Source organism: Cydia pomonella, chromosome 14 (assembly GCF_033807575.1).
Source record: "Cydia pomonella isolate Wapato2018A chromosome 14, ilCydPomo1, whole genome shotgun sequence".
Taxonomy (NCBI): Eukaryota; Metazoa; Arthropoda; class Insecta; order Lepidoptera; family Tortricidae; genus Cydia; species Cydia pomonella.
In genome coordinates, this window is record NC_084716.1 from 10984827 (window position 1) to 11244212 (window position 259386).

Consider the following 259386-nt stretch of genomic DNA (forward strand, 5'->3'; position numbering starts at 1 on the left):
ATTTTTTTATGACTTGTATTAGTTATATCCTTTGCAAATTTCTAAAAATGTAATTTGGGATTTTAAATTAACTTTTCACGAAATGCTTTTGAAGGTAATGCCAACACCACTGCTGTTCGCCGGCGGCGCGGCGCGGATTGTTTGCGTTGCCCTAGCAGCACCACATGGCTCAGTAAGTACAACTACACGCGCTACGCTACGTAATACGATTGTACAAACAAGGTCTCATTCGTCCCGCCACTCGAGCTGAGGACGGACGTACGCGACGCACGCGATTTGTATTTATGAACGGAGTCGTTCATCGGCACATTGCCCAGTGGTACTTATCATAATTGTGTAAACAAAAGTGTTCATCCGTTAAATACATGTGTATTTTCATTCACTAGTTGTGTGATGTGACAGTTATGACAAGTGTTTTGAAGAAATCTAGAGGTACAAAAGGAAAATCTGAATCAATGCAGGAGGATTTGCCTGCGAGATGGATCAGCTCCCAGCAGAAGACGGAGGATGCTGGGAAACTGATAAAATACATTAATGACAATATTATTGGAAATGGAAATCCGTTTTGCGGACCTTTTGGACGGAGAAAAGGTAATGGAACTTAACTATTTAGTACGCACAATCGTTTTTTAAATATTTGGTACAACAATTAATTAAAAAAAAAAAACTAGTGCAGTGTAACGTGTAACGTAAAATAGGACTAAGGTCAGCCGTGAATCATTGAACTTTATGCAGCTCTGTGTTTACCTTATTACCTAACCGGTTACGTTATTACCTGTTCTATGATTTATAATTTTGTGGTTTTATAACGAACCTTGGTTCGGCTTACATCCGACTAATTAATTGATTGTCAACGAATAATCTTATTTTCGCTGTTACAGCTAAATGTGTCGGACTGTTGGTAGATAATGAATAGGTACACAGGATCCAGATAACTGAGTCTGTTTTGTTTTAATTGGTTGATAATATGTAATTGACAATACTCGGGCTGTGTATTATGAAAAAATATTAATCCCGTTTTTGAGATTCATTTAAGCCAGATAATCTATAATAGGTACCTATTTTTCTTTTTGTTTTTGCAAATAATTTTTTACAATTCAATATGCTTGTGGGACGGCGGGGTTGATTTGTTTAACATTGATCCATAACATTTATATATTGTTAACTCATCAAATTATTATAGAAAACTGCACTGATAATATGGATATTCACAGCAGGGCGAAATCTAGACGTGCGTGATAAAGTAACAAAAGTATTTAAAACTGACCTTAAGATAATAATTTTAATTCACGCCTGGCCTGGCATCAGCTGAATAACAATTTGAATAGTCTTATTTTTTTTTCTTTGTATTTATTCTAGTTTATGATTGCTCAGTAGCCAATGAGCCCACATTGATTGTGTAACTTATTGTTCCCACAAATAATACAGATAACTGTCATATCACATTATTACCTAATTAACCAAACAATCTTTTCAATTGCAAATGTGGTCGAACTTTGGGATCAAATTGATAAAATATTGAAAAGTATTGTTTTTTATTTATTTATGTTTAATCGGAAGTTTTCATTTTTAATGTTTCTGAAGTATGGTCATAAACCTCGAGTTGACTTTGAGTTTCAATTTTAAGCAGGAGGCACGAGACGCTTGATTTATAATTTACAGTTTTATTATATTTATCTTATATTATCTACAATTCAGCACATTTTGTTCCAAGCGTCAAATCGGTTTAACATTACTACATTACGCTGTTAGTTTTAACGCCCGATAAAAAAGCATCAGCAAAGTAAATAATTATTCTCAATTAAACACACATGTCTGCGTTGTGTTGTGATATTTGTGTCACAGGAGCACTGGGTAAAAAATAATTCCACGCCGCGTCTGTGAACGACCTTCGATCATTGGGCGTAGCTAATAAAACGAATCAACGTTGCTCGAAATCGAAACAATCGGCGAAAGCGTGCGTTAATTTGCTTTTTATAGGCGTTTCTTGATAAACGAAGTTTTTTAGCCCGATTCGAAAAATGATTAAGACACATTTAAGATCTTGGAAAAATCTTCAAAAGATCGATATCTAAACGACATGTCAGAATTGAAGTTTATTTCGATTCCGCTGTGATCCCAATAAGATCTATCTACAATATTTCTAACGTCAAAGTGACATTGGTTGCCCGAATCGAGCTGCTTCTGTCAATTATACGACATACAAACGATATCTAAATGAGAACTTATCTAAACCAGAACTTATAGTTATCGTATCGCATTCTTCGAATCGGGCCGTTTGTTAGATTTCGTTTATGAGAAGGAATTAAGTTGAAAGGTATTTGCCGGCCCAAAACAGGTTTGGCTGGGAGAGACGGGAGCAAAAACCTTGCTTTTACTTTTTCCAGTACATATTTGAAATATTTTTTCCTTATTTCGTTGAAGGTTAGTTTATTACTGGGCGTTTTACGTGGATTGTCATATTACGTTACGTTATAATTGTTATAAAATAGGTATATGAATATCATTATATGTATATTACAACACGTAACCGAGGAAGTTGTAGATAAAAGTAGTGCTCACGTGGTCTTTCACGTGTCATTTGTTAGTCACGGCACTCACTGTGCACTATGTTATGCATTTGCGTAATTTGTTTATATTCAAATTACAATTGGCACAGTTTTATAATGCAAATTACAATATTTATTATTAATATAAATGAACTAACCGGTTCTATAATTTGAACAAAACTACAGGTATTATACATAATAAATACGCATATAAGCACTGTTAGGTAGATAGGAATACTCTTTATTGCACATACCAATTAAAAGTACACGAATACATAAAGAAACATTGATTAAAGATAGGCGTTAAGTTGGTAATAAAAAAAATTATGATTAAGTCCTAAACTAAACAAACTAGCACATTCATTATTTAAAAAAAAATGGGACATTATATTAACTATTCAATATTAAAGTAACACTGCATGCACTGTTAACTGTTAAGCGTTAAGGATTATTTTATCTTCTTCATGAATTTATCAATGTCAATGCCTCCCGGAGCCTAAAGCTCCAGTGTTGTAAAACTTGTAAAAAAAAAATCGCCGAATAATCTAACTAATTGTACCTAATTAATAAGTGGTGAACGGTGTTGGTCACACATACTGTAAACAGTGTTTAAAATACTTTATATTTAAGCCTTTCTTGTAGTGACTGTTTGTTTAACTAAATAAATAAAAATAAAAAAATTATTACACAAATTCCCGAAGTCCCACAGTAAGCTCAATAAGGCTTGTGTTGAGGGTACTTAGACAACGATATTATAATATATAAATACTTAAATACATAGATACATAGAAAACGCCCATGACTCAGGAACAAATATCCATGCTCATCACACGAATAAATGCCCTTACCAGGATTTGAACCCGGGACCATCGGCTTCAGAGGAACACACAGACTTATTTACAGAGGAATTTGTACCAAACACCTAATACCTAAAGCTAACCCTAAAATACCGAAATCTAAAAGTTGTATTGGCTGCATAAGAAGAAATAACTAAAGTTACTGTGTGTATAATATCACCAGTATCAATTAAAGGGAGGAACAAATTCATAAGTACATGCACTGTAATATTTCAGACACTTTTACCGTGTACAGTAAATATTCATATACCTACCTATTTAGACACGTGTACAAATACTCGTATTTAAACTAGATAACTAGACAACTATCATTTCACAGTTCAGAGACAGTTCTTCAAAATGGTAGTTTTAATCATACCTATTAATGTGTAAATGTTATTAACGGTTAAGGTGATCAAAATTTTAAGTCCGCAATTTTTTTTATAATACCTACAATATTAATTACTAAGTACAGATGATGATTGTATGAAAATATTTTGATAGTTAAACAAAAATAGTTATCTAATCAGCGCAACAAGCAACATATTACGCGAAACTAATAACTACAAGGTAATCTAAAATTTACGAAATTATTTGTTTAAGTTTTGCGTTAAAACCGAAGTACTTATCCTTAGCTATATAGGTGGAGTCCTTGAGGGCTCACAATCTGCATGATAAGTGCCCGTGACACGTGTCTCGGTGCATACTGGCCGGATTTGCATGGATATTAAGGACAGCTAATGCAATGTGCATGTCACTCAGGTTTGCCAATCGATTACTTAACGTAATCGACGTGTGAATTTAAAAACGTTTTAGGTACTGATACGTTATTCCACACTCATATAAGGTAAATCATATTAAACATTGTTTAACCGCCGGTCACGACAGAACGAAATGAAAGTCAAATACTAAACTAGGTAGTACTACGTACTAGGTAGTATTCTCAAATGCCAAGTACGACAACAATAGTGAAAAATTAAGCCGTAATAATATAACCGTGTATGTCTTTCATAATTAAAATTGTGGAGGAATCTATTCAACTATGAAAATACGATTGTACATGACCAGTGTTGTTGCAATTGACTGATTGATCTTAAAGAAGCAATGAATTGGCACGAACTCAACCGGGCCAGCTGCTTCAAACAATAAACAGCGAAGTAAATTAACCACAATAAACATAATGCGGTTGTGACTAGATTAATTGCCCAGTTGTATCGCAGTGCCCTGTTATGTCACAGTTAGCCACACTGCGGACTATTAATAAAGAATGAATTGGGTTAATTCTTGTAGATATGATTACTTAATAACGTTATGAAATGGTATATTTGGTAGTTGTCAAAATGATAAATGCTAACATTAAAGACTTGCTAGTTTGACGCACATCTAGTGCGTCACACGCATAATTTTGAAAATGTGGCGTTTTCCTAATGTTTTAAAAATAAAGCTAGTAGCACAGTTTAGATAAATGAAAGTATGGCATTTTACACTTGGACTGTGTTTTTAAATAAATTAAAAAGGAATAAGTAGAGTTACACCAAATTAAGATGGCAACGATTTAAGTAGCCCAGACTGTGCAAGGGTTAATTATTTAAAACGTCAGACTACTATCACATTGTGAATCAATAACACTTTCACAGTTTGGGGTATCAAAATCGCTGATAACTTAGCTTGGCCCAACTGACGTATTTTAACTAAAATTGAAGTAGGTATTACAGTTGGTATTTACACGAAGCTAGACACTAGAAGTACTACAGTAATGTAACCTACATATGACTTATTGGGGTAGGTACCAAATACAATGTTGCATTAAAATCATTAAATGTAAATATGGATTGTATGTGTTTATTTTATATCATATATCATCGTGAGTGGTTTGTTAAATAGTAATTGCCCTCCTACTGCTAGGCACAGACTCTACGGATGGATATCGAGTTATTTTGCATTAAATTTCAATAAAAACTTGGTTTTGGTGTTAATTTCATGAAATATAAGCGATATTATAATGAAAAAAGTCAAAAAGTTGATTCCCTTAAAGATATCGAGCTTAATTGTCGTCACAAAACTGGAAGCGATTAACTTTTTTTAATTAGTCACGCTAAATTGGGTATACTATTTTCTGAAAACTCCCACCTACAAGCTATCTTGATTTTATCTGATTTCCTTACATTGCATTTTGTTATCATTTGTTTCTTGTTTCATAGTGAAATGGAATCTTTATATGTGGCCAATTGGCGATTAATCTACTTATAATGTGCATTGGGTTAACTTTGAAAATAGAGTAATTAGAAAAATACATTACTAAACTATAAACACTTCCTGCTTCAGAGAGTACTACCTTTTTTTGACGCACGGGTATGCATTTACGCATCTCACCCCCGGGCTAGGGAAGCCCATTGGGGGGTATGTGGGTTTTCGAAGATAAATATCCCACGTACCTTAAGTATGTTACTTTGAGGAATGGCATAAGAAGTCATATATTCAAAGCTAGTAGCCGGTAGGTAATTAAGTATAGTGTCGATCGTAAAACGAAATCGAGTAACAGGGCCGGATATTTCGATCGCATATCGCCTGTAGGCGAGCAATCGCCTATACCATAACCGAGATCTCTGATTAAAATTAATAGGCCAATTCGAGTTTAAGTTATTCGACCTGTTTCCGATATGATACATCTGTCAGTGTCAAAATTGACGTTTTTGGTTGAAGAAATGAGCCTGTAAGATGGCCGGGCCAGAAAATTAGAAGGATACAAAATATATGGTGCCGCACGAAAGATGGTTTTCATCACACTTGCTCGAAAAAGATCTTATTTCAAGCAGGTGTACTAAAGGATAGAGGCCTATATTGTTCCTACGGGAGTTATGGATTCTGAAAAATAAGCTATAACTTCCGAAGGAGTTATAGGTATTTTTTTTATTCTGTTACTAATTCATACGAACCATGTAGGTTTTCTTTTAAAATACTGACGTGTCTAATTTAATATTTTTGTTTATGTTTAAAAAGATTTAATTTCCTTATTTAATAGCTGTTTTAAATATTCTTACACAATGTTCAATCGTGGCTGAATGCCAGATAGGTCTGCGCCTTCGATGCCTAACCTATCAAACAATAACAATATAATTTGAAATGTCAACGTATTTAAGAATAATTTCGCTTAAAATTTAGGTTTTTCTTCGCAAGTGTGATGAAAAACATTGTGTGTAACTCTGGGGGTAAGAATATTGTAAACTCGGGTCTTTTATTTCACTTCTCCCCCTCGTTGCACAATGTACTTACTATACCTTCACGGAGAAGCGATTGGCAATTATAAACGATATATCGTTACTATAACTCATTAGTAGGAGCCGGGTTTTGAACCTGTGACATACGGATTGAAAATCGCACGATCTTACCGCTAGGCTAGCTATGGTTTATAATGAGATGAGATTGATATCAATCTGTAAGTTCATTCGGCCGCCCGCGCGGTAAGCTATAGGAATGCCAGCCCTAGCAATACATACCTAGTTTGTTGCGTAAGCGGCCTTGAGACTGGTTCTACTCGTACTGCACTGCAATAGTAACTTGAAGATCTTGTAAGTTACGTTTGGTAACAAAATTAATTAGGTATTATTCATTGTTACAAGTTTTGACAGTGTAAGTACTGCTGGATAATAAATAGGTATATCATGTTGACGTATTTGCCAATTGAATTTAAACTTAGAGTTAGCAAGTGTATGTCAATGATATAGCCTTGACGCCTTCGTTAAGAGGTAACAGGAGTGGTCATTTCTCCTTACAAACTTACTTACTGTTTCCTCCGTGGGTTTTAAAGTTAGAGTAATGATTTTTTCAACACAGATTGTCATTATTTAATATCTGTGTCGGACTGTTTTGCTTTTTTTGATATTTTTGTTTCGTAAGGTGCTAGTGCACCTCAAATATTAGCAAAAACGGCCTAATTTTCTAGCCCGCAAAGAGAAGCATGGTATTCAAGACTGACATCAATTAGTCTAAAAAGCAAAACAGTCTGCCACAGATAATTTCATTACCATTTAGTTCTCAAAGTTTCGTTATATTTAGTTAAATTTCCGAGGAGGAAACAGTCGAGTACGAAACGTCGTTTTTTGAGATTTTTATAAACTCAGGATTTTTCGCCTAACGCCACTAGTTTTAGGAGCCACTTCCGTTAGCGAGAGGGATATATGCACCTAAAATATTTAAATCTCAGCTCCCGTATCCTCTTAAATCTTTCAGGACGACTCGGGTGTTTTTCTAAAGTAACAAGACGGAACAAGCACATAATTAAGTGGATTTATAAAAAATAAATTTACATACCTACAAATAGTTCCATGGAACAATTTTTTGTACTCAAATTGAAGAATAATAATTTAACTAAGTAGCCCTTAATTATTATGTTCGATACACATTCGCGAATAACTTCCGCAATTATATAGTGCGAAGTGCGAAGGCTCGTAACGAAACTGTTTTTGTGACCAATCAAATACATACCTATGACAAAAAGCGGCAAATGACAAAAACAGTTGAGACAATCTACTTGGCTTTTTATCTTAGATTAAAAATTTATGAAACTTAGGTCTTGAAGGAAAGTTACCAATTAGTAAATAATACATATGTATGTAGGAAGTTGAAAACCGAAGTTGGGAGTTTCAAACGACTTTAAACCGCGTAATATTTCCATTGTTTTCTTCGCAGAAACCTTGAAGTTGCGATTATAAATTATTTATCGCCTTGTTTACTTGCAGGTACGTACTGTTCAAACGTGAACGTTACTATTGGGTAAGAGTTTTCAAAATAAACAATATGATAATGAAGCACATCAGTATGCACAGTAGGTTTAAACAGTAATAAATATTAATTTGTCATACGAAGTTTCAATAACAACAAATATATCTGAATCACATTCATGAATGAACAGCGCAATTATTCCACTAGGAGTAATTAATGTAAACTTTTGATGCTTCTAATGACGTGTTCACTTGGCCTTGTCTTCTAAACATCGATCTGCAGCTATTTTTTAATCAGTTAGGTACTAAATAGATGCAACACTAAGATTTGAGCGTATACAGCGAAGTCTATTTATGAGGGTTAAAGCGTTTTCACATCACATTGTCTGATGATATCAGATGTAGGATCCTATCTTACATACACAATTTCGAGCCGCGGAGTGTACGGAAGCATCGTCCCTACACCGCGCCGTCCCCACAATCCCCACACTTACGCACACGATCAAAAATTATCGGTCTGTCAGCTGACCCGATCCGACATGGCTGAAATTATGCACCCCTATGGGAAAAACGGGAATGGGAAAAACAAATGTTAGAGAGGCCCTGTGGTTTGTGGTTTTAGGGAGTATTTAGGTTGACATATTTTTTTTGCCATGCAGATTTCTTAAATAAATAAATACAGAAAAAACATATACATTTTAATTCTATCCGATATCCGTCATCGGATCGGACAATGTAAAAACGCTCTTATTACTGTGGTTCTTTTAAATCGATATTAGTTGATAAAATTATAAGGTCGAATGTTGTTATTGAGTCACGAACGAAATATCCTTCTAGACAGGTTGTCGTCAAGTATGAAGTGATAAACACAATGACTGACTAAATGTTCATATCTAACATGAAGTGGGTATTAGGTAAATAATTTATTTTATTTATCAATTGTCTAGGTTTATCGAAGGCCTTTGTTTCTTTGACAGCCGGATTTATATATAGATATTATAGAAGTTTTACACATTTCTTTTTTATAACGATAGGCAAGCGTTTGACCACGATCTCACCTGATGGTGATGATGCGGTCTACGGTGGAGCACGCTTACCTATGAGATACCTATTTACCCTAGCCTTGAATGCTTTTTTTTTTTTTTTTTGAGCTTTTTGTGATTTCTTGAGACTTTGTCCTTTCTGATTACTATTCCATTCTTTACCATCAATGCCACTACATTGTCTGCGTCTCAGTCAGATCATCGCCATATCGTAATGTGTTTTTATCAGACATAGAAGTGATTGTGGCAAAATTAAGTGTTAGTCAAAATGAAATATCGCCATGTCTGTTATCGATGTTACCTTAACGTTACCTATATACATACCTATATTTTATAAACTGAAGATGGCTACCGCAAAATACACGTTCGATATCTTCTTTGATACATTGGTCGTTTTCTATTCTTTTAGTACAGTATACTACGGTTTATGTTTTTATTTTTAAGTACAAAATAAATGTAATAAAGAAATTATGTCAAAATTTGTAATTAACTTTCATTCTTGAAATTTCTCGGTAATTAACAGCAGGTAGAATTTACATCTCTTAATTATTAATCTATGACTGACTTATCGATAACAGATTTATCGATGTTTAAAGTTTTCAAACACTCGTTTTGCCACAATAACTTCTGTCTGGTTATTATCATATTCTGTCAACTGATGAAGATAGTCTCCCTAAACGCATCATAAGCGCATTGTAATATGCCTTTATCTTTAAACGTATCATGGATGACAAAGTTAACTAAACTTTACGGGCCTTGAGCCCAAAATACCCATAGAAATATGGCATAAAATGCCCATATGGTGGAAATATTTGCTGTCTTTGGGTGAGGTTGCGTGGGTCTCGATAGCTCCGATGGCACAGCAAGACAGTAAATTTTTCCACTTTCAAATTTATTCTAAGCTTAATAGCATTGTTCGCAGACGTTTGTATTTGATACAGAATTATTTAGCCTTGAGCGCGGTCATCGTTGCCCATGGAGCAATAGCAACAGAGTTGACCGAAGGACCTTTGAGAATCTTGAAGTCCCTGTATACTCAAATATTAGCGTTATCACGTATAAATCGTTACTCTCGCTCGACCATGGTTAGTAACAAACAGCACACAACCACCAGGAAAGGTTCGCGTTATTTCCGGTAAGCCGACGTGATTACGGTTGGTTATGCATCGTTCGACCCTCAGTGCGTCTTGTAATAACTGTACTTGTATATACATGATATTTACAACGATTACCACTTTGCCATAGACGGTCAAACCAGTTAAGCTTGAACTCTGATTACTCGTAACTGTTACTAATCTCACGGGCAATTCTTTTGGGCGAGTTATGCAGGCAGACTAAAAAATAATTTATGAATAAATAGACTGTAGGGACTGGGTGATGTAATGTGGGCGTAAAGGCCAACCGCCTTCTGAACTTGACATTTTAGCATGCTATTTAGTTATGTAATTGTTTCGGATAAGGACGATTAAGTTCCAAATGATAGGTTTGATCTCGATGAAGGTGGGCTGGCGGAGTATTAGGACGTATTAACAATTTTAACACGCGAAGAAAAAAAGCTAAAATAAAGATACATCAGCCATTCATGCTAACCTAACACTAGTATATATGTAGCTGTATTAGGGCTGAAAAAAGGAAATTCTATCTGATAAGGCAAGTTCCGAATTTAAAAAAGGCATATGATAGAAGGAATAGGTATCAATTGTCTTTAGACCGTGACCACGGAAGTATAAATTATGTATGGTAGTGCTAGAAGAGCTTCCTCTTAATTTAATAAATAAATACTTAGTACTTTTATTTACAGCAATAACAATATACATAATGGATACATACATAGGATTACTATAACTAGCTTAAATCTAAAATAAGCCCTTGAGGCATTGTACACAGGATGCTGGCGGAATTTCCTCGTTGTATCGCAATGCTGATACGTTGTGCGAGGAAGCCGCTAGCTCTTCGGTCACCAGTTACGTCAACCAGACGCTTCGCGATTTGATCGCTGCGAGGGTTTCAAGACACGAGATATAAACAAGCTTTGCTACCGCGTGAAACAACATTTTTCAAATACTATCTGTGAACATAAAAAAAAAAACAAATCCAATTGAACGTTATTAAGTATTTTCGATTTATGTGCAATTTGATATTATTAATTTGACGTGTTGAAGGCACCGACAATCGTAGGTATATTACGAGTACAACAACCTTATTCTATTTTAGTGCTGTTTCGCAGCAATTTAATGAGATATGAAACTTATATCAAATTCCCCAATTAACATATCCAAAGAACATACAAAAGAGTGCCATAACGCCATAAAAATAGTGAGCAGATGACGTTAAAAATATTTAAAAACGTCTATAAATAAACGTTAAATATGTAAAAACCACTAACAAATTTTGTTTAAAGTATTCATTTTCTACAACTAAATTAGTTGTATGACATCTCGAGATATTATCTTACATTGAGAACGCGTTGATTACCTGTTGACGTTCGAAACTGGGACAAAAGTTCAACGCACCCGCCCAGAGACAAGACGTGATTTTTTTTTTACTTGAAAAGAAGTTTGGACGTAAGAGCACATGACATACTGCCAACATTACCAACTTATATATGTCAGCGAAAAAAGTATTGGCAGGTACTAAACTTGTAATAGTTTTACTGACGTGCGAAAATTAGCCGCAAAAATAAATTTGCGAAATTTATGATGTGTTTGCTTCGCTAATGGTTTTTTGGCGTGGAAACTGTGAATGTTACAAATGAAGACAAGGGGGCGGACAACGCACATTGCAGTTTACCTATTTAGGTTTTTTTGACCTCAGAATTGAGTACATCGAACTTTTCTTTGACTCCTTAAGCTATTTAATTAGAACCCAGTTAACATCGATCGATGTGTTCAAATATATAATAATAGGCATAATTAACGTGTATTGTATTGGTTTATATGCCCTTAACTTGCTGCTGGAAGAGCGGGGTCTCCTGTCACAAGTATTGATATACTTACTAGGAGGTTCCAACCTTTTCTCAATTTGTAACACAATGATATAATAGTGAATTATTTAAACCCTGGCATCTAATTCTTAGTTATGGAACGTATAATTAGGGAACATGTGTAACTATTAAGAAAAAACATAGGCGGTCTGTTTAATCTTATCAAGCATGGGTAGGTACCATTTTGTAAGGTCGTTGCTCTTTAAATTCTCGTTAATTAACAAATGTTGCACTGTGTCATTATCAATCGTTATAATAATTAGGCTATTAGTCAAAGTGTGGTCGGTTTGTTATAAATTACAACTTAGTTATTATTTAAAAAACGGCCAAGAGACGGATGCACAATTATTTTCTTTCGGAGCGATTATTACCGAAAATATTCTCTTTATCAAAAAATGATTTTTAAAGACCCCTATTCATTTTGAAAGACCTATCCAACGACACCCCACGTAATAGGGTTAAAGCGAAAATAAAATATATTTTGTAGGGGAGGTAAAAAAATAATTGTGTTTTTTATTTATCCATGCCAAATTGCAGCTTTCTTGCACTAACGATCACGGAGCAAAGCCGCGGACGGACAGACAGACGGACATGGCGATATGACGAAACAACTATAGTTGACTACAGAACCCTAAAAATGGTTTCATTTGATAATATATACCTATGTAATACAAACAGTTAAATAATAATTGCACCAAGGGTTCCTTACGCTCATCAAATTTTACGGCTTACAATGTAAATTAGGTAAAAAAATTAAGGGGTTATAAAAATGTGTGACTTCCCTCTGTAAATCAACGGTTTATATTTTGTTAATAATGAATGTGTCCCATGGTATCGATCAATCTGTTCATAGCCTGTAGGTATTATATTATGTTTACGTATCTACCTAGAAAAATACTTAAACAAACATGTTTATCTTGTAAGCCTGATCGGGCATTGTCAAGAAAACGTAATATAATCTACGTGTATTGATCCACCTTTTAAGATAAAAGCCTTCTCGTATTTCTGTGCCATAGGTATTTAACTTGAAACACTGAAGATCACGTGAACAGTGGAAAGATTCTAATGGAATCTAAAGTAATATGACACATATATGTATAGTATATGTAGGTAATAATATCTTTGGTAATCTCAATTGAAATTATCTTGTAAAAAGTTACAAGCAGAGATGCCTTTAAAAAGGTAGTTCGCAATTTTCATCGCAGGTAGACTTCCCTTGTTGGTTTAATAGGGAAGATGCACATCGGTGGAAGTGCGTCCGCTCGTATGTTTACGTTTAGGCAAGGCGCATTTGGCCTATGGGCGCACTTACCTACCTGAGAGCGCTATTGGCCCACGGCTCCTCTTGACTTTACCTACCTGTAAAAGTGTAAAGAGTCAGACCAAGCTAACTCGGCTGCGATTTTGAGAGCACAGACTGTGAAATTGTTATTTTAAACGTCATAATTTCATAGAAGTTTGACGTGTAAAATAACACTTGCAAAGTCTTTGCTATCAAAATTGCTCGGTATGACTATTACATTTCGATATAATTTAATTTATAATAACGGCAAAGCCCGGTTATGTGTTGAGGTACCTACCTACTAAATTTAATTCCACATCTGTTTTCGATTTGTATCATTAATTCATTATCATATGATTATGATAGGAAAACGCCGTTGAAGATGTTCTAGATACAAAATAAAAAATCAAATATAATGAATAATGTAAATTCTGCTTTATAATATTTTAATCACAGTACGTTAGCTAATATAATATTGATATCAGCTAAGCTGCCCACATTCGACCATTATGTTATGGGCATTAACACCCACATGTCATATTAACCTATTTCTTTGAATATTATTTATGATAATTGATTGCATTATGCTTCTAGATTGTATTATAGTTTTTTTTTTTCTAGGATAGAGCGGGGCTGAAGTCCGTTTGCTTATTTTCCGGAAATTTTAGTCCGGAATTAAAAAACCGGTGTGAAGTTAGCGGCCAAAAGTTGGCGGCCAAATGTTGGCGCCAGTCGGCCGCCAACATTTAGCGGCCAAATGTTGACGCCAATCGGCCGCCAACATTTGGCCGCCAACTTCACACTAAAATTAACCTACCAAATTAAGAAGTCCGTATGAAATCTCACCATACATAACACAATTGGTGGAACGTTAGGGCAGTGTCTCGTTATATAAGGACATTTTGTCCAAACTGCCCTGCAGAATTGCAGCCGATTATTACAGATTTCATTTTTCTACAAAACGTAAAACCTTTTAGAAATATTTCGGTTAGTGCTATATAGTCCACACTAAAAGAGTACAACTCTACTAAAACCTGTTTTGGATAGTCTATTAGATGCTTAATGAAACGTATATAGTGCAACCCCAATCATCGATCCAGAAGTTAGGAGATAAAAAATAAAATATTTAATTATTCTCCACAAACCTTTTAGAAATAATTCGGCTGCTGCTATAACGTCCAAACTAACCGGGTACAGCTCTACTAAAAGCTGCTTTAAATACCCTATAAGATGCTCTATGACTCGTATATAGTATGACTCTACGGCATATGAATGATGCAAGGGCTATAAATTTGAAACTTAGGCTTTCTATGAACATTTGCATTCATTGAAGAATTTTTGCACCTTAGACGCCAGGCGAGTAAACCACACCCACTGTATCGTACAGAAGATAATACTATCTATTAAATAACACTATCTCTAGAGTGATACTCTCTAGAGTTGCTCTGTACGATGCAGTGGGTGTAGTTTACTCGCCTGCCGTCGAAGATGCCGAAAAACTTCAATAAATGCAAATGTTCATAGAAAGTATCAGATTCTTATTTGATGCCCGTGCACCATTATTATGTCGCCGAGTATCACTCTAGATATAGTGTTATTTGATACTAAGTATAATGTTCTGTACAAAAGAGTGGGTGTAGTTTACTCGCCTGCCGTCTAAGATGCAAAAATTCTTCAATGAATGCAAATGTTCATAGAAAGCCAAAGTCTCTTTGATGCCCGTGCATCATGAATATGCCGCCGAGTATCACTCTAGAAATAAAATTATTTGATCGATAATTTAATGCTCTGCACGACGCAGTGAGTGCGGTTTACTCGCCTGCCGTCTAAGATGCAAATATTCTTCAATGAATGCAAATGTTCATAGAAACCCAAAGTCTCTTTTGATGCCCGTGCACCATTAATATGCCGCAGAGTATCACTCTAGAAATATAGTTATTTGATAGAAAATATCATGCTCTGTATGATTCAGTGGGTGTAGTTTACTCGCCTGCCGTCTAAGATGCCGAAAAACTTCAATGAATGGAAAAGTTCATAGAAAGCCTAAGTTTCTTTTTTATGCCCGTGCACCATTAATATGCCGCCGAGTATCACTCTAGAGATAAAGTTATTTGATAGAAAATGTAATGCTCTGTACGATGCAGTAGGTGCGGTTTACTAGCCTGCCGTCTAAGATGCCGAATAACTTCAATGAATGCAAATGTTCATAGAAAGCCTAAGTTTCTTTTTTATGCCCGTGCACCATTAATATGCCGCCGAGTATCACTCTAGAGATACAGTTATTTGATAGAAGATATAATGTTCTGTACGATGCAGTGGGTGCGGTTTACTCGCCTGCCGTCTAAGATGCCGAAAAACTTCAATGAATGCAAATGTTCATAGAACGCCAAAGTCTCTTTTCATGCCCGTGCACCATTAATATGCCGCCGAGTATCACTCTAGAGGTACTGTTATTTGATTGATGATATAACGCTCTGTACGAGGCAGTGGGTGTAGTTTACTCGCCTGCCGTCTAAGATGCCGAAAAACTTCAATGAATGCAAATGTTCATAGAACGCCAAAGTCTTTTTTGATGCCCGTGCACCATTAATATGCCACCGAGTATCACTCTAGAGATAAAGTTATTTGATAGAAAATATAATGCTCTGTACGATGCAGTAGGTGCGGTTTACTCGCCTGCCGTCTAAGATGCCGAAAAACTTCAATGAATGCAAATGTTCATAGAAAGCCTAAGTTTCTTTTTTATGCCCGTGCACCATTAATATCCCGCCGAGTATCACTCTAGAAATACAGTAATTTGATAGAAAATATAATGTTCTGTACGATGCAGTGGGTGCGGTTTACTCGCCTGCCGTCTAAGATACCGAAAAACTTCAATGAATGCAAATATTCATAGAAAGCCAAAGTCTCTATTGATGCCCGTGCACCATTAATATGCCGCCGAGTATCACTCTATAGGTACTGTTATTTGATTGATGATATAACGCTCTGTACGATGCAGTGGGTGTAGTTTACTCGCCTGCCGTCTAAGATGCCGAAAAACTTCAATGAATGCAAATGTTCATAGAAAGCCTAAGTTTCTTATTTGTGCACTTGCACCATTAATATGCCGCCGAGTATCACTCTAGATATAGTGTTATTTGATACATAGTATAATGTTCTGTACGATAGAGTGGGTGTAGTTTACTCGCCTGCCGTCTAAGATGCAAAAATTCTTCAGTGAATGCAAATGTTCATAGAAAGCCAAAGTCTCTTTTGATGTCCATGCAGCATTAATATGCCGCCGAGTATCACTCTAGAAATATAGTTATTTGATAGAAAATATAATGCTCTGTAGGATTCAGTGGGTGTAGTTTACTCGCCTGCCGTCTAAGATGCAAAAATTCTTCAATGAATGCAAATGTTCATAGAAAGCCAAAGTCTCTTTTGATGCCCATGCAGCATTAATATGCCGCCGAGTATCACTCTAGAGATAAAGTTATTTGATAGAAAATATAATGCTCTGTACGATGCAGTAGGTGTGGTTTACTCGCCTGCCGTCTAAGATGCCGAAAAACTTCAATGAATGCAAATGTTCATAGAACGCCAAAGTCTTTTTTGATGCCCGTGCACCATTAATATGCCGCCGAGTATCACTCTAGAGATAAAGTTATTTGATAGAAAATATAATGCTCTGTACGATGCAGTAGGTGCGGTTTACTCGCCTGCCGTCTAAGATGCCGAAAAACTTCAATGAATGCAAATGTTCATAGAAAGCCTAAGTTTCTTTTTTATGCCCGTGCACCATTAATATGCCGCCGAGTATCACTCTAGAGATAAAGTTATTTGATAGAAAATATAATGCTCTGTACGATGCAGTAGGTGCGGTTTACTCGCCTGCCGTCTAAGATACAAAAATACTTCAATGAATGCAAATGTTCATAGAAAGCCAAAGTCTCTTTTGATGCCCATGCAGCATTAATATGCCGCCGAGTATCACTCTAGAGGTACTGTTATTTGATTGATGATATAACGCTCTGTACGATGCAGTGGGTGTAGTTTACTCGCCTGCCGTCTAAGATGCCGAAAAACTTCAATGAATGTAAATGTCCATAGAAAGCCTAAGTTTCTTATTTGTGCACTTGCACCATTAATATGCCGCCGAGTATCACTCTAGATATAGTGCTATTTGATACATAGTATAATGTTCTGTACGATAGAGTGGGTGTAGTTTACTCGCCTGCCGTCAAAGATACAAAAATTCTTCAATGAATGCAAATATTCATAGAAAGCCAAAGTCTCTTTTGATGCCCATGCAGCATTAATATGCCACCGAGTATCACTCTAGAAATATAGTTATTTGATAGAAAATATAATGCTCTGTAGGATTCAGTGGGTGTAGTTTACTCGCCTGCCGTCTAAGATGCAAAAATTCTTCAATGAATGCAAATGTTCATAGAAAGCCAAAGTCTCTTTTGATGCCCATGCAGCATTAATATGCCGCCGAGTATCACTCTAGATATAGTGCTATTTGATACATAGTATAATGTTCTGTACGATAGAGTGGGTGTAGTTTACTCGCCTGCCGTCAAAGATACAAAAATTCTTCAATGAATGCAAATATTCATAGAAAGCCAAAGTCTCTTTTGATGCCCATGCAGCATTAATATGCCGCCGAGTATCACTCTAGAAATATAGATATTTGATAGAAAATATAATGCTCTGTAGGATTCACTGGGTGTAGTTTACTCGCCTGCCGTCTAAGATGCAAAAATTCTTAAATGAATGCAAATGTTCATAGAAAGCCAAAGTCTCTTTTGATGCCCATGCAGCATTAATATGCCGCCGAGTATCACTCTAGAGATAAAGTTATTTGATAGAAAATATATTGCTCTGTACGATGCAGTAGGTGCGGTTTACTCGCCTGCCGTCTAAGATGCCGAAAAACTTCAATGACTGCAAATGTTCATAGAACGCCAAAGTCTTTTTTGATGCCCGTGCACCATTAATATGCCGCCGAGTATCACTCTAGAGATAAAGTTATTTGATAGAAAATATAATGCTCTGTACGATGCAGTAGGTGCGGTTTACTCGCCTGCCGTCTAAGATGCCGAAAAACTTCAATGAATGCAAATGTTCATAGAAAGCCTAAGTTTCTTTTTTATGCCCGTGCTCCATTAATATCCCGGCGAGTATCACTCTAGAAATACAGTAATTTGATAGAAAATATAATGTTCTGTACGATGCAGTGGGTGCGGTTTACTCGCCTGCCGTCTAAGATGCCGAAAAACTTCAATGAATGCAAATATTCATAGAAAGCCAAAGTCTCTATTGATGCCCGTGCACCATTAATATGCCGCCGAGTATCACTCTATAGGTACTGTTATTTGATTGATGATATAACGCTCTGTACGATGCAGTGGGTGTAGTTTACTCGCCTGCCGTCTAAGATGCCGAAAAACTTCAATGAATGCAAATGTTCATAGAAAGCCTAAGTTTCTTATTTGTGCACTTGCACCATTAATATGCCGCTGAGTATCACTCTAGATATAGTGCTATTTGATACATAGTATAATGCTCTGTACGATGCAGTAGGTGCGGTTTACTCGCCTGCCGTCTAAGATGCCGAAAAACTTCAATGAATGCAAATGTTCATAGAACGCCAAAGTCTCTTTTGATGCCCGTGCACCATTAATATGCCGCCGAGTATCACTCTAGAGGTACTGTTATTTGATTGATGATATAACCCTCTGTACGATGCAGTGGGTGTAGTTTACTCGCCTACCGTCTAAGATGCCGAAAAACTTCAATGAATGTAAATGTCCATAGAAAGCCTAAGTTTCTTATTTGTGCACTTGCACCATTAATATGCCGCCGAGTATCACTCTAGATATAGTGTTATTTGATACATAGTATAATGTTCTGTACGATAGAGTGGGTGTAGTTTACTCGCCTGCCGTCTAAGATGCAAAAATTCTTCAATGAATGCAAATGTTCATAGAAAGCCAAAGTCTCTCTGATGCCCGTGCATCATGAATATGCTGCCGAGTATCACTCTAGAAATAAAATTATTTGATCGATAATTTAATGCTCTGTACGACGCAGTGAGTGCGGTTTACTCGCCTGCCGTCTAAGATGCAAATTTTCTTCAATTAATGCAAATGTTCATAGAAACCCAAAGTCTCTTTTGATGCCCGTACACCATTAATATGCCGCCGAGTATCACTCTAGAAATATAGTTATTTGATAGAAAACATCATGCTCTGTATGATTCAGTGGGTGTAGTTTACTCGCCTGCCGTCTAAGATGCCGAAAAACTTCAATGAATGGAAAAGTTCTTAGAAAGCCTAAGTTTCCTTTTTATGCCCGTGCACCATTAATATGCCGCCGAGTATCACTCTAGAGATAAAGGTTTTTGATAGAAAATATAATGCTCTGTACGATGCAGTAGGTGCGGTTTACTCGCCTGCCGTCTAAGATGCCGAATATCTTCAATGAATGCAAATGTTCATAGAAAGCCTAAGTTTCTTTTTTATGCCCGTGCACCATTAATATGCCGCCGAATATCACTCTAGAGATACAGTTATTTGATAGAAAATATAATGTTCTGTACGATGCAGTGGGTGCGGTTTACTCGCCTGCCGTCTAAGATGCCGAAAAACTTCAATGAATGCAAATGTTCATAGAAAGCCTAAGTTTCTTATTTGTGCACTTGCACCATTAATATGCCGCCGAGTATCACTCTAGATATAGTGTTATTTGATACATAGTATAATGTTCTGTCCGATAGAGTGGGTGTAGTTTACTCGCCTGCCGTCTAAGATGCAAAAATTCTTCAATGAATGCAAATGTTCATAGAAAGCCAAAGTCTCTGTTGTATATGTTGGGTAACCTAATAATAACCCATAGGTGGGTAGCTAGGTATTCTTTGTCTCAGAATAAATGGTGCGCGTTCAATACGTCTTTTATTTATCAGTGGCGAACGAGGTAAAAATAATTAAAAAAAGACAGTGTCATAGTGAAACAGCAAGTTTAAAACAATGTCAGTGGGAAAGTTACGTGAATTTGATATGAAAAGTGGCAATTGGACTGCATATTGCGAGCGAGTGGAGATGTACTTCGTGGCGAACAAGGTGGACGATACCGTTAAGCTGGCCACGTTGATTGCGGGCATGGGAGATGAGGCCTACGAGTTATTATCAACCTTGGCGAGTCCGAAGAAGCCCTCAGAATTAACTTACGTGGACGCCGTCGACTTACTTAAAAAACATCTGCAACCTAAACCTTCTATTTTGGCCGAACGATATAAATTCCGGCAGCGACGGCAAATGGAGGGCGAACTAGTAGCGGATTACGTGGCAGAACTTAAAAAGTTATCTTTACATTGTGACTTTAAAACGACTTTAGAAGACAATTTACGTGACCAGCTAGTGTGCGGCATAAGAAGTGAAAATACGCGGCAACGACTTTTCGCGGAGGACGATAAAATAACCTACGGCAAGGCGGTGAAACTAGCGTGCACTTTGGAGGCGGCCGAACGGGATGCCAGCGCAGTAGACCAAAACCCGAGCACCCACATCGATGTGAACAAAATAAATATAATGTTTAAATGCATGGCTTGTGGTGATACTCAACATAAAACGGAAAACTGTAAGTTCCGAAATTATGATTGTAGTTTTTGTAAAAGGGTCGGTCACTTGCGGAGGATGTGTCCAGAAAATCATGTAACGGGTCAAGAGCCGAATCTGAGACGACGAAATGAAATGGGGGAGGATCCCATGCGCGCGTCACGCGGGGCGAGCGTGAGCGGCGACAGACGGCGCGGGCGCGGCGGCCGCGGACGAGGCGGCGCGCGCGGGCGCAGGGCTACTGGTGCCTACTGGATGCAGGAGCCAGTCGACGAGATGACCATTTCGGAGTAGTCGGGAGTGACTGTTGTTGATGGTGATGATGATGGCGGTTACGATGATGAAGAACCTATGTACCAGATGTCCTTGGCAAACTATAAACCGGTGTGTATGTCACTTTTAGTACAGAATAGGCCCTTTCAGATGGAGGTTGATACGGGATCAGCTCTGTCTTGTATTAATGGAGATACCTATAGGCGATGTTTTAATGATTTACCTATAAAACCTTGTCGCATAAACGTTAGGTTTTATGACAAGTCTGTAGTAATACTTCTGGGATATTTAGAGGTGAAAGTAAGTCACAATAATATTACAAAAGTATTTGATCTGTATGTTTTAAAAGGCGCGGATAACACTAATTTACTCGGTCGACAGTGGCTATTCGAGCTAGATATTACAATTCCCAAAGTAAATTCAACACCTGTATTACATAATAAAGAAACGGACAAAAGTGTAATGATAAACGACCTTATTTCCAGGCATGAATCACTGTTCGATGGCACGCTGGGCCGGTATAACGGCCCGCCGGTGCGGCTAAGCGTGCGCGAGGGCGCTGAGCCGATTTTCTGTCGCGCGCGACCTTTGCCCTATGCAATGCGAGCGCGCGTAGATGCTGAGCTGGATGCCATGCTGCGCGCCGGCGTTATCGAGCCCGTAGACCGCTCCGACTGGGCCACTCCTCTGGTAATAGCGAGCAAAGCGGATGGCGGTATACGTATATGTGCGGACTACAAGGTAACTCTTAACCGAGTTTTACAGGTCGACAGATATCCGGTTCCAAAATTAGATGATTTGTTTAGTGGGTTGAGTAATAATAAATATTTCACTAAACTAGATTTATCTCAGGCGTACAACCAATTGGTTTTAGATGAAGATTCCCGGGCTTACACGGTTATTAACACCCATCGCGGACTTTTCAAATATAATCGCTTAGTTTTTGGTTTAGCGTCAAGTCCGGGTATTTTCCAAAAGTTTATGGTTAATTTATTAAGGGACATTCCGGACGTAGTGGTATTTTTTGATGATATTTTGATAAAGAGTAGGGATTTGGATAGTCATGTCAAAGCTATTGAACAGGTTTTTACGGTATTACAAGCTAGTGGGTTAAAATTGAAAAAGAAAAAGTGTGATTTCTTATCAAGGCAGGTAGAATATTTAGGGTTCATTGTTGATGAAAACGGCGTGAGAGTTAACCCTGATAAAATTAAACCAATAGTAAATATGCCGCATCCGACGAATACCACAGAACTAAAATCATTTTTAGGAATGGTCAACTTTTATGGCAAATTCGTAAAGAATTTGTCAGGGTACCTTGGTCCTTTGTATGAGTTACTCAAAAAGGGTAGGCATTTTATATGGGGTAAAATACAGAACGATGCTTTCGAGTACGTCAAAAAGTTACTGTGTAGCACGGAAGTGCTAGCGCACTACGACATGACACGCACCACGGTGGTGACTTGTGACGCATCCGCGCGTGGCCTTGGGGCCATACTGGCTCAACGTTTGCCCGGTGGGGGGGAGCACGTCGTCGCGTACGCATCGCGCGCACTCACCGCGCATGAAAAACATTATAGCCAGATTCATAAAGAAGCACTTTCCATTATTTACGCAGTGGATAAATTTCATCAGTACTTATACGGAAGGAAATTTATTTTGCGTACTGACCACAAGCCTCTGGTGAGCATTTTCGGGCCTAACACCGGCGTACCCGTGACGGCAGCGAGTAGGTTACAAAGGTGGGCAATTAAATTATCAGCGTACGATTTTGTCATTGAGTATGTACGTACGGATAAAAATACGGCCGATGTTCTATCGCGATTAATTAAAACGCATAGGGAGGAAGCGGTTGCCGGGGAGGAGGAACTGCCCGAGCAGACTTATTTGCATTTTGCAACGGATTCGTTGCTTTTAGATTATAAGGTCTTAAAACGAGAAACTAGTAAAGATCCCATTTTAAGTCGTGTTTTGGCTTATTTGTCTGACGGCTGGCCGTCGGACATAGAAATTAATGAACTCAAACCGTATTTTAATAGGCGGGATGAATTATATTGCGAGCTTGGATGTATTCTATGGGGTCGTCGCGTCGTAATCCCATCGTCCTGCAGGGAACGGGTTATACGCGAATTGCACGAGGCGCACATGGGGATAGTAAAAACAAAGGCATTAGCTAGGAGTTATGTGTGGTGGCCGGGCGTAGACGAGGCTGTCGAAGCGCGGTGTCGTGCGTGCGCGGTGTGCGCCAGCGTAGCCGACGCACCGGCCGGACACGTGCCGTGCGCGTGGCCTTGGCCGGACCGTCCTTGGGCAAGACTTCATATCGACTTCATGTCGATTGCGGGTCTGACTTATATGATCACCGTAGACGCTTGCTCGAAATGGATAGAAGCCACAAAAATGAAAACCACCACCGCGCATTCGGTAGTGGCGGTATTACGTGATATGTGGGCACGATTTGGGCTTCCAAAGCAGTTAGTTAGTGATAACGGGCCGCCATATACTAGTTCTGAATTCGAAGCATTTCTGAAGCGAAATGGTATCGAGCACGTCTTTTCATCCCCATACCACCCAGCTTCCAACGGAGCCGCGGAGAATGCCGTAAAAATTTGTAAACGAGTCATTAAAAAGGCTCAAAAACAGAAAATTGACGTAGATGTAGCATTGAACAGGTTTTTGTTAACTTATAGGAATACGGAACATTACACGACAGGTGAGAGTCCAGCAAAAATTTTACAAGGACGTAATTTGCGTATGCGGCTCGATCAAATAAAACCGGAACGTGCCGCGCGCGTCGGTGAGCACCAGGCGCAGACGGAGTCGCGGGCGCGCGGCTCGCGGCGCCAGCTGAGCCCGGGAGACCCGGTGTGGTACCGCGACTACCGTTCTAACGATAAATGGCTCGCGGGACAAGTTTCTGAGAAATTAGGCAGTACAGACTATACAATTAAATCTAATGTTGGAACCGGAATACATAGGCACATAGACCAGTTAAGACGTAGGGTGTCCGAAGTGACTGCAAGTATACGTACACCGCCTGATCCCGCGACACGTCGTTCCAGTAGCTCGTTTGTGTTGCCTGGGGAGGGGCCCGAGCTAGAGGTAGATAGCAGCGAGGGCCCGATGACGCCGCGCCCGGGGCCGTCAACCAGCTCGGAGGCGCAAACGCCAGTAGCTCCAGGGCCGGTGGAGTCTACCCGGGCCGGGGTGCCAGAGAACAGTGTTCATGCTAAGGGTGCAGCAGGGAATGTAGGAATCACAGGAGCACCATTACCTAATGTACCAACCGTCGTGCAATCTAAAAGAGTTGTGAAACCTCCCGTTAGATTCGGTTTTGAAGAGTAGTTTTGACTTACCTATTTATATATTAATTGGGTACAGTCTACCCAAGTTAAATTAGCCTTGTATAACTTTTTCTTAAATTTGTCTTAAATTAAGTTTAAATTAAGAAAATAGTTGTCACTGTAACTTACCCATACTTACTACTTATATTGTTATAGACATAAACAATATGTTACCTAGTTGATAAGATGTTCAAATGTTCTCGTTGTAACCAGTATCAGATTAAGTGAACTAAGTTTCACATGATTGGGCCTTGTCTAGTTGAAACAAGGTTCCATTTTGTGTAACCGAAGTGAAAGTTAATTCACTATTCTCTTTATTCGTAATTATATTTAAGTAGTTAAATAATCTACCATATATTGTATGAGTGTATGGCTAGTAATAAAGGTGGAGGTGTTGTATATGTTGGGTAACCTAATAATAACCCATAGGTGGGTAGCTAGGTATTCTTTGTCTCAGAATAAATGGTGCGCGTTCAATACGTCTTTTATTTATCAGTCTCTTTGATGCCCGTGCATCATGAATATGCCGCCGAGTATCACTCTAGAAATAAAATTATTTGATCGATAATTTAATGCTCTGTACGATGCAGTGGGTGCGGTTTACTCGCCTGCCGTCTAAGATGCAAATTTTCTTCAATGAATGCAAATGTTCATAGAAACCCAAAGTCTCTTTTGATGCCCGTGCAAAATGAATATGCCGCCGAGTATCACTCTATAAATATAGTTATTTGATAGAAAATATAATGCTCTGTACGATACAGTGCGTGCGGTTTACTCGCCTGCCGTCTAAGATGCCGAAAAACTTCAATGAATGCAAATGTTCATAGAAATCCAAAGTCTCTTTTGATGCCCGTGCACCATTAATATGCCGCCGAGTATCACTCTAGAGGTACTGTTATTTGATTGATGATATAACGCTCTGTACGATGCAGTGGGTGTAGTTTACTCGCCTGCCGTCTAAGATGCCGAAAAACTTCAATGAATGCAAATGTTCATAGAAAGCCTAAGTTTCTTATTTGTGCACTTGCACCATTAATATGCCGCCGAGTATCACTCTAGATATAGTGTTATTTGATACATAGTATAATGTTCTGTACGATAGAGTGGGTGTAGTTTACTCGCCTGCCGTCTAAGATGCAAAAATTCTTCAGTGAATGCAAATGTTCATAGAAAGCCGAAGTCTCTTTTGATGTTCATGCAGCATTAATATGCCGCCGAGTATCACTCTAGAAATATAGTTATTTGATAGAAAATATAATGCTCTGTAGGATTCAGTGGGTGTAGTTTACTCGCCTGCCGTCTAAGATGCAAAAATTCTTCAATGAATGCAAATGTTCATAGAAAGCCAAAGTCTCTTTTGATGCACGTGCACCATTAATATGCCGCCGAGTATCACTCTAGAGATACTGTTATTTGATTGATGATATAACGCTCTGTACGATGCAGTGGGTGTAGTTTACTCACCTGCCGTCTAAGATGCAAATTTTCTTCAATGAATGCAAATGTTCATAGAAACCCAAAGTCTCTTTTGATGCCCGTACACCATTAATATGCCGCCGAGTATCACTCTAGAAATATAGTTATTTGATAGAAAATATCATGCTCTGTATGATTCAGTGGGTGTAGTTTACTCGCCTGCCGTCTAAGGTGCCGAAAAACTTCAATGAATGGAAAAGTTCTTAGAAAGCCTAAGTTTCTTTTTTATGCCCGTGCACCATTAATATGCCGCCGAGTATCACTCTAGAGATAAAGTTATTTGATAGAAAATATAATGCTCTGTACGATGCAGTAGGTGCGGTTTACTCGCCTGTCGTCTAAGATGCCGAATAACTTCAATGAATGCAAATGTTCATAGAAAGCCTAAGTTTCTTTTTTATGCCCGTGCACCATTAATATGCCGCCGAGTATCACTCTAGAGATACAGTTATTTGATAGAAAATATAATGTTCTGTACGATGCAGTGGGTGCGGTTTATTCGCCTGCCGTCTAAGATGCCGAAAAACTTCAATGAATGCAAATGTTCATAGAACGCCAAAGTCTCTTTTGATGCCCGTGCACCATTAATATGCCGCCGAGTATCACTCTAGAGGTACTGTTATTTGATTGATGATATAACGCTCTGTACGAGGCAGTGGGTGTAGTTTACTCGCCTGCCGTCTAAGATGCCGAAAAACTTCAATGAATGTAAATGTCCATAGAAAGCCTAAGTTTCTTATTTGTGCACTTGCACCATTAATATGCCGCCGAGTATCACTCTAGATATAGTCTTATTTGATACATAGTATAATGTTCTGTACGATGGAGTGGGTGTAGTTTACTCGCCTGCCGTCTAAGATGCAAAAATTCTTCAATGAATGCAAATGTTCATAGAAAGCCAAAGTCTCTTTGATGCCCGTGCATCATGAATATGCCGCCGAGTATCACTCTAGAAATAAAATTATTTGATCGATAATTTAATGCTCTGTACGATGCAGTGGGTGCGGTTTACTCGCCTGCCGTCTAAGATGCAAATTTTCTTCAATGAATGCAAATGTTCATAGAAACCCAAAGTCTCTTTTGATGCCCGTGCACCATGAATATGCCGCCGAGTATCACTCTATAAATATAGTTATTTGATAGAAAATATAATGCTCTGTACGATACAGTGCGTGCGGTTTACTCGCCTGCCGTCTAAGATGCCTAAAAACTTCAATAAATGCAAATGTTCATAGAAAGCCAAAGTCTCTTTTGATGCCCGTGCACCATTAATATGCCGCCGAGTATCACTCTAGAGGTACTGTTATTTGATTGATGATATAACGCTCTGTACGATGCAGTGGGTGTAGTTTACTCGCCTGCCGTCTAAGATGCCGAAAAACTTCAATGAATGCAAATGTTCATAGAAAGCCTAAGTTTCTTATTTGTGCACTTGCACCATTAATATGCCGCCGAGTATCACTCTAGATATAGTGTTATTTGATACATAGTATAATGTTCTGTACGATAGAGTGGGTGTAGTTTACTCGCCTGCCGTCTAAGATGCAAAAATTCTTCAGTGAATGCAAATGTTCATAGAAAGCCGAAGTCTCTTTTGATGTTCATGCAGCATTAATATGCCGCCGAGTATCACTCTAGAAATATAGTTATTTGATAGAAAATATAATGCTCTGTAGGATTCAGTGGGTGTAGTTTACTCGCCTGCCGTCTAAGATGCAAAAATTCTTCAATGAATGCAAATGTTCATAGAAAGCCAAAGTCTCTTTTGATGCACGTGCAACATTAATATGCCGCCGAGTATCACTCTAGAGATACTGTTATTTGATTGATGATATAACGCTCTGTACGATGCAGTGGGTGTAGTTTACTCGCCTGCCGTCTAAGATGCAAATTTTCTTCAATGAATGCAAATGTTCATAGAAACCCAAAGTCTCTTTTGATGCCCGTACACCATTAATATGCCGCCGAGTATCACTCTAGAAATATAGTTATTTGATAGAAAATATCATGCTCTGTATGATTCAGTGGGTGTAGTTTACTCGCCTGCCGTCTAAGATGCCGAAAAACTTCAATGAATGGAAAAGTTCTTAGAAAGCCTAAGTTTCTTTTTTATGCCCGTGCATCATTAATATGCCGCCGAGTATCACTCTAGAGATAAAGTTATTTGATAGAAAATATAATGCTCTGTACGATGCAGTAGGTGCGGTTTACTCGCCTGCCGTCTAAGATGCCGAATAACTTCAATAAATGCAAATGTTCATAGAAAGCCTAAGTTTATTTTTTATGCCCGTGCACCATTAATATGCCGCCGAGTATCACTCTAGAGGTACTGTTATTTGATAGAAAATATAATGTTCTGTACGATGCAGTGGGTGCGGTTTACTCGCCTGCCGTCTAAGATGCCGAAAAACTTCAATGAATGCAAATGTTCATAGAACGCCAAAGTCTCTTTTGATGCCCGTGCACCATTAATATGCCGCCGAGTATCACTCTAGAGGTACTGTTATTTGATTGATGATATAACGCTCTGTACGAGGCAGTGGGTGTAGTTTACTCGCCTGCCGTCTAAGATGCCGAAAAACTTCAATGAATGTAAATGTCCATAGAAAGCCTAAGTTTCTTATTTGTGCACTTGCACCATTAATATGCCGCCGAGTATCACTCTAGATATAGTCTTATTTGATACATAGTATAATGTTCTGTACGATAGAGTGGGTGTAGTTTACTCGCCTGCCGTCTAAGATGCAAAAATTCTTCAATGAATGCAAATGTTCATAGAAAGCCAAAGTCTCTTTGATGCCCGTGCATCATGAATATGCCGCCGAGTATCACTCTAGAGATAAAGTTATTTGATAGAAAATATAATGCTCTGTACGATGCAGTAGGTGCGGTTTACTCGCCTGCCGTCTAAGATGCCGAAAAACTTCAATGAATGCAAATGTTCATAGAACGCCAAAGTCTCTTTTGATGCCCGTGCACCATTAATATGCCGCCGAGTATCACTCTAGAGGTACTGTTATTTGATTGATGATATAACGCTCTGTACGATGCAGTGGGTGTAGTTTACTCGCCTGCCGTCTAAGATGCCGAAAAACTTCAATGAATGCAAATGTTCATAGAAAGCCTAAGTTTCTTATTTGTGCACTTGCACCATTAATATGCCGCCGAGTATCACTCTAGATATAGTGTTATTTATTACATAGTATAATGTTCTGTACGATAGAGTGGGTGTAGTTTACTCGCCTGCCGTCTAAGATGCAAAAATTCTTCAGTGAATGCAAATGTTCATAGAAAGCCAAAGTCTCTTTTGATGTTCATGCAGCATTAATATGCCGCCGAGTATCACTCTAGAAATATAGTTATTTGATAGAAAATATAATGCTCTGTAGGATTCAGTGGGTGTAGTTTACTCGCCTGCCGTCTAAGATGCAAAAATTCTTCAATTAATGCAAATGTTCATAGAAAGCCAAAGTCTCTTTTGATGCACGTGTACCATTAATATGCCGCCGAGTATCACTCTAGAGATACTGTTATTTGATTCATGATATAACGCTCTGTACGATGCAGTGGGTGTAGTTTACTCGCCTGCCGTCTAAGATGCCGAAAAACTTCAATGAATGCAAATGTTCATAGAAAGCCTAAGTTTCTTATTTGTGCACTTGCACCATTAATATGCCGCCGAGTATCACTCTAGATATAGTGCTATTTGATACATAGTATAATGTTTTGTACGATAGAGTGGGTGTAGTTTACTCGCCTGCCGTCTAAGATACACAAATTCTTCAATGAATGCAAATGTTCATAGAAAGCCAAAGTCTCTTTTGATGCCCATGCAGCATTAATATGCCGCCGAGTATCACTCTAGAGATAAAGTTATTTGATAGAAAATATAATGCTCTGTACGATGCAGTAGGTGCGGTTTACTCGCCTGCCGTCTAAGATGCCGAAAAACTTCAATGAATGCAAATGTTCATAGAACGCCAAAGTCTCTTTTGATGCCCGTGCACCATTAATATGCCGCCGAGTATCACTCTAGAGGTACTGTTATTTGATTGATGATATAACGCTCTGTACGATGCAGTGGGTGTAGTTTACTCGCCTGCCGTCTAAGATGCCGAAAAACTTCAATGAATGCAAATGTTCATAGAAAGCCTAAGTTTCTTATTTGTGCACTTGCACCATTAATATGCCGCCGAGTATCACTCTAGATTTATGCTATTTGATACATAGTATAATGTTCTGTACGATAGAGTGGGTGTAGTTTACTCGCCTGCCGTCTAAGATACAAAAATTCTTCAATGAATGCAAATGTTTATAGAAAGGCAAAGTCTCTTTTGATGCCCATGCAGCATTAATATGCCGCCGAGTATCACTCTAGAAATATATTTATTTGATAGAAAATTTAATGCTCTGTAGGATTCAGTGGGTGTAATGTACTCGCCTGCCGTCTAAGATGCAACAATTCTTCAATGAATGCAAATGTTCAAAGAAAGCCAAAGTCTCTTTTGATGCCCATGCAGCATTAATATGCCGCCGAGTATCACTCTAGAGATAAAGTTATTTGATAGAAAATATAATGCTCTGTACGATGCAGTTGGTGCGGTTTACTCGCCTGCCGTCTAAGATGCCGAAAAACTTCAATGAATGCAAATGTTCATAGAACGCCAAAGTCTCTTTTGATGCCCGTGCACCATTAATATGCCGCCGAGTATCACTCTAGAGGTACTGTTATTTGATTGATGATATAACGCTCTGTACGATGCAGTGGGTGTAGTTTACTCGCCTGCCGTCTAAGATGCCGAAAAACTTCAATGAATGCAAATGTTCATAGAAAGCCAAAGTCTCTCTGATGCCCGTGCATCATGAATATGCCGCCGAGTATCACTCTTGAGATAAAGTTATTTGATAGAAAATATAATGCTTTGTACGATACAGTGCGTGCGGTTTACTCGCCTCCCGTCTAAGATGCAAAAATTCTTCAATGAATGCAAATGTTCATAGAAAGCCAAAGTCTCTCTGATGCCCGTGCATCATGAATATGCCGCCGAGTATCACTCTAGAAATAAAATTATTTGATCGATAATTTAATGCTCTGTACGATGCAGTGGGTGCGGTTTACTCGCCTGCCGTCTAAGATGCAAATTTTCTTCAATGAATGCAAATGTTCATAGAAACCCAAAGTCTCTTTTGATGCCCGTGCACCATGAATATGCCGCCGAGTATCACTCTAGAAATATAGTTATTTGATAGAAAATATAATGCTCTGTAGGATTCAGTGGGTGTAGTTTACTCGCCTGCCGTCTAAGATGCAAAAATTCTTCAATGAATGCAAATGTTCATAGAAAGCCAAAGTCTCTTTTGATGTCCATGCAGCATTAATATGCCGCCGAGTATCACTCTTGAGATAAAGTTATTTGATAAAAAATATAATGCTCTGTACGATACAGTGCGTACGGTTTACTCGCCTGCCGTCTAAGATGCCGAAAAACTTCAATGAATGCAAATGTTCATAGAAAGCCAAAGTCTCTTTTGATGCCCGTGCACCATTAATATGCCGCCGAGTATCACTCTAGAGATACTGTTATTTGATTGATGATATAACGCTCTGTACGATGCAGTGGGTGTAGTTTACTCGCCTGCCGTCTAAGATGCCGAAAAACTTCAATGAATGCAAATGTTCATAGAAAGCCTAAGTTTCTTATTTGTGCACTTGCACCATTAATATGCCGCCGAGTATCACTCTAGATATAGTGTTATTTGATACATAGTATAATGGTCTGTACGATAGAGTGGGTGTAGTTTACTCGCCTGCCGTCTAAGATGCAAAAATTCTTCAGTGAATGCAAATGTTCATAGAAAGCCGAAGTCTCTTTTGATGTTCATGCAGCATTAATATGCCGCCGAGTATCACTCTAGAAATATAGTTATTTGATAGAAAATATAATGCTCTGTAGGATTCAGTGGGTGTAGTTTACTCGCCTGCCGTCTAAGATGCAAAAATTCTTCAATGAATGCAAATGTTCATAGAAAGTGTAGGGGCCGTTAGCCCTTACACTTGCTTGATGCGACTGGTAGCGCTGGTGGCTGAGGTAGAATAATACACTGAAGGTTGGATGGTTACTGAACGATTTATTGAGGAAAACCAGGGTTTATATAGTGGCTGTCTACGTGCATGGCATTTAGGTGACATTTAACAATATTAAATATAATTATAATTTCTTAGATGATTCATACCCTTGACATTTCTATTGTGCGTTAATTAATCTATTTTCTTAATGTCACATGACGTATGCATCACGTAGGGCTTACGCTATAGTTTATCGCAACGTAAGCATGTACAGTAATGAGACTGTACATACTGGCAACCCCAAAAGGAAGTTAAGGATACCCGAGATAGGATCTAAGTTACAATGGCTTAACCAATTAAAGGCTACATGGATAATATTACATTAAACAATCTGGATAGTGCTACATTAACCTAACCTAAAGGTCACATAGCTAAAGTTACAATAGTATTTATAATCTTAGATTTCCTACTTATAATTACAAAATGTTTTGTTAATATGTAATGTGCATTCGAGTTTTAATCTTATATTCTACAGGTAGGTGTGAGATTTGACAATGTTTCTCTTAGATAATAATGCTTGTCAGCTATTATATCACTATCACTTAGTAAGGATGATGGAGATCCCCCTTTTTTGGGATTCTGTTAGTTTGGTAGGTTATTGTTATTGGTTTCATATTGCATTCTGGGTGGTCTTTATATTTTCATTATTATTTTAATGGCAGATTAACCACAGTACGGTTTTTGGCATCATGGAGTCCGTGGCAACCCTTGTGCATGTTCGCTCGCGCAGTGTCGCGTTTGCCGAGCGCCACGGGTTGCAGTTCCTTTACTCGCGGGTGCGCTATGACCATCCTCGTTATGGGATGGTATATCAATCTTGTATGATAACTCCCGAGGGCCATCCCTTTATCACTCTCCAAACTCCTGCATTGGAGCTTGGGGAGAGATTTTTTGGAGAACTGTCCTTCACGGCCCCGGATGTCCTTTACGGTGCGGAGTTTGAATTGTCGCCCAGCCAGTTGTTCTGGTTCGTCATTTGGGCCCCGCTTGACCTTGACTGGTTGTGGGGCTTTTTGGACGTGCGTGAACTTGGGGGCGATTAATTCAAATTCTTGCCAATTCTAGTGTGTGTGTGTGTGTGTGTGTGTGCGTGCGCTACTGCTACGTTCTTTGGATAGGTAAGTTGTAATATTTAATAGTGTTGACCATTAAATCTAAATTAATCGAGGTTGAATCCCACATTGCCGCTGGTGGGGAGGTGTTCGCTGGGGCTGCTTGTCGATTCTGCTCTGACTTGTGGTTGGCGCCTCTCCCTTGGTGTCGGCCGAAGCTCGATATCCTCGTAGTGCGGTTCCACTGCTTGCCTTGAGCATTGCTTGCGCTTCCTTAGTGCGCACAAGTTGGGATAGCACCTTCCCACCCTCCAAAAAATGGCAGCGGAGACAGCTGCGGCCAGCAAAAGGTAGCATATGGTATATTGATGAATGTCGTGGGTAGTGAGAGCTGTAGGAAGGTTTTGTTCCTTATCCCTTGCGTAATTTAATTTTTTCTCGATTTCCTTGATGTCCGCGTCATTGTTTGCCGTATAGTATAGATGCGGTATGTTATGGTAGGTTAGATTTGCAATCTTATTAATTGATGACGTTACTGATGGCACGTTGATATAGTAGTCCATCTTCACTTTGCTGTTGTAGTGATTTAACGAGTGAATAGTTAAATATTTAGATTGTAGTACACAACCTTGTGTTAGAGTGACTATTCCGGATGACGTCATAGTGTGTGACGTCACGTCTTCGTCACAAATGGCTCGTAATGAGCAGGTCTTGCAACATATAGCAAGCCAAGTGTTCGGTGAGTGTAACTCGATCCAGGCGTCCTTGCATGACGTGTGCGTTATGTCACACGGTGTGCTCGTTCGATGACCTATTAGTTTTGCTTCGCATGGGATATTTTCATGGAGAAGGCTAAACACTGGTACGTTTTTGTTGCATATAAAGTTGTCGAGCTTTAGTTGGACGCATTGTTGAAGGTCCTCTTCCCTAAAGGATATGTAGAATAACTAAGAAATAAATAAGAAATAACTGTCCGTTACTCGAGCTTTAACATATAGTAGTTTATATAGGTCCTTGATGTCTTCTCGTATGTTGCTAACAGGTAACGATATAGTTCTGGGCAGTTTGCCCGCGATAATGTTCATTTGATCGATTAGGTTAACCGGCGTGACTAAGTGGACGTCGATATGGCCCTTATAGACGTCCGTCAATGTGTTGAAGAGCATTTCTTGCATGTTTTTCATATTGTTGATAAGTAAATATGCCGACAAAGCTGCGGAGTTAAAATAGCTGGTAGCCATGGCGATTTCTACTGCTGACTCAACCTTGGCTAGGTTTATATTCGTTTGGTTCATAAATGTTTCTATAACGTTAAACTGTTGTAGAATGTTGACTTCATTTTTCTTTAAAATCTTGTTTTCTAGCTCAACGATGGATGTTTGGTTTTTTATGAGTTGAAGTAAGTAGTTTTCATTGGTATGTATTGCTTCTATGTCGGTTTCGTATTTTTCAGCAAATCGTTGATCCAAGATTCCGAATAGACTGTTAGTTATGTATCCAACCCCATCGACAAGTCCTCTTTTCTTTCTGTCAGTTAGATGTTTGTGAGGGGTAAGCAATATAGCGTTGTAGTACTGGAGGAGGTCTATCTCGTGGTATAGTTGGTTGAGTGTAGTTTTGCAGTATCTGGGGTCTGTCTTCTGACACCAGTTTTCCACTCCGTGCAGGTAAATTTCAATGCGACGAACTCCTTCCCAGTAGTTAGTTAGGTTGTAATACATAAGTAGTGTCCATTCATCATGGATCACTTGTACCTTGCCGATTGTGTCGTAGTATATGGGCCGTTCGGGTTCAATGTTTATAATATGTGCTGAGCTCGGCATGCTGCCGGAGGCGTGTGACCCTGATATAAGTGTGCATATGCTTATGAGGGTTGTAAATAGTGTTAGAAAACACTGTCTGCTGCCTTTAATTTTTCTAAGGTGTCTTGTAGGTTTCTCCATATCATTTTCTTCAGGTTTATCTGGTTTTTGCGATGCCTTGTTATTGGGTTCATTGTTTGGTTCTATTGGTAGGAGCGAAAGCTTGACAATGGGACGCTTCAAAGTCCCATTTTTAGTTTTTATAGTTGTTACACGAGTTAGACCATCTGGGCCCGGGTGGACGTCTATGACGCGGCCAAGGGCCCATTTTGCAGGCGGTAAGTTGTCCTCCTTGACAAGGACTATGTCGCCCTTTTCAATGTTTTTGGTAGGGTTGTTCCATTTGCTTCGATGTTGGAGTTGAGTTAGGTAATCATAAGACCAAGCCTTCCAGAATCGCTGTGCCATATGTTCAATAAGTTGCCATCTTCGACGCAGATCGATGTTTTGGGTGAGATTGTGATCCGAGTGCGGCAGTGACAGGGTCGCGGATCCGGTTAAAAAATGACCCGGTGTTAGGCAGTTGTAATATTCGTCGGGGTCCTCCGTGAGGGGACAAAGCGGCCTTGAGTTTAAGCACGCTTCGATCTTCGTCAGTAACGTGATAAATTCTTCAAAAGTTAGTTTTTGTTCCCCGAGTACTCTTCTTAGGTGGTATTTTAGTGATTTCACCGCGGCTTCCCAAATTCCGCCTCCACTAGGCCATGCAGGAGCATTAAAGTGCCATTCCACTTCCAGTTTTCCAATTTCATTGAAAAAGTTTGAGTTGGTTAGCGTTTGCTTGAACTGGTCGAATTCTCGGCGCATAATCTTCGAGGAGCCAATAAAGTTTGTGCCGCAGTCAGAATAAACATGTTTAGGTGTGCCACGGCGTGCACATAATCGCTCAAAAGCGGCGAGAAATGTTTCGGCGCTCATGTCCGAAGTAAGTTCTATGTGTACAGCCTTTGTGGCCAAACACACGAAGATGACTATGTATCCCTTCGATGTCTTGACACCTCGTCCCTTATTAATTTTGACTTCTACGCTTCCCGTAAAATCTACGCCAGTATGCGTAAATGGCCTTGATGGGATAGTTCTCTGCGGGGGTAAATCTGCCATTAGTTGGTAGGTGCTTGACGGCTTGAATCGGTGGCAACGCACGCAGTGTTGCAATTGATGTTTTACCGCCCGGTTTCCACCGATGATCCAGTAACGCTGTCTTATGAAGTTAAGGGTTACGCGAGCTCCGCCGTGCAATGTTGCCATGTGCCCGTGGTGAATAACGAGATGAGTCATGCGGCCCTTTCTGGGTAAGATGACTGGGTTTTTCATTCCATAGGGCAAGTTGGAGTTGTTTAATCGTCCACCAACCCGAATCAACCCTTTTTCATCTAGGTAAGGCTTCAGTTTGTACATGCAGCTTTGTTTTACTATAGGCTTATTTTTGGCCAATAGTTTGTATTCGCTATCAAATGCGTCTCTTTGTGCGCATATGGTTAAATATTCATTTGCAGCGAGCAGTTCATTTGTAGTTATGTAGTTGGTTTCAGGTTTCTGTTTACGCCGCAAGGTTGTTGTGAATCGCATTATCCACGCGGTGATTCGTATGGCTCGTGATAAGGAACTGCATTTGTTAAGTAGGTCATACATGAAGTTATTGTTTTGATTTGTAGTTAGGGTTGTCTCTTCGTTTTCCGCTAGCCCGATGTTAGTAGTGAAATGGCAAGTTGAGGTTTGAAATTCGTTTTCCAGATTAGTTTCGGGAAGTGACGGACCGTGCCACCAGAGGGTGAGATTCACCAGTTTGCTTGGGTACACGCCTCGTGAAGCGCAGTCACTTGGATTATCCTCAGATTTGATGTAATTCCACTTGTCTGCTGGTATTATTTGTGTGACCTTTACTACTCGGTTGGCCACGTATTTTTCCCATCGTGACTCGTCCCCCTGTAGCCATGCGAGGGTTACTTGGGAGTCGCAAAATGCTCGTATAGTTACATCGTAGTCTTTGTAGGCTTCCAATACCTTCTTCATGAGTTGGGCTAGTAGTAGGGTTCCACATAATTCTAATTTTGGTAGAGTAGTTTTTTGCGATATGGGGGCAACCCTAGTTTTCGCTGCTAGTAGAGTTGTTCGCGGCTTCCCGTTGTCATCCTTAACGCGAGTGTAAATGACGCAGGCAAACGCTTTCTCACTTGCGTCAGAGAACCCTAAAAGTTCGATTTGCTTTGATGTTCCGCCGATCCATCTGTTTAGGTTAACCTTGTTTAGTAGTTGTAGTTCCGTTTTAAGTTTTATCCAATCTTCTTGGATTTGATGAGGCAGAATTTGATCCCATGAAATATTACTGGTCCAAACCCTTTGGAATATTAGTTTTGCCGTTACGGTGACAGGACTATACCAGCCTAATGGGTCATATAGGCGTGATATTTCAGACAGTAGAGTCCGTTTAGTTAAGTTTGACGCTGTGTCGTTTTGTAGTTCCCAGCTGAGTAGGAACGTGTCCGAGCTTGGGTTCCAGCCAAGTCCTAACGTTTTCATAGATTCTTCATGTTTGAAGTCGTATATTTGTGTTGAAATTTGATCTTTGGTTAGATCCTCCAGCAAAGTTGGGTCGTTAGCTGACCATTTTCGTAAGTTCATACCTCCACCTTTGAGTAGGCTTATTAGTGAGCTCTGTAGTTCTTTTGCTTCTTCGATTGAGTTGCGACCGCTGATGAGGTCGTCAACGTAGAATTCGTTCTTTAGTGTTTCGGCAGCTTCGGGATGTTTGTGACCATCGTCAATGGCCAACTGCTTGAGTGTTCTTGTTGCTAACCAACCTGCACATTTTTGGCCGTAGGTTACTGTACAGAGTTGGTATTCCTGAAGTTTTTCAGAAGGCGAGTTTCGCCATATTATCTTCTGAAGATGTTGTTGGTCCTCAGAGATCCATATGCATCTGTACATCATTTGGACATCAGCGCAAAAGGCGTATTTGTAGGACCTCCATTTTAGTATCAGGGCTTGAATGTCCCTTTGTAGGTTAGGACCCTTTTCTTGGAGGCTATTTAAGCTATAGCCGCTGCTGGTTTTTTGTGATGCATTATAAACAACCCTTAACTTTGTGGTGGATGCTTTTGCCCTCAACACCCCATGATGCGGAAGGTAACAGTCTTGTGCTGAGGATGAATTTGAAGGCTTCATGTGCTGCAGATCGGAATATTCTTTCATAAATTCCCGATACATTTGGGCTAGTTTTGGTTGCCTTTGCAGTTTGCGTTCTAGTTGTAGAAACTGAGAGATCGCTATTTGTTTTGAATTTCCCAGCTTTTTTTCGTATTTTGCGCTTAGTGGCATTTTCACAATGTATTTTCCATCGGGGCCCCGCTTAACAGTTTGCTGGTAGTAATCTTCACATTTATCGTCCGTAGACCTATCCGCGTCGTTTTGCGAGATGTCTTCATTTTCCCAAAATTTGGTAAGTTCATCCATGTTAGTTAAGGCTGCGTGGCAGCTGGGTGAGGTGGGAGTTGTCAGGCTTCCACTGATAATCCAACCTAGCTGGGTTTGTTGGGCAATTGGAGCCCTTTTACCAGCTTTTATTAGCCCGGTCATGAGGGCGTCAGCGTAAACGTGGGCCCCGAGTAGCAGGTCTATGGGGCGCGACACGTCGAAGTCAGGGTCCGCTAGTTTTAAGTTTTGTATGTGCGGCCAGTCTGCTTTCTTGAATGTGGAGTTAGGTAAGTTCCTAGTTATTTTGCGGACGATAAATGCTTTTGTTTGAAATGTATAATCGGAATGCAAGGACTTGCCCTTAAGCTCTGCTTTTCCTTTGCAGGTTAAGGTCCCGATTCCAGTTATAGTCCCATTTAGCTTCTTCCTGGGTAGGTTTAGTAATTGTGCGGCATTTTCAGTTATGAGATTTAGCTGAGAGCCTTGATCTAGTAATGCGCGTAGTGTTGTAAATGTCCCGTTGCTTGCTTGAAGTTGAAGCTGAACCGTAGTTAGCAGGACTTCTACCTCATTTGTTGCTATATGATGGCTCGTTGGTTGTTGAGTGGAAGTTGATGGCTTTGGCCCGAATTGAAATTTTGTATATTTAGAAGTTATTTGTTTCTTCATGTTATTATTGTGCAATAATGAATGATGTTTCATGTTACATTCTTTGCACGTATTTTGAGATCTGCATTCCCTGTCCCCGTGATCGGACAAACAGTTTTTGCAGACCTTTAGTTTCGCAACCATGTTGTTGCGTTGCGGTATATCCAGGTCAACAAACTTCTGACATTGTCTCAGCGAGTGCCCCCCTTCGCAAAGTGGACATTGACCGTGTGTTGCATGGTATGTTTTGAAGTTATTCTTGAAATAGTTAAAGTTATTGTAGTTAGGCTTCTTGGTTTGATATTCCTTACTAAAGGGTTTCACGGATGCTTGCTTCTGTTGGGTGATGACATCCTTTTTAGCGCGTTTCATGGTTTCATAAGCCATGAATTTGCTCTCTAGAAAGTAGAGAAAGTCATGTAACACCGGAACTTCCCTGTGGTCTTGGAGGTCCCGTACGTAGTCGCTGTGTGTGGATGCGTCCAATTTCAAAGTCATCAAATGAACGATAATAGGATCCCACGTTGTGGTATCTAAGCCGATATTTGTTAGTCCACTTAAGCATTCGGTTTCGGTTTGGTAGTGTTCGGTGGGTATAAAGCTCTATCCGGCTATATCCGCTATATCCGGTTCGAAGGACCATAAAATGTAGGGGCCGTTAGCCCTTACACTTGCTTGATGCGACTGGTAGCGCTGGTGGCTGAGGTAGAATAATACACTGAAGGTTGGATGGTTACTGAACGATTTATTGAGGAAAACCAGGGTTTATATAGTGGCTGTCTACGTGCATGGCATTTAGGTGACATTTAACAATATTAAATATAATTATAATTTCTTAGATGATTCATACCCTTGACATTTCTATTGTGCGTTAATTAATCTATTTTCTTAATGTCACATGACGTATGCATCACGTAGGGCTTACGCTATAGTTTATCGCAACGTAAGCATGTACAGTAATGAGACTGTACAGAAAGCCAAAGTCTCTTTTGATGCCCGTGCACCATTAATATGCCGCCGAGTATCACTCTAGAGATACTGTTATTTGATTGATGATATAACGCTCTGTACGATGCAGTGGGTGTAGTTTACTCGCCTGCCGTCTAAGATGCAAATTTTCTTCAATGAATGCAAATGTTCATAGAAACCCAAAGTCTCTTTTGATGCCCGTACACCATTAATATGCCGCCGAGTATCACTCTAGAAATATAGTTATTTGATAGAAAATATCATGCTCTGTATGATTCAGTGGGTGTAGTTTACTCGCCTGCCGTCTAAGATGCCGAAAAACTTCAATGAATGGAAAAGTTCTTAGAAAGCCTAAGTTTCTTTTTTATGCCCGTGCACCATTAATATGCCGCCGAGTATCACTCTAGAGATAAAGTTATTTGATAGAAAATATAATGCTCTGTACGATGCAGTAGGTGCGGTTTACTCGCCTGCCGTCTAAGATGCCGAATAACTTCAATGAATGCAAATGTTCATAGAAAGCCTAAGTTTCTTTTTTATGCCCGTGCACCATTAATATGCCGCCGAGTATCACTCTAGAGATAAAGTTATTTGATAGAAAATATAATGCTCTGTACGATGCAGTAGGTGCGGTTTACTCGCCTGCCGTCTAAGATGCCGAATAACTTCAATGAATGCAAATGTTCATAGAAAGCCTAAGTTTCTTTTTTATGCCCGTGCACCATTAATATGCCGCCGAGTATCACTCTAGAGGTACTGGTATTTGATAGAAAATATAATGTTCTGTACGATGCAGTGGGTGCGGTTTACTCGCCTGCCGTCTAAGATGCCGAAAAACTTCAATGAATGCAAATGTTCATAGAACGCCAAAGTCTCTTTTGATGCCCGTGCACCATTAATATGCCGCCGAGTATCACTCTAGAGGTACTGTTATTTGATTGATGATATAACGCTCTGTACGAGGCAGTGGGTGTAGTTTACTCGCCTGCCGTCTAAGATGCCGAAAAACTTTAATGAATGCAAATGTTCATAGAAAGCCTAAGTTTCTTATTTGTGCACTTGCACCATTAATATGCCGCCGAGTATCACTCTAGATATAGTCTTATTTGATACATAGTATAATGTTCTGTACGATAGAGTGGGTGTAGTTTACTCGCCTGCCGTCTAAGATGCAAAAATTCTTCAATGAATGCAAATTAGTGTTGAGTTGCTCACTCGTGAGGCACCTCATTAGTACCACTCATTTAGTTAAATTGTCGCAGAACTTCACACCGCATAAATGTCATACATCACTCCTCAATTAATTTTACTCATTTACTCGCGCGCATCCCACACAGCTCTTACCACTCAAACCATTCAAACACTTCAAATTTCAAAAAAAACTCTCAGCCTTTCAAACTCACTCGCGTTCCTCACAACTCGCAAGAGAGTCGCGAGGCGCTCGGTGCTCGCCGACATTCAAATGAAGAATTGAGTCATTGACGTCATCGCATTCATCGCTCACACTATCAACTGCCCAACTACAAACCTTATTGCAAGGACAAAAGGTCCACCGAGAAATGCGTTGTGTTTGTACCATTCACTCGCCTCACTGTGACATCCCCTCAAAAATCCTTTCAAAATGAAACAATGAATTAGATTTACCGAAAGAGGGAGTGAGACAGACACGCGCCGTGCTTCAATAACACTTCATCGAAAATACGTTAAAAATGAAACACGAAAGAAAACAAGCGTAAGCGTCCGCAAGCTTACATACATATTACGCCATTTTGATCCTAGCATTGCTAAGTTACTTGTCAAAAGCGAAAAATATAAGTCATCAAAGAACCTACCGAAGAAAGTTTTTTCTCTCTGTCGCACTTGTAATTACATACGTAAGTGCGACAGCAAGGCAAAACTTCGTGGTTCACGGTAGGCCTCCATATTTGTTAGCTATTATTGTACTAACGCGCATACCAGTATAACCTGACCTCAAGACTCATATTGCTGGTGTCATGTATAATCTGAATCAATTAGACTGGACGGGAAATGGTTACTTGATAAGCGATTGAAATGCCAACCAAGTCTCACTGGGCATTTACGAAGCTAGCTTAGAAACAGTTATCGTTTAAGAGACCAAAATATTATTTAAATTATTGAAATATAATATAGTGGCGTACACAAAATATGATATTTTACATTAGTTTATTAATAAAAAAGTAAATATAATTTGTATAGGTGAAATAAACATGTACATTTTAACGATTTGAATTTGTAATACTTTTTGTTAACGTGCTTCGTATAGTTTTTCGATCATTTATGATTTTGACATATTTATAGTACGAGAAACTCGAAAAAGTTGTTCGTAATCTTTAGTTGTGTTTTATAAATAGTGATCAGTGACCATTCTTACAATTATACCAAAATAACAATATATTAACATTGTTTTCGCGATAAAATATACCTGTGGGTCTTTCTCTGTGTCTTTTGCATACAAAAATCAAGTGTATATTACACGCCGGTGGCATTACCGCGCGAACGTTATTGAGGCTTTCGTTTGTTATCATATTACAATGCTATTATTACTGATAAATTTTGAGGTGGTAAGTTAGTAATTTCTATATAATAATGGTACAAAAAATATTGGATTTGTTCTCCTTAGTTTGTTAATTGTTTGTTTGGTAGTTTATGGTTAGTATTTATTTCAATATATGAATGTTAAACTTAAAATGATATCAAGTACCAAGGATTGATACTGAACAATCTAACAATAAAAATAATAAACTGCTAAATTAGAACAAGTTTCATAAAAGCATCAAATTAAGTTGCAATAGGATGTATGTACTTTAACTCCTTAGTTTGATTCTTAAATGTATGTCTTCTGTTGTTAAAGTTCTGTTTTAAACCTCCAGAATTGCACTCCAAGTAAATATTTAAAAGGAAGTTTAGCAATGCCTAAATATGTATTTACATTAAATATGGTTTGCTGCCGTTGGAGTTGATGGAATAGTCGATGCTGCAAAAGTGCTAGTACCTCTCCTCATTTGAAGTAAGACATTGTAACACCTCATTTTAGAGAATGAGGTACTCATACAAACTCATTTCAAATTGATGTCCTACCCATCACTAATGCAAATGTTCATAGAAAGCCAAAGTCTCTTTGATGCCCGTGCATCATGAATATGCCGCCGAGTATCACTCTAGAGATAAAGTTATTTGATAGAAAATATAATGCTCTGTACGATGCAGTAGGTGCGGTTTACTCGCCTGCCGTCTAAGATGCCGAAAAACTTCAATGAATGCAAATGTTCATAGAACGCCAAAGTCTCTTTTGATGCCCGTGCACCATTAATATGCCGCCGAGTATCACTCTAGATATAGTGTTATTTGATACATAGTATAATGTTCTGTACGATAGAGTGGGTGTAGTTTACTCGCCTGCCGTCTAAGATGCAAAAATTCTTCAGTGAATGCAAATGTTCATAGAAAGCCGAAGTCTCTTTTGATGTTCATGCAGCATTAATATGCCGCCGAGTATCACTCTAGAAATATAGTTATTTGATAGAAAATATAATGCTCTGTAGGATTCAGTGGGTGTAGTTTACTCGCCTGCCGTCTAAGATGCAAAAATTCTTCAATGAATGCAAATGTTCATAGAAAGCCAAAGTCTCTTTTGATGCACGTGCACCATTAATATGCCGCCGAGTATCACTCTAGAGATACTGTTATTTGATTGATGATATAACGCTCTGTACGATGCAGTGGGTGTAGTTTACTCGCCTGCCGTCTAAGATGCAAAAATTCTTCAATGAATGCAAATGTTCATAGAAAGCCAAAGTCTCTTTTGATGCCCATGCAGCATTAATATGCCGCCGAGTATCACTCTAGAGATAAAGTTATTTGATAGAAAATATAATGCTCTGTACGATGCAGTAGGTGCGGTTTACTCGCCTGCCGTCTAAGATGCCGAAATACTTCAATGAATACAAATGTTCATAGAACGCCAAAGTCTTTTTTGATGCCCGTGCACCATTAATATGCCGCCGAGTATCACTCTAGAGGTACTGTTATTTGATTGATGATATAACGCTCTGTACGATGCAGTGGGTGTAGTTTACTCGCCTGCCGTCTAAGATGCCGAAAAACTTCAATGAATGTAAATGTTCATAGAAAGCCTAAGTTTCTTATTTCTGCAATTGCACCATTAATATGCCGCCGAGTATCACTCTAGATATAGTGCTATTTGATACATAGTATAATGTTCTGTACGATAGAGTGGGTGTAGTTTACTCGCCTGCCGTCTAAGATGCAAAAATTCTTCAATGAATGCAAATGTTCATAGAAAGCCAAAGTCTCTTTGATGCCCGTGCATCATGAATATGCCGCCGAGTATCACTCTAGAAATAAAATTATTTGATCGATAATTTAATGCTCTGTACGATGCAGTGGGTGCGGTTTACTCGCCTGCCGTCTAAGTTGCAAATTTTCTTCAATGAATGCAAATGTTCATAGAAAGCCAAAGTCTCTTTTGATGCCCGTGCACCATTAATATGCCGCCGAGTATCACTCTAGAGATAAAGTTATTTGATAGAAAATATAATGCTCTGTACGACGCAGTAGGTGCGGTTTTCTCGCCTGCCATCTCAGATGCCGAAAAACTTCAATGAATGCAAATGTTCATAGAAAGCCTAAGTTTCTTTTTGATGCCCGTGCACCATTAATATGCCGCCGAGTATCACTCTAGAGTAACTGTTATTTGATTGATGATATAACGCTCTGTACGATGCAGTGGGTGTAGTTTACTCGCCTGCCGTCTAAGATGCCGAAAAACTTCAATGAATGTAAATGTTCATAGAAAGCCTAAGTTTCTTATTTGTGCACTTGCACCATTAATATGCCGCCGAGTATCACTCTAGATATAGTGTTATTTGATACATAGTATAATGTTCTGTACGATAGAGTGGGTGCAGTTTACTCGCCTGCCGTCTAAATGCAAAAATTCTTCAATGAATGCAAATGTTCATAGAAAGCCAAAGTCTCTTTGATGCCCGTGCATCATGAATATGCCGCCGAGTATCACTCTAGAAATAAAATTATTTGATCGATAATTTAATGCTCTGTACGATGCAGTGGGTGCGGTTGACTCGCCTGCCGTCTAAGATGCAAATTTTCTTCAATGAATGCAAATGTTCATACAAAGCCAAAGTCTCTTTTGATGCCCGTGCACCATTAATATGCCGCCGAGTATCACTCTAGAGGTACTGTTATTTGATTGATGATATATTGCTCTGTACGATGCAGTCGGTGTAGTTTACTCGCCTGCCGTCTAAGATGCCGAAAAACTTCAATGAATGCAAAAAATCATAGAAAGCCTAAGTTTCTTATTTGTGCACTTGCACCATTAATATGTCACCGAGTATCACTCTAGATATAGTGTTACTTGATAGGTAGTTTAATGTTCTGTACGATACAGTGGGTGTGGTTTACTCGCCTGCCGTCTAAGATGCAAAAATTCTTCAATGAATGCAAATGTTCATAGAAAGCCAAAGTCTTACCAATAATTTTTTTTACCAATAACGGCGATATGATCCCGAAACCTCATATCAGATTTGAATTTTACTTAATCTTTAACTTCTGTCACTCTTTTTAATTTTTGTGTCGTTGATTACGTAGTCATAGAGGATGGGGGAGTGACTTCTGGGGGAGTGAGATAATGTTATTTGATAGATAATATAATGCTCTGTACGATTCAGTGAGCGTAGTTTACTCGCCTGCCGTCTAAGATGCCGAAAAACTTCAATGAATGCAGAAGTTCATAGAAAGCATAAGTTTCTTTTTTATGCCCGTGCACCATTAATATGCCGCCGAGTACCTATCACACTAGATATAAAGTTATTTGATAGAAAATATAATGCTCTGTACGATGCAGTGGGTGTAGTTTACTCGCCTGCCGTCGAAGATGCCGAAAAACTTCAACAAATGCTAATGTTCATAGAAAGTATTAGATTCTTATTTGATGCCCGTGCACCATTATTATGTCGCCCAGTATCACTCTAGAGATAGTGTTATTTAATAGATAGTATTATGTTCTGTACGATACAGTGGGTGTGGTTTACTCGCCTGCCGTCTAAGGTGCAAAAATACTTCAATGAATGCAAATGTTCATAGAAAGCCTAAGTTTCAAATTTATTGCCCTTGCATCATTCATATGCCGTAGAGTCATACTATATACGAGTCATAGAGCATCTTATAGGGTATTTAAAGCAGCTTTTAGTAGAGCTGTACCCCGTTTAGTTTGGACGTTATAGCAGCAGCCGAATTATTTCTAAAAGGTTTGTGGAGAATAATTAAATATTTTATTTTTTATCACCTAACTTCTGGATCGATGATTGGGGTTGCACTATATACGTTTCATTAAGCATCTAATAGACTATCCAAAACAAGTTTTAGTACATAGAGTTGTATCTCTTTTATTGTGGACTATATAGCACTAACCGAAATATTTCTAAAAGGTTTTACGTTTTGTAGAAAAAATGAAATCTGTAATAAATAAAATAAAAATAGCCTTTATTATTGAAGTTTTTTTTACATTTGTAAGTATATTTATTTATCATTTCCATCGGCAACTCCAACTCGTCCCTTGACGAAGGCCTCTTCCAAAGTCTTCCATTCTGGTCTATTTCTTGCAACACTCATCCAAGCTTTTCCTCCAGTCTTTCTTAGGTCGTTGGACCATCTGTACTGTTGTGGCCCGCTTTTTCTGGTGTTATATATTGGGCACCACTCCACAAGTTCTCTAGTCCATTTATCTTTGTTTTCCCTCATTATATGGCCAGCCCATCTCCACTTTTGTTGCTTGATCACTGATGATAGGGTTTTGGTCTTGGATTTTGCTTTTATGGTAGTTATTTTCACCCTATCTCTTAGCTTTATATTTAAAATGGTTCTTTCCATGTTGTTCTGGCAAACATTTAATTTTTGTTCCTGTTTTTTATTAAGTCCCCATGTTTGACAACCATATGATAAGACTGGTATGATACAACTTTTGAAAATTTTAAATTTCTGTCCTGTAGGTATTTCTTTGGCTTTTAGGACATCTTTCAATCTGTAATAATCGGCTGCAATTCCGCAGGGCAGTTTGGACAAAATGCCCTTATATAACGAGACACTGCCCTAACGTTCCACCAATATGGTTGTTTCCAATTTTTTGAAACGCTTGTATTACGTTCTATATTAACTAAAAGTTGCCCTAAAATTCAACTTTTATACTAAAAACGGCTTTAAATATGTTAAATTAACAAAATATATTTTGACAGATGCTTTCGCGCCCAAAACGCTCTTTGTAAATTGTGTGACGTCACAGTTTACGGTTTGACACATAACTTCATACACACGTAGAAGATACAAACTGTCAACTGACATTTGTCATTTGTTGTTTATCACCTAACTGTCAACAGAGTCAATCCGAGAGTTGTGACGTCATCAGAATCTTCAAAGACGTTTCGAGTTTGGTCACGTGACGTGTGCCAAAAGATATTTTAAATTCAATATTTACAAAAATATGGTCATTACAGGTCCCCTAAAAGTAGTTTAACATGTTCTTATAATCCAAAAGAATTTATTGGGATACAATTCTGCCCTAAGATTTGTAGATGGAAACAACCCTATTGTGTTATGTATGGTGAGATTTCATACGGACTTCTTAATTTGGTAGGTTAATTTTAGTGTGAAGTTGGCGGCCAAATGTTGGCGGCCGATTGGCGCCAACATTTGGCCGCTAAACGTTGGCGGCCGACTGGCGCCAACATTTGGCCGCCAACTTTTGGCCGCTAAATGTTAGAGGCCGACTGTGACGCCAATATTTGGCCGCCAACTTTTGGCCGCTAACTTCACACCGGTAATTAAAAATCTGTTTGTGTTTAAAACTAGTCAAACTAGTGTAAAAAAGTGGTTCTATTTATAAATTCAATAACTTATACATAGTTTTTACTGTCTACACCAAATTGATGTTATAAATCTACTCAATACTGTAATAATTCTACTCATTTTTTGGCAATTTGTCGTATAGTTGGTGTTTCTGGGTTCGATATGGTTGATTTCACCGTGGCCTCACGGTCAAAGGACGAAGGGACGAAGCTCGGTACAACCCAAAGGACAATTTAGGACAGGATACGATTTAAGGCCATCGAACTTACAATTGGTTTGAATTAATAGTACTAGATACTTTAACTAGGCGGTTCGTCAACCTTTGATCACCGACGGCGAAACCGAACACCCGTCACTTTTAATTATTCGGCTTAGTTTTCGAGTTGGCAAAAAATACTGTGTGGTACAGACAGCTTGACGCGCGGAGGTTGTTGAACCCGGTGTATAATTAATGGTTGGCTTTTTTTGCGTGGCCAAATGTGTAGATGACATCAGCGTAATGACATGCACTTATTTAAACTGTCGGTCAATTCTTTTAGTACCTACCTAATGCAGTCGTCGTGACTCGTAGTATTGAAGTTAGAAGAGTTATTATGAGTTGATTGTGTGATCTGTACCCCTAGTGTAAATTTGATCGACATCATAACGTGACGAACGCGTTTGCATTAAGTCTCATTTTGTATAGGATTTTGAGTTTCCAAAACGTCCCGCTTGGCGCGCTCTTTCTAAATCCAATACAAAATAAGACTAAACGCAAACGCGTACGTCACGTATCGAAATCGAATTTATTTACACTAGGGGTACTGTACAGTTTTTCAAGTTACAATATCATCGCTGTTGTTGTAAGTATCTTCAGGTTTAGGACTTAGAGAGGTCGCTCACGGCGACTTTTTGCAGCGATTCAATCGCGCAACTGAATCGCGGCATGTGGGCCCTTATTGCATTTGCAACACGCGACGGAAGCGAATATTTTCCGATTTTTTTAAATAAAATATTGTATCCGGGTGAGATTGGCTGGATTGAAAATTAGTAGCCATATTTTTAGCGTTCCGCACAAACATTTTAAGACCTTAACTTTTATACCTCATTTACAACAGATAATTTGTCCTGAACATGTGTGTTGCTCTGTGGAAAAACCCGGCTAATAATTTTAAATACACTGGCTTTATGGGTGACAGAAAGAATGCTTTAGTCTCTTGGTTTTTTGCCAATGGGTACGAGAGTTGGCCCTGTTCGCACGTGTTTCTGCAACTGGCATGCAAGTGGGGCACATGTTGAATTTATTAAAACTCATAAGCCTTCTCTTGAGTCATAGGTATTTAAATTTAATTCTATTTTGGAAGTCGTCTGATTGTTGAATCGTTTCACGATAGCGTTGACTTGGACCCAAAAATCATGGGTTACTTTTTTCTTGATAAAATGAGACGTTTGCCGCATCGACCTATAACGTTCAATCTGTCATTCAATTTATCACAGAAATAGACAGATACAGCGGTGACGGTCAACGTAATGTCGCAACAGTAATGCAGCTGCAGTTGCCATCTGAACGTCACCTGTAGTCTGATTCTGAGATTATTCATAAAACAAAATAATCGTTATCTCCTAACTACAAAATTTTATAATAGATGGTTAAATTTTCGTGAAAAGCTTTTTATTTAATATTCCATGTACCTCAAACAATCAAATTTCTTTTGCAAATAGGCCACAGTTAAATGAAACATCATAAAGTAAAGAACCATAATAAAAACCTAAATTCTTCTAATATTACATTAAAAGTATCATAACGTCTTGACAAAGGTGACATTTGCAACACGATAGGAAATTGAAACGTCTATTTGATGATTAAAGTCTGCCATTTGTTCTGCATTCCAGGAGTGCCTCCGTCAGCAAATACTATGCTTTAGTAATGGAATACACTTCAATCCACTTTATTGCATTTTATACTATGTATTTATATGTGTTTGAATTGTGTCTGGGTAGGGCTTGATGTTTTGCATGATATTATCTATAGTTCATTCGCGTCAAGGATGCAGTAAAATCATTAATGTCCGCCGGACTATAGCCATGCCCCTAACCAATCATATCATTTCTAATTAAAAAGTCAAGTTCACAGTGGCTAGTTGAAGGCATGCTTTCTAATTAGGAACAATTTGATTGATTACGAGCATCGCCAGGCCGGCTAACAATAATGATATTACTGCATTCTTAACGCCAACGAACTATAGGTAGGTAGACACTTCTAATTTGTAAGTGGAATATTAAAAGAAAAACAAAAAAGTAATGTTCTGTTTAGCTAACGACCGCTGGAAGTACAGATCACTATTAATTATTAACTAGACACGAATTTGTGTATTTTATGTATCAAGTGTTACATTTAACAAGTTTTAAACAATATTTAACCTTACTTCAGAAGTTTTCATTTAAAATTTTGTAAGCTACCATTTAGGCCACCTTTACACTGAGGCGATCTCCGAGAGGACATGAGATTAGAAGTGCGGGAACTAATCAATAGCATTAGTTGCAATCCAGAGGAGCGGGGAAGAGATGTGGTTTACTAAAAATGCTGGTTGATTCATGCACGTTCTCATCTTCGCCTCAGTGAAAAGTCTGCCATCTCATCCACACCATGCTGGTATAGTCGCGGACATTAATTGTAGGGTTTACTTTAAGGTACATTGGTACTGACAACCAAATTAGCTTGAACACTAAATTGATGAACAATTAAAGTTTGTGACCCCCATTTAGATTTTGTTGCGGACCAAGTTTGTCCGATAAACATTTTTCCCGGAAATACCTACTGCTTCCTTACCACTATACTGCTTCCTAATTTCAAGCCTTGACGTGACTGTTCTCAGTTTCCTAAAAATTGTTCCGTAATTCTGCTTAGTGTTTCCAATGTTAGTAACACGGCCTTAAATGCTATCATAATCTTAACTGTGTATCACGATTGGTGCAGTAGCCGGATAAGGCGCAAGGCTGATGCAAGGTTTACCTCACTGCTGATAAAAACATATATGGTTCAAACCACAACATTTAGTATTACTTTATGGAGGGCCGTAGCTTGTCTTTTTTGCGCTGAGTATTTTATTTAGTTGTTTATTCCGAACAATTCGTCTCTCTAGCGATACGTACTTTTCTTACCACGGGCAACTATTTAATACTCATCAAGACAAGTCTAAAAACTCCAAACACAATTACGTTGCGTTGTTTCATCACAGTTTTTGGCCACCTCCTGTCTCCATCATGAGATCAGCTGGATGGTACCATAAAATTGCATTGTTATCCGACTTACATATGTAAGCAAATTTTCAGCTCAATCGGAACTCGGGAAGTGGGTCAAAAGCTTCAAAGATTTCACACTAACATACCACGTGACGTGATCGTTCATACAAAAAGAGAAAACGTTTTTCCACTTTTAAACATTTTCCAATTTTTTTAAAGCGAAACCTATAGACCTAGAATCTCTGCTGTAGCGATCGACATCAAAATCAAAGTGATTTGTTAAGATTTAGTTCGTTTGAAAACGTTTTCTCCCGAAATGGAATTTCATAGAAAAAATACCGTTTTTCGCTAGGATTGCAAAACTATTCTTCTCTTTTAAAAAACCTCGTAAAAACCCACAGCAAAATTAAGATAGTGTCTACTCTAGTTTAGTTGAAACCTATCTAGAAGAACCATCTCGGGATTTCTGTTGAACTTTAAAATGGCGAAGTTTACTCGACAATTTTTTTTTGCTTATTAATGATGTTTAAAGTGACAGCTTATTATGCAGTGAACTAACGAGTGTGCGGCTAATGAGGAATTAATCTTGAAACGCGTTTCACCATTCTTTAGTCAACACTCTGCAATCCATCTTGGCTATTTGTGAAGTTCAGCGATCACTTTACTTAAAGTAACTACTGAACAACGTCATGTTCTACGAGCACATTTTTGATATTGGCGAAATCAACATAAATTCGATGAAAGCTATTTTTTTTAAAGAAGTAGAAGAACACAATCAAGCAGTTACGATACTACAGACACAGATACTTACGAACAACTTATAACGCCCCTTTGTTCAAACAAAACAGAAGTATTATCCATATTTATAAAAAAATATAGGTACATTTTTTAGGGATCCAATATATCACAATAATTACTATTTCCACAATGTGAGAGACGTTTTAAAACAAACGAAGCGATAAAATATCTCATAAATTATATAACTTCTTTATTTTAACGACTTTCTTTAGCGAGTAGCCTCATTAGCTCGTACATAAACAATAGTGACCTAAAGGCCTATATGCAGTTCTCCGAAGCTGTGCTGAATTTCCAAATGTGCCATTGTGTCATATTTGTGACATTTTCCTGCCTCGTCGCGGGATATCTTTGTTCTTGTATCTAAAGTGTTATGATTATTCTTGTGATTCTGACTAATACTGAAGTTGTTACTTTGAAAATTGCCTATATTATAAATTCCGCTAAACTTGACCTCAATAATTTCGGGGAATGAATCCTTGGATCATTTTTAAATTTTAGTTCCTTTTTAAATTTACTTTCGCAAGAATTTCTTTCTTTATAAACGGGAATGTCGGGAATGATAATTGGTAATCGTCTAATGATTAAGCTATTTATTCAAAAATCTATGAACCAATTTTATTTCAAACATCAACGAAGGAAATGTAAGACATGTAAGAAATCTCCCGTAAAATGGGTGTAACGATGAGACAAAGAACTAAGAATGAAACGAATGAATTCTAAACTAAAACAATTTATAATCTACTGGCCGCCCCGTTTGTTCCTGCTATAGGTAATAATTTCAAGGCTAAGACTTAGCCGCTACTTTGTAGCAGGTGCTTGTCGCTTATAGGAAACCGGCAAAACCTAAAGCAAATAAATCTTTAGCTATTGACGTGCAATCGTTTAGATGCCTTTGAAAAACCACTAGGTAAATGACCGTTAAGTATATGGTTCCTTCAACTTTATGTTATGTTATTGTAAGCAATGATAAATTTGTCGTTTATCTATCTATTTTTAGATAAGTCTTGGTAAGATAAGATTGGTAATTTTTGAAGAATAGATTTCGAATCCATTCAAAAAGCGATTTACCTGTTTTAATGAAGTTGCGTTTGTATTCTTTTTGTTTACAAAAAGTGAGTGTATTTTAAATAGGTTTTTTTTTATAAATTATGGACATAAGGTAGTTTAATAATGGTTACATTAAGGTTTTGTGGACTTCGTTTTAGCAATTTAAATATTAAGAGGACAGGAGGATAGGTATGACATCATGAAAACTTATGTAGGTACATAAACTTTACAGGCCAGTTTTATAACCTAAAGTCACTGATAATTAATAGTGTTCAAGTTTGTCCATATTTTTTTCTAAAATACAGTTTTCTGCGGAACCTAAAGCCCTTATTTTAATATAAATGTACGAAGGCCTGCTCGGAAATCATTGAAGTAGAAGCGACCGCCTCGCGAGCGGAATCTTAATTCGATGTAGCAACTCAGATCAATGGGCAAGAATGCTTTGTTATTCTCTAATGGGCAATACGTATCGTGTATCATTGCTATTGGTTTTTATGTAGAGGAATATCATGTCATAATGAAATTACAGAGAGACATGAAAAAGACGGGTTTGTGTGTTACAAAATCATGGTTTTTACTATTTTTTAAAAACTAATTTCGAATATTGCATAATGCATATTCTTGTTTTAACTTGACCGAAACAATTTTTTTACTCCTACGTCGGTGGCAAACAAGCATACGGCCCGCCTGATGGTAAGCAATCTCCGTAGCCTATGTACGCCTGCAACTCCAGAGGTGTCACATGCGCGTTGCCGACCCTAGCATCCCCCCCCCCCCTAGTTGAGCTCTGGCAACCTTACTCACCGGCAGGAACACAACACTATGAGTAGGGTCTAGTGTTATTTGGCTGCGGTTTTCTGTAAGGTGGAGGTACTTCCCCAGTTGGACTCCGCTCTAGATCTGGAATGATATCCGCTGTGTTGTGCCCTACCACACAAAGCGAGATGACATTCACAATGCCCATACCTCTCTTTTGGACGTAGAAAAGGTTGTTTGGAAGGTTTCAAAGAATAACCAAAAATCATGACTTACAAATGTAAGAATAAAATGCACATCCATAATTAAATCATAACATCGCAAAAGACGCAGTTCACCCCAAAACATTCACTTTCCGAGTGAAAATTCTAAAAAAATTACGAGGCTTGGAGATCCGTTTCCATTTGTCTCCAATGCTGTCACCAAATGACAGATAGGTATATGAAAAATTGCAACGGCCGTGACATTTTAAAGCAAAAAGTAATTAAAATTCATTTGTTACAAAAGAAACATTTGAAAGGAAATACTTATGTGAACAAAATTTAATAAAAGGTACTAAAGAAATTACCTATTTGTCATTTATATTAGCTTTGACTTAGTAATACATAACAGTATAGTCTTTGTATTTTTTCCTCTATTGTAAAAACTCAAATAGATCCGATGGCAGTGGCATTAGTACCAATGAAAGCAACAACATACCTTCCTATTCACCTTATTCCTTAAAATGCTGTAAGACTATAGGTAGCGTAAATAACAGAAAAAAAATACAAATGAGATCCAAATATATCTTACTTACTTCGCCTTAATAAATACAACACGTATTTTATCCATACTTCACTTTAGATTTCCCGAGAATAAATAAATTATGTATGAAGCAGCCGTTGTTTCTACATGTTTTTGTTATAAAACCTTGTTATGAAAATAATGGTCGTGTGCTTATTTCCCCTAAACGTTTTATAATGATTAAAGCGGTTAGTAATCTACACCGAGAATTTTGCCACGCTTAATTGAACTCAGGTAGGAATAAATCTTTATATATTGTTCTCGTGTTGTATTTTATTTACGTTTCTGTCTATAATTCTGCTTGTCAAACAAATATTTTAGGCAAGAGATGCGTAGACCTTGGAGTGCCAGTTAGGTTAGGATTCAAGTGTTCAAGAAAGCAGCTTTCTTCCTTTTTACAAGTTTTTATTCAACTTGCCATGTTAGTATGTACGTTTGTTAGTTAGCGTGGGTCAAATCTTGGAAGCTAAATTTGACCCATTTCCGATTGCGCTAAAAAATTCCATACATATTGTAAGTCGGGTGACAATGCAATATTATGATGACATGGAGCTGATCTGATGCTGGAGACAGGAGGTGGCCATAGGACTCTGTAATGAAACAACGCAACCTAAATGTGTTTGAGGTTTTTAGAACTGTCTCAATGAGTAATGAGTATTGTTTGCTTATGGTAAGAAAAGCACGAGTACAGTCAGGTCAGCGCGGTATATGCGCGTAAAAATACGCTAGTCTGAAACCGCCTTAAAAGTGGGTAAGTGTCAGTAAGTAAACTTGATGTCGTCGTAGCGCTACGAACGTAGACGTAGCCTATAACATGGGTTTTCCGGTACGTAGCGAAAATGCTTCGTAGAGGCAAAATGACAACGTATCATTAGAACAAAAGGCTTTCGCAGAGAGCTTTTTTATTTTCAATAACAAGATGATTGACATTTATGGAAAGTCAAAGATGAGTTAGTTTTGTTTAAGACTTGCTTGTGTGCGCAGATATTAGCCCTAGCAGCCCTATCTTAAATAAGTGCAGAAAATTATATGGTTATGTGCAATATCTAGAGAAAACTTATCTGAAAGTCATTGATAGCTTATCTTCTGTATCACACGTCATCTTATCGCCCGATAAAATATTTGCATTGACACTGACGCCAAGCCAGATGTCAGGGTGTTAATTTTGGACTTGTTCATAATTTACGACTAAATTTGCGTCATGAAGATTATCGTATCGTATTAAATTTGCATTAATATGAGTTCTTATTATCTGTATTAATGATCTGTTGTGGTAGCGAATGACGAAAGCATAATGAAGATTAATTATTTTGAATAACAATGATGTCATAATAATACACCAAAAAACATTTTCTCAAAATAAGGTACTTTATAAAAAAAATTACCCGTTTTCATGCCTATGGATAAATGTTATTGCACCCGTATAATAGTTTTTCTACGGGTTAATCAAAACAATAAAACAAACTAGGTATTGAGAATCTAAGCTTGTCGTTGATGTATTTTGTTTTATATATACAGTGAGCACTGTGAGCATGTGTTGCATAATGATTTTTTCAGTTTCCGTAAAAGTGTCCTAAAGTATTCAACTTAAAAAATTGCTATCATGGTTTGATGTATGAATCCCAAATTAAAATATTAAAAGGACCAACAGGAAAACATATTGGATGGTAATATATATAGGCAAGGGATATTAAAAGGTAAGCTTTTTAATCTTTACCTCATATAGTATTCCTTCTTTTACGTGTCCGTTGGGATCCACCGTTCTGTTTTGATATGTGGATGTGTTGCTTCTTCTCAGATTAAATTATGATTAATTTTGAAAAGAACCCTTAAAGGGTCCAATAACTTTCATAAATCAAATTTCATTTTATTTTGTTTATAGAAAGTAATCTATCTGCATCTATATAGATGTTTAATTGTGTCTATTACTTTTACCTCTACAAGTTTATACACGATGGCATTAACTCTGAAACTGGGCGAATTCCAGAAAAGTATAGGTATTGGATATTTTAGCCTGGCTAGGTTCATACGGCGTGAATTTGTATATACGGTATAGAGAAAAATATAACTTTTAAAATCTTCGGGTTCCTCGTGATATACCGTGTATTTGTAACATTGCGACATGAAACAAAAACTTATCATGTGTAAGTTATGCTACTCACGTGTGCCCACTGATTTATTATTCTGTTTACCCGCACCAGACAACAGTTCATCACATTCGTGCTCTATATGTGTTCAGTTCGGACGCTAAAGAGGACATACAGTTTATATGTTACTTATAAAAAATGTAAGCCAAGTTAATAAAAATGTCACTTACCGATACCAAAACGTTACCTACGGACTGGACCCTGGAGGCCAATTCGAGCTTATATTTTGACATCAAAATGACATGTAAATGTTGTCAATTCGTTTTCACATGCGTTTCGCTCGCACGAAATACATGTACTGACAAGTACGAGTGAAATGCATGTGCGAATGATAACTTAATCACATCATTTACACATTATTTTGATGCCTAAATGTACATTCGAATTTGCCTTCTGAGGGCCTACTCCGAACCACGTTCGACGTGTTGCCTCTCTGTCGCGCTTGTAAATTGGTACGTAGGTGAGACAGGGAGGCAACACGTCGAACTTGGTTCGCGGTAGGCCCTCTGTTCTCTGTTACGATCGTATGCAAAAAATTTCGCTAATGGTTCCTAAAGTAAAGGATGTCTATTCTTGTATTACTAATTGACAAGCATAAAAAACTGAATTGTTGTCAATATTACCTAATAATTGTTGTTAATATACATATAATGTTACATGAAATAACCGGCCAAGAGCATGTCGGGCCACGCTCAGTGTAGGGTTCCGTAGTTACTCTTCCGTCACAAATATAAGCTAAACTGGAGCTTAAAGTATAGTAAATTGTTAACCAAGGGATGAAACGGTACCTTTCACCCGAGTTAAACAAATAGGCAAATGTGCATAATCAGTACCTAATTAAAGTAAGTCTTTTTACTATGAAGGGAAAACTTTTTGCGATAACTCAAAAACAGCTAAACTGATCATGTCCGCTATAGTTTTCATTTAATGTCTTTCTTAAGCTCTACTTCCACGATTTTTTTCATATTTTTTGCACCTATGGTTCAAAAGTTAGAGGGGGGGGGACACATTTTTTTTCTTTCGGAGCGATTATCTCCGAATATATTCACTTTATCAAAAAATGTTTCTTGAAAACCCCTATTAGTTTTGAAAGACCTTTCCAACGATACCACACACTCTAGGGTTGAAGCGAATAAAAAATTTCACCCCCAATTTACGTGTAGGGGAGGTACCCTAAAAAAAATTTTTTTAGATTTTATTGTACGACTTTGTCGGCTTTATTTATTTATATATCCATGCCAAATTTCAGCTTTCTAGCAGTAACGACCACGGAGCAAAGCCTCGGACAGACAGACAGACAGACAGACAGACGGACATGGCGAAACTATAAGGGTTCCTAGTTGACTACGGAACCCTAAAAAGCACGATGAGCATGTAAAATGAGCCAAAAGGTCACGCATTCCTTTCGACTTACCCGACGTACCAAACACTATTTGACTGTATCTTAGTATGTTTCTATTCTTCGCAAGTGACGTTGCTGCTTAGGCCCATCGCCGGTTTGAGCGGGTGCACACTCGCGGGTACCATTGTGGGTAAAATCCATCGCACGCGTCCGCGCCTGTTATTGCATATTCTATTTTTCGTTCATCCTGAACATCTTTTTCGAAAGAAGTCCAGTAATTTTAAGTTATCAAGTAATCTTACAGCCAGTTCCGTTCCCACGCGTTCCCGAAACTGCTCTTATAAAATTTGCATTAATAACGACTGTCCGCTGAAACTCGGCGCTTCTCTACCCAGCAATAATATTACTGTCAGTATTGGCACGTGGCGATAACACGGAACTGACGGAAATCCTTAACTACTATTCAGTATTCATTCGGTCCTGGAATTCCTTGATAACTTCATCAGTCATCATTGTCAATGAGTTTTTGTTGACAGATAATCTTGATCTTTGACTGCAAGAGTTCCAGTAATGTTGAGTGCTTGTTTGTATTGATGTTACTGACGTATAGGTGTTTACTTTACCCGACTACCGGAAGGGTTTATGATTTACTTTACAGTCGCAAGAACATAGCAGTTGCCACCTTACGCTCTGATTTTAAAACGACATGACTCGGAGACTGCTTACCATCAGGCGGGCCGTATGCTTGTTTGCCACCGACGTAGTATAAAAAAATAACATGAAACTTTGCATGGACATAAAAATAACTTATAACTATGTCTGGTGTTAATTACGTAGATGTCGTAGATTATGTTACTAGAAAATTGTAATACAAGGAAAATGAAGCGAGTAGGTAGAAGTTTTGAATTATGTCGATTTAAACTTTTGCAATTTTACCTATAAAAGTGTTACCAACTATTGATACAATATTTTTTAATGGATCATAAAATAAAGAACGTGAAAACATGGCTAAAATTAGATGTATTGGTATGATATTGTCGACGTTTACGTTTAAACAGGATAAGGACGATAATGATAATAAGGTTACCGCAATTAAAATGAGTTTAAAGGGTAATAAACTTTGCGTCCTTATTTAGCATTTATTTGTGTTTATTTTCCGCTTGTTCAACACATCTCCTATAGTCAATCGACCCAGCAAATAATCCACTAAAGATGTAACAAAATCCTTCCTTCCGTTTCGCAAACAAAACAATGGTTAGCACGTTGAATCGTCACGTGCTAAACATTTAGCTACCTAAATACTCCTTGTACTGTTGAGTATCCTCTGTAAACAGGGCATCATGTTACTCCTACATCGGGCGGTATGTTACATTCTTGAACTTACTACGCCTCATATCCGATGTCATGAAGTGGGAACAAAAAGGGTCCCAAGCGTGCCTTGCGGTACACCTAGGATCCCGTTACTTTATGATTTGCTATCAATACGTGCATTCTGAGAATCATGATATAATAACTGGTGATGATTACACATTATGACGGTTTTGCTACTTGATGGAGCTATGTATCCACGAAGTATCAACTATATAACTCAAGTCATCGAAAGATCGTCAATTCCATTGACGCACGTAATCACACGTGGGTAAGAGTGTCAAACTACATAACAAAACAAGTGACATCGAATCAAAGTTTGCAATATCGATTATCGCATTAAAAATTTTACTTGTACCAATATAGCCATTGTAAAAAGTGGGTTTGAGTCCACAAATATAATATGGTTCATGCGACAATTATAAATCAAACGACGGTAACCATAAAGGACGGTATTTTGCTTTGTCGGAAAGATTAAATATCATATTTCACTAATAACAGGGAGTGAGCGATATTTAAATATTTACCTACTTCATATTTTGCTGACTTTACTTACATCGCTTTGGCACCGATCATGACTTTGTCATATGAAAATCATAAAACGCGACCTGCCTCAAACCTCTTCATAAAAGCAATTAAATGCTCATTTTATGGCATGCGACTAAAACTATTTTGGGCATATAATATAACCTACTAGCCAGACGCGGTAGCCAGAAGTTCAATCAATAAGTTGTATAGGAATAGTTGAAATATCTTTGAGTAGCATCCAATAATGTACAGTCAGCGTCAAATACTCTGTAGCAGTCAAAGTGGCCAAATAGTTCGGTACACCATACTAAATATATGGTGTACCGAACTATTTGACTACTTTGGTTGCTACAAAGTATTTGACGCTGACTGTACCACATGTGTGGGCCGTGTGAGCTGATTGTTGACATTAATGCTTGAGATGTTTTCTAATCCTAGCTATTTGCTTGAGTCTTTTTGTACTTACGTTTTACAGGTACCTACAAGCTGCTGCTGTTATAGCTAAATCAGGTCGCGATCCCACAACTGGACGGGTTTTGGACTTTGGACAGTCATTTTGGGGATGGCTATGAGACTAATGTAATGAGAGACCTTCAAGTGTGCAACTTGAGCACCAGAGAGTCACCAGACTTATGGACGGGGACCGTCATGGCGAGAGTGTCGCATTATGTTTTATTGATCTCGAGGTTATGTCACATGAAGTCGCCAAAAACTAGTACGCTTGCACAAATACATAATAAGAATAGGTACACCGGGTACCCGGTATGTTATGTGTGTCATAACATACCTTAGTATGGAGGGCGGTTATTTCCGTTACATATTGCGGGAAAGCATGTGCCTCAAGCCGTCTAGCATTACTATGATCCCCGATTTCTTATAAACGTTCGAATATCGAGTTCTTACTCACACTGGTCTTTCTGTAGAATGCTCTAGCTTGCAATTGGAGCACATGCCAGTTGTTGTTTTCCATCTCAACTCAGGAATAGGCTATTCGCGCTAGATGGGTTCGGTTACAGCAAGCCATTGAATCTATTTTTGTAGCAATTCTTTTAAACATTCTAGAGTAAACTATAAAACACGTGTTTTAGTAGCGACAACAAGTTGAAACTTCGCGCTCTGAGATATGCAAACATTTTAAATGGGGTGGCGTTTGAGTCACTCTGAAAAGGTTGGAGATATACTTTTATGTTATTTTCTAAGAGCCATTAAGAGAAATAAAAATTGACCAAAGATGTTTTCTATACAATTGGTCGGACTAGCCAGTCGGACCTTGCGACCTAAGGGTTGTATCCCTTGACGGAAATTTAAGTTACTTAATGGACGGTTTCTGCGAGAAAGTATGTAAATCGAGGCACATTTTGTCGTTTGATTTCTAAATCCATTTGTGAAGCTGTGATATGAAAAGGTCAAAGGGGAAGCGGAAAATCACAGCGGAGCTGAACGTAGGCGAATAATCCCTTGAATGAAAGTCCTATGTGTCTTCTGTATCAATAGACACCTGATGTTTTTCTACTAAGAGATTGAGCAAAAGCCAACGCTTGGTACTAACAGCAACACTTTTCACTGACCATTGGTGGTTCTTATGTGTTTGTAATAAGGTTCACGTATTGCCAGTTAAGTGCGGATGGTACAACAGTGTCTGATGCGTTCAGGAATGTTTTGTATTAAAGTGATATGGAAGGTTGCCAGGCTGCTGCGACAGTCGCAATAATCGGGGTAAGAGGTTGCTATTGTTTACTCGCAGTAATGGCCAGGAAAAACACGTATTTTAAGAGAGCCCAGTGTAAGAATGCCAAACTGGCTACCCTTTAGTATAAGATTACACATCCTCTCACCAGTAATATTTCCATGTCCTTAAAATAGGAAAAATCGTCGTCGGGCGAAGTTCAACACGAGTTGCGCAAATGCGCAGTTTTACATTTGCGGCATCCTTTTGACTTTATGATATTAAATAATTATTATATCAAGGAATTAGATTTGTGTACAAAATCGTACCTTTTCATACTGACATTCGATGTCAATGCCAATACCGCTGAGGATCTCATAATTTTATTATTGTCACTGTGACATGTTACGAAATGGAATAGAAATCAAATTCCTTGACCGTAAGAACCAGTCTGTTGTTTCCGCACGAATACCTAGAACTCAATTTAAATGAAAATTGTTCGCACTTAACCGAGAAACTTTAATTTCCTTTGCATGTTTAAGGAATTGAGAGTTAGTTTCGTAACTTACTGAATAAATAAGTCTTGAAGATTCAGTCTCGTAGTTCCCTTTAGTTTATTCTTTCAAAATTACTAGTGGCTCTGTGAACTGTAGATCTCATGAGCATAACTTAAAAGAGAATTAATGTGTGGTTCCGCCATTTAAAGAAAAAAACAAAATACTGAATCGACAAATCAATCCCACTTAAGCATCGAACCTGCTCACAAAAATTCACGAGAATCGGTTGAGAATTGCGATCTGTATAGGAGAACATACGAAAGCTGAAACCGAGAGCGCTTGGTTAACAATTAAAATACAGCACATATAAAATGAAATATTATAATGACATTTGTATTTTATTGTTTCAGGTAAACATTATGTCACATTTATATAAGTAGGTAAAGGTAAATAATATTTTAGAGTTTGTTTGCGGATGCACAAACGGACAGCTTTATTTATTTATTTATTTATTTTATTGGTATTCAGGATAACAACAGCCGTAAATATAACTAAACATATAAATGCTTACATAAAAGAAGGCCAATGACAGTCATCCATTAAATTGCAATACATAACAAAGTAAAATAACAAAAAAAATAAAAACGACGAAAATGTACAATATACATACAAATGCTCGAAACCTTAAAAATACGTACCGGTCTTAAAATATGTACTTAATGAATAATCGAGTTTAATTTACTTTTGGCAAAAGACCATAAAATTTGCATTAGTAACATATCCAAATAAATACCTGAACATAGTATTTGAACTGAATTTTGTATAATGGTAGAATTAGGTAGTAAGAAATAAAAATTTCAACATTTAGAAAGAAACTCCTTTAAAAAAAAAAAAAAAAACCTCTAACAAATTGCATTGCATTTCCCTAGTACCCATCAACACATAGCTTGAAGAAGTTATGATATGCCTTCTTAGATATATTGCCGCTATTTTGCGCAAAAGAGTACATCTATAGGCTTGGGGGCAGCCCAAACAGCATACTAAACACCACTGCCAGATAAATGTCAGGGTCGCTTCCGAACCGTACGAGCACTGGAACCGTTTACATTGCTACCAAGGACTTTTCTAAGGATTGTTAACTATGATACTCGTATTTGTATTTGTTCTAACATTAGCTAAGTAAATTTTGTTATTAAAAACTCTGGACATGCATCTGCAATAAATTATTTAATTTGATTTAAAGTTAGATAGATACTAGTTAGTTAGTTTAATATTGATATAAACTCTCTTTTACTCCAATTAAGGCGTAATTAGAGTGACAGAGACAGTTGGTCTAAATTTACGAACTTCGATTTTCGCGGTTACAGCCCTGAATCCAACAGAATTGAAGATTTTGAATTCCGAAGTTAAAAATATCCCCACGCGACGGTATATTAGTATCATATTTTACGTTTCGGCACTTTCGGCAGGGAGCGAAACTTATCCTTTCGAGCATTCTCAGCTCCGTTCGGCTCACCATTGCTGTGAGCAATTATTAGGGTTGGCAAAACTTGACGTCCCTTTGCGTGTACGATACACAGAGATAAGATAACGACTTGAATTTTGACAACCCTAAATAGCCGAAAGGGGTAGTGCCATATATTAGAAAGAGACAGCATGATTCCTCCCTGAATCGCTCTCAAACTGCGGTTTCGTAATACATCCCCTTGTCAATTTATTGTTCGTTAATGCGTTTTATTGTATCTTCATCCTAGGTCGTTAAATAAAGCAAGTCGGTCGGCATGGATGTCGTCTGGCCACTGGCCAAGTGGCCAATGACATAGAACATTATGGCTTTATGGCTGTTAGTACTGGTTTAAACAATGTGGCTGACACTGGGGTGTGACTGCTGTTTGATTCGTCGGAGATATTTACCTTTCCCGGCCAATAGGCTAGACGCGTCAGATTATACTACCATACCGTTGTGTTATTATTAATGTTACAAATATAATTACTACAATGGGGTATTCCAGAAAAGTGTCGGGGAGAGGACAGAAAGAAAATACATTTATTCAACGCAATTGTACTGTATTGTAATCCGGGCGATTTTCCGTATTTTAACGCCATGATTTATACATAAAGTTACTTATTCTGGTTTTTTTTTGTTTAATGCCTGCACCTACTACTGTTTCTGTTTAGCCTGATGGTTGACTGGTAGAGAATGCCTTTAGGCGTTAAGTCCGCCATTTGTACTTTATTTGTTATGTTGTGCAATAAAGTTTAAATAAATAAAGAAAAGAAGAAATGTATACATTAAAAAAAACGCATCGGGCGCTAAAGTAGGACCCCACTCAGCATAATGTCGCGGCAATTTGTAGCGCTGGCGTTAGCGCTTATAACTTACTTTGAAATTCAACGGTATAGGTATAAGGGCTGATTTAGATGGTGCGAGAACTCGCATGCGAGTTTCATTACATTGCGGTATTTGATCGGTCGCCGAATTGGCTGTAACCTCAATAGTCCGCAATGTAACTAAAATCGCATGCGAGTTCGGATGCAGTCTAAATCAGCCCTAGTACAGACTTCTGCACGTTATAAGGACATATGCATCACGCCCCCGACAAAGTAGACCTTTTTTTGGAATGCCCCCAATAATAGTTCAATGTACAATACCTACTTTTATAGAGTATTCCTTTCCTTGGATTAGGGCGTTGTAATATGGTTGTAATAGAAATTTGCAATCATGGACTGAATTGTAAACTGTAAAGGATGACTCAAATTAGACTGGCCCGGGACTGGGCCGGTCTAACGAGAGTCATCCTTAAGATGAAAAAAACCGAATACAAAAAATATGCAAGAAGTAAACTTATTCTTCATTCATAACAACACACAGAAGGTTATTTCAGGTTACACACCCTTCAATAACAGTTTGAAACAAAACAACTGAAAAAATAATTCATGCAAAACGAAGGACTTTTGAACTACGCGTAGTATAAGGCTGTGTCTAGACCATGTAACTCACAAAGCTTTCAGATGTGCCGGTATAAATCTAACCTCACTGACTTTTGGTCATTACAAGCCTAGGTGTCTGATTATACTAGGCACAAGTCAAATAGTAATTGTGAAAAGGCATTCCCTGCCAAAAATAACTGCGTAGTAAGCTCACGGGAACCCATAAAGGAAGAGGAGTAGACAAGGACGGGGTAGCGTGTGCGAGGGAGAACGGTAGAAAACAATGGTGACCCTGAACGTGGAGATCAATACTGGACCGGGAAGCGTATCCTCACGCTTGGGCGTATTTTTACGTAACTACGCAAATACGCCTTGATGCCTTTAACCTTGAGTAGCTTGGGGTTACTGTCCTGCTTTTGCAAACGGTTTAGTTAATGTGTAAGACTGAGACGGGGTGTTAGCGTATCCTAAGGGGGTTAGGGAACTGTAATTTTACTGAAAGGGATTTGTATGAATAAAAGTAGTCTGATGTACCATCGTACACAGAATAAACTGAACATTCGTAAACTTTTTTGCTGTAGATAATAGAATAGTTGATGTAACTATACTACGAGTTTTAGCTTTCATAATCTTAGTAGAGGATCATACGTGTTTTTGAATGTCACAATGCATAGGTAAGATATGTACACTACACAATATGATGTGAATATAATAGTACATTACGATACAAATGCGACAAGTAGGAAATTCGAAACGAGTGGCGATAAAATGTACTGTAAAATATATGTATGAATAGGTATTACACAGACTGAATGACTATTTTTGGAATACGTGCGGTTAGTAAATTTTAAATTCATCCTTAAAGTAGATGTACTTAAATGGACTTGCAATTTGTATTGGACGTAACTAATACAATACTTTTAAGGCTAAGAATAACCAGTAAATTTATGCGATCAGATAAACTTAGCATGCCAAATTCAAAACCAAAAAACTTGTCTGATGATGTCATCCTCTGGCTGGAGCGTGGATTGTGATCGACGAACGGCAACACTCTAAATAATTTAGAGTCAATTATTGATCGTCGGAGAACCTTATGTACCGGCACTAAGGTTTAGACATGTGAGTTAACAGTGTGTACGAATGGTACGATTTAGTGTCCGACCGAAATTTAGGTTTCGGCATAAAAATCATGGTTCGGCCTTAGGTTCGGTTTCGGACAAAAAACTGCCGAACCTTTTGGCTGCGCCGAAACATACAACATTGTACTTTCGGATCGCGTTTCGCTAGTTTTGACCCGACTGCGTCAGAGGGAGGGCAATGTTTTTTGAGCGTATGTATGAATGTCCATTTCTTTGGCACGCCCTATACAGCCCAAATGGCTGGACGGCTTTAGACATATGACGTGTCGTTGAATTTGTCAGAATCAGAATTTTGAAACCCGTAAATGAAAAATAAAAGAACGAGGGCTTAGCTAGTGAAAAGACAATTTCAAAAATATATGTAAGCAGTCGGGTTTTCGGTATTTCATTGTTCATACCTCTACATATGCCTAAAAAGATAGGTCACCGACATTTTTTTCAACGATTTTAACACGTCTATAAAAGTTTCGGTTTCGGCAAAAAAATCCGGCTTTGGTCGGACACTAGTACGAATATATTTAGAAGTTTTTTGCAAATGTACCGCTAAAGCTGAGCGGATAGCAACGCCTACACTACACAGTGATAAATTATTCATGTATGAAGAGCTTAACATAATGCGAATTTCGAATGTAATAGATGGTGGGTGTAAGATAAATCAAAAACGGTACTCTTGATTTTTGTCAGTAAATTGTATCTACTCGCTGTGATTTGAATGGTCTTAACGAACCAACCTGTTGTCACTTGTGATATTTATTTACGACATAAGAATCGCCCTGTTGTGTATCTTGATTTTTTTCGTTAGTAAATACAAGTGTTCTGGTTTAAAATATTTTTTATATCATCGAGTTCATAAAGATGTATAAAATTGTTCACCTTACTGCATTTGATTATAGTTATTTACGATACAAGTGCGAAAAATAGGAAATTCGTAATGAGTGGCGATAAATTAAATACGATCAAAGGGAGTGTTTTAAATCGACACGAGTTGCTAATTACCTATTCGCACATGTATCGTACAACATTTTACAGTACATAATATGACCCTTTAATTTTCGACATAGTTACATAATGTGCGAATTTACGCACTTGTAAGGAAAAGTAGCACCATATGTACTGTAAAGTATACATGTATTGTAAGTGTTGTACGTAAAAAGGCAAGGTATGATCAAGCTAGTTGATGTCATTTACTCGTAAAGGAAAAACCTAGGCTACTGTTAACAGGAGACAGGGACAGAACGAGGTGGAAGAATCTGGAGGAGGCCTATACCCTACAAAAAGGGGTCCCTATAAATTAAGTTAAAATTAGATTTAACCCTTTACCAGGCCAAGGGATATATTTCACCCACATCTTATATCGGTTACCGTAGTCAGGTTTTAACTCCAAACCACCTACAAAATATTTTGTCAATCCCTGAAAATATTATTTTATGATCTTCATTCACAACACGCTTCTAAATTGCGTAATATATCTTTGGCAGCCGTTTAAATTCACTTGAACGCTAATTTCAGTAAACTACGGAGAAATTCGAACACTTTTCATAATTTCTATGAAACAGAAGTACATAGGTCGAACAATTTTTTGATATTTTGTAGATTTTGAGTGTTGAAAGCTAATGTAATCGGAAACATTGCTAAATATTCATGCATTATTGTGTATGACCAGAATTAGGATGTGGGTGGACATTATCCCATGGCCTTATTAGAGTTTAACTGTGTGGGAGCTATATTTCCCATGGCCCGGTAAATTGTCTTGTCATGTCATAAAAACTCACGTAAGTAAGTGATTTTTTTTCAGTGATTGATATTAATGTTTCGTAGGAGATTTGGAGTTAAACCTTGACTATTATAACCGATATAAGATGTGGGTGGAATATATCCCTTGGCCTGATCAAGAATATAATAAGACAAAATCTAGTATGACAGTTCATTACTTAGACAGGCGATGGGATAACCTTAACCCACATTTTTATTTCTGGTTTAAAGGAAGATCTCCGACGTTCATAAATACATTTTTTACAAGGCGTTCAATACGGTTGCAACAGCATATAAAGTACGTATTAAGACACGCTGGTTCTTCGGGGCCTGGTAAAGGGTTAAATTTAAATTATGTTTATGTACTATGTAGCTAAGTTATATGGGAAATAAAAAGGCTTTATTATTAATATTATAAAATGTATAAAGGCAAAACCTATACAATTCCCTTCACAATCGTAACGAATATGTTATGTTTGCCTATTTATAGCATAATATCTTTTTATCTTTGTATCAAAATATCGATTATCATTTTACGAACAATTATCTAAATGATGTGATAAAACTCATTCACAACATGGCGATGACGGTTCAAGCGAACTTGTTTGTAGGTCTAGGACGATTCCATTACATCACACAAGTTTTTAGATAACATGCTGTGACAGGTGATAATTACTTATGCGAACAGATGTGATATGTGTTCGACAGTAGTTTAAAATTGTTCAATGTTCATGTAACATAAGAATTAACTAGTCATTCCGAAACTCAATGATTTTCTAAAATCATGCAATAGTTAAACGTAGCGTTATAATCAAAAGTATTCAGAGTTGAGAAAAAAAATCAAATAGTTAGAGGTCCTAGGACATAAATAAGTACTAATTCCATATTAACTTCATTATTGGGGGTTTCGGGCCTTTGAGTGCCACGTCGACCAGGTAGTGATCTATTGTGACAGCCCTTTAAAGTTCATTACTGATGCCCGTTGAATCCAGGAAATTCCAGATTCTTTGGGCCGTAATGTTCTGTACCTCATAGGGTTGCAATACGTGCCGCCCTAAGTGGGTACTTCTTTTTGACATTAGTGGTCCACAGGAGCAGAGAATGTGCATTGCAGTCTCCTCTGACTCCTTGCAGAACCTGCATGTCGCGTCTTGTTTCTTCCCAATTTGAAACATGTGTTTGTTCAACTTACAGTGTCCAGTCAATATTCTGGTCACCGCGCAGGTTTTATGTCTTTTGAGCTCTAAGAGCTCCTTAGCAAATTTGTTGTTGAACCCTTTGATTAGAGCTTTCGAGTGTTCTTGTCCTTTGACGAATTTCCACCAATCGATTGCTCTTGTTTTTTCTAAACTCCATATTAACTTATGCAAAATGTGTAATTCCCCGTAACACTGCGAAAAAATTGCTGTATTTATTTTTCCATTCAATTCAATAATTTGTTTCAGAAAATAATTCCAGATAAAATTACATTCAAAATAAAATAATAAGTAAAATAAAAATATAAATTAAATATGTTAGTAACAATGGGTAATTCTTAAGAAACTATGTTATATTTATAAACTATATATTTTATCATTCGGTGCTTCGAATTGAAAACCTTGCCACTGAACCTGTACACGCGCAAGCGCAGCCTTCAGTTACGATAAAAGAAAGTGAAGAAAATACACAGATGGTTTATTTTATCTCTGGTTTTCTAGTCTGCGCTGTTTGTATTTCACACACAACATATTCAAAGTGAATTTTCAACATATGTTTACAGTGCGAAACATATAATATATTTTGCTGATATTTTAGGTAAGTAATCAAGTTTTATTTAAATTAAAACGATGAAATTATTTTTTATTTCTAAATACCTACTATATATTTATAACTCATATTTGATGTTCCTCGCAGTACCTACGCATACGCACGTCGTTATTCTTCATATCCGTCGGTATACAAATATATATAGATGTAGATAAAGTTACAGATCTTATTTCTCCAAATTCTGTTTTACTTCATTTTCTTCGTTTAAATTAAAGCACCGCATTTCATAAATTTCATTAAAATCTTACCTGTGAACCTCTCGCAAAATAGCAACAATCAAAGTTGCTTTTAAAAATGTTTTGATCTTCACGAAGCTCATGATTCACTCAAGGTTACAATTACATACAAAACAATTATTGATACAATTGTTTATTGATTGAACATGTTGTTCGTTGGCAGTAATCCGCGACGAAGTTGTAAAAAGAATTTTATACTATTTTTATAGACTTGCTTTATATTGTAGAAATTTATAAAAGTAATGCTTGTATAATATTTTGATTTACCGTTACAAGATTTTTTTTCGCGTTTATGTATGTGAAACAAATTCTTTAAACATACAAATAAATGTATTCAAAGTCAAAAGTCAAAGTCAAAATATTCTTTATTCAAATAGGCCTAGCAACAAGCACTTTTAAATCGTCAAATTTTACAATAGATATGGTAAACTTAATAATAAGAATTTCACAAAAGGATCGTCAAACATCAAAATTGTATAAAAATACTAGTCTAGAACCTTTCTAGAATAAAATCTAAATGTCAAAAAATACGGTATATATATACATTGAATTATCAATTTCATCATTAATAACATAACAATAAATAATTCATTCTTTACAATCACACTTAATCCCACGGTGTTTCATCATTCATGTAGTCTTGTGTGCTATAATAGGCTTTAGAGATAAGCTTACGTTTTACATAATTTTTAGGGTTCCGTAGCCAAATGGCATAAAACGGAACCCTTATAGTTTCGCCATGTCCGTCTGTCTGTCTGTCTGTCTGTCTGTCTGTCTGTCTGTCTGTCTGTCTGTCTGTCTGTCTGTCCGAGGCTTTGCTCCGTGGTCGTTAGTGCTAGAAAGCTGAAATTTGGCATGGATATATAAATCAATAAAGCCGACAAAGTCGTACAATAAAATCTAAAAATTTAATTTTTTTTAGGGTACCTCCCCTACACGTAAAGTGGGGGTGAATTTTTTTTTTCGCTTCAACCCTAGAGTGTGGGGTATCGTTGGAAAGGTCTTTTAAAAGTAATAGGGGTTTTCAAGAAACATTTTTTGATAAAGTGAATATATTCAAAGATAATCGCTCCGAAAGAAAAAAAAATTGTGTCCCCCCCCCCTCTAACTTTTGAACCATAGGTCCAAAAAATATGAAAAAAATCGTGGAAGTAGAGCTTAAGAAAGACATTAAATGAAAACTATAGCGGACATGATCAGTTTAGCTGTTTTTGAGTTATCGCAAAAAGTTTTCCCTTCATAGTAAAAAGACTTACTTTAATTAGGTACTGATTATGCAAATTTGCCTATTTGTTTAACTCGGGTGAAAGGTACCGTTTCATCCCTTGGTTAACAATTTACTATACTTTAAGCTCCAGTTTAGCTTATTGTGACGGAAGAGTAACTACGGAACCCTACACTGAGCGTGGCCCGACATGCTCTTGGCCGGTTATTAAATTTACTAACAGACAATTCAGTTATAATATTAGGAAGTTTATTGTAAAATCTTACACAATTACCCATGAATGATTTCTTAATTTTATGGAGCCTAGTGAAGGGCACTGCGAGCTTATGCTTATTTCTAGTATTAATATTATGTATTTCACAGTTTTTCTTAAAACTGGCAATGTTTTTATGTACATACAGAATATTCTCGTAAATATATTGACAGTGCACTGTCATTATGTTAATGTCCTTAAACTTATCTCTAAGTGTGTCTCTATGGTACATTTTATATATTGCACGAATAGCCCTCTTCTGCAGAACAAAAATGGTATTTATCTCTGAAGCACTGCCCCATAGTAAAATACCATATGACATAATGCTATGAAAGTAACTAAAGTAAACTAATCGAGCTGTTTTCACGTCTGTTAACTGACGGATCTTGCTCACTGCAAAAGCTGCAGAACTCAGTCTATTCGAGAGATTAGCAATATGGGGACCCCATTGTAGTTTAGAATCTAAAGTAATACCAAGAAAAACTGTGCTATCTACTAGTTCCAATTCCTCATCCTTGACAATGACACTTGTTTGCTCATTCCTTATGTGACTTGTAACAAACTTAATGCACTTAGTCTTTTTCTCATTTAACAATAAATTATTAACATTAAACCAATTTACTACTTTAGAAATAGCATTGTTTACATCACTGCAAGCTTGTTGCTGTCGTTTGACTTTGAAAATAAGTGAGGTATCGTCTGCAAACAATACTATGTCATGGTGGGTCTTTACAAGGTAAGGCAGGTCATTAATGTAGATAAGGAACAGGAACGGCCCCAATATTGATCCCTGCGGTACACCCATAGAGACCAATGACCCCGGTGATCGCTGTCCACTCACATTAACCCGTTGTATTCTACCGTGTAAGTAAGACTTTATTAAATTCAGTGCCGAGCCTCTTACTCCATAATAGTGCAGTTTCCTGATCAATGTTTCATGACAGACGCAATCGAAGGCCTTAGATAAGTCACAGAAGATACCTAAAGCATCCTGTGACTCCTCCCAGGCATCGAAGATCTGTTTAATTAACTCAACACTAGCGTCGGTTGTTGAGCGACCCCGTGTAAAACCAAATTGTTTGTTGTGCATTAGATTATTAATGTTAAAATGTTTCAATAACTGACTCAAAACTATTTTTTCAAAAATTTTGCTGAATGTTGGTAACACTGATATTGGTCTAAAGTTAGTGGGGTCGGATGTGCTACCTGATTTAAATAAAGGAGTGACTTTACTATGTTTCATTAGATCAGGAAACTCACCGCAGTCAACACTGTTATTAAATATAACTACCAGGTCAGGCGCTACAACTTCTATTAAGGATTTGACAGTATGAACGGAGACTCCCCAAAGGTCACTAGTTTTTTTTACATTAATTGATTTAAACGCCTTTAATATATCTGAGGCACTCACATGTTCAAAATTAAGGTTTCTATTACATTCTGGGACATTCTCTTCTAACAGTGTAACGGCAGACGAAGGTGATGAATTTAAGTTCTTAGTTGTGGAAGCTGGTACCTCGGTGAAGAATTTTTCAAATTCTGTTGCTACATCTAAACTGGAATCTACGATTTTGTCATCAATTTTTAGTTTAAGATCTTTCATCCTTTGCTTTGATCTACCAGTCTCCACATTAATTACTTTCCACGTTGTTTTAATTATATCAGAGCTAGTTTTTATTGTTTGACTTAAATAATTACGCTTAGCGATATGGCAATCTATTTTAAACTTCTTCGAATATTGTTTAACATATTCCTTAAATTCATCACTCGTATTGAACCGCCGTTCCTCATACAAGGCATACAATGCACGTCTTCGTTGATGTAACTCTGCAGTAGCCCACTCACTAAAAACTGATGCATCACTAACCATGACCGATTTTGTAGTAAATATCGCATTATAATTTTCCATAAAAGTGTGAAAGAATGAATTATACATATCATTAGGACTCATGTTGGAAGACAGAAAGGGTAGCGCCTGAATTAAACTTTGTTTCATTCGTTCCACGCGGTCAGAGGTTACTGGTACAAAAGTTATTTGTTTTCGCAAGGTATTTTTCCTTACAGCCTCAAACACCATTAATTGGCCTAAGTGGTCTGATTCTAACTTGCTGATTACATTTTTAGCGGTAGGAAAAATATCAGTGAAAATATTATCTATACAGGTGGCACTAGTGGCAGTCACTCTAGTAGGCTCCATAAACATGTGGTTGAGATTACATGATTTGAAAAGATTCAACAATCTACAACTTACTGTTGAATTTTCCAAAATATTTACATTATAGTCGCCGCATATAAGTAATTTCTTACTAGAAGGTGATATTTTAAGTAGGACGGATTCCATTATGCTTTCAAATATTTCAAAATTACTTAAAGGCGGCCTATACACACAGACAACAATAAATTGCTCCAATTCTACTGCACTTAGTTCTATAGTCCGCTCAACAGACATGGATACAATGTCCTTACGTTCCTTAAATTTTAACTGACTATTTAATATAATTAATGACCCACCATGTATGGAACTAAGTCTGGTGAACGAACTGCCCACCTGGTGATTATTAAATTGAGGCATTAATTCATTATTATTCAACCAATGTTCAGTAATACATAAAATATCAATATTATAATCATTCAAAAAAAGTTCAATCTGTAAATCTTTTCCTCTAATACATTGAATGTTTTGATGCACCAGGTGGATGTACATTCCATGTTTGCAGTATTTTTCATCAGATTTACTAAAAGCTAAATTGCCAGAGACAGATTCTTTTGTCTTAAGAGCTAATTTAAATTATTGGTTATGACTGGAACCAAAACCAAGTTCATACCGGTCTGCTCAATAGAAGCAGGATAAACTGCCAAATTTTTGGCAGAAATGTCAAACAAATATGATAGCGACAAAGCTATTTGTCTTTTATAATAATTTGAAAGGTATAACTTACCTTTAGTCCAAAAAACCATAGGCATATGGTATTTGCTAACAAATTTGTTAGTGTCAATTATACTAAACTTATCACTATATGTACAAAGATTATATAAAAATATATTTAACTTACACCTAGTGTTATTTTCTGCCTCTGACATTTGATCACAATAGGGGAATGTGAAAATAATAATTTCATTCACTATAAGTGTCTTTAATTGTTCAAATAATTTTATTAAATTATTTTTATTCACATTACCCCTATTCCCCATAAGAATAAGCAGTGTTGTCTTTGAAGTCAACTTTGTTGTCTGTCTTATTCAATACCGATAAACAGCATTTGCAGTTATTGTGATGAGATCAAAGTTTAAGAATTTTAAAATCCTATAAATAATCTTACATCCTACAAGAGGTATCTCTTTTTTGAAGCAATAGGCAGTGTTAGCGACTAACTTCAAAAGACTGTCAGAAATGTTTGGCTGGTTTTGAGTAAGTAACATTTAAAGTAGGCAGAGTCAGACCAAGATAAGTTGGCTGCGATTTTGATAACCCAGACGATGCAAGTGTCAAGTAAACGTCATAATTTCATAGAAGTTTGATGTTTAAAATAACCCGTGCACCGTCTGGCCTATCAAAATCGCTGCTAACTTATCTTGGTTGGACTCTAGGTGTATGTAAAAAACTTAAACGCAATTGTTACATACAGAGGTATATAACAATTGCGTTTAAGTTTTTCGCGTTAAAGATCCGAAAAACAGAGTTAAACGCGACCCACATAACCAATTCAAACAAGTGGTTTGTTTACATTTAAACATTCCACTATTGATGTTAGCGCACTTCCTCCATTCCTGGCAATTTGGTAGTTTCAGTTCTCGCAAAACATGGCAACATTGGTGTTTTCTAAACACCAAGCAAGCCACTTAACAAAACAGAATATTGTGTTACCACAAATATCCTTCGGTATAGGCACCATGAATAGAAAACAAAATTTTCCTCTTGGCAATATTGTTATTTCGCTAATATATAAATATGTATATTGATATGAATTGTAAATAAATAAACACACGTGCGTAACTTTAACGATAAACATACCTATTATATTGTCATCCTTTCCATCGTCAGTTTCTAAGCCACGTGGCAGTTCGCGATGCCAAGGTCTTAAAACATTTTTAAATTTTATTTTTAAACGTTCAATGAAACCTCTGTAGTGGGTGGATCGATAACACGATGATGTCATATATTTTTGTGAGCAAACGCGAGGCGCCGACATGCCGATTGCTGTTTTCGGGATTATTATTACTTCCCTCTCTTTCGAACTGGGGGTGAACGAAAGAGATAAAATTTGTTATGAATGTTGAGTGTGACATGCTGAAACCTATATCGTGAACGTAAATAATATAAAATAAGACGACACATATGCCTTGCAAATGGCGGGCGACGGCCACCCAACTTTAACATAAAAATAAAACTTAAATTTTTAAGTCACAGTCTAAGAAAACCTACACGAATACGTAATAAATAGATTTATAGTTTGGTGTCTTTAGATTAAATTCGTTGGAATAATAGGTATATTGGTTAATAAGTAAGCGTTAATCGATCAATAAGATAAAAATAAATATAACTTAAGATTAGATTTCACTAATACAATTGTATTTCATGTTCAATGATTATGATAATTCGGCACACCTTTGGGTACTTGCTTAATTTGAGATAACATTGAGCCCAAATTATCAGTTTTAAATATTGCACTAGATAAAAACATTGCATAATAAGCCCTAAATAAATATTTGCCTGAAGATCACTCTGACAGTTATCACAATATTCACAATGGAGTCATTAAAAACACCACTAAACTGCTAAACATCGACTGGCTCGATCAAGGCCATGGCTATTCCGAGCGATAGAAACGTGCCGCTTACGTAACACACGTGAAATTAAAATTAGTCCTCTTTTGTATCTTTACCACTTGTTTTATTCAATGTTTGCACAGGGGTTATGGTGAGGACAGTTTTTACTTACAAGGTTTTATTTAACTTGCTAGTTAAATTGCTACATTCAAAATTCAAAAATTTATTCTGCAAGTAGGCCTCAAGGGCTCTTTTACAAGTCAATACAACATTTATAGTAACATCATATAGTGACATGAAAAATACATAACAACATTTTATAAATACAACAGCCAATACCTGGGTAAACATTACATTATAATAATCTTAAAATAAATAATTACTACAATACAATAGAGATGTATAGTCTCTATGGTTAAAAACACATTAAATCTGGAGATGTAGTCTCTCCAAGTGTCAAAATAAAATTTATACTAAATAAATAAACCGCGTCTGGACTGTTAAACTAGCAGTCTCATAAACTAATGCTACATTCTGTACATAACTAGTATGTACAGAATGTAGCATTAGTTTATGAGACTACATACATTGCTAGTTAAATTTGACCCACTTCCCGGTTGCCGATGAAGCTAAAAAATTTGCATATATGTATATATGTAAATTGGATGAAAATGCAACATTACGTTACCATCGAGCTGATCTGATGATGGAGACAGAAGGTGGCTAATTGGCCTTAGGAGCTCAGTGATAAAACAACGCTATCTAAGGTTGGGTTTGTAGAATTTTTTTTTAGAGATGACCGGTCTGGCCTAGTGGGTAGGGTAGTGATCCAGCCAGCTTATGAAGCCGATGGTCCCTGGTTCGAATAATATGATCGTATTATGACGATTTAACTTGAATGAAAAAAAAATGCTTTACTAGTATTATTCGAAGACGGTATTGAAAAAAAAATTGCATCAGGTAAGCGGCAAGGGTCTCTAAACTTTTTGACTCGAGGGCCACAGCTGTTTTTGTGGGCCGTATGCATTAAATTTGGCTTTTTTCGCGGGTCCGGTCCGCGGTTTATATTACCGGTTATCACACGATTTCGCTCGTCGCTCCGGTATATAAGCGTGACAGCGGTATGAGCGTATGTAGGGTGTCCCGCTTGCACACGAGTGGCTTGCGAATTCGCATCCAAAGTGTAGACCGCCTTAGAGGTTCCTAAATAATGGTTGGTCTTTCAATATTCGAGGCACGTGCGCTAATACTTCTCGGTTACGCATTTTAACATACTTGCATGTAAAGAAAATATTTTACACAAATTGTATTCAACTAAATTGTTTTGCCCAATGTCAAATGAGAAAGCATTACAACTTCCTAGTATTCCTAGTCTAGTTGTAGTAGATAAGCGGGGGAGGTAGTAAAAATTAATAATAACATACACTTTTAGGGAACATATTCATACTATGTGACCCATGTTTTGTATTTTTCCCCTGCCACCCCTCGGTGACCACCCGTTGTATATGTCAAGATTCTCCCCTTCTAATTTTCACGTAGAAATTCTTATGGTTTTAAATAATGAGTCTGACCAAAATAAGTTCGCAGCGATTTTGACAGCCTAGACAGTAGACAGTGCAAGTGTTATTTTAAACGTCAAACTTCTATTAAATATGATGTTTACTTAACACTTGCACAGGCTGGGCTATCAAAATCGCTGCCAACTTAGCTTGGTCGGACTTAATTTGCCAAAATATGTATAGCTCGAAAAAGCGCGAGATTTCTCTAAAGCAACACATGACAAATATGACAAAGCCCCTCTTTATTTATTTCTGTAATCTTCTTCCTTCCTGGCGTTGATTGTCCCGCCTTTTTGCCACGGCTCTTGTAGCTTGAAATCTACTTGGCAACTAATACCAAAAATTAGGCATAGTGCCTTCCTCGTCCACATAGATATTAACTAAACTTAGTAATTTTTAATCCATCGCAATTACGTAATAAATAACATTAAAGTACGTTAATTCAACGTCCAATATTGACAGAGCACACAGTACACGGCCTTGGACCTGTGATTCCCGCCACCACGAAACTGCATCGCCTCAGTCGATACTGACTGCGAGCCACTTCGTTTGTCTCTCTTTCGCTTGAATTTGTAAGTGATAGAGAGGCATATAATGAATGTTAGATCTTCGATGTTCAAGGTAGCCCTGTTTACATAGTGATTTAAACGGGTCTAACGCAATATGATTTCTTAATTTTTACCTTATCGGACATTTCAGCTGAGTTGCACCAGCTGTGATCATGGATAACTGACGTCCCAGCAAAGTTTCAGAAGAGATATGGGCAAAACATCTATTTGTACCAAAAATATTTTATACAAATGTTCGTGGTAGAAAAAGTATGGATAAAGTGGAGAGAATTTACAGGCACATTATGCGACCCCAAGATGCCTATTCCGGTAAAGGGAAAAGTTTACAAGTCTGCGGTTAGACCAGACCAGACGTGCTATATGGTGCGGAATGTTGGCCCCTTGAAAAGAAGCAGGAAGATCAACTGCACGTAGCAGAAATGAAAATGCTGCAACGGCCAGGAGGTTACAGGTCGAGTACATACGCGGTACCTTTCGAGTAAGACCAATTCCGGAGAAAATATGTGAGTCTAGATTGAGGTGGTATGGTCATGTAATGAGACGCCCAAAAGAGCACATGACATCACGAGCATCATGAGCGTCATGAGCAAGACGAGAACAGTGCTTGACATTGAAAGCGGACCGAGAGGACGAGGCAGGCCCCGAGACACGTGGGCATGTAAAATAAACCAAGATCAGCCCAATTAGATCCAGAGACGACCCAGGATAGAATGGCCTGGCGAAGATTGATCTGAGCCGACCCCATCTGAAACGGGACAAGGCGAGGACAAAGAAGAAGAAGTTCGTGGTAGAAAAAGAAAGTGAAACTATTTAATATTGGGTACGTTGTGGCAGTAACGTTGCATCGGCAATGTTGCTGTAGTAGAAACAATCAGCATGTAACCTTCACTCATAGAACGTGATCATACTGATGTATAGAGCTTGCTATTTCAAAGAGAGACGAATGCAACAGATCCGAATTACGCACACAGGAAAAAATGACGATAAGCACTCTAAATTGGAAATGGCGCTGAAAGTTTAATTTACACGACCTACATGTGCCTGGCCACTTCCTACTATGCAAATAGCTATAAATGAACTTTTAAAACTTTAAGAAAAAAGCGTACTCCCTTCTTAAGTGCCGACAACGCATTTGCAACCCCTCTGGTATTACAGGTGTTCATGGGCGACGGTAATTCCTTAACATCAGGCGATTTGTCTGCTCTTTTGTCTCCTATATCATAAAAATAAATTTAAAAAAGTTCGCGAGGCGAATGCTGGCGAAGCGGTCAGAATATCAGCTATTGACAACGTGCGGCGTTACTAATGATTTCGTCAATATTAGCGCTGCGATTGTGGCTTAGGCGCGTCGCCGTTGCACGGGCGTGTACTTTCAGACACACAACGACAAAAAAAGAACTGCTATTTTTAAACAGAAAAATTACTACAATGTGTGTTGAAATATTTAATCATATGCCACCTGACATTAAAGGCTTGACATTTAATAAATTTAAGAAAGCTGTTATATAAAATTTATTATCTACACACATATCATAAACCCTCTATGATGCCTTCAAAATCTGTAAATAATGGCCAACATTACGATAAACTGTTTTGTTACAACAAATTTCTTATCTGTGATAATGTTGTAATTGCTTCATAACTATGTCAAAATCGATTTGGTATACATTCAAATTTGGAACATCTCTGAAAAAAAGCAATTCGATTTGACCTCTATTCTAATATCATTCGAGATACCGTTTTGTTCGAAATGAAATGTCAATTGCATACAATTTTGACATATTTCGCATGTTAGTTTGTATCGAATGATACGGAAATATGCCCCCGACTTTTCTTTGTCTCTGAATTTAAAAAAAAACTACGAATGCGTGATATGCGTAAAAAAAGTTTTCATTTACCGCCGTTTGACGTACAGTTTATCTTTGAATTAGTTTTAAGTATAAAATGAATATGTTATGTTGTTTTTAAAGTAACTATAGCAAGAGTTTCGTGTAAAATGACCGATAAAAATATTGACGCCACCACATATCCGCGAGTTCCGCCAAGATGCCCCAACGTTGGCTGTAATTTGGGTTAGTGAATATATCATAGAAAGTTTATAATATGTGAGTAGATAAAATACTCGTGTATTTTAATGCCTTTTATAATGTAGCAGTCACATAAACTACTTTTATTCACTTCACGATTATTTTCAATAACTCGTTAATATAATGTCGTATATAATGTATATATTGTAATAAATACTTGTTTGTGAACGGTTGAATAAGAAAAACATAGGTATATGTAACTGTAATCTGACCCAATGCACGCAAATAAATAATTTAGATTTTACTTTTTGATTACTATAGGTTGGAATTTCAGTAGCAGATTTTGCAGTTGTCATTTGTATGGCTAGGTCTTAGAAAGTTGGAAGGTAGGTAATAGTTTGGCAAACCAATTTGTTAGTAGAAAAAGGCGGCGAATTAAAAAAACCGGTCAATTGCGAGTCGGACTCGCACAGGAAGGGTTCCGTACTATTATCTATAAAAACGGTCACCTATCCAAGTACTGACCCCGCCCGACGTTGCTTAACTTTGGTGATTGGATGAGAACCTTGAGATTGGAAAGAAATATTTTTTTTTATTCTGTTTTTAGTATTTGTTGTTATAGTCTATCTGTACAAATTTCAACTGGCTAACTATTACGGTTCAAGAGATAGCCTGGTGCCAGACGGACGGACGGACGGATGGACGGACGGACGGACAGTGGAGACTCAGTAATCGGGTTCCGTTTGACCCGATGGGTACGGAACCCTAAAAGTGAAGGCAAGGAAATGCGAACTTCCATATTATCGAACCATGCGACTTTTTTTATTGACAAATTGGTTTGCCAAACTAAATATAAAACTTGCTCAATACAGTCATTACTCATTACTGGCGGGACATAATTAACGCTTTTTATTAGTCCAATAAATTGGCTATTATATTGGGTACTGACTCAGGTTGGCAATTGATTTGTTGTTGGGTTTGTGAGCCAAACATTCTCAGCACGGCTTTTGTTGTAATAAAATAAATCATTTATTTTAAAAACTACACTTTAAAAAAATGCAAAAGTTCAGGAGTCCGCCATAATGAATTTGGATGCAAATGTAACAAAAACTAAACGCGCTGTAACATTTGAGATGTAATTCCATATATTACATTCGCGTGTTGTAATACTTGTTATGTAACATTGCATAGTACAGCCACCGCGCGCGCATGCCATGCCAGTGATAAAAAAACATGCTTTTCCGCTTTTGTTTTTTTCTGGCAATTTAAAAGCGAATTGTATACAATAGATTGTCATTCATGTTTATGGTTTATATAAATATTACTAAATATATGGGCTGTCTCTAATGCAGCCCCTCTTCTTGTTATCACAAGGCGCATGACTGCCGCTGATTGTTTTACTGATTTTGGCTACTGATGAAGTGTTTCTCTGCGTGGACCATGGTGAGCCTGCGACATCGGACACGCAGTAGCACCCGTGGCCGGTATTCATCGTTCGGTTCCGTTTACGAAGATCGGGATTCATGGACGTTAAGGCCAGTGACGATTTCTTTTTTGTTGTCAGGTACTGATGATTATTAGTTCTATTAATGGTATATGTTGTACATTTTTATATTATTGTTTTATTCTATAAAAACCAAGTTTTCTTTACTGCTGGTTTATCGGCAACAATGTCTGCGTAGGAGCTTGGCTGCATTCCCTAACCGGTGTATTTCGACTTTCGACACATAAAAAGTGTGTTGGTGGGCCCAAGTCTCTAAACTACGAGTATTTAACGCTAAAATACTTGTTCCTGAGTTATGGATGTTTTCAATGTATATAAGTATTTATATGAAAGTATATATTAGGTATACATAATTTTATTATTTATTATTTATACTCGTATCGTCGCCTAGCACCTACAAGAGTAAGCACACCTACCCAATGGGCACCTACCCAATACGATGCGTTAAGTTCCGAGAGAAGTATTTCGCTTTAACGACAGGTACCTAACTTTAATCGGTTAGGTATTTACTGAAAAAACTCTTCTACTAATAAGTGCTTACAAGCATTAAACATCCAAGGATTCCAAGGTCAAGTAAACTCCAAACCCACATGTAAAGTTATTGCTTTGCTAATCTAATCACCACACAGATTATTTGCTCGTGTTATGTTTACATTGCAAATCTCCACCCAGGGTGAGGCAACGTTGTTTCAATGTTTGTTTACGTGTTTTCGTTTATTTTTTACGGCCGAGTTGAAACGTAAAATGTTTATTGTTGTGACGGAAAAATTTGGACTTATATATCCATTATTCAGCACAAAGACTTCATAATCTGTTGATAGCGAGGAGTTGATATGAATATTAATTTTCGTCCCCAAAGTTTCTTCTAGATACTACTTACCTTTGTCACTTACACCGACCAAAACCAACTATCGTCAAAATTCATACTTTGTCCGAGCTTCGAGGTCAATGAATGAACTGTGTCATAACAACGATCAACTGGATTTACATCTAATGAAACCCGCAATAATTAAAAACCTCATGGCATTTAGTTTCTTCGCTTCCTTGCCTGCAAAAGATTCGCATAGGTTTAATTTAATTTTTAATTTAAATAAGAAACAAATTACCGTTTTCTTTTCTCGTAGCATGTTTTGGCGCTTGTCTGTCTTTAATTTTGTGCTAGCCTGTAATATGCCTACCTTTGTATCCTGTTCGTTGAAACCTGTAATTAGCTTCTCTAATACATATTTATGTTAACCAGTTTTAGTTTACTTAAGCTGTTGGTTTTCCGAAAAAAAAGTATGGAATCTAAATTTAGACAGAGTGCATACGTTTTGGGTATTTTTTTCTACAGCCGACTGTTTAACTGAAGATGCAGTATTTAGTAGCTTCATAGTCAACTAGCAACATGTCTCACTAGATCCATTTTGGATCTATAGACTGGATCTATAGAGAATGAAGGCCATGAAGTTCCGCTATGTATGTCCGCCTGTCTTTTGATTGTTTTTTTTTTGCGCGGCATAGCTCAGTGGTTAGTACTAGAGATCTGCATTTTTGCAATGGTATAATTTTATATTCCGTGTACTGTAAGTATTTCGTGGTACACCTACATATTTTATTTTCAAATTACCTACGATGACGACTAATTTGATGATGATTTATGTGCAGCTTCTAATAGAACGCACAGGGCTCATGCATAATTTGCAGCTACGTAATTCTGGCACCCTCAACACCATAAATAATTCTATAAAACATCGGAAATGTACTTGCATCGTGTTTGCTTCCTGGTAATAACTGTCAAGGTCATATGGAAATGACGTAAAATCGTTTGTAAAGTATTAAATGCGTGTAACATAAGGCATTTTATACCACGGTTAGTTAACGCGTCTAGTTAGGTCGTAAAATAGCAGTAACGTGGCTGTTTGTTTCCATTGTGTTCGTCACGTGGAAATACATCTGACACTGTCTACTAAGTATTGCATGTTAAGTCTGGACACTTTGTATACCGCGTGTAGCCTGTCACGGGAGCTATAAATTAAAATGTAGGCTGTTCTCTTCGAACTGACCAACATTTGTTCAGCGACTTCTAAAAATAACATTTTATTTTTATTACACTTTAAGTTGATTATAAGACGTATTGTGTCAGATACTTTTGCGAAATATAAACATTAGCTGTCGAAGCTACTCGTAAATACTCAATGGTAATTATATATTATATTGCTCCAGGATATAATCACTTGGAATGTAATTTGACATGCTTACCTAGATTTTTTTTACGAGTGCTTTCAGGGTGCAGCCAATTAATCATTGCCAAGTATAATACATTTGTCGTTCTCCCACTTACATACTTACGTCGGTAAATGTGACGCAGCTTCAATCGACGGCGGTAAGCGACATAAACGAGACCATCGCATCATCTATGTAATACCTTTTGGTGAAACCGCGAGAAAATCTAGTTGTAGGTACCTTTTTAAAACATGATTAAACCACTTCATACTGGATGGTATCAATTTCAAGGCTTAAGGCTTCTATCTAATCTCTGAGTGAAATAATCAACACCATTCACAAAAGATAACCGATTGTTATTCAACTTTTACGAAGACGTGGTTTTACAAGTGGCACTTATCTACAATTCTGCAATAAATAGGTAACTTGTTCCATAATTATACGTCCAGTATGTCTAGACTTCACGCAAGCGGCGAGATGTTTTAGACACGCAGAACTGTAATCATTGACATATATATCTAAGGACGGGCCCTACGGGCACTAAGAATGGTGCTAGTTCAGTGGTGTCACTCACGAATTCGAGCCAATCGTACAGACTAACGGAACTTGTTGCGACCAATCGCGCGCGTGATGCAAACTCATCTACCAATCGCGTTGCGGCGTTAGACTGCACGATTGGCTCGAATTCGTGTGCGTAACACCGCTGTATTGGCCCCATTCTTATTGTCCGTAAGGCCCGTCCTTAGATATACATAATATGTGAACGACTATAATAGTTATTATCTAACAAAGCTTCAAGACAAGAGGGCAAGGGTTTTAATATGTTCATTGGGCGTTTTTAGGTTATTAATTATATGGAGATGACACCCTGTCACTCTACCCATTGTTGAGTTTGAGAAATGTTACGCAAAGTAAAACAAAATGTTTATACGAGTATATATTATATTTTTATGTTAAATAGATAAATATTATTTTTGTTCTTTTATCATACAATATCGTTAACTAATATAATATTTCAGGAAAAAACAACACTGTCAATTGAAAAAATAATTTGGTATGAAAAACATACAAAACTAAAAACACACATGTTTTTAACACGCGCGGATCAAAATAAACACAATTTTAATTAAAAATTGCGGTTATGATTAAACTAGTGTTTACATCGTCCTCGTGTTCTATTAGCGTTATTGAATTTTATGTTTTTAACCACGTGACTAGCATAACAACATACAATAATTATCGTAGTAGTTTTCCTTAATAAACTTCATGATAAACTTTGCATTGTAATTGAAATATGGTGGATATGGGTCATGTAGTCCTAGTCATTCACGAAGAAATATTCTCCTCATGAACAGTGATGACTATTTGTAAATGGCACTCACATTTATGCTGGTTCTCTTCTGGCTGGTGGTGTTATAACTTGTGAATATCCCTTATCTTACTACGGAAGACGGATGTACAATGACGAAACTGCCTGCGATACTTTTTACGTATAAGACGTTCAGTTTCCAAGTAGAGAATAGTCTGGAATTGAAAACGTCGTTAGTGCTATGAATTCGTTTGCAATTGCGACTTTATTATTTTCAGGTTATTTGTAGTATTATTTAATTAATGGTGATAACATGTGGTAAACGGATGTTATCGAAATCGCGTTGTTTTGATTATTGCGCTCTTGAGAAATGTATTGCTTGTTCGACCTTCGTGAAACGACCTCGCCCGTTAACTTAGGATACCCAGTTAACGTTGACATTAACAGTAATGACCAAGTAGATAAGCATAATGTGTCAGCGGACAGGTCTTCGGCAGACATAAGGGCAGACACATCATACATTCACAGATTTGTTTTGAGAGACATTCTGACGGACAAATTTGTTGGACACTTGTTTAGCTTTGACGTTCATAAGCGCATTGTAATATTACTAATACTTATTCCTATTTAAAATAAACTTTATTTATCTTATCCTATCCTAAAATAAATATATATTGTGTTCAATGAAGAGTATTGTATTGTATATTACAATCCTTGAAACTACATAGTTCGAATTAGCAGTAAACTTTATACGACATTCGTATCTTTAAATCTTATACTCATACCTTTAAACGAGCAATTTTTGTATATATATTTATACAAGAATTGCTCGTTTTTAGGGTTCCGTAGCCAAATGGCAAAAAACGGAACCCTTATAGATTCGTCATGTCCGTCTGTCTGTCCGATTCTGTCACAGCCACTTTTTTCCGAAACTATAAAAGCTATACTGTTCAAACTTGGTATGTAGATGTATTCTATGAACCGCATTATGATGTTTACACAAAAATAGAAAAAAAAACAATAAATTTTGGGGGTTCCCCATACATAGAACTGAAACTCAAAAAATCTTTTTTCATCAAACCCATACGTGTGGGGTATTTATGGATAGGTCTTTAAAAATGATATTGAGGTTTCTAATATCATTTTTTTCTAAACTGAATAGTTTGCGCGAGATACACTTCCAAAGTGGTAAAAAGTGTGTCCCCCCCCCCCCCGTAACTTCTAAAATAACAGAATGAAAAATCTAAAAAAAATATATGATATACATTGCCATGCAAACTTCCACCGAAAATTGGTTCGAACGAGATCTAGTAAGTAGTTTTTTTTAATACGTCATAAAAATTAAAATATATTTTTTTTTCATCAAACCCATACGTGTGGGGTATCTAGGGATAGGTCTTCAAAAATGATATTTAGGTTTCTAATATCATTTTTTTCTAAACTGAATAGTTTGCGCGAGAGACACTTCCAAAGTGAAAAAATGTGTGTCCCCCCCCCCCCTGTAACTTCTAAAATAACAGAATGAAAAATCTAAAAAAAAATTATGATATACATTACCATGCAAACTTCCAACGAAAATTGGTTTAAACCAGATCTAGTAAGTAGTTTTTTTTAATACGTCAATACGTAATATTATACGTAATATTTATATATTTTGGGGATCTCGGAATGGGCTCTAACGATTTCGATGAAATTTGCAGTATAGGGGGTTTCGGGGACGAAAAGTCGATCTAGCTAAGCCTTATCTCAGGGAAAAAGAGCATTTTTGAGTTTTTATATGTTCCCAGTGTGTCTCCCAGTATGATCAGTGGGCATCATATAGTAATATCATATAGCATAATATGATCAGGGGCTTAGACAAGATAGCAATCGTTGATAGTCTGACTCGTTGAACGCCAACCTAAACTTAACCTCATAAGTCCCAATGTGCATTATAATGTACAAATGTACACCCTGTTGCAGTCTAATTAGACCCTTTCATAAACCAAATAAAGTAGCATATCTTTTTATTCGTTGCTTTCTCAAATAAAATAAATTCATCTCAATTTACTATAGTACAACAAGGTCCAAATAAAAATAAACATATTAGTTTTTTGTACAACAATAGAGGAAAGTTGGTTTTTCTTACGAGTCTTGATTTTGAGTCCCGAGTAAGCGAATGATTCTAAGTTAGAATCTTGAGCGTAGCGAGGAACTCAAAAACACGAGATGTAAAATAACTTTGCTCTCGTGTGACACATACAACTTTTTACCTCAGCAGTGAGAACATATTAAAGGTTAAAAAAATTCAACATCAAGTAAAGTTAACCACATTTATTACATTCATGAATGAAAGGCATCATCATTATGACGAAAGCTTCTAGACATATTCCTGTATTCATGGCCTTCACTAAATTAAAAAACTATTTTGTCTCACTCCCTGGAGTGACGAAAGTAGGCTTGTTCGAGCTGCGGTGAAAACATAATTTATTTAAAATCACGTATTGCATAGTTACATTCATATCAAACAAAGCCTTCAACATTAGTGATGGTTTACATGTAACTATCCGAAAGTATTCCTTGTATTTCAGGCGAGAAATATGGCAAACATCGTTTATTCAATTTTGACTTATAAAATACACAATATAATTTAGCAACAATAATACTATAATACATTTATAATCATTTTACAACTATTGGTAGATTCTCTCTGGAATTAGAAATAATAAATAGAAGAAATAAAAATAAGATAACTTTGTACAGTGGGTCGTTCTATAATTTATGGAAAAACATATAATAGGTGACATTTCGTAGCGTTAAATTCCGATGCAAGTCCAAAAACAAACGTCTTGATTTTAAAATCTAATATATCGTAAAAAATATCTTAGTCCATTCGGCCTAGCACAAAAGGGACGCGACAGTCAATCTCCGCGCGACTATCCGTCTTTTTCTAACTGAATTAATTAAAGAGGGACGGGTAGTCTATCTCACCGGCGAGATACTGTCACACCACTCCTGTCTCCTGTAGATGAAACTTAAATATATTACGTAGACTTTTACAGTACAGACTTGAACATTCTACTCATAAGTGTATTATTTTTATGTCTATGTCTATGTCTTATTCAAAATCTACCACCACCGCTTTGGCAATTGTCATGTCATGTCGGCATAACTCGAAATAAACGGGTTCTAATCATGTCATGATTTTGCATTACACATATTGACCAGTCTGGCAGACTTATCATTATCTCTTACAATTGTAATTGTATGTATACTATTATCACTTTTATTGCAATGGCATAAACAGCAGAATGGTATACGTACAGTCTGTCAACGTCTGAAAATATCGATACAATAAATGTGCCAAAAATATGTATACACTACCTTGATATATGGGCAATAAAGTCGTGTATACATATTTTTGGCATTTTTTTCGTATCAATATTTTCAGACGTGACCGTATATAGTTACATATATTAACTTCCAACTAACACGTTATAATAATACAGATTACGCAGCGCCGAATGTCATTGTTTATGTTATCGGCAGCATCTGTATTAGATTCATTGCCAACCTGTCTGACATTGGACCCAAGGTTCGACGAACTTCGAGTTTGTTATACGTTTCGTACGATATTAATATGGCAGGTCGAAATTACGTCATATACTTTTGTTTTATTTATAATAAAAGAAAATTATATTTTCATCACACTCGCTTGTAAAGACTCTTTATTCTTCAAAAGAGAGAAAGTTGCATTTTGTCCACAACAGTAGCAAAGTAATTTGATGCCAATTTTGAGCTGTTTCTTCATGTTAGATGGTGGAATTTACTTGAAACTTGGTGATTTTGACTGATAAATATTAAATAACGTTCATTTGGATTTGATTTGTAATAATCACACTATCAGTATTTTCCTCGCGTTGGTGTAAAATTTTGTGTTTCACTAATTAGTAAAGTTTACATTAAGCTCGTGCCTTGCAACCCTCGCAACGCTGAAGATTCCAGTTTTCAAACCATTTGCTATTTTGGTTGTTCAATTTTTGAATCTTTCGCTTGCTCGAGTATCAATACTAGCACGAGGGATTAAACAACAACGTTGCTCTCTAACAAATAATTATTTTATTGTAAGTTCCATTGGAATGGTACACTTATTTTTAAATAGATTGTGTTAGCGGAAAGTGTTTCCCAAACTTTTATCGATCAGGGTTTTATCATTTCAAAATTAAACATAAATGGTAGTCATAGTAAATCGTATACTTTCGGATGGCCAATCGGACCTTTAGAAGCAACCTTCTGGGTAACCACGGTTAACGCCTTTACCAATATCTAAATATAACCTGACAAAAGATTGGGAACCACTAAGCTAATGTTTTCAGCATAAATTCACCGCTTGAATACAGTACGTAAAATAATATATTTTCAGGCCTTTATTTTGCAAAGTGGGCCTTTTCGTATAATGAAATTTTGTAAGCTGCTAACTTGCTAAGTGAAAAACTTTTTGAGAAAATAGCACTTTCATTATGTTACTTGGGTAAAGTAAAACTTAATACAGGTTGCGTCGTAATTTAAAGATAAAATAAAGAGGACTTGTACTATACTTTAGCTAATGGTTTAATTTTCACGCATATTGAGCAAATTTCGTGATTCCAGAGATATATTGATAGTTTTGTATTTTCATTTGTTTTTCTTGCCGTCGACGAAATCTCATTTATAAGAATTATTTCAGCTTTTTTATTCATTAAGGGTTTATGTATACGTATTTTTTCCTTATAGCTGCTATAAGGAAAATAACATATTTTCCAATGAGTACGATCGATATGTCCAATCGAATAAAATAGCTGCATAAAAGAGGGGTAAAATCGATAGCTTTTTACTTATTATGTTCTTTAGGCTTCTAATGTACGCTACATTTGATTCATAAAGGAAAAACTCAACGTCGTGTCGTATTAGACTGTCAAGGAAAAAGCGACCGACACACACGACACAACGAACCGACATAGGTACTTATAAATGAAACTTGCTCCGCCGACAAGAGTTGAAATCTTAAATACATGATGATGATTATCTTCTTTACCAGTTCTTTTTAGGGTTCCGTAGTCAACTAGGAACCCTCATAGTTTCGCCATGTCCGTCTGTCTGTCTGTCTGTCTGTCCGAGGCTTTGCTCCGTGGTCGTTAGTGCTAGAAAGTTGAAATTTGGCATGGATATATAAATCAATAAAGCCGACAAAGTCGTACAATAAAATCTAAAATTTTTTTTTTTAGGGTACCTCCCCTACACGTAAAGTGGGGGTGAATTTTTTTTTTTGCTTCAGCCCTAGAGTGTGGAGTATCGTTGGAAAGGTCTTTCAAAACCTTTTCTAGAAACATTTTTTGATAAAGTGAATATATTCGGAGATAATCGCTCCGAAAGAAAAAATAAATGTGTCCCCCCCCCCCCTCTAACTTTTGAACCATAGGTCCAAAAAATATGAAAAAAATCGTGGAAGTAGAGCTTAAGAAAGACATTAAATGAAAACTATAGCGGACATGATCAGTTAAGCTGTGTTTGAGTTATCGCAAAAAGTTTTCCCTTCATAGTAAGAAGACTTACTTTAATTAGGTACTGATTATGCAAATTTGCCTATTTGTTTAACTCGGGTGAAAGGTACCGTTTCATCCCTTGGTTAACAATTTACTATACTTTAAGCTCCTGTTTAGCTTATTGTGACGGAAGAGTAACTACGGAACCCTACACTGAGCGTGGCCCGACATGCTCTTGGCCGGTTTTATTTATTTTATCGCTTCAAATGTCCACCCTGTATAATCAACAGGCGAATGACACTCTGAACTTACGTAATACAGTGTCCCCTCAGGCCCTCAGTAATTTACGCACTCGTTTGGGGGTTTACGAATTTATGTTTTTATGAGCAATTTGTTTTTACGACAGCATGAAGTTATTAGTCAGTCCCATGGGGGTTGGTCATACTCATAGGGCGAGGACACGAAATAAAATAGATGCCCTTTTACTTGTATGACTGATACTTAGCGAATGAACACATTGCATGTCCAGAAAATACGATAGTCTTGTCACGTGAATGATTCGTTCGATTTTCGAGCGAATGACCGAAAACGAATAATGCATCACTTATTTTCGTTCTCGCATTATTGAATGTCATAAATTTTGTAGCGGTTCGACTAGTTCTTGATTTCTAATCTGTTATTTGGAGGATTTTTGGGCTTATATTATATTTCTAGTCTATTCTTACATTTTTGGGTCCGTTCGTTTACTATGGCTCCCTGTCAAATGTCTTAAATAATCTTAATTTGTAGTAATGTAGGTTACGCATAAACTGAGTGTGAATAATTGTGTCGAAGTCTAGTCAAAGGTCCCACTTTGTCGCCTATTATAAGGACGAGATTTGCTTCTATCTTCTTACGAATAAACTGTCAAGGCGTGCTTATGGCAAGCGACAGAGTGGGACGTTTTGCCGGCCGCGGAGACTATTTAATGGATCTTAAAATTCTTTCTATTCGCTTTACAATACAAGATAAATATATATGTTAGTGCTTAATTTTTATTTTGGACAATTAAATAAATATCTTAGTTAAAAGTGTAAACAAACACAAGTGCTGCGATATACACGCATCAACTCCAAGAGCTGCTAGTGTATCAAATAAAATAATAATAATAAATAATAATAATCATACTTAAACTAGAGATCCTCTTAAGACTTCGGAAACATCCAACTCTTATGTCTTATCTACACAACTTAGGTGTAAGCCAGACAGTAAAATACCTATGTCACCTATGTGTTATCTTGCCGTATTCTTAATTACCTGTCTACAAGCTGGAGTAGCTAGGCAATGGTTTAATAATGGTTTAGATATTAAAACGCGCTTACTTCTCATAATATGGTGAAAGGGACGATTTCGTTAGTGTCTCACGTATGGCAATAAAATTTACTAACTGTTCTATATGTACAGTCGAGTTCATTCATCATTCAATACGTATACATTTCTTCACCTCAATCCATGCAATAAGGTGAAAAAATGTATACATATTTACGAACTCGACTGTACTAGTTATATTTACTTGTGTGTGTGTGTGTGATTTTATTCATAACAAATATATTCATTCTGGTAGAGAATGCCTTATGGCCGCCATTTGTACAATTTTATATCGTGCAATAAAGTTTAAATAAATAAATTCATAGGAATATGCAGATATAGCAGCGTCGTGACGAATAACGCACCTACTCGTCTCGCGTATCTCCGCTACTAATAACTACTAGGTCGGACTAAATAGCTCATCTGAGAAAAAACAGTAGGTTGCCTCGGAGATACAACCCTAATTTTAAAAGTATACTTCTAATCTAATGTTACTTTTGTAGACGAGGGCTGAAATACTCTCGTTTTTATTTTCTACTTCATGACAAAGATACTAAAGTTGTTTATTCTTTCCAGTGGTATACTGCGACTACAACGGCTCCGGCCGGGCGCTGGAGTGCCTCGAGGAGTACGTGGCCAGTAACGTGTTGTCCACACATGCGACTAGATGCACAGCCCTGTCTTATACGTCTGGGCAGAGTGAGATCTACAGGTGAGGTAGTGACTGGACAGGCGTGCTACGAATGCTACGCTACGAACGCCGTAGCACGTAGCACGTTATTTAGCGAAAAGTATTAATTAATGCATGACGCAGCATGTGTGTCATGCGCAGTAAAAATTTCCTATCGTCAAATGTACCAAAGTAACGTTACGAAGATATTACAGCCTTTTGTCATTGTCACTTCATCCATTATCTATATTTTAAACTAATGTTTCTCCTATTACCACAGATCGGAATCGAAGCTGATAATCCGCTCGGCAGTCGGCGCGGGCGCTGATGATGCCGTCGTGCTTGGCGCATCGTTGCCGCGCTTCTTGCGCGCGCTGCGGCCTGGCAACGTTGCGCTGTTCGTATCGGCGCGCGAGACCGAGCGGCAGCTCGCGGTGTGGCGCGAGTTCGATGCTGAGGTCAGTACTTGACTATCTGGTCTAACCCGAAGGCCACGACGCTGGCGCTTTCTCTCACTATGTACAGCTGTCGCTAGCGTTTGGGCGTTTTTTTTTCGTGGCCAAGGCATACCTAAGGTTCTAGCCTTAAGTAAACTCTTTAATGAGGCTAGTCTAGCCGGTAGGCTTTTAGCTCCTGGAAGGTCGATTCTAATTTACCGATATGTTATGGTTTTGATACGTCCTTGATGATCATCTTGCTGATCGGCGCGCTTCTCACGCGCGACTTTTACTTCATTTCGCGTCCACCAATCAGCGTGAGCGATCTTCAAGGTCGTATCAAAATAAGATCAAATCTTAACAAGTAGTTAAATTATAATAAAGCTCCGGGGCGAGGCTAACGTGCCTTCCTTCTCTAGTTAAGGTCAACAACCAACTCAAGAACTAGTGTTCTTGACCAAGAGTCTGAAGAGTCTATTATCATAGACCTAGCGTGATATCTTAGCTATCTAAAAGCTGATTTTTGGTAAAAATAAAGCAGTCAGTAAATGAATCGGTAAATAGTTTGCGGACATTATACACTTATAATGTCTGACTGCTTTATTTTTAGCAAAAATCAGCTTTATTGTTTGTAGTTACAAAGTGCTGAAAAGAGCGATTTAAATTTGCTTAGGTTATCTGAATCAGCCTGATCAAACGAATAGGTACAGTGGCTCTGTGAGCTGTTGACCACGCGAGCTAACTTAAAACTGAATACATGTATGGCTCCGCCATTTACAAAAATATCCAAAAACTGAATCGACAAAATAATTATATGTAATCGTCGAACCTGCAGTGGCAGCATGGTCCCATTTTTATCACTTGTCACTATGTCCGTCACTTTCGCGCTTACATACTTGTTAGAACGTGACAGGCATGGTGACAAATGATAAAGAACTGACCATCTTAGCCCCACTGTTCACAAAATTTCACGAGAATCGGTTGATCATTGCGACCTCTAGAGGAGAACATCCGAACACACGAAAGCATTTTTGCCTTGGCTGAAACGAAGACGCTCGGTCACATAGGTATTTAAACAAATATTTGGTAGAAATTTTGCAAGTCTGCACTAATTTTGCTAAGCCATTACCGTAAATGGGGTGAGTAGGGACAAAACTGACATTCAAACCTCGATAAAACTTCATTTTTACTGGTGGCAAACTGATTTTGATACATAATAAATGTTCCGGTCGTTTGAATTTTAGTTTTATTTTTAAATGATTTTGTGTAGTTCCATTTCATGACTTTAAAGATAAATACGAAATTGTAGGAAATTCCAGCTCACCCCGTAGTAGGGGTAAGAAGGATTTCCTACTAAGGTGAGTTTTGTAAATTGTTGGATCGACATTTTGGGTTATGAACATTGTAATAGCTTGATTTGTTATTAGAATATATAATTTACGTAGCAGTAGCCTTTAAAAACCAACTCACCCCTCTGTCTTTCCTCCTCACCACATTCATAACCCAACTGCCCTCGTAATCCCTACTCACCCCATTTTACGGTACCCAATCAATATTGGTAATGACATGTTCGTTATTTGAAAAGTGTTAGTAAACGTACATAATATTTTATGTATTACATACTTATATGACGCATTTGAGGATAATATAATGAGATTATTTATATCGGTCGTTCCACTTTACTTATGTCCTCATAAAGCGCACTAGCGACATATAATAAGTTTCTGCAAAAACAAATATTTTTGGTACAACCTATTATCGCTGACTGTACGAGACAATTCTAATAACCCCAGACACAATTAGTTTGCGTTATTTTATCACAGAGTTCCTATGTCCACCTCCGTCTGCTCAGCTCCAAATCATCATAATATTGCATTTTTATCCGATTTACATATGTCTGCAAAATTTCAGCTCAATCGGAAATCGGGAAGTGGGTCAATATTAGCCTCCAAGATATATACTAACAATAGGGCTATGATGGTCGGCCCTTTATCATCTGTCACCATGCCTGTCACGTTCTAACAAGTATGTAAGTGCGAAAGTGACGGGCATAGTGACAAGCGATAAAAATGGAACCATACTGCCACTGTAGATTTAGAATATGATAAACTTTTAGCATTTTGTTTTTGGTGTAAACAATATGTATATAATTATATAAAATATGAAAAACTCCTAATATTTATGCCACTGTTTCCAATCGTAAGGACTTATACAAAATTTAATAATTATTTTGTTCTCATAATCCTTACCATTCGATCGGTTAATGACCTTCTGTTTTGAATGCTGAGGACAAATTCAGTTGTCGCAGACAGATAACTATTAATAATTATGTGATACCAATCGTATCGTGTCATATGTTATGAGGCTGGCATTGGCAGTAACTACATATTTCCTAGATGAATTATGTTTTTGGCAAATGTGTTTTGCATTGTTTGTAAATTGTAGGTATATCACTAACTTAAGTAAGTGCGAAAGTGACAGGCATAGTGACGGGCGATAAAAAAGGAACCATGCTGCCACTGCAGGGCAAGTTAAATAAAAAGCGTGTAATAAGTAGATACTCGTAGTTATATCAAAATGTTACCTAGAAAACAAAAAAATGCGATATATGGGTCTCTTTTTCTTTCTCGGAGAGTTTTTGGGTCATTATGCCTTGAACGATGTTTTTTATGGGATAAGTATTTCTTTGCAATTTTGGGATTTCTTCCAAAGTCGTTATTTATTACCTGGTACCTGGAATATATATACATTTTAGCTACAACCTGGAGTCTCTTGCTATTTCTCATATCCTAAGTAGGTAAAATAATCAATTCATTTTGGTTTGATCTAAAAAAAGTAAATATAGCAATAAAAAATGTGGCTTACTAATTCCTGGTAGCCTACTGAGTATAAAGTACCTTTAGCCTTCAAGTCGCGGAATAACGTATTAGACGTAAAAAAACACTACGTAGTTACGTGTAGTGTACTATGATCATAGGTACTATACGTTTTAACATATGCCCATATTTGGGTCGACAACCCACATAAAATGGCGGTCGCGTGTTGCCCTCGCGTTACTACAAGGAATGCTGAAATTGCTCGTCCTAGATTCACTTCATGTACTTGACGGGATATTTTTAAATAACATGGGTAGCCTATTAAAATAACAACTGAAATTTAAAAAACCGGACAAGTGCGAGTCGGACTCGCCCACCGAGGGTTCCGTACTTTATTAGTATTTGTTGTTATACGAGCAACAGAATTACATCATCTGTGAAAATTTCACCTGTCTAGCTATCACTGTTCATGAGAACCTGGTGACAGACGGACAGACAGGACAGACGGACGGACACAGCGGAGTCTTAGTATTAGGGTCCCGTTTTACCCTTTGGGTACGGAACCCTAAAAATGAACTCTACGTTTACGAGTAGTACTATCTCGTCACAGTTTTCAATTGTTTAGTTGAATTAAATGTAATGCCCGTGTTACAACAACGTTATATGGAACATAATTACTTTTTATAAAATAAAATAATATATATATATATATTTTTAATTTACTATGGCATTTAGTTTCCGTAAACTTACTTACCCATACTCCGGAGTTAATGGGATTCAATAAAAACACGTTGTATATATGGCTGATTGCCTTGGGCAAATCTGGTTATTTTATAGAAATCTTATTATGCACTCCGAGTCAGTTCGCGATAGCGGGTTAGGTACGCAAAGAAACGATGGCGAAGGTCAGCGTTCCGATAAGATGTAAGGTGGAATGCGTAGGTTTACATGGGATCGGAAAATTTATGGTGGGTCTCTCAGGTGACATAAATTTGCATTCTGGGTCGCTTATGTCCCTCGTATATCTAGTCTTAGACCCTAACTATCCGAACTGACGGGATAACATATTATTTATCTATGCTTATGTAAAGGTGCTTACGGTACGAACCCGTAGATATTCGTATGACAGAGAACATTTAAAACGTAAAGCTTTTCAAAATAATGTGCATAGATTTATGAATTCAAGTTAAAATATCGGTTAGTCATTCGGCGAGGTATAATTGTTTATATACTACAAGCTAGCCGTCCGAATATACTTTGTCATGTTCCCAGTACGTGTCATCTTTAAACATACGTCATAAGGCGAGAAAAATTTGTCAACTTAGTTATTATTCGACATTAGCATGTGGAACACTGGCACATCTACCTTATGGGGTGTTTTTTTCTTTTACCTTTCTTTCTTTCGCCTTGCAAAGCCTGGCAATAAAATATTCTCCTCCAAACGAAAATTTCCGTAAATGCCGATCCTAACTGGACTCTAAATCATCCTTCCACTTGTTTTATTTATGCTATGTTCTGACTTTAACAACGGCTCCCAAATTTCCTCTATACAACAGGAGTATCAATTCCGTCGACTTTGAAAGTCACGTCCGGTGCATTTATTCGCGATAATGATACACGCTGCAGCTGTGTCGACCCTGGTTGTGTCATTGATGTTGCGGACTACATGAGTGTTATGTACCAGGATAATGTGACCCCAAGACCTCTTATAACTGTTTGTGAATTGAGAGTACTCTCATTCTGGATTAGCCTAGCGATTTTGCTTGCGTTTGGTAAGCCATTGAAATATTGTATTGTGAAAAATGGGTCAGAGTCGTGAACTTTTCTGACACTGCCACTATGCGGCGGAAATGGGAATTTTTGAAGTGCCATTACTTTGAAGGGTCTGTTTATGTAAAGAACCGTATTTTTCATTTTATTTAAAAAATATCGTAAATTAATTCCTGAAAGGTCTATCGTAATTCCGAATGATAAATATTTGGTAAATACCTTTTGTCCAAGTAAATTTTTCAGGGTTCATATTCGCTTTCAGACAGCCATTTACACAAACATATTTGGCAATCATGCATAAAGGAAAAGTAGAATACACTATAGAAAACTGCATCATGATTAACCTCACCTATTGCATGGCAAATGCGTGATCGTGCCCACGGTTTGCACTTCTGATAACGATAGGAATTTGCCGGTCGTAAAGACGCGTAAACGCGAGGCGCATGCTAAATAGGCTACCGACAGAGGCACTACTCAGAATCTTTGGTTTAAGTTAGAGGAATCCACCAGGGGTATAATGGATGGTGTTATCCACGTGATGAAGTAACAGTATTTTTAATAGAGACTTTTTATCACGCTGTCACGTAGACAAGTACGACCATCATGTCGGATACGGCATTAGTAGTTTTAATGTGTCTACTGTCTACTTACAAAACATTCTGCACTTAAATACGTCTTCCATATAGCTAATTTGGGACTCCCTTATGAATACTCTGATTTGTGAATCTATAGTGGTTCACAAAGGAATATTGATTGTATACTAGTTGTAAGGGAGAAAAAAAAAAAGAAAAAGGTAAGAAAGAATCGCGCCCCAAGTTTGACCAATGAAGTAAATTCCTAAGTATAGATACTACTTACGTCAGTTTTTCATGTATGAATCCTTTTCTATCGATCGAATCTACTTATGGATACTTCTGCGTATCTTCGTACAATCGCACAGATTCACGTGCCAGGTTGCTGTTAGCACCTTGTTATTGTATTATGTTATATGTTGAGACTACAAGATGTGCATACAAATGAGAATGGAAATACTATGTTATGCTTCTGCTTTAATTAAAAATATAGTTTTCTATGCAAAGATTAAAGTAGCATTAAAATGGGACTATTTGGAACACCTGGAACAATTTATAACTATTTGAGTCACATGCGGTTCGAAAACCTACTATTCTATAATCGAAATGGAACGAATGTTGTAATTTAATATAATTAAACATTTACAAGGCGTTCGTTCCGATTGCTGTGATTGATTCTAATAATTCCTGACAGCCACATGCAATGTTACTATATTTTACTTATACTTTCTGAAATTCTGTGACTAAATCATTGATTTATAATCAACTTTATTTTAAAATACTGATTTAAACTTTCACGATTTTTACACATTATTATTCGCGCGGCTAGAAGATGTTGATGTCGAGCTTCGGGTCGACAATTGGCAAGAGTCGCACAGGACCGAGAAAAGTGGCGCTGTCTTGTGTCGGAGGCCGTCTCATTTTGGGTCGCTGAGCCAACGGAGTAAGTAAGTAAGAAAGTAGAAATAAATATTCGAAGTGAAAAGAAAATCTGTATCTAGCTAAGGAATTTTCTGACGAGAGAAATTCTTCTTTAGTCTTATCTGAGTTTATCTAGGAGTCGCAGGTCAAATTATTAGTTATTACATCCACCCATCAGATTAGGTACAATGTTAGGAATTAGATGCGAAAGGAAGTCTGTCTGCTTGTCAGTTAATTTTTCACGGTTCTGATTTTGGTGAAATTTGGTATGCATGTATGCTTGGTATGGTAGCTTAAGCCCTGGAACACAGAACAATATTTGTCTAAATCCACTCCTACCCTCCTTTAAGGAGCGAAAATGATATGAGCACATCCCATGTGGGTGGAACCAAGGGCACCGCTAGTTATGTATAAATAAAGGTTATCTAGAGGCTTAGTAGGTAGGCATATTTAAACTTTTTTCTACCTTGCTAAACCGACTAGTAGGTTTTCTTTTTGTTCAATTAAACTGAAATACCTGTACCTATCAGTTTTAAGGTTCATTATGATATTTACGTTTACTACGACTCATATATGTTTAGGTATCACCAATTTTAATTGTTAAAAAGTTTGAACAAATTGTTGAATTTAGGGCAATTTGTTTTTTTTTAGGTACTTGGGTAACCTCCTCCGACCCCATCCTCCCCCATCCGGAGGTTACTCTAAAAAAACGAAATTGCCTAAAATAAACTCTAAGTTAAAGTTACAAGTAAATTTAAACAGAGAGTTCAGAAATAATGAGTAAAGTTGTATGATCACCATTATGTAGTATTTATTCTAATAACCAATTCCTTTATCGATCACGAAGTACTTATTTGTTTCGGTCAGCGTCACACTGACTAAACAAAAAACAACAACAGAATGCCAAATTCTTACGTCTATAGGGCGCCATAAATATGTCGAATCGCGTGACATAAATGTGTTCTTTTTATACAAGTACCTACAACTGGCATTTGTGTTTGTTTGCAGTTGGATTAGTCGCAAAATGTCCGCTATTTAGGACAAGCGCACGCCGCGGGCCAAATAGGTCAGTTTGCATACTGCAGGACAGAATCCATCTTTATGTTTTCTTTACGCAATTACATGAAAACGTTACATTTTATTATATCAGTGTTATACTGATTTCTAAAAACTTTTATTTTTGTAGTTAGGAAACATTGGTTATTCGTATTTAGGATACCGAACATAACATTTTGCAAGTTAATATTATTAATTATTGTAATGCCAGTCCCTTTGACCAGGAGTCGATTTTGTGGGTTTAACATTTAGAAAATCAAAACACATGGCAAGAGAATGTCAAGCGTACATGAGATTATTTTGAATACTCTGAAACATTGATTTAGAAATTCGTTTTATACTATTAGGTAGATCTTAAAATATTGCTTCTAGGAATTCTAAGGAATTTCTAGTAAAACTAAAATCGAAATCTAAAGAAATCGACATCCTGTCTTGCCTAGTGGGTAGTGATCCAGGTATGAACCCGATGGTACCCTGGGTTCAAATCCTGGTAAGGGAATGTATTTTTGTGATGAACACGAATAGTTGTTCCTAAGGTATGGGTGTTTCCTATGTATTTAAGTATTTATAAATATGTATATGTTATATATATCGTAGTCTAAGTACCCACAACACAAGCCTTATTGAGCTTACGACCGGTCTTGCCTAGTGGGTAGTGACCTACCTATGAAGCCGATGGTCTTGGGTTCGAATCACGGTAAGGGTATTTGTGTGTTGAGCAGTACAGATATTTGTTCCTGAGTCTTGGGTGTTTTCTATGAATTTATATATTTGTATATTATATATATCGTTGTCTGAGTACCCACAACATAAGCCTTCTTGAGCTTACTGTGCGACTTAGTCAATCTGTGTAAGAATGTCCTATAATATTTATTTATTTATTCTATTTACTGTAGACTTAGTAAATTTGTATAATATTATCCTATAAAAAGTCGTTCATGCCTCTGATACGGTTTTTAATGAATAAGGCAATCAGAATCTAATTACACGAGCAGGCAGGAATCAGCTGCAGTATCATTTTCATCACATGTATGTAGTTAACAGTCAACAATCCTATATATAATCATCAACATCTGACACCCACACCATCTAATTTGTTTAGTGACATTGAATTGTTTTAGATATAACAACACCCAATATCTGTCTAATCTGTACCCTGTAACATCGGTATAAAGCTTATATTTGTATGAAGATCTCGGTAATGATCGGCAATCGAATGCCGTTGTGGTCTTAAAATTATAATGAAGGCAATATCTGCAGTTGAAAAGTTTATTGACCATCTAGTTAGCATAAAATATATGGCCCATTACGATATATTATGTACTGAAAACGGCAGATTTTAATTTAAATATGAACAGCTTAGACATACACCTAAAAAATCTACTATTGAAAGCCTGAATTTCGCGAAAACCAGACTCAAGTTGCAGAATCTACTTATTTGTTTTGTTTGGGGAATATGGGTTGTTATTGTAACAAAACGTAGTAATAATAGAGCATTATTTTCATAAACAGTAATAAGAAGGCTCATTAACATAAATAGTTTAGCATATAGCGCATGCTAATTACTTTGACAATGTTTTTGTTTGTACCGTCGTACCATTGTGAAGAATTAGGCTTGCGAGATAGTGGCCATCAGTCTTGAGCTCTCCCATTTCTTGTAATGTCCCTGAGTTTATAAAGGCATATTGAAATGTAAGAAAATGTTGATTAAATCTTCCTCTCCTCTTGCTTGCAGAAATACTGAGCACGAGATCGATGAATTGAGAATATTGAGATTAACATCATATTTTACAAATATTGTATTGATATGAGTTTTATGGGTTTCTATACTTAGTCCTCAAAGGGCTCATGTTTATATATTAAATAGAAACACTGTGTAGGTATCACGCTAACATATTTTATATTACTTCAAAACAGACTTTTATAATGTAAATTTATATAGGTGAGTACCTACAGGCAGTACAATTTCGAAGGACAATTGCCAGAATTTGCATTGAAATCGGTTCATGTGAACGGCCGAATGGATATAAATAAAGCAGAAGGTTATTTGACATTACTCAATTTGTAGTTTTTTTAACGTAGTTTTGATTTAACTCCCGAAGGGCATGTTGGAAAGAGCTTAACATTTTAAATATTTCCAACAAATTAAAAAAAAATGGGCAACACAGGTACTAAGTAGTGAGTACTTCGTACTTGTTAGGTACGTAGTTTGATTTTATGGCACCTAACGTCTTTGTGGATGTATTAATCTATTCGCACTTAACAGAAGTAACTCTGTTTACTAGACAGAGTTACTTAGAATAAATACGCAATTAGAACTGCGACTGACGTTTTTATGCTTTGTTTGACTTTTTCCATGAAGGCATGTTATTGTATCGCAAAATCTCTGGTGTCAGCTTATTAAAATTGACGAAAATATTTTTTTGGGCCCAGATTAGAATTCGCTGGATATTTTTGTCCGGACAACAATTTGCAAGTTTAACAGACTGATTTTATTAAGATAACTTTACATAAAAGAATTTTCGGGGCGTTTTGAATAAGATATTTTCTGCTCCATGAAATATTACGAGACAAAGTAGGGACCGCCCTTGGGAGTTAACGAAATCAAAGCGGGAACTAATCTGATAAGTGGCTTGTGCGTGGTAAGGGCTAGCGAGGCTTTTGCGCCACTTATTTATGGAATGACGGGACTTGATCATGAGAAATCTTGCGTTTCATTTTGTAATGTAACCGAGCAAACCCAAATTAAACTTTTAACAAGAAATTATATGATATGATATAATATGTGTCACCAGCAATATGTTAAGTTCGTAAGCCGTAAAAATACGTAACGCGCTCTTATGGCTCTACAAATCAGATCGTGTCAGATATTTTTGCAGCCTTCGTTGTGTAATTTATTATTGAAGGTGACTGTCCCACCATTAGATCACCATTACCTTCTAATGAAATAAGCATTATGTTGAAGAGTTTCTTATCTTCACCTTCAATACCTTTAATTCCACACTCCATTAATATTGTATTGTCAAATCGCTAACCAACAACATAATTTCCAGATCGTCAAAGTCCCGGAAACAAAAGAAGGCTTCATCGATCTGAACAACCTCGAACAGAAGCTTCAGAGATACTCAGGGACCGGCAAGCGCATGATTGGCTTCTTCCCTGCGGCCTCCAAGCTCACTGGAGTTTTAGCCGACGATGTAGCTACAACGCTTCTGTTACACCAGTACGGTGCGTGGGCTTTCTGGGACTATACTTTAGTAGCCCCAACGTCTGCAGTTGACATGAATCCGACATTCCCCGGGGTCGAAGAGGAGATGGTGAAGAAGGACGCGGTGTTCTTCAACTGTGAGAAGTTTGTGGGAGGAGTGCAAGGGCCGTATGTGGCTGTTGTCAAGAAGGACGTGTTTAGGAATACTTCGATTTATTCTGATGATGTTGAGGTGAGAAGTAAGCTTTTATTGTATGTTTTAGTGAGGGCGACGCCTAATGGTTTTGATTATTATTTGACATCTGTTGATATTTGGAATTGATAGTTCTATTTTATATAATAACTAGATACTATCAAGCTGGTTTGCCGATAGAGCCCCGAAAATGTATAATAAAATTAATTAAACTGTTACCCACAGTAGACTCATAGTGTCTTGATGAGTCAAATTCTTGGGCTCATTAAAGTCGCGGGAACCTGTTGGCTGAGGGCAGCGAATGACATTTCGTTGTGGAGATCTTTGAGGGAGACCTTTGTCCAGCAGTGGACGGCTTTCGGCTGGAATAATGATAATAATGATGAAATTGTGTAATAATTTCCTATAATATTTTTTTATTTATAAATTATTTGGCAACACAGCAGTCAAAGAGTAAAATAAATATAAATGTGAATATCCACAGGTCCTCTGTGAAAGGATTGAAGAGTGGAGATGCACAGACGCGGTCAGAACAGCCCTTGTCATGCAACTGCGAGATGCTGTAGGCTTGCAGACGATTGCGGACCGACAGGACAACATTACCAGGTTAGTTACCTTTACCTATAGGTACTTCTACTCACATTAACTGATTTCTGCCCCTATTGAAATGTTTAACTCCGCCAATGAGATTGACAGTAATATTGCTTGGATTACACCGGTCTCCCACTCTAGCTATCACAACCTAAGAGAAACGTTTACCATGTTCAATTTCAAATGCCTTAACATCCTGATCCTGATTTTGAAATAAAAACGCTACGCTTACAAACGCACTTATTCAAGACATCAAGATAGCAATGGTGAGAAGATCTGTCGTGTCGCAAGTTTAAAACAATCGCACGAATACCAAAATGCGATAGACTGAAAAACTTATTGTTAGCTAAGAGCAAAGGCATGTTACACTACGGTCTCGGGTTCGAGACAAAATTATTTATTACTTAGTATAAAATTTTAAGGATCTTTCCGAACGTCTACTACTTTATCATTAATGCTACCTCAAAGTTCGTAATGTGAATCGGTCCCTTAACGCTTATATCCAACAAATTCCTTCTCGCCGAGGGAATTGGCTTAGTTCTCGGAATTATTACTTATATTGTAACTTCTAAGCCATAATTGTTATACCGAAAACTTCCAAGGTTTTCAGCGAAGTTAATGAATAATTTATCAACTTAATTCATTGAAGTTCGTAAGTATGTACGAGTAAACAAAACAAAATCAGCCATGTGCCAGCTATCACTCTGATGAGTACCGCAGACTTTATAAAATTACTGAGAATCGTTTGAAATCATCTTCCATCGGTTCCACTCACATAATTACTTATCTACTTACTTGTCTACGAGACTGCGTTTGTCTCTTTCAATCGCGTGATGTTAAAAAGTGACGTTTATTTTATCACGTAAAGCCATCCATGTTTCACCCGTTGGTCTGAGCTTCTTATAGTTATTACCTATAGATTACTCATGTCTGTAAACATTAACGGAATACTAGTAGTTGTCATACGATGTGGTATCTCAAGTATGACAGCAATAGGGGATCATATTGCATGGTCGTCCTTATGACGTTGCTTTCTATTATCTATCATAATACTACCGATATAGGCGTGTAATAAATACATATATATGTATCATGGCTATGTAATCTAAAAATCGTCTTCATTATCATCACCGTTATATTTTGTGAGTGTTTCGTTGCTTTGCGTTATCTATTACGTTATAAACTACCTAATTTTAATTATTTAAAAAGTTCTTGGATAAGGTATCGAATTTTCTCATAGACCAACCAGACCAAGCGTTAGTTACAAAAACCTTTTTTATTGTTATAAGACCATTGCAGAAGATTGAAGACAATTGACATGTAGTCTGAAAGAGGTCGCTCTTAAGCGATAAGACAGCCTGATTTTACCTCTGTCCTATCTATCTGTCTGTCTTTGTTTATGTATCTCTAAATACATGGAATTGCTTACAATTTGTGTGAAGTATTGCATTGTATTGTTGGGATAGTTGTCTACTTTTGCTTAAGGTATAACGAAATATATGCGAAAGGGTGCATATGATATGCGCCCTTTGTTGTGGTTTCTGTGGATAAAAATACAACATTACGCATGTTTTAGTCATTGTTATAAACAAAGGTGATACCTATATTCCGTTGACATAGAATTTATTGATAGCAAAAGTAGAATACCTACCAGCTATGTAACCAGTATAATAGGTGGAACAAAGATAATGTTAAGACTTCAAATACGGTTCCTATGCTACAATTAGGTTGGTATCTATGTGACATGTTTTACTTTTTAAATATAGTTGGCATGTTCACACCGCGCGTATTGTTTTTAAATGAGCCTGCAATTTTAAGTACCTAGTTGGTATCTAGTTTACGTAATACATTTACTTACGTTCGTTTATTATGATTCGTGAAACAAAGGCGATGAGCTGATGAGTAACCGTTTTTTAATAATCCAGATTATAGTTATTGAACCTGGACTATGTTTTCATTTAATTTAATACTCTGTTAACTGATTAATTGAAATTAGGCTGAAATATTAATTAATACGTACAGTCAGCAAAACGATTAGTTTAGCATTTAATTTTGCTAAGCTAATAGTTTTGCTGACTCTTCACCCAGTCGCAAAATTGCATAGCTTATATATGAATAAATTAAATATGTCCGTGATAAAAAAAAAAACAGTGACAAAAAATATCCTTTGTCTTTCCCTGGGACTTAAACTATCTCCAAAATTATTTAAATGATGAAGAGGTCCGAAAGAGATATAGATAGACAGATGTTTTTTTTTTCAAATTTATAATATAATAGGGACGGTTTAATTTATTTTGGTCTAATTTATAATATAATTCCTTAATAGAGTATCTCCTTTGAAATTGGCTGTAACTATAATACGTTGTCGATACGAATTAACAAAAAAAAGACAGTTGGTCTGAGAGTTGGTGTTGGCTGGTTAGTTAGAGTTGGTCTAACTGGCTGGAAAATTCCTCTTGATTATAAATGGCATATCATTGATACTCGTATTCGTTATCTACTTTCTATTCATCTGTTATCACCGCCTAGGCGAGCATTTGCATCGATTCGCATGGAAAATCACAGCGTTTATCGGGTCGTGTCAACTACGACGTTATTACAATCGCAGACGGAGCATAAGCGAGACAAAGGCGAACCAGTAAAAGGGCAGATGGTTCCACGGACAATGGCACAATCGATAAACTAAGTAAACTTAAATGTGGCGCCAGCAATTGTGACTCAGTAAAAAACATGTCTCACACGCTGACATCTGCAAGGTTTTACTGAGGACTATCTAAAAACTTGAGTGCCTTCAGAATATCAGGCATTTTGCTTGCACAAGTATCACCAAATGGTTTCCTAATCGTTTTACTGGTGATATTCATATTTTCACAATAAAACATGCTAAACCTAACCAAGGAGACATATTTATCAAATTATTACTGGACAGTTACGAGTCTTAAACGAAGGAAAAAAAACATATCTTGCTCACCTTATATTTACCGGCACAATACCGGCAAAGGACTGAACTCCCGAAAGGGAGAAAAGTTGTTCCATTTCCCGTAAATAACTAACAATCTCCTTTAGACTTAACTTACAGTATGTCTCTTATTTAGGTTAAGCATTCTGCTTTTAATTTTTATTTTTAGATCGCGAGGTTCAGTAGCAATGGTTCGCATGAACTTTAGATTTTTAGAGCTAGCTATGGGAATACATAATCCGATATTATTCATGGCGCCAACCTAGTTGCCACAAAACCACCACCAGTCCAAGAGACCTCTGATATTTATGCGATTTTGTATACTTAGAGGTCAAATTAGACTAGGAATGGCTTACAAATCAGATTGACACGTGAATAGATGTCTGTTAGTTTAATTTGTTTGCGCAGCTTCTCCAAACACGCTGGCCTGTTGACTCTGGCTTGAATCTAGTTCGATTCGATGCATGACGTTAAATTAACTTTTGATACAATATTGTATGAATATAGTGTGCTTGTTATAGGTAAAAATGAAGTGTAAGGGATTGTAAGATTGGATAGCAATGGGTGTGCGATAGGTCAAATTGTATGCTGAAACCGTAATTTATTTTCCTCTTCAATGAGTGTCAAATCTTTATTTCCTTTCAACAAGGACAATATTATGAAATACTTAAATCTTCTTACAAAGGAATTAATGAAGATAATCTTTCTTGGGTTAGCATCTAGAAGCGTCGTCCGTTTTCCTTTGCAAAATATGTTTGTCTATTTGAATAGCTCAAGAACATGCATATTTCTTAATAAACAAACTCTCTTTAAACACGAATTAAGACGCGTGTTCACTGTCATTGTTAATTACCCATGCTTGTCCTTGGACTGAAGTAAACGCGAGCAGACCACCACCGGTGTCTATTTCCAATACGTCGGTTACCAATTTAGTTGTGAAAATAAACTGTAGCATTCGCGCGTATAACCGTACTCCAGATTTGTGGTGTTGAAAGCGTACATCGCTTTTTAACAGCGCTCGATAGTAAAATAAAGATCCAAACCAAACTTTTTGAAGACCCCTTCCTAAGTTTGGAACTTTTTTAGGCGAAGCCTGTGATGGTCAGACCTTCTCTTGGAGACCTGGCATATACTAGTGAAATACATATAATGGTATGGGTTAAACCGTCAAATTTTGAAAGAAGACAGACCATTATGTCACGCCCTACATACGCAAAACCAACTTACTTATATTTTTTATTATAGAAATGTTTATTTAGAATAATAGTTACTATGTTTGTTATGCGTGGGGATTTTAGGGGTATTTAAAAATGTATGTCAAAATGTAAATTTGGACAGTTTGGCCGGTACTACTACTATTCTACTTATCACTAAAGTAGCCAATTAACCATCTGCCGCCTTCTGTAGTCAAATCGGGCCCTGATCACAACTCAAACCAATTTACAACAACCGTGCTAAGCTCTTTAGACGTCGAAAACCCGCGGATTGCAGCCAAGTGCGTCGGCAGTGCTATTAAACTCTTCATAATTTATTAAGATGCCATATTGATCGTCATATTTATGTGTTTATTTACATAATGTTTACCGGTTGGGAAATAATGTATAGGATGCAATTAGAAATACAACTAACAAAAAAGCCAAAATTTGACAATTCTGTTACAAAATTGGTAAGAATTTAAAATTTATTTTATTACATGTTTGCTTTATTGTCCATGCTCAGTTTTGGTGCCTGCTTTACTTACTCAAATACTTACCTACATCGGCCAGGGGATAATTAAAAACCGGCCAAGAGCATGTCGGGCCACGCTCAGTGTAGGGTTCCGTAGTTACTCTTCCGTCACAATAAGCTAAACTGGAGCTTAAAGTATAGTAAATTGTTAACCAAGGGATGAAACGGTACCTTTCACGCGAATTAAACAAATAGGCAAATTTGCATAGTCAGTGCCTAATTAAAGTCTTTTTACTATGGGAGCAACTTTTTGCGATAACTCAAAAACAGCTAAACTGATCATGTCCGCTATAGTTTTCATTTAATGTCTTTCTTAAGCTCTACTTCCACGATTTTTTTCATATTTTTTGGACCTATGGTTCAAAAGTTAGAGGGGGGGGGACACATTTTTTTTCTCTTTCGGAGCGATTATCTCCGAATCTATTCACTTTATCAAACAATGTTTATTGAAGACCCCTATTAGTTTTGAAAGACCTTTCTAACGATACCCCACACTGTAGGATTGAATAAAAAAAAAAATTCACCCCCACTTTACGTGTAGGGGAGGTACCCTCAAAAAAATTAAATTTTTATATTTTATTGTACGACTTTGTCGGCTTTATTGATTTATATATCCATGCCGAATTTCAGCTTTCTAGCACTAACGACCACGGAGCAAAGCCTCGGACAGACAGACAGACAGACGGACATGGCGAAACTATAAGGGTTCCTAGTTGACTACGGAACCCTTAAAACCAGAGAGCCATTTCGAAATATGCGACTAACCTTATTTATTCATGGGTTCCAAATGGTCAATATTTATCAGTTCAAAATATAAAGAAGCCCAGTAGTATTTTATACAATCGTGATATAATAGAGAGCTTTTCAGTTGAGTACCGTGTTTAGGCAACGAAGCTTGCTGAGTTGCTTAAGTAAGGTACGAGATTGAAAAGCTTGATTATATCACTATTGTATACAATACTTTTTCTACGAGTCATCTAAAATAATACTTTTTTTTCTATAAAACCTAAAGAAGTAATGAAAATTGGTAAGTATCTCAGTAGACAAAAATGTAGTACAAAAAACATAAACGCGCGAAAATTGGTTTTGCTTTGAGAGAGATCGACCTTTTAACAAATGTAACTATGCATATTCATTTCTGGCAGACTGCAACAAGGGCGTTCTGTAGCATCTGGGGGCCTAGCCAAGATGAGAACATCGACATCGACCGACGCCAAACGAAAGGAAAAATGTATTAGGTAAAAATGTGTAGGGAAAAGTCACGTGACTATATCCATACATTATTTAAGTTTCTATGGCGTTTTCTATCAACCCTTGCCATCTTGCCTTGCCCTTGCCTCCTCGACGAACTAGAATAATCCGACGCTGCGCCCCCTGGGTTGATTACCCTATTCTATATAATGCGAACAAGATTGTGCCGTCATTGAATTTGAACATACCTTCGTCGTTGTCAATTTATTGTCATTTTACATTGAACCTGTCTCAATGACATGTCGATATCGTCGATACACTCAAACAGCGCGTGATGGCGCCTTCCGCCCGTACAAACAAACATACTGATTGTAGGCAAACCGTCAAAGCAAACGATACTTGGCAAATACCTATGTCTAACAATGTTCTTTGTCACACTGGCTGTGATAACGCCGAGGCAATGTATGCGGAAGTCAACCCATTTTTATGTGGTTTTCGTCGCAGAAATCATCAGCTGTAGTTTCATCCATACGGAAAGTTTTTGGGTGCAACTGTTTAAAAATGACTCTTCTGAATATTTTTTCATGTATGATTGTATTCTTTTGCCGTCTTTATAAAATGTATTCAATACTAAATAAACATAAACTTATTTACTGAAACTAGGTATATTTTTATCTACAGGTGGTTTTGTACATAATAAGCTTGATCGTCCTTTGTTGTGGATACTTTGTCAAAGGACAAAATCTATGTTTGTTATCCGGTACTAAATAACGTAGGCTAGGATCAACTAACACTTATTGGACTATTTGTTGTCTTTATAGACTAATAATAAATAAATAATAATGAGTAATGTTGGTATAAGTTCCCTACCTATATGCTGTTATATTAGACAACCTGTATCTAACAATGTTTTTTGTGACGAATGTGTGTTGTGGTCACTTTGTATTGAAGAGTTATAAGACTTACGTCAGTGTAGAGTGTGATAGTCCCATATTTGTCATTTATTGTCGGCGTTTGTCACGTTCCAACAACTACATACCTAAGTGTAAAAGCGACGCGTCTCTTATCCGTAGCAATAACTGAAGTTAAGTAAAACGCGATTTTCAAAGACAGTTGTATTGTATTGTATTTGTTTTAGTCAAATAAGAAAAATATATGATCATATTAATTATATTTCAAAGACCGTGGTTGTACTCGATACACGATTGAACGAAATCGGCTCGATAGAAAATAATTGCAAAGATTGGTCTTAAAATCACAATTAAACGGTTTTATGTCTTTATTTTTTTGACTTATAGGTCTGCAATTAAAATCACAATTTCAAAACATTTATATCTAAACCGTGGTTGAGTAAAATATTACACTAATAATCCACTTTTTTTATTTAAATATTTTTCTTATTATTCCCTTGCCCAGGCCCAGTAACATGCGACAGTGCTATCTCATTTACTCCGATACAAATAGACAGTGTGCGCGCTTTAGGTATTGACAGCCTCATAAGCTTATTCACGAAAGCTGGCGCGGATTTTACATGAGAATCTGGACAGGCCGCGTAGCCAGCATGCAAATCGCTTACGCTCCATAGCGATCGAAACGCAACTGTCACTGTCGCACTAATATGGAAGAGTGATAGGGAGACACAAAGCGTTTCGCTGTCGTAGCGATAGCGATTGTCACCTTGGCTAGGCTGGCAGTTCAGTGCAAATCTTGCGACTAAATCTAAGTAGACGGGCAGATTTGTCCAATTTAACCTTTAATAACATGACATTACGAGTCAAGGCATGCGTCTTCGTGAATGACACGATCGATAGGTATATTTTTAAAACTTACCCAGAAATTTCGTGCCGGGATTTGACTCTAACGTAGACCGCCTAATTTAGCGTATGAAATGTTATTCAGAAAGCGGTAAATTTCCGCAAATGACAGCAAATTGAAAGGAAGGGCGTTATTGGTGGCGGATGGGTGAATTTCCAGCTTCCCTAGAACCGTTTCCCACCAATTGGAAGTCCAGGCGCCATTTCATTACATTTGCCTCGGAAATTTTCTGGAAAATGGACGGAAAAAACAATTTTATTTCTTTATCTTTCAGTAACATTGAAAGTACATAGGTAGTATGGTACATTGAAAGTTATAAATAATGTTTAATATCAAGAAAATTTATCAGGCTGGTAGTGTTCACAGATTCACACGTTTGTTTTTCACGTGCCTAAATATAAATAAAAATGTCGTCTAACCGTCTCGAACTTTATATGACTTTCGCTGTGGTAAAGTACAGTAACCGTAGATAATGAATTCTTTTGAAATGTAATATGTTAGGTAAGTTAGGTTAGCGTCTTCAGAGAGATGAGTCTATTTGTCTGATCCTACAACTCAATCTCACCCTTCAACCTAGCCGTGTTAGGGGTGTATTGGTCTCCTAACCATATATTTCTTGGCATCTTCTTCTTCTTCCTCGCGTTGTCCTGGCATTTTGCGACGGCTCATGGGAGCCTGGGGTCCGCTTGGCAACTAATCCCGAGAATTAGCGTAGGCACTAGTTTCTACGAAAGCGACTGCCATCTAACCTTCCAACCCAGAGGGTAAACTAGGCCTTACTGGGATTAGTCTGGTTTCCCCACGATGTTTTCCTTCACTGAAAAACGACTGGTTAATATCAAATGATATTTCGTACATAAGTTCCGAAAAACTCATTGGTACGAGCCGGGGTTTAAGGCCGCGACCTCCGGATTGCAAGTCGCATGCTCTTACCGCTAGGCCACCAGCGCTCTATAGGTATATTCCTTTGCATATTTTTATTTAATGACTAAAGTAATAAACCTGGCTACTAAAGAATGTCATACTACCTATATGTACCAGCGTCCTTCGCTCATTATCGCCGCTGCATAGCAACGAGCTATTTCTACTGACCCATTTAGCCAGTTAGAGGGCGCGTGCCGAGATGACCTGGATTCGATTCCGGACTAGGGCTGTCTTACAAATAGCGAGTGCTGATTAAACAACAGATTCTTGTGCCTGTGGCTATGGGTGACTAATGGTACTCGGAAGTTTGCTTATCGTCTCCAGGCAGCTTTTTTAAATCAAGAAATTCACTAATGCAAAAAGGTCTAGCATGTGTGAAAACACAGTGTTTAGAAATAAAGATTTTTTTTAATCGAATTATAAATTGTTTTTATTTGTGTTCTAAATTTCTTGCAGTAAATATATTTCAATTTCAATCTTCTCTTTTCGAACCTACCTCAATTTGGTAAGATCTTTGAAGATGACCAAGTAATCGCATAACACACGTAACATTGTCTAACTTAAGACATTTTACAAGCTTTTATTTAACTTGCCCCGTTAGTATGTATGCTTGTTAGTGTGGGTCAAAGCTTGGAACGAAAAATCGAAAAAAAAAAACAACGGGTTTCACTCCGGGAGTGCCGGCAGAAGTGAAAACTTGAATATTAGCGTTGTGTATTTTTGATATTTTGGAGAAATTGAGTAGAAGTTTTATAAAAAAAGATAATGCTCTATTATACCTAAATTGGGTGTGGAAGATATTTTGAAATCCGAATTTTAGTGTTAATATATATAACATATACAGAGTAAGTCATGAGACGTGAGCAGGAATACAGCCTACAAAATCAGTAAATGTTAATGAATCGTTCACCATCATATTGAGTAAAATAATCACGCTTCTTTTCTGTTATGTAACTTTTTGGTAAGGAAAAATTTGAGTATCTACAATCATGAACACCCAACAACATCACAAAGATACAATACAACACAATTAACAAAGATTAAACCTCTTTAACCGTTATGACAGCACTTAGATTATGAAGAAAATAAAATGTCTCACTTGAATGAGATACGATTTTTAAAAAGTAACCAGGCTTCGATGACATTCATTTCAATCTGACGGTTACGTGACACCTGACGCGAGTTTAACATTTTTTCCCCATTACAGAAAGTGCACAGCGCCGCTAAAGAAGTTTTCACTTCAAAAATGAAATAAATATATTTTGTATGGAAGGTCCAAATTTTCAAAGTGGTGTTACCAACCCTTAAGATGTATTTAAAAATTCTGGAAAAAAATTACGTTGGTTTTTGAGGTCCATAGTTTCTCTATAATTTAACAATTTTACCCTACATTTCACTCTAAATTAAAAATAAGCCCGATTACACAATAGGCACACATTCCTATATACTAGTTAACACGTGGTTGCCCCAGTCTAGCTGGCTGCATGCGAGATGCATCGATATAAGACGTCTTGCAAAGAAAATTAAATTTTTATTGGCCTTCTTTATAGCTGGAGGCGGTACGCTATGCTTGAGCAGTGACATAAAAGTAATAGTGCTGTTATGAGATACTTTATAAATATAGCACAATAGATTAAAATAAGAACGTTTTGAATAGTTTTAATACCGCCAGGATGGCCCAAATATCATTTTGTAAAAGATGTGTTAGCAAGAAATACATTCCTAATTTTTTTGTCAACGTTTTGGGCCGACCTGAATAGCGAATTAGTGAAATACCTGCTTAGGTTTTGGCACAATCCTGTGCTCTTCAAGTTATCTAATGCTAATTGATTGATTAATGAATTTAAATACATAGTAGTTATGTATTCTGTAGAACTAGTTTTAAGATTGTTAGCTTAACAGTCTCTTGACGTGAAATATGTATTTCATACATTTTTTTATTTTTTTTATTCTTTGACATTTGGAGAACCTTTACTCCTCCAAATCTTATTATTGTGTATTATTTTTTTTCTCAGACCGTGGGGACCTTATACATCTCCAAACTTAATGTATTAACCGTGGAGACTATACGTCTCTGTCATATTGTATAATATACTTGACTTGGTACATACTAGTTATGTACAGAATGTAGCATTAGTTTATGAGACTGCTAGTTTAACAGTCCAGACGCGGTTTATTTATTTAGTATAAATTTTATTTTGACACTTGGAGAGACTTTACACCTCCAAATTTTATTAGTATTAGTACTCTGACATTGGGGACCTTTTACATCTCCAGATTTAATGTGTTTTTAACCATAGAGACTATACATCTCTATTGTATTGTATTAATTATTTATTTTAAGATTATTATAATGTAATGTTTACCCAGGTATTGGCTGTTGTATTTATAAATGTTGTTATGTATTTTTCATGTCACTATATGATGTTACTATAAATGTTGTATTGACTTGTAAAAGAGCCCTTGAGGCCTACTTGCAGAATAAATTTTTGAATTTTGAATTTTGAATTTTGATCTATCTCGTATTATTTGTACAGTAATTTGTATAACAATAGTCACAAATATACACTTATCCACAATCTTTGTCAAGGGAGATAAAGCGTGGTAAAAAAGCGTGTTCTATTGCGCTTAAAGTTGGATACAACTGTTTTTTAATCTGAAAATCACGAATAAAAATCAGTTTGTTTTACTTATTGCGTAGTTATTACAATTTCAAGAAAATAATAAATTTTTCACACACACCTCATTGACAAAAAGACGTGTTAACATCAAGAAGAAGTTTTCGGGTGATATATTATGCTTTTATACATCTAACACTGCACGCTTGTGCTTCACAGACAAATATATTAACTCCGAGAAAGTGACATATAACTTGGAAACTAGATCAAAAGATTTTCCTGGTACTACATATGTTTTATATGTAATAGTGTTTTATATATGTGCTCTATATAGGTCAGACATATAGGTTAATCGTTTACATAATGATTGCATTGGATTGTTTTCGTTGAGTGTATTTGTGGACGAAGTTCGAGGTAGCATTGGTTGCGTAAATAACTGGTGTTTGTAGACGGATGGGCGCCAAAGGGCATTGAATACTCGTGCATCTCTTAGATATATTGACTTGCGAAATAGAACAAACTATTCTTTATTCTATTTTCGGGGCAATCCACAAAACAGTCTACTTTGTAGACTGAAGCATAAAAAAAACAATAAGCCTTTATTATCAGACAACAAAGGAGCATAGATATACATACATACCTTACAAACTACCTAATAACGTTGAATGTAAAGCTATAATATTATAACTTATCTCATGCCAAATATCGACTGCTTAGCTTTATCAGGGTGCTTAGCCAACGTGCAAATTGTAACCGTAGTCACGCTATTCTACGGAGCGTTAACTATGTACTAGATGACTATCTCTCTCCGTCTATTCACTCTTCCATATTAGTGCGGTGCGACAGTGACAGTTGCGTTTCGTTCGCTACGGAGCGTTAACGATTGGCACGTTGGTTACGCACTCAGAAGTGTTAAAAAAGCGTCACGTAGATATACCCAACACTGTTCTGGAATGCCCCTTTAACCTGGAACCCAATTAGTATCAAACTCGGTTGAACCGTTATAAAGTGTAAAATTATATAGCATTTCCGAAGTGACCCGAACTGTAAAGATAACTCAGTCAACTCAGAGGCTAGTAGGGCTAAGATGGTCGGCCCTTTATCATTTGTCACCATGCCTGTCACGTTCTAACAAGTATGTAAGTGCGAAAGTGACGGGCATAGTGACAAGCGATAAAAATGGAACCATACTGCCACTGTAGATTTAGAATATGATAAACTTTTAGCATTTTGTTTTTGGTGTAAACAATATGTATATAATTATATAAAATATGAAAAACTCCTAATATTTATGCCACTGTTTCCAATCGTAAGGACTTATACAAAATTTAATAATTATTTTGTTCTCATAATCCTTACCATTCGATCGGTTAATGACCTTCTGTTTTGAATGTTGAGGACAAATTGAGTTGTCGCAGACAGAGAACTATTCATAATTATGTGATACCAATCGTATCGTGTCATATGTTATGAGGCTGGCATTGGCAGTAACTACATATTTCCTAGATGAATTATGTTTTTGGCAAATGTGTTTTGCATTGTTTGTAAATTGTAGGTATATCACATGCTATAATAAACACAAATTTAATATACTTTTCATACCAAAATTGATTTCTCCGTGAATATACTGTACCTATATAGTGTAAGCAAATGAAGATGAATTATTGAAAGGATTCCTATTTGGTATGCTTTAATGACATGACAATCGGTAATGTTTTGACGTTGTTTAGGACATTATGAACCCCATAAATTTGACCTGGGCCAACCTCACTATGTTGATGTTGAAACCTCTAATGTATGTGGCATGTACAAATAGATGAATAATGGGCAGTTTAAAGTTAATATTTGTTTATAGTGCGGAAAAACTACAGGCTCAGCCGCTAGTCGAGATCCCTCTAATTAGTTATCTTTCTTTCAAGATATATTTTTGATGAATGTTGAACGCACATATAACGATGCTCATTTGCGCGTACATCCCACGAGCATCTGCTGGAAACATTGGCAATTGTAACAGTTTTATAACCGTGGCATCATAAATCGCGCAATATAGGAAACTGGACTGGACGTGGCTATCCAACAAAGACCCGTATATTCATACCAGTTTTTATGTCATGAAGGTCCAGATGAAGTTGGCTCGAGCTGGCGCCCGGACCTATGGAAATAGAACAAAATGACGTAAACATGATATAAAACAGTACGGGTGTTACAGTCAACATACACTAGTATAGTGGGGTTCCCTAGACATTGTGATAATAATAAAATGTTTTTGTTCATGCTGTCTTTTATAAAATAATCTGAACCGTTTCATGGCGGCATTTCATGATATGCCTAGGAATTTTACGATTGGCCGCCGACATAGATACTGTGTATTTACCTAGTTAGCCAAAGTTCTTTCCATCCACTCGTCTTATAAAATCAGTCCGTTAAATCTAGTTTCTGCACTGGGCACTAAGCTATTTAAATACTTAGTTTAATGGGTATGTAAAGTTAACGTTTATTCATGCAAATTCACTCCCACACAACTTGTAGTGCGTCATGGACTCTCGGCAATAGATTGCCCATCCTAGTTTTCCACTCCACTAATGTAGGAGTGATATTATGTACTCATAGATAATGAAAAAACTATGGATACTCGTAACAATACAACTATGAAACAGGGCAAATTATTTTATTTTTAAGTAATCACACACTATATAATTATTAATTATAAACTGAAATAAATGTTATATACTTAATAATAAGTGGCCACTTTCTCTTTAAAAAAGTTCAAAATTAATTGTCTTCATGTAAAAATCATAGGTTTATAACGCTTATTTTATTTGCTGCTGCTAGTATTTACATAGAACCTACATAATTGTTGATGGAGTCTTTATTCGGAGGCTCGAGCCTTTTAGGTTGCGCTTAAAAAATACTCGGGACCTAAAAGAATCTGAGGTTCTTTAGCGAAGAGTCTCGTAAAATCGAGTCGTTCTTCAAAAAACACGAATTCCTGCCAACATTAAATATGCATGAGATCCACGCATGTTCTCGGAGCCACTCGGTTTGTAATTAAGTGAAACCTTTCGATACATTAGAACATCTATCCATGCTACAATTTCTGGAGTCACTGAACTGGATCAAGGTCTTTGTTGATTAATAAATAAGTAGCTGTTTTACAATCAATAATGAAGTTACTTTGCGGAAATCCCTATTAATTGAAACAAAAAATATTTCTTTGCTAGTCCGTGAAAAATGCTAAATGAAAAATTAAATGTTTGTTTTTTCGTGGGTTATCAAAGTAATTTCTTTTGTTTTAATTGTTTTACAATCGTATTTTTGGTGCAATAACAATACGTACCTTAGCTGCTTAACCTGAATATGTTCCAAATATGATCTAAAATACATAAAAAGAGAATAAATAAGTATGTAATACATAAAAGAGTTACTTATGGTGCTTTTTTTTAACTGCATGGTTAGGCATACTCAAAATTTATTATCATTACGATTACCTACAATGTTTACATATAATTTCTTCCACACTCTGACCTTTTCACGCCTGTTTCGTGTTCGATCTAATAGTTATAAATTAATCAGCACGAATTAGACCCAATATCGATTTCCGTAGGGTTATAAATGTAGTCACATTAAATGTAACAGTAGTTTTAGATGTGCTGGAGCCAAGGTTACTGATGTAGGAAGAATAATCAATGAGAATGTTAATACATAGCTTGCGCGCGATTCTTATAAAGCTGGGTCTGAACTAGTACTTAGTATCTACCTTGATAGATCTTGACAAAGAAAAGTCTGAAAGGCTGATAGCCACACATTATGGTAAACTCTTTTTCCTTCCTTACTTTTCCATTAACTGGAACTTTCCGGACTGGGCTTTCCGGACTTCGCAGTATAAGCAAAGAGAATTTGAAATAGAGGTGGTTTGTCAAAGAAAACTTTGTAGTAACAGTAAATTGACTGCCATTTTTCGACCCCTGATTAAAAAGTTTTGGAACGCCATTTGACTTTGATCCTTATTCATTCACTGATATGAGTTGTAGGCGTCCATAGGCTACGGTGACTGCTTACCATCAGGCGGGCCGTATGCTTGCTTGCCACCGTCGTGGTATAAAAAAATGTGTTAAATTTGTTAAATATCAAAAAGCGGCATCGTTTCGAGCGATGGCGCCACAACCTTTGGCCGATGCCCGGTAAGATGGCGCCACTTTTTGATATTTAACAAATCTTACACATATCAGTGAAGGAATAGAAATCAAAGACAAATGGCGTTCTAAATCATGTGTCTTGATGGCAGTAAATTTACTGTGGCTACAAAGTTTTATTTGACAATCCATCTCTATTTCAAATTCTCTGTTAACTCTGTGGAAAGGCAGTCTTAGTAATAAGTCTCTTTTGACTTATTACTACGTAAGACTGCCTTTCCACAGTGTTGGAGACGGGCGGATATGAGAGGAATCAACCAATAGCATTCGTTGTAACTTGTAATCCAGCGGAGCGGAGAAGTCAGCGATTTTTGACCTTCCCTTATTGCTAGACATTTAAAAAAATATTGTTACCTCTTTTTGTTGACACGCGGTTATAAAATAAATTCATTTAGTCCCAAATTCTGAGCTATTTCGTAATAAAGCTTTACAAAAGTTTAAAGTTAGTGTCATATTAATTCTCACCTTAAAAAAAAACTCTTACGCATGTCTAGCATTGACTTAAGGATCTTAATGCGTTCCCGCCGCCGTCGCCGTGCAATATGTGGTCGTAGCCGGAAGATTTTCTCAATAGTTCTTTGAACAGTTTAAATACCGTTACCACCACGGACATGTTGGATGGGTTATTGTAAGTGTTCATTTTGTATGTGTATTTCTTTAGTTGTTCGATTAAATCCACAGCGATGGAAATAAACAATATAATATCTTTCCGATGCAGATATGAACCATAATACCAACGTTTACATTTAAAAAGTATTGATATTAAGTACTTAACTACAATTGAACAAATTGATTTATGACCCACCACATACCGTTTTATTTATTTATTTAAACTTTATTTAGTGGGTATTCAGGTGTCTATAATAAACTAACTCTTACAATACATCCACTAATTTGACAACTAACAAAAAAAAAAAGAGTACAAATGGCGGACTTAACGCCTTAAAGCATTCTCTAACAGTCAACCATTGGGCTAAACAGAGACAGTTCGGTGCAGGATTTTGGAGTAGATACAAGTCGAGACTACTATAAAACATACTTACACAAATATAATAAATCAGTTATGTACATATTTACAAACACAACACAACGTTCTCACATTCAGTGATATAATAATTATACTTTTTAAATCAATGTAATGCCGGTGACGTACTAAATCTGAAAAGGTTTCACAGTGGGTCAAGTTGTTCGATAGCACCTAGTACAGTCAGCATCAAAAGTAGCGGATAAAACAGCGCTTCAAAAGTATCTACCATTCTGTAACAGCTTAACAAACAGTGATGGTTCTATATGACAACAATTAAGACTGTAAAAGATATACTTTTGAACGTGAATTTTAGAGATTTATCTATATTCGGAAAAGTTATCCGGAATATCAGATACTTTTGGCGCCTGTCTGTTGAAATATCATATGCAGGGCCGAATTTAATGCACATGAGCCCTTTCAAATTACCATTAGTATTGCTGGTTGGCTACCATCCAAGAGCAGGCAACTCCAAATTACAGAGATCCAGATCTCCAGTTTACAACTAGTTCAGATAGGCCAGAATTTAAATTGGAAAAGTTGTTCCCGCCTTTAAATTAGGCATATTATCTAAGGGTATCAACGAGATTGTACCAGTTCCTACGTAGACATTATTGATTATATCACATGCCTATTTTCATTCGACTATTTTTTTTTATACTACGTCGGTGGCAAACAAGCGTACGGCCCGCCTAATGGTAAGCAATCTTCGTAGCCTATGTACGCCTGCAACTCCAGAAGAGCTACATCTCCAGATTTAATGTATTTTTCATGTCACTATATGGTGTTCCTATAATGTTGTACTGAGTTCTAAAAGAGCCCTTGAGGCCTACTTGCAGAATAAATTTTTGAATGCGCGTTCCAGACCCCTAACCCCCCCCCCCCCCTCCTCGTTGAGCTCGACTATGAGTAAAACCGAAGCAAACTATTTATTTTTCCTTATCAACCACACGCGTTTGCCTAAGAGCCGGTACAATGGTTGCACAGATCCACTTTATAATTATTAACGCGTAACAATAGTTACAATGAGGTTGGTATTTGTACTTGTTCACCTCATTACCAAACAATTATATACTTACTATTAATGCACTAGTTCACGAATCAGGTGTCTTTATCGCCTTTGCGTACTAGTTTACATTGATTTTTAATACTCTTCTTAACCCTTTTATGGGCATGGGAGATATTAGTTATCTGATAATTAACGGCTATCAAATATCATGAAAAAAAAACACCCAGACAACAACTACGTAAAATAGTAGGATTAATTACAGGACATAACACACTAAACAAACACCTGCATAACATAGGTAGGACAGACAGCCCCATGTGCAGAGCGTGCATGGAGGAGGAGGAAACAGCAAAACATATTCTTCTAGAATGCAAACAGGTAGAAGTATACAGGAACAAATACCTAGGAACGCCGAACACACTGAAAGAGGTATTTAACAACCTGAAAACACTGTTAGGTTTTGTAGAGGAGCTGGAGTGGCTAGAGTAGCGCTACCTCGTTTTTTCACGCAAAATAGGCACAATGGATGTCGAGTTGCGGAAAAGGCCCTGAGAAACTAACTAAACTATCATGAAAATGTTTTTCCGTAGGCTATGCTATGACAGTTAAGAGGGGGCCAAAGCCAAGAAATTTGGAAGGGACGAAATATATAATATAACGCGCCGTCCGAAACTTGCGTCCGAAACCGGTACCTATTCTAATTAATTGCATTTTAGCGATAATCAATGATTTATTTTTATCTGATAAGGCCCCTGCAAATTTATACACTTGCCTTAGGGCCTTTTCACATATTGATTAGTGTTTAGTATGAGTTTATACATTTGCTACTAAACGCAAGTACTATCTTGGTCGATCGATATTCGAAATGTCATTGATTCATAGATTTCAATTGTTTGATGGATTTAAATATAATGTCCGTGTTACACCAACGCTATTAATAACTTTTAATGTAAAAATTAATAAATAAATAAATCAAAAGTTAACAATGCCGTTCAGTTTCCTTAAATGTACTTATTCATACTCCGAAGTTTAAAAACCACACCGTGTATAACAGAACCGTGCTTAATAAGTCTATCAAACACTCATGTCGTTGATCGTGTAATATCTAGATGCCTAATACTCGTAAGCTTTCCATTCTCATCACGATACTTGCCAATTTCCTGTCAAGGCGCAGCCATATCCGTATCCATTCAGTAAGTTTGCATTGAATTTCTGAGGAACGATACTGTTGCATATAAATGAAGAGTTGAAGACCACACAGGAACTTGGGTATTTTAGACATATATCATTTATTGTTATGTACATATTTATATGTCAAAAATGTCCTTATTACCATGTCCTAATATGTATGTGTGTACTAATTTCCAATGATATTTTAACTGGTATCAACAGGCTTAGTTTAAAATGACTGGAGGATTGTTTTCAGCTGAAATTTGTGTAGTTTTCCAACTGTGCATTCGTCATACACACATGTTTACTTACTATTTTCAGTTGGCTTTCAATTCGTCAAGTTCGTAAGCTTTTCTGGAACTTTTCGTTAAGCATAATTTTACTAAATTCCTGCTATCTTCTGTTGCAGACAAGTCCTATCCCACATCAAGAACATTCCCGAGCTGATACTCTTGGGCAGCGAGTCTCCTACCGGCCGACGTCTGCCCATCTTCTCCCTCATGGTGAAGCATCCTCGCGGCACGTTCCTCCACCACAACTTCGTGTGCGCAGTCCTCAATGATGTGTTCGGAATCCAGGCCAGGGGCGGACTGAACAGCAATCTGAATTACGGCTCTGATATACTGGGCATTGATGACCAACTGCTGAAGGAATATGAGAAACTACTGCATGTAGAAACGTGAGTATTTTTAGCTCTGATTTTAACAGAAATGGACTATAGTTCAAGTTTGAACATCTCGTAACTAAGTTTGTTGTAGGTTCAGCGCATACCGGCTTGGTATTTGCAGATGCTTATATAAGTTAAAAATTCCAATCCTCAAATTATTTGAGTTAGCAAACAACGCAAAATCAATATTGCTTTAACCGTGGTCATGGTTCGTATTTTTCTCGACCGGGTTTTAGGTGCCGAAAATATTTTGCTAAACCTAACATACCATACAGGGACTACAGAGAAATATACTTAGTACGTCAATAAACCCTGGCTATTATTCAGATGAAGGTCGTTTTAGCTCGCAACCAGGTAGTTAGTAACTTGCTAATTCTTACAGGCAAAAGGAGCTAGCACGAGTGAGGAAACTAAGCGCAGTCAAGCTTCCTGATGTACCCATACACAACGAGCACCTCAGGCCTGGCTTCTGCAGAGTCTCCTTACAATACTTCATGTCCGACAGCGAATTGGCGTTCGTCCTCGAGGCTTTGAAAATGGTTGCTACTGAAGGATGGAAGATATTGCCCCAATACGTGGTGAACCCACAGACGGGACAGTGGAAACACCACACGTGCTCCACACTAAGAGACCGAAGATCCCTTTATTCATTGAGGTTCAATGACGGGAAAATTACGGCCAACGAAAGAAGAGTCTCGGGTAAGCACACAATGACGCGTAATGACTGTGGGAATGTTTATATCTATGATAATTATGACAGCGACTGTTTATAGCCGCATTGTTTGTAAATAATTAAATATGTTAACGGTTATTTCAGGGCCAGGAATATTCCCACAAACATATACAGAATGTTTGCAAACTGCCAGAAATCTATTCAACCGGGCAAGAAAATTAGCAATGAAATGTTCGACAGCTGAGCCGGAAGTTAGTTTCAACCCGCGCATCGACTATCTGCGCTGGTTCATGTTACCCAAAGAGGCTCATGACCTTCTTTTAGGGCGGTCAGCGAATGTCAAGCATATTGTTCCATTTGATCCTTCCGGATACACCGGAGCCAGAAAGAGTCTACACACGAGAGCTAATATCACCTCATCACCTATATTAGGTTCGTCACCGCGTCACTTTAGTCTTTCTGCTATCGACGACTGTCAAATATTCAGATTGAAGCAGAAACAAAAGTTCTATTCAAGAGAGTCTAGTCTTAGAGAGACACCGCCAAAGGGAGAAGGTACTCCGACGTCGCATCCCGTTAAGTTTGCTGTTGGAGAATCAATATCGCCTCTTCGCCTATGTCCGCAGTCAGCGCAGCCTCTGCTGATTCGATCGAGATGCTACAGTTTAGGATCAGATAGTCCTGCTGTAGCATTCAGTGCACAAACAAAACTAAACCTCGGGTTGAAGGAAACTAGTCCAAGCAGTATCACTGAAAAAACTAGTTTCTGCAACTGCGGGAGTCAGACTGATCTCCAATCATTGGACGATCCGATGATCTCACCTCCAGTATTCCCTTTTAGTACTCAAAGCAGCACATCTGATTGTAGTCAGCTTGGACGTTCATCTCCAACGACGTCTTTAACATCGCAGACATCTGAGGATCTCCAGGCCTATGTCAAAGAGATGACAAAAGATATATGTACTGAGATTAAGTCGGAAATCCGCGAAGTAATATCCAGGGTAGATGATATTTTGGAAAATTCTGAAGCGCTTGATCAGTCAAATATTAGTATAAACTCAATTTCTAGTCAGAGTGATAGGAATTCTGTATCAGTGATGGACGTAGCTGAGTATCTAATGGGAATGTCAAAGGAAATGGCTTCTGAAGTCAAGAGCGAGATCAGGGAAATGGTTAATCAGGTTGACGAGATGATATCACCTGAATACACAGGATATAGTTCCAGAAAGAGTTCACCTCCACAAACAGGAAGAAAGAGGATAGGATCTGGGCCGGAGTTAGGATTAGATTTAAAAAGGACATCGCAGTGTTTGAGAAAGTGTCCCACGAGCCCTGTTTTGCCAACTCAGTTGGATAATGAAGAAGAAAATAGACGCTTCAAAAGATCGCCATCTTCGCCATCGCCAAAATCTGCTCAGTGTACACCTCTGCACGAAGCTTCGGGCCCGCACAACATTTCCTTTAACTCAAGTGAGACTTCAACACCAGAAACTATTATCCAGGTCGTCACGTCCCAGAACTCCCCAAACATACCCAAGTCGATAAGCTCAAACAAACTCTCGGATGACGAAGCTTGCTCAGACACGACCTGTAGACATTGTTCTGTCAAGAAGCATTGGTGCCAAAACCCTTCAGTCAGCTCACAAGACAGTGGAATTAACATGTGTTTCACTGAGACTGATTCATATTTAGAGTTCGGTAAGTGTTATTATTTTAGCAAGAACTTACGGTAAAAAAATAATAGTATAAATCAATCAAAACATGCATCCAATTACGCTTTATTACAAGTTGTTAACCGACTTCAAAAAAGGAGGAGGTTCTCAATTCGTCGGAATATTTTTTTGTTGTCCAGTTTTCATCCGCATTTTATTGATCAATTGAAGTGCTTTTGAACGACAAGATTTTATTGTTTTATTTTTTGACCGCATAAACGATTAACCTACGCAACTTTGTGCTATTCATTTAAAATGCTTTTTACAGTAAAATGGCGAACGTCTTCTGACCCAACTACAACCAACAAAGCCAAGAAGCTGCAAGGTAGACTGAGAATGTGCCAAAAACATGACAAAAGCGAAGTGCCAGATATCATCGAAGGAGTACCTGTGTGTTCTGGTGACCATGGACGCTCCGTTAAGAGATACAGTGAGGTAGTTGCTGAAGGAAGAGTAGTCTTTGACATACCTGATGACCAGGAGAATAAAGACAGGTCAGTTTAATTAACATTGCATCTTATGCTATATCTTTAAGTTGAGACAGTCTTGCACGATATGAACACATTGAGAACATGTTCTCTGGCAAACCTGTCAATGTCTTGCTGGTCTAGGATGTCTTTTCTTGAGGACGTAGAAATAAAATACAATACAATGTTTATAGATGGGGATAAAGTTGTTAGTCAAAGGTTAATACTCTCGTTCTAAAACTTGGCAATAGTTTTAGCCTGTGTCAATTTGAAAGCAAATTAGCTGCTGGGTTTGTTGGCAATCCGTCAGGCGGTCTGGTATGCTTCATTTCACAATTTATTACGCTAGACAACGGACTAATCGTTTTTCAGAATTTGACTTTTATCCTTTTGTTTCGTCATCATCATTTTGTTTCGCTACGCATTTTAACGTTCAAATAATTGTTTATGAGCAAGATAGTGATGAGACTCATTACGTGGATATTATAACATACGTGTCTAAGTCTAAAAGATCGAGCTTAATCATACCAACTACTACCTATGTACATACTATCATCAAGGCATTTAATCAATTATCCACACAAACATTTTTTTTCACATATGTGTAAAAAATGTGTTTAAAAAAATCATAAAAGTGTATGAAAATAAGTTTGTGACCATGTGGATAATATTTTTCATTAAGATTTATTGCAAGCAGGAGAAAGGATAAATAACGAACATATCTTAGTAAAACTTATATCTAGGTCGGCATTTAGGTAAGAATATAGGACCTATATTTTATAGAAAGTATTTTTTTATCTAAGTAACACAATAACGCTAATGACCGAATATGCCTAAATTAAAACCTAAAGAATTACAATAGCGATAAGTTTTTTTGGATCAATAACAAAAGAGATTTCTTAAGCAATCAGTTCGAAGCGCATCAGATGCACTATCATAACCAGTATGCATCTCTTGGCAATCTCAACTATTTCTAGTCAAGCAGCGGTGCCAAATGGCAGTGCCAACGTTATCGGTCCTGCCGGCGCCAAGCCGCTCGACCTTCGCCAATCATTCGAGAGGGATGATAATAGTCTGAGCCCCTAGTGTAAATTTATTCGATTTCGAAACGTGACGTACGCGTTTGTGTTAAGTCTCATTTAGTATGTGATTTAGACACAGCGCGCCAAGCGGAACGTTTTGAAAACTCGAAATCCCATACAAAATGAGACTTAACGCAAACGCGTACGTCACGTTACGCCATCGGATAAATTTACACTAGGGGTACTAATTTGAATTATTTGAATGCTTGTCAAATTTTGATATTCCATTCAGTCAATGTGCAAAAATATTTGACAATCTTATTTGTAGAACCATAAGAGCATGTCATATAATAGGTACTTTTCTGCGCTTTGCTGTGGAAGATTATTCCATTACATAATATCAGTTGAAATTAATTCGACTTTTCGGTGTTCCAAAAAAATTGATTCGACTCGTTTAAATTACAAAACATTATCGATAAAGCGTTCCTACTACGCATTTTACGCTGAACGTATGTGAATTAAAATGCAGTGTAGTGGAATATGCCTACCTACTTATATTTGTGACGGAATATTGTACAGTGCGACATTTCAGTGTTAACCCTTTAACGGGCAAGACTGAAAAAAATCCTCAATTCAAGCCTTATCGCCAAGGTCCTAATTCTGTAAGTACATGAAAAAAATATAAAAAATAATGTTACAGGTATTTTTTGAGACCGTTGCCCTATAAAGTGTACGCCGCGCTAAACGTTTTTTTTTTACGTGGAGTAATGCATTTAGGCATTCCGCCTAGCCATGGAACTAGGACAGATATGTCGGACTCGTGGCCAAGGGGCCAAATACCGATTAAACCCTCCACGGTATGCCCGTCTCGCAGCAATGGTGGCAGTGACATGGACGCAGTAAGCATTCACTGCCTGCTGCCGACAGCCGAGGCCGTCCCCTATTTAGACCTGAAGCTCCCCTTCTCGAAGGTAGTATGCAGGGCGACACCACACACTGGTCCCTCATGACAACCTCCACGCCGGGAAGAGATGGAAATCCCCGGGTCCCACCACCTCAGGTTGCCTTAGCAATTTTTATAGTGGTGGTCATCCTCGTGGCCCTCATCCGCCCGAAAGAGCCCGGTCCGAAGGCCCCATCCGCGACCGCAGCAGCTCGGCCCAAAGGCCCCCCTCCAGCACACACTCGGGTGAACTCTCCCTCATTGAGAGGACACCATGTGCGGAATCCCCCTAACGCCCCCACGATAGGACATTGGCAGCAGCAGTAAGCAATTACTTGGGAACCAAGAGATTACTTACCGTTGCCCCCAGGGTGCACCGTCCAAGAACCCTTCCCATTTCCCCCGGATCAACTGATCAAGAGGAATTAGAAGGGACTCTGCACTCTAGGAGGTTTCCTATCTGTAGCACCCCTCATTAACCTGGTCAGACTGGACGAAGGATATTGGGCTGTAGTGCGCGTCAGTTGACGTTTATCTATATTTCAATGATGCTCAAATACCTCAATATAAATTATGGTTTCCAAACGCCCACCTTCCCTTTAGACCAAGACAATAATCGATGTCTCGCTGCCCTTTACAACGGACTCCCCTAAATTTTACCATATCGTCCTTCCCTCTTGTATTGCTATAGATTCTAAACGAGGTGTAAAGTCAAAGAAAAAATCGTGCCTTCAGATTTGACAGCCGAACTAGATGGCTATACGGCGCCTAAAGTTCTCTGGTAACTAAATTGTCAATCATCAAGTTGCAACGCATGAAGTCGAACAACGTTATCTTCATTAGCTGTCAAATTTAAAACACGAATTTGTATTTCTCGTAGTTTATGCATATTACACAATCAGGGAAATTTGCCCACAAATAAGCCCTCATCTCTTTCCAGTACATGGTCTCTATTCCCGAAGTCCTGTTGACCACGAATTTCTGCAGAAAGCGACAAACTCCATTTTTATGTCAAAGTTACTTATTCCTTAACATATTAAAGGTAGTGGTTTTCTGCAGTGATAAAAAAGTTGTGTTGGTCGCTTTCTTCATAACTACGGTAACTGCAATAGCAACTTCTCAGATGAAGTGGTCTCCGTTGCAGATGTAAGGATAAACGGTCGAGCCGATCGTCGAACACGTCGAGCGGTTCGGAGAACAGCTCGCGGTCGAGCGGGTCGAGCGGCTACGGGACCGACCAGAGGGACTCGCGGGACGAGCTCTTTGAGAAAGGGTGAGGGAATTACTAACACTGCCCTTTATGCGAAGAGCGCGATATTTACTGAGATCATCTAAGTTTGTCTGTCATTGTTTATTTTTATTCTTGGTTGTTCCAACATGTCTGAGAGTCGTAAACAGCCTCTAGTTTGGTTCTTGATAGAGGTACATAAACCTCTTGATAGAATCTGCATTTGCAGGCCTTTTGATTGCGCTATGTTCATCATTCCTTTCCTTACAAATTGTTTCTGAAGGCAACGTCTTAATGAAACCATAACGAAGCTTTTCTTTAGAAATTCTAAGAGGATATACCTAATCGTCAGAAGTCAAATTTGGTATATGTGACGTGGCTTATATGATCTCAGTGGATACCAAAGCTGAAATAACTTTGAACTACGAGTACACGTTATTGTTTTGGCTTTTTATTCTTTAATAATTAGTAGTCTAGAGCGTCCCGCGAGTTCCTTAACGTACCTATCTAAGTTTTTATAGCAATAACAAAACGCATTGCCTATAATAGTGAGTTCTAATTCGTTGCTATTACCCATACCAAAGAGAATTTGAAATAGAGGAGTATTATCAAAGAAAATTTTGTAGCCACAGTACACTTTACTGCCATCTTTCGACACATGATTAAAGCTTTTAGAACGCCATTTGACTTTGATCCTTGATTCTTTTACTTTTAATCGTGTGTCGAAAGATGGCAGTAAATGTACTGTGGTTACAAAATTTTCTTTGACAATTCCTCTATTTTAAATTCTCTTTGCCCATACTATTATTACCTGTTTTCTCAATTGCAAAACCAAATCACGGCGATAAGTCGGCAGAATTGCTTTTAAGTGGTCCCGTTTTCGGTCCTTGGCCCGCATTTGTAACCGCTTCTCTGCTTCCGCTCAAGCGATACTTATGAAATTATATTGACTTTAGTTAAAATCTTCTCCTTTACTCTTATACAGCAGCTCGTTCAAGCCTGAGTGCTGCTGGGAAGAGACAGAGCAGGACGACAGCAGTGCGTGCTCCGATACGTCGCTACCCGACTTCACTTTAGACGACGAGGGCAAGTGGCACTGCCCGCCGAAGGATGTGTGGAAACCCACGATTGAGGTAAGACACATCTCAGAGATGACAAAAGGATACATCTATCTTTACCCTCGGACTGCAAACAGTTGGAAAAAGCTATCTTATGCACGGCAAAAATCACATCATAAGTTTCATATCATAATATCATAAGTTTAATAGGTTAAGTTGTTAAATTGTATAAAGAACTGAGCGCCTCTCGCCAATAAACGTTACAGTTTGGCGGGAATAAATATGTATTATATATAAGTTTTAATTTTAATATATAAATAAAAATAAAAATAAACATTTACATCGAATTTAGCCCAATAGTAAATGTAAAGATGATTTGCAAGAGACACTTATTGCAGATTTTGTTTACGCTAATCTTCTTTTTCCGATGACAATAAGTATTTTTAATACGTTTTCTCTGGCCTACTGGTTAGTGAACCTGACCACAGATATTGTGATATATCTAAGTGATGACCACAGATATTTGTGCCCGAGTCATGAGTGTTGTCTATTTAAGTTTTTATATATTATATGTATATATCGTTGTCTAAGTTTGTTCCCACAACACAAGCCTTATGAGCTTACTGTTGGACTTACAATTAGTCAATTTGTGTGATAATGTCCTATCTTTTTTTTAAATTCCATTAACAATCACCCAAAATTCCAGGCTATTCAAGAATACAACATGATCCGAGCCGGCGACAAGGTACTGGTGTGCTTGTCAGGAGGCCGGGACTCCATCGCGCTGCTCCACACCATACATCAGTACCAGTTCTACGCGAGGGCCAAGGGCACGCACTTTAGCATCGGTAAGATTTTTTGTAAGAAGTCGAGGAACAGGGCCTTGAAATAGATATGTAACACCATCATTGTCAGCCTATTTTAATCTCAAGTTATTTGCGGCCGCTTTAATCCATCTTTTTACAAGCACCTTAGCACATATTTACTGCTCTCGTTTGCAAACGCCTTAATATAAAGCACTTGTCATTCAATAGAAACCCGTTTTTCATCAAGAATGAATAGCCTAATGTGATTTTGGTATGGATGACTTTAGTTCTTGGTGAGATTGATACTTTTTTCATAGAACAAACTTCCTAAATTCTTTAAACAATACATTTGCAATACATTTTTCATCAGAATATAACATTGAAACAAACACTTGAACCTCTACGAGCGTAGTCCCTATTACCCAGATGCTGTTGAACATAGCCTATATGACTGTTTTTTTACCATAATTGCAGTGGTAAAGAAGTTCCATTACAATTTCAGGAGCGTTATTCGTGCACGAGTCAAACTCGGACGTAGACCCTCTGCACCTCATGGCGTACTGCCGGACCTTGGGCGTCAAGCTTATCTACCAGGACAAGCTGGACGACGAAGACTCGCAGAGTAAGTTCACATCACAATTTTTCACTAAGGGACGCTCTATAATACGAGTAGTACAACAAATAACAAATTGATCCTACGGACTTGTTAATCTAACATAAGAGTTTTATATAACAGCGAATGTTGAGTTGTCTCTTCTTCCTCCTGCCCTTATCCCACGTTATGTGGGGTTGGCATAACATGTTCTCCTCTTCCATTCTCCTCTCTTTCGTTACCTCAGCACTCACTCCTTTCTTTCTCATATCTTCTCTCACACAATCCGTCCATCGTTTTTTGGGTCTACTATCCGCTCTCCGTCCATCAGCATTCATTCCTAACATTATTTTGCCTATATGGCATTCATCCCTCCTCATTAAATGCCCATACCACGCTAACCTACCACTCCTTATCTCCTCCGCTACCAGTGCTACTTTCAAACTTCCCCTTATATACTGATTCTTAATCCGATCCTTTCTCGACACTCCACACATTCATCTCAACATTCTGATTTCCGCTGCGTGCACTCTTCTTTCATCCGTTACTTTTCCTCGCCCAGCATTCTGATCCATACATTACAACAGATCTCACGATCGTCCTGCAGATTTTCCCCTTAAGTTTAAGAGGCATTCCTGGATCGCAAGTTGTTCTAGAGAACTGTCGTTATTTCATCCATCCCGCATTTATTCTTAAAAATTTAAGCTATAGGTATTCTCTTTGGGATTCCTTGCCAGTTGAACGTCAAGACAACAAATGTGATAGAAGTAGGTACTGTAGTTTCAAACTGCTGGGGCAATAGTACATTATTCGCATTCAGTTTCTTTTTAAATGAAATCTAGTTTAAAAGTACAGGAAGAAGGTATCTATGTCTGGAGGTATTTATTTCATAGACGTGATATGACGTGCTTGGCGTGTGCATTGCAGGACGCAACAGCAACCGCGCAGAGCTCCACCGCTGGGCGTCGCACGCGGTGCGGCGGCGCGCGTACGCCGCGGCGGCTGCTCACGGCTACGGCGTGGCGGCGGTCGCTCAGCATCTGGACCATGCGGCGAGAGCGTTCATAGCCAGCGCGTTCCATGGCGGCGCGCTGGGGACTGTCAAAGCTCATTATAGAGTCAGGTGAGTTACTAATATGCCTGCAGTGCGGTCGTAATGATTTTCGGCGGTGCGTCTGGGGCCGTAATTTTTTTATTTCAAATGAGTTTTAAATAGTTAGTAGTTTTTATGAAGGCCGCCCATAGCTACAGTGTCGCTGCTGTAGTAGAAAATCTAATGTAATGCTGCGAGAGCGTTCATACCCAGCGCGTTCCATGGCGGCGTGCAGGAAACGGTAAAGGCTTTATCTATAGAGTCAGGTAAGCTCAAATGTTTAATAAAACAGTGCGATCATGATCGACAATTTTCTTGGTTGTGCGTCAGGAACAGTAGAGTTTAATATGGGTTAAGGTACAGTCTACTATATACAGGTAGTACGCATAGTTACGCATATATACTTCTAGCTGTATATATTTAGTTACGATGTAAATATTTAGTTAGATTCTAATATTTTAACTAGTCTGTTGCACGCGATAACGGCGTTGTTTCCGTAGCAAAGCAATTGGATAATCAGGACACACTTTAGAATAAGGTAAGATAATAAAGGAATGTTAGTTTCACCCACGACACGAATCCATAATAATCATAAACACTTAAGTCTGATACTATTTTTCAAAACTATCAATAGTGTTTAGTTAGATTAGAATGTATCACACTTGAGAGTAATTCTCTAATAAGCATATCATATCCATTTTCCCACACGCTGCCTGTAGCGGCTCACTGCAAATGGAGAACGACACCCTAGTTCTCAGCCTCTGCCATTGCGACGTGATCGGCGCTATCGAACCACACTATAAAGTAAGGTAAGCTGATGTACAACGACAACATGCAGGTTTATTCATGTAACGATAAAAAAAAACGAAATTGCGATGGACGTGAGATATATTGGAAATGGTATGGTTTCAATATGAAAAGGTTGTGAGATTTTACAAACATTTACGAGAGCTAATTGGTCTATGGAAACTTCTAAAAGTACTGAACCTCGTCCTCCCCAAGTATTTTTAAAGAAAGGAAAGTATTTCTAGGTCATGGTTCTCAGATAAGGGCACTTGTTCCGGTTTCGGGATTCATGGAAAAGTGTCCTTTATTGAAAAACTTGGGCAGGATGGGGTTGCGGGAAATATCTTACGATTTAAAAAGCAATTTTCTAAACGTATTATTCTTTCCAGGGAGCATTCACTGCGCATAATCCGGCCGCTGATCTACGTGCGCGAGCGCGCGCTGGCCGCGTTCAGCCGCGCGCGCATGCTGCCGGACTTCCGCGGGGAAGGACCGCTCGCCGACGCGCAGGACGCGGACAATGAAGGGTTCGTTTTTTGTTCTTCTTTCGTAATATTTGGCGTTTTTCTAACCTCTAAACAACAAATTTACGGTCGTTGAATTGACGCGTGGCGTGCCATGGGTGTCCCTTTATCTATTATTTGACTTGTACCTAATCTATTTATTGTTCATAGAAACAGAGTCGATAATCTATTCGACCTTCAAGATGGTTCTAACGACTTTTTACTATTATATGTCATTGCCGTGTTTTGTGTTAAATCAAACAATTGCCTGTATTCATAAATTCATAACTGCACTGTCAAGTGAATTGGCCAAAAAGAAAAATGAAACATACTGTATAACACGCCCTATGCGCTATGTGCACAACAACTCACGACGCCTTAACTCTTTTAACGCCTCGCCGCCAAAGGCTTAAGCGCCACATCTTATATTATGTAACAGTTTTGATACTGCTTTTTAAGATTAGGCAAAATGTCAATTAATATTCACAGGTTCTTAATCTATTACTACTATAACTAGCTATAATCTTATACTGATATTTTACTTCCAGACAAGAACGCGAGCCTTCAACAGAATCAGTACAAGTGCGGCGTTCTATCTCCGAACCACTGGACTGTGCGAGAGATGTACTGGCACTACACGAGAGGCTGCACCCTTACCTGTTCACCAGTCTCAAGAGCGCCTTGCATCCACTCATCAGCGCAAGGTAGGCCCCTATAGAACTAACAACTTATCATATACAGTCAAGACCGCGAGTTCAATTGAGGAATTTTTGAAACTAATGACTTTATAAAAACCGCGTGCGTTTAATAGTTTATTTACGGCTTTCATCAACCATCACGAGTCACAATTATTTACCGATCATGTAGCTAAAGACCCCATGCATAATTTAGACTAAGGTTGCAAAGCTTTAACATTGGTATTAAACACTAGAACTATTTCCTCCGTAAAAATCTTATATACACACTTACTTTGAACTTTGCATATGTATATACATACTTATTTACACGGTTATATTGTTCTGCCTTTCTCAATTGCGTGCTCTGTTTAAACTTAAACTAAAAAGTTTAGGACATCTACGTCGATGGCTTTCTACGCAGTTTTACTCTCTTATACCTAACATAAAATTTGTTGAGTGAAAGAAAACAACAAGAATAATATTAATTAGGTAAACGTATAATCAGCTAAAACGTATAATCACATAAATTCGTTATAAGCCGCTTCATTACATCCGCATTTGCTCATTATTAGTCTTCTTAACTTGACTAGACAGATTGTTCGACTGGAATTTCGGATTCATTTAATTGTCCAATTTCTAGTGTGTCAGTATCGTTTGACGGCAACCTCCCTCCCTCCCTGAAATGCTCCTCGATCTGCTGCAGTGTGCGACCACTCGTTTCCGGGAGCAGCACCCCCACCACTGCCAGGCATCCCACAATAACCATGCAATACAACGCTAATGATCCATGAACACCTAAAGCCGAACAAAGATCGGGAAACGTCTTCAGCACACCAAAGACGGTCACAAACAACGACAGTAAGCTAATACTTTCAGAGTAACTTCTAAACTGTAACGGAAATACCTCACCAGCTACCACAGGACCTAATGGAATGACACCTAGATATAAGCATATCATTTGCGCGCTTATAAGAGTCCCAGGTATCCAGATGGTGTCAAAAGGAAGATAGTCTTTTGCTTTAGCGAAGGAGTAAGCAGCGATTGCTGTTTGGGTGCCGACACATAACGCCCCGGTGGTAAACAATAAAGTTCGTCTTTTAATTTTATGAATAGCATAAACAGCGACGATGCTAGATATAATACTTTGAACGTCTAACGCTACCATCCAAGCTGAAGTATTAGCTTCAGAACTCATCAGAACATTCAAAATAGGCATAGGATACACAACCATTAACGTGCCAATTGTAAAATTCACCATGCTAAATAATGCGCTCATTAACAGAATGGGTTTATAAAATTCGTTTTTCGCGAAAGCAGATAACTTTAGTTTCCGTTTTTCAGTGGATTCGTGCAGCTTAGTAGCGAGTATCATTTTTTCTAACTCTGGTAATTCTTCCTGCCTTCGTAACCACATGAAATTCTTTCTGCACTCGTCGTATCGACCTCTCGTCGCGAGCCAGCTGGGCGTCTCAGGAGAGCATACCGTCATAATTAAAGCTATGATGGAGAAGGACATGGAGACCAGTGCAGTCATTTGATAGCTGAGCAAAGTTCCAACAAGATGCACAAGCATGATGCCGATGATTTGTGCGAGCGAGACAGTTGTGAGGAATGCGCCGCGGTAGAGTGGGCTGGAGCACTCGCTGACCAGTACGGAGCGGAGAGGCATCATCATGCCGGCTATAGCACCATGGAGAATCCTGGCAACCAAGATGGACTAGAACAAAGCAACGTTTCTTAAAAAATAGGTGACATTGTCTTCTAACTGAAAGGCAAAAATAACTGAAATCATTAACATAAGTTAATCACTACAATGTCTTAACACAATTACAATTAATCCAAACCCAAGTAGGATACATCGTTTCTATACAGATTTCCATTGATCATTTCATGGACTTCGTGATAGGTTTCTTTTGATGATGATGATTTTACCGAAACTGGTAATTTGCTGAACAGATTATTTGAATGCGTGTCTGAGCTCCATTATATCTAAACCGATTTTTAGGGTTCCGTAGCCAAATGGCAAAAAACGGAACCCTTATAGATTCGTCATGTCCGTCTGTCTGTCCGATTATGTCACCGCCACTTTTTTCGGAAACTATAAGGGCTATACTGTTCAAACTTGGTAAGTAGATGTATTCTATGAACCGCATTAGGATTTTTACACAAAAATAGAAAAAAAAAAACAATAAATTTTGGGGGTTCCCCATACTTAGAACTGAAACTCAAAAAAACTTTTTTCATCAAATCCATACGTGTGGGGTATCTATGAATAGGTCTTTAAAAATGATATTGAGGTTTCTAATATCATTTTTTTCTAAGCTGAATAGTTTGCGCGAGAGACACTTCCAAAGTGGTAAAATGTGTGTCCAAAGTGGTAAAATGTTGAACGAGATCTAGTAAGTAGATTTTTTTTTAATACGTCATAAATGGTACGGAACCCTTCATGCGCGAGTCCGACTCGCACTTGGCCGCTTTTTAAGTTTCATTTTCTAAACAGGTTTGGTGATTCTTAATGATTCGGACTGTTTAGGATAAGGATAGTTGGAAGTTCTTGGTTGGTTTTCTTATCTTTAGCTGATGTGATGCTGTATATCATATATCTCTAGCTCGTGGCTAGGATGCCCCAGGCAATTGATGATGTTTACCTCATAGCTAGTAGCGAGGATGACTGTAGCCCAGCTGATCAGCGTGACCAAGATGACGGTGAAGTGCGCTGCGCGCCGCCCTGCGCGCGCCATCATCGCCGGCACGAGGCAGTTGCCCAAGAACATCGGCAACATTTCCACAGATGCTGTCAGTAAAAACAACAAATATAGGAACAACATCTATTGATTATGTGCGTGGTGGAACCAAATGCTATGATCCCGTTTAGCGTGAAAAAATCGTAATCTTCCGTGAGCACTTATTACTATTTGACATCAATCAACAGTTAAATAAAGAAAGTGCTTAACATGAGAATAACTTCTCGTTCGTGTACTCAGTTATTGATACGAATAGTTTTGAAGAATGTAACGGTGAAATCCTCCCGTTTCACGATCTGCATTTATTTTAGACTACTCAGGGAAATATAACCGTCACAGGCATATTTATGGCGCGAATCACGCTTCACAATAATAGAACAGAAATAGCTCTTATGGTTGAAATAAACATATTAAGCACTAAATAGTTTGTGTCATCCACGATGACGCGCAGATTTGTTGACCTTTAATAATACCGACAATACGAGTCAAGGCACGCGTCTTCGTAAATGACACGATGTATATTTCGCCCTAAGTCCCGTTGTCCTTTTACAAGGATAAAATCAAATCGAATTTTTAAAGTTCCAAATTTAAAATTGAAGAAAATACTCTGAGACTTGGGGCTAATTTAGGATGATAATATACTCCGACCGAGCTAAGTTTACATTATACATTTTTTTATTTATTTATTGAGAAACAAACAGTCTTAAAATAAACATATGAGCAACTTAGCTAATAGCTATGGATTGATTTCGTTATAGACCTATAGTTTCCTAATTTTAAATTATTCGATGTACAATTGAAAAAATAATAATAGTGTAAACTTATAGCGTACATAACAAAAGCGTAAATTTATGTATAAAATATATAAAATATATATATATATGTAGAGAACTGAGAAAATACTTAAATCATAGGTACCTATTATCAGGTTGCTGCAACTTTTAACCATTATTTTAGAAAAGAATATACTGCTCTTTCAAAGAGGCCTAATGAATTGCAAAACAAATCTGCGTCCATACATTTTTCATTGTACTGCCTACATGCGCGCCCAATATATGAATGCTGTGCGTATTTCGTTCTGCTGTTAGAAATGCTAAATAATGCCTTACTGCGACAACCACATTATATAATATATCCCATACTAACGCCATATGGCATAAGAACTGATATTATTATTAGGTCGTCTCACTCTATAAATCTGCTCTTACCCATCCATGAGGCCATGTCTTCAGTGATTGGTATGCTAGACCCTGGCCTCTGTAGCTGCGGCAGGAGCACTCCCGGGAACCCCATAGTGCAGCCACAAGAGCCGATGACACTGAAGCCCACGGACGATGTCACGAAACACTGAATAAATACATAAAAAGTTTAACCCCAGCTGATGAACCTTAACACTTGACCGCCAAACACGTCAACTGACGCGCACTACAGCCCAATATAAACATTCGTGCATTAAATAAATAAAATAAATAAATATCATAGGACGTTATTAGACAAATTGACTAAGTCCCACAGTAAGCTCAATAAGGCTTGTGTTGAGGGTACTTAGATAACGATATATATAATATATAAACATTTATAAATACTTAAATACATAGGAAAACACCCATGACTCAGGAACAAATATCCATGCTCGTCACACGAATAAATGCCCTTACCAGGATTTGAACCCGGGACCATCGGCGTTCCGACAAGGTTCGCGATGGTGGCAACGCGCACGATAGGCGTCGTGTTCATAGGATTTCCCATGACGCGCAAGGTTACAATTGAATATATACCTTCATGCATTCCAAAAAGGCTTACGTTTGCGCTGGTTTAGCACGAGAGAGCTTGTGCTGTAGTCCCCAAACCCCCTCAGTACAGATTTAATGGGGCGTCCATAAATTACGTGAGGCGTTCAAGGGGGGGAGGGGGTTAAGCTTAATCTTACCAAATCTCACTCGGGGGGAGGGGCGTTTTTAGCAAATATCACGTAATTTTTTTCTTAGTGGAAAAAAGTGTAAATTTGCGTGGAAGTAAAGTTGAATCGGAATAAAAAAATTTTTAGAAAAAAATAGCAAATTTCACAAAATAGTGTTTGCCGTATCTGCCGGGACCCCGCAGAGCAGCACAGTAGCCCTTCGATTGTTTAACAGTTATCGACCAGCCGTATCGACACGTGTGACAAACGACGCAGCGTAAAGAGCCGAGTAATAGCGATGCTCGTACAAGTTTTGACCTGCTTCGTTTACCCGAGTAAATATTTCACTTAATAACCATTCTAGAGACGTTTTTAATGATTCAGAATGAACTTCCGAGAATATTATAATGCTTACGTTAAAAGACACGTCTACAAGACAAAAATATGCTGTCAAGAAGAAATGGTAAAATTATGGAATACAGCAAAACAAAAGTTCCCGATGAAGAGGATTTGGTTAAACTTGTTCAACATGAGGTTATCAGCTTCTTAGAGAAGCAGAGGAAAGAAAGGCCCGAATTACTCTGGCGTTCCTCTTTAAAGTAGGTTTAATATCTTCATAAATTTATATTATAAATTTGATTCTATGTGCAAAACATTTCAAGATCGCGCACTTTCAATAGATGTGTAAGTTTTTTATAAATTTCATCTCCAGAAATTGTTACAAAAAAAAAAGAAATGTAGGCCTGAAAGTGAAATTTTTAATTTAGATATGCTAAAAATACAGATTAAACGTATTAATGCACCTTTATTTATTATTATTATCAATTCATTATTTTTTTTATAATTATTATTATTTATTTGTATTTTATTATTATAATTATTTAATTTTATCGCATCGATTTTCAAAAAAGCCTCACGTAATTTATGGACGCCCCCTTATATGCACTCAGCTTTTAATGCATCCCCCTACACAGGCTGGTTAAATGTTACAATTTGTATTTTAATGAAATTGACATTTTCAAGATGTCTGACAATGTGTATAAGAAGAACGTGATTCAGTTGCTTCAAACAAAACATTACTAAAAGTCGCCCCGGTGGACCTTGCCGTTTTTACTAGCTCCTTAAAATGTATCTATACAAAACTACTTCTGCTAACTCGATAATTAATTTGTTACTGTATCTATAAACCTGTGTTGTAACCGTAGCTGTGTTAATCTTAGTTTTATATCCTTTATATTGTTACCTAGCGCTATATATTGTAGATTTATCAGTAGGTAATCTAGTAATCTGTGGACGATGTTGTTGGTCTCACACTTCATTATTCTTTGTATTTTATTTTTGTGTCTAAACCTGTGTGTTACTGTTTTTTGTCCCGAATAAAAATAAAAAAAAGAATTCCGATAAGTGCCTATTAAGTAATTTATCGTAAAATGGCAAAATCTAAGAAAAAAACATGTCCTCAATTTTCACAACCGAATCAGATAGCGCAACTGCGCCATTTGTTTTGAGGTCACATTATAGTCGTATTTTTACAAACATATAGGTATAAAGGTGTACCTACCTAGTCTAACAAAAATCTGTGCCTACAACGATTATGACACCCGAACTATATTGATGCCGTTTTACAGCGCCATATGTTTGTTGGTATAACTGAGTATACGTCGGCTTTTGGCAATGTAAACTACCTACCCCATTATGGAGCCGTATGGTAGGTAACAGTCAGAATCTATTTGAGTTGTCAAATTTGATGCACGGTTTTTATTTAGACTGTATCTATATATCTCTTCTACTATAATAACTTCTTGTACACAGGTACAAATTAAAGGAGTCAACGCAAAATTTATCTGAATCCCCATAGCTAATTATCAACCTTTGTCCCGCACTTACTTGTCTTATAAATGGTGATATTTTTATTTCACTCATAACAGCAATTTTGTTCTTCTCAATTTCATTAGCATGTAACGCAATAAAGGCACAGAATTTAACTGGGCTTACATGATCAATGCTATCCAAATTTTTAAACTGTCCAAGAGCATATTGGGCTGTCCTCAGTGTAGGGTTCCGTAGTTGCCTGTCTATCACAGACGTTTTTACTTAAAATGGGGCATATTATGTAAGTACAGTCCAGGTATTTTAATAATATCTATCGACAGTATCGACACGCACAAAGTGCCACAAATATCAAGGCAAAAATATAAATGGGCGATCTGTACTACTAGGCAGTGTACATATTTAAAGCACTTTGTCCGTATAGATATTCAATACCTTAGCTGTACATTACAAGCAAAAGGAAGCATCTTCGCAGCGTTTACGTCTTTTTATCAGTCGTTTGTCGTGTCACGAAAGCTGTCGCGGATTTTCTGATGTATTTTTCTAGTTTTTATTTTACTACTTTGTCGGTATTTATATTTATAAACCTAAAAATTGCAACTAGTACTAACGATCACAGAGCTAAGTAGGTAGTTCAGATGGACAGACGGACGGATGGGCCGACGAAGAGACAGAAACTATAAGGTTATTTCCTAGTTGACTACGGAACCCTAAAAATCATAATTCTGATTAAACAGGTAGCAATTGTGTCAATTATTAACGTACTGTTTACTGAAAATGTTGCTACAAGGCCAGGTAACGGATTCTTGAGGCTCGCGAAATCAATTTGCAGTGATATGCTGCGACCTATCTAAGACTTTCGACTTGGTGGATCACGGCGCGGCGTCCTAGAAGATAAGCTGCGCCACTACGGCATTGATGACCGAGCACTGAGTTTGATGATCGACATGCTGCGTAACAGAACGCAGGTTATAATAGCGGACGGGGGACGCCTACGTTCAGACCCGGTTCGAACCCACATCGGCGTAGCGCAGGGATCGTCCGTCTCTAACATACTGTTCTCACTGCTGCTGAACGATCTACCTGAGGCAGTGCACAGCGGAGAGACATTCATGTATGCGGACGACGTAGCAGTGGTGGTTACCGCCCAGAGTTGTGACGCACTTAGCGACCGGCTAAATATTACTGCAGGACTTCTCTCCGACTGGTTCAGTAAAAACGGCCTCACCTTGAACATACGGAAAACGCACTTTGTTCACTTCGACCTCTCGGGAAGGGAAACGAGGTCCATGTCTGTGTGCGCAAATGGGCTGAATATCAAGCAAGCTGCGAGTTCAACTTTTCTGGGCTTCGAACTGGACAGGGGACTGGCACATATTGATAAGGTGTGTAATAAGTTGTCAGCGGCCTGCTTCGCGCTAAAACGTCTGGCTCGGCTATTGCCTCGCGATATGCTGAGAGCGTGTTATTTTGCTTCGGTGCACGCACACCTGCAGTACGGGACCGAGCTGTAGGCCCGTGCCGCGGATTGGGAGTGTGTCTTTCGGTTGCAGAAGCGTGCCGTACGGGCTATAGTCCGAATTGCACAAACCGAATCGGCGAAACCGCATTTCAAAGCCTTAGGCATCCTAACCCTGCCGTCGTTACTAATCTTCCAAGCGGCAATATACGCGCGCTCACAAGCGGACAGCGTCCCAGCCTTGGCTCGTGCGGCCCCGCGCCGCTACCCCGCGCGCTGCGGCCGCGCCTGCCGCAGGCTCGCGCCCGTGCCTTACAAGCTGGCCAAGTCGGACAAGCTCGTTCACATATTGGGCCCAAAAGTATACAATTGTCTCCCGGATTTAATAGTAGTTACTAAAAGCGTAGCAGTATTTAAACACAAATTAAAAACTTGGTTAGTCGAGCAGGCGTTCTACGACCATAAGGAGTTCTTTAAATTAGGAACTTATTTATAAGATACAACCTACATTATGTAGTTAAAATACAAATCTACAATCTTTATATACTGTATAAAATGTGACATGTAATTTATATTATCAATAAATATTATGATTATGATATGATTATGATTATGAGGTAAATACCAGTACATTATGAATTAAAATAACATGAGATAGGTATGTATAATAATTAAAGTGAATTCATTTGTTAATCTAGAAAAAACAAATTTATTTATTCATTTAGTAATTTGGTTGTGCTTATTATTTTATAGCATAGTGTATTTTATTTCAAAAATTGTTTACACATACATTCAGTGGTTAAACTTTTTTTTTCTTTTATTCCAGAAACATCGAGCAAGATCTGAAAGAGCATAGACAACGGAAGAAGTCGGTGATTCAAATGAAGAACGGAGCGCCGGTGTACGACTCCGAGGAGGGGACTGACGAGGAGCCCGTGCCATAGACTACATAGATATAAATCTGTCAACATTGTTGCTTTGCGGTGTGACACTGGTCTTTGATTAAATGTAAATGATTAAATGAAATCCCCCAAGGCACTCAATTCAATATTACTTGACTTCAAAAATATTGTTTTCGATAATCTGTCTGTTTTTTTTAATTTAAATTGATTGTAAGAGAAGATTTATTTTACTCTTGTTTGTACCTAATACATGTATCTTAATGGTTCTACCTGGTGCGCACAGTTTTCGTACAAATGTATGTACTGTCAATGACAGTCTGTCATGTTTGATGCTTATATTGATGATGTTTGATAGCATAGAACCCTCTGCATACAAATGTGTATGCAGGGGTGTCAAGTTGATAGCTTTGCGGACTGTACATATAAATGTATGCTTGGTGAACCCCAACTTGTCAGTAAGAAAAGGCGGAAAATTTGAAAAATGTAGGCGCGAAGAGTTGATCTCCCATAGAAAATTTGAATTTCGCGCCTTTTTCTACTGACAAGTTGGGGTTGAAGTATAAACCTATACTAGCATCATAGTTTTGTAACTTTTTAAATAATTGCTTGATTATTCAGTGACCAGAAGCATACATTGACAGAATAGTTATAACTGTTGTAGTTTTCGCAGAAATATTATCGTGATGTTTCAGTGATTATTTTAATATTGTGATCGAGAATAGATATATAAATGTGTTGAATATTTTGACCTCATAGTTTGTACGTACGTAAGTCAGTCATAGTGTTGTGCGAGTGTGATTAGATTTAAAAATAAAATTATTTAGAGTTGCCATATTGATAATTATTTTTCTACTATAAATGAAGGTACGTTATTTTTTATGTGAGCGTGTTGTTAAAATGCATTTGTAACAGGAACGGGACGTTCCATTTATTATACAAATAATTGCATGTTTTGTTGATTGTATGGTTATACTGTTTCATACATATTAAAATAAAACAGTAGACATATTTATTGCGTCATCTTAAAGTATTTTCGATGGCGAATCTAATGTAGAAATAAAGTCCATTATTACCAATTATAAATGTTGTTCAGATTTCCTTATTTTAAGTAGAAGTTAATCATAATGAGACCTAAAAGGTCTACGGTTTTATTTCTATATGATTTCATAAATGCTATCAGCGTATTATGTAAACAAGATGTATTGGAGTAATTCCGAAAGGAAAAAACACTAAAAAAAAATACCGGATATTTCCGAAAATGGACTCTTATTACAATGGAGTATGGGTGATTTTAAGTGATTTCCGGCATTACCCAATTGCCGAAATTACCCGAATACACCTAACTTCGCATGGAATAAACAAACATGTCAGCTAAAAGCACGTATTGTGTAAAGACTTTTTTATGATTAAGGCCGCTTCACTTTGAACACGCTGTATGTTTACGTAAGTCATTGTAGAGATATCAAATTACTTTGCCTGCTGTAAAAACAACAACTCAATAACAGCAGTCTTAGGCGATGTCGGTAAACATAGTTTGAACATGTCTATAGAATTTCTTTACTAGGATTTATCGTCGAAAGAATCAATCACTTGATGTAAATTATGACGAGTAATTCCGATTTAGTCCCGATGTTTTCTTTAAGATTCGGGAGTCTTTGTAATCTACTGTTTAAAAAATGTTTCTCTGAAATCTTAGTGTAAGTGAATTGTCTATTATCGTTCAATATTACTTTATGTTGCATATATTTTTTCATTGTACAACGATGATTTTATGTGGCCCGTTTTAAAAACTGGCAATTTTATATATGGCAACATTAACATCCAGGTTCCATTTTTAAAAGTATTTTTTTATTATTATTAAAATTGGAATATGGCTGTTGATGTGAGACTGATTTTGATTTTTTTGAAATAAGACTATTAATCATTACTTATGTTAATAAAAAGTTAAACTTGACATTAAATTGGTTATTAACTGTTATTCGTAGCCGTTTTTATACGGATATAATGAAATTTTAGTTAATAAAGCTTTTTTATTGATTTTCTCGTTTTATTACTAAATTGTTGCGATGTTATGTAACCAAAGAGAATTGATTGTAATAGAGAGGTAAAATCTAAGAAAAAACGTACTCCGCCATATGATTTGCGGTCACTGAATTGTCAAACGTTTTGACAATCAGAGTTACCGCAAAATGTATGGAGCTGTACAGCGCCATCTCGTTTACCTGTCCAATTCGAAGCACAACATTTTCTTAGATTTTACACACGCTACTCAATCAATGTATCTTTGATGTAACTAAGTATAAATGATAATCAAATTCCTATATTTTAGGATGTAGCACCTATTGGTAAGGATGAAGAGTGTTGATTAATGTTCAGAGTCCCGTCAGTTGCTTCCAGAGATATTGTATATTCATATACATCGTCGTTTAAGTATATATAATAAAGAGATCTTTTATTGGAACTTGGAGTTTTATTTCAACTAGTTTTGGACTAAAGGTCAATATATCGATACCCTAGTTCACACTCGTAGCTGCAGTATATGCAGGGGGGGGGGGGGGTCACCTCTCCCTGCAGCTGACTACTAATTACGACGAAAATTTTGTTCTAAAAGTTGTCTTAGTCTAAATTAACTACCATCACGCATCGCGATTGTTTAGCCATTTAAGGGTCAGCTAAAGTGGTGATTGAATACTTACGCTATTTAATGTCCAATTTAGCTAGAACCCCAAATGGCATAACAATGGCGGAGCGTAACTATGCAATCAAGTTTTCCGCGAGGTACGACTGTGAACTAACCACCTATTGATACGAGTATTATAATATTTGAATGAAAAATAACTTGCTGTCATCAGAAAGTAGGTACACGATTTGTAATATACCTATAATAAAGTATTTGAATATGAAACAGTAACAAATATTTCATCTATTTTTTGTATAGTAGGTTGCATCCTATAATATGCATCCGAGGCACACGCCACCGCTTTAAGTCCACTGCTTTGGTCCACTGCCAGATGGCTTGGCTTCGACGACGGTGCTGCCCTTCCACATAAGGATTGAAACCCCTTTTCTTACCTATAAATGTTCAATTTGTATTTTAACTATGCTTTGAAATATCTAGACTAACAAGTCTGAATAAATGTTATATTTACCTTTTTGCATTTAAACCTTTAAGGGGTTCTTTATAATATAATAAATAAATAAAAATCATTTATTTCAGAATACATTAGGTTCCATATTATGGTTAGTAAATACTTAATAACTATGTTAGGCTATTGTAAAAAGAATGAAAATAAAAACAGAACATTAAATTAATAAAATATAAAATACTTATAAAATTGTAGACCCACGCCCCCCTCCACAGCCTCATGAATCCCTTGACATCCTCATGACATGCAGATCCATGAAGCGGCCGAGGACGGCCCAGTCCAACCTGTCCGCGATCATTTGCAAGATAGAATTAAATATTGAATAAAATAAAATAATAAACACTGTCCCCATTTAGGTGAGAAATAAAAACGCCTTGTAAATTTTGACATTTATTTACTAAACTATGCACTAAATATACATTTTATGCGTAATCGTGCATGAGTTTTCTTAAATTAATGAGTATTATAAGTACTAACATTTCTTTCATACAAGAATATCCAACACTGAACGTTACAAACAAACTAAATACTTGTCTTACTCTTACATATTTTTAAGCATAAAATATTGTAATTTATAATCCTATATTAAAATTTCATAGCATCAATTTTAACAAATCTAATAGTGAAATTACACTAAGTCGTTCAATGAAGTCGCCGAATCAAGGTTGCCAGGCAACTGACATAGATGCGGCGAACGACACAAAATCGACGCTGTGCAATTGTGCCATAACTATATAAATTATAAAACAACATTGAAGGCTTATAAATATGCTTAGCGTTTAAAATATATTTTATATAATAAAAAAACTATAAGTGGATAAACGTGGATACATTTTATGATAGCCGATGCCGGTGGCTTATTTCTTTCCGCCTTGGCAACATGGCTTCCCGCCTGAAAAATAAATTCACACTGTCAAATTATCAAGTTATTGTGGGATTCCTACCCCTTCGGCCGCGTACGCAACCAGAGCTTCGTAACCAGATGCGATCGAAAACTATTTCTGCCTTGTACGAAACCGGTTGCGATCAAAAACTAATTTCGTCTTACCCGTAACCAGTTACGATCGAACACTTCTCGTTCTTATACGAAACCAATGTCTGGGCCATCTAGCTATAGGTTTTTTTTCAAATATTTTGTCATGATACTCATGATAATTTCATATCCTGTGCATTTTTTTGAAACTATTGATTTAACAAAACTCAATATAACATATTTAGATCTTACATGAAACCTTTACAGTGGGTAATATAACAAATCACTGGCCACTTAAACATTACAGTCCCTAGTACCTAGGAAGGTATCAGCTGCTAAATGGTCGCCACATACACGAGTGGTACCTAGTATAAAAAAGTTTAAGTCACACAGCATCCGCACCCTTACCATGTCGGGTATCAATAATAACTCAGTATTTGGACACCCAATAAATATACAACGATTTATATTCTCGTATGCTCGTACCAGACTCATGGCTAAGTAATACTTTGTTTATATTGACGAATAACAACTGAAAATGTCAAGCAAATGAAGTCACAGTAGTGACTTTCAAGGAATGTCAGTGCTCCATGTCTCTTAAGCCAGTGTCTTTTAAGGAACAAGGTTACATTGTATTTGCCAACAAAGTATTTGAATATTATCAACTGGTATAATTTTTGTGTTCTGATTTTTGACTAGATATATAACGTGTACAGTACTTATACTGTATAACAAGGTGTATAAATATAATCTTAGCTGACTTTATCAACGGTCGAAAGGTTTCGTACAACAAAGAAAAGTGTTCGATCGTAACTGATAACTAGTAAGACGGAATTAGTTTTTGATCGCAACCGGTTTCGTACAAGGCAGAAATAGTTTTCGATCGCATCTGGTTACGAAGCTCTGGTTGCGTACGCGGCCGAAGGGATTCCTACGTAATGAAATAAATGCTAACGTAACTCTGTCTGCCTGTTACTTCTTCCCGTTAAACCCTTTTCCAGGTCTCACCAATCTACAAGGTTTCCCAAAAAAACTACATATATTTCAATTAATCCAGCCTTGATGATTCATTTGAAAACAAGTCACATTCCCCGAAAGTACAATCTAATTTGAACCTTAAATCGGATTGCTGGGGTTAAAATTCTATTAGCGCGTATGTGGTCGATAAATCGTACTATTACTGGAACAGGATTAAACCGCTGAACCGATTTGGATAAAATTCAGTACGGAGGTAGCGGTACAGCGCTGCAAAGGGTGTTAAAATCATGAATATCGGAACCATTGAAAAAGGTGACTAAAGATCCGGTCACGATTCTTAATCATATACCTATAAGCGATGTGTTAATAATTACGTTCGAAATATCAGATCAGCTTGAACACAACTACTGACGTCTGGCTATACTTCTGTCGTAAAACGAGATGGATGTGTACGGTGGTTTGCCGCATGCCAACAAACGTCTTTAAGCCTTTATAAGACAGAGGGAATATATTTCCCACCTGATTTTGAGCTTTATTTCAAAGTGATAGAGTACCAGTTAGCATAATTTCTGACACCCTATAAAGGGTTAACGCATATCATTTTTAATGTGACATACCGGAAGCCTTGCCGTCCCCGCAGGCGCAGCTGGGCCCGCACGTACAGTTGGCCCCGCACGCGGCCTTCCCGCCTCCGCACGTGTCTGCAAATACAGTCGACTGTACAAACACTGGCAAATTTTGACTATGTACGCACAGCTGCAGAGAAAAAGTATATTTTATTTATTATTGTAGTTTATGGGCCTTTGAGTGGCACGTCGACCAGGCATTGATCTATTGTGACAGCCCTTTAAAGTTCATTACTGGTGCCCGTTGAATCCAGGAAATTCCAGATTCTTTGGGCCGTAATGTTCTGTACCTCATAGGGTTGCAATACGTGCCGCCCTAAGTGGGTACTTCTTTTTGACATTAGTGGTCCACAGGAGCAGAGAATATGCATCCCGTTTTGTGATTCCACAGAACGGTTCTGGGCCGACCAGGGGTGTGTCTGCGCCCTTTCTAGCAAGTTCGTCCGCTTCTTTGTTTCCGTTAATGTCGGAGTGCCCTGGTACCCATCTAAGTATGACTTTATTGGAGTTAGCCAGTGCATTGAGGTTTGTTTTACAGTTTTACAGTAACCCTCTGCATATTTTTTTTTTATGCAGGAGGTACATTTTCTCTGCAGGTGACATGCATTAGGTCAGTGCATATATGTATGTATGTGTATATGTGTGTATTTGTGTCTGTTGTACAGGTTACATTCACGAGACGTGAGCAGAACTGTCAATAAATTGTTCACTATCGTATTTAAAAGTGAACCAGCTTTTACCTGTTTTTTAAGTAACATTTTCTTTTTTCTAAAATTTTAGCCACCCTATAACGCCCAATCATTAATGTTAAAATCTCTAAACCGTTCTGACAGCATCTTGATTATGAAGAAAATTAAAGTAACGTGCTTACATTTAAGCGATATATGATTTTTCGAAAGCAACCATGGTTCCATTTTTATCACTTGTCACTATGCCCGTCACTTTCGCGCTTTCATACTTGAAATCTTTGATACTTGTTAGAACGTGACAGGCATAGGTAGTGACAAATGATAAAGAGCCGACCATTTTAGCCTTACTATGACGTATGCCACTTGTCACGGAACGGATAAAGCAAAGAATATCGCTATTTGACATAACTTTTCTAATTGTAGGAAGACCATGAATATCGTAAATAATTTACTACTTTTTTTTCAACACAAAAATAAATAAAAATAACATAATCACTAATACTGGACAAAACAATAGCTTATCGTACACTGAATGCGTAGGGTTGGTCCTGCTCACGTCTCCTAAACGAGAGGTGCAAAGTCTAAGAAAAAATCGTGCCCCTCAGGGACGGATGAACTAGATGGCACTCTACTGCTTCTTATGTTTTGTGGTAAGTAACTGAATTGTCAGAAGTCAACGTTTGAAAACCAAAGTTACTGCATACTGACGTCATGCATGTTATTTTGTTAGTGTTAAATCTTGGAAGCAAAATTTACCCACTTCCCGATTTCCGATTGAGCTGAAAATTTGCATACGCATGTAAGTCGGGTGATAATGCTTTATTATGGTATCATATTATGGTATGAGCTGATCTGATAAACTAATTAAGTTGGGGTTTTTAGAATTGTCTCGATGAGTAAGCGACAAAAGCTTGTACCAAAAATGTTTTTTTTTTTTTTTGCCAAAACCTAATTTATCATATAAGGTTGACATATTGTTTTACTGCGGAATATTGTTAATAATTTTAACTAGGTAACGTTAGCTTTGGTGTATCAAAGCTATTAGGGAAGAATATATTGACTATAGGTAAAACGTTTTGTTTTAGTAAGATGATTTTAACGAAATGTTAAAAGACGTGTACCTAAGTAAAAAAAAAGCAGCCAAGCCATTTATGACGTATTAAAAAAACCACTTACTAGATCTCGTTCAAACCAATTTTCGGTGGAACTTTGCATGGTAATGTACATCATATATTTTATTTTTATTTTTTTATTTTAGAAGTACCAGGGGGGGGGGGGGGACTACACATTTTACCACTTTGAAAGTGTCTCTCGCGCAAACTATTCAGTTTAGAAAAAAATGATATCAGAAAGCTCAATATCATTTTTGAAGACCTATCCATAAATACCCCACATGTATGGGTTTGATGAAAAAAAAAATGTTGAGTTTCAGTTCTAAGTATGGGGAACCCCCAAAATTTATAGTTTTTTTTTTCTATTTTTGTGTGAAAATCTTAATGCGGTTCACAGAATACATCTTCTTACCAAATTTCAACAGTATAGTTCTTATAGTTTCTTAAAAAAGGGGCTGTGACATACGGACGGACAGACAGACAGACATGACGAATCCACAAGGGTTCCGTTTTTTGCCATTTGGCTACGGAACCCTAAAAATATCCAAAAAATTATTTAATTATGTATGTCTGGCCATCCTGTATACTGTATAGAGTGTATAGGCAATCCGTCTCTGGAATGCACTCCCTCTCCCTCTCACAAGCCCCAAGCAAATTAGTTTTCAAGCGGATGCTTCGTAGTACATACATACATATATAAGTACATAATAATCACGACAATTTCCCGGAGGGGTAGGCAGAGACCACGGATTTCCACTTGCTACGATCCTGACATACCACTTTCGCTTCCTTCACTTTCATAACATTCCTCATACACGCTCGTCAGTTTAGGATGCTCTTGACCAGGCCTTTCTTCAGGATTTCCCCGATTTGATCAGAGAAAGTCCGCCGAGGTCTACCCCTTCCAGCTCCCTCTTCTACTTATCCCTTGTACACTCTCTTTGTTAACTTTCTTTCACTCATTCTTTCCACGTGTCCTAACCATCTCAACATACCTTTCTCAATTTTTGTCACTACATCTTCGTTCAGTCCATATTTTTCCGTTATCACACTGTTCCTAATTCTATCTGTAATTTCACACCACACACACTGCTCAACGCTCTCATTTCCACTGCATTCACTTTGGCTCTGATGCCTCTTCTGCCATACCCAACTTTCGCTACTATACGTAGGTGCTCCGTAGTCATCTGCTAAATGAAGAACTCATCTAGTGTCCATCATCCTATATGTATGTATATTTATTTATATAATATACATGTATGTAAGTATATATATTATATAATGTTTACCTTTGTAATAATGTATTCTTCAATTGTCGTTACTGGATTATTTGTTTCTCCTTGTACCAACTTTTAGTGTTTCTGTTTGGCCCTATGGTTGACTGGTAGAAAATGCCTGTTGGCCATTTGTACATAATTGTATATCTTTGTGCATTCAAGTTTAAATAAACAAAATATGGAGGTGTTTATTTCTTCACCTGTAATTTATTTACGGAGTGAATACAGGGTGTAATCGTTAAGTGTGGCCAGGCCATAATTCCGTAAATATAACAGATATCAGAAAACTTCCAACTGATATCGAAAGTGCGTTACCCAATGAATAAAATTACATTCATAACTTTTTTTAAATAAAAGCAGAAATATCCCAAATATAAACTTCAAACCCTTCCATACATTTAGTAGGTAAGCCGTTCATTCAAATACTAGTTTATACGGCCGAGCATTTCACCGTTATCAAATGATTCATGAATTTTCTTATGTTAACCACTTACTCCATATCAATTAATTATCATTTCTTCATCATTTAGAAACAGTTAGGAGGGCCCGTGTATGTATCGCACAAGAAGGACGTCACATCGAGCAACTGTTGTAAATAAAATAATTATTCATTTCAAAATAAATGTTAGAGTAATTATTTCATAAGCGGTAGTTTTATTATTTAATTACAATGTATTCGTACAAATAACGAATCTCAAACAGTTTTACCTCTTATGACACCCGACATTCTTTGAGGCTGTAAGTCGTCATACTAAATGTATGGGAGTGTTTTAACTTAGTATTTTTAATATTACTTCATCTATTCAAAAAAAGTTTTTAATGTAATTTTACTCATTGGGTAACGCACTTTCGATATCAGTTGGAAGTTTTCTGATATCTGTTATATTTACGGAATTATGGCCTGGCCACACTTAACGATTACACCCTGTATATAGGTCATACTGAGCAACTTTTACTATGGGACTAACCCTAATATCGCAAAAAAATTGTCTGTTTCATAGATTTTGGTTGTCTGATCTTGACATCTTCTATTGGACAGTAATTTTTTTTTGTCGTTTTCGGGGTTAGTTCCATAGTAATGTGACCTATGTATTCAGCCCGTAAATTATTGCAGGTGACTAAATAAATACCGTGTAGGTATATACATATAAAGATACTGTGCTAGAGAGACAAAATCAATGATTGCAATGCTCCTGACTGCTTAAACTGTTTTATTGTAACCAGAAATAGCCGGGCATAGTTCAACTCCACTACAGACACACGTCTTTCAGCTAATATGTTTAATCTGTTCAACATTTATTCATACATTAGAAATACGCGTGTTTTTTGGCCCGATATTGAATGGTCGTTGATGTTTTCTTATTTCAGATATGTTATATTATGTTATTATTAAATTATTTTGGCGAGAATCTAATACGATCTAACAGAAATTTGGATATTAATAATATATGTATATTGTAAACTTTGTATCAATTTCGGTATACCGAAATTTAGTTAATGTAATAGGTTAAACAATTTCTAGTAATTATTATAATGATTAATTAGTGTAAATAACACATGTCTTTTATTTACACTAATTAATCATTTAAAATTGGTTCTCGAATTGATTCTAACTAGAGATCCCCTTAAAGCCACCATGCTGAACCAAATTGTCTTTTTTTTTTTACATAGACACGTTAATAGGTAAAATATATGTATTTATATATAGATCACAAAAACACATTGTAACGACGAAAAATACCTACTGACTGAGAATTTAATCTTAGATGAGGTTCAAGGAAATTATCAATAATTCGGCGCGTTGGTTAAATCGATTATTAATAGTCTTTCAAAATATCAAAAAATAGTAATTCTAAATATATACAATAACTAATAATAAAAACATTCATTTAAATTAAATTTCGACTACCGGCACAATTTTAGTAAAGTAGGTTGCTCCAAAAAATCAGCCTCGTGACTACATTGTTAGTTCTATGTTATGATAAGGTGGCGTAGGCACTTGTATCTTAGGCTATGCGACAACTTCCGGGAGGAGGCTGCTCTATGGATCAAAAATGCATTGACGTTTGGCCGCTGCACAGCGCAGTCCGGCTACACCGCACCTACATAACGAGTTGTGTATCGAACTACCCGGCTTATTGCTAATCACTTATCTCAGTTAACGAGTTAAGTGGCTTGTGAAAGTTGAGGATATTGAGGTGAGTTTTATTGTTTTTGCGGATTATTTGAAGTTTTGGAGTGCGCGAATTGGATTTGGTGTAAATTTGTAGTGTTTATTGGTACAAAACATCCTTTTGCATAAATACATATGATTGGAATAATGATTGTGTCTTGATTCATTTTGAGAGCCTGCTATTTTATTATAAGCACAAATTAAGAAACAATACAATTGCTAACATTTAGTGTCTGAAAAAGTGCGTAATTAAAGACATCTTAGACTTATAATAAGAGCCGTAACGAAAGTTAACTATTTACTTAAATATTCAACATTCACGTAACTGCGCCATTCACATAAGTAATTGATTGCTGCCGGCAAAACAATAACAAGTAACGCCACGTGTTTTTCACATCACTCAATTGCAGTATTTCACTACACTGCAAATATTATTCCAGTTCTTAAAAAGTTGCTTACCTTTACAGGAGTCACAAGGCGCCGGCATCTCGGCTAGGCTGTTATATCTAGACTTGAAGCGGTGCGGAGCGGCTGCGCGCGCAGGCGGTGCTCAGACATCTAGCACAGACGAGTGCGCTCTCGGGTCAATAACTGAGTTGCTACGTGGGGGAATCGGACGATCGGAGCTCCGCTGCCGGCGATACGCCAGGAGCCGACCCGCGCTCGCCCCTCCGGACCACAAGGCGGCAAGGTGGCGCAGAAACTCGCCCGCGCCCACAGGAACAGCGATGCCGACAAGGAAAAGGACAAGGAGAAACCGATCACCACCGACGCAGTTCTCGCGCCCGCCCAAGATGAGGCCCCGGCCGTCGCAAGCGCACGGCCCGAGCCCATCGACATACACCCACGCAAACGCAAAATAAGAGCCACCAAAGACACTCAAATATCTAAAAATGAACCTTTAGATAAAATAAGAGCAGAATCAACAAACCATCCCAATGCCTACCAAATGTACATACACATTCGAAAGACGATTGAAGTTCGTCAGAAGAATCTCCTACCTGTCAAGCCTAAGCCCCCTAAAGACTTTAACAATTATCTTATGAATCGACGCACTTACACTTTACAGTCCACCGTAAACCCGGAAACCAAGATTGAAATCCCGACAACACTTCCGCCACAGATGGTAGAAGAGTTTACTTCCCAAGAGAAAGAACGTACTCGTTTAGTCACCCAGCATTTGGTTGAAAAAGAAAAGCTGGTGTTGGCAGTCGAGCAGGAAATTTTACGGGTTCATGGCCGAGCCGAGAGGGCCATGAGCAACCAGTCGATGCCTTACTCTGTCTGCACAATCCTGCGCGGAAAGGAGATATACACCGAGATACCTCCAGAGCAAGAAGAGAATAAAACGACTCGTCGGGGGCGCTGCAACGGGCGGCAGATCAACGCGTGGCTCCAGGAGGTGGATGACAAGTGGGAGAAGATTAAGGAAGGTATGCTGCGCCGGCAGCACATCGAGGCCGAGACCCTCCACGCTGTTCAAGTAATGGAGTGGGAATGGAAGCTGAAGGAGGTGGGCATCTGCGACACGAAGACCAAGCCGACCACCGACCCTGACCACGTGCCACAAGTCCACGTATCTAACTTCGATTTACCTGCTTGAGCTTTATACGAGATCTCGTTCTTCTATCTAACGGATGCCATGAACAACATGTTTCTTCAATCATTAAGCTTTGGCTTTATAGAGATCCGTTAGTCTTTGTTAGTGTTCTTCATGATATTCTTCTATCTTTGTAATTGCATTTTTAGCATTACTAATTGAAATAAGATCTTTGTAAAGCTGGGTCTTCATTATATATCGCCATATGCGCTTGAAGATAATTATTAGAACATGAGTACCTTAATTAATTGTGTTCATTTTTAACTACGTTAAGTTTAGTTTTAGGATGTTAGGAGTTTTTGACGCTGAGCTTCGACGTCAAATGTTAAATGTGATAGATTAAATACTACCGGACTGTTTAGGATTATTATATTTAACAATTTCATATTGATTGCCAATAAGTGTAATTGTTGAAATGAATTTCAGAAATTTTCAAATCTCAATACATAGGTACCTATCTTGATGTTAAATGTCTACAACGACAATAGTCGTATAATAATCAGTTTCATTGGATTATAATATAAATGTCTATAAAATACCCAAACAGTGAATTGTTAGCAGTGATTAAATAATTAAATTAAATGTGAATTTATACATTTTGTCTCTTTTTTTTATTTCTACCTAAAAACGAATTAAAAATAAGCTCCGATCTCCACATTGATTAGTGTGAAGTGTGAGTAATGTATGAAAATTTGCTACCACAACCACCAACAACAACCAGTTAACATTAATCGATGTTGTTTTTAACACTAATCAATATGTAAATCGGGCCTAATGGAGGTAGCTGTCAGTTTGACAAGTGCGCAAATAGAGGTAGTTCTCCTCCTATTACAACACTTAGATATTTTTATCCCTATTTAAAGTACCTAACACTAACGGTTTACAAATATTGTGGACGTAACGCTGTTTCGATCTCGCGCGAATAAAATAATAAACTGTATTAAGAAAGTTGACTAAAACCGTGTGCCAGCTCCTAGCGCGACAGAGATAAGTAACTTATAGCCACAATAAAATGATCGGCCGTAAACAAAAACTCGGACCGGTTTAGCCGCGATCCTACTTCGGAAACCCACCGTACCTTACAATGTTGACTTACAATTTATAATAGCAGCGTTTTACCTACCATTAAAACGCTTATTAAGCGATAACCTTATTTGAAGCCTAACATAAATGAATAATTTGAGAGTAGCGAACTTGATTTCTTGTAACAGATCGGTCAAACCACGAATACGCCCCACTCCATCCCTACCTTGTGACGTCAGGTCCTGTGCACCAGGTGGGGCAACGAGGCAGGTAGCGCTCGGAGCCCTCGTCATTGGCTCTCAAATATGAATGTACCAGGCAGGATTTAAATGTTAGGCTTCAAATAAGGTTATCGCTTAATAAGCGTTTTAATGGTAGGTAAAACGCTGCTATTAAGCTTTGAACCGTTATTTGAAGCCTAACATAAATGAATAATTTGAGATCTGTTTGATATCGCCTGGTGCACTGTATGGCGCCAATGTGATTAGGAATATAGGGAATATTAGAATTTTAAAAGACATTATGTGTATTGTATGACAATCTTTTATTTAAATGATATTCATTTGCAATAATCTGATGGTCTGAAATAAACAAATTTTATTTTATTTTTTATTTTTTTTTATTTTATAATAATTACAGACAAGCACAAATAAGTATATGAAAGCAAAAATAATGCTAATTAGGTATATGTAATTATACCATAACTTAAAATTAATTAATTACTCTTTACATAAGTATCTTTGATTCTGCCTAGTATCATGTAGTATGTATACAAGAGAATCACCATAAATTATAGAATCATAGTATTAGTTTAAGAAATTAAATTATATGTATGTACACAAAAACACTTTAATCACAAAATGAGCAAGTTTAATGTAAGTACATTTACTGTCAAGATTAAATACACAGTTTTCATTCTACCATTTAGATATAATTATTTTTAAATCATATTAATATCAATTATATTTATCATTCACCTACCGATGTAAATAAATTAGCACATGATTGTGACGGCAAATTAGCAAGTTGAACTGGTCGACAATAATATTTAAGAAATGTATTTTCTGACCTCCAATTTCCCCTGGCTAGAATTTCATCTAGTGGGATATTATCAACCCAACTTTTAGATGCTACTGCGGGCCGGACGCTGCCAGCACTAGCTTTAATACCGGCTTGCAGTAGGATCTTTTTTATCCATCCAGATATATTTGTACGTGAAGCAGCCTTTGGCTGTCCACACGTTGTCAAAAATAAGTTGTCAACACCGCAAGCTTTACGTCTAGGTTGCGATAGTAAAACGACTCTTTTTATCCAAAATAATGGATCCAAGACTTTACTATCTTTATTTTGAAAAATTTGCCATCCAGATTGACGATTTACTACAGTATCAGTTTTAGATCCATATTTTGGCCAGAAAGTCATGGAATTATCAGCCTCAATACAGCTATCATCACCTACAGCCAATAATGTCAAGTCATGTACCCGACGACCAGAGCATAATAATAATAAAATAGCAGCGCGAGCAGAACATTCATATAAACTATCCTCATTGCAATTATTGTTCTTTAACCAATGTACAAGGACGTCTGTATCCCATATAGGAGCCTTTTTATTTTTAATGCTCGAATTTCGTATAGATTTTAATGCCTGGCGTACCAGTATATGTGAGCTAAGAGGGGTATTTAGGTTTGGATCACATAGAGTTGAAACTGCTGATTTGTATACTAATATAGTATTATAGGCCAGACCCTGCTTAAGGTGAAGATCAATTAAAAATTTAGCTAAATCGGCCCCCTGTGGATTTGACATACTAACAGAATTTGTATTAGCCCAAACGCACCACTTTTGCCAGGAATTTTTGTAAGTTTTAATGGAAGAATCCCGCCAACTCTTATGTAAAAAATGTATATGTTCCTGTGACCACCCCTTCAAGCTGGCTGACCACCCCCACATTTCCAGACCTCCAGAGTCATGTCCTGTATCATGGGAGGAGGAAGGCCGGTTGTCGCGTCCACCAGAACTTGGTCTAAGTTGTAAATTGTGAACGGAGGACTCAGGGCCCTGTTCTTGAGGTCTGGTCTCCAGAACACTTTCAACCAACGTGGGGCTACCAACAAATATATCCCTCTCGCATTGTTGAGGTGTTGTAGCACGCGGGGTATCAGAAACGGGGGTGGGAATACCCACGCTAGGGGATAATCCCACGTTTGGCTGAAGGCATCGTAAAGGCTGGCCTGTCTGTCCGTCAGGTCCAGAGTGCCGTATATTGGGAGGACATGGGCTACTGACGACGCAAATAGGTCTATTGACGGACGGCCGAATTTCGCAAAAATCTGATTCATTATTTTGGGGCACAGGTGCCACTCGGGAGGCCTCGTAAGGCGAGACAAGTGATCGGCTTCGCCGTTGTACCGGCCTGGTAAATAATGGATTCCCATGTGAATCTTGAACAGGTCTAGGATTCTGAATATCTGATGCGAAATCTCCATCAGATAAGGTGACTTTGTGCCCCCTTCGTTTCTTAAATAAGCAACTACCGTTTTGTTGTCTGATTGAATTAAAAGAGAGGCACCGGCTAGGTGCCGACCGTGACCTTTTAGAACGTAGTAGATTGCCAACATTTCGCGCTGATTCGAGTGAAGTTTTGCTTCCTCTGGAGTCCAGAGACCCCACAGCTTGAGATTGTCTAACTGGGCTCCCCACGCTTGCCCCGATGCGTCCGTTACTAGATAACTGGTTGTAGGGGGGTAATGAATTGGGGAAGTTTTCATTAGATTTGCGCACCACCATTTTAACTCGCTTAAGGCATGTGATGGAATTGGGTATAGATGGCGTGGATTTTTGAGCAATAGACTTTGGCAATGATTTAATAGCGCTCTGTGATTCAAACGACCCCTGGGTACCATAAAGCTGGCAAAATTGACCATTCCTACTAGACTCTGAATTTCGACTAGATTGCCTGTTTTTCGATTTAGCAAGCTTTGTGTTTTTTGTAGAAAGCTTTGCATTTTTTGAAATGGTAGAGACTTTTCGTTTCTGTGCGTATCCCAAATCACGCCCAAGTACTGGAGGCTCTTTTGGGGGGTCAGTATCGATTTGGCATAGTTGACTTGCCAGCCTAGGTATTCTAATAGGCGGGTTGCTTCTAAAGCTTGGTTGGCTAAAATTCGGGGGTCCTGATTGGCCATTAGAAAATCGTCCAAGTAAACAACTATTCGAAAACCCTTTTCCCTGAGTAACTGAGCCACCCAATTTGTGAGGGATGCAAAGACTTTTGGGGCACAGGCTATGCCGAAAGGTAAACAGGTCATTTGCATTAATTGATTGTCGTAAACTAACCGTAGGAAACATCGATGTGCTTTGGCAATCGGAAGATGGAAATATGCATTTGATAAATCTATTTTTACAAGCCAGTCGCGCGGTTGCAAGAAAGTTGGTATTTTGTGCATGTTCATTAAGCGAAAAGGTTTCACTAAAACGTACTCGTTTAGATTTCTTAAATTGAATATCGGGCGGGCTGACCCGTCGCGCTTCGGTATTATGAACATTGGGGATACGAAGCTGGGGCTGGGATCTACAGGTTCCAACACGCTCATTTGTAACATTTGATTTATAATGAGATCCATTTCGCAACTTTTGGGAGTCATCAAGGGATGAGTGACTACATTTGGCACCATTAAAGGGGGTTTGGCTATAAAAGGGATCCGAAAATTTTGAATTATTTGGATTAAGGTATTTGGAGCCTGTAAATCCTTCCAATGTTTTACAAAATCCATTAAACGGCCAGCCCGAAAATTGCTCGAGTCACAACTTCCGTCTACCTTGCCCTCGCGATGAGGATGGGCCTGAGAACCTACCTCCGCGGTAGCTATTGGTAAAGGTGTCGTTACTTTGAAAACCTTTATTAGCCCTTTGTCGAGACGGCTTTGTCTGTTGGTTATATTTTTGGTTAAAGCGAGGGTAGTCGCGAGGTTGTGATTGATAGTTCACAAATGGATTGGGCAATGGCATCCGATTTGTGTAATCAGGGTATGCGTAATTATTATTAAACAAAGGAGGTGCTTTGTTTGGATAGGTATTAGCATAACTAGGCATGGCCTGAGCTTGCTGTTGTGGCTGAGCTTGCGCAGCAGCCTTATGACTGGAAGGCGCCCTGGGCGGCCAAAATATTTTAGAGGACCCACCGGCTTTTTCAATAGCGTTGGCCAACTGTTCTTTATGAAATAAATTCTCGCAAGTGGGTGGAATTTTCTTCAAGCTAGATTTCAGAAAATTGTCCTTGACTGATCGTAACATATTATCGCGCCTTTGTTGTATTAATTCGGCCCTATGGCCACAAGCTATTTGCAAAACATCGTTACTAATTTTCTGAAAGCTACCTTGCACAAAAATGTCGTTTAATTTCTCCTCCAGTAATTTGGGAGTAATCTGGGCCCCTGAATTCGACCAATCAACTAAATCTTTAAAACCGCTCTGAGCCGCTTCATTTTGTTTAATAAGGGCTTGCGTAATAGTAGCAAACCCACGTTCAATAAGTGCTAGCGAGTTAGACTTATCAAATGGCTTGAGCTCATCATTCGTTTCTAGATAAGTGAAACCTGGCGAAGAACAGTATTGTTTTTGTACATCTGCATAGCGCACACTATCCCAGTCCTGCGAATTAAATCGCTGAATGTTGTTAATTAAGTTAACTAAGTCTGGCCTCGACTTAGGAATAGTCGGTTCTTTCAAAACAGTATTAAGCGGCAATTGAAATGAGCACCCGGGTGCAGGCTGCTCGGTGCGAGCCGGGGGCGGGGGCGCGGGCGCTGTGCCCGCAGTACCATTATCAAAAAGGTCTCCGCTAACATTTGCACTAACGCCGTCAGAATCATAAAATTCCTCTACAACAGGTGTGGAGTGAAACACAGGTTGGAGGGTAGGCTGAAAGGTAGTGCTATTCGTGATGAAATTTGATATTCCACTTACTTGCTTACTTAAATACCTTATTGTAGACTCCATGCGACGGCGTTTATTCTTGCGCCGCTTTGTGCGTTTCGCAGTCTTTCTCTTGCCTCCAACTTGCGAAGGTCCGGGCTCCCGTGCCTCCGCGGGTGGCTTCGGGGTATTTTCCATAGGGGCAGTATCCGTGGAAGAACTACTAGTAGAATCTGATGAATCAGATGACTCACCTGTATCGTGGTCCATTTTGGAAATAATTTAATTAAATACCGAACGGTAACACCGTTTTGAATATTTTAAATACCACTCAATAATTTAAGTTTTTATAAAACGACCGATTGCTACGGCAAACAAGACGCCAATGACGAGGGCTCCGAGCGCTACCTGCCTCGTTGCCCCACCTGGTGCACAGGACCTGACGTCACAAGGTAGGGATGGAGTGGGGCGTATTCGTGGTTTGACCGATCTGTTACAAGAAATCAAGTTCGCTACTCTCAAATTATTCATTTATGTTAGGCTTCAAATAACGGTTCAAAGCTTAATATAGCATGTGTTCAACTAGCTCGATCATTTACTTTTTTATCAACGTTCCATGTAATAGCCGTTTGTCATGGGTATTTTATTCAGATATTACATATTAAAATGTATATTCAATAACTACAGAAGTCTTTTATAAGCAGTTAATTCTTTATGAACCTCCATAAATATTATATTTACGTATACTCCATAACCATAAGCAATAGCTAAATGTAACAGTTATTTTCATCAAACATTAAAGTATCCTGAAAGCACCTCCATCGATAGGCCTTTAAAAGGAATTCAAAGGTTCAGTAATTATTATTGATATTTTTTTAAATACTTCGTAAGTTGCAAAAAACTTTTCAATACTTCGAACGAAAATTTATGTTGAACTTGAATGGTTTTTCTACAGTGCCGTAACATTTAACTCTTTTACTTATTTCGTTATTCGTTATTTTTGTTTTGTTTTTTTGGCTTCCGTATTTGCAAGTTGCAAACGCATGGTTCGTCAGATTGCAATTTTTCATGAATGAAAGTAATATTTTTTTTTACTAATTGGCAATTTAGCAAAAAATAACAATATTTATAACATTGAGACGTTATCGTAAAACCATCTCATTCCCTTTATAAGCGGTAGACCTACCCATCTGTTGTAAAGTTACTTGTACTGGATGTATTCAATATACTCGAACAAAAGGCCAAAATATTTGTGCAATAAGGTCAGGTATGTATACATGGCACTTTTTCCGTGTCGATATTTTATAACTTGCTTGTGCAACTTTAAGAGAAATTGCCTTATGTTTATCTTTAAGCCACCTGGAGCCTGGAGGAAGCTAGAAAGCTATACCTATTACCTAACACGAGTTAAAAACGGATTTCTAAGGCACGTCTTGTAACTAATAAATGATATCTAACCAGCATCCGGGCACGGACAATTATTATTGTTTACTTCGTACTGTTCAAACTTTAGTAAGGTGCAGTAGGTTTAGCCAGCTGAGGTTTTGGAAAATTATAGCGCTTTTTATTAGATCACAATACGATTGCCAAAAAAATTATTAGCAATAATAATAATAAAATACTTTATTGTGTACTACAAAGAAAAATACATGTTACAAACAAAGAAAGGATATACTTAAGTGAGTAGGTAACAACAGGCGGACTTGTCGTTAAAGAGCGATCTCTCCCAAACAACCATCAGATAGCGATCCAGTGGCTAGAAATAAAGTTATTGGTCAGTGCAAAACCACATAAGTGTAAAGTTTATAAAATTAGTAATTAGAAACTACAAACAATGAGAAATAAACTACATATAGCAATATAGCAATGTCCATGTGTGTGTGCTAGCCTTTTTTTAGTTTTAAAGATTTGGAACCTGCATGATTTGTTGACTTATTGCTCTAAGTATAGAAAACAAAATCACGAATAAAACGCACATTAAAAATTTGTAACAACTTTTGTACAAATGCTAGAAATATGGAATATGCGTCTAAAAATAGGCAATTTTATTTTTGATCAAACCCGCCCATTACTTTTTTTTGTTTAATGCGGGAGTTAAGGATTGTGAAAAAAAGCTATAACCCCCTAGGGAGTTATTATGTCACTGATTCATACAAACCAAATAGAATAAATGAGTTTTACTTTATTAATAAATAATGTATATACAAATTAAATGTAAGTTACAAGAATTATAACTACTTATAAAATAAACTATTATAACTAAACCTAACTCAAAAAGTAAAAATATTACTTATAAAATACTGACATTTATAATTTAATATTTTTGTTTATGTTTAAAATTATTTAATTTGATTAATTTAACAGCAGTTTAAAATATTTTTACATAATTTTCAATCGTGGCTGAATGCCGAATAGGTCTGTGCCTTCGATGCCTCACCTGCCAAGAAATTACAAAATGGCGGACGAATGTTTAATATGTCACCGTGTTTAAGAATTATTTCGCTTAAAATTTAGTTTTTCCTTGCAAGTGTGATGAAAAACATTGATGAATTACCACCCTCGTATCCAATATTTCACTTACCCCCCTCGTTGCACAATGTACTATTAAACATTTAGAAACAATTCTACCGTGTGACATACCAGATGAAAAGGCTTTAACACGAGCAAATAATTAAAACATATATCGTACTCCTCAAACGAAAATACTTTTATGTAACAATTTTTAAATAAGTCTTTAGATCATTTCATCATAGAATTCATTATTATCTTCAGTTATACTTTTAACGAGTATTTGCAATCCATCACTACCACGATGATAACGTCTTGTAATTCCTGGTACGTTTATCCGTGGCAGTAATTTAGCGGGCGGGGCGGAGATAGGTTTTTGCAGCAGGTAATCAGTTCCGCTATGAGAGTTGAATGATCCTACTCCAGCGGTTGACAACAAACCATTTAAGTGTCCGCAGCAAGCTCGGTTCTCCATACAAATATTGTTACGCTCTAATTTTAAAACGATTCGCTAGATTGCTCTGAAACTTTGTATTTACAGTCAGCTGCAAAAATATGTATCGAGAGAATCGTCTCATAAATATGGTGCTACGCTCTTATTACACTGGAATAAGATGCTATGGGACATATTTTTGAGTAAGATGTGTACACCCATTTTTTACACTTGACTGTACAATAGGATAAAATATATCTATGCCTGTAATTAGTTTATGTAGCTTCAGATACCATAATTAAAAAATAGAGCGAATCTAAATTTTTCGTGCAAAACCCGTTTTTGCTCCGTTTTGTCTGTTTTATAAGCTGGAGCTATATAAACTAATTACAGGCATAGATATACCTCTTCTTCTTCCTCGCGTTATCCCAGCATTTTGCCACGGCTCATAGGAGCCTGGGGTCCGCTTGACAACTAATCCCAAGATTTGGCGTAGGCACTAGTTTTTACGAAAGCGACTGCCATCTGACCTTCCAACCCAGAGGATAAACTAGGCCTTGTTGGGATTAGTCCGGTTTCCTCACGATGTTTCCGTTCACCGAAAAGCGACTGGTAAATATCAAATGATATTTCGTACATAAGTTCCGAAAAACTTATTGGTACGAGCTGGGGTTTGAACCCGCGACCTCCGGATTGCAAGTCGCACGCTCTTACCGCTAGGCCACCAGCGCTTTTTTTGCATAGATATACCTCATGTCATTGTATGTGCAAAGTTTCATTAAAAGCCAACTCGCAGTTTTAAAATGAGAACGAAACTTTGTTTGTATGGGAAGATGAAATTGGACCGAGACAAATGTAGAAAAGTGCCTTTTTATTTTTATGTATAATAAATAAGTATTGGTAAAAAAAGACTTGATGATATAGGGTACACTCTAACAGTTATCTTCCCCCAAGGGATATCCGACATCCGATATCGGATCGGACAGTGTGAAAACGCACTAACATAGCAGTCATCGGAAAATTAATTGAATTGGATTTACAATGTATTTCATGTGTAGTGGGGCAGTACCTAAATGTGTTTTAGAGACGTTCGAAAATTGTCGAACTGCGCTCTAGACTACACGGATGTCTAGAACTATTGACATAAAAAAAAAATCTTTCAAATAAAATAATATAACAATTTAAAGTTACCTACCAAAGCTCGGAATTACTCAATCCGCACTCGGCTTTAATTATGCATTCTTTTTTTTATTACGTACGGACGTTTTTTTTGTTAAGCCACTTGACTCTCCTCGCTCCTGTGCTAATCCCTTTCACTGATATACATATCTCACTGGTAGCCAGCTAACATGAACAATTAAGTACATACATAAATTCTATTTACACAGTCTGTTTTTTTGACTATGAAGTACTGCCCCCAGGAAATAGTGTAGAACGCTCCTTTGTTTTTTGCATAAAAAAATTATGGCGTAGTACTTTATATGTAGTCAAAAAATCAAATTATAATACTTGGTGCCTTAGGTTGATGACCACTGAAGTCAACAAGTAACTACGCAGTTTCCGACTTGATGTTTTTTTGGACACCAAGAATCAGTTGAGAAAATTGGGAAAACGAAGGTAGGTTTACTATTTATTTATTAATTTCGTTGTTATCCGATTGCCACATGCATATAGGTACCGCGGGGGGCCCAGGGTGCCCAGGGCATGCAACTATGCATATAATCGATTGTTAATATTGGTGGATTTCTCAAATACCTGCCTATTAATAATAATAATAATAATAATAATTTAGCCTATATACGTCCCACTGCTGGGCACAGGCCTCCTCTCATGCGCTGCCTATTGTAAAAGTGAAATTAGGTACGTTTTAGAAAATTTGGCGATTCCTACATTTTTACATATAGGATCAATTAGCTCAAATTATCATTATAAAATGTCGTCGTATAGTGGGTATGTGAGTTGGCCCTTAAACATAAGTGCACATAAGTTTAGATAAGTATGATTGTAAAAGAAGGAAATTAACAAAAGTACCTACGTCAAAAGTAAGTAAAAGTAAACTGAAGTACCTAAGTACAAAACACATCTCACAAAACTTATTCTGTGGGTGAGAATGAGAAAAAACCAAGAACCGTGGCCTTGGAACGCCTAAAAAACGACGACCCGAAGACATTTGACAAATTAGACAAAAAACATTATAAAAACTGGAGGTTCGCAAGAAATGATCTTGATTTTCGCATTACATTAATTCTATTGACCGGTCTTTTGTCAAGGGAATTTGATTCTTAGGTCTATTTAGTGAAATTCATTGTTTTACGCCGATGTCTTCACGTTTATGGTATTATCCTTATCTAGCCTAAGTCTAATCATACGACGTATGGGGTAATTATTTAAGGTAAGGTACGTAAAAAAAAAACTAACACTATAATTATTTAAGATCAAAAGCCCGGCTTAAGGCTTTAAAGATAAGCACTAAAGAATTAAGAGTGGTTCAACTCTGGGAACCTATCTGATTTATCATTGGCATTTGTAAAGAGTACAATAAAAAAAGAAAAGTATAATGAGCAAATAAATATATTTTAAATAAATATTTCCATTTAAATATATTTTTAAACTTAAATTACACATCAATAAATAATCAATAAATTACTTACAATAACTTACCTACGTTTAAATAAATTAATGGACAACAGTTTAACAGACATTCAGGCACCAAAATAATATTATAATCAGTCCTTTTTCATCTTCAAAGTTTCTTTCCTCCCCATCATTCGTCTAAGAACAGAATAACATATCCAGAATATCAGATAAAGATTAGAATCTGTAGTAATCATCATATAGGTTGCGAACACGGCGAACAAGACGCCAAGGATATTGAACAGGAGTGGGAGGTATGAGGAGCTAGTCTTCGCTCGGCATGGGCAGTCGGGTGGACAGATCTCGACGGTTTTTTCTAGTTTCACGGGTTCCATTTTAGTGTTCGGTTGCGATTTTGAATTGTCTGCATATTGCTGCTGGTGAACGGATTCTGTAAATAAATGAAAATTATTGCATTTTAAATAAGCAGTTCACTTTTTGAATATTATTGAAATTATTATACAGTATTTATTTAGCCACCTGCAATAATTTACGGGGTGAATATATAGGTCACACTGGGCAACTTTCACTATGGGACCAACCTCGAAATCGCGAAAAAATTGTCTGTATCATAAAGTTTGGCTGTCTGACCTTGACATTTTGACATGAGAGAGTAAAAATTTTTTTCGTGATTTCGACGTTTGTCCCATAGTAAAAGTTGCTTAGTATGACCTATACTTTCAGCCCGTAAATTATTGCAGTTGACTAAATAAACAAACATGTTTTAGCCATTTAACCTATCCAAAAAAATCAAAGTATTATATTTGGTATCTAGCTGGATTTACTTATAGACAATATTGTAGTAGACACCTCTTGGCATATTTTTCATTATTTTTAAAAACATGCTTTAGATTGCAGCTGCAATCGTTCAATAACTTCTAGAAGTTATTGAACGACTTTTTTAAGGGTCGAAGTACCTAAGTTGATAACGTTTGTTGTATAAAAATATATAAAATCAATTTCTTTAGAAAAATGGGATTTTCCATAAAGAAACAGATTGTTGATAGCCGTTTACCCCAATTTTTTTTTTGCTGACTTTTTCTTTAGGTTGGTTGTTTATTGTTATCGATGTTCAGTAACCCGTCTTTTGTCATTACCCTGCATTTATTTCATTTTGAACAATTGGATCATAAGTTATATTAGGTACCGCGTTAATTAGTTGTACCACGCAAATTTTTACTAAAAAGTAAATAAATCTATAAAAAAATAATGACTAAATAACAGTTTCACCGATAAACTAAAATTTAAGTACTTTAAATATGTGCAGTTTATCTATAACCACACTGTTTAGCAATACTTGTGTTAGGAGCTATCGCTCCTTCTAAACGGCGTGTTACACGTGTGTATCTCAGTAAATACATCATTATATAAGGTACGTAATACGTATAGATATTTTAACTGTACAAATAATTATTTATACAATGAAGAAAGCTATAAAGCTAGAAACCGACATAAACAAATACACACTTTACACGCTACACTGTGTAGACTGTCTACACACACTTGACACACTACTATAAAGTAGCTGAATTAGCGAATAGACGACGACGCGACGCCTATAAAGTCTTTCGTAGTGCTTGTAAGACGTTTTTGCTATGAAATAATTGTAGGCGTTTGATTCATCATTGCTTTTTTTGCAGTGTTTATAGTATGAATTGTGACACCACCCCTACATAAAAGTATGGTAAATAATAATAATAAAGGCCCTATATTTATTTTCTTCATCTTTTAATAAAATTAAAATAAGAACTAATGATCGTTAGGTAAATAGGCACCGAAATAAAGTTCGTTAAAATAAATCTTACCTTTTACAGTCTGGCACATGGTTCAGAACGATTCCCTCGATTTTCCGAGTCTGAATGATATTGTAAAATAATGTAAAACTCTTAAATATCGTTCCTTATTTAAGACGAAGGTTGTCGATGTAAAGAGCGGAAATGCCACAATGGGTTCCGCTAGGAGTAACAACCAATCGTGCGTGTCGCTGTGGAAAACAACCCGATTTCCGGGAAAATTGCATTTGTGAGGACAAAGCATTAAAAAGGATTAAATAATTCAAATAGACAATAAGATGTTTTCTTTCATAAAAGTTAAAAACGTGTAAAACGAATGCCCACAACATTGATTAAAGAACCAAGTACGGTATTTAATGTATTGCGTGGATATCTTTTACTGGGTTTATGTATTGTATCTTAAAGCTTAGCATATTTTATTTGTATTGCTGTTGAAGACCTAAATAAAAGAAAAAAAACTGAATAATTTTTTTTTGTTACCTTCAATGAAAAATTATCACCCGCAGGCTAATTATTCTCTGAATAAGCTGTCACATACATTTAACCCTTAATACTATCACGATATGTGCTTTTTAAACGAAATGTTTGATTTGGCAGGCGCCGAAGTTGCTCTACATAAAAGAAACAAAGTTTACTAGATTAGGGACCGAGCCCGAAAAAATCGTCTGAGATAATTCATATACCATTGATCCAATAACAAGTAAAATAGGAGACACTCATTGATCGCAACGCAAATTGCGACTTTATCAATGAATTAATTCATAGTTGAATACGTGAGTGGTTGAACGTGCTATGGTACAAAAACATAATTTCGAGTAAATAGCAGTTAAATATTAATCAGCTGTGAAAATGTTTAGCAATCGATAAGACGATGTTTTTTTTTTGTGATAATGCAAGATATACACTGATAAACAAAAAAATATAATCAGTGTTTTAAAAGTATACACATTACTATATTTTTATATGAAAAAAGGTACATAGCACCTTCATTCGCGTTCATAATTCACTTATGAAGTAAATTAATTGAGTCAATTGTCTAAGTATTTTTAATTTTTTTATCCTCTTGTTTTCGCTTAAGATTCCGAAATCCCATTACTTCAAAACTTATTTTAGGAATAATCATATACCAATTTCAAGTTGAATAAACAAATTCTGGTTAAATTAAAACAGAATAACCTCATCTCATTACTGACACTTTTTACTCTTATATTATGCGAAATTAAATACACCTCGACATGGATGAAGATGCTATGATTCAAATACAAACATGACACGTTCGTACATGTCAACGGAGTAAAATTGGAAGAACATGATAAGTTGCGCACTTAGCACCTTCATCCACGGAGAGTTTAACTTTTTTATGCACATAACACGTTCATCAATTGGGTTTAAGGCTTTTATGGCCTAAACACATGAAATCTGAAATTATGAAGCTATTCATAATAGCTTCAAATCCATATGCATTGCATAAGTAAAATCGAAATCTGAAAAATGTGACATAGCACGTTCATCCACTCAGGTCTTAAATTTCTCCATGCAATTTCGCAGCTCACTGTATAATACTATGTACCTACGACGTATGGAAATGACCATGTGCCTTGTCGTTCGCATCTGTCACCCCAATTTACTTCCGATCATCGTTTGTCGATAAATTATGATTATCCAGGGTGCGTAGCCAACGTGCCAATCGTCGCACTAATACGAAAGAGTGATAGAGAGAGATGACTACTCTACCCTACGGAGCGTTAACGATTGGTAGGCTAGATAAGCACCCTTGACAGCACCGGAGGCCTAGCCCACATGACAATCGAAACTTAAATAATGTATGAAAATAGTCACGTGACTTTTCGTAGCTTGTCACTTCGATATATTTTGTCTTTTTGTTTGGGGTTTGACGATATATCATCATGGCTAGGTATTCCTACTTACCGGAGGTACAAAAACGCTCTCGAATGCTTATAATATTCCGACCCGTATATACAGGCTAAATTGTACTACTTAAAAATAAACGTCTACAATAGACACTTAACATAATACTTAGAAAAAAAGAGTTAAAAAAAACTCGGGCGAGACACAAACTTTCGATTCTGGGAAACCAGCACTTCCTGCCAGCGAATTGCCAGTGAATTTTCGCACTTTTCCTTTATTTCCGGGGCTAGCTCTCCGTCTAGTAGAAATAAAGAAAGTGGGAAAATTTTCCCTAGACTAAGGTCTATAAGCATTATATGTACGGGCTCATCCCTCTCATCAGAGTAAGTTATAATAGTCGTGTTGTCTATGTAGGTTAGGTAAGCTAGGATGTAACACGACGTGATTTTTACATCACCGTTATAGAAAATGGAAAACATGAAAATTCAAATTTAAAAAGTTTAGTATTAAGTTAAACATTAATAGGTATCCATGAAAAACGCGAATGTGAAATTTCGCTACTATGAAAATTTGCTTTTGTGAAAATCATCTAACAGATCATCCGGGAGAGTGAGCTTTTTCCGAAAACATAAAAGCTCAAAAATTAGCGTTTTCCCAGAGATAAAACCTAGCTGGATCGATTTATCGCCCCCGAAAACCCCTATATAGCAAACTTCATCGAAATCGTTAGCAATTAGATTTGGGACCTCCTCTTAAGTACCTCTATCCGGAAAACCCGCAAAACTACGATCCCCATACGAAAATATGAGAACTTGTTGAAATTTTTCCATATGAAAGTTTCACAATTTCGGAAACTTGCCAACGGCACATCAGAGGGCCTACCGCGAACCACGTTCGACGTGTTGCCTCCCTGTCACACTTACGTACAAATTTACAAGTGCGACAGAGAGGCAACACGTATCCAGGGGTGACACTGCTGTTGTTCCAAGTTCAAGCAGGCGAGACCGGATATTTATGCAGAGCAATCAGTGAACAATAAGTCCAACCTTGCTCCGAATGTTTTTGTAGTGTTGCAGCCGTATAAAACGTTACCAAATGGCGGAATCGACACAGTTTCATAAAACCAAAGATCAACATCTCATCATGCCTTCCCCTTGCGAGCCTTGCAAAGGTGAGATTTTAATTTATTTTGAACATCAGTTCATAATTGAATACAGTTATTTAATTGTTTTACAAGGGGGGCAAGTTGTTGTTTAACTGCTCGTGCCAATATTGATATCCGAGCAAGCGAAAGATACCAAAATTAGACCACGAGCGTAGCGAGTGGTTCGAGAAATGGAATCTTGAGCGTTGCGAGGGTTTTAATGCACGAGGCTAAACAAACTTTGCCTCCGAAGGAAACACAAAAAATTTCATCACATCAACGAGAGGAAAAGTACTAACTATGCAATACCAATAAAATCAAACCAAGTCAAATCCAAATGAACGTAATAAGAAATTTATCAATCAAAATCATCATTTAATAGTCAATACTACTAGCTATAATATAATATAATATAGGACATTATTACACAAATTGCCTAAGTCCCACAGTAAGCTCAATAAGGCTTGTGTTGAGGGTACTTAGACAACGATATATATAATATATAAATATTTATAAATACTTAAATACATATGAAACTAACATAAGGAAACCACTTAAAATTTGCATCTTGATAAATGGACTTTGCCCCACGTGTGGATAAAATGGAGCTTTCTCATTCATTTCTGAACAATCACGAGGGTCTTTACCAGTTAGTGTGGTGAAAATTAAATTTACACAATTAACGCAACAGCACCTCTATAGTCCACATGCATAGCGTTGCTTTTTATCACTACACATACCTGACATACCTATTGGGGCTATTGGACACTCCAAGCTGCCAATAACAGTATTTTAAAGGCTGCTGGTGGTGTTCCGAACACGGCACTTCAGGGAGGCCACTCTCTTGCGCATTATAAGGGTTCAAATAATAGAAATAAAAGTTGTTATTACTATTATAAACAGTTTTGTGTCCTGGTAAACCTTCTAAAACTATCACTATCAAATATTCTGACAGTGAGATTTATTTTACTTCAATATATCATACAAAACTTTTGTGCAATTTAAATGTGTAGAGAAATCTGTTTTAAATTATGTGCCTTATTGCAAAATTAAGTACAGTCAAGTGTAAAAATATGGGTGTACATAGCATCTTATTCCAGTGTAATAAGAGCGTAGTACCATATTTATGAGGCGATTCTCTCGATACATATTTTTGCAGCTGACTGTACTTACCTATCGCTAAATGTTTCAAGATCTCTTTTGTGTGTACACAGAGGCGCGTGACTGAGATGCATGACTTTTTATTATATTAACTGCTTTCATTCACTGCACTTCTTTTTATTGAGAAATGTAATATGTGTTGCCTTTTTCTAGATTCCTGCCCGGAAGGTGCATGCAAAGACAACTGCGGCTGCAAGGACAAAGGCTGCAACGACTGTTCTTCTAAAGGTATTTGGCCAAATTCTGTTTATTTTTCAAAATATGATTCCTTAAAACCATTACGTCATTATGACATATGTGCCGCGTCATAATGACAGCACCAATAGCTCTATACTTAGTCCCATTTTTACACTCAGCGGCACAATGTTAAGGCGACTGATAACCTGGAAATCCTTGGATATACATTAACATTAATATGATATCGGTAAAAAAGTCTATAATAAAAAGAAATCCGACTTATGAAGGAGCCGTAAAACTATTAGTTGTAGTTTATTACTAAACTATTAAACTAAATAAATTATTAAACTAAACTAAATAAACCACTAGTGAACTATTAGTTCTGGTGTTGTATTAGTATCACTATTGTATACAATACTTTTTCTGAGTCAATAAAAAATACTTTAAACTAATAAAATCATACAGGTAAACAAGCCAAAAGTATACAGCTATTTAAGATACGTGAGCAGCCGCGGTACCTTCATACTCGTACGCGCCCCGGCCGCCGGGACCCGGCTGGGTGGTCAACGACACCTTCTTCTCGTTACTCATGAGGCCCTGGTACTTGCTCTGCGCTAAATTCAATTTTTAGACAGTTTTTTCTCGATTTAGGCCACCGTAGCCTATAGAGACTAACAAGCAATGGTAAGCGGGTTTCGTAGTCTATGGATGTTGCTATATTAAGGGTGTCACATGTGCGTTTATGACTTATGAAGCAATTGTTTCTACTATACAACCTGAAATAAATAATTAATTTGAGCTATAGTTTTGTTTCGTCCTCTTGACCGCGGCGAGATGTGATTGGTCCATTTCATTATAGTCGACTAAACCGTTTCTAAATGAATATTATAGTTGACTTGGGAGCCCATACATGAAAAGTACCCAATTACAGTTTGGTATACGAAATCTTAATTCAACCATTACAGTCGACGAGTAGAGAAAAATATATTTCCCAACTGGTCCCCCTTGCCACTTATTTATTCACCTATTTATCTCTGTGAACAGGTGGTTGCTGCTAAAGATGGACGAAGCCCGACAGCGCCAGCGCAGGCGCCGGCCGCTCGGCGCGCGCGTCGCGTCCGCGCTGGAGAGCTGCTTCCCAGTCGCCTTCTCCGTCACTTTCTTCCTCACTATAGTGCTGTTCCATTGTTGTCTCTTGTGATTCAATAAATTCCTTATACATTCAAAGCTGACTTTCACTATCACCATTCAATCGATTCTAGCAGTAAAATTGGTCAGAAAACCATTTTTAGTTTCCTTACACAAACTATAGGTACCGCATCCTCATCATCATCCGACTTAGGTCTGATTCAATTGATTGATCAATAATTTTTTTTATCATTGAATCAAAAATTTCAGTAATAAACGAATTATAATCTCAAATCGTTACTTAACGTTACTTACTTTGTGGAAATCCTATACTTTGCTAATCCGCAAAATAATAACGGGAGTCAATTAGTGCTAACCCGTGATACTTGCACATTTTTTGCATGCAATTATTTGGGAAAATTAACCCCAAAAAGAAATACGCAAATAAATATAACAAACCACATCACCGCGTGAGTGCGCAAGCGTTAGCTAGACGGCTGTGTGTATCGCGGATATAATGTTATTTTTATGAGTTTTAGCAAAAAAAGTAATTGATGAGTTCGATCAAAAATAAAATTGACCATTCTTAGAAGCAATTTCCATGTTTTTATCTTTTGTGCAAAAAATGTGACAAATTTTTAAGGTGCGTTATATCGCTAGTGATTTTTTTTTATCGAGCAAAAGTCAAGAAATGAGTGATACATAAAGGCCTCAAGATTGCTAATAATGTTTTTGGCAACCGCATCTGGAAAACGATTTTTCAAAAATTCTGCTAGCTGAACCTACTGCACCTTAATCGAAAAAAAAGAACTGCTCGGGGTCAGAGTGGTCGAATTAAAACCAAGGGAAAAAGGTCAACGAATATGTTATAGCTTTTTATTTTAGTACTGTTATTGTTAAAAGTCTAACGTCACCAACTATATTCAAAACCGTGAACAGCCCTCAGGCTTTACAATGCTTCGACCTTCACGTAGTCGACCACCAGCTCGGGCTGGATCCAACTTGCCTTCCAGGAGCGGTTCTTCCAGAAATTGGAGGCGGCGTTGACCTGGCCGTTCCTCCAGGGTTTGGGGGCGTTAGAGTCGTTCGAGTCGTGGAATTCGGCGTCACCTCCCACCGCCACGCCGAGGGTCAGGTAGAACTGCAATGAAACGAGTAAGATTGTAGCATTTGTAGCATAGTGGCTCGGTGGTCGCTGAACCATTGGCAGTCCGTGGAAGCATTTGGGAGCCTAGCCATGATGACGTTCATGTATTGAAATCGAAATCGAACCAATCGAAAAGGTAAAATGTACCAGAATGACAGCTGCAATGAAAAGTTACGGAATCATTGCCATGCATTATTTAAGTTTCGTTTGGAGTTTTCTACGAACGATTGTCACTTGGCTTCTGGAAAACGACATCGAAAGCGAAAGAACTTGGGAATTCGTTGCAAGGCGTGATACCGTTGGCCTGGATCCCAGTGCAGCTCTCAGGAAGCTTGCCGCGCAGCCCATTTGGCGGCCGGCTCCACAGTCGTGTATACCTCGCCGTAGACAAACAAGACCAGGGATTCAGGAATACGACATAGAAAGGGAAAGGACTTACGAATTCGTTAAAGGGCGCAATGCCGTTGGCCTGCTTGCTGCGAAGCTTGCCCCGCAGCCCGTTGGCGGCTGGCTCTACAGTCGCATATACCTCACCGTCCACGGACAGGACCAAAGATTCTGGAAAAAGACAGTTTTGGTAAGTTTCGGACTTTCTTCATCAGAAGCTTTTCCAAGGTCTGGCTATTCTCTGTCAAGTAAACAATAGACTCGTAGATCGTAATGTAATAACTATGTGCACTTATGAACTTTACTACCTGACTGTATGAGGTTTATTATAAATCGTAGTATCGTTTTTGCTTAGAATGGTTAAATGTTGAAAATCACTCTTTAAATGGATTTTTAAGGTCTGGCCAAACTAGCTAAGACGCTAGGAGAGCCTTCCGACCTTCTATTATTTTTTCTTACTCACCAGGAGTCCACTTAACGGAATACACATGGAAGTCATCACTCCATGCTGTCTCCGACTCTGGTTTCGTGACCAACAGGGCGTCGTGGCATCTCGAGTCCAGAACGGGGCCTCCGTACAGTTTCTGCAAGAACAGGAGTTCAATAATGCTGTTCTCTTAGTAGATCACATTAATCGTATTGCCAGCTTATACATGTTTCACTACTGAGCACAGACCAATCCTCATTGTATTTACAAGAGCGTTTGAGCTATAGCCCAATGCGGATTAGGGACGTCGCTTTTATGTACGACGATAGACATTTGTGTGTTCAAATACCATAAAACAGTCACTGGGACCACATAAGTTTGCCGGGGACCAAACAGGAGATGGTCGGAGTACTGGTGGGACTGCCTGAATACATACAACAAAGAGTGGCAGAGCATGCATTCGATAGAGCCAGGTTTCGAGAAATAGGGGAGGCGTTTCTCCATCAGTAGGATACTTTAACCAAGCTATACATATAATGTTTTATTCGAATAAAGTTTACCTTATTCAGGTTTGCGTTGCCACGAGCGCTGGCGATCTTCAGAATACCAGTGTTCCTGCTGTTAATACCGAACTGCTTCAAGAACGGCTCAAGCAATATCTCTGGAAAATAAATAAGGAGTTAATTAATAACATGAAAGACGTTCACTGGTAAATAAAAGTCTTTCTCAATACTCTATATGTGGAATGGTTTTTTAAAGCTATATCACTCTGCGTCTTTCTTTAAAGATTTTTTTTTATCTGCGTGCCTCTCCAACATAACTACGCTTGAATCTAAAGACAATACTACTTACCCGGGTAGATCCAATCGCCCTTAGGGAACTTGGCTCTGACGCTGACGATGCCGTACTTGAAGGCGAATCCGAGCTTGCTGGTGATACGGCCGCTGATTACGGGCGGGACAGCTCGTCCGCTCTGCTCGGTTTGGTCCACTGAGCACTGGTCTGATTCTCCGGATGTGCATCTGAATAATAATTCCAAATTATAAATCGTCCAACAGGGCTGTTGACTGTAGTTAACATAAATTAGACACATCACACATCACCTAAAATGTACTAGAAAATTATAGGAAAATCATATCATAGTAATTTTTAAGGACACAATTATCGAAAAAACTAACTTCTTCATGATATGATGTTTTCAATATTTCTTTCGGCGCAGGTTCCTGTTACAGGAATGCCCTGAAATTTATATTCAGAGCGTTTCGAGATAAAATAAACCGATTTAGGGGGTATGCGTTATTAATTTCTGAAAATCGTTAAATATGGGACACCCTAATGTATATGAACAAGTATGTTAACAGGTAATTATTGTTTTAGTTATGTGACAGACCAGATGGGATGAGGTCATTATTCTGAAGTCCTCCGTTTTTCTTATACGCTGGGACATAGCAGAGATCTCAAGAAGTCTTACCCAGTGCTGAGATCCAAGTTGGTATATAAAGAAGCGGTTTCGTTAAACTGTTCCGAAGTGGTGATGTGGAGTTCTCCGTTCTGCACAGACACGGCTGAAGCTTGGTATGAAACGAAGGGAACCTCCTGAAATAAGAAAATTACAAAACTTTAAAACAGCAGTTATGTTACATGGAATAATTATATCTCTATAAGTGATTGACTTGAAATTTTCATCAGGATCTCACTTTGTTTTTAAAAATGTTTCCCGGCTCAAATACGACTGGACCAGTTTGAAAAATTCTAATTTAATTTGAAACGCTTGTAACATAGTTCTGTCTGTGGTTCTGTCATCAAGTTAGAATGTTATGAATGTTATGATGGAATCCTGGATAAATCAAGGGAACGCTTGATATATATTACTGGCACGCATAAATATTTAAAGTCCCTTAAGTACCGGTTTAAGACATGTTGATGTCATAAGGATTTCTGGACCATGGTTTTCCCCTTCGCGGAGTTGATTCCTGAGGTTTTAGGCTTCCCTAGACGTGGTGCCTTAAGGAACAGTTTATTTGCTTAATGATTAATTCGGCACTTGGTCAATGTGGTAAGCCCTGGAGAAAATGCAGGCTGTACTTACCGGGTGTTCGGTCGGGATATAGTTTTCAACCTGCCACACGTCTTTGTTGAGCGTGTCGAATTTCTCCTCAAACACAACTTGACCCTTGCAGACGGTGCCTCCTTTCTGCAAGCGAGTGGCCGAGAGCTCACAGGCCTTGGTGGTTGTGCTCTCGACCTCAGGGTACTGAGGGTATACGGGCCGCTCGGGTAATGGGGTGAATGTGGCGAAATCTGGGGGAATTAAATATTAACATGAGTATCTTAAAGCAGATTACGTAGGTTTAGGGGACTACGGCACGAAGGTAAAATTTTGTAAACGTGTAAGCACTTTCTTGTACACAATTTATACTATATTATAATCATAAGAAATGTAGGTAAAAATACGAACTTTTCCATATAAAGGATCTCTTTCAGCTAACCGTAGTGTCTAAACGGGATTTTTTCACTTAAAGTCAGTAGCTTCATAAACCACATTATTTAAGTATAGTATAGTTGTATTGTATTTAAGTTATTTGGAAGTTGTTTCACGTTGTTTTTGTACGATATACGGAAAAACGATGCCATGTAATAAATTTGCCATGATAGAAGAAAAAGCGGCCAAGTGCAAGTCGGACTCGCCCATGAAGGGTTCCGTAGCATTTATGACGTATAAAAAAAACTACTTACTAGATCTCGTTCTAACCAATTTTCGGTGGAAGTTTGCATGGTAATGTATATCATATATTTTTTTTAGATTTTTCATTCTGTTATTTTAGAAGTTACAGGGGGGGGGGGGGGGGACACACATTTTTTCCACTTTGGAAGTGTCTCTCGTGCAAACTATTCAGTTTAGAAAAAAAAATTATTAGAAACCTAAATATCATTTTTGAAGACCTATCCATAGCTACCCTACACGTATGGGTTTGATGATAAATTTTTTATTTTATTTTATGACGTATTAAAAAAAACTACTTACTAGATCTCGTTCAAACCAATTTTCGGTGGAAGTTTGCATGGTAATGTATATCATATATTTTTTTTAGATTTTTCATACTGTTATTTTAGAAGTTACAGGGGGGGGGGGGACACATTTTACCACTTTGGAAGTGTCCCTCGCGCAAACTATTTAGTTTAGAAAAAAAAATGATATTAGAAACCTCAATATCATTTTTGAAGACCTATCCATAGATACCCCACACGTATGGGATTGATGAAAAAAGATTTTTTTGGGTTTCAGTTCTAAGTATGGGGAACCCCCAAAAATTTTTTTTTTTTTGCAGTTTTGTGTGAAAATCTTAATGCGGTTCATGGAATACATCTACTTACCAAGTTTGAACAGTATAGCTCTTATAGTTTCGGAAAAAAGTGGCTGTGACATAATCGGACAGACAGACGGACATGACGAATCTATAAGGGTTCCGTTATTTGCCATTTGGCTACGGAACCCTAAAATGGCAAAGTTTCTGTGCCTATTTGGCATCAAAAAAATTATAACGTTTATATTTCGCGAAATGTGACGTTATCGTCATACAAGCTCGTGATAAAGAATCTCTGTCTGTAACCTATGACCTAAAAGAAGTTATTTTTGATATCGGAATTAAAATTCCTCTTACAAACACGATATTTTTTCATTTGGGTTGGGATTTGTGACCACCGCCATACAAGAGGCGGGCACAGATGGGAATGATGTGTATGTAGCGCCTATTCCTATTTGTGCCCGGCTGGGACAGATGGGAATACACGGTTATAGACGGACTGCAACCCGGCTGCAATTTGTATGGCAACTGTGCAATCGGCATGCAGTCAGAGTGCGGTTCCCATATAAATTACGTCCAGGTTGCACTCCGCCTGTACTGTACTGGCCCATACATAGGTATGTAATGTAATATGTATGTGTCTATTTTATAGGTATATATTGTTGTCTAGTACCCACAACACAAGTTTTATTGTGTTTACTGCGGGGTTAGGTGGATTTGTGTAAAATTGTCCCATTATATTTATTTATTTATATTGTAGTAACTAAAGGGGTTTCGGTACTCCGAAAATTGTTAACCTTTTTCCAGGTCTCTTAGTTCCAGGACTGTTGTTTGTAAGAAATGAGTGCGACCACTCACCATCAACTATGTAAGTGAGACTGTCTCTGATGTATCCATCGTTCTTGATGGCCACAAACGCGAGGTACTCAATCCTGTCACCCTTCTCTAGCTGGACTTCGGGAAGGTCCACCACCCAGAACCTCTGGCCGTTGATCTCGACGGGCGACCCGGTCTCCCCGCCGTGGAAATCCAATTTAGTGAAGGTGTCCTTCTTGACCAATTGACCTTGGATGAGAAAGTATACCACATCGGTGGCGTCTGGAAAAAAATCAAATAGTTTTATTTTTTAACGCAAAATGCTAAGTTCTTCTGCCTATGTCTGAATCTATCGGTACATATGCTTACTACTGATTTGTGAAATTGTTTACTTAATAGGTGAAGTAATAAAAGAAGTAGGTAAGTACCATTAACCGAGCGTTAGCGTTAGCGAAAGGCCTCCCTTTCAGCTTGGGCATAAATGCTTTCGTTTCCGTATCTCCCCTTCTTAAGGTCGCATTTCTCAACCGATTCTCGTGAAATTTTGTGAGCAGATTTGGTAGTTCGATATAATTTTTCTGTCGTTCCTTTTTTTGGTATATTATAAAGTTCGAAATGAACGGACTTAAGCGCCAGTAAGGTCTATGGCGCTTAAGACCATTGTGAGTTCCCTGTGCTAATTACTCAAAGAAGTAAGTTTTTTTTTAAGCGTATTGCTAGGTCCACTAGTTTATGTATGTATAGGTAAAATATTTAAATCGAAATGATGTTACGTATCGGACTTACCAGGGATGGATGCCCGAAATCCTTTCGGTTGAAAAACCTGGATGGTTGGTTCGGGAACTCTATAACTAGTCGTATCAGCCTTTGCGCTGGCGCAGAACAAAGCTACCACAAACACACAATATAGCTCCTTGACCGCCATTTTGATAATGAGACAAGTCGAAACTAAGTGCTTTTTATTTACATACCCGGAATGATAACGGAGTCAAATGGCACGGATTGGAGGGTGAGATGTTATAATTATCTTTTGGTAATGAGATTGTTTATGCTTGCTTGAGATGTTTTTGATTTGATTATCAGGAATGTCATCAGGAGCTTAGTACTTAGTTAAATAAGTAGAATTATCGATTTGAAATTTGGAATAGTTAAGAACAATGCTAACCCGGACACATTTATAGTATTATTTATTTTATTTTATGTTTATTAAGTATGTAAAATGCCCAATATGAAGAGCTTCAAAAAAAATCAAAAAAATCAAAATATCTTTATTTTGCATAAAATATGGTACACAGGATTGACTTAGTAAAGAAGCACATGCATATTTTACCAGCAACTGGCATGCAAAAACACAAACACGCATACATCTACTTCTTATAATTACAACAAAAAAAAACAAATGTCATACTTAATCTAATTACAATTATCAGTGTCTAATCATATCGGAAATAGTCAAAAAATTCATCAATTGAATAAAAACACTCTTGTACTAAACAACTTTTAAGTTTACGCTTAAAAAGACTAAATGGTAATGATTTCAGTTCGTCTTGATGGAGACAGTTATAAATTTTTATTGCCATACATTAGTATTGTATGGAAAGAGCGCTTACTGCTCTTTCCATACAATACTGTCTTTTTTGCGGGTATGACGAGACGATTAGGGTATCTTGTATTAAACTGACAAATGTCCTTAAACGTAGTAAAAAGTTCAGGATGCATTCTAACAAACAAACAAATTTCATATAAATACATGCTTGGCGCAGTCAGTAGTTTCATATTTCTAAATAGAGGTCTGCATGAGGTCATTATGTCTACATTACAAATAGCTCTAAACTCTAATGCACTGTTTTTGTGCTAACAGTGCTTGATTTGCATAACTTTAATTCCCCCAAACAAGAATACCATATCTAAGTACAGAGCAAACATAGCCATGATACGCCTGTATTGCAGTCTCATTACTGCTAATTTTTGTCAACCTCCATAAGGCATATGCAAACGAATTTACTCTACTGCATACTTCATTAATATGTTCATTCCAGGATAAAGTATCATCCACGCATATACCTAAAAAGTTAGTCTGATGGGACTCCGTTACAATTTGATTTAAAAAAGTAACTGTGAGAGGTTGTTTGAGAGCATTCCTATTTACGAACTGGATGAATGTTGTCTTTTGTAAATTAACATTCAAATTATTCTGGTTTAACCAGGTTACAATGTTTTTGATTGTGTCATTAATGTCATTGTTATATGTCCTAGGGTCACTACAAGCTTAAATTGTACATTCCAAAACATTTTTTAATTTTCTTTTATAGTGAAAAAAAAACTTTATTTATGAAGAAAAATGTGAAAAAAGTACCATTATGTATCTCCGAAGTTTACCGAAGAAAAATTATGAAATTTTCACATAATATGAATATACATTTTACAGGAAAAATATAAACAGACCTCTATCTTGGTAACTTTTTTAATTAACAAAAAACATTTCTGAATTCAGTGTGCAATTTAACCAACTTTACATGTGTCTATTACACTTGAAATTTCTGATATTACATTAAAACCACCTTTTTTCAAATATAAGAACAATTTTTGAAATCGGTTCACGTGATAAAGAATTATCCTCGACAAACCAACATACTTGCACATCGCGCAAATTAGTTAGACCATTTGCCGATAGATGGCGCTGTACCTACATAATTATACTTAGTTTAGGTACTTCAGTACCCCTAGTGTAAATTTTATCGACATCATAACGTGACGAACGCGTTTGCGTTAAGTCTCATTTTGTATAGGATTTTGAGTTTCCAAAACGTCCCGCTTGGCGTGCTCTTTCTAAATCCAATACAAAATGAGACTAAACGCAAACGCGTACGTCACGTTTCAAAATCGAATTTATTTACACTAGGGGTACTGATCAAAAGTCTTTATAGTTACACGAGATAATTCAAAGTTTTGTACGGAACCCTCGGTGCGCGAGTAAAACGAACTCGCCGGTTTTTTTTTAAGTCTGCGCAGACTTGTAAATGACCCGACTCTACGATGCGAGTTTTATTTTAGATAGGTAGGTATTTGTTTCTTAATATTTAAGCAGGGACTTGAGATGGTCTAGTGACGATATATATCATAACAATAAATCATTATTTTAGTGTAAAGCAAGCAGAGCATAAATTGCATAGAGACGCGCTGCACCGCATTGAGGGCTCCAACTGCGATAGAGTCATTGTTGTCAGTTCGCGTGATGCGATAGCGGAAGTAAAAGAGTTCCCGCTTAGATTAACGCTTAGATTAAAGTATCTGCGGTAGATTCCGCTTATCTCGTAATGACATCGAAGGAAAATGACAAACAGGGGGCCTACCGACCGCGAAAACCGAAATTCGCAAATTACGGGGATCTTTCTCTTTTCCTCTCACTAAAGACGTAATTAGAGTGACAGCGAAAAATGCCAGCAATAAACGAACTTCGATTTTCGCGGTTTCCAGGTCATACTCAGCAGATAACGTACAAAGCGTAGTCGATTAACATCCTAATTTTCTTACATTTTCCCAATATGCGAAAAATTACCCATATGTGCCACACAGCTCTGTGCAGAGAAAGGAGCGAGGTAAGGCTACGAAATTTCATTAATATTAAATAAAACTGTATATTAAATGGGCACCGCTAACTTTATTTCAGGAATAAATATTATACATTTAACTAATATTATTACTGTGAACAGCTGAAATCGAAGGACAAGCAGAAGACACCATGACCCATTTCATGTTAACAGCATCCACCTGCAATAAAACGAAAAATATTAAGGAAAAACTAAGTTTTTTGTTACTAGTTATGTATGTTAGCAATGTATGTTAATTTAGCTTAGTTCAAGATAATTATTTTTGTGAGAAGATAATATTAATTTCTATATACCTTCTTACAAATTGATGACGTAATAAAATAATACTTATATAATTGGTAATTATTAAGTGTAATGGTGAATTTTAAAAATTGTACGTAGTTAAGCGTAGTTAAGGATCTGTAATGGTTTTAATTGATTCCAATGTGTTGCAAAAAGTAACCAAGTAAAATCTATTATTTTAATTTATTACACCTAATTCATACACTAATACGTTTATACGCTAACCCACAACTAAGCAGAAACTATTTAATTCTAGTTACACAATGGAATCAATTAACTTAACACTAATTGCAAGTCCTTAACTATGTACACATTTTGTAATTCACCAATAATTGAATTGTGATTACTATTGTTTGAGTGTTAGTTATTGTTTTTAAGTAAAAGTTATCATACAGGTATGAGTATCATTATATAGTTTTTCTGATAACCTATTAACTCTGCGTGTTATTATGACTAAAATTTATTAAATAGTATCGTGTGGTTAAAAAATACATGCATAGTATTGGGTTATGTAAAATTTACATTTACATTGTAAATGTCCCAATATTTGACACCCTAATTTTAATAAAGTCGATTATTCGAGCTATTTGATAAACAGCGGATAAACAATAATCTATGTATAAATAAACCATCGGTTTAAATGTTTGCAAGTACCTGGTTTGGTTGAGCAGTCAGAGCAGTTGTCCTCGCAAGAGCAGTCGTCCTTGCAAGCAGCTCCTTCTTTGCACGTGTCTAGAAATGTTAAAACATTGTTGACATCACAATTGTTCAAAAAACATGAATCATATGTAACAGAACATTGACCAAAATTTATTATAAAAAAAAAATACAGATCTTCGGGGTTACATAACACGTTAGAATAACGCAGCCATCCGTTTGCCTATAGATTCAATGTTACTTAGAGAGGTATCCTTTTATTAAAAAGGGGACTTAATTTACAAGTTTTAAGCATTTTACAAGTTTCAATAGTCACGTGTCCTATTTTGTCAGATTTATGTGAAAAGTGGACAGACTTATCGGGGCTACGTCACGATTTGTTATACAGAAAAGTAGATTAATATATTATAGTTATCTATTAATATTTATGTTCATGTTCTTAATTATCAAGGCATATAAATCTTAAATCATTTGAGAAGAATGAGTTTACCAAACGAGTATTATTCTTATATCAACTTTACTGTTTAGACTAAAAACAAAACTCAAATTGTATAAATTCAAACAGTTCAGCATATCACTTACCTTTGCATGGTTCGCAGGGGGCAGGCATTTTTTTTAAAGTATCTTGGAACGACCAACTGAAGCCAAAGCAACTTTAGGTGTGATGTAAGACACTTGTTAATTGCTTTTATATGATAAATAGTTTACCAGAAATCATTCAACCATAAAGGTCAGCTTTAGACAGTTTTTAGGACGTGTAAGAAGTATCCTTGGAGAAACAAAGATGGTTCGTTCAGTACTAAACCGCAGTGAACAAGTGTACACGGCCATCATACAACCGATATCTGGGACAGCACGACGGGGCATAAGTAAAAGCATTACTGCCTCTTCTGGTGTAGCAAAAGTCATTCAGGCATCTTGAATTTCTGTAAGCCTCGCGAGTTTGTGAGACACAACGCCTCTGGTGAGTTTTGTTACTTAACGATCCGATCATAATAACAAAACAGAATTGATATAACATCACAAACAAATTATTAAGAAATTATAAGGTGTTGAAATCGTTGGGAATTTTTTTTTGCTCGCTTTAGATACATATATCTTAACCTTAAACCCATATTAGAATCTTTCTAATACCTAGAAGTTTAGTAACATGTATCTTTAAGAAGTATATGCTCGTCAAGAATGCAGAAAGTGTTGAAAAAGTTAAGTTCCAGATATGTCCGATATACATAAACCTTAAAACTTCCCCATTTGGGTAATTACTTAATTAATTTGCTACATTGTTTACAAACAAATCAACCGTCCGTCACGCCTAGTTAGCGATGACGTCAGTTAAAATGCAGCTGTAAAAACCAAGGTGCGTTTTTCTTCTAAACTGCAAGCACTGTTGACCCGTCTTAGTGTTGTTTGCGTCATCTTAGGTCCGTACCATAAAGTCCAAAATGGTTTGACTCGGCTGCTTTTATAATTGGTTTCTTGGAAATCAAACATCAAAGTTTGAATAAATGTGCAACAGGACGTATTGGTACAGTTAGTTGTTGGATTCCAAGGCGGTGTAGTTCATTTGTCTCTTCCCGTTGAATTTATCTGAATATCGCAATTATGTTATTGTTACCAACAGACCGTACGTATTTATTTATTTTATTTTATTTGCGTCATTCAGTAAAGTAAATATCCTAGAGATAAACACTGAACCAAAAGCCCCTAGTTGCCACCTACTTAATTCCAAGCAACAGAGATGACAATAGGGGGGGTCAAGCATTACACGAGCTGTCAAATACTAGGACGTTTACCTTATATTTAATTTAGGTTACTATTAAAAGTACAAAGATTTGAAAAAATAAAATGTAGGTCTTACTATTAGAAAACCCGCTAAAGTAACATATGAGGTACTATATCTAGGGCATTTATTTGTGTGTTGAACACCAATATTCGTTCCTGAGTCATGGGTGTTTCTTTGTATATAAGTATGTATTTATCTATATACGTATGTATATCGTCGACTAGTACCCACAGCACAAGCTTTGCTTAGTTTGGGGCTAGGTCGGTCTGTGTAAGATTGTCCCCAAATATTTATTTATTTATCTTTGATTGCTCCTTCCTTTCTGCAAAATACGCTGTAACTTTTTGTTGTTGATTTCAGACGAAGCGGTCGAGTTTGGACAGCATCATTGCGTCCCAGGATGCGATTGTCATTGCATTCGCGTTGACAGTAAGTGAATTAATGTTTAGGTAATTAATAGGAGTCTACTTTGTATCCGTCCATATATCCGCTATTCCCTATACTTACACGATCAAACCCACCGTACCGTTACCGTTTCATCCCTTGGTTAACAATTTATTGTTATTTTGTTTCTTGCGCTATACACGTCCCTAAGGAGTATATACAAAAAGGAATATACTTAAACATTCGCACGGTTCTGTACCCCTAGTGTAAATAAATTCGATTTCGAAACGTGACGTACGCGTTTGCGTTAAGTCTCATTTTGTATGGGTTTTTGAACAGCGCGCCAAGCGGGACGTTTTGGAAAGTCAAAAATCTCATACAAAATGACACTTAACGCAAACGCGTACGTCACGTTTCGCTGTCGAAAATATTTACACTAGGGGTACGGGTTGGCTTCGGCAGTACAGTTGGTAGAGCGTTCGGTCCGGTGTTCTGAAAGGTCGTTAGTTCCATCATGCCTGAAGCGGTGATTTTTTTTTATTTTACCGTCAATTTAAAGTCCGCTAATTTTGTAAAACATTTGTTGGCCATTATCTACATTACCTATTTATAATATTCGACGAGAAAATTTAAAACGAATGTTTCCTAATTTGTTAAAATATATTCGGAAAAATAAACTACATAAATGTATTAAATCATTGAGTAAATAATCTAGGTACCTACGTAGGTACATTATTATTGGAATCGGAAATACCTACTTCTAATTTATTAATTCCTATTTCTTTTAATTTCAGGTACTTGCATGAAGAAATGTTTATGGAACAATTAATCGAATAATATTTATTTCGCTCCGTTTTTTGGAGATTTCCGCAACTTGATAGCGAAATTGTGGGAAAACCTGCAGGTACAAAAAAATGCTCCTACAGTATCTATTAAACATATTATTGCAGAGTTGCGCCAAGCGATCCGTAAACTTGAACCTCGTTCGTCATTTGGTCCCGATTGTATTCCACCTTTCTTTGTTAAGGACTGTTTGGCGGCTCTGATTAAACTAGAGTTGTGGCGTTCTCGAGAAAGTTCTCTGTTTTTTATGGGAAACCTTCTCGCTTGTGAGTATTTGTCATTGGAAATGGAGAACGTTCTAGAGCCTTTGCTTTATATTTACAATTGTTGTCTTAATCAATTTACGTAACAAAAAAGATGCAAGGTATTAAGAGTAAAGCCAATTCTGAAAACTACTTCTAACGATGTTATTTCGTGTGGTACCGTAGACACGGATATTGTTTTTACAACCGACTTATCGGATTCTCTAGAATTTGGTAATCATAATCACCTACTTACTAGTTACAGTTTTTGTATTTAAATGGATTTATGTCATAAACATAAATGTCAATATTTTGGAAAAGGAAGTTTTTAATCGTAATAATGGCCAGTAGCTATATGGGAAATCAAAATTGACCGTTATTAAAGCGGCCGGACGTATTTAAGTCTCTAGTCTAAACCCAACCCCCGTTGGGTTTAGACTAGAGCAGTTAGTGGTTATACGGGCCAAAAAAATACCCGTGTTTCTATCAGTCTCACCGATGCTATCAATACTTTCGCTCGGTATTTCTACGAGTAGGTGGCATGTATATGCATGAAACTATCCCTATATTTAATGTAAAACGTCCCTAGATCGACCTAGTTGGGACCGTCTTTATAAAATTGTATGATTACTATGTACCTAATTAAATGAATTATTTAGAATCGTGTCCTTGTTTCGATTTTTTCTTCTTCCTTTTGTGTAAATTCTAACGTTTCGACTCATTTTCCCACATTCTGACGTTTGGTATCCAGCGCATCCACTATAAATTAAACATGTATCATTTTATAAATAATAATAATAATACACAATCACCTCTCTTTTTCCGTTGGGGTATAAGAAAAACACAAATGATGCAACATTTATAGCTTGTAAATATATTTATTTGCTTATTATGCCTGAAGAATGATATTATGAAATAGATAATTCTTACACAATACTGTGTAAAAAATGTACGCAAAAATCACATTATTAAAAAAAGCTTTAAATTCATATATGGCATTAAATATATATAACATAATATTTTTTGACAAAAATAAAAGATAAAACATAAAGGCCACGGCGTTTTACAAAAAAAAAGTTGTTTTATGAAATTTTAATTTACCTAGGATTGTATATCATGAAGCCTCGTGAACGTTAGCTGCCACTCCGATGGCGGATTGAACAGTAGCCACCCAAACACGAAAATAAAAGGTTAATTATGTTGATTACTGTAAGGTAAGGTAAGGTCGTCTTGATCTTCTTCTAATTGTAAAGATACGTCGTGGCCGGTGTCGATCTACTTTTTAGGCGTGGTAGCCTCCGCTGCCGGGCGCTTGCAGGCGCAACTGCAGCTTGAGTCGCATTTGCACGACGAGCCGCACTGGTTTGTGCTGCACTTGCAACCTGGAAAACGAGTAATATTGAACTGTGAAATTGTCGACAAGTAAACAATTAGTCTATGGTAATTTAGAGAGTAGTACATTGATAAAGAGTGCATACAATTAGAGCACCTACCCTCCTCCATACCACCCTTGTTAGGGTTCCGTAGCCAAATGGCAAAAAAACGGAACCCTTATAGATTCGTCATGTCTGTCTGTCTGTCTGTCCGTTTATGTCACAGCCACTAAACTTTGGGGGTTCCCTATACTTAGAACTGAAAGTCAAAAAATTTTTTTTCGTCAAACCCATACGTGTGGGGTATCTATGGATAGGTCTTTTAAAATGATATTGAGGTTTTTAATATCATTTTTTTCTAAACTGAATAGTTTGCCCGAGAGACACTTCCAAAGTGGTAAAATGTGTGCCCCCCCCCCCCCCCCCTGTAACTTCTAAAATAAGAGAATGATAAACCTAAAAAATATATGATGTACATTACCATGCAAAATTGCACTGAAAATTGGTTTGAACGAGATCTAGTAAGTCGTTTTTTTTAATACGTCATAAAATTAAAAAAAAAAAATTTTTCATCAAACCCATACGTGTGGGGTATCTATGGATAGGTCTTCAAAAATGATATTGAGATTTTTAATATCATTTTTTTCTAAACTGAATAGTTTGCGCGAGAGACACTTCCAAAGTGGTAAAATGTGTCCCCTCCTGTAACTTCTAAAATAACAGAATGATAAAATTAAAAAATATATATATGATATACATTACCATGCAAACTTCCACCGAAAATTGGTTTGAACGAGATCTACTAAGTAGTTTTTTTTTAATACGTCATAAATGGTACGGAACCCTTCATGGGCGAGTCCGACTCGCACTTGGCCGCTTTTTTTTATTAGTGGGGAAAATGCATTCCGCATACCACTCGGGTGTGGGGGGTGACCCGAGTGGTTATGTGGGACTCCCGTCTAGGCTAGGCTAATGAGGCCACGATAGCGGTAACGCTTGCGTACTCATCCGCGACCCCACCGGCAGCAGCCGCCCACGAGCGGCTCCTTCGCGAAAGCCCGAAGGCCCTTCACGCTAGGCTGGTTTGACGCGCCTTCCTCTTCGGCCTCGTTCTGCAGTGTAGCAGACGGCCCCGAGCCCGCCACAAGGAGGCCACGGGCACCAGAAAACTCCCTAGCGCCTGGCGACAGATGAGGTCCGTGGTTCTGCCGCAAACCACAACTCGGCTGCAGAGGACAGGGAGAACGGCACCCCGTAACACCGACACTCCTCTTCGTCTGCAGCCCCACCAACAACGCCGCTACAGCGCAACGGCCCCGCAGGGGATAGGGAGAGTGGCGCATCGTAATACTATCACGCCTCTTCCCCTGCGATGCCACCTCGGCCATCAAAGATAGGGAGAACGGCTAACCGCAACACCGACACTCCTCATCGACGGTCCATCTCCAACGCGTCACAAGCGGGCTTAACAAGCCCACTTGGAGCGTCCTCCTCGGGTCAGCCCACACCTCAAACAGGCCGGCCTTGGTTGCCTCTTCGCTTCACCGTGGGTGACCAAGCCACGGCTATTAGTAGCCCCTCCACCACGACAAGGTGGGCAACCCGCGGGGGGCCTCCATGCCCCCTACTGCGCCGCGTCTGAAAACTATCACGTTACTGCGGCTTATAGCTTCGCCACACAAAATTGGATTCAGTCAGCCTAAAAGACTCACGTTCAAAACACGTTCGGCAATTTAAAAAATCTCTGAAACTAGACCTCATCCAATTATCTGTAACGGATCCCTTTGTTTGGCATAATTATTGAAAGTCATAATGTAATGATGGTCATATTATCATTAGTCATAACTCTGAAACCGTTAACTTTTCAGGAATTTCCTTAGGTTATCCTAGATACTCGTATGTTAGGTTAGGTTAGATTTTTTTATGGCAATCCTGAAAAGTTATGCATTTCTGAGAAAAACCAAATTATGGCTAGCGAAAATGCGGACAAACAATACATTATGACTTAAAACTTTATGGGAAACAATAGAGACCCTATCTATAAACCTACAACATTATTATAACTTTTAAATCTGTGAATGAATAAATTACTAAAATCCTTCAAGTTTCTTCAGTCAAGTCATTGAATCTGTATGCATCATAGAGCATATTAGTCAATAGTAAAACGGCGTAATATGCGATAAGGCCGTGAAATCAAACATTTCAATCTAAACAACGCTGGTTCCAGAAACATGGAATTGTTTAACAAGCCATTGTAGAAACAATCTCGAGAATATGTGCAACACGCACTTGAATTACGAGTACAGAGTACCTACCTAGAAGATTACCTACCTGTTTATGATATCACTGCACCTTACTGTCGCCATCAGTCAGATATATCGGAGCGACCAAGGTTGTCAAAAATATTTGAACATTTAAAGTCTCGATAATAGAGGTTTCAGATATTTATAAACATCTTACCCGCTCAGCCCGCGACCCGCGTAGCTAACATGCCAATTGTTAACGCTCTGTAGCGAAAGAAACGTAACAGTCATTGTCTCACTAATATGGAGGAGTGATAGAGAGAGATGAATACGCTACGAAGCGTTAAAGATTGGTATATTGAATACGCTGGCAATATCTGATGGCAACTAACAACCTAGGTCACAAATTTCAAAGCTGTTATTGTTAAATAGTTTTTTGTTTTACAAGGTTGTTGTTTTTATTTAACCACTCGTGCTAATATTGATACCCGAGGAAGCGAAAGATTCCAAAATTGAACCACGAGTGTAGCGAGTTAAACAAATTTGCCATCGAGTAAAACAACATTTTTCACCAGAGGAAAATGCTAACTGTAAAACATCAAACAAAATCAAAACCCAATGAACGTTATTAAATATTTATCATTCAAAATCATCATTTAAAAGTCAATTCTACAAGCCAACTTAAGGAAACAACTCAAAATTTGCATCAGATTACTTTGGCACTCTTGTGGCTAAAATGTAACTTTCTCATCAGTTTTGAACAATCATGAGAGCTTTTATGAGCTGGTGTAGTGAAAAATTATTTGGATGGTTTGCCCAAGTACAGTCCGCTGCAGGCTGCAGAGGGCCTAATGTATAAGTAAGTCAAAATTGTTGTCGGTAGCACTAAAAGGGAAATCAGAAAAACTTACGAAACTCTATGCATAGAGTCATTAATGTTACCCAACGCAAATTTAAACTAGAAAATGCAAATAAAGAACAGTCTGATGTCAAATCTAAATTAGATAATTATAATCCTTTTTAATATGTTAAATTCAACATTGTACAAAAACAGGTACTCACTATCACCGCAACCTCCGCAAGGCATCGTTACAAATTCGAGTTTCGAAATTCAAAAATGGAATAAAAATTCAAAACCGTGTTCTCTGCACGAATGAGCGCACGATATTGCTTCAATGAATAACTATTCTAAACGTAAGTACGTTCATTTATCGGAGTTCCAACGCAGCTCGTTCGGATTAACGGTTTTCCAGATTATGTCTGATATTTTAGTGATAGCAATTCTTGGTTTTTATCAAGTGACAATTGTGTAGATCATCTTTATCTAGTGAATTGTTGCCATGGTGACTCAGTAAATATGGTTAGGTAAAGTTATTGAAGTTCAATAGAAAAGACAAATAATGTTAACAAGCCAATTTACCTTCAATTCTTGGTAATCTTACACTTTTTGTGGACCACCATTATTTTATCAACAGTTTATATACTTAAACCTTTTATTTATATCAATTACTAGTTAAAACATACCTATTTTTTTAAATAGAATAAGAATAAGAATAAGAGAAATCTTATTTATAAAAACATACCTATGTTAATTATTAATATTTCAATGATAATAATACTTTTAGGTTATACGTCAAATGCTAACAACATCTGTCATATTTGTCTTTCCATTGAACTCCACTTAATCACTAGCCTGCATTAGTGTGGTAGGTACTTATGTTATAAACCTATTCCATTATGGGACAATCCACTACGCATGCTAGTAGTAGGCAGAAGGCAGTAGGCACATTATCGCTGTTGTATCCAGTGACAGGACACAGAATAACTACACGAAGTTATATGAACCAAGACTCAGTAGAGTTCTAATGTCGATACTTAATCTCACACTAAATTATGAAATTGGGTAAAATTGATTATTTAATTCGGGCGCATGAAATGAACGCATTTAGCACAATGGTACGTCTCGGATTCTGTCTTCACAAAAAAACTTAATTAGGCGCCTATTTATTTTTAAAGTTCCTACTTCCTACGTCCTATATGACTGATTTGGTTATTATCAGCATTTGTTAATCAGCATATGCAACGTATTAGTGACTTATCAATTATATAACACATAAGACATAACCATCAAAAACAAAATTAGGTATGAGATCGCCAAGCGTTTACTTACTTACTGTTTTATTTACTACCAAGCCCACAACGGTTTACAATGTAATAAGTAATATCTTAATCTAAAAAAGTAGACATCCTATTTACTTCCACGAACAGTTACAGTTACCCTTATAAATGTACTTTCTTTGCAGGGAACTAGACCCATCATCATTAATACGAGTCCGAGTTCGATTCGAACCCACGACCTCCGTTTTGGAAGTCGGCGTGCCGACTGTTCGTACCTTATAAAAGTTATAAAAAACGATTTCTAAATATTACTCCGGACGGCGATTCGAACTATATAATCTTATTATGAATCGATTTCTTCAACCAGAAATATCCAACCAGAAAAAACCAAGAATATCACAGTTGACAGCTGGCAAATCATATCCAATCCCTTTCTTAACAAGATTATTTGTTTATTTGTTTATTAATTATAAATTTTTTAATTATCAATTTTAATAACTTCCGTGAGACACAGACATATTAAATATGTTAAAACGGGTCACTCACGTATTTTAAGTCGAAAACCCTCGACATGTTTCAATCCGTTCCGAGGAGTTCGTCAGGAGCTTGCGTTGACCGTACTTTTCGCAAAAAGTACGAAAAGTACGGGAGGCTATCGAATTAGTCGTCATCTGAATTTTAACCATGATTGTGGTTGGTCAGTGCCTCCGAGTTGGAAAACTGTGTTGGGTACTACGTCGGTGGACAGTGTGGAAGAACCATTAGCGAATAACGTAGAGAGTGTTGTGTGCAACCCATTATTTGACAATAATGCCGTAAATGAGGGTAGTTTCTCGCCTCCCCTGCCGCCACCAGCGGCGCCCGCGCCGAGTCATCGGGCGCGGAGGGCTGCGGCCCGCAGTCTGCGCCGGTCCGACAACGCAAGCTTCTGACGACACTCCTCGGAACGGAGTGAAACATTTCGAGCGTTTTCGACTTAAAATACGTGAGTGACCGGTTTTAACATACTTACAAGATTATAAAGTTCGAATCACCGTCCAGATAGTGGCTCATAGCAGTCATAGCGCTAAGCGGGTTATAGGTAGACAAAATGATTATGCAACTGCCAAAAAAAACATTGAGGACACCGGGGACCACAAGCTGGTTCGTTCTTCGCCCAACGGATCGGCATCTGCGCAAAGCGATCCAAAGGGGGAACGCAGCCAGCCTTATGGGAACCCTTCCGCAGGGGTCGAACCTGTTCACCCACTCTCCCCTATTTTTTTATACCACGCCGGTGGCAAACAAGCATACGGCCCGCCTGATGGTAAGCGGTCACCGCAGCCTATGGACGCCTGTATCTCCAGTAGGTTAAGGCTTTACTACTAAGCCTTACCTATTGGTATAAATAACCCTTATTTTGTTTGTACCTACATACATACGTACTTTTTCGAATAAAAAATTGGATCAGCATTAAGAGCCCATCAACGCGCTCACTAGCGCCACTGGAAAATAATTGAGATTATTTTAATTTTACGATAGATATTTTTTTTAAAAGGGGGCCGCTACGTTCTGTATTTTGTATTTAAGTACCTTCTGAATACATCAAACTAGTTTCTATGTTGCTGGATTCGTCGATTTATGAACTCGAAACAAAAACGGCCGTTTTAACTTTGGACGCCTAGATTCTGATGTATTCAAAAGGTACTTAAATAGTAAATACAGTACGTAGCGGCCCCCTTTTTTAAATATCTATCGTTAAATTTAAATAATCACAATTATTTAGCAGTGGCGCTAGTGAGCACGTTGATGGGCTCTTAAAAAGATATATCGTATAAGAATCCGAACGCACGGTAATTGAATAGAAAGGACTCTATTTAAGCATCCTTCTACCAAAAAACATTGTCTATAAGCGACTTCATGCATACATTACCCGTTTCGTACCATATTTTGCAAATATTGCCGTGAGTAAAAGGCAATGGATCAAATCCAATTGAATTTTGTTGTATCGAGTATAACTTACGTTAGTGCCGTGCTGCATTTTGCACTCGTTCTGTAATTGTATGCTTGTCTCTAAAACTTCGTAACTCTGTCCCTTTCTTTTTGAAATTTGACACATAATTAGTATGTAGCACGGTTGGTATTAGAATGTGCTTTCGGATAAGATACGGCTTTGTGAAATTAGGTGAGACTAATGTCCTTATTTTGACTCTTCAAGTGAAGTAGAAAGTCAAGTAAAGGACCCAACTATCTGAGAACGTTAAGATTATTAGTATTAAGTAATTGATATGCGCATATATGTCATTTGTTTGTCGGTCCGGAAACTCACAAAATACTGAGTCATTAAATAAATGCATAGTTTAGACACGATCTGAATTCGTAAGTTAAGATAAGAAATTAACTAATAAGCTTTTAATAACGGTCAGTTTAGTAAATAGGTCAAATATACTTGTATTATATTGAGTGGATTTTCAAATCTAGTAGGTCTGGAAGGTATATATGTTTCTTAGAGGTAAATGAAGCTTCTTTCAGTGGACCACGCATGTGCATACCGTGTTATACACAAAACATCAACACAAACGGCTCATATTAAGTTTTCTATGATATGGGAGGCAAACGAACAGAATCGCCTGATGATAAGCAATTACCAAAGGGGTTGTAAGTGCGTTGCCGGACTTTAAGATGGGACACAACTGCAATCAGAATACGCTTCGAAGGTTGAATATTCTGAAAAAAGTCTTAATTGTTTTTTTTTTTTAGTGGCAGATACTAAATTAAGCGGTTAGCACAATCTGATTAGGACCAACCTCGAAATCTCTGGAACAGTTATGAAATTTGGTATGTATATAAATTAAAGGCCCCTTTTTCAGTCCCACACCATTTGACATTTGTGGACCTCGAGGAATCGCAGCCACCTTGGAAAATGTGTACCATCCAAGAGAAATTCGCGTTTTACTCTAAATCTACATTCTTAATAAAAATATAGTATTAGGCAACATTAAAGTTTATTAAAATCTAAACAAAAAAGTCCTCGATATCAATCAATCAACCAATCAATATATTTTTTTTTATATATCTTTGCGGAAAAATACATCTTGTTATAGAAAATACTTGCTGAATCTAAGTTTAACGCTTATACACTTCCAGGGGACATTCTCTTAATAGGAATCTCGGAGGAATATGAATTCCTCTTATAACTATACATTTGTACGTGATCTACCCCAATATTAACATTTTACTCGACTGCGACTTGACCAGAAAGTAGGGTTATGGGTTTAGGTACTGATGATTCAGTACACCCTGTAGTTTTATTACAGAAAAATTAAACCAACCGCCTTGAGAGGACTCCGAATATTAAATCATATTTTTTTCTTCTAGCGCCTAAACTATTAAGCAGATTTCAATAAATTAGACATCAGTAGATCCATAATTAATACACGAGTGCTATGCAATACCAAGTCACTAAAATAAAGGAGAAAAAAATTTTAGGGCTAAATAATGTAATTGCAAAAACAGATTTTAAGTCTTAAATGGGGTTCAAACAATAGTGACAGTAATCAAATTTGACAACTACAATTTCTGGGATCCCTGTTTGCGTGTCTTAAAATTCGAGCTTCGGAGACCAAGAGAATCAGACGGCACAGGAAAAAGTATGCGACTTTTTTGTTTTTTCTTTTGTCTCTATATACTTATGAATATTGTGTAAGGCAAAGTGAAATCTTATTAAATTTCACACAAAAAATGTTTATTACTACACTTTGCCCCTAAAACGAAGCCATCTCATAGAAATATGGTTCAGAAGTCAAAAAGTTGTACTACTGACGTTTTATTCAAATAAAACTCGGAAATAATAAATATTTCTACTTTTTATTAACTTGTTACTGGACATATTAATGTTAGAAAATTAGAATTTTTTCAAATTTATGGGTTCTTCTCTCCATATAAGTTAATGCTAGGGTACATATTTTTTTAGCTCAATCCTGAACAGTTCTTTCACATATAAACTTACCTTATGTATACCTAGTAATACGTTAATAAAAAGTAAAAATGTATATTTTTACCGAGTTCTACTACTATTTACCGAGTATCTTCTTCTAAGCTTTAAAACATATTTGTACCGAAATAATTATTTTCATTTAGGTATTGAATGAATACATAACAGTAATACATGAATGTAATGACACTGTCATGTATTAATCCAAAATGACATATCACCGCGTTTAAATAATATAGGTACATAAGACCAAAGATAATTGATAGTAATAGAGAGGTAAAGTGTAAGAAAAAAACGTGTCCCTTAGTTTGACAAATAAAACATGGCATTGTACTGCGCAATATCTTTTGTGGTCACTGAATTGTCAAACGTCAACTTTTGACAATCAGAGTTACCGCAAAATGTATGAAGCTATACAGCGCCATCTAGTCTCGTTTACCTGTCAAATTCGAAGCACGAAAATCAATGCATCTTACTCAATCAATGTATGTATGTTTGATAGTCGTTTGCAACATCATACTAATCGTAGCGCCTGACAATAAGCTATCCACGCGATTACTAATGAAGTTGGTATGTTATATTTTATAGTCAGGCGTCTTGAATTACCAATTGCGAAACAAACAAGAAGGGTTCGGCTAAAAAAATAAAGCTTTTAATTTGATTGATGTGAATTTTCCAATACTAATTAGTGTAAAATTATTAGTAAATGAGAACATGCTATGTGGAAAATGGACATTAAAAATATTTTTGAACATTTGTAAAAGACCTCCAAATTTCGATTGTTGTAATTTTTTTATGTCATAAAAACAAAAGTAAAATAGGTACCATTGCCATGAAGGCAAATCTTGCCTTCATTTTATAACTATGCCTCATAATGAGAACAAAAAAGTAGATATAGGATGTTTATTTACTCACCTGCAATAATTTACGGGGTGAATACATAACGCTCATTTATTTCTTGCATAGAAAATGTATGGTGTAATAGTACTTTAGAGTTAAAAAACAGACTATGTATGATTGGTATTTTACCTTATTGTCATCGGAAACACCTTATCAAAATAATCTACCAAAGCGAATATAAGTATATTTACTTCTGTGCGTAACTTCCGGAATCTGTTGACTGATCCATACTTCCTTCACATTGTAGTAAATAGTTCTGAAAAACATGACTACTAGCTGAAGAACTTAATCAGGACCTGAGATATTCCTGATAAGCTCATTACGTTAACACCCAATAAAATAGTTGAACTGTTTTAAGTATTATGCTCTTTACATAAAGTACAAATTGGCGCAGCAGACTTATATTAGGTATATGATTGACACAAACAAATACTCTAGGTATAAAGTTTTGTATTTATACTTTTTTTAGTGATTAGTATTGTTTTAATGAAAATGACATTCAGTTCAGTAATGAGTTTGTTATCACGAGTCGGTTAATCGGTTAGTTTAAAGGTGAACTTTTCGCTATAAATATTTTATTTGCTCGACGAATCTCTTTTATTCGCCTCGTCTATACTAACATCAATTTTCCTGTATATATATTATAATAAAGGTACAATTATAATATAATAAAACGTACTACTATACAAGGCGTGGATTAGGACAAAGAATTTGGCACACCTAACGTTCCTATTTACTATCTTATCATATCTCCACAAGATAAGCCGGTATCAACGAGCACACACAGAACCAGCACTCCAGTTGCCGACCACAATACCCAGGCACCTGTTGTCGCTAAAATCAATAAGATAAGTACATGTGAACACACATATAATGTGATTGAGAAAAAAAGTGAAGTTAAAATGGTTAACGCAAAGTTAGCGTTCTTCGTACTTTTGCTAAGTGCCAGTGTTATAGGACAGGAAGATGTTATAGTTAATGAAAATGAAAGAACTATAGAGGAGGTAGTTCCAGAAGTAGAAAGTGAAGTTGTTATAACAAGTGAAGCTACAAGTCCGAGACCTGATGATGTTGAAAGCGTAGCGCCTGTAGAGATTCTACCAAGGGCGCCTTTAGAAGTGAGGAGTGGGAAATATCAACTGCAAGATGGTCTGAGTGAAGGTCCAGTTGATTTAGAAGCTGTAAATGTCGATGATCCTGCTAATGAGCAGAGTCAGAGGCAGCTTTTGAACCCCACAACTACTTCGGCCACTAACAACGAATACGGTAAGTATCTATGGACTGTTGTCCTTTCTCAGATTAAACAATCAATAATTACCCTTTAAAGTTGTAGTAAACTATGTTACTCGTAATATTCCCAAGTGCACGTATAAGGATGGTAATTATTTGATGATTAACATAGCCCATGACTCATACTTAATGGTGATGATTCAGAGGATGCGTCAGTTCATTAAATACATAAATAGAGCCTCCATTGATGCACTGAGATTGTGTTACTTCTAAATAAAATGCATACTTACTCTACTCGCTTGTTTCAATTGTAGTATTTTTAGTACCTTAATGTGAGATCAGAGTTAGTCGGGTAGCTTTACATCTTCTCAAATTTTGAATTCTTTGAACTTACTTAATTTAGGGATTTAAAGCCAACCAAAGTGTTAATTTTATGGAGCAAAATTAATGAAACCTAATTTTCGTCGCATAATTTATCATTTCATAGTAGGTAATCTTCGATAAGGGCCGCACCTAGCGCCTATAAACCGGCCAATCCAAGAGTCTTGCGTTACTTCTCACTCTTCATTGAGTTTCTGCATCACCTACATTTGGTAGGGTTATAGCAAACAATGTTACCAATTAAAAGATAAAACCCTTTATCAGAGAGATAAACAAAATACGGTTTCAAAATTTGTAGGCGTTAAAATGTAGAATGATTTCATCGTGTTGGTTTAGGGCTTACGTCGGAGAAAAGTGGGTCATTCGAGACTTCATTCGTTACGAGAGGTGGAGATTAGGCGCCATCTGACCAGGGACCGGAAAACCCGTTCATTTGCCTTACCCGTTCGGAATGGGTAACCCCTTCATACGATAAGCTAATCGTTTGGGTAACCCGTTCAACCGGTTACCCTACAATAATGATAACCCGTATTATTCAGATTAACCTAATCGTAACAAGTGGTTACCGCTTACAGGAGCTGATTCGGTTTGTGTTTTGCGTGTACTAACCGGTAACCTTTCGGTTTAGGGTAAGCCTTACCCCTCTCCCGCGCCTTTCCCCCGCCGCTGCGGCACCGCGGGAGAGATGGGCATTACGTAATTGATTCGATAGGTATATTGTAACTACCGACGTAAAAGTACTTTTCGTTAATGTTGACTTACTATATAGATGCTTATTTGTATCCGGTTTATAACAGGTTTTAGTAAGATGGCGGCCACACACTTTGTCATAAAAATCATCATTTTTAGGTTTTAGGGAGTTCCGATTTCGAAAATGATGACGATTTTGGAATTCAAGATGGCGGCCATGCAGTAAGTCATAAAAGTCGCCATGTAAATCGGTTTTTAGGTTTATGGGAGTGCAGATTTAGAAAAAGATGACCATGTTGGAGTCCAAGATGGTGACCATGTACTATGTCATAAAAATCGTCATGGATGTCGTTATATAGGTTTTAGGGAGTGCAGATTTCGAAAATCATGATTATTCATGACTATTTTGGAATCCAAGATGGCGGCCATGCAATTTGTCATAAAAGTCGTAATGGATGGAGTCCAAGATGGTGACCATGTCATAAAAATCGTCTTGGATGTCGTTTTATAGGTTTTAGGGAGTGCAGATTTCTAAAATCATGACTATTTTGGAATCCAAGATGGCGGCCATGCAATTTTTCATAAAAGTCGTCATGGATGTCGTTTTATACGTTTTAGGGAGTGCGGATTTCGAAAATGATGATCATTTTGGAGTCCAAGATGGCGGCCATGCAATTTGTCATAAAAGTCTTCATGGATGTCGTTTTATAGGTTTTAGGGAGTGCGGATTTCGAAAATGATGACCATTTTGGAGTCCAAGATGGCGGCCATGCAATTTGTCATAAAAGTCTTCATGGATGTCGTTTTATAGGTTTAAGGGAGTGCGGATTTCGAAAATCATGACTATTTTGGAATCCAAGATGGCGCCCATGCAATTTGTCATAAAAGTCGTCATGGATGTCGTTTTATACGTTTTAGGGAGTGCAGATTTCGAAAATGATGACTATTTTGGAATCCAAGATGGCGGCCATGCAATTTGTCATAAAAGTCTTCATGGATGTCGTTTTATGGGTTTTAGGGAGTGCGGATTTCGAAAGTCATGACTATTTTGGAATCCAAGATGGCGCCCATGCAATTTGTCATAAAAGTCGTCATGGATGTCGTTTTATTCGTTTTAGGGAGTGCAGATTTCGAAAAAGATGACCATTTTGGAGTCCAAGATAGTGACCATGTACAATGTCATAAAAATCGTCATGGATGTCGTTATATAAGTTTTAGGGAGTGCAGATTTCGAAAATCATGACTATTTTGGAATCCAAGATGGCGGCCATGCTTTTTGTCATAAAAGTCGTCATGGATGGAGTCCAAGATGGTGACCATGTACTATGTCATAAAAATCGTCATGGATGTCGTTTTATAGGTTTTAGGGGGTGCGGATTTCGAAAATGATGACCATTTTGAAATCAAAGATGGCGGCCACACATATTGTCATAAAAGTCATCTTGGTAGTCGTTTTTTAGGTTTTAGGGAGTGCGGATTTCGAAAATCATGACTATTTTGGAATCCAAGATGGCAGCCATGCTTTTTGTCATAAAAGTCGTCATGGATATCGTTTTATAGGTTTTAGGGAGTGCGGATTTGGAAAATGATGACTATTTTGGAATCCAAGATGACGGCCATGTACTATTTAATAAAAGTCATCATGGATGTCGTTTTATAGGTTTTAGGGAGTGCGGATTTCGAAAATGATGACCATTTTGAAATCAAAGATGGCGGCCACATATTTTGTCATAAAAGTCATCATGGAAGTCGTTTTTTAGGTTTTAGGGAGTGCGGATTTCGAAAATCATGACTATTTTGGAATCCAAGATGGCGGCCATGCTTTTTGTCTTAAAAGTCGTCATGGATATCGTTTTATAGGTTTTAGGGAGTGCGGATTTCGAAAATGATGACTATTTTGGAAGCCAAGATGACGGCCACGTACTATTTAATAAAAGTCATCATGGATGTCGTTTTATAGGTTTTAGAGAGTGCGGATTTCGAAAAAGATGATCATTTTGGATTTCATGATGCCGACCATGAAATATGTCAGAAAATTTGTCATGGATGTCGTTGTATAGGTTTTACGGAGTGCGGATTTCGAAAATCATGACTATTTTGGAATCCAAGATGGCGACCATGCAATTTGTCATAAAAGTCGTCATGGATGTCGTTTTGTAGGTTTTAGGGAGTGCGGATTTCGAAAGTCATGACTATTTTGGAATCCAAGATGGCGGCCATGCAACTTGTCATAAAAGTTGTCATGGATGTCGTTTTAAAGGTTTTAGGAAATGTGGTTTTCAAAAATGATGAACCTCAACCATGTGTATCGTAAAGAACTCGTCAAGACATCTAAAATGAGCCTAAACTCGATAGCATTATGGGAAGTCATCGATGAGTTCCGCTGACACCTTCCGATTCCACCATCAGACCTTCGTCACCATGTGTATCGTAAAGAACTCTTCAAGACATTTAAAATGAGCCCTAACTCGATAACATTACTAGTAGTTATCGATGAGTTCCATCAACACCTTCGGATTCCACCATCAGACCCTCGCCAACATGTGTATCGTAAAGAACTCGTGAAGACCTTTAAAATGACCCCAAACTCGATAGCATTACTAGTAGTTATCGATGAGTTCCATCAACACCTTCTGATTCCACCATCAGACCCTCGCCACCATGTCTATCGTAAAGAACTCGTCAAGACATTTAAAATGAGCCCAAATTCGATAGCATTACTAGTAGGTATCGATGAGTTCCATCGATACCTTCCCATACCACCATCAGACCCTCGCCACCATGTGTATCGTAAAGAACTCGTCAAGACCTTTAAAATGAGCCCAAACTCGATAGCATTACTAGTAGTTATCGATGAGTTGCACTGACACCTTCCGATTCCACCATCAGACCCTTGCCACCATGTGTATCGTAAAGAACTCGTCAAGACCTTTAAAATGAGCCCAAACTCGATAGCATTACTAGTAGTTATCGATGAGTTCCACTGACACCTTCCGATTCCACCATCAGACCCTCGCCACCATGTGTATCGTAAAGAACTCGTCAACATATTTAAAATGAGCCCAAACTCGATAGCATTACTAGTAGTTATCGATGAGTTCCATCGATACCTTCCCATTCCACCATCAGACCCTCTCCCCCATGTGTATCGTAAAGAACTCGTCAAGACCTTTAAAATGAGCCCTAACTCGATAGCATTACTAGTAGTTATCGATGAGTTGCACTGACACCTTCCGATTCCACCATCAGACCCTTGCCACCATGTGTATCGTAAAGAACTCGTCAAGACCTTTAAAATGAGCCCAAACTCGATAGCATTACTAGTAGTTATCGATGAGTTCCACTGACACCTTCCGATTCCACCATCAGACCCTCGCCACCATGTGTATCGTAAAGAACTCGTCAACATATTTAAAATGAGCCCAAACTCGATAGCATTACTAGTAGTTATCGATGAGTTCCATCGATACCTTCCCATTCCACCATCAGACCCTCTCCCCCATGTGTATCGTAAAGAACTCGTCAAGACCTTTAAAATGAGCCCTAACTCGATAGCATTACTAGTAGTTATCGATGAGTTCCATCGACACCTTCCGATTCCACCATCAGACCCTCTCCACCATGTGTATCGTAAAGAACTCGTCAAGACCTTTAAAATGAGCCCTAACTCGATAAAATTATTAGAAGCCATTGATGAGTTCCACTGACACACGAGATGTGCACAGACAGCTAACGATAAAGAAAGTGACAATAATAGGAGTAATAGGTACTAAACAAAAATATACCAAAATCAATGCAACGCCTTACCATATTAGGTAATTTGCCTTAAACCTTAGCATGTGTTTTGAAATCTACGTTGTGTGCTACTTGACTTAACGTACACTTTTGTTTGAATTAGCAATATTAGGTCGGCAAATTACAAAGCCTTTGACAAATACCGAATGCCGCCGCGCCGCGCCGCGCACTCGCACGTGCACGTAGGGAATGGAACCGCCGTGTTTCGCGTCGGGCGCTACGTTAATAGACCATATGCAATTTACGTAAAAGCTAAAACAGCTTGTTCGTATTTAATCAGCGCTTGAAGCGATAACCCTTTCCCGGGTTTTTAATATCGGTAAGCGCTAACCTGAATTAATTCAAATAAAAGGATTAGCTTCTTAACCGGTAAGCCAATCAAAAGCTTACCGAAATGAAGCGGTTTTTGGAACACAGCTTTACAATAACCCGGGTTTTTGAACGGGTTAGGGTAAGCGGGTCCGGTCCCTGCATCTGACTTTATGCGACCAGCCTAAATAACCGAAAGTTATATATTCTAATAATAAGGCAAATTATCCGGTTTATGGTATTGACTATTCAATTTTCGAATGTCATAATTTGGACAGCGGTGACCAAAGAGTAAAGTAAATATGCGGTGACATTACTAAATTATGACACATACTAACTAAGAACACAACATAAGTGGATGTATATACTACTTACTTGGAAGCTTGTAACAGCATAACTTTTAACCTTGGACCTTGTATGTCTTTGCAAGGTTAATGAATCGTAAGATTCGTAAGTTATCAGTATGGATGATGGTATACGATGGTACATGTTTTAAAAATAAAAACCTTTCATAAAAAGTTGATCCCTTAAAAAACACAACCTCAAAATTGCAATTCCGATAAAATTACAAACATCAAGAGATTGACTATTAGACTTTGATGGTAAGAATTTGTTTAATTTTAAAACTGAAATAATTAGTGCTATCGACGTTATCTTACGATAAATAAGTCTAAAGGTTTGGTTTGGGGAAAACAGGAAAATAGTGAAACCTTACTGAAAATTCTATAAACCTAACATGACCATGGTCATAAAAGTTGAACAACGAAGAGCACTAGATTGTCGTATTTTATACTCCACAAAAACGTACGTATTGACAATAAAGTCGTATACTGGTAATCTGCTATGGTAAACATAAGCAACAGAAGATCAAAAATCAACGTATAAGTACTTCTGTCCGGAGTGTTGCAGATTGTCCCCTGTGTACCTACAGTTCACACTGGACTGTATCCTAAATCTTAATACTTTATACCAAAATGATCCCGTATATTTCAAAAAGGTTAGTTGCCAATAACCTACAATGACCAGACTAGTGTCCTTAAATTGGCTAGTGAGTCAATGGTCGAGCGTTTCATAACGTCTAAGATAAAACCCAGTCTCAAAAATTGACCAAAGTTTTCTGCAAAAAAAACACGAACACACTTTGACCCACACATTATGATGGTCTTCCTATACGATACGATACGATAAATTAATTATTGGGACAGTAAATAGTGAAACTAAGATAAAATCGAAGGAGTTCGAGACCGGAAACCGACGCAAGTCTTAGGAACACATTATTGTGGGATATTAAAAACCAGTGTGGAAGACAAAACAGTTTAGGTTTAAGTACTAAAAATCAAGTGATTTAACTGGCGAAAAGGGAAATTCATCTTAAAACCTAGTATTGCTGCTAATTGTTCACCTAACTACTTACTTTTTAAGTTAAGCTACATTTACAACCCTTATAAATAAATAACATTTCAATATCCATGCTGGTGCCTTTTTTAAAGTATTCAAGACACCTGGTATAACGAGGCAACCGCTCTTCCACAAAAGGTTAACAATTCTAAATCTTACATGACTTATATTATACATAAATAAACTAATAAAATCGATGTAGGTACGGTTAACCAATTTGATTCCTAGGCCACTATACAACCATGTCATAATGACTTCTACGACAATGCTTATTGAGTGATGCATGTCATGTATAGAGTAGTTAAAGCGACAAGGTTCTATAGTGGCCTAGGACTCAAATTGGTTGACTGTACATGCTTGTGTGTTTTCCTGGAATGCCACATTATTCACCCTTATCTTAATCAAACATCGTGGCGTGCCACCGATTGAGTCACAACCTGTACAAATATCTACTTAATTGTGAAATCACTGAGCAAACAAGATTGTAAGATACAGGTCATTCATAACTTCTGATCCATATTTACTCTTTTGTATCGTCTTCTTCTCTTGTAATCCTTGTCTTTTGAATCTACGTAACTAATCGTAGTATTTACCGTCGCCATAAAACCGTTTACAAGTTCTTTCATCTCTCTTCTAAGCCCTTAGCACACGGAGCGTAAGCGTAAGCGTAAGCGTATCGTAAAAACGTTACGAGTACGAGACGCGTAGAATTCTGGGCACCAAGCGTCGCGTAAACGTAATCGTTTTATAAGTGAAATCTCACTATATAGTTGAAGTTGAAATCATGGCGACGCCGACGAGATCTGACGCCAGTGACGTCAGATCTCGTCGGCGAGTGTATCGACAATCTTAGTTTTTCGTTGGTTGATGACCTTACCTATAAAAGTTGCTCAAAATTTACCTACTACAAAGCGCTCACAACAAAGAGCACTCCATAAGAGTACACAAGTTCTATTAGGATCATCATAGATGAGACTGATGTAGCCTTTCAAGTGTCTGACACCTTGTGACCTATACCTATCGAAATCGTTAAACTGACATTGACAATAGACTTCAATAAGCAGGCACTACCCTCACAAAGTTGACACACGCTCCGTGGGATCTGTTCGTCTACATATCTATACTTAAAAAATATAGCAATAGGTACAAAATAAATATTAATACTGTATGTTCTGACATACAAAAAAGTCAAAATTCAGTGTGTTAATCCATGCCAACTAGTACCTATAAGAGAATAAGTAGAGGTCAGTAAGTACAGGCCCACTTAATCGCTAATAAGCGTTGGTAGCCTAACGGTAAGAGCCTACGACTTTCAATCCGGAGGTCGCGAGTTCAAAGCCCGGCTCGTACCAATGAGTTTTTCGGAACTTTTGTACGATATATCATTTGATATTTACCAAACAGTTTTCGGTGAAAGAAAATATCGTGAGGACACAGGACTAATCCCAATAAATCCTAGTTTCCCCTCTGGGTTGAAAGGTCAGATGGCAGTCGCTTACGTAAAAACTAGTGCGTACGCCAATTCTCGGGATTAGTTGCCATGCGGACCCCAGGCTCCCGTGAGCCGTGGCAATAAGCCGGGACAAACGCTAGAAAGAAGAAGATCTACTTAATCGCTGATGATTTTTAATTATAATTTTACTAAAATGGGGATTTAATTTATGTGACAATAATTTGGTGGCGCAAAATGATAATTTGCCGTTAATACCTATATTAGTATATTAACGGCAAATTATATTTAGTGATCCGTTAAAAATAATTCTTTTGGAGGCCGGATATAGTAATTATTATCTTTTTTCATTGAGACACAATAACAAGTAGAATCCAAACAAAGAGGTGCTGCGGGGTAGGCTGACATCATCCATACTAGGAACGTTCAACCTGTCAGCGATTAGATATCGTTATCGAGTGATATCATGAGTTGTAAGCTGAAGTCGATACAAAGCTTCGCTGTAAATAGAGAATCAATAATTGATATGATGGGCATTTAAGTTTATTAGCAGAATTTAAATTTAATTGCAGAAACTATTATCCACAGAAATTCTTAAGTAGCTGGTTAATAAAATAAGAGATTGTGAAGGGATGAAAGGCACTCATTTCTGTCGAGATAGTTTGGCGCTCGGATGCAGTGAGATTTCATTGCTTATCGTAAAAAAAAAAAAAAAACATACTTGGAAAGTAAAATGCTCTAGTGCACACTTTGTAGAACAACAATGACCCTCTTTCGGAGCATGAGAAATGAAAAATAAATTTTCTAACAACTTTAAAATCGACCTTATGGCAGTTTCTGTGGCAGGTAATTTTGGCTCAACAAAGTAACTAGTTCCTTGCATAGCCATAGGTCGGTTGTTATCTATTAAATTCTATAAACATCTACAAAAAATAATAGGTATAATGTCTTGTTGATATTACTAGCAACATAATATTATTGTTGCTTTGATAATGAGTACATAGTCATTAACTGCACGTATCTTATTGAAAACAATAAATATTTATATTCACAGAACATTGTCAACATGCACGAATGATAAATTTACTAAAATAGCGCTTATATTTTTGCAATTTCGTCAATGGGAGATGATTTTAAAACACCCAAATTTAAATGAACAACACCTACTTTTGTAATTATTTCGTTTTTTCCATTTTTTACTCTTTCACTTTCAGCCCACATCGACGGACGCGTTCTCCCGGCAACCAGCTACCAGAACAATGGGCAGCCGTACGTCATCACCAACGCGCGTCTCCAGCAGATCCGGGGCAATTTTCTTTACTGGTTCTACGACCAGGGTGGCAGCGAGAACCTCGGGGATTACCAGAGGGATATTCATACTTCTACGCCGCAGATTCATAAGAATTTCAACTTCCAACTACCGTTCTTCGGATTTAGATTTAACTATACCCGGGTGAGTTGTGTTTGTATTTCATTGCAATTTTCGAGTTAGTTAACATATCCAATACAATTTCTAGTCGGTGCAGTTCTCTCCACCTTTCTATTTATATTATTAAACCAACTTTTAAAAGTTTTTAAATTTTATAAATCCGTGATCGGGTTATTTTAGGTTTTCCCATGTTTTACTTGTTTATTTTATATTAAATTCAAGTAGGTAAGTAAAAAAAATGTCAGAGACCTAATTTTAAATGATCCAGCCTTTTTTAACAGCTCTTTCTAGCTCTCTGCTGCTTTTGATATACTGGTTGATTTTCCTAAAATTCTAAAATATTCAAAATATACAATCCAGCAATGACAACTAACGACATAATGATTTAACGACCTGTCCGTGTCTTCACAGATATCCATGAACGGCTACATCCAGTTCAGCGACCCTCCGGACCACTACACGTACCCTCTATCCTTCCCCGTTCGAGACTGGCCACAGATTAACGACCCCTCGTTCATCGGTATCTTCTTCAGCAAGTGCCGAATTGGCAGCATGAGACCTGAGGAGCCGGATCCAAGACGCCCTGGTGTCTATTTCAGGATGGACAGGGACTTGCAGGTAGATTCGATTTGTAGTCGCTTCCTAAGCTACAAACATCTCCTATCTGGTACGGTCGTTGTGACTTTGGCCATACCATTTTAAAACCAATTCAAAATTTGCAGCATTTCGAGGCCTTGAGGCAAAGAACCCAAAAACTCTATAACTTTAGGTTCCTTTATGTTTGTTTTGATTTGGCATATCTAATGACAGGTTTTTTTAAAACGATTGCAACACCATTCCCCAACTTATACCAAATTCAAGTATGTTAAGTTATTTAGGTTATTCTCTAAGGGATCATCGTATTTACAGACCCGCACAGACCAGCTAGGCGTGGAGATGCGCGAGCGCATCACATGGGACGTACGCGAGGGCGTCATCGGCTCCGAGACTTTCTTCCCCAAGCACGCGATCACCATCACCTGGAAGAACATGTCCTTCGCCGGTGGTATCGACAACTCTTTGTTCGTGGTTAGTTTCAGCTTTTAAAGGTCTACACTGAGTCTATGACTCTTTTTTTTCTTATTCATTGATCGCTCTTGTGATACCGTAAGTAAATAAAATTACCCTCCACATCAGCTTTCAGCTCATGATAGGTACCACCATGATAGCTACTGAACGGAATTTTTCATCTAGTGCGTACCTGCTCAAGTCGGATGATTACGTGGAAATTTTATTTATATGCTTCTTTATTTCTACATATGTTTTACATCATAACTGTATATTTTACGATGTTTCTTTATAATTATTTAGACAAACACATTCCAAATGGTTCTCGCGACCGACGAAGTGTTCACCTATGCCATCTTCAACTACTTGGAGATCAACTGGAGCTCGCACACCGAGGCTGGTGGTGATACCACGAACGGAGAGGGCGGTGTTCCTGCTTATGTAAGTCAATATCCATGGCGACTACTAAAAAAAATCTTATGTGAAATGATTTGGTCATAGATAGATTTTTCGTACCATGTATTGTATACCTAATACTGTTTAGACACTGATTTCAACCTTTTGCGATTATGGTAAGAAAACTAAGAAAATATACGAGATGGTTATCTAAGTATATATTATAGCAAAAATATGGGCATTTTGTTTATGTTATTAACATGCAAAATAAGGTACAGTTCAAAGCGTTCTTGTTCCACTTACCTCGTTGAGGTAAGTGGAACAAATTGCCTCGTTCCTTGGAACGAGCTAAACTCCGCCCCTCTCATAGAGATAACCAATCCCCTCCCCGCCCCTCTCATAGGATGCATCTGTCTATAGACCATTAAAAACCTCTAAAATGAATTATCTTCACATTATTTCAGATTGGATTCAACGCCGGAAACGGAACCCAGAGCTACGAATACAAACCATACTCTCAAGCTTCAGTGCTCAGAGATCTCACAGGACGAGGCTGGGCCAACGGCTTCCCTGGTCGACACATATTTAGGATAGACGAAAAAATACTTATGGGAACGTGCAATAAAGACATAGGTGAAACTCGTCTATATATTAAAGTCCGTCTAAGCTAACTCAGCACCGATTTAAGCAGATCAAAGTGAGGGATCGTCATTGCCACACTTCAAATTGTCATTGCAAATACCGTGCAGCATGCAGTTAGCTTGGTCCGGCTCTATCAAGTATCAGATAACATGCTAGTCATTTTCCATTTTACTGTGAACAAGTCTGTTCACAGCGTCATAGGTACTTATAAGATTTAGATTAGAGTCCTAATACGCAAGAAACATCTTATAAGTACCTGCTCCTTAAACGGACCGTCCAGTTTGATGGAAATGCTTTTCCCTCAATTTTTTTCTGCTTCCTCTATAATATATTAAGTAAACTAATGAGTTTGTTTTTCACAGATGGAGCCAATCTTCCCCTAATGTTCGCTCCAGAGAGCGGCAATATGTTGGGAGGCACCATTGTCAACATCACCGGCCCCTGTTTCAACCCTGACGATAGAATTACCTGTCGATTTGACACGGAAGCCGTCATCGGTGCCGTGGTCGACAAAAACAGGGCTGTATGTGTGCAGCCCCGTTTCTGGCATAACGGCTATGCGAGATTTGAGATTGCGATCAATAACGAGCCTTATAAGTGGAAAGGAAAATACTTTGTAGGTAAGGATTTCGATTGTCAGACTAAATATACATCTAAAATATGTCTGTTATATCATGATTATTTAAGTTTTACTTCAACCTTACACCTACCATCACATAAATATTTCGTTTATTAATTTTGCCGACTGCCAATTAATATTGCCTTGATTCAGGGCCAGAATGTTTCCGTACATTTTCTTATAATTGTTCTCAAATTGCTTACAGAAACCCCTGCAACAGCCACAGAAAAGATTTTCTTCACCGACAATTCTGTCCATGAACGCTATCCGTCAGAAATTAAAATTACTTGGGATCGCTTCAACTTGACTTCTAACTTAAACGTGCAACTGCAAATCGGGTTGTGGGGCTACAAGGAGGTCACCATCCGACCCCAATTGGAGTTCATTGACATGATAGAGACCGGCGTTTCGAATACAGGCGAATACGTTATCAATCCTCAGAACTTTAGGACCAGGGAGAATTTCTTGCATCAGGACATGCAATTTGGTTTCCTGCAGATCAATTTAACCACTCCTGAAGTCTACAAAGGCGTTTCTATTTCTCCGTAAGTAATAATCTCATAGATAGGTACTTTACCATTCTGAAGATATAAAGCTTTTTTTTAAAGATGATAATCTATATTTGACAATTATATTCACAGGGTTCTATGGAGTCGACCGATACCGCTTGGTTGGTACTTCGCCCCACAGTGGGAGAGACTCCACGGACAGCGCTGGTCCCAAACCATGTGCAACAACTGGCTCAGAACCGACCGGTTCCTCAAGAACTTTGCCTCGCAAGTCCCAGTATGCCCCTGCACTTTGGAACACGCTTTGCTGGACAAGGGCAGATTCATGCCTGATCTCGCTTGCGATAAGGATACTAATCCCACTTGTAGATATCACTGGGGCGCGATACATTGTGTCAGGAGTAGTGGTCCTAGGTAAGATCATCTTACAAAGTCGATTTTACGACACTGAGTAACCTCAGTGAATTCTCAGATAAGCTGGTTACGAACGATGCAATCTTACGTATGGCAAATATAAAAGTACACAACGTAAAAACACGTAAATTTGAGACTTAGCATCAAATGATTCTATGCTCGAGATCCGTACAAATTATTATAGTAAGTTACGACATTATTCCAAGTTATCAATGAATAGTTAAGTTATTTTTATTTTATCAGTGATCAAATACCTACTCAGTAAATTTAATTTTAATGTCTAGTCATGAATCTTTATGTTATACACCTAATTTTTTTTAAAAATTTATTGTATTTAAATATGGATCAATGTGGTCTGGAATAAAAGATTTATTATTATTTATTAAAGTAATTGTAATATTTTCTAGCGCGGAAGGATCGGGTCAACAATGTTGTTATGACAAGAATGGTTTCCTGATGATGTCGTACGACCAAATGTGGGGTTCCAGACCCTTGCGTTCCCACGATTTCGGTTTCACTCCATACAATGAAGCTAACAAGGTAACAAAGTCGTGTGAAAATACTATAATTTCTTAATTATTATTATGTATAGAAAATTAGAATTTTAGAAAAATATTCTGTTTCTAGGTCCCATCACTTTCCAATTGGTTCCACGACATGATTCCATTCTACCAATGTTGTATGTGGCAAGAAGAACAGGCGGTTGGCTGTGAAACATTTAGGTAAGTTGTAAATTATAGTTTCATTAACTTCTCTCTTCTCTTACTATCCTTCGCAATTAGAGTCTGTTCGGAAAGAGCAGAGTCGTGGAATTTATTGGGCCCCATACATTCCACGACTCTTCTCTTTCCGCACAGACTCTATCTATTATTCCCACCACGTCGTCTGCTTTATTTCTTATATTTTTAACATTACAACACCAGATCTTTGAGAAATAAATTCATCTATTTTCTCTTCATTCTTACTTTTTATCTGTCTGCAGGGATTTTCACTTTTAGATTAACTACTGCTACTGTTACCGGTTAATAACATGTAAAACGATTTTGTACACAGATTTGAACGACGCCCATCACAGGACTGCGTGGCCTACCAGGCCCCTGGAGTTGCGGGTATTTTCGGTGACCCACACATTGTTACTTTCGACGATCTCCAGTACACGTTTAATGGAAAAGGTAATTTTGTTAATAATTGAGATTAGTATCCAAGAAAGCATTCATCCTCTAACTCTTTATTTTATAGCGCTATCTTAATTCAAGTCAAGAAGCCTGGCATCGACCCGGTAAACTAACGGAAATTTTCTTTCTATTCCGTGAGCAAAACGCACTTGCAAGTTGCAAGCAAACAGCATCGTAAAAAGCCCAAAATAATTTTTGTTGTCTGTACTTAATTCACAACGTTTAATTCTTCTATTATTTTGTACAGGTGAATACGTGCTAGTGAGAGTAGACCAGCCTCAAATTAAGCTGGACGTACAAGGACGATTCGAGCAAGTGTCGCGCAACATCTACGGACAAGTCAATGCCACACACCTCACCTCTGTCGTGGCGGCTTCTAACAACTCCGTGCCAATTGAGGTACCATATTCTACATAGATAACTAACAGTTTGTAAACCTTATTAGAAGAATATAAGGTCCACATATGCTCAATTAAGACTGTTGCTATTAGTATAGACAAAGTTTATATAAGTGACCTTTGAGGAGCTTATCTCTTTGCGTTTTTAAAGACCTTCCATAGCTTGTGAGTACAAGAATCGAATTTTTAATGACACACCGCATGACCTCTTTGATTTTACGACCGCTATGAAATTTGTTAAAATAAGTTTGATTTTCCGCACTGGGCACTTTTCAAATATCTAATAATCCAAAGATGTTATTGATACTTATTCAATTACCTAAGTATCAACAAGAGTCTGCTTTGATCGGCAAATATTATTATATTTTTTCCGACTGCCTTCTGGATTCTTACATTTGATTTTATACTTATCAGGTTCGCCTCCGACCCTCTCATTCTCAATGGAGGTACAGATTGGACGTGTTTGCAGACAACAAACGTATTTACTTCGACCGATCGGCGCTTCGAGTCCAATACTTCCCTGGTAAGAACAGTTCAGCTCTGTGCGCTACCATAAACTTTGTTTTTACATGGTACACGGTACACAACCAAGTTTTATGTATGTTCCAGGCGTAACGGTATACCAGCCTATGTACATCTTGAACCAGTCAGAGATTGTCATTATGTTTTCGTCTGGCGCTGGTGTCGAGGTCATAGAAAACAAGGGCTTTATGAGCGCTAGGGTTTATCTGCCGTGGACTTATGTGGTAAGCAAAATTATCTACTTGACCGTGGCGCGTGAAGATCACATAGAAGATTCAATTGGAAATTATTACCAAAATTCCAACCGTTATGGAACCATCGAAACATGTCGAGAAGTAGTAGTAGGTAGTAGAAGTAAAGGTTTCTAGTTTATATTTAGAGTAGGTATGAAAGACTGAGTTTTGTGTTAATAATGTGGACATCGACATTCATTGACGGGATTGACGTCTACCTTTGAGAGGCATAAACACTTTATATTTTTTTTATTAGTTTATAATTCATTAATTATTTTTGTGTTATAGAACCAAACGCGAGGATTATTCGGAAACTGGTCCTTCGATATAAATGACGATTTCACGAGACCGGATGGGATGATTACGCCGGTGGATCTGAACAACTTCCAGTCGGCGCACAGAGACTTCGCCCAATACTGTAAGTTGTGCCAGTAAAAAGATCCCCCACTACACTGGGAATGGCACTAAATATGTGACATAAGCAAACCAAGCGGGCATAATGCTTATTCTTTAGATTAATAGAGTCAGACCAAGCTAAGTTGTCAACGATTTTGATAGCCCAGCCTGTGCAAGTGTTCAGTAAACGTCATAATTTCATAGAAGTTTGTCGTTTTAAATAGCACTTTCACTGTCTGGGCTATCAAAACGGCTGCTAACTTATCTTGGTCTGACTCCTTTACGTTTTATATAAATCAGTGTGCACAGTTATCACCAATTCATATCGGCACCAAAATGTGGTAATATAATGACTAATGTTTTACCTCACCAGGGCAACTAGGCGACAGAGAAGTAAAGGACATAGGTGTGGCCCTATTCACGCGAGAATACGGTCGGACTGCCGCCTACTATAACGATAATCAATTTATACCGAACTTCATAAAAGAACCGGCGGACTTCCTCCCGGTGAACAGATCATTCGACGTAGCCAGAGCTATAGAGATCTGTCAGGACTCGTACCAGTGTCGATACGACTACGGTATGACCTTGAATAGGGACATGGCAGAATTCACGAAAAACTATTTGGCCTCTATTGTAAGTATTTACAATTTACTCAAACATTATTCAATAGATACAAGATTTTCAAAAGCCGTATTTGATTCAGTGTTATGTTATCTCCTTTGGGTAACAGAACAAGTTTACATTTTGCCTAGAGAATACACAGTAGTTCACACATACTAGTGTTTTAGGCTCAACATTTTTTTTGGCACAAACACATTCATATACCATTCCCGAAACTACTATTTTTAGGGTTCCGTAGTCGACTAATAACCCTTATAGTTTCGCCATGTCCGTCTGTCTTTCTGTCTGTGGGTATATCCGTTCGCAGCTTTGCTACGTGATATTTAGTGCTAGAAAGCTGAAATTTGGCACGAATACATAAATCAGTTACCCCGACAAAGTTGTAAAATAAAAACTAGAAAAATTATTTGAAAGTAGGGATGTTTTTTTTTTCACTTGATCCATATAGTGTGGGGTGTCGTTGACTAGGTATATCAAAAGAATCAAGGTCTTCATGAACCACTGTATTATAAACGTAATATTTTCGGAAATAATCTCACTGAAAGTAAAAATATTGTAAACCCCCCTCCCTCTAACATGGTTCATTGGACACATGTGTATTGTGTCAAAAAATCGTGAAAGTAAAGGTTAGTAAAGACTTTTAAGGAAAACTATATAGCGAACCTGATCGGTTCAGCCTTTTTGGAGTTTCTGCTAAAAGTCTATTTTGTAGTACGGGTAACTACGGAACCCTAAATTGAGCATGGCTCGACATGCTCTTGGCCAGTTTTTATATCAAAACGGTGATTGCTAAAATACTGTGCTAAGATCATGGCTAACAGATACGCTCAATTAACTTCCTATCCACAATCGCGAGACATGCAATTAATCGTTTATATTGGTGCCGTGCATTGTTTGCGTAATTATGATGCACCATGCGGCCAAGGCTGGGTAATAGCTGCTTGGACAGGTCATTTTAGTGCAGTGTGGTCTTGGCTGTTGTTGTGGTAAACTATTTTGAGGTAGTCCTCGCATTTTATTCGTTGTAACTAAATATTTTTTCAATAAGTGATAAGTTATGGAGTTCAGACAGGGGAAGAGAAGGGAGGTCGTACAGTCTAACGACGTCCATGCGAGCAAAGTCACGCGCAGAGCCTAGTATATAAATAAAATAATTCATTTGCAGACCAACATCAAGGAAACCAACAACCGTCGTGTTATAAGCTGTGGTGTGTTAGAGACTCCTCGATTCGGCAGGAAGAGTAACTTCTTCTTCACACCAGGAACAAGGGTGAGTTTAAGTAGTCCATATTGGGGTTATAACATCTGTCCTTTTGCAAGACACTTCCTACTATCTTGCTGCTAAGAGAAACAGGGAAACAATATATATCTTTCTATATCCCTCTCAATAGAAAGTGTCCTGAAAAATGATGGATCTACAAAAACCTCTTATGATTATCTACCCCTCACAACTACTACATTTTTTCTATAATTGATGCGTCCAGATTTAGTGAATGCGCTGCGCAAATATTGCGCGTTTTACAGCTCCTTCCCTTGATTTGAACCTTATGAATGAGAGGGATTTACCAATGTAACAAATTCATTTTCATTTTCAAAGAAGAATAATCATAAGTATTATTATTTTACAATAACGATATTTGTTGTAATAATACCCTAATTTGCAATGTTAGCCTCAATGACTTATGAGTTATATTATAATAAACCTAGGCATTTACATAGGAAGTGAATAATAATGAATTAGTCACCGCCTAGCAAACTGGAAGGAGGTTCACGGTCAGGAAAGTAATATGACAAGATTTAATATCAGACACAATATGCCCGACCAACATGGCAATATAAAAATTCTGAAAGTTGTGCTTAGCTTTTCATACATTTGCTTCAGACAATCAGCCTGTTTCTTTATACCATGTCGGTGGCTACCCATTTAAAGTACCTACCCATAGCCATACTATCGAAAACCACGACAGGGAGTTAATTTCACACCAGAAGCGCTCGCAAAAAAAAAACAGCTGAAATAAACTGCACAAAGCGCGTCATTTAGGTCTCAGGGGGTGTGACTGTCTGAATAAAGGCACAGTCATATAAGATTCTTTTGACAAAAACTTATTTCCAATTTTGATTGGGCCCTACCAACACAGTGCCGGCCGCATCCGTCGAGTCGACCGGTCGGTCCGCCCGTATTACACGAGTTGGATGACTGATGGATGACAAATAGTTATTTTTCCTGTTTAGGTCAACTTCGAGTGTAACCAGGACTTCATTTTGATCGGCGACAAGCGTCGTGTGTGTGAAGAGAACGGCCGATGGAACTTGCCCGACTATGGGTACACCGAGTGCTTACGTAAGTTTTTGAACATATTCTGTTTCATGTATGGCACTTATCTTATATAAGTTTTTCCCATTTTTACTAAGTCTTATGTAAGAGAAACATAGTTTATTTTGCTCGGGACAAGGGAAACAGTATGAGGATTCCCTACAAGTGTTTCTCTTGCCCCAATGTTCCTCTTAGTCCATGTAGCCTCATATCATCATGACGTCTTACTAGCAATTTTAGTGAGATGAAACTAAGTTTCTCCTTATGTGGTTCAAACGAAGGCAGTTTACAATGTTCATTAGTCTAGCTTATTTCATAACATTTAACAAAGAATCGAGCTAAATGTCCCCAGTTCTCCACTAATTTGTAGAATTTGACATAAAATAAGCGTAAATTCTCTCATATCCAGGTAACCAGGAGTACTCGCAACGCGCCCTATTTTTGACGTGGGGCGTCATAGTAGCCGTTATTCTACCGCTAGGCCTCCTCATTTGTCTCTTCTGGTTCTGGTGCTGGTTCAAACCGCGCTCCGAAGGCAAACAGGGATTCCGTTTCGAAGACATTCCGCGCTCGAAATCTGCCTCGCGACTTAATCTCAGATCAGCCTCAATGGGAAACCTAACTGATACTATGAAATCATCCACGCTCCGTAGCGATTCGGATGTCAAACCAAAACTACCCGATACTCCCACAGAAGAACAGCCTCTTGCTAAAGCCAATATCACTAGAGCAGCCCCTCTCCCACCTGAGCCTCAGGACGGTGAGAGCTCTGGAATAGGTTACACAGATTCCAATAAAAGTGACTCAGGCAAATCAGACAAATCCTCTTTACCCAAAAAGCGTAGAGGCTATGACAAAACTTACCGCACTCACGAGCCTCTACCCAACGCTCCTGATGTAGAGTTCCCTGAAAAACTATGGGACCTATCTGAGGAAGACTTGCTTTCCCTTACTTCACCATCTGATTCGGGGTCTAACCGAGATTCGACTTTAACTCGTCCTGCAAAGGACATAGAGTACGTTAGCAAACCTCGTCAGACCGGGCGTCACGCTCTTGCCAGTGACTCTGGCTATTCTACTAAGGATGGTTCAGAAGATCCGTACTCCCCTAAGTACGAAGGGCAGTACAGCCCTATTTCGTCGCATTATTCTCCGACTTACTCTGAAATTTATTCCCCACCGATCAGTCCTACTTCTGATATAAGTCCAAAAAATACTTTTAACAAAACTGGTCTGCCAGAAGCTCCTAAGAGTGCTCCAGCAGACGAAATAAAGACTTTCACCCTTCCACCCAAGAGGGGTAAATCGGTTGAGACTTTAATTGATCCACCTGCTAGCGAGGTTCCCACTTTCAGTAGTCGCTCAACAATGGTTTAGTACCTAACGAGCTTTGTCATACTTAGGATCTTGTAAAATCTTTTTAATCAAAGATATTTACAGATTAATGGCTCGTAGTTGTAATAGAGTTGCATCCACTGCCCGAACAAAATGACAATTCTGTAGGAGTACAGGGCTTTATTATTAAAATAATTATAAATATTCTAGATCTAGTTTTGATTTTAAGAATACCGCACACCGATATACATAGCATTTTCGCAATTAAGTATTATTTAAATTAAATCGTTGGTATCTTTTGTTTCCCATTGTTGTTGACTGTGTGTTGTGAGTCTATTATATTGTTAATTTTATTTTATTTTTTTGTTTTATTACAGTATTTTGTGAAAAAGTATTAAACATATTTGAGATACATGTTTGTCACAGTAAGAGGAAATTTCTGTTCCGAATAACGGTAGAATAATGACCATTATGATTCATGTCTTTATTTTTTATATAAGAAAGCAAGAACTTGACTCCCATTCTGCCACAAATTGTGGAATAGAAATTTTCTCTGGCATGTGATGAGTTTTTATTACCTTATGAGTGGAATCAGTACTTGCTTTCTTATCTTCTGTACACAAAGGAATTGAGGTCACATGAACCAGGTGAGTGGATAGTACCATTATTTGTGCCTTTGCTGATAATACAATGTGATAATGGTGATAAAAAAACTGATATTTACGATGCCATTGTAGTAGGTACATTTGAGAATAACAAATGACTGCTCATATAATAATAAGTATAATTACAAGCAACATCCAGTACCTAGAACAATTTAAACTATAAATCTTATATATTATAAAATCAATTCTCAAAGACGGAAAAAACGAAAACGATCTAGATTAGATAGCTGGATAGGTTTCATTCGACAATGATAATTCGTCCACCGATGTTTTCTCAGCCATATATATAAATAGGTTATTCAAAATATGATAAGTAACCACTTGGACTAGTGAAGATTTTACCATCGATCGCCCACACTGTTAACTGCCTATCGGTCGTCCTTATTACAAAAGGCATAAGGTCCACCGATGGACAAGAGTATTGGGTACTTGACACATGTTGAATATTATAACAAAATCTAGTTAAATGGATAGAAAATGAGCCATCCATTATAAAAAAGTGGAATTTAAAAAATTATATTGAGATTATAAAAAAATACAAGGCTCCGAAGTTTAAAAAAAAAAAATTTTTCTTTCAAAAATAGGAACGAAAATGGTACCATTCGATTCCTTACATTTTAATGAAAAATAAATTGTATGACAAATACATATGATGATGATGATGAAAATGGCAATTTCCTTGATCTTCCATACATTTAGGACAGACTTATATGATGTGACGTCACATCACAATATCATTTTGTTAGAGGCATTTCAAGCGTCGACTGCGAGCGTCACTCTCATTTCTGACCTTTGTGTTGCTTAAATGCCATGAGTCCTATATAGACATTTGATCCTCAGGAAAATCAAGATTGTTTGACTTTATTTACAAAAAACAGTCAAGTAGCCAAATAGCTAAGTTGGCAGCGATTTTGATAGCCCAGACGGTGCAAGTGTTATTTAAACGTCATAATCTCATAGAAGTTTAAAATAACACTCGCACCATCTGGGCTATCAAATCGCTGCTAACTTAGTTTGGCCCAAGTCTAACAGATAAAGTTTGTTTTAGGAAACCTTTTTTTTCCACTCGCAGAAAACGCTTTTATAAATTTAAGTTTTCTAGAATTTTAGCTTTATGGGGCATAATATGGGCCTCGGGTTATAGGCTCAGACTTATTTATAAGGTTGATCTTGAAATATAAGAATACAGTGGACTCAATCATAAAGTACCTATCATTCGTAGGCTTATATAAAAATCAACTGGCACTGTTGTCCATATTATACCATCTAATAGCTGGACCTTAAACAGCAAAAAGGATTACTTACCTAACGTTTACGGATAACTTCCACAGGCAAGCAGGAGTACTCCTCACGAACCCTTGGAGCCACGTGGGGAATCATCACCGCCGTCATGTTGCCCATCGTCATCGTGCTCATCTGCATCGGCTGGCGCATCCTCAAGCGAAGGAAGGCTGAGGAGAAGGAGGAGATCGATTATATGATCAAGTAAGCATGTTTCTTGTGGCGTAAAGTCTTAAACCAAATAATTAGGTAGTTTTCTGTCAACTGTGTCAGGTATTCTTCCTTTAAAGTATGTCTTTAACGTAAAGTACCCAATTTGTGTAGACCCCGACCACACTATGTCGACCTCTAAGTTTCACGTGAAGTATGGCGCGGTCATATATTGTCACTGCCAAGATTGCCGTCTTTGCAAAAGTAGCGAGATCGGCTTCTTGTCCTGAATTGTGTGTTTCACGACCTTACCACACCATTGAAAGACTATCGTAATTTATTGCCTTTGTGTTGTTCATAGAAAACCAGCACCAGAAACATCAAACTAACTGTGCACCTGACTAACATCCCATTTTCCTCAGGACCCGAGCCATCGACCCCGACGAATCCGTCAAAGTCAACTCTGACGACGAAAGCATACCCTACAAGAAGGAGTCTGCAGAAGACAGCCCGCTGCCGACGGAGCCAGTGAAAGTTGAAGACGCTCCGTTTAACTACGGCGTGTATCCGGCTCAACCGTTCCAAGCGCGAACCTTCGACCCAGCGGGCTATAGCGCACAGCCCTACAATGAATCGGGACTGCCTGAGACTGAAGTAGGTTTGCCAGACCCTGAGGTCCGGTTGCCTGAAACTAGCCAGTCTAAAAATCAGGAGAGACCATGGTCTGGGGAAACAGAAATTAATTAGGGATGTTTATTGTGTAGTTAGATTTTAAGGCAACCTAAACCTATCTTTTATAAAATTAAATAAATTTCGACCGAATCACTTGGTCTGACCTATGTTTTAATTATATGTCCTCTATTTTTACATACCTACATTCAAAGATTAAATATACTTACTTACCTATAAGTAAGTACATATTTTTGTAATTTATATTTATCATATACCTATACATTTTGTGTTTTTGTCGATTTACTTATTTTTATAGAACTTTAATATATAAGAAGGTTTAATATGAATAGCTTTTACTACTTACTACTACTGCTGTGAGTGAATGATAATATTTATGAGTAGGTAGATTGTCGTACGATCCCACCCTAACTTTTTGTAGTCTTTATTTTTAGGTCTCTAGCCATGGCATCATATAATTGTATAATTTTAAATTTAAATATTGTAAGCTCATGTCATCCCTTTGCCGATCCTAGTGGTAATCACGACAGATAAAAGAGGATTTTATTTAATTAATTTTTTTTCATAATATTTTTGCAATGTTTTGTGTGCCATTATATATTTTCTTAAAGGAAACTTTAGAAACTTAACCAAAACTACATGTTTTAAATTTTTTTGAGTAAATAAAAACATTCTAGCCTAAAGTCCTTTTTATTCTCTTTTTCCATTATTATTTTAAATCTGCTACCACCTTTAGTTTATTTATTTTTGGTTCAACCGAGTTGAATATCGATATATAAGAATCCGAAAGGCCCTGCAATGCAATCGAACTTATAAAATAAGGCCGCCATTTTGAATTTCGTCATTTTTGGTCCGATGGTGTTAAAAATTAATTAGTACATAGAACCTACAATAATGATGAATATCTAATAATGGATGCCTACAGTTTGGTTTGGCCCATAACTGTCTCATTTTAATCATAAACCGAGATAATCATACTGTCTTTGTCTTACGCTAATACTAGCAGCCAAAGAAAGGGATAAGTATAATTTTCCTGGTTCTTGCTGACTGACAAATTGTGTTTGCCCGACGATATATGTAGGTATATGTGATTATTGTGATGCGGGCTTTCCACTAAAAAAGGGTAATGAGCGGAAACGGAGCTAGCGAACTGAGCGGACCGGAGGAAATTAGCTGTGCGCTTCCACTAAAAAAGAGTTTCAGCATTTGCCTTCCACTGCCAGCGGATCTTGCGGAGCGAGCGAGGCTGGAAATTGAGGCTGGGTCAGATGAGCGAGTTTGTGAGCTTCCATTAGAAGCGGACTTTGCGGAGTAACCTGGCAGCCAGTATCAGACGAACCGTCGCAGAAACAAGTACTGCACCTTTCTTGAGAAGGTATCGCTTGATGTTGGCCCAATACCTTTCAATCGGGCGAAGTTCTGGGCAATTTGGCGGGTTCATGTTTTTCGCATTATAAATAACATTCTCATTATCAAGCAAATTTAAAGTGGCTTGACATCTTTTTTATCCCCTCGGCGATAATCCTTGTCATTAACATTCCATAAACAAGGATACGCACGAACAGCTTCAATAAATAACTCCATGTTCCGCAAGGTTCCGGCGAGTACTAGACCGTGAAGGGGTAGGGGTGGTTGTAGGGGGCGGGGGTCTGAGCGGAGTCCGTTCAAAACTAGCGCGCGACGCCATGACGCAGCGAACCCATTTTAACTCGCTCAGTCCGCTCCGCTTACTCGCACGCGCGGTGGATGTACTTGTATGAAAATCAGTGTTGCTAGTCGAGCGGACTCCATGCGGATTCCGCTCGACTCTTCGAACTCTTTTGTGACTCTTTGAACTCGTTTAGTCCGCTTCGCTCACTCTTATTCAGTGGAAGCAGAGATATGCAGTTCGCCATTGCTAGTTAAAAGGACTCCGTACGGAGCCCGTTCCGCTCGCAGTGGAAGGCGGGCATGAGGATGTATACTTTGGCTAACCCACTTTGTCAGTAGAAAAAGGCGTGAAATTCAAATTTTCTATGGGACGATAACCCTTTGCGCAATTTTTTTTTATTTGCCTCTTTTTTCTGCTAACGGAAATGCAAAGAAATGGCTTGACAGACTATACACCGACCCCCGATAATTGGAAGGGTGCGTCCCTGAGCTTAAATTAAGTTATAAATTAAGTAACCTCTCAAAGACACGGTATTCTTATTAACTCCGTTTCGGAGATAATCAATAATTATTTTTTATATAAGGGGAGTGTGGACACTTGCCTTAGGTCCTGTTTATATATTGATTAGTGTTTAGTACGAGTTCATACATTTGCTAATAAACGTAAGTACTATCTCGGAAAATCGGTATTCGAAATGACATTGATATGTCACAGTTTTCAATAGGGTTGTTTCCATCTACAAATCTTAGGGCAGAATAGTATCCCAATAAATTATTATGGATTATAACTACCTTTAGTGGACCTCTAATGAGCATATTTTTGTAAATATTTAATTTAAAATATCTTTTAACACACGTCCTTGTTCAATATCCATCTCGAGACAGTGCAAAAATGCAACAAAATGTGAATTCACGTTTTTATATTTGCTTCGACATTTATAAATCCGATTTTGGTGTCTTCTTCCCTCTTATATTAGATAGAAGACTAAAATCTTTTATATTGGACGTCAGATCAGGAAGCGTGAAATGAAACGTAACGCACATCATGTGCCGATGACATTTAGGGTTGTCAATGTCAAATAGTCGATTTATGACGGCAGTGCACTGTGTGATTTCGTTTTGTATATTTTCTGCTATTTCATAATAAAAGAGATATTAAACAAAATACCGAATTAATTTGTTGTGAAGTAGGTATTACATGACAGTAGGCAGTAAACTTATACTGTAAAGTTTAAACCTGGGCCAGTTTATTTATACAGAGCGTTAGGTTTGTTGTGCTTTTTGAATTAATATTAATTAAGCTGTTCCTGTATGGCGTAGTAAGTAATGCTTGATATTAACGATCTATCTTCGATTTATCAACGAAACCTGAAAACTTTTGCCTATTTACAGCAAGAAACTAATTAAGTTCTTTTTATGCCGCACGGCGTAAACAAAAAAGCCTCGTATTAAGCTCTTACTAAAATAACTTAAGAATGAAACATTTTTCAGGTATATGCATTACAGATAGATGTGTGTGTGGAATTAAAGATGCTTCCTACAATGAACATGTTTCATACATAACAATGACAATGAGACCCAAAAATGTTCTCTCCTTCATATTTCTTCGACCCTGGCTAGGAGTGCCGTTTGGGATATGGATAGCGGTATCTGTGGTGTATTACTGGTGGCTAATATCCCGGATAAGCATCCTGGAGACACAGAACAAGGTGCTACAAGTCGATTCTAGAAAGGGGTTGCAAGTGCCTTATGTAAGTACTAAGTACCTATATCAAGGGTTCCCAATCCTTTTCAGTCTGTGATGCACTTGCAAGTTTAAAATTTAATCGTGGCGCTAGCGCCAACCAGGCTATTCGCAATAGATAGGTAGCATAGTGAAGTGTTTTTAGAGTTGGTAAGAACTCGAATTTTTTATGTCAAAATTTTAAGAACTCCAGTTGTTTTACACGCCTTTGCGTTTTAATTACTTCCAAGTTTTTCCTATCCTAGAGGACATAAAAGAAACAGAGGTAGGCAATTTAAAAGATGGTCCGATGAAATAGAAGACATGGCTGGAAGGACTAAAACATGGACCAGATTAGTGCAAAATAAGGAAGAGTGGAGAATATTGGGGGAGGCCTTTGCACAAAGGCACACAGTATCGGTTATCGACTATCGTAGATTAAGGAAAACTATAGATACAGTATAAAAATGTATTTCTGATATGAGGCGATAAATAAATAAATACTTCCAAGTTTTTAAGTCCCGAGTCGCATGCTTTATTGATTTTTTAAATGCAACTTAAAAGAACTCTAGTCTTTGTATACTGACTTTGTCAAAAAATTCATAGGTTCTATGTATGAGTAATTCAAAGGAAAATGGTTGTTTTTAATGATTTGTGTATAATTTGAGAGTTCTATTTAAAGGGTTCAAGTCTTTAAAAAAGACTAAGGTCTTGATAGGGACTCAAGTTTTGATTTAATGACTAGAGTCTGAAAAACTGAGTCAAGTCTTACAGCAGGGGACTCATAGGACTTGAGTCTTATCCCACACTGGGAGTATTGGCTCACAGTGCTCCTCTTTACTGTCTATGGTGCACCAGGGCGCCCCAGCACACAGTTTGGGAACCCCTGACCTATATGAAATTAATTGCTTAAAGATAGTGATACTTGTTATATTATAACCAACAGTTTCTGTCACAAAGTGCTCAAGAAATCAGAAAATTATTCTCATTCATTTTATGAAATAATAGTAGATAGCTGTTTTAGTTTTCAATTTCTCAATGAATTCACAAAGTGCATTATTATTTATTATATATCACACAGAAGCATATAATCTTTTTAGAAGCTTTAAATAAGCTAGTTAGATAAGATTATTATAGTGTGATATTTATCTAAATACTGGCTGTTGTATTTATAAATATTGCTACGTTTTTCTCGTGTATATTATGCCACTGTAAATGTTTTTTGAAAAAGCAAACAAATATTGAGAAAAATAGTTATTAGAATGTATTAACCTCATAATTCCCTGCATACTTGTATAAGTACAAATTCGAGTTTTGAATTCTTATACAAATAAAAATAGGCTCAAATTCAAAAGCGCAAAAATTGTCCTGTGCCAGTTGTCACAACTGCCTGCCTACTGAATAAATAAATACATCTTGTCCAGATTCCAGACGCACCAGGCACACTCTGCGAGACCATCCATGTGGCTCTGGTCTGCATGAGCAAATGCCCAAGGATAGTGTCACCGATGCTGAAGTCATTGCTACACCACCGGCAAAACCCTGTGCACTTCCATCTCATAGTGGATGTGGTGTCTGAGCACACAACGAAGCATCTGTTTGAGACCTGGGATCTACCTGATGGTAGGTAATTTGATTCTATGTGATGCGGAATTTTAAATATTGTAATTGGAGAAAAATATATCAAGCATACCTTTTACTACTTTTTTTATGTAATGGAAGAATAGGTAATAACAGTAAATAAAAGAAATAAATAATAGCTGTTGGACATTCATTTCTCTGTACGGCATTATTTTCGCAGTTTCATACCAAATCAGTTGAAACTTATGCATATGACTCAAAGATGTGGGTATCACTGAGTTAAACATAAACATCAATCTGCTTTAGTGCGAATTTTAAATAATAGTAATGGTAACGTAAAGTTTTTGTCCTATTACAAGCATCCTAGGACTGGGTCATAAAACTATTTAAAAAATTGACTGACTTTAGACTTTTTGTTATAGTATTAGTATGGGGTCTTCTTTGGACGACGAGCTAAATTATTTTACAAATACCTTGGTTTATTCCAGTGCAAGGAGGCCTTCACCTGCCAAGACGGGGTTCTTGCTACATATTAAAATTCATTTAAAAATAATTTTAGAACTAACATTAAAAAACTATAAGTGAACTTAAGACTAATTCTAAAGAACACACAATATTAAAATTCGCAAGAAATAAAAGGCTATTTTATTTTATTATATTCCAGTGCAATACACCACTTACAACGCTCAGAGCATCTTAAACCGCGTGGCATGGATCCCAACAAGCCACTACTCCGGCGTGTATGCTCTGGTCAAGCTGTTGTTCCCGGACATACTGCCGGCGACACTGCGGCGAGTGATAGTGCTGGATTCCGATCTGACCTTTTTGTGTGATATCATGGAACTGTGGAACATGTTCCGAAATATGACGGACCAGCAGGTATGTTGATTATTCGACAGGTATATGAGTCACATTGTTGGGCATATGGCCGAAACCGCTATACTCAGCAGGTGGGTTAAGTACGACCAAGCGGAATCATTATGATTCACTTGTTCTTATTAGAAACTTTGCTGTGACCTCCTAGGGGTAGTAGGGGTCGATGCAGAAAGCCAGAAATGGGTGCATTCATATGAATCATTCCCATCTATCCCCGCCCCACGTAACCACACACACACACGCCATACATGCACACATTCATATGAATGCACCTATTCCCATCTGCGCCCGGCGCAGTCAAAGTTACACCAATTTCGCCCGACATCTCGTGACTTTTCTCCGTTTTCATATAGTTTATCAACCATTAACATTATACATACCATTAATCTCTTCATCAAAAAAGATAAGTTTACTCAAATTTAGAGCAGCGCTACCAGTGACTGAATCGAAGCACGATTATCATTGATATCAAAATACTCGTATTATGATATGAATGATATAGATGTATCTACTATACTATTTGTTTATTTAATGTGCACGTCATTTTAACGATGCAAGCAAAAATGGAGCCCACGTTTTTTTGAGCCCCTGTCGCATATCCTTCACCATAATAAATATTCTGCAGATACTTCCCCAAAATATGTATGTATTAGCACTTAAGTTAGTTTTAAGGATAAAATTTCCATACCCATTCTGGGTCCATGAGGCACTTACTCTTTCGCAAGTAAATACCATTTTGTAATTACCATGGTGCAATAAAGGAAGGAAGAATAAATAAAATCTGATTCGCCCAGAACTTGTTTAACCTGTTATCCTTTTTCAGTACATCGGCCTAGTGGAAAATGAGAGCAACTGGTACCAGAATACCGAAATCAGATGGCCCGCGCTCGGTCGAGGGTATAACACAGGTGTGATGTTGTTAGACTTGCACAAAATTCGGACCATCACAGACTGGACGACTCTATGGCACGACGCGGTCAACGACAATATAGACCGGCTGAAGACCACGGCGCTGGCTGATCAGGACGTCATCAATGCCATGATAAAAAAAACACCAAAGATTGTTTATAATATTAGCTGCCAGTATAATGTACAAATGTCGACGGAGACGCTAGCGAAAACTTGTTATGGGGAAGATGTAAATAATATTAAGGCGAGTTGTCGTATTTATATTTACGTTTTTTTTTTGTAAGACTGAGTGGGCCTGCCGGGAAACACTAAAAACGAAATTTCGTATCTGCCTCTCTATCGTTCGTAATTCGAATATACGAGAGAAGCAGAAAACGAAATTTCGATTTACGTACTCAGTACTAGTATTATATTCACATGAAATTTTAAAATTTATATGTCACTAAAAACTAGTCTCAAAGGATAAACTAGTTGACTAATATCATTACATTTTAGATAATCCACTGGAACTCCCCAAAGAAGTACAACGTCAACATCCCCGACGTGGAATACTTCCGAAGTATCCACCTGTCTTACGTCAACTTCGACGGTAACCAGCTTCGAGAGAAGCTGCATCGATGTGACCGCGCCGAAGCAGTCACCGTGAAGGTAGCGTACTTCCGAAGCATCCACCCTTCTTACGTCTACTTCGGTGGTAACCAGTTTCAAGAGAAGCTGCACCGGCGTGACCCGACCTCCACCGACGGTTGCCGTCTAAATCTGTTAAAAGTAGCATAATTTATTTCCCTAAAATCACCCATAAGAGGAACCTACCGTCTATAGAACGTTGATGTCTCGTCAGCGCTATGGAAAATGGTGTCGCTGCGCAGTTGCGCCAACGTTGCTTTGAGCAGCAAGTATAGTTGGCTAGACGCCGACGCTTGGGAGGACTTAAATCTAATTATATTTTCCAGACCGCGAACCCCAGCCGTTGTATGAAATTCCGCGCAGCGCAGAACATAAAGCTGCGCACACACCTGTACTACATGGACTATAGCTACACGAACGTGGACAATTTTGACGTCACACTGGTGCTGCAGCTCTCCATGGACCGACTGCAGTTCTTAGAAAGGCTTGTGAAGCATTGGGAAGGTAATTATTAAAAGTTTGGCCACTTTTGTACATAAAATAAACTATATTATAATAAATTCAATCGTATTTCAGACACTTTTCAAATTTCACTGTGAGGTGCTGATGCGCTACAGATTAAACTTTGTTTGTATAGCATTAGAAATAACTCTGCGGAGTTCCTACTTACGTGAGCATGAGCATTTTTATCAGACACTTTATGCGGTATAATAATGTGATGAAGATCAATTCTCTCTGGCTCGTTATTTACTTCAGTATTTGACCGCATCATAATGTGTGACTGATTTAGAAAAATATGCATTGTTTTATTTGTATTGAAAACATTCATTGAGTGGATGAGGTGTGTACTTAAAGTCGTGCCCCGAATTTGATAGCTGAAGAAAATGGGCCTGTAGGGGTCAATAAAAAAAAATTAAAATAAGTTTTGTAGTACTTAACTGAATTATCAAACGTAAATGCAAACCTTGCCTAGAAGAAGGGGGCCTTCCGTTCAAATGAAAATCGGAGATCGAAGTTTCGTTATCTGCCACTGATAACGGACTTCAGATTTTATTTTCGCGGTAGGCTTTCAAATTCACCTAAGCCGTGCAGTTCAGTGCTGTCTACATTAGCTGTCAATTATATATACCCAATAGACTGCACAGACGTCACCGATAATTGCATGTGATTTAGACATTTCGGCATTTGATCTATAGGGACCATGCGCGTTGGAGGGTCTGCCATCTTGTGGCCTGAATCGGAACAAAAAACATGTAAATTTACACATCACGTGTTTTGTTGTGCATGGTAGATTCTGCCATCTTGTGGGCTACATTGGAACAATAAACATCACATTTACGCCTCGCGCCAAAAATCTGACGGCTCCTGTGCTGCCTCCTATAGTTCATGCACGCTCCCTACCGATTGAATTCGAAACATCTATTTAGCCGGCAAATATTGAAAATCGCATGCGGTTTGTTGCGAGGTCTCTGGATCTCTTTACAATGTATATTTGATTGAAAATAAATTCTGTGTTTCTTATATCATTTGGCAGGCCCTCTGAGTGCCGCGATATACCTATCTGATTGTGAAGTGGGAGTTCTAGAGAGCTTCATCAAGGATTTCTCTGATACGCTCAGTGTTAGGAAAAACATCGGATACCATCTCGTCTTCAAACACGAGGCTGTAAGTACTTTTTTGATACTTTAATATTAACGCACAGCATGTAATGTATTACTCCAAACTCTAAGCATATTTTTTGTCTAGAGTTGCATATTCCACAGTAATTTATACCTTATGTTCAAAATAATAAGGTCCTGTTTCCCAAGCGACAAATATACATCGATCTCTTCAGCTATTACTGACACCATGAATCAGAATCAGAATCAAGAATCAATTAATTCTGATTCTGAATGTGCGTCCCAGACGATATATCATTGTTGTAATTTCTATCTTATCCTTCTACATATAAGGTCCAATTTTCTAGACGCACTACCCAGTGAATTACCTCCGCAACGTGGCGCTAGAAAACGTGAACACACCGTACGTGTTTCTCATGGACGTGGATTTCGTGCCTATGGCGGGGCTCTACGACCATCTGCGATCTGTCATTAAGCTGGTGAACCCGTATCCGCAGAAAATGGTAAGGTTTTATCGAGCAGATACTGTCTGCTGAAAATTGTCTATCCTTCATTTTCTACCTTTTTGTTTAAACAAAAACGAAGTCCCTAAAACGTGTAAACCAAAAGGTGGGAATGCTCGCACGCTTCTGGTAAGCTTCCGTAGATGAGTTGGGTACGAACGATCGAATCGATCGGATCGGATCGGATCGGATCGATCGCCCAATTTTGAGTCTTGTATTTTCTATTTGCTCTTGTGCATCCATTAAAATCGTCTAGTAGGGAGGATTTTTATAGACTAGTTAATTGCTTCTGCCCGCGACTTCTTCTGCGTAAAATTGTTTTTATTTTTGACCTCCTTAAGGAATGATTTTGAGGTCAAAAACTAGACTTTCCTTTCCTGGGAGGAGTCCCAAGAAAGAACAGTGACCATGTTGAAGGATGTTGATACCAAATTTAATTTAAGTCGGTTCAGCGGTGTAAGCACAGAAAACAAAAAACTATAAAATCGTAACACACGTTTCAAGCGTGTGGCAAAAATAAAATTAGTTAAACGCAATCTGACCACAGACAATTGTGAAATCGCTACAACGTTTAACTAATCCATATTAAATTACTGTTTGTTTCTAAATAAATAAATAAAATACAATTATGCAGCATGGCTCATTTGGTGTATTCAAATTTGTCCCCGCTCCACGTGACCTCAAATGTAACGCGCTATTCAGGCTTGCGAGGATAATACCAAGAAAGTGTAAGAAAAAAGAACAAAGGGTCCAGGCGGACAATACTTACACCTGCAATATCTTTGACTAATTTATTACTTAATTCACAATTTGAAAATTGAATACGAAATTATAAGAAATTGACTTTGAGTGGCGTGCGCGCGCTCCAGAATTAACTCGCTATTTAATTTAAAAATACGCATTCGATCTGTTTACTTTGTCCAGTGTCTAGTGGTCGCCGCGTTCGAGACGCGCCGCTACCGGCTGTCCCCGCCGCGCAACAAGACGGCGCTGCTGGCGCGCCTCACCGCGCGGCGCGGCGCCGACGTGGCGCCCTTCCGCGCGCTCGAGTGGCCGCCCGGCCACCGCGCCACCAACTACAGCCGCTGGGCGCGCGCCACGCAACCCTACCAGGTCAGTGTCTAATACTTCCGCGCGCTCGAGTGGCCGCCCGGCCACCGCGCCACCAACTACAGCCGCTGGGCGCGCGCCACGCAACCCTACCAGGTCAGTGTCTAATACTTCCGCGCGCTCGAGTGGCCGCCCGGCCACCGCGCCACCAACTACAGCCGCTGGGCGCGCGCCACGCAACCCTACCAGGTCAGTGTCTAATACTTCCGCGCGCTCGAGTGGCCGCCCGGTCACCGCGCCACCAACTACAGCCGCTGGGCGCGCGCCACGCAACCCTACCAGGTCAGTGTCTAATACTTCCGCGCGCTCGAGTGGCCGCCCGGCCACCGCGCCACCAACTACAGCCGCTGGGCGCGCGCCACGCAACCCTACCAGGTCAGTGTCTAATACTTCCGCGCGCTCGAGTGGCCGCCCGGCCACCGCGCCACCAACTACAGCCGCTGGGCGCGCGCCACGCAACCCTACCAGGTCAGTGTCTAATACTTCCGCGCGCTCGAGTGGCCGCCCGGCCACCGCGCCACCAACTACAGCCGCTGGGCGCGCGCCACGCAACCCTACCAGGTCAGTGTCTAATACTTCCGCGCGCTCGAGTGGCCGCCCGGCCACCGCGCCACCAACTACAGCCGCTGGGCGCGCGCCACGCAACCCTACCAGGTCAGTGTCTAATACTTCCGCGCGCTCGAGTGGCCGCCCGGCCACCGCGCCACCAACTACAGCCGCTGGGCGCGCGCCACGCAACCCTACCAGGTCAGTGTCTAATACTTCCGCGCGCTCGAGTGGCCGCCCGGCCACCGCGCCACCAACTACAGCCGCTGGACGCAAGCCACGCAACCCTACCAGGTCAGTGTCTAATACTTCCGCGCGCTCGAGTGGCCGCCCGGCCACCGCGCCACCAACTACAGCCGCTGGGCGCGAGCCACGCAACCCTACCAGGTCAGTGTCTAATACTTCCGCGCGCTCGAGTGGCCGCCCGGCCACCGCGCCACCAACTACAGCCGCTGGGCGCGCGCCACGCAACCCTACCAGGTCAGTGTCTAATACTTCTGCGCGCTCGAGTGGCCGCCCGGCCACCGCGCCACCAACTACAGCCGCTGGGCGCGCGCCACGCAACCCTACCAGGTCAGTGTCTAATACTTCCGCGCGCTCGAGTGGCCGCCCGGCCACCGCGCCACCAACTACAGCCGCTGGGCGCGCGCCACGCAACCCTACCAGGTCAGTGTCTAATACTTCCGCGCGCTCGAGTGGCCGCCCGGCCACCGCTCCACCAACTACAGCCGCTGGGCGCGCGCCACGCAACCCTACCAGGTCAGTGTCTAATACTTACGCGCGCTCGAGTGGCCGCCCGGCCACCGCGCCACCAACTACAGCCGCTGGGCGCGCGCCACGCAACTCTACCAGGTCAGTGTCTAATACTTCCGCGCGCTCGAGTGGCCGCCCAGCCACCGCGCCACCAACTACAGCCGCTGGGCGCGCGCCACGCAACCCTACCAGGTCAGTGTCTAATACTTCCGCGCGCTCGAGTGGCCGCCCGGCCACCGCGCCACCAACTACAGCCGCTGGGCGCGCGCCACGCAACCCTACCAGGTCAGTGTCTAATACTTCCGCGCGCTCGAGTGGCCGCCCGGCCACCGCGCCACCAACTACAGCCGCTGGGCGCGAGCCACGCAACCCTACCAGGTCAGTGTCTAATACTTCCGCGCGCTCGAGTGGCCGCCCGGCCACCGCGCCACCAACTACAGCCGCAGGGCGCGCGCCACGCAACCCTACCAGGTCAGTGTCTAATACTTCCGCGCGCTCGAGTGGCCGCCCGGCCACCGCGCCACCAACTACAGCCGCTGGGCGCGCGCCACGCAACCCTACCAGGTCAGTGTCTAATACTTCCGCGCGCTCGAGTGGCCGCCCGGCCACCGCGCCACCAACTACAGCCGCTGGGCGCGCGCCACGCAACCCTACCAGGTCAGTGTCTAATACTTCCGCGCGCTCGAGTGGCCGCCCGGCCACCGCGCCACCAACTACAGCCGCTGGGCGCGCGCCACGCAACCCTACCAGGTCAGTGTCTAATACTTCCGCGCGCTCGAGTGGCCGCCCGGCCACCGCGCCACCAACTACAGCCGCTGGGCGCGCGCCACGCAACCCTACCAGGTCAGTGTCTAATACTTCCGCGCGCTCGAGTGGCCGCCCGGCCACCGCGCCACCAACTACAGCCGCTGGGCGCGCGCCACGCAACCCTACCAGGTCAGTGTCTAATACTTCCGCGCGCTCGAGTGGCCGCCCGGCCACCGCGCCACCAACTACAGCCGCTGGGCGCGCGCCACGCAACCCTACCAGGTCAGTGTCTAATACTTCCGCGCGCTCGAGTGGCCGCCCGGCCACCGCGCCACCAACTACAGCCGCTGGGCGCGCGCCACGCAACCCTACCAGGTCAGTATCTAATACTTCCGCGCGCTCGAGTGGCCGCCCAGCCACCGCGCCACCAACTACAGCCGCTGGGCGCGCGCCACGCAACCCTACCAGGTCAGTGTCTAATACTTCCGCGCGCTCGAGTGGCCGCCCGGCCACCGCGCCACCAACTACAGCCGCTGGGCGCGAGCCACGCAACCCTACCAGGTCAGTGTCTAATACTTCCGCGCGCTCGAGTGGCCGCCCGGCCACCGCGCCACCAACTACAGCCGCAGGGCGCGCGCCACGCAACCCTACCAGGTCAGTGTCTAATACTTCCGCGCGCTCGAGTGGCCGCCCGGCCACCGCGCCACCAACTACAGCCGCTGGGCGCGCGCCACGCAACCCTACCAGGTCAGTGTCTAATACTTCCGCGCGCTCGAGTGGCCGCCCGGCCACCGCGCCACCAACTACAGCCGCTGGGCGCGCGCCACGCAACCCTACCAGGTCAGTGTCTAATACTTCCGCGCGCTCGAGTGGCCGCCCGGCCACCGCGCCACCAACTACAGCCGCTGGGCGCGCGCCACGCAACCCTACCAGGTCAGTGTCTAATACTTCCGCGCGCTCGAGTGGCCGCCCGGCCACCGCGCCACCAACTACAGCCGCTGGGCGCGCGCCACGCAACTCTACCAGGTCAGTGTCTAATACTTCCGCGCGCTCGAGTGGCCGCCCAGCCACCGCGCCACCAACTACAGCCGCTGGGCGCGCGCCACGCAACCCTACCAGGTCAGTGTCTAATACTTCCGCGCGCTCGAGTGGCCGCCCAGCCACCGCGCCACCAACTACAGCCGCTGGGCGCGCGCCACGCAACCCTACCAGGTCAGTGTCTCCTACTTGCTACTACGGACCACAACTACTAAAACCTAAACACTAGACGGATCACATAGGACAATCGAGGTCACCACACATAAGCACTCCAGTAAAAATTTGGTATGGGAGCGCGATCGCTTATTTCGGTTACGCCTACAATTACGATAAGTATTCATGTAAATTAAAAATATTTACAAAAATTAAGCTTTAGGGGTTCGGCTGGGCCTACGCTATTATAGAATAAAATGGTGTTGTATACAGCCGAGTTGTGCTGCTCCTGTTCCATTTTATAAGTAATTTACTTAATGTGTGGTGATCACGTGCTCGTTTTTAAACGCTTCATAATACGGCGTGTGTTTAGTCTGTGGTGTCAAGATCACAGGACCCAGAGATTCTAAACCTTTTCTGTGAAGTTATGCAGCAAATAACTTAGATTTCGATCGATACAACGTGAACGAATTTCTCTTTATTTATTGTAAACTGCAATTAGAACAGTCGCTACAATGATTGGTGGATAAAATGGGTGAAAATAGTTATTTCCTCCAGATTTTATTTAGAACAATGTTTGGAACTTATAAGTGTGAACATGAATGAAAATAATACTTAAAAAACCATTTTTCCTTCTGTCTAATTTTACCACGTTTTTTTGTTTGCCTCTCTGCCGCTCTTGCATATTAAAGCGATAGAGGGGCAAATAGATGAACTAACGCACAGAGTGTTTCACGGCCATGTCCCAGGTAGCCGTGAGGACTTACGATACTAATAGGAAAAAAAGTGATGCATCATTTCCATTCATTTTCGTTCTTTCCATTCCATTGCCGATGTTATCATACAATACAGTCATTCAACGTAGACATGGCAATCCTGCGGGGTGCGAGGGGCCGGGGGCGGGCGGTTCGCGCGCACTGGATCTGCATACGTCGCCATTGTTAGTAGCTCGGTACTGCTTACAGGGCTGCCCATATTGTTTTATCCAGCTGTCCTTTTGGGCAGTTGTATAAAAGTGACAACCCTTGACAAGACAACGCAAACATCAAATTCATCGGTCCTCTGTTACTTTTTACACTGTGCAAAATCTATGGAAAATGGTAAAGTAATGTAAATAAAATACTTTTTTCCTATAAGGAACGAAAGAGCTCGTAACAGAAATAACTTTAAAATTTGCAAATTAAAGAAATTGCACAACTTTAAATAAAATGGCCTGTATAGTCGAAGAACCTGTGTAGTGTGTAGTAGGACAGCTTTAATTTGATCCAGATGAATCCAGACTTCGGTCGCATTATTATAAAAGAGTACTATCCCGTTGCAGGTGGATTGGGAGAATCATTACGAACCGTACATTGTAGTACATCGTTCCGTGCCTAAGTATGACACAAGGTTTTCCGGCTTTGGGTGGAATAAGGTAAGTTATATATATTAGGCATTTTAATTTAAGATAAATATTACGGAAGGTAGAGGCAACGAACAGAATCTCCATATACCAAAAAGTGTCCGACAAAAAAACATTAATAAGTGGCGCTACAATACCTAGAATACTTGAGAAAAAAATCTAATCATAGACAGCGCACTTTACTCCGTCAATAGCGCCTAGGTTCTTAGCTACTCTAGCGCTACTTTGGAGAGATTTGGAACTATTTTTTATAACTGATAGCTGGACACTTTTGCAACAGTTCTGCCTAAGGAGATTCTGTTCCTTGCCTCTACCTTCCATAATAAATATATTAACCTAGGGGGACCTAACCAAGATAACATCTTACATCTTACAATGACGACATACGAAAGAAAAAAATGTTTTGGGTTGACAGATGCTACGAAAAGTCACGAGACTATTTCCATACATTAATTGGCGTTTTCTATTCATGATTGTCATCTTGGCTAGCTCCCCAGGTATGATTAGATTCGGATTATGCCTCATTTCGTTTAATGCATCATCATTGGTAGCTATGCCCTTACTAAATACTCTAAATAAGGTAGTAAAATAACTAGTAAAATTAGCTTTTTTTATGAAATAAAACTTTATACTAGTGTGAGAACATGTGACGTCTCAAGTCACAGTGAATAGGGAATATTACTGCAATGTTCTGCCGCCAGAGAGCAGCACTATCACGTATTGTAAACCTATAGAGTAACTTATACATTTATTACTATGCCTTAAACAGTTTTTTGAAAAGTTTTCAATATGATAAATGATGCATCAAGGCGGTTTGTTTACAGATGACTACCGCGAAAATTCGTTATATGCCTCTTTATCGCTCGAATATGCAAGAGTGACAGAGAGGCTGATAACGAAACTTAGATTTTCGTGTTTCGCGGTAGGCCCTCCGTATCTGTTAGACGCGCCCCTATGCAGAGTTTTGCGTAATATCCCCTATTTACTACTCCTTTCAATATGTTGATTAAAAAAAAGTGGATTATGTCGCATCGTCTGGTGTCGCTTGTCGTCGTTAGTTCCGAGTGTAGCTATCATCATTCCAAACTGCAGTACATAAAGTCCATTTTCCATTGGCAGGTATCCCACAGCGTAGAACTACGTGCACTAGGATACAAGGTGGTGGTGCTACCGGGGGCCTTCGTAGTACACACGCCGCACGCGCCCTCGCCGGCCATCACCGCCTTCAGGACCAACAAGGAGTACCGACAGTGAGTCACAGTACAACTACACTAGGTCCCACAGGTGTCCCACAGCGTAGAACTAGCCGCCCTAGGCACACAAGGTGGTGGTCCTACCGGGAGTCATTATGCACTTTCCCTCGTCGGCCATCACCGCCTTCAGGACCAACAAGGAGTACCGACAGCGAGTCACATCACAGTATACTAACATACATAATGGCCGTCTACCTTCATGACTCGTCTGAAAACTACACCTTGTTTCAATAAAATCTAGGAAAGTTCAAGAGAAATATCGATCTGTATAAACGGATCATGCTCGTTGGGAGGCCGTGTTACTTAAATCGGAAACTTGCGGCTTCACATTGGATGCGGATCCGCATGCCGCTTCGGTGTGTGAGCGAGACAGCGCCAAACAGACTATATGCGTGTTATGTGCATCTGCGTGCGTATTAGTAAGATTACCGAGTTAACAATGATACTTCACGCCTATACATTTAAAAACAATTACATTCAAAATACATATTTGTTTCTAACAAATTAATGATGTCTTTCAGTTGCCTGGCGCTCTTAAAACTAGAATTCATGGAGGACCTACGCCGCAAGTACAACGTAACAGTCGAAGACAGTATGCTCCACTTCGGCAGGGATCCTGTCAAACTGAGGGCCAAGGAGGCCGACTAAAGGAGTCCACCAGGGCGCTTACGAACGATACTCTTTTGATACTTTTCAAATGGATTCTAATTTCGAAGACCAACCAACAGAAAAACAACTAACTCTTTATGATTTTTTTTAATCATAAGAATAGCGTTCGTTAGTGATTCTCTGGTGGACATGATGACAAGTTAATGTATTAGTATATTCGATAATAAGTCCCTCTCGCACTTACGGTATTAAGAACAACGTAACACTCGAAGACAGTATGCTCCACTTCGGCAAGGAGTCTGTCAAACTGAGGGCCAAGGATGCCGACTAAAGGAGTCCACCAGAGCGCTTACGAACGCTACTTTTCAGAATTAAGGTGATTTTGAAGTAAGAGTAATAACAATAATAAATATATACGTTCGTTAGTGATGCTCTGGTGGACCTGTTGGACTTGATGACAAGTTTATATCTGATATAAAATTAGTCTCTCCCGCGCTTACGGTACTTGCTAGTGAGGGATAAATCTACCAGTTTTACTAGAAATTATTATTACTGTATATAAAAATTTAACTAGTCAATTGTGACAGCAAAAGTTAACTTAAAGGTAAGCGAAAATGATACGCACTTTATTTCTTTCATCGATTTAAATTCGAAAAAAAAAAAACAAGGCAACAATTCAAGATTGTGCAATATGTAATTTCTCAATTTCTGTTAAGTGTTAAATTAGTACATTACGATACAAGTGCGAAAAATAGGAAATTCGAAACGAGTGGCGATAAATTAAAACACGACCGAAGGGAGTGTTTTAAATCGACACGAGTTGCGAATTACCTATTCGCACATGTATCGTACAACGTTTTACAGTACATATGGCCCTTTAAATGTTCGACACAGTAACATAATATGCTACTTCTCGCACTAGTGCTATAAAGTAGCCCCATATGTACTGTAATTTAACTTTAAGAAGCACTATGGTTATAATTATGATAATTGAACATTTTTGATAAACCCAGGCTGTGAAACAAATGTCTAGATGAAGAAGAAACTCCTGTTTACCTTTGTACAGTCGTTATCAACGGTAGGCCTTGACACTGACTCGCAAAAAAAAAAAAACATTTATTTACCCTACAGATCTAGAATGCACACGATTACCTATCAAACATCAAAAGCGCGACTTAAATAGGAATGATGTCAAATACCATTGGAAGTATTTAATTGAGATTATATTTACTATAGATTGTGTTATTCGAAGACGCATGCCTTGATTCGTAATGTCATGTTGTATTGTATTGTAGTTCGGGCGATTTTCCGCAACTCGACGACTGGCGCCTATTTTGCGTGACAAGGGGGGGTGGAGGGTTGGCTACTCTTGCCAGCCCAACTCCTCGAGGAATCCTATCAAACCTTTGATGTTGAGTAGGACCTCAGGGAGGTCTCTCGGGGATCCGAGATGTTTTGCCCTGTATGGGGCCACTCCGCTGCATTCCAGCACCACGTGAGAGGCTGTTTCTTCTGTCTCCATGCATCCTCGGCATAAGGGACTGTCTGTGACACCTGTTATGAAAAGATGTTTGTTAAATAGTCCATGACCTGTTATGACACTGGTTACCATACTCAGTCGGACCTTCCCTAGTTGAAGGAGCGCCCTTGTGAGCTTTCCGTTGATGCCAGGCATGGCTTCTTTTGCCTGTCTGCATCCAGTCTGATTCAGCCAGTGTTCTGTGTGTAGTTTCCCTGTACGTAATGTCATGTTATTAATGGTTAGATTTGACAAATCTGCGCGTCATCGTGGACGACACGAGCTATAAAGGATGTCTCACGCTAGACCGGGCCGGGGCTGAGCCGGAGCTCCCGGCGCTTCGTTTTCTATGGAAAGCACGACGTGATCACCCGTCATAGAAAATGACTTGTCGGACGCCTCGGCCCGGGGGCCTACCGCGAAAATCGGGATTCGCAAATTGCGGTGATCTTTCTCTTTTACTCTCACTAAGACGTAATTAGAGTGACAGAGAAAAATGCCCGCAATTGACGATCTTCGATTTTCGCGGTTATTGCCCGGGCTCGGCCCGGTGTAGCGTATATTCCAAGATATACCTTAAGTTTTGTACATTCAAGCCGGCCCTTAGTGACCGCTATGAAACTCGAAAGTAGTCACGTTTTTCATTTGCGGTCTGCCTTTTTCGCATTCATAAAATGTTAATGTACGTAATGGCTTATTTCTTGCACACTTCAATCATCTCTAAGTGCTAATGAAGCTTATCATTCTAGATCGGTAATTTACTGTACTTTTATTATAAGGGCGATATGTAAACGCATGTCTTGTTAACGCATGTTGGTGCCAACGGCCGCTTTCTATCACCGCACCGCTCGCTGTCGGCAGAGTGTTTGCTCACACCCTAGAACCTAAATGGTCGCGTACTGTGCGATTTAAGAGGAATTTCCTCCCGCGGACGCTTCAGCTGGTTTTTCCGAGGGGCTACAGTATGGGGTTCTTTAAATAAGGAGAGTACAGGATTTTAAAGGGTCGGCAACGTCCATGTAATATTTCTGGTGTTGCAGGCGTCCATAGGCTACAGTAACTGCTTATCATCAGGCGGGCCGTATGCTTGTTTGCCACCGATGTGGTATTAAAAAAAACTGGAAAAAGCCTGACGTCAAAAACAAACTTAAATGATTCGAGTTTTGCTGTTTTAAATATCGACGTGTAAATCACAATTATGTTTGACATATAAAAGGCCACGAAAGACCGATTCCCACCTATTGCATACTGCCCTACTTATATTTTCAAAGTAATTCGTAAATAAATCACACATATTTTTTAATTAGTATCCTTACCACGATTATGACACGGACATATTCGCTAGCGATTACGTAAACTAGCAATGCATCTCCGTCGTACTGACTTTCTTGCAAGTGAGATGCACTGCGTTTGAGTTGACGCAGTTCCTAGCGTTTAAGGCCGCGTAAAAGTCATGGTGAGGGTATAGATCATATCATTGAATTAAATAAGTATAATACGCATGTCACGTAGAGGACACAAACCTATGTCAAACATATATCAAACTCTGTTAACGTTCATCTCATTTCAGCAAGACGTTTTAAAATAAGAGCGTAGCTTAGATTTTTGGTTATTCCCACTAGTTACCACCAAGTTATTACCAGTGGTAAGTACTTGGATTTTTTTTCCCACCTTTTACCAATGGTGGTGAGATTTTTATCCCAGTAGTTACCACCAAAATGTTGTTAGAGTAGAGGTAAAACGTGGGGAAAAAAATCCCAGTAGTTACCACTGGTAACAATTTGATGGTAACTAGTGGGAATAACCCAGATTGTATGGCAGCGGCGAGGTTCATGTGACTCTTAAACTCGTATTCAGAATTCGAAAAAGAAACTAACATGCAGACATTTTGTGATTTTACATTTTTTATAACAAAGTGACTTCATAAACTGCAATAGACGTCATGTATTAAAGAAAAAGTGACGAAGCCCTCAAGTCTCAGTCAGACTATTTCAGTTTATAATTTATATAATATAGTATACTCGTATATATGATTACTACTTAAAAACGCAAATAATAATATTCGATAAAAATTATTTCATTTGTTCCCACAGTTGTTTTTAACTACCTTTAGGTCAAAATCATAGTTTTACACAAATGTCCTCAGGGACAAAAAATACTTATTTATTTTTATTATTCAGATCATAAAATATTTTTTAAGGTACTGTCAGGTTAATCATCTTAATTCAGAATACCTGTCAGTATAACTATAAGTTAAAGGCCAGAGCACACCGGCGGCGTTTACGTAGACGTGCGCGTGCGTAAGTGTTGGCCGTGCATGCGCACGTCACGCAAGCGATGTGCCGTCTCTTATACAAGTCTGAATATTACAACGCACACATGCATGTGCATGTATACGCACGCGCGTCCGGTGTACACAGGCCTTAAAGGCCACATTCCCCATGAATGAATACCATGACAATTGTATCGATTATATTTTTATAAGTAGTTATTCCAAAGAAGTACTTTACCACTAAAATGTTAAATTAGGTACATATTAATATTGTAAGAGAGAATGTTACGATATATAATAAGATTTGATGAATAATTTTCGTATTTCAAGTTGTTGTTATTTTATCTGTAATAGTAGCAAATTGCAGCTATGAAAATTGATTAATTTTATGAAAGCGTAACACCAAATACCTAATTAAATATAAGTTACAGTTTACTGTAAGTATAATACAGTACAAATGGATGCTTCATTTCAAGAATTATTACGAAGATCATGAATAAGGCCACGTCCGTACAGACAGGCGACGTGCTTAGCGCCTAGTAGCTTGCATTCTGTGCAGACGTAACCGGCAAAATATAAAACGTTTGTTTACCGATACACGCTAAGCGACTAGCTCGGCGTCAGTTGCGCAGTGCGGCCGGTCGCGAAAACTCTAGAATGTTAGAAGCTACTCGTTAGGTGACTCGCTAGGCTCTAGGCGCTAAGCAAGCTGCCTGTATGCCCGGACGTAGCCTAAGTGATCAAATTCTCGATCTAGAAATGAAATCTCTAAAACAAATGCGAAAGAGTATTTTATAACGTAAAGCTATTCTATTAAATCATTTTCATCGTTGTTGTAGTAAATATAAGTTTTATAATACATAATAAATGCAATGTATATAATAATGTATTTTTAATTAAATTCAGAATTGTGTCCCGAGTTTTTTTGTGTCAAAATTACCTTTATTCGATTAAGCTTAATGTATCAAATAATTTTCAGTATACTTCGTTGGTCACCATTCTTGACTCCATATTTCCTAATAAATTGTTATTATTAGGATTTTCCTTGGTAGTCAACAACCAAAGCAGGACAATTATCTGAAAATCCAACTCTTGTATATCCTTCTTCAAATTCGCGACAGCTTTCTTTGCGCTAACAAGAGGAGAGTTATCGTTCATCGACGATCCCTTAGATTCTGTTTTTTGCTTGATATTCTCCACTTTAGCTGTCAGTTCGTTCAACATTTCCTGCCTTTCTGTGACGCCTACGCTTACTTCTTTATATTCATTAGTAACTTTACTCAGTTCATCGAGAAGCGCGCCATATTCTTTAACCAAGGGCTCGAATTGTTCATTTAAGATATTCTCTCTAGCTGCTATTTTATCCATAGCTGAACTTATGTTGCCATGGAGTTTATTGAGCTGTGTACCGGTAGTTTTAAATCTATTAAATAGTTCATCCCGATAAGTTTTCATTTGCGCATGTCGCGCCCTCCAATCTCTTCCGTCGGCAGTTATCTTTAATCTTAACGCCGGAGCAACTCTCTCTAGCTCCAGCTTCCATGCTTCCCAATCGTGAACCTTATCCGCCACGTTAGTCGATTCTTTATCGTCTTCACTTACAAATTCGCCTTCAGATTCTTCGGAATAAATCGCCATTTCTTCTTCGACCTTGTCTAACGTTATTTCTGTTTCGTCTTCCACTTGATCTATGTCATCAATAGTTTCTTCAGTATCAGTTAAGTTTATAACTGGTTTCTGCCAAACGAAGTTTTCTTTTTTCATGGCCTCATCAGCTAGTATGTTAAGTATGTAGCTGACCTCTTCTCCGAAGCCTTGTTTGAGTTTGTGTGAAGAGAAATCTACTGTTATTTGTTTTTCTCGTAAAACTTCGATAATGTTGGCTATGGTGGAGTTGGGGTCGTCTTCTTCTTGTGGCTGCTCGAATACCTTCCCAGCCTTTCTGATGAGCCACGCAGCGGTCGACACGAATACAAAGAACTGTTCCCCAGGGTTGGTGGAGGTGATGAAGTAGTATCGACTCATCGGCTTCATTTTTATCTGAGGTCGTAATTCCGTGTCTATTTTTAGTAAACGTAGCTTATCCATTAGATTCAAATCCATTTTGAAGTCTGAAAGAAAAAAAAAACGTAGGTATTTCCGCATCGAATTTAACACCAATGAATTGTTTTCCCACGTAGACGAGACAGAACTTAGAATATCGATAAAGAGCCTGGTGAGTGATGCTTCAAATTAGCATGCCCGAAGAATACATATTATACAAACCTATCTAGATAATGCTTGCTATATTATCTTTGTTTAGTTTGCCCTAGGAGATCGGGGAGCTCTCTCTCTCTAAGGATTAATAAGTTTAAATTACTCTATGTAACTCACCTTGAATTAATTGCAGTACTTAAACACAGTGGTTATCTATAATTCTACGTTGGATCAGGCGTTGAACTGGGTAATTTGACACTATGACAATGGTATTGAAGCATAGATATGGTATAGATATAGTATTATTGAAGTTGATACACGGGGTTGCTATGACAACTGGTTGTCAACACTGCACAACTGCGGAGTTCCAATCTATGCTACGGTTTACGACATACAGACAGGCAGGACACAATGAAAAACATAGTAAAGCTTAGATGCAGTCTATTTTTAAAATAAGATCTACTACGAAAAAAGGCAAAAGGGATATGATTTTGGAGGTATATGTATGTGAATGTGATTGTGTTGAAGGTATTCCACCGTAGCTTCAAAACGTGTTCAAAACTATGATCCATTTTAATGAGCTCAATGTATAATAGAGAGCTTGATTATATCACTATTGTATACAATACTTTTTCTACGAGTCATCTAAAATCATACTTTTTTTCACTATAAAACCTTTGGAGCCCAGTCCTCTCAATGCCCTGTTTGCCCCGCCACCCAAGTAGCTGCTCCGAACAGTGTGATAACCGAATACACCCGACGTAATAGTATGTGATTACAACTAGTAATATACCCACTGGCTGTATCGTATAGGAGGACTATTAGTTATTCTGTGGTATAGTGACTAATTTAGGCGTGTTGCTCATTACCCGCGAAGGTCTGGGAAGCGATTGCCCGCTTTTGGCACGGGTCGGACATTAATTACTCTTCCATCGCACACGGGCAAAATTAAAAACAATTGGATAATTATAGCTACTTTGCATTTCTTGGCAACCGCGTTGTAGGGATATAAAAATAGGTGTTTTGTGTTTAACAACATTGTACTATAACCTTATACATAGGTACTATATATACACTCATATTTGCAAATACAGATGAAGGTGGTCAGTGCAAAAATATTGTCTCAAATCTGCAATCTACACACAACGCGCTGATCTGGTGATCTAGTTCGCCATCCCTTTTAAATAAATAATAAATAAATATTATAGGACATTATTACACAAATTGAAAGTCCTACATGCAGTAAGCTCAATAAGGCTTGTGTTGTAAGTACTTAGGCAACGATATATACTTATAATAGATATATATCTATAAAAACTTAAATACATAGAGAACACCCATGACTCAGGAACAAATGCCCGTGTTCATCACACGAATCAATGCCCTTACTAGCATTTGAACCTGGGACCATTGACTTCAGAGGCAGGGTCACTACCCACTAGGCCAGATAGGTCGTTAAAAGTTCAGGTCCCTTAAAATCCACTTTTAATGTTTGAAGAACCTCCACTAAGACAAAGCTACCAGGTAAATTAAAAAATAGTTATATTCCGAGTTTCCGTTTGCTTGGTATTGATTCAGAATAAAATCTGCTTCCTCTCCCCCCCCCCCCCCATTCCTTTCTAAAAATTGCTACCCTGGGAACAGTTTCGTCAAAGGAATAACAATTTTTTAAAAGGTTAGACTGCTTCAAGTGCTTCAAACTTTACTACAGAATGACAATATGTGACACAATTCTTGCATGTATAGCCGGTTAACAATACATTTGTATGTTTACCTACAACCAGATTTCTTTTATTTAGCAAGCTTCGTGCTGAGTCATTAGGCACGACCAAACACGTACGAATACTTAACGGTCGGCTGTGCTGGTTTTTGCTCCTTATGAGTCAGCTTCTAGGCTTTTAGCACAGTCTAGATATATATTACAGCACTTTGACTTCAAACTAAATATCTACAAGAAAATTATTTCAATGGTGGGACCGAAAAAACTCAGCTCTTGTATGCTATAGGTACAAATGATGAGGTACTTACTTGTGGAAATGCCTAGAAAAACACCTGGGAACTAATAATTATTATAAGGTATACGAATGGTCAGGTGGGGTAGTGGCACTAAAAGATGATCGACCTGACAGAAGATGAACGTTTGGCTTTAAAATCGAAATTATATCCTGATGTCTTTACACGCTTAGTAACTAGTATTTTTTACTAAGAATGTAACTGAAGAGGCTAAAATTTCAGTTTTAAGACAATAAATCCACGAATTCCACCGTGAGTGAGCCAGCGTACAGTCGCCATCAGATATAACGGAGCGGCCAAGGTGCTCACAAATATCTGAACACGCCTCTATTGTCAAGACGTTAGATGCGTGTTCAGATATTTTTGAGCATCTCGGCCGCTCCGATATATCTGATGGCGACTGTACATCTACGCGCCGAAAGCACCGTTTGTATGGCAATCTTATTGAAACATATACTAATTATGTTCATTATTAGGAAACAAACTAAATTATTTTTAATTTGTGCTTCTTCAAGTAGAAACCCCGCCTTCTCACCTACTACATATATAAATTATAAACTGAAATGGATGTCGAAAGAAAAAGTGTGTAAGACCAAGCAGGCAAGCGAGATTCTATTGTAGGTATACCATATGTATACCTACTTGAGAAAATTCGACCCATGCCCCCGTGGCCCGCGTGGCTGAATAGTACTTATAGGTGATTCCAGCCCTGGACACTGGAGGCCTTGTTCACTTTTCTCTTTCGTATAATAAGTATGACTTTTATTTCAGTTTAGGTATGTGTTGTTGTCAGGTCGAAATTGTCTTTACAGTTTCATTATGTCATCGAGTCCGCCTAAGCTAACTGTACCCCTAGTGTAAATAAATTCGATTTCCAAACGTGACGTACGCGTTTGCGTTTAGTCTCATTTTGTATTGGATTTCGAAAGAGCGCGCCAAGCGGGACGTTTTGGAAACTCAAAATCCTATACAAAATGAGACTTAACGCAAACGCGTTCGTCACGTTATGATGTCGATCAAAGTTACACTAGGGGTACTGTACACCGACTTTGACAGTGACAAAGTGTCAGTATAAAACATAATATTTTCATAGAAATTTGACGTTTACGGTGGAACTTCCAGTCTCAGTCTCTCCCTTGCTGTGTCTGACTAGCCATTTTGCTCGCTGACAGAAATGTACTACGTACTAGACAGGCTATCGAGAACAAATTGTTTCCGCAATTTTCGGCGTTTGACGTCTGTCACTAAGCTAAAGAATAAACTTAGGTGGCCAGAGGCGAAACTGTTATGACAACTGTACAATCTGCCTACATACGCACTGTTAAGAATCTAGATAAAATGTATTTGTATTCAAATTGATTTACATATGTGACACTGACAATATTAAAATGTATAAAAATAGTCATAACACACTTTCAATTTGTGTCTCGTACTCGTAGCAATTTTTATCAAATCGCGCTTGTAGCATAATATACTTTTAGAATATAAGAAAAACGCTACAAAAAATTACGAGATAAAGAGTAATATATCATTATTGTGTATATTATTCTGTATTCTGCAAACAATAAGGTAGGTAATCATTAGTACCTACGTGTTACATCTGCGAAATATAATCTATGGGCTAAAGAAAATGGCGTACCACCGCGAGTGTATAAAGTGACGTTTCAAAATGAGCTTTAAAAGCAAGAGTTTTTTGCAGGGAATTATTATTATATTGCTTTTATTATGTTTCTCGATATTATTTGAATACATTTTCATAACGCACTAAGGCATTTTTAATATATATTTTTTGTTACATCTCGCCAGTAGTAGGAGACGTACTAAACGCAATGAAGTGCTGGCACTTCATTGAAGTGCGGAAACATTTTATTAGAGATGCCTACTCTGGTACCATACCTCAATGGTTTTGCTCGAAAATTAAGATTTGCATAGGTACACGCACTTAGATAAGATACTGGTTATTCCTTAATTATGCTCTTAAAAGCTGAACCGTTCAAACCTAATGTCTGGTGATTTTAAACGGGCATTCTGTAAATGTTTGATCGATATAGCCTTATTTTGGGGTTATATTTGTATTTTTATCAGCGAAATCAGTCATTCAGGAAGCAACACGTCGTCGTTAACTTTATGCACAACATTGTCTAACGGTTTTCTCTTCTTTGGGTTATGATTTTCGGGAAAGAAACTATATGCTGTGTGGTAACCAGGGGGTGTTCCGCATCACCATATCAGCCTTCTATTATATTGCCCACCGCAGAGCATAGGTATCTATTTGAGTACGCCACTTGTCCCGGTCCTAAGCTAATCTCATCCAAAAGTGACACGCAATCTTCCGAATGTCGTTCACTTAACGAGCCAACAGACGCCAGGCGCTCCTTTCGCCGAAAACAGCCACTATTTTGGTCCACCTAACCTACTTATTGACTCTATTCACTCAAGAACCTTTCTGAACCAGCAGCCATCGGTTTTAAAACCAAGATGCCCCACCCACTGTCAGGTATCTTTTAGTCAATCAAGTCAAGGATTTGATTACTAAATTGAATATTTAAGGCACTTGATATCACATGTCGACATGGCAGACCGCGTATAAAAAGTTTACGATCTACATTCTACCTCATTACGAGACATGCAAACATGGTTGTACTTATACCTATACTTACCGACCGCTTTAGGGTCCGGTCAATCTTAAGTGGAAACTCAATTTTATTAACTACTTATTTACTCCGTTGGCTCAGCGACCCAAAATGAGTAGACTTGGCCTCCGACACAAGACAGCGCCACATTTCTCGGTCCTGTGCGACCTCTCGCCAATTGTAGACTCGAAGCTCGCGCAGATCCGCCTCCACCATGTCGCTCCAGCGATACCTAGGGCGTCCGATAGGACGTCCTCCTGCTAGGCGACCCAGGTATGCTCTTTTTACGTTCCGATCTTCGTCCATTCTCTCAAAATATCAATAAATCACCATCAATGCTGGACACAGGCAGGGGGTTAGGGTGAAGACTTCTCACACACAGTTACGTACTTATAGGTAGTAAAGATAAAAAAAAAACATTAATAACCGCATCCCTTACCGTTCGTGGGTACCTGTCCCCATTAAATCTGTGTACCAAAAAACGAATAAAATAGCTGATGAACTTTCGATATATGATATAAACTATCTCATGAATCAGCATCCAGGCACCTCATTTAAAAGTTGTTAATAATCGCAAGAATACTCGTACATAACAGAAAATAACATAAAAATTTACAAAGTTGTTAAAAACTGCCATAAATAATTTTTGATTTTGTGGGCATAATAGTCCTCTCTGAAAGACGTATTTATCCCGAGCGGGGGTTCCGTACAAAATTAACTTTTTTTTACAAATGTATAGTTTTGAGACTTTTCTCTGTACTTGTATTGTAAGATGATATTACTTGCCAAATATCATAGTTCTAGGTCGTTTGTATGGCGAGACCCGGGAATTCCCTGGAAGTACTGTATTTATATAGAAAACTAGTACCGGGAGCACTTCCTAGTCCACGGGATCACGCGAAGTAAACCCTATATATTTTGATTCCCTAGAGAGTGTCGAAATATACGTTTTTTGCGGCATAAACTGCCGTAACTTTTTTTTGCGGTAACTTAGAAGTTTTTTTTTTTCACAGCCTCAAGGGACTGTAGACCTGAGTATATGGTTTTAATTTCAACTTTATACCTCCACGCCTTCCCGAGATAAAGGGTCTTGACAAACAGATGCACGGACGGGCGGACGGGCGGACGGACGGGCGGACAACAAAATGAACCTATAAGGGATCCTTTTTTCCTTTTGAAGTACAGACCTCTAAAAACAGAGTTCGTCGTAAAAGCAGACTTAAGACGAAAGTCTGCGGCGGTTTCTGCCAGTCGTCACCGGCAGAAACCGCCTTTCCATACAAACATAGTCTCCATTTTCCTGTCTGTATATTAACATTATTGAACATATTTTTTTTTTTTTTCTTTTTATTCAGAAACAAACAGTCATTCAATAACATTGAACAGTAGATTAAGCAGCAGTAAATTGACCTATAGTTTCCTTAATTTACATATCAAAATACGAAGCTAATGCACTTTTTGAATACAAAAATATCGTATATAAATGCAAACAATTTTTACAATACTTTAAACAAATATCTACAGCATGCCTATATACAGTACAAGTTGATTAACACCTAAAAATAAAAGTGAACATCAAAGTCATGTGAAATTTAAGCTAAATAACAACCAAAGATGCATATATCTCAATTATTAGAAAAAATATGCTTATTTAGATATTCTTAATACATATCATGTGAATGCTTTTTTCAGTAAAGTAGTTGTACAGTTAAATATATCCACATCTGTGAGTTTTTCATTATTATTAAACAGTTTACAAACACGCTTAATAAATGCATTACTAGCATAACGAGTCCGACTGCGAGGAATAGAGAAAAGGTATTTTTTGCGACACTGGCGCTCTCGTCTACGCGGAACTCTGAAACTTATTTTATGAAGCAATTTAGGGGCATCTAGTACTGAGTGAATAATTTTGAAAAGCAAGACAGAGTCTACAGCATCACGGCGGTCACTTAGTTTTTGCATCTTAAAACGTGTACATGTATCCGTATACATAGTTAGTGTAAATTTGCCCAGTCCTAAACGCGAGTGATTTGATAAATTTCTTTTGTAACCTTTCAATTCTATTAATATGAATAGCGTGAGATGGTTTCCAGACAGAACATGCAAACTCTAGATGACTGCGGACAAAGCTATTGTATAAGATTTTGTATGTTAAAGGATTTTTTAAAGGTTTTCCTACCCGCAAAATGAAACCCAATTGTTTAAATGACTTATTTAAGATGTTGTCGAGATGTGGGACAAATGTAAGGTTACTATCCATTAGAATGCCAAGATCACGGATCTCTGTAACCCTTTTCAATGTCTTACCTAAAAGGCTATAATTAAATTCAATTTTCTTTTTCTCTTTTTGTGAAAGTTATAACGTTACATTTGTCCAAATTCAGAAATAAGTGATTATCTCTACAGTAGGTGACAAGGTTATTAAGATCGTCTTGTAGTTTAATACAATCATCTTCATTTCTAATGATCCTAAAGATTTTGGTATCATCCGCATAAAGCAACAAATTAGAATGTTTAATGTAATTAGGGATGTCATTGACGTATAGTGAGAAAAGCAAAGGGCCCAAATGAGAACCTTGAGGCACACCAGAGCTAATTGGTTTCCATTCCGACTGAAAACCCAGTAATACTACGGACTGAACTCGATTTTCGATGTAAGATTTGATCCAACGGAACAGATCGCCATGAATGCCAAGGCGCCAAAGCTTTGTTAATAAGGTATGATGAGAAATTTTATCGAAGGCTTTAGCAAAATCGGCATAAATAGCGTCAACGCTAAAACCATTATCCATTGCGCTGAATATTTCATCAGTGAAAGTCAAGAGATTACTATCGACTGACCGACCCTTAAAAAAACCATGCTGATTAGGAATAATATGGCGACGTACCGCACTAAAGACTTGATCAGTTACTATTTTCTCCAATAGCTTACCAAAGATACACAATTTGGAAATCGGACGGTATTTCTCAATGTCGCGGCTGACTGTACCTTTTGATAGGGGTCACCCAAGCCTGCTTCCATGTTTTAGGAACATAGCCGTCTTTAAGAGATTTGGTAAAAAGCATAGTGATAGGTGTTGTAAGAGAGGAACTGCACCGTTTAATTAAGAGGGGGTGTAACCCATCTGGACCGGCGCCTTTATGAATATTAACTGATTTTAAGTATTTATCTACAATCTTTGAGTTAATTTCTACAGTACTTAAATCGATTAAAGGTTCAGGTAAAGAGTTTTGTACTATGTCATCAAAGTTAATGTTACTCGGCTGCTCGAAAACTGAATGAAAATGAGTATTAAAAAGATTACAAATTTGCTCGCCATCCGAACTAGTGATTCCTTTGTAATTCATAGTTTGAGGAAATTTATTTTTAGAAAAAATTGATTTCACGTAAGTCCAAAAACATAATTTGATGTATAAAACCACAGCTGCCCCTTTGTTTCATTTTTTCGATTTTTTTATTTGTACGTACTCTATGGAGAAGCGGTCGTCCCCTTTCCTCTTAAGTGAGAACATTAGTTAAGGTACTTAGTTAATTTCCAACTGCTTATATGTACACCAGTGGCAGCGGTGTCAAAAGTATTCGCAGCGGGCTTCCCTTTTCTCCACGAGCCGAAGTGAAAGTCCTCCACCCTCAACTTGCTAAATAATTAGGCAAGCCACTGGTAATCGAGTCCTGTGAGCTCTCCACCACTGATGTACACCCAGCTGCAAAAGTGCACGGGCACATTTTTAAATGAAATCCATTCATTATTTGTCCATGCAATTCTGCAGCTCGCTGTCAACGCATAGAGGTCACTCCCCCGCCCACATGGCTTCGCGAATTTCAACTGCACTGACGGAACCTCGCGTACGCAGTTTTATGTGGGTATAATTAATTCGGCCTAGGCAATGTTGAGTTATCTTTTACTAGAAGGCCGAGTGACTAATCTTTGTGACACACAGACGGGCCAATAGACAAACAAGAATAATTTTGTGATTTAGTCCATCGATTTTGTACAATAGATCTTAACTATAAAGAGATGTACAAAGAGTAAAGTAAGTATATAGGAAGACATACCTATCAATCATAAAGTTGCTTTATTTATAACAGATTTTTTTAGATAGGTTTAAGAAGTAAATATTTTAACCAAAACATAAGTAATATCAATAGTGTAATTTATTTATCATAGATTTTATCGAAATAGACCAGGGGGCTTAGCCAAGATGCCAATCGTTTGCGCCGTAGCGAACGAAACGCTAATGTCTCTCTGTCGCATTTACATGGAAGAGTGATATAGAGACATCACTGTTTGGTTTAATACCGTGCAAACTACAAAAAATTGGTATCTTGGCCCTCGGAGAGGCATTTGAACATAAAATTTGATCTTGATTTGACATTAATGCACCATTCAAGATCAATTTTTCAAAGCTCTAATACCGCACCTGTAGGTTCTCTATTTTTATCGTGCAGATGAATGATTAGGTACTCGCTCAATGGTGAAAACAACTGCCAAATTTATTATTGTTTAATGTTTAATACTCTCCCTGATGGTTCCGAGGAGTATATCGATTAGCAGCGAAATTAGCTTTGACCAGCTGCTAAATTCCGTATAAAAAGGTGCGATCGACAAGTGCGCCAACTTAGCTACTTACTTAAAAACTTAACTTTAGCCTTTACTGGCCTTTCCGCAGATAACAGATATTGAGGTTCACCTGCACAAAAACATCGCAACGTGTATAGATCGGCAATCGGGTCATCAGGCTAGCTTTAGATGGCTTGCCTTGGGTTTTGATCAACGCCGCCGGACGTTGTCGGAATGTCCTCGATGGTTCGTACTTCGTTAACTTCACGCGTAATAAGAGCACTGTAACGTAAATGTCCAGCTTTTTGCTCGTTTTGTCATTCATCGCCGCCGTGTGTAGTGTTGGAGACACACCCGACGACGGTTCACCTTGCCACGTAGCGGAGCGCTATTTTAGGACGCCGGTCCAAACAAAATTCTACAAAAGACATGATGATAAGACACACCAGACACAAGTACGGCACTAAAAAATCTATATCTATATTCATAAATGCGTGCGTCCTGATTCCTGACTGACTGATTCATCAAGGCAGATCCGAAACTACAAAAGCTAAAAAGTTTAAATTTGCTGACTAGGTTGCATTAATATATCAAGAGAGAAGAAGCGATTTTGAGAAGCTAAACCCTAATGGGGTTAAAAAGGAGTTGAACCTTGTACGGCGTTCAAGTTTTATTTTAAGCAAAGAACTTGAAACTTTGTGGAAAGGTATTAAAAGAAAAATAGTTTCAGCGTTTATGGAAATTTATCTTGTACAGGAGTTAAAAGAGGGATAAAAGTTTTTATGGGGATCAAATTGTATATTAAGTTAGGAACTTGACACTTCGTAATAAAACATTTTCATAAAATACGAGAAAAGTAATTTCAGCGTTTTTGCAAATTCATCCCCTAATAGGTTTAGAAAGGGGTTGAAAGTTTGTAACAGGACCGATTTGAGGAGGGACCTAGAAACTTGAAATTAGTAGGAAGAGAAAATAATAGAAAGTACAAAAAATAAATATAGAATAAAATATATAACTAATAGAATCAAAAACGGGTTAAGTGTGTCTCGGGAAATAAATCCAAACAGCTAGTTACTTATATTTATTTGTATTTAACACATTAACTTGTATTTTGTAATAATTGTTTTTTTAACCGCCTTCAAAAAAAAAGGAGGTTCTCAGTTTGACCCTTATGTTTGTATGTATGTATATATTTATGAATTATTACTTCATTTTTGAAAGCGGTGCCAAACCAACAAAAACATTCTTTGCTGCCAAACAGAAAAAAAAATACGAGTAAGTTATAGTAGTAGTAGTGCAAGAACTTAATTAATGGTGGCACCGACTTCAAAAACTAAGTAATTAAATTACCAGGTTGGTTATTAATTTTCTTATTGTTAGGTATTAATTACTTTTTGGCAGATTTATATTTACGACGGGATAGAGATGGAACAAGAACACAGGTGGGGTATATAAGAATTATTTTGTACTTTTCAGAGGGTTGGGTTTTTGAAGGCGGTTCCCCTTAAAAAAAAGGCTTTCTTAAGCTCTACTTCTATGATTTTTTTACATATTTTATGGACCTATGGTTCAAAAGTTAGAGGAGGGTGATCCAATTTTTTTTCTTTCGTAGCGATTATCTCCGAATATATTCACTTTATCAAAAAATATTTGTTGAAGCCTCCATTAGTTTTCAAAGATCTTTCCAACAATATCCCACACTGTAGAGTTGAAGCAAAAAAAAATCACCCCAAATTTACGTGTAGAGGTCGTAGCCTAAAAAAAAATTTTTAGTTTTTATTTTACAACTTTGTCGGCTTTATTGATTTATATATCAATGCCAAATTGCAGCTATCTAGCACTAACGACCACGGAGCAAAGCCTCGGCCAGACAGACAGACAGACAGACGGACATGGCGAAACTATAAGGGTGCCTAGTTGACTACGGAACCTTCATAAGTGTGTAGAGAATCGCTATTGAAAACATAATTATTGATTTAAAAAAAAGGATCTCGCAAAATAAGTATGAGACTTTTTAGAGAAAATATACTTGAGTCATTATTAAAAACTAGGCAAATTCATTATTTGCAGATCAGAGTATTTAAACTCCCACCACACGTCAAATCAATTTATAAGACCTGTAGAACCTGAAGACATAATTAGTTTAAATAAATAATTTGTCTAACTATCGTTAATACCAAAACAATGGTACGTAAAATTTCCTATCCACGTGTGAGGCCTAATGTGATTGAGTGACTCATATTTTACGTAGGTATACGATAGGAAGTTAACTTGGGTTTCTAACTTTAGAAGAGGTCAAAGGCACATATATAGTCCTTGTTTACAGCGATAATGACGCATCCACCAAGCCTAATTTTCCAGGACAAACTTCCTGAGGTAACCTTTACTCAACGGTCGAGACCACTGGCTCATTGGCTGGACTTACTATACCTATGTGGGGTGGGTCATGAACAAGAATAAAGGACCTACGACCTACCATATAGAAATACGTATTACGTACCTAAGCATTTTAGTCTCAATCCAATGTACTTGTATTTACATTATGCTTGTCGGATGAATCACGAAAATAAATCCTCATTAAATAACAGTTCCTTACGATTAACAATGTCAAAAGTAGATGAGGTTTTTCTTCAATTCTTGATAAGAACTTCCAAAACAAACTTGCATTCCTCCTCAGTGCATATTAATTTAGTTAATAAATAAGTGCATAAGTACATATTTCAATTAGCATTAAATGCCTAATCGCTTAAACCATCTAGATTCGACTTATAAAACAGGACCTAATTTTATTAGATCAAATTAAGTTATTAGTTTGCCTCTAGCCGGCTACTATATTACCCACT

At 38.0% G+C, this 259386-nt stretch overlaps 7 protein-coding genes and 3 long non-coding RNA genes across 20 annotated transcripts; 7 read left to right on the forward strand and 3 right to left on the reverse strand.

Moving 5' to 3' along the window:
* The first annotated feature begins 219 nt into the window (after positions 1 to 219).
* Positions 220 to 146339, forward strand: LOC133524927 (uncharacterized). 5 transcript variants are annotated; one of them, XM_061861083.1, is made up of 17 exons: positions 220 to 591; positions 92952 to 93087; positions 93326 to 93503; positions 103671 to 104057; positions 104503 to 104624; positions 123650 to 123919; positions 124290 to 124606; positions 124725 to 126278; positions 126561 to 126786; positions 129869 to 129997; positions 130938 to 131085; positions 131717 to 131858; positions 132319 to 132438; positions 133336 to 133531; positions 134677 to 134814; positions 135339 to 135494; positions 144227 to 146339. In XM_061861083.1, the coding sequence occupies exons 1-17, from the start codon at positions 405 to 407 to the stop codon at positions 144342 to 144344; spliced, it is 4524 nt and encodes a 1507-aa protein (XP_061717067.1). In that variant the 5' UTR covers positions 220 to 404; the 3' UTR covers positions 144345 to 146339. The 5 variants fall into 5 exon arrangements, with proteins under 5 accessions (XP_061717067.1, XP_061717068.1, XP_061717069.1 ...); XM_061861084.1 differs by having other exon boundaries at positions 130941 to 131085; XM_061861085.1 differs by lacking the exon at positions 129869 to 129997.
* Positions 20270 to 23849, forward strand: LOC133524941 (uncharacterized). The gene has a single exon (XM_061861104.1). It carries the CDS (start codon positions 20434 to 20436, stop codon positions 21313 to 21315), a length of 882 nt encoding a protein of 293 aa, XP_061717088.1. The 5' UTR covers positions 20270 to 20433; the 3' UTR covers positions 21316 to 23849.
* Positions 146340 to 155132: 8793 nt separating the features above from the next.
* Positions 155133 to 157475, forward strand: LOC133524943 (ankyrin repeat domain-containing protein 12-like). Its single transcript, XM_061861105.1, has 2 exons — positions 155133 to 155301; positions 155744 to 157475. Exon 2 carries the CDS (start codon positions 156226 to 156228, stop codon positions 156877 to 156879), a length of 654 nt encoding a protein of 217 aa, XP_061717089.1. The 5' UTR covers positions 155133 to 155301; positions 155744 to 156225; the 3' UTR covers positions 156880 to 157475.
* Positions 157476 to 173184: 15709 nt separating this feature from the next.
* On the forward strand, positions 173185 to 175762 carry LOC133524946 (uncharacterized). Its single transcript, XR_009800488.1, has 3 exons — positions 173185 to 173224; positions 174512 to 174586; positions 175580 to 175762. It is a non-coding gene; the product is annotated as an uncharacterized LOC133524946 (long non-coding RNA).
* Positions 175763 to 176512: 750 nt separating this feature from the next.
* On the reverse strand, positions 176513 to 182685 carry LOC133524947 (beta-1,3-glucan-binding protein-like). Its single transcript, XM_061861109.1, has 9 exons — positions 182532 to 182685; positions 181788 to 182027; positions 179714 to 179925; positions 179096 to 179220; positions 178477 to 178646; positions 178185 to 178285; positions 177661 to 177781; positions 177250 to 177368; positions 176513 to 176804 (listed from the first exon to the last, which is right to left on the reverse strand). Exons 1-9 carry the CDS (start codon positions 182668 to 182670, stop codon positions 176613 to 176615), a joined length of 1419 nt encoding a protein of 472 aa, XP_061717093.1. The 5' UTR covers positions 182671 to 182685; the 3' UTR covers positions 176513 to 176612.
* Positions 182686 to 185386: 2701 nt separating this feature from the next.
* Positions 185387 to 189206, reverse strand: LOC133524948 (uncharacterized). The gene is made up of 3 exons (XR_009800489.1): positions 186878 to 189206; positions 186293 to 186370; positions 185387 to 185516 (listed from the first exon to the last, which is right to left on the reverse strand). It is a non-coding gene; the product is annotated as an uncharacterized LOC133524948 (long non-coding RNA).
* Positions 187841 to 189820, forward strand: LOC133524949 (uncharacterized). Of its 2 annotated transcripts, none has more exons than XR_009800491.1 (3): positions 187841 to 187919; positions 188439 to 188527; positions 189257 to 189820. It is a non-coding gene; the product is annotated as an uncharacterized LOC133524949 (long non-coding RNA). The 2 variants fall into 2 exon arrangements; XR_009800490.1 differs by having other exon boundaries at positions 188439 to 188507.
* A 10901-nt stretch (positions 189821 to 200721) lies between these two features.
* On the forward strand, positions 200722 to 224929 carry LOC133524950 (protein mesh). Of its 3 annotated transcripts, XM_061861112.1 has the most exons (22): positions 200729 to 201420; positions 210622 to 210860; positions 211248 to 211454; positions 211746 to 211904; positions 212187 to 212324; positions 212744 to 212912; positions 213284 to 213541; positions 213746 to 214085; positions 214182 to 214463; positions 214871 to 215003; positions 215091 to 215185; positions 215517 to 215635; positions 215886 to 216037; positions 216451 to 216559; positions 216646 to 216782; positions 217080 to 217209; positions 217561 to 217823; positions 218977 to 219081; positions 220044 to 220152; positions 220535 to 221425; positions 223457 to 223610; positions 223979 to 224929. In XM_061861112.1, the coding sequence occupies exons 1-22, from the start codon at positions 201057 to 201059 to the stop codon at positions 224301 to 224303; spliced, it is 4878 nt and encodes a 1625-aa protein (XP_061717096.1). In that variant the 5' UTR covers positions 200729 to 201056; the 3' UTR covers positions 224304 to 224929. The 3 variants fall into 3 exon arrangements, with proteins under 3 accessions (XP_061717095.1, XP_061717096.1, XP_061717094.1); XM_061861111.1 differs by lacking the exon at positions 220535 to 221425 and having other exon boundaries at positions 200722 to 201420; positions 223918 to 224058; XM_061861110.1 differs by lacking the exon at positions 220535 to 221425 and having other exon boundaries at positions 200730 to 201420.
* Positions 224930 to 226917: 1988 nt separating this feature from the next.
* Positions 226918 to 242073, forward strand: LOC133524951 (xylosyl- and glucuronyltransferase LARGE2s-like). Of its 3 annotated transcripts, none has more exons than XM_061861114.1 (13): positions 226918 to 227215; positions 227388 to 227647; positions 229044 to 229242; positions 229865 to 230079; positions 230900 to 231229; positions 231481 to 231633; positions 231939 to 232116; positions 233147 to 233277; positions 233579 to 233734; positions 234659 to 234847; positions 239403 to 239495; positions 240603 to 240733; positions 241258 to 242073. In XM_061861114.1, exons 2-13 carry the CDS (start codon positions 227462 to 227464, stop codon positions 241382 to 241384), a joined length of 2088 nt encoding a protein of 695 aa, XP_061717098.1. In that variant the 5' UTR covers positions 226918 to 227215; positions 227388 to 227461; the 3' UTR covers positions 241385 to 242073. The 3 variants fall into 3 exon arrangements, with proteins under 3 accessions (XP_061717098.1, XP_061717099.1, XP_061717097.1); XM_061861115.1 differs by having other exon boundaries at positions 226918 to 227083; XM_061861113.1 differs by having other exon boundaries at positions 226919 to 227163.
* Positions 242074 to 245910: 3837 nt separating this feature from the next.
* Positions 245911 to 247654, reverse strand: LOC133524953 (intraflagellar transport protein 57 homolog). 2 transcript variants are annotated; one of them, XM_061861116.1, is made up of 2 exons: positions 247510 to 247654; positions 245911 to 247247 (listed from the first exon to the last, which is right to left on the reverse strand). In XM_061861116.1, the coding sequence occupies exon 2, from the start codon at positions 247237 to 247239 to the stop codon at positions 246112 to 246114; it is 1128 nt and encodes a 375-aa protein (XP_061717100.1). In that variant the 5' UTR covers positions 247240 to 247247; positions 247510 to 247654; the 3' UTR covers positions 245911 to 246111. The 2 variants fall into 2 exon arrangements, with proteins under 2 accessions (XP_061717100.1, XP_061717101.1); XM_061861117.1 differs by lacking the exon at positions 247510 to 247654 and adding an exon at positions 247402 to 247469.
* Positions 247655 to 259386: the final 11732 nt, after the last annotated feature.

Coding starts and splice junctions, on each gene's coding strand:
- LOC133524927 (XM_061861083.1), top strand. CDS start 405: ATGACAAGTGTTTTGAAGAAATCTAGAGGTACAAAAGGAAAATCTGAA. Junction 104,625..123,649: donor CGACAGGACAACATTACCAG/GTTAGTTACCTT, acceptor CTTCTGTTGCAG/ACAAGTCCTATCCCACATCA. Junction 126,279..126,560: donor TGATTCATATTTAGAGTTCG/GTAAGTGTTATT, acceptor TGCTTTTTACAG/TAAAATGGCGAACGTCTTCT.
- LOC133524941 (XM_061861104.1), top strand. CDS start 20,434: ATGTCAGTGGGAAAGTTACGTGAATTTGATATGAAAAGTGGCAATTGG.
- LOC133524943 (XM_061861105.1), top strand. CDS start 156,226: ATGTACATACACATTCGAAAGACGATTGAAGTTCGTCAGAAGAATCTC.
- LOC133524947 (XM_061861109.1), bottom strand. CDS start 182,670: ATGGCGGTCAAGGAGCTATATTGTGTGTTTGTGGTAGCTTTGTTCTGC. Junction 182,028..182,531: donor ATTTCGGGCATCCATCCCTG/GTAAGTCCGATA, acceptor ATTTTTTTCCAG/ACGCCACCGATGTGGTATAC. Junction 176,805..177,249: donor TTGCGCCCTTTAACGAATTC/GTAAGTCCTTTC, acceptor GTTTCATTGCAG/TTCTACCTGACCCTCGGCGT.
- LOC133524950 (XM_061861112.1), top strand. CDS start 201,057: ATGGTTAACGCAAAGTTAGCGTTCTTCGTACTTTTGCTAAGTGCCAGT. Junction 217,824..218,976: donor AAAACTATTTGGCCTCTATT/GTAAGTATTTAC, acceptor ATTCATTTGCAG/ACCAACATCAAGGAAACCAA. Junction 223,611..223,978: donor GAGATCGATTATATGATCAA/GTAAGCATGTTT, acceptor CATTTTCCTCAG/GACCCGAGCCATCGACCCCG.
- LOC133524951 (XM_061861114.1), top strand. CDS start 227,462: ATGACAATGAGACCCAAAAATGTTCTCTCCTTCATATTTCTTCGACCC. Junction 227,648..229,043: donor AGGGGTTGCAAGTGCCTTAT/GTAAGTACTAAG, acceptor CATCTTGTCCAG/ATTCCAGACGCACCAGGCAC. Junction 234,848..239,402: donor GCGCCACGCAACCCTACCAG/GTCAGTGTCTAA, acceptor ATCCCGTTGCAG/GTGGATTGGGAGAATCATTA.
- LOC133524953 (XM_061861116.1), bottom strand. CDS start 247,239: ATGGATTTGAATCTAATGGATAAGCTACGTTTACTAAAAATAGACACG.